Source organism: Larus michahellis, chromosome 4 (assembly GCF_964199755.1).
Source record: "Larus michahellis chromosome 4, bLarMic1.1, whole genome shotgun sequence".
In the NCBI taxonomy this organism is placed as follows: Eukaryota; Metazoa; Chordata; class Aves; order Charadriiformes; family Laridae; genus Larus; species Larus michahellis.
Window position 1 is genome coordinate 93,164,849 of NC_133899.1, and position 236,504 is coordinate 93,401,352.

Below are 236,504 nucleotides of genomic sequence, written 5' to 3' on the forward strand. Positions count from 1 at the left end.
TTTTCTTTTTTTTTTCCTTTCTTCTCTTTTTTTTACCTTTTTTCCTTTTTTGTTTTGCCTTTTTGTTGCCTTTTTTCTTTTGCCTTTTTTCCTTTGGCCTGTTTTCTTTTTCTTTTTCTTTTTTTTTTCCTTTTTTCTCTTTTTTTTACCTTTTTTCCTTTTTTGTTTTGCCTTTTTGTTGCCTTTTTTCTTTTGCCTTTTTGTTGCCTTTTTTCTTTTTCTGCCTTTTTTCTGCCTTTTTTTGCCTTTGTTTCATATTTTGCCTATTTTTTCTTTTTTTTTTTCTTTTTTTTGGCCTTTTTTCCTTTTTTTTTCCTTTTTCACGGGGCACCGATGCTCTCACCCCTCATATTTAACCCGCCGAGGAGGTGACCAACAGAGGCTCTCACGTTATTTGTTTTAAATAACCTTTTTTTTTTTTTTTTTTCTTTCTCGACCGCGCCACCAGACCGGAGCCCGTCGCTCACCGCTGGACATTTTAACGTTTTAAGGCCTTTTTTTCCCGGGGACCCCCAACAGGCCCCGCGGGGACCCGGCCACCCCCGCTGCCCCCTCACCTCCGCAGGGGGGCGGCGGGGGGAGGCCGCCGGGCCCGGTACCGGGTGTGTGGGGGGGGGTCAGCGGCGGAACCCCCCTCCCGCTTTCCCCCCGCCATTCCCTGAGGGAGGGGGGGAAGGGGCGGGGCCGACGCCGTGCGTCTCCACGGCGACGGGAGGGGCGTGGCGGCGCGGTGACGTCGGCACGCTCGGACGTCATCGCGGCGAGCGGCGGCGGCGGGGGGAGGCCGGGTCAGGGCAGGCCGCGGTGGGGCCTGCGCAGCTGAACCGGTACCGGCGTCGGAGCCGTCGCTCTCCGCGGGTCCGGGTGGGGTTGAGGAGCGGCGGGGACAACCGGCGGGGGGTGGGGGGAGGAGGTGGTGTCGCCCACCGGCCCCCGCCGCCCTCCAAGGCACCCGGCAGCGGCGGGCGGCCGTCGGGGATGTCCTACAAGCCCATCGCTCCCGCCCCCGCTACCCCCGGAGCCGCCAGCGCCAGCCCGGCCCCACCGGGGCCCGCACCTCCCGGTAACCACGGGGGAAGGGAGGAAGGGGGTGAGAGTACTGGGGAAGGGATGGCGGGGCTGGGGGGAGCAGCCGGTCACCCTCCGTTTCCCGCAGCCACGAGTGTCCCGTCGCCCTCCGGCTCCGTCCCCGGTGCCGCCGCCCCGTTCCGGCCCCTCTTCAATGACTTCGGGCCGCCGTCCATGGGCTACGTGCAGGTGAGGCTGGGGGGGAGGCGGAGGGGCCGGAGGGGGCAGCGGCGCGGGGGGCGGCCCTCACCCCCTCCGGTGTGTCCGTCCCCGCGTTCCCCTCCCCGCAGGCGATGAAGCCCCCCGGGGCACCGGGCTCGCAGAGCACCTACACCGACCTGCTCTCGGTCATCGAGGAGATGGGGAAGGAGATCCGGCCCACCTACGCCGGCAGCAAGAGCGCCATGGAACGGCTGAAGCGGGGTAGGGGCGGCGGGGGAGGAGGGGGAGCGGGGAACCGGGACACCGGTGTGGGGAGCACAGGCTGATGTGGGGTGTCCCCTCTGCTTCTCCCCGCAGGCATCATCCACGCCCGGGCGCTGGTCAGGGAGTGCCTGGCAGAGACAGAGCGCAACGCCCGCACGTAACGGCAGCTGTCAACCGGGACCCTCACCCCCCAACACCCTGCTCCGGGACCCCCCGGTGTCAGCGGGGGGGGGGGGGGCCGCCGTGCTGCCCCCGCCCCCCCTTCCCCTCTCCGTGCTCTCTGCTCTCTTTATAAATGCGTGTTTTTATAAATAAAGGACGTGGCTGGGACTCTGCCTCGGGCGGTGGGTGCCGGTGGTGACGGGGGGGCGGGGGGGGGGACACGGGGGAAGTGCTGCTGGGGGGTGGGGGGAGTCGGTGCGCCGGGGCCTGTGGCCGGTACTGGGGGCACTGGGGAAGGGTTTGGCGCGGGGGGGGGGGGAGGATGTTTTGTAGCCGTGCCCTACGCCGAGACGTTCGGGACTGAGCAAAACCCCTCATTTAATACTTTAAAAAGGTCTTTTTTTGAATAAATAAGCCGTTTTTTCAGGGTCGGAGGGGGGGGGGGTGTCGGTCGCCGGGCTGAGGAGGGGGGGGCCGGTACAGGCGGGATGCCCGTGCAGCGGCGCTCGCCGGCCTTCCCGTCTCTGACGTCACGCACCCCCTCCACCCCCCCTTACGTCACAGCCGTCCCCGTGGGCACGGGCTGTGATGTCACGGCCGGTTTGGGAGCGGCGCAGGTTCGGCGGGGCCGGGCCCAGGGCGGGCGGGGGGAGGGGGGCAGCGCCGGGGGCGAGAGGAGCCGAAAAGAGCCGAGCGCGGCCGGAAAGAGCCGAGCGGAGCCGAAGAGGGGCGGGCGGGGCCGAGCGGGCGGGGGGCGCGTTGCCATGGGAGCGGGGAGGGCCCGGCGGAGCGGGCCGGGCCGGGCCGGGCCGGGCTGAGGGCCGACCCCCCCCCCCCCACCCCCGACCCCCGCCACAGGCGCTGCCCCCCGCCGCCATGCTCATCAAGGAGTACCATATCCTGCTGCCCATGAGCCTGGAGGAGTACCAGGTGGCCCAGCTCTACATGATCCAGGTGGGGCCTGGGGGCGGGGGGGGGCTGAGCATGGGGAGCTGAGGGGTGCGGAGGGGCTGTGGGGCTGAGTACAGAGCGTGGGGGGGTTGCGGGGGGGCTTGTGGGGATGAGTCTGAGGGGCTGAGCATGGACACTGAGGGGGTGCAGGGGGCTGTGGGGCTGAGCACAGAGCTGAGGGGTTCAGGGGCCTGGGGGGGTTCAGGGGGCTGTGGGGCTGAGCATGGAGCCTGAGGGGTGCAGGGGGCTGTGGGACTGAGCGTGGGCAGCTGTGGGGCTGAGTACCGAGCTGTGGGGCTGAGTGTGGAGCCTGGGGGTGCTGAGGGCTGTGGGACTGAACATAGGCAGTTGTGGGGTGCAGGGGGCTGTGGGGCTGAGCATAGATCCTGGGTGTGCAGGGGGCTGTGGGGTGCAGTGGGCTGTGGGGCTGAGCATAGGGGGTGCAGGGGCCTGTGGGGCTGAGCATGGAGCCTGGGTGTGCAGGGGGCTGTGGGGCTGAACCCTGAGGGAGTGTAGGGGGGCTGTGGGGCTGAGCAGAGAGTCTGGGTGTGCAGGAGGCTCGGGGGGTGCAGGGGGCTATGGGTCTGAGCATGGGGGGCTGTGGGGCTGAGCACAGAGCCTGGGGGATGCAGGGGGATGTGGGGCTGAGTCTGGGGGGCTCATCGTAGAGCCTGAGAGGGTGTAGGGGGCTGTAGGGCTGAGTATAGGGGTGTGAGGGGCTGTGGGACTCATCACAGAGCCTGAGGGAGTGCAGGGATCTGTGGGGCTGAGCACTGGAAGGTGTGGGGGTCTGTGGGGCTGAGCATAGGGGGGTACAGGGGTCTATGGGGCTGAGTCTGGGGGGCTGAGCATGGACCCTGAGAGAGTGCCGGCGTCTGTGGGGCTGAATGTGAGGAGCTGGGGGGCTGCAGGGGTCTGTGGGGCTGAGCCTGGAGCTGAGGGGTGCAGGGTTCTATGGGTCTGAGCATGGAACTGAGGGGTGCAGGGGGCTGTGGGGCTGAGCGTGAGGAGCTGGGGGTTGCAGGGGACTGTGGGGCTCAGCACAGAGCCTGGAGGGCGCAGGGGGGTGTGGGGCTGACCCCAAGGGATGGGCAGGGTGCGGAGGGTGTCACTGAGGTTGGGTGGGTTTGAGGACACAGAGCTGAGCAGGGGCTCCCAGGAGCACGTGTGGGGCTGCGGGTGTCACCACACGGGGACCGGGGCTTGCGGGGAGGGTACAGGAGCCTGTGAGGTGCCAGGATATGGGAACACGTGGGTCTCAGGGTTCGGGGGTGCCCGGGGGGGGTGGGCTGTGCTCACCCAGTGGCTCTCCCTGCAGAAGAAGAGCCGGGAGGAGTCGAGCGGGGAGGGCAGCGGGGTGGAGATCCTGGCCAACCGGCCCTACAGCGACGGCCCCGGCGGCAGCGGCCAGTACACACACAAGATCTACCATGTGGGCTCCCACATCCCCAGCTGGTTTCGGGCGCTGCTCCCCAAGGCCGCGCTGCAGGTGGAGGAGGAATCCTGGAACGCCTACCCTTACACCCGCACCAGGTGGGAGCCGGTGGGGATGTGGGGTGGGCTGTGGGGCCGACTGTGCTACCGGGCTCATCCCCGTCCCCACGCGTCCCCCAGGTACACCTGCCCCTTCGTGGAGAAGTTCTCCATCGAGATCGAGACATACTACCGGCCGGACGCGGGCCAGCAGACCAACGTCTTCAACCTGAACGCGGCTGAGAAGAGGCAGAGGATTTTGGGTGTGTACGGCCGCCGCGAGGCTGGCTCGGGGCGGCGGGCAGGACCCGATGCCTGCCGGGGTTCCCACGCGGGGCTCCCCGGGCTGGGTGCGTGGGTGTGCTGCAGGGCCTGAGGGGCTCAGCTTCCCTGCCAGCTGTGGGGGTTTGTCTGCAACACACTCAGCTTTGCTCTCTTTGCTGTCCCTTGCGTTCTGGGGACAGCTATGGGGCGACCTTGTCGGGGGAAAGTTCCTGTGCCCTGAGCTGCCTGCCCCCTCCCTTGGCAGCTCGGCTAAATTAGAGTCCCTGTTAAAGATGTTCTGGGGGGCAATTTCATCCTCGGCCTTCTTCCCTTGCTTGTATATTTGTTTGCAGTCCTTTCCTTCCTGGTGCCAGCCTGCTCCCCTCTTCGTGTCCCTGTCCCGTGCTCCGGCTCCTGTCCCATGTGGTCTGGCACGGCTTTGTTTTCCCAGCTCCTCTCTGAGTGTACGTGAGAACACGCGCTGGGTGTTTTGGATCAGCGTGTCCCCATTTTCCCACCCTGTCCTGCTTCCCCTGCTCCCCAGGGCTTTGCTCCAGTTTGCTCTCTGCGTCCAGGCTGGGGAGCTTGCCCAGGGGACCGGTGGGCAGAGCTGGAAGCCCGGGGTGGGATTCCTCCCTCACTGGCGGGTTTGGCCCCGGCCGCTGCAGCTTCCCTTTCCCGGCAGTGTTGATCTGGTCGTTTTAGGCACGGGAGTGCAGAGCGTGACGCGCTACCTCTTAAAATGGAGGCCTAAAATAGGCACTCGGAGGAAATGATTCATCTGACCTATTTCTCTCATTGGTTCTTGCGGCACCGGGGATGTCCAGCCAGGATACCCGTGGCTTGGGCCAGGGGGGACAAATTTTGCCCCTGCCACTGCCGGGCAGCGACTGGGGCCAAGCAGACAGCAGGGAGGGCATGGCCCTGTGCCCGCTGCCTGCTGCCCTGCCTCATTTCCCATCCCACGGGCGATCTGTAGGGCACGCTGCGTCTCGGGTGGCTGCTCCGTCCCACAGGGAGCAGGGCCGGTGTGGGACTGGCCCCGACACGGACCCTGCTGGGGTTTTCTTTGCCAGCTCTCGCTCTCACCCCGGTGTCCCGTATCACCGACGGATTTAAACCGAATCTCACGTTTCAAAGGGCAGCGGAGTAACGTGGTCTGGGCTGCCGGGGTGACCCGCAGGGATAACGGCCCCCTCGCCAATTTTCTCGCGGTGGTAAAAGCAATCAGACCCGTCGGTCGTCGCGCGAGTCACGCTGCCAGGAGCTGCTCGGGGACGGCAGCTCCTGTCCCGGCTCCTCGCTGCTGACCGTGGTATGCCGCCATCTGAGCTGCTCGGCTAGCCCCTCGGGCCCTGATTTAAGGGCTCGCGTTTGCCACACAATTTGGAAGCCCTGTGGTGTGTTTTGCAGGCTGGGGAGGTTTAGAAGGGTTGCGGCGCTTTTCAGTTTCAGCTACCCACCACAGGAAAAATCCTTGCTTCAGAGCTCCTGCGCTGCAACTCTCCCTTGCTTTATGAGTCTTAAAAATCCTTTTTTCCCCCGTTTTTTTTTTAGGCCTGAGCTGGAGGAAGAGGCCAGCGGGCACCTCAGGGACACCAGTGTGGGCAAATAAATGCAGAGTCTGGCACAGCCTGGGGACAGGGTGGGGGGGTCTGACTGGGGACAGCTCTATAGGAAGGTCCTGGGGGCCAATGGGGTGCCCTGGGACCCCCCAAGGACCCCCCCAAGATCAGGCTGGAGGGAGCTGACCTGGAGCAACCAAACTGCAGGACACTTTGCGCAGGGTTGGGCTCAAACGGCTCCCCAAGGTCTGTTGGATCATGTTTTTCCTGGGTGCCATCCGTGAGCATCCCCCTCCAGTTTTGGGGAGTCCACCCCCATTTGGGGAGAGGGCGGTGTTGCCATCACACCCCCCGGCTTGACGGGGGCTCCTCCCGGGTCGTGTGGCGGTTTTGCTGTGCTCCGTGCCCTGTTTTCGGGGCAACCTGGGGTCCGGGGGTGGGGGGTGGGGGGGGGGCAGCTGCCGAGGCTCATCACTGCGCCGAGCTGCTGGATCCGGCTGTCCTCGGCACCAGCCCCCACGTCCCCCGGGGTCGCCGGGGCCACTCTCCCAGCTGCCAAATCTCCTGGCTAATGCGCGTATGTGTGTCAGCCCCGGCTCTTTGCACGCCTCGCCGCCTCCGCGCCTCCCCCCGCCGCCCCTGGTGCCTCTCGCAGCCGCGCTGCACTGCTCCGCGGGGTGCAGGATCAGGGCCCCGTGCAGGGTCGGGACGTTTTTGGGTGCACCCAAGGGTGCTTTTGATGTTACAACCGCAGGATAAAGAGAGTTTGCTACCGGCTGTTGGGCATTGTGGAAATAACTTGCCCCGCTGATTTCTGTGTGGTTTCCCCCGCTTTTCTGCCCAAGGCGTCTCCCAGCTTCCCGTGTCCCCTTGCTTAGCCCCATGGGGTGACGAGCACTGCTCTCCCCACAGACACCATCGATATCGTGCGTGACCCCATCTCCCCCGGGGAATACAAGCCTGAGGAGGACCCCAAGCTCTACCACTCGGCCAAGACGGGCCGGGGCCCGCTGGGGGACGACTGGCTGGAGGCGGCGGCCAGCGGACCCCTGATGTGTGCCTACAAGCTCTGCAAGGTGGAGTTCCGCTACTGGGGGATGCAGTCCAAAATCGAGCAGTTCATCCACGACGTGGGTGAGTGTGGGGCAGCAGCGGCGAGCCCTCGATCGCCAGCACCTCGGCGCTGCTTGAGGGGACAGGTTTGGGGAGCCCCGAGGCCATGCTGGGGTCGATCCCCCCCATCCCCATCGCAGGTTTGCGGAAGGTGATGCTGCGCGCCCACCGCCAGGCTTGGTGCTGGCAGGACGAGTGGACGGACCTGACGATGGAGGACATTCGGCAGCTGGAAGAGGAGACGGCGCGGATGCTGGCGCAGAAGATGGCCAAGTGCGGCGAGGCTGAGGAGCCCCCCACCGCTGGGCCCAGCCCCGAGGGGCGGATGGAGCCGGGGGGAGCCAGTGGGCAAGAAGGGGCTGAAGCGCAAGGATCGTCGGACGCCTCTCCTGATGATACCTTTGCCAAGCAGTGGTCCACCTCTTCCCGGTCTTCCTACTCTTCCCAGCATGGAGGTGAGAGACCAGGTCCTGCCTGGGTGGGAGGGGGACCCCCATGGGGACTCCTAAACCCCCGGCTGCTGCTGTGCTCCATAGGAGATGTGTCAGGGGACCCTCTCTTCCCTGGCCTGGGTCTCCCAGGGGGTCTCTGGGTGCCCCGGTCTGGCCCTGGGTCTCCTGGTATGGCTCTGGGTGCAAGAGCAGGGGGAAGCTGTGGGGCAGGAGCGGGGTCTTGCTGCAGGGGCACTCTGGGTGCTGACCCCATGCCGGTGGCAGGGGGGGTGTCTCCTCAGAGCCTGTCCGAGTGGCGGATGCAGAACATCGCTCGCGACTCTGAGAACAGCTCCGAAGAGGAGTTTTTCGATGCCCACGGTACAGTGGGGCAGCCCCATGGCTCAGCGTTTTGGTGGCAGGGACCAGGCACCAGCTTGGGGTGCCCGGTGGGGGGGCCCTTGCGGGCTCCCCACCCAGCGCCCCCTCCCTGCCACCGCAGAGGACCTGTCCGACAGTGATGAGGTCTTTGCGAAGGAGATGACGAAGTGGAGCTCCAATGACTTCTTGGACACGCTGGAGCGGCCGGCGGAGTTGGACGACGCGCTGGGTGAGTGGCGGGGGGGCTCCGGCCCCAAACCCTGGTGTGGGCATCCTGGGAGGGGGCTGACCCCCATCTGGACACCCCAGCTGGGCTCACCGGGGCCATGTTCTTGCAGGGGAGGGAGCCAGCGCTGCCAAGGTGGATGGGGACGGACTGGGGACATCTGGCTTCGCTGAGGTGCGTGCCCCGCTCGTCCCCTCCCTGGGGCCGTGCCCCCTGGCTGTTGTCCCCAGCATGGGTGCCGATGGCAGTGCTCTCCTTCCCGCAGGGCGGCTCAGCGGAGAGCGCGGCGCAGGCGTGCCGGATCCACGCCCTCTTCCTCATCCTCCACAGCGGTAACATCCTGGACCAGGGAGCGGGCGAGCCGGGCTCCAAGCAGGCGGACGTGCAGACGCTGGCGGCCACCTTCGATGCCGTCACCCGCGTCCACTTCCCTGAGGCGCTGGGGCATGTGGCGCTGCGCCTGGTGCCCTGCCCGCCCATCTGCGCCGCCGCCTATGCCCTTGTCTCCAAGTACGGATGGCAACACTGTGTGCTGTGCCATGGGGCAAGGAGGGGGCTGTCCTCTTGGAAATCTACCCCAGGGCTGCAGGAAGGGACCGGGGAGGTGGTGGCCTCAGAGGGGACTTTCCTTCTCCCAGTGTGGCATCAAGGGGATGGAATGGGATGGGATGGAAAGGGGATAGCTCCTGGTGCAGCATCCTGGGGTAAGCAAGTGGCATGAGGAAGGATGGGGACATCGGGGCAGCCCCATTCATCCTTCCCTCCATGTCCTTCTCAGGCTCAGCCCCTACAGCCATGACAGGGACAGCCTGTCCAGCAGCCAGGACCACATCCCGCTGGCGGCCCTCCCGCTCCTGGCCACCTCCTCGGGGAGCTACCAGCACGCCGTCGGTGCCGTCATCGCTCGTGCCAACCAGGCGTACAGCGCCTTCCTGCACTCCGGGGAGGGGGCTGGCTTCTGCGGCCAGGTGAGAGGGGATTTGGGGAAAACTCTGCTTTGGGCTCCAGCTGGGACTTGGCTCTGTTGAGGACCATGTTCCCCCTGTGCAGAGGACTTGGGGGCTCCGTCCTTCGCCCTCGGCACGGGTGCATGCTCTCTGCAGGTGGTGCTGCTGGGGGACTGTGTGGGCGGCATCCTGGGCTTCGACGCGCTCTGCCAGAGCCGGGCGGGCTCGGGGGGCAGCCGCAGCAGCAGCCGCCGTGGCAGCCTGGTGAGTGCCGGCACCCTGCCGTGGGTCAGGGAGGGTGGGGAAGGGGGTTCGCACCCCTGGGTGCTGGGGTGCAGGGTGGGCAGGAGGTGCCAGTGGTGGCTAAGCAGGGGCTGGGCACTCGCTGCCTCTCCCCCCGCAGAGCACGGAGCCCATCTCCCCCGAGCTGTGCGGCGGCAGGGACCCACTGGCCGACGGGGCGGATGGAGCAACGGGGTCAGGCCAGGCGAGCCCCGAGCCAGGGGCACAGCCACCCTGCCGGGAGCAGGGGGACAGCCACCATCACAGCTCCTCGTGCAGGTGAGAGCAAGGGGGATGGTCGGCAGCATGTCCCCGCGGGAGCCCGGCTGATCTCCCGACTAATTTTGTGCTTTATGGAAAAGGGCGAATTTCCCATCTGCGCCAGCCTGGGAAGGAGCATTGCATGGGGGCAGCCTGCCTCGGGGGTGTTTTGCTGGAGCTCCCCTGCTTCCAGCAGCTCCTCCGGGCTAACGGGGCCGTGCTGGGCACAGCTTTGTCCCCGGGCTGGTGGGAGCGGGATGGCACCATCCCTCCCCATGCCCACCGGCCCCGCTGTCCCAGCCTGCAGGGCAGCGAGGCCCCGCTGGAGGCAGAGGCACCGCGGAGTGGCGACGGGGCAGAGGGCACCGGCACCCGCCTCGACTTTAAGGTATCCGGCTTCTTCCTCTTTGGCTCCCCGCTGGGGCTGGTGCTCGCGCTGCGCAAGACCGTCATGCCCGCTCTGGATGGTGAGGACCCCCGCCAGCCGCGGTGCCAGCCCCCGGCCCCTCCCCAAAGAACCCCGCTTGCGTTTGAGCCCCTTGCACACCCAGCCCTGGCTGTGTGGGTGTTGGCATTGGTCTGTCCCCAGGCGTCCCCTTCCCCGCCCTGTGCCAGCCCCAGCTTGTCCCCTGTCTGTCGCCTGTGTCCTGGGTTTGCCTCGCCAGCCTTTCCTCTCACTGGGTTCTGCTTTCTCCCTGCTGGGTTCAGACCTCCCAGCTACTCTGCCCCGTGCCCGCCAGCCCTCATGCCCCGTCCCTGTCCCCACTGGCCTCCTCGCCACGCAGGCTGGGCAGCCCTGACCCCCCCCCTCTCTGCCCCAGTGGCTCAGCTGCGTCCCGCCTGCGAGCAAATCTACAACCTCTTCCACGCTGCCGACCCCTGCGCCTCTCGCCTGGAGCCCCTCTTGGCCAAGGCCTTCCACGCCGTCCCACCGCTCAGCGTGCCCCGCTACCAGAAGTACCCCCTGGGTGATGGCACCTCGTCCCTGCTGGGTGAGTAGCCCCCGCGCCAGACTGGTCCTGAGCAGCCCTGGGGTGCGCTGGGGGCTCCAGCATCGTGCCGGGGTACCCACAGCACCCACAGCACTGCAGGAGCCCAGCTGGGGTGGGGGGAAAGTGATGTGCAAGCCCTGCCCACCCCTTTGGGGCTCTGCTGGAGGGGGGCGTTCCAGGGTGGTTGGTGTCCCCAGGGGAGTCTGGGTGGCCTCACTCATCTCTCTCCACAGCGGAGGCCCTGCAGATGCACTCTGCCCTGTTCCTGCCCGAGGTGGACATGGCTGCCCCCCCCACCCCCACTGGCAGCTTTGGGGGCTTCTGGAGGGGCAATGAGCCGGGGGAGGCCACCGCTTCCGCCAGCACCAACGAAGTCGTCAAGAGTGAGTGCGCTCCCTGCCTGTGCCGTCCCTGCCCATCCCATGCCATGCCGGCACCTTGGGATGAGGTCCAGGGACAGATTCATTCCAGCTTTCCCCACAGTCCTGGAGCGCTGGTGGGGCCCAAAGCGCATCGACTACTCGCTGTACTGCCCTGACGCCCTCACCGCCTTCCCCACCATCACCCTGCCCCACCTCTTCCACGCCAGCTACTGGGAGTCCTCCGACGTGGTGGCCTTCATCCTGCGCCAGGTATGGTGGGCATGGCGGGGCGGGCAGCAGAGCTCGCCGGGGCTGGTGGAGGCTGAGCTGGGGCCATGCTGCTCGGTAGGTGATGGAGAAAGAGGGGCCACAGCCGGCGGAGAGCGAGGAGAGCTCTATCTACAGCCCCGCTATCCCCCGGGAGAAGTGGCAGCGCAAGCGCACCCAAGTGAAGATTCGGGTATGTGCCCTGTGGCCATCGGGAGCCCAACCCTTTGCTGGGGCAGCACTGAGCTCTGGCTGTCCCCGGGTGCCCAGGCACACCCCTGGCCATGGGGTGATGCAGCTGGGAGGGTTTGATCCCATCTGCCAGGAGGATGCTGGGGTGGTCCCGCAGCCTGGTGGGGCCCATGTGCCCCCTCGGGGGCTCCCTCAGCTCCCACAGGCTGCTGAGCGTCTCCTGTCCCCGCAGAACGTGACGGCCAACCACCGGGCCAGCGATGTGATCGTGTGCGAGGGCAAAGCGCAGGTCCTCAGCGGGCGCTTCATGTACGGACCCCTGGATGTGGTGACGCTAACCGGGGAGAAGGTATGGCTGGGCTCATGGGTGCCACCAGGACCCCGTCAAACAAGGTGGGGATGCCCAGGAAGGGGCACGAGGCTGGTGTCATCCATGGCAGAAGAAGGGATGTGGTGAACAGGAGGCCATAGGACCTTGTGGGATGGGGGGAGAGGGTTGTAAGGACTTGTAGGTTGGGGACATGGCAGGATCTGGAGGTTTGGTCCACGCTCAGCCCTTTTCCCTCTCCTAGGTGGACATCTACATCATGACACAGCCACTGTCGGGGAAGTGGCTGTACTACGGCACTGAGGTGACAAGTGGCAGTGGGCGCCTGACCTTCACCATCCCTCCAGACAAGGCTCTGGCCATCGGCATCTACCCCGTGCGCATGGTGGTCAGGTGAGCTGCAGGTGTGCGGTGCCACCTCGGTTCCTCCTCCAGCCCTTTTGGCAGAGGTCCCCTGGCTCCCTCTGCGGCAGAGCCGGTGCTGAGCATCCCTGCTCTCCCGTCCCAGGGGGGACCACAGCTACGCCGAGGCGTACCTAACAGTGGTGGCCCGGGGCACCGAGTCGGTCGTGTTCAGCATTGATGGCTCCTTCACTGCCAGTGTCTCCATCATGGGCAGCGACCCCAAAGTGCGGGCAGGGGCTGTTGACGTCGTACGGTAGGTGCCCTTCTCATGGTGGGGAGAACCCGCCCCTCCTTTTGTGGTGCGGTGACAACCTGAGTGGGGTAGCGGGGGCATCGGAGCAGTCTGCTGTCCCAGGGATGAGCTGGGGCATCTCCCATCACCCAGAGGCTTTTCACAGCAAAAATGCTGCCCCCAGTTCTGGTCCCAAAACCTGCTGTGATACCCCACAGCTCTGCTGTGCCTTCAGCCTTGCTAAAATCCCTGTGGGGATGAAGGTTTCGGAGGCAGCACCCATGTGTGATGTGCTGGGAGATGCTCGGTGGCCTCCTGCCAGCAGTACTGTCCCCGCACAGGCTCCTGGCACCAACATGTGTCCCCTCCTAGGCACTGGCAGGACTCAGGCTACATGATCATCTACGTGACGGGACGCCCCGACATGCAGAAGCACCGCGTGGTGGCCTGGCTCTCCCAGCACAACTTCCCCCACGGCGCCGTCTCCTTCTGCGATGGGCTCACCCACGACCCCCTGCGTCAGAAAGCCGCCTTCCTCCAGAGCCTGCGCACCGAGGTGGGGATGGGGACGCTGGTGGGGTGGGGACGCGGTAGTGGTGGTGGTGTTGGAGGGGTAGCGTGGGCTGTGCCCCAGCCGGTGCCCCTCAGTCCTGGGGGTCAGTGGAGCTGCAGGTGGAGGTGCTCAGAGTTAGACTATGCCACAATGGCAGAGCTGGCACCGACCCCCTGCCCCAGGACCCTGTTGGAGAGGATCCAGAGGTGGCCATGGAGATGCTGGGAGGGCTGGAGCCCCTCTGCTGTGGGGACAGGCTGAGAGAGCTGGGGGGGTTCAGCCTGGAGAAGAGAAGGCTCTGGGGCGACCTTCCAGCCCCTTCCAGGCCCTCAAGGGGCTCCAGGAAAGCTGGGGAGGGACTCTGGATCAGGGAGGGGAGCCGTGGGACGAGGGGGAAGGGTTTTACACTGCAAGAGGGGAGATTTGGATGAGATCTGAGGGAGAAATTCTTGGCTGTGAGGGTGGTGAGCCCCTGGCCCAGGTTGCCCAGAGAAGCTGTGGCTGCCCCATCCCTGGAGGGGTTCAAGGCCAGGTTGGACGGGGCTTGGAGCAACCTGGGCTGGTGGGAGGTGTCCCTGCCCAGGGCAGGGGGTGGCACTGGGTGGGCTTTAAGGTCCCTTCCAACCCAAACCATTCTGTGATTCTATGACCTCGCTCAGGGCACAGAGGGGCACCTCCCAGCCCGTGGGCATTGCAACCACCCTCATAAAACAAGCGTGTCCCAGTCCCCTGGGGGTGGCTGTCCCTCTGGGAGGAGTCGCTCCCTGCCCTAATGCTCCTCGCCGTGGGCAGGCGGAGATCACCATCGTCGCTGGCTACGGCTCCACCAAGGATGTCTCAGTCTACAGCTCGCTGGGGCTCGCGCCGGCGCACATCTACATCGTGGGCCGGGCCGTCAAGAAGTTCTCCAACCAGTGCCAGGTACAGTGGCAGGGCTGGGGATGGGCTGGGGCTGCAGGGGACAATTGCTGACCCCACTGGGGTGGTGGGAGCACGTGATGGCCAGGGCCACCAGCTCAGGCTGTCTGTGGGTCCCGCAGTTCCTGTCTGAGGGCTATGTAGCCCACCTGGCTCAGCTGGAGGCGGCGGCCCTGGCCCACTCCCCCAAGGGACCCCCACGGCCTGTGCTGGGCAAAGGCACCTACGGCTGCCCGGCGCCTGTCGACTTCCTCCGCAAGCAGAGCCAGCTCCTGCGGTCGCGGGGCTCCAGCCAGGCGGAGCGGGACGGGGGGCCCCCGTTGGCACCCCCCGGGTTGCCCCGGGCCAAGCCCCGCAGCGTCAGCCTCAAGCTGGAGGGTGAGGAATGAGGGTGGCGTGGCCACCGTCCCCCTCTCCGCTGCAGCCTTCGTTTCCCAGCCAGGAGCACCTGGGGCCGCAGCGTGCGACAGGCCCCGAGCTGACAGGACGGAGATGAGGGTGCTGGGTCCCCCCCAAAACTGTGGGGAGGGCTGAGAGTCAGCGCTCTGAGCCACCCCAGGGGCCGGAGCCATCCCCTCGGGACTGAGCCACCCCGTGTCCCCCCTGCTGCCACCCAGCTCTGCCTCCACCCTGCTGCCCCTGTCCCCCCATGTCCTTTGGGGCTGCAGAGCTGCTGCTGGGCAGTGCCCGGGGCATGTTTGCCCCACGGCGAACCAGCGTGCTGCCCCCCGGGGTCATCTGTCCCCGGGCAGCGTTGTGGGGGCTGTGGCTGTGCCCCAGGGCAAGTGGCATCTCCCTGCTCCCTACCTATTTATTTCAGTTCAGTGTTGCCAGACGTGGGGCAGGGGAAGGGCCGGGATTCAAAAGCGGTTCCTTTGTTCTCTTCGTTTCGTTGTGAAATAAAGCGATGTAAAGACGAGGTGCCGGGGCTCGCGTGTCTGCTCTGTACCCAGCCACCCACCCTGGACCCGGGCACACGGCATCACACAGCGAGGTGGCCTTGGGGTATCGCAGTTGGGTCAGGAGCAATTTAGGACACATCATGGGCGGGAAAAACAACCTCTGTTCCTGCTGGGAAATGCAGGCGGGAGCATCCCTGGGCTGCTCTGCTGCTCTCAGGTACGCGCTGACGCCGACACGGGGCTGGGGGGATTGCGTGAGCAGCTAAACCTTTTGCACAAGAGCAGAGCCGGGGTGTTAGGGCAGGGCTGGAGGGACGCAGTGTCTGTGTGCGTTAGAGCTGCTTTTACACCGTCAGCCCAGGACGGAGCCTGCGGGAGAGTCATCTTGGCTCTACCCTTTAGAACAGTCATTGAGCAGCTTTAACGCATCCATGACGGGGGTGGGAGCGCTCACTACAGTCAGCAAGGGCTCGGTTTTGCAGCGAGTTTGCAAGGCCTCAGGGCCAGGGCTTGCCAGGCTCCCTGTTCCTGGGCTGCCTGCAACTTTGTTTTACCTCATTTACCTCTAACAGCAATTTTTCTAATTGACCAGGTGCCTGTGACTAGTTTTACTTTTGTTTATCGTGGCATAACATGACCAGAGTTTTATATAGATAGCAATAACGAGCAGTTAGTCTATATAAAATATTTACGACGCTGACATGGTGACGTAGTTTAGAGGAAACACCGGCTTGGGACGATAGCAGCGGCCTTGAGAAGTGACGATGCAGGACGTGGCGCGGAGTACAGGCAGGAAGGGGAAAGGACGGGGCCGAGGCTCGGCACCGCGGCCGTGAACAGCTCGGCCAGCCCCAGGCGCGGTGGTTCAGCCCAACGTAAAGTATAAAAACATCAAACAAAGAAAAGGACTTGGCAGAAAGCAGCGGGCTTGAGCTCAGTGTCACCCTACGTGTCCCTTCCCGGCATGACAATGAGCGTAGCCGAAGCCCAGCAAGGAGCTTCACCTTTACATTGCACTTTACATTGCCGCGATTGCTACACGCTGCGTAATACTGCGACTTAAGTGCACTGCCGTGTCACGGGGCCGTGGCGAGCTCCCGGGGCCACTTCAAATGACTTCAAATAAGTAAAATTTGTATTAAACATTAATAAACATCAATGAACATTCCACATGTGGAATATCTAAAAAGAACCTGTTCCGAGAGCGTCGGGCTCTCCGCTGCGGCCGTGGGCTCTACTGGGAGAAGATGCCCTTGAAGCGGATCTTGTCCTCGGCGTCCTTCTCCCGCAGGCGGGCTTCCAGGCTCCGCAGCTCCTTGGAGACGACGGGGCGCAGCGAGGGGTCGAGGGCCAGCACTTTGGCGAAGTCAGCCTGTGCCTCCGTCACGTTCCACACCGCCGCGTGGGCCTTCCCCCGCTTGAAGTAGGCCTTGACGTTGTCTGCAGGGAGAGAGCTGCTGGACCAGCGGAGCACGGGGGGCCCTCCCCGGTACCCCCTCACCCCACCAGCACCCACCACAGCTGTCCCGGCCACCCCGTGGCTCCTTACCCTCGTACTTGTTGAGGATGGAGGAGCAGTGATCCAGCACCTCGTAGTACTCCTCACACTGCAGCTTGCATTGGCAGTAATTTAACAGCAGGGGGGTGATCTTCTGGTCCAGCTCGATCCAGTCCGGAGAGCCAGGCTGCTCCTGCAGGGAGAACAAGGGGAAGCTCCCAAGCCCTGCACACTGGCAGGGATGGGGGGAGACCTGTGCACACCCCAGAGAAGGCCCAGGGTGCCCCACCTTCATCTGCAGGTTCTTGAGACAGGCGATGGCATCGTAGTATTTGGCAGCTGCCTCCTGCACCTTGCCCTGCCGGTACAGCTCGTTGCCTTCCTTGTGGATCAGGGGTACGGCCTGTAGCTTCTCCTCGTCCGTCATGGCCCATGGGTCCTGCTGGTAGGAGCCGGGTGCCTCCACCTGCCGGCACCCCGTCATGAGGGCAGAGCCCCAGCCCCACACCATGGTGGGTGCTGGTGGCCATCACCGAGCTCCTCCTGGCCCAGGGCTAGGACCGGGAGTGCCTCGGCCACCCCTACCCAGGCTGGCGCCTCACCTTGAGCACTTCGATGTCGAAGATGAGGGGCTGGGGGTTCTTCTGGAGCTCGTCGAGGTCGGGGTAGCCCAGGGAGTAGTGGTCGTGCAGCTGGGCGATGCTGCAGCAGTGCCGCTGCCCCTCCAGCGGGTCCTTCCCCGCCGCGATGTTGCGCAGGCTCTTGGACACCAGCGGGTAGAGCACCACGTGCTGCGGGGCGGGGGGGAGGCGGTGCTGGGACGGGGATGCACCGGGACGGGACGGGGGGTGGGGGGGGACAACGGGGACCGGGATGCTCCGGGGCTCTAACCCCCGGCATCGGGGCCTAACGAGGGGAATGTGCCACGGGTGGGCGTGGTGCAGGCCACGCATCCAAGCCACGCCCCTCGAGCAGCAAACCACGCCCCCTTGGAGCAGACCACGCCCCCGAAGCAGCAAACCACGCCCCATTTGCGCACAGACCACGCCCCCGAACCAATCACGCCCCCGCCCCCGAGCAACAAACCACGCCCCCCAGCCGCCACCGGCCCCGGCCCCGGCCCGGCCCCGGCCCACCTTGGCCTCGCAGCGGAAGCGGGCCCGCTCGCCCGGCCGCATGGTGCGCAGGGCCGCCTCCCACACCGGCAGCTTGAACTTCTTGCCGGCGATCAGCTCCATGGGCTTCCCCCGCGCCCGGCTGTCGTCCAGCGGCGTCTCCTCATCCCCGCACCGCAGCGTCCGGTAGTGGAAGGTGGCCTGCGGGGGAGAATAGGCCGCGCCGTCACCATGGCGACCGGGGGGGGGGGGGGGGGCCGCGCATGCGCGCCTCGCCCACTTAGCCTCCCCGCACCCCCCAATCCCGGTCCCGTCTCTGACCTTGGTGCCGTCGCGGAAGTCGGGCAGCGGCCCGGTGCCCTCCCGCAGCACCTCCTTGTGCACGCCGTCTGCCCGCAGCTGCTCGACCTGCTGCGCCATCGTCCCCCGCGGCCCGCCCCGCCCCGCCGCCCTTCGGCTGCCTCCGCCGGCGATCGGCTCTTTCCGGAGCGACGCGGCACCGCGCCCGCGCCCCCTGCCGGCGGGGAGGGCGCACCGCGGGGGCGGGGCTACGGCCAGTGGGCGGGGCCAGACCCCTCCGTGGGCGGGGCAAGAGCAGTGGGCGGGGCCAGACTCCCGGCACTGGCGGCGGCGGCGCGTCCCGGTTCCCGCCATCCCCGACGCCCCCCCAGCGCCCCGCGGGGAGATTCCGGAATAAAAACCTGCCGTGAGGCTCCACCGCATCCCTGGCAGGGCCCCTGGGGGGGCTCTCGATGTCCTTGGTGTCCCTCATGTCCCTGCTGTCCCCGGTGTCGGTCACCTCCCGCCCCGGGGGCACCCCCTCCCACCAGCCCCGGCAGGGTCTCAGTCCCCGGCGGCTCCCCGGTGGCCGTGTGCGGGCAGGGGGGGCCGGGCAGCCCTGGCAGGTCCGCGCTCCATCGTTGGGGACATCTTGGGCAACACACTTCCGCCGCCATCACGATTTGGGGCTGTTTCTGTGCTTTTTGGTGGCTTTGCCTGGGCTCGCAGAGCTGCAGCTTTTCCATGCCGCCGTGCCTCCTCCTCACCCCGCTCCGTGTCCCACCACCCCGGCCAGGCCGTGGCCACCGGCACCGCTCGGCTCCGACAGAGCCCACCAGCGCCTGCCGCCGTGGGTGGCCCAGCCCCGTCCTCGTCCTCAAATGCAACCGACACCTCGAGGGAGCTCCTGCTCCCGTCCACGTCCTGCGCCCACCGGTTTTTGCGGGTGCTTGGTCCCGGCTGAGCCAGGTGGGTTTTGCTCCCCCCTGCCCCCCCCCCGACCCCGGTGTTGGCTCCGTGCCCCCCATTGGTGGCGTCACCGCGGGCACATGCCGCTGTGTGAAAGCGTGGCGTTATCGGTGGCGCTGCAGGTGGCCGGGGAGCTGCGCGCAGTCGATGCCGACGCCGGGTCCCCGCCGAGGGGGGGTGAAAACCACCTCCTTCCTCCCTCGGGGCACAGCTGCCGGCAGCGTGGTGGCACCGCCATGTGCTGCCAGCCTTCGCGAGGGGCCGGGGACGTGCCACCTGCAGGCACTGCCATGTGCCGGGGGGCTGCTTCCACCTCGGTGTCTCCCCCCTGGGGTCTCCAGGCAACCCCCCGGGGAGGGGAGCACCGCAGGGGTGGGTGCCAGTGTGCTGGGGTCTTTGTGCTTTGCCCCCCGCCATGGTTTTGGTAGGTTTTGGGGTGAATCCTGTTGCCATTGGGACTGGGCACGTGCCGGGCTCCCAGAGCAGTGTCACCCCCATGGGGGGACACGGGCCCACACGCCCCACGCTGGCTGCAGGTGCCCCGGGTGGGGGCTGGGTCCCCCCTCCCCCGGGGACATCCGGGCGCCGACCCACCGTGGCGAGGTGTGTGACGCCAGCAGCGGAGCCGAGCCTCATATTTGGGCACGGAGTAGGTTATTGGAGGCCGGGGCCCCGCCAGCCGGGGAGATAACCCGCCTGATAACGGCGCAAACGCTGCCGCCGCCTCCATTGGCTCCCGGTTTTGGCGTTGCCTATATATCACCCTCCCCACGCCGGGGGGTCCGGGACGGCAGGATGGTGCCCATCGGGGCGCTGGGGCTGCTCCTGTGCGTGTGGCTCTGCGGGGGACAGCACCAGGGTAGGGGGCAGCCGTGGGGCAGCCGTGGGGCAGGGACCCCCCCCTGGCCGCACACCGGGCTCAGCACCCTCCTTTGCCGCAGGCGCCGGGGAGCTGCGGCTGGTGGGGGGCGGCGGGCACTGCGCCGGCCGGGTGGAGGTGAAGCACAACGGCGAGTGGGGCTCTGTCTGCGTCTACGACTTCGACTGGGAAGCCAGTTGGGCCACCGTGGTGTGCCGGCAGCTGGGCTGCGGCCGGGTGACCAGGGCGTCTGCCTATGCCCCGTTCGGGGAGGCCACCGGCCGGATCTGGCTCCAGCCCTTCTTCTGCCGGGGCAACGAGAAGAAGCTGCAGGACTGTCCCCACTTTGGCTGGGGACAGCACTTCTGCGACCACAAGCGGGACGTAGGGGTGACGTGCGCAGGTGAGGAGGGGGGGAATGGCCGTGCCGGGACACCCGCCACGTGCCGGCGTGTCCCCCGGCCGGGCTGAGGCCGTGTTGGTGCCCTGGTGCAGACGCGGTGGAGCTGCGGCTGGCAGCCGGCGGGGGTCCCTGCGCCGGAAGGGTGGAGGTGAAGCTGCAGGGACGCTGGGGCTCGGTAGGGGACGACCAGTGGGACATGGAGGACGCCGAGGTGGTGTGCCAGCATCTGGGCTGTGGCTCGGCCGCCGGCGCCTACTCTGCCAGCAGCAGCTTTGGCAACGGGGAAGGCCCCGTCAGCCTGGCTCTGGTGGACTGCCACGGGGACGAGGCCACCTTCTGGGACTGCGAGATCCGCGGCTGGGGACCCTACGCCGCCCCTCACATCTTCGACACCGCCGTCACCTGCCAAGGTAGGAGCCGGGCGACGGTGGGGACACGCGGCAGTGCCAGCACATCCCTCACCGTGACCCCCGCGCCGCTCCCGGCAGGGTTTGCCCGGCTGGTCGGTGGCGACGGCGCCTGCGCCGGGCGGCTGGAGGTGCGGCACGGCCGAGCCTGGGTCAGTGTCTGTGAGGACGCCGTGGACATGGAGGCCGCCCGGGTGGTCTGCCGGGAGCTGGGCTGCGGCCAGGCACTGGCCGTCCCCGGCACCAGCCGCTTTGAGGCGGGAACGGGCCCGTTCTGGGAGGGGGGGTTCAGCTGCACCGGCACCGAGCCCCTCCTCGCCACCTGTGCCCGCCGGCCGGCCCGCGGCCAGGGTTGCGCCGGCCACGCCAGCATCATCTGCTCCTGTAAGCGTTGGGGACGCTGGGGGGTGTTGGGGGGGTCCTCACACCGGCGTCCCCCCCCAACGCCCTTTCTGCCGCAGCCTACACCGGTTTCCGTCTGGCGGGTGACAGCTCGGGCTGCGCCGGGCGGGTGGAGGTGGAGGTGGGGGGGACGTGGGGGTCCCTCTGCGCCACCGGCTGGGACCTGCCTGACGCCCATGTCCTCTGCCACCACCTCGGCTGCGGCCCCTCCGCCGCCATCGTGCCACCGGGAGGCTCCTTTGGCGGCGGGGACGGGCCGCTGCGGCCGGACGCCTTCGGCTGCGGTGGGATCGAGCAGCACCCGGGCGAGTGCCCCACGGCGGTGCTGGGGGAGCCCGCCTGCCCCCCCGGCCATGCCGCAGCCGTCAACTGCTCAGGTCCGTATGGCCGGGAAAAGCCTCAAGGGGCTTTTGGGACACCCCAAAACTGGGCAGCGGAGCAGGGGAGTTTTGGGGCGAAGGGAAGGCTGAGACAGGGCCCCCCCCCCATGGCACCGCCGGGGGTTTTGCAGGCATGGCCGAGCCCCTGCGGCTGGTGGAGGGGGAGAGCCGGTGCGACGGGCGGCTGGAGGTTGCCACGAGCTCCGGGGCTTGGGCCCGCGTGCCGGCGGGGCTGTGGGACGCCCAGCGTGCCACCGTGGTGTGCCAGCAGCTGGGCTGCGGTGTGCCGGAGAAGGTCCACGCCGTGCCGGGCTCGGGCAGCGCGGCGCTGCTGGGGCTGCGGTGCAACGGCAGCGAGGAGAACCTGGCCTGGTGCAACGTCTCGGGGACGGCCACCACGCCGACCGGCAGCCCCGAGGAGGTGGCCGTCGTCTGCTCAGGTGAGTGACCCGGGAAGGGCCGGGGGGTGCCGGCAGCCCGAGCGGCCACCCCATCCCGGTGCTCGCCGTGCCCACAGGCAGCCGGCGGGTGAGGCTGGCCGGTGGCCCCGGGCGATGCGCCGGGAGGGTGGAGGTCTATGTCGAGGGCACCTGGGCCACCGTCTGCCAGGAAAACTGGGACCTCCTGGACGCCACCGTCGTCTGCCGCCAGCTGGGCTGCGGAACGGCGCTGGCGGCACCCGGCTCCGCTCGCTTCGGTCCCGGCACGGGGCCGCTGTGGCCGGAGGCCGGTGGCTGCGCCGGCACCGAGGCATCTCTCTGGGATTGCCCAGCCCTGGCGCGGCGCGGCTGCCGGCGCGGTGGTGGCGCGGGCGCCGAATGTTCAGGTGAGTGCCCGCGCACCCCCAGAGCCAGGGGGGACCATCACCCCGAGGGGGGTCCTGCCCCGTCCCTACCATGACACCCCCCCACCCCCTTGCAGAGCATCTCTCCCTGCGGCTGGTGGGCGGCAGCGGCCTCTGCAGCGGGCACCTGGAGGTGCGCTACAACGGGACGTGGGGACGCGTGTGTGCCAAGGGCACCAGCCCCGCCACGGCCACCGCCGTCTGCTGGCAGCTGGGCTGCGGGGCCGGGGGGAGGCTGGTGGCCGCCCCCGCCCGGGCCCCGGCCCCCGCCTGGCTGGCCTGGGTGAGCTGCAAGGAGGGGACGCGCTCGCTCTGGCGCTGCCCCTCGGCACCCTGGCGCCTGCAGGCCTGCAGCCCCGGCGGGGACGCCCACGTCACTTGTGATGGGGACATCGAAGGCACGAGCGAGATGACCACCCCGTCCCCGGGGAGCCACAGCCCACAGGTTTGCCCAGGTAGCTCTGCCCCCCTGCCGGCAGCCCCCCGCCCCGGGCCGGCCGGGTTCCCCCCCGTCACACCGCCTGGCCGTGTCCCCGCAGATGTCCCCAGCAGCACCGCGGCGACGGCGAGGACCGTGTCGGTGCTCACGGTCCTGTGCGTGGTCCTGGGGACGCTGCTGGGCCTGGCCGTGGGCGCCGTGGCTGTGCAGACCTGCCGTGCTCGCGGCTGGTGGCGAGGTGGGTCCCGGCAGGGGGCGGTTTGGGGGTCCCGGGGCTCCCCCGCCATGGGGCGGCTCGACCCGGTGCCACCCACGGTGCCACCGACCCGGGTGAGCGCTGCCCGTCGTTTCAGGCCCCGGCAAAGCCGTGGACGCCGTCTCGGATGCCATCTACGAGGAGCTGGACTACGCCCTGACGCCCGAGTACCAGGAGGTGCCCAGTCGCCCAGGTGGGTGCAGCCCCCCCCGTGCCCCATGGTTGTTCCCGAAGAGGCCGGGGGTGCTCAGCCCCACCGCAGCGCCGGGTCCTGGTGGTGCGGCACCGGCTCGTCCCCACGCTGTGGCGGTGTCCCCGGTCCCACCGCGGCCCCGCTCGGCGGTGAGGGGCCGTGGCTGCCCGTGGTGCCACCCCCAGCAGCCCGTCCTCCCCCCGCCAGGCTCCCCGTCGGAGGAGTCCGGGGCAAAGCTGCCGTATTACAGTGGGGACAGCATGGAGGAGCGTGACACCAAGGCAGCCCCAGGTAGGGGCAGGGGGCAGGAACCCGGTGGGGAGCCCCGGGGAGAGGGGACACGGCCGGGCGCTGGGGAGCCAAGGGGACCCGGACCCCCCCTCGCCCAGGCAAGCCCCGCTCTCGTTAGCGCGCAGCAAAGCATCACCTGTCCCTGCTGGTTGATCCCTGCTGCAGCTCTGGCTGAGAGCTTGCAGGCCCCGTGCCCCCAGGACACCTCCGGTGGCGTGGCCGGAGGGGGGTGGCACAGCCAGACCCCCGCCACAGCCCCCGGTTCACCCCCATCCCCCCCGTGCCTGTCCCAGGCTCCACCGCCCTGCCCGAGCACGGCCCCCCCGACGGCTACGATGATGCCGCGGCTGTGCTGGAAGAGCCCCCCGCTGCTGGCACTGGGGACATCTGCGAGGGGGTGTCACGGAGGAGCTGGAGCTGTGTCCCCCCTACAGGTAAGAGGGGCCACGGCCGCCCTGTTCCCTGCAGAGCCACCTCCGGGGGGGCTGGCTGCGGTGGCGGGCAGGGAGCCGGCGGCAAATCCCTGGGGAGTGCGGCAAGACCCCGTCCAGGGTGTGGCAGGGGGGACACGAAGCAGCCCCCCCCGCAAAGAGACCAGCCTTTGCTGTCCCCTAAGGTGGGAGCTGCCCCCCGCCAAGTCCCCCAGGAGACACGAGGGACCCCCCGGGGGACACAAACTATGACGACGTTGGCGTGGGCACCCTGGGGACATCGCTGTGAGGATGGCCGGGCCACACCGGGGGGGGTCCCTGGGGACACGCCTGCGGGGTGGCGGGGCTCTGTCCCCACGGAGGGGTGGCCCTGGCCGCAGAGGAGGTCACTGCTCCCTGCCCAGGACCACAGCGCAGCGGCAGAACCGCTCCCGGGTCCCTCCGGCAGCGGGGGCGAGCAGCACTGGGGCGGGGGGGGGAGGGGGCGGGTATGTGTTATTCTTTCATTGTGAATTTATCTTTTTTTTTCCTCTATTAAAACCCCAAACTGGGTGAACACTCGCTTCCAGGGCTGGCACCTCGCTGCCGGGTACATCGGCCGTCCCTTGGGGATGTGGGGCAGGAGCCGGACCCACAGGCGCATCCCTGGGCACGGCGGGACAGGGGGAGGACGGGGAAGAGCCATGGACTGGCCCCAGGGCCTTTATTTGGCATCGCCAACACCCACAACCATTCCCACCGTGGGGAAAACGGGAAAGGAAAGGACCCGGAGCAGCCCTGCCCCGACCCTCGGCTGGCGCAAGCGGGACCCCTTCCCCTGACCCCCATGTGTGGGGCAGGCTCACACGCTGGGAGGCTTCCCCCCGCTTTCGGCAGCACCGAAATTCGGGCTAGAACTGGCTGGGGCTGTTGCGAGGAGCTCTCCTGAAAGAGGGGAGCCCCTTCCTGCCCCCCGGCCCCCCCGCGCCCGGCAGGACCCCGCGGTGGAAGGGCAGCCGGGCCATGGCCCCCTTCTGCGGCACCTCCTGCTCCAGGAGGGACCCGATCTTCAGGTGGGGCTTCAGTGCCCGCAGGGCAGCCAGCTCCTGCCACGCTTCCTCCGGCAACCCGGCCGTGCTCAGGCTGTACGGAGACGGGGAAAAAGGAGAAGAGCTGTTAAAATCCAGCCAGGCCGGGGGATGAAGGCGGGGGGAGAGCAGCCCTGAGGAGAAGGGCTTGGGGGTGTGGGTGGATGAGATGATCAACACGTGCGCTGGCAGCCCAGAAACCCCCCCATGTCCTGGGCTGCATCCCCAGCAGCGTGGGCAGGGGGGCGAGGGGGGGGATTCTGCCCCTCTGCTCCGCTCTGGGAGACCCCCCTGCAGTGCTGCCTCCAGCGCTGGGGCACCAACAGCAGAAGGACACGGAGCTGTTGGAGCGGGGCCAGAGGAGGCCCCGGAGCTGCTGGGAGGGCTGGAGCCCCTCTGCTGTGGGGACAGGCTGAGAGAGCTGGGGGGGTTCAGCCTGGAGAAGAGAAGGCTCCGGGGAGACCTTCCAGCCCCTTCCAGTCCCTCAAGGGGCTCCAGGAAAGCTGGGGAGGGACTCTGGATCAGGGAGGGGAGCCGTGGGACGAGGGGGAAGGGTTTTACACTGAAAGAGGGGAGATTTAGATTAGACTTTAAGAAGAAATTCTTGGCTGTGAGGGTGGTGAGCCCCTGGCCCAGGTTGCCCAGAGAAGCTGTGGCTGCCCCATCCCTGGAGGGGTTCAAGGCCAGGTTGGCCGGGGCTTGGAGCAACCTGGGCTGGTGGGAGGTGTCCCTGCCCAGGGCAGGGGCTGGAAAGAGATGATCTTTAAGGTCCCTTCCCACCCAAACCATTCTATGATTCGATGAAAAAACAACACCCTCTGCTCTCCTGGTTGCTGGGATGCTGGTATCCCCCTCCCTGCCCAGCAGCATCCGACCCAGTGTGCCAGCAGGGGGATGCCAGGGATGGAAAGGGGACACGCCAGGCACCTTACCCCAGGGTCTGCAGCGGGCAGGCGGGATGCCGGAGCTGCTGGCAGAGCTGCAGGATGCCCTCGGCTCCCAGCTCATTGTCGCTCAGGTCCAGGCAGGTGAGACGGGGACACTCCACCAGCCGAGCGGCCAGGGCTCGGCAGCAGGTGCCCGTCAGCCGGCAGCTCCCCAGCCTGTGGGATGGAGGCAAAGAGGGACACGGGGTTTGACCGGCCGCTTGGTGAGCAGCTCCGGGTGGGGAGGAGGGGACGCCGACCGGCGCCGTGACCCCTTACCGCAGCGTCCGCAGCTGGCAGTTGCGGCGCTGAAGCCCCTCGCACAGCAAATGCACGCCGGCATCGCGCAGCCCCTCGCTGAAGGACAAATCCAGCTCCTCCAGGCAGGGACTGGTGCCCAGCACGGCGGCGAGGTCCTCGCAGCAGGCGCTGGTGAGGCGGGAGTACCACAGTCTGCCAGAGACGAGACCCTCAGAGCCAGCCCGAGTCCCCCCCGGTGACGGTCTCCACCCCGGTGCCATTGCTTTTGAGCTTCTCACCCTGGGGGAGTGGGACAGAGGGACGATGCCAGCCCAGAGGGACTTTCTGGGGTTCCTCCCCAGCCCTGCGCTCCACCCCGGGGTTTTGGCCACCTGGGAGATGCCCACAGGGTGCCGGGGGGGATGCCCGGGCCTTCTGGGGGGATGCCCGGGGGGGTATCGGGGTTACTCACCGCAGGACGCGGAGGCGGCAGCCGGGCTGCTGCAGCCCCTCGCAGAGCAGGCGCACACCGCCGTCGCCCAGCGCGCCGTCGCCCAGCTCCAGCCGGGCCAGGCTGGGGTGTTGGGCCAGCAGCGCGGCCAGCTCAGCGCAGCAGCTCTCCGACAGCCCGCACCACTGCAGCCTGTGGGGAGGGACGCAGAGAACGGACCAGCTCGTCACGCTGCAGAGAACGGACCAGCTCGTCACGCTGCAGAGAACGGACCAGCTCGTCACACCTGCCCCGGCTCCCCCCCCCCCCCCCCCCCAGCCAATCAGCATGGAGGGACCACACCCACCCCACCATATGGCCAATCAGCATGGAGGGGCTCCACCCACCTGCCCACACCATGGCCAATGAGCATGGAGGGACCATCCCCACCCATGGCCAATCAGAATGGAAGGACCTCACCCACCCATCATCTGGCCAACCAGCATGAAAAGACCATACCCACCCTCAGCCAATCAGCATAGAGGGACCACACCAACCCATGGCCAATCAGAATGAAAGGACCGCACCCACCCACCCCACAGCCAATCAGCATCGAGGGACCACACCAACCCATGGCCAATCAACATGGAAGGACTACATCCACCCACCACGTGGCCAATCGGCTTGGAAGGGCTCCACCCACCTACCCATATCATGGCCAATCACCTTGGAGGGGCCACACCAACCCACAGCCAATCCTCATGGAGGGACCACACCACACCCACCCATGGCCTATCAGCATAGAGGGACCACCCCCATCCACAGCCAATCATCACACAGGGACCACCCCCACCCATGGCCAATCAGCATGGAGGAAGCACAACCACCCATGGTCAATCAGCGTGGAAGGACCACACCAACCCATGGCCAATGGTGGCCACACGCTGGCAGCAGCACTGTGGCCACCATTTCAGCTCTTACCGGAGTGCCCGCAGGCCGCTGCCCAGGTGCCGCAGCACCTGGCAGAGCGGGCGGATGGGGGCCTGCGGCTCCTCCTGCCACCGCTCAGCGAGGGGACGGGGACCTCCTCCGGCTCCCGAGGCACCGGAGCTGCAGGGGGACAGAGAACCGGGGGGGGCATGGGCAGCCATCGCCAGCATCGGGAGATCCCCGCTTCGGGGCCGACACACAACCACCCCCAGGCAGAGTTTGACACCAGCTCATGGGAGGTTTTCCTCAGGAGGGACCTCCATGGCTTGGGAGATGCGAAGGAGCAAATGTCAGCAGTGGGGACCTCCCCTTTGGATGCGAGAAGGGGGACGTGAAGCTGAACCAACGCCCAGGCGCAGAGGAGCCTTTTTGGGCTGGGGAGGTTGAGCTTAGAAGCTCCATCTCCATCAAGTGGACGGAGGAGCCTCTGTGACCCTTATTATCCCCGAGAAAAAGTGAAATGCTCCACTGAGGAACTAAACCTCCTCTGGAAGGACAAGTTGGTCTTTGGGTGGAAGGAACTGAAATGCCTTTAAAAACCAGCCGTTGGGGTGGAGAAGGAGAAATCTTTGCGATTTTGGGTGGCTAGAGCAGAGAGGGGCAGTACTTACCAAGGCCCCGACACAGCCAGCTCCTCCCTGGGCTCCTGCTGGTGGAAGGAGCATCCCCGGAGGGTGACGCAGCCCAGCCCAGCCCACTGCCTGACGCAGAAGGAAAAAGCCATTTGGTCGTAGAGGGTCAACTTGATGTCCTGCAAGTCTACGTCGGTGAAATGACTCAATGCACTTTGTACGAAGCTTTTGTCATTCATCTCAAACAAAAAGTGGAAAGTGTCCAACTCTGTAACCTTCAGCGCTTGGCCAGGCTGGGAGATGCCTCTGTGCCTCCCCTGAAGCCACCTCAGCATATCTTCCCTGGCTCGTGGTGAAATTCTGCACCCGATGGTTTCATCTGCATACTCTATGGATTTTTGGCTTAGGAGACCAAACAGGAACCGCACCGTTAAGTTCAAATCCTTCCTGGACTCGCTATAGCTTTCTAATAACATATTTACATCCTTCGCAAGAGCCCTCGAGTCGCCGACCATCTCCTCATCGTCCTCAAGAACGTAAAACATCGCCGCAAAAAACTCCTGGAGGTGCAGGTGGGTGAAGCTGTAGACGTTCCCATGGCCTACACCTTTCTTTGAGATCTTCTCGTTGAGGAAGAGGGGGAGAAGGTCTGGCTGGTCCAAGCCACGGTCCTTGATTTCCTTCTCCTCAAAGAGGACCTTGTGCTTCCAGACGCCCTCGGCAGCCAAGGAGCAGAGCTTGCGCAGGAACTGCTGGAGGTCCTGCGGGTCGTCCCTGTCTCTGCACTTCATCAACCGGGAGAGGTAAAACACGCTCATCCGCGTGGTGGCTTTAGAGCACTCGGTGAGGTTTTTCTTCTTGTAAAGCTCCTGTTCAAGGATGGTGCAGACGGTCCAGCTCATGACGGGGATGACGCACAAACTGTAGAGGACCTTGTTGCCTCTCGCAAACCTGAAGGCCGCAGTGGCTTTATTGTCATTCTCAAAATACCTGTGGAAATACTCCTCCCTCATGGCTGCCGAAAATCCCAGTATTTCCGCATAATACTCACCCTCCAGGCACCGCCCCAGGCTTTGAAGAGCCGTTGGCCTTGTGGTGATGAGCAAGGAGGACTCGGGGAGAACAGTCTTCTTCAACAAGCTCATCAGGGTGGTTTGCAGCGGCTTGACTTCCCTGGGGTCAGAGCTCAGCTCATCTTCGGGCTGAACCAAGGAAAATCCCAGGGCCTCGAAGCCATCAAAAATGAATAGAATCTTCTTCTGGTCATCCAGGATCTTCCCCACTGGCATTCGCTTGTGAGGGCAGCACTTTGAAATGAGGTCTACCATGCTCGCTTCCTTGGTAAAGGCGATGTCTTTACAGTCTATGCAGAAGACGTAGTCAAACTGCGTGTAGAAGGTCCCTTCCACCCACTCCACCATCACCTTCCTGACCGTCATCGTCTTCCCCATCCCCGGGGCCCCCACCAGCACCACGACCTGCGGCGTTTGCCCATCTTCATCAGGTTTAAACAGCGTCTGCGCGGTGACGGTGATGGTGGCTGGTCCGTTGCTGGCGTCGGCACGTCCATGGTTGGCGCCCACAGCTTCGTGCTCACCTCCGTGCTTGCTCCAAGGCTTCCTGACGATGGTCAGGTCGGCGTAGCGGCTGCTGACGGACAGGTTCTCCCCGAGACAGGAGTTCACTTCTTTATACCGGAAGAATTCCCGGACCACGTGCTCCCTGTATTTCCGCCTGTACTCTGCGCTGGCGAGAAGCAGCGTCAGTCCCAAGCACCACCGGATTCCCGAGGAGCTCCTGACCAGCCCGACCACCCTCCCGACACACCATCGGGACACTTGGACGCTTGTTCTGAAGCTCAGGGCTTCCCTAAGTCTGGCCGAGGCAATAAGGATATAGTCTGTGAGAATTTATGGCCTCTGGCCAGTTGAGGGTGGGGGTCCTGTCCTCTCCTGGGTCTCCCCATCATCCTGATCCATCAACCCCTGTTTAGCCACCCTCATCCACCCTGGGAGGAAACGCAATTGCCTGGGGCCGCCTGAAGCCTCCATCCCCCCCTGCTTGTGCCCCTGGGGCCGATGGCACCGTCCCTGGGCTCCTAGGATGCGCCAGCTCCAAAGCGTTCCCAAAAGTGAGGTTTGCAAAGATGTCCTTCATCCCCATCCCAGGAGGAAAGGCTCTGCCCAGCTGCCTGCTGGGCGGTGCTGGGCGCTGAAGGCTCTGCTCCAGGAGAAGGGGGAGCCCGGCAATAAGTGGGGACAGCAAGAGAAGAGGTCGCTACAGCCCCCACGCTAATGGGATCACGGCAGGACATCTTCGTGTTTTCAGGCTCCCTGGGAAGCCAAAACCTGCTCTCACCAACTTGTACCTTCAAGACCTTCAAGTACCATCACGGTACCAAGTACTATGGATGGGTCTTGGAGCAACCTGCTCTAGTGGGAGGTGTCCCTGCCCATGGGTCGGAACGAGATGAGCTTTAAGGTCCCTTCCAACCCAAACCATTCTGCGATTCTATGATTCTACCTGTCTCCAGGATCACTCAAGGGAAAAAGAGGCAAAGGAAAGCAAAATGTACGCTGGCTTCCCACCTTTCACCTTCTCCTCCAGGAGTTTCTCCGTGAGGTCCCTCTGGTTCATCTCCTCAAGCAGCCCAATGGCTACGTCCAGTGCGGCGCCTTCGCTGTAGTTCTTGCCCATGCAGCTGACAAGCGCGCAGGGGTGGGCGGCCTTGGCCAGCGAATCCTTGGGGATATTCCATTCTCCTTCCACGTGAACCTTCGATAACTTCTTCTTAAACTCCTGGAAGTCCTTGGGTGCGAGGCCCTGCAGTGCTCGTAGGAGAGCAGCTAACGGACGCTCTTCCCCTGCCATCACGGGGTGTCACCTGAAAGAACCGAAGGTTAGAGATCACGGCTGCCCCGTGGTAAGAGGATTTGGAGCTGGGCACTGAGTTTGTCTCGGTTCTTCCTGCGCTGGACAGGCTGGGGACAGTCACCCCAGCGTGGCAGGGTCACCAGAGCAGGATCTGGCACCGTGGGGATGTTCCCTCTGGGATGGGGCACGGGAAAGAGAAAAAAAAACTGAAAACCACCCCCCCACCATCGCTGGAGGATTCTAACCAGACGGGGCTCACCGGGCGGCGGGATGCCGGGGCGCTGCCGGAAGGATCTGGGCGCTGCCTGAGGTCTCCGTCTCACACGTTGCTGGATTTTGTTTCGGAAAAAGAGGTTCTACCTAACATCCGGCACACCCTTTCTTCCTCTTTCCCCGCCGCCGCGCCAGCCGGCCCCCACAGCACCGCCCGCGTGGGCAACGGAATCCCCCGCGCTCCCGGGATGGCCAGCTCACAAGGAAGGAGCTGGTTTTGGGGGGAGAAAAGGCGGCTTTAGGCAAGAGCACTGATGCTCGCAGCCACCGCAGCCCCTCTCCTGCCTCTCGCCTCCCCGGCGCCGGCAGCTCACCCCCTCCCCCAACAACAGGTCCTGGGTTGGGCTGAAAAAACCACCGAGCCCCCGAATTTCCAGCCCTTCCAGAGGAACCGCACGTTGCTCGGGGTCCCCGAGCCTTTTACCAGCTTTATCCTGGTAGGAAAAGTCACGGAGCCACCTCCTCCTCCCTCTTTGGGTCTCCTTATTCCGGCTGTCACTTTTCTCCTCCCCATTTCCAGTCTCCCGTGTCTTTAGGGGACAAGTAGGACCCCGCAGCTCTCCAGGAGCAGAGCCGGCTGGAATTAGTTTCCTGTAAATTCAGGAAATCGGAGGGAAGCTGCAGTTTCCCGCAGGGAACACTGCCTGGCTGCGGCGTTCACCTCGCAGCAAGGGAAACCTCCAAGGGGCAGCGCGAAGCTAAATTTGGATGCTTGCAAAAGCGGCGTAGGACAGAGAAATGAAACATAGCTGCGGGAAGAGGAGAATTAGAGTGGGAGCTGCCAGAAGATTGTCAGGATGATACGTATGGAAGGGAAAGGAAAAAGGAGCGGGAAAAACAGTCACTGCCCCAGAGCTTGTGAAAATGAAGCGGAGTTATGGGTTGAAGCATGGCACTTCCCGAAATGCCTTCCAGCTTTGGGTGGAGGGGAAATAGCTGGTGGCAGCTCTGATACGCTCTGAGCTTGTGCCACCCCAGCCTCTGCTCCGGCGGGCACCGAGGGATCCGAGTGCCTTAAGCCAGGCTGCCCGGCAGACGGGGAAGGAACCGGCAGGATAAGGATGGTTCCAGAAACGGGGAGAAGATGGAGAAGGTTTTTCCGAACCCGTGCAGAATTGCTAAGATACCAGCGGGATGTGATATCGCATCCCACCAGCCCTCGGAGGCGGCTCCGGTGATGAGTCACGGGAACTCGTTGTCCAAATGCAGGGAAACCTCCCTGGGCTCGTCTGGGAGAGATTAACGGAGGGTGCTCCTAATTTTGGCCTGGATTCAGGAGAAAAGGGGAAAATTTAATATGGGCCAAGCGGGAGCTGTGGTTTGCGGTAAGGAGGGGACGGGCGCCGGAGAAGAGGAGGCAGAGGAATGGGGGATGTTTGGGAAATGGTGACGGCACATCAGGGGGAAAAAAAAATGGCTCAAAGATGTGAAGGGCTCTGTAGAGCGTTAAAGGATTTAGCAATCCTTTAATGCCGTGTGCCGAACGCCGGGACCCGAGGTTGTACCCAGGAGGGATGAAGGTACCAACGGGCTTCGGATGTAGCAGCGGAGGTTCCTTTATTTTAGAAAGCGATTGGAAGACGGAGCCGGGGCTCTTACCAGGTTTTTTACGGTGAGATTTTTGTGTCAGTAATGCAGAAACCAGGCAAAGGCCACTATCAAGGGTGAATGGACAGCACAAGCTTTGATGGAGACAGATAAAGGATAATGGAAAGAGCCGCCCCAGGAGGACGGCAGAAAAGCCCACCGGGCCAGACCCACTGCCCCAGCTGAACCGGCAGGACCTCCCAGTCCCATCTCCTGAAGAAGCGGAGATGCTCTGAGCGAAACCACTCAGGATTATTTTAAACAAAGCGTTTCATGAGAAATTCCAAGCCCATAGAATTTCCCACCGCGGCCCGTTAGAAAGGCTGCTGGAAAACCCTGGCAAACGCCGGTGAAGCGCTGCCAAAGAATTGCATTCCCCATGAGAGCAGCTCCCGGTTCAGCCAAGACGCCAGTGATTATTGCTGAGCTACCAGAAACCCACCAGCGGGTTTCAGTTACAAATCCGGCCGTTTCTTCACCATTCCGCTTCCTGAAGGATCAATTTCCAGATTTGCTTTTGCGTTCGGAGAGGGGGAATAAACCCGGGGCTTCACAACGCGCCCAGTGTCAGAAAACCTGCTCCAACTGTTGCCTCCAGAGGATAAAAAAAAACCACCTCGATGTGGCTGATGTTCCAGCAGCTGGAGCTACTGAAGAGGTGAGAGGTATCCCAAAAATGGGATTTGAAGTAGGCACCGTTAGCTGAGGTTCACTCCTGGGAATTACAACTGATAATCCGGGAAGACCAATAGGTCCAAGAGTGGTTAAAGCCGTGTATGAATTCCAGGCTTTTCCTGCTCAAGGAATCCGAGAATACCATCAGAAGGATTCAATTTCTGACAGCAGCACATCCATAACTCAGCTGGTATCTGCAGCCAATTGTGGAAAGCACTGGTTGAAGACTCCAGAGTGGAAGCGGAGCTCAGGACACGGTGATGCCCTGACCCAGGTGGACAGAAGCTGCTCTAAACCCTTCCCTGGACTAAAATGCCCAGCACTGGGAAAGCACCTTTCACCAGGAATTTCCTCATCCACTGGGGCTAAGGGAGCAGAAAAACAGTGACAGCGGGTACCAGCAGCACGCGAACTGTGTCTGCTTCGGGATCATAGACTCACAGAATGTGTTGGGCTGGAAGGGACCTCTAAAGGTCATCTAGTCCAACCCCCCCTGCAGTGAGCAGGGACACCAATCTGACCTAGTTGAAGATGCCCTTCATCTGACGATGAACACATTCTGTGTTCCAGCCCAACACATTCTGTGAGTCTGTGATCTTTCACTAGATCAGGTTTCTCAGAGCCTCATCCAGCCTGGCCTTGAATGTCTCCAGGGATGGGGCCTCCACCCCCTCTCTGGGCAACCTGGGCCAGTGTCTCGCCACCCTCAGTGGAAAGAACTTCTTCCTAATGTCTGATCTAAACCTCCCTGCTCTAGTTTAAACCATTGCCCCTCGTCCTGTCGCTACACGCCCTTGCAAACAGCCCCTCCCCAGCTTTCCTGGAGCCCCTTGAGGGACTGGAAGGGGCTGGAAGGTCTCCCCGGAGCCTTCTCTTCTCCAGGCTGAACCCCCCCAGCTCTCTCAGCCTGTCCTCCCAGCAGAGGGGCTCCAGCCCTCCCAGCATCTCCGGGGCCTCCTCTGGCCCCGCTCCAACAGCTCTGTGTCCTTCTTGTGCTGAGGGCTCCAGAGCTGGACACAGGACTCCAGGTGGGGTCTCCCCAGAGCAGAGTAGAGGGGGAGAATCCCCTCGCTGGATCTGCTGGCCACGGATCTGGACCCAAAACTCTCCTGGGCTGGTCTTTGAAGGTTTCACCCTCGCAGTCCCATCTGCTTGTACCCCTCCCAGGGTCTCATACCCCTCCCGGGTTTTAGGGACATTCAGCAGCAGCGTCATCTACACGAATGCCAGCGAGCATTGACGTTAGTGGCCAGCAAAGATGCTCTCCAGACCTCGCAAGGACCAGATCGTCTCCCTCCTGCCTGAACCGAACGAGAACCCAGTCATAAACCAATGATACGCTTCATCAATGGGAGCAGCAGACGCGAGCAAGCTAAAAATAGTCCTCTGGGCTGCTATTAATAGAGCAGCAGAGCAAGTAGTGGGGGAACTATTTAAAAAAAAGCCGCAAAACACCTCCAAATAGAGTATGGTCTATTGGAGACATTATTAAGAGCCAAACTCACTAAGCAGGACCCATCGCATCTCTTTGCGGGCAGTCGTTATGTTAATAAAGAAATAAAATACTGGAGGTGTGGCCGGAGAAAAGGGGGATAGAAAGAAAACGGGAGGTGAAGAAGATGAGATTTCTCTTACGGGCTCAGAAAGGCAGCGGGAAGAAAATCTACGTGATGCGTGGCGAAGGAGGCAGGAGGCCTGGAAACGATGCCGAGAACCAGATCGACGGACTGGGTTTAACCGCTGCAGCCTCCAGCCGGGGGAAGGTCTGCAGCCCCCTCGCGGGGCTCCGGAAAGCGGCCTGAGGTTTGGGGGTGACGAAGGGAGACGGGGGACAGCTATCAGCTGGGCAGAAGCTGAGCGTTAAGGCAGCTCCCTGGGCCTCCGCTGTCAGATTGTCCCCACCTGGAGCTTTGTTTTCTTTCAGCTTAAAAAAAGAGCCCAAGGTGCCCTGGCAGTGGGTGGGGAGGCTGCAGGTGAGGCCGGCCAGGGCTTGGAGGCTATTAGTAGCCCCTCAGGGGCAAGCGGGCTTGGATTTTGCCCTGTAAGGGCTTTCTGTGCGGGGTGCTAAGGCAGGCAGCGCTTCAGCAAGCCGCTCCGCCACGAGGCATGTCCTTCATCCCGCTTCCCTGGAAATGCAGAGGTGAGGATGGAGATGTGGCTGCTTTGTGGCCTTTTCACACTTTTTTTCACAACTTTCCACAGGTTTTTGCTGCTTTGTGGCCTTTTCCTCCCCTCCAGCGGTGGGGGGGTGGCAGCTGGGGCTCCAGGGGAGCAGAGAGGCTGCCTTGGGGGGGTTCTGGTGCCTGGGGACGAGATGAGTGTGACCTGCTCTCCTGCTTCTCCTGCCCTGGCTCACGAACAGGGTACCCGCGTCTTGGCTTCAGCTGGGAGAGGGTTAATTTTTCTTTTTAGTGATCGCTGCGGAAGGAAGGTCAGTAGCACCTATTGGGTTTAGTTGTTGAAGTGCTTTTTACATTATTCACGGGCTGTTTTCGGCTTCCCACAGAAGCGTGGGCAGAAGGATGGAAAGGCCGATGCAATATTCCGTACCATAGCCCTCACGCTCAGTCAGGAACGGGGGTTGGCCATGGTGGGGGGGAATCCGTGACCACTGCTCAGGACGGCGCCAGTTCACCAGGAGGTGGGAATGACCTGTGTCATTACTGTTGTTGCTGCTGTTGTTGTTATTTTTCCTTTTCTGTTGTTGTTATTTTTCCTTTTCTGTTGTTGTTATTTTTCCTTTTCTGTTGTTGTTATTTTTCCTTTTCTGTTGTTGTTATTTTTCCTTTTCTGTTGTTGTTATTTTTCCTTTTCTGTTATTGTTTCTAGGAAGCTGCCTTTATCTCAACCCACAAGTTTGTGGGGTCTTTTTCTTCTTCCTTTCCCTCGTTAAACCGCGACGCTGGGTTAGGAGCGGGGAGACCCGTGCTGAGGAGGAGCCAGGGAGCGGGGAAGTGGGGCTGAAGCCCGTGGGGGGCTGGCAGATGGGGCCATTGCCCGCCTGCAGCTTGCACGGGGCTGGCTTTTCGTCTGAACGGTGGAAAAGAAAACGCTTCGAGGGGGACGTGCTTTCCAAAGCTGCCTTTGAGGGGTGCTGGGGAAGGGGGAAAGGATGTTTTAAGGCACATTGTGAGTTTAAGGTGTGGGGGAGAAAAAATAGGATTCTTATCGACAGCATCTTGGCGGCTCATCGCAAATGGTGCGGCTGCTGCGGCAAGGCTTGTGGGGGGCTTGTGGGGTCCTTGTGGGGCCCAAGCAGGAGCTTGGGTGGCTCCTGCTGCAAGGGGAGGGGACGCGGGGGCCAGCGGGCTTTGCCGGGGCAGGGCAGAGCTGATGGGGAGATGGTTCAACCCAAGCCATGTCCGTTCGGGGTTCTGCAGAGCCCAACCGAGCCTGGCTGCGTGGCACCGCGGGCTGAGCCGCATCCATCCAGCCCGGTTTTCCCTGCCGTCATCCTGTCCCTCCTGCTCGTGGGAGGTCTGGGAACTACCGTTTCTCTCCGAAAGTGCCGGGAACACCACGTTCCTTCCCAAGGATGCTGCTGCCACCAAGCCCCCCGCCTCCCCCAGCAGGGCTTGCCGGGGGGCTCCCCACCAGCCAGGGCTGTTCTTGTCCCCGTCCCCCCCCTCAAACTCACCCCAGGGGATGCCGTGAGTTGAAAGGGAGGAGGGGGAAAAAGCAGCAGCACGGTTTCGAAAGGTTTTTTCCTCCCCATCTGACCTTGAAGAAGCTGTTTTCACCTTGCTGCGCCTTGAGCGGAATGGCTGCTCGCTGTGCTGGCGCCGGGCTCCCTCCCATGCTGCGTTAGGGGGGGACGTGACCCACTTGCTGCAGGGGACCCCCCCCTCCCCCTGTGCTCGGTGCCGGGGGATTTCCGAGTGCTGCCTGGCTCTGCTGCCACTTCTCCCCCTCTCCGCAGTGCAGGGGGGTGAGGTTATCGGTGTTAAAGCTCTTTTCTTTGGCTTCCCTTTTTTTTTTTTTTCCTACATTGGTAAAAAATAGTTTTAAAATTCAAAATCTCAGGCGTATCGTACAGATTCAAAGAGCTTAAGGCAGATGAATGCGCCGTGTGGGGCTGTGGATCTCCGAAGGCAGAGGCAGCGTGCGCGAAGGCAGGGAAATCGCAGCCGGAACGCCAGCCCTGGGCTCGTCCAGGTGCTGGGGCCCGCGGCCGGTGCTTTCCGCTCGCCGCCGGCTGCCTCCTTCCTCCGGCCGCGCCGAGGGGAGGCGCGGAGGCCCAGGGCGTTTCTGCCTGACGTAGAAGCGGCCAAAAGGTTTTACGAGTCCCCGGAGCGGCGGTTCAGGCGCCTTTCCCGCGTTAAATCACGGCTTTTCACAAGCTGCGCGGAAACTTCGCCCCTCGCTGCTGCCTGGGGTGGGTCAGGCTCGGGAGGCGTTAGGAAGGGGAAGAGGATGTTTGCAGCCACTGAACCTTCGCGGTCTTGACACGGCCTGTCATGAGTCCCTAAAAGAGAGCGGGGAAGGCTGGCACGGATGGGTTGGGGGACCGTGACAGGCGGCAGACGGGACGTCGGCACCAGCCACAGCTAATCCTGGCTTGTCTGAGCCACGCTGGCTCCCGAAGCCAAGGGCTGCCTCCAGGTAACCTCGCGCATCCCTGCTCCCAGGGAATGTCAGTAGCTGCATCCGAAACCAGCACGGCCTTCCCCGGGAGATTCGGGTTCGCACACCCAGCCCCCATATTTTCTGCAGTTTCCTTCGCACAGGGGCAGAATTTTTCTTTCCAGTGGGATTTTAAGCAGCCCGAGTATTTTTAAGGGCGTTGGCACGGCTGAAACGCACATGGCTGTTGCTCTTGTGGGCACCTTCCCAGAGCCAGAGAGGGTAAAAGAAGAAGAATACTGATTTTATTTCCCCCCCCCCTTGGAGTTTCTGCCCTGCTGCACTTGAATACATTTGTGGCTGAGCTGTTGCTCGGCTGCTGTTTATGGGAGGGAGGAAAATGCCGTGGCCACAGAAGTAAAGAGAGTTGTTCTGCGGGTGGCTAAGCCGACAAGGTCTGTTTCTCGTGGATTTCCGAGTATAATCTCCTTAAAATGTTTACGCTTTCTACAAAATGGCACCAAGCTGGTCAGTGGGTCTCACCTAACTGGATGGAGGAAGGTGGGCGAGCATCACACTGCCTGATTTGCTCAGGAAATAAGGGATTAAAGAGCTCTGGAGGATCCCAGGACCCGGTCGCAGTTTGGGGTACGGGCAAGATTTGACCCGAGTAGCGCGAATATGGGACCTGTGCCCGGCTGGAGGAGCTGAGGCTGGGACAGGGAGGGCTCTTTGCTTTTAGCCGAGGTGTGACGAAGCGCCGGTGCGGCTGAGGAGGCGGCTGCGTGTCTGGCACAGCCTGGCTGGATGGCTGACGGTGCTCCGCAGTGGGACACGGGCTGTTTGCCCGGCTCCGGGCTGGCCTGGGGCTGCCTGCCATCCATCGCAGACATCATAAGGGGTGTCAGACCCCGGCCCACTGGGGTAAAGAGGGGGATCTGGGGAGAAGGGAAGCAGAGCTGATGGAAAACTCCCCCAAGGCACAGCATTTTATCTTCCTCCCTCCACCGTGCAGAGCTTCTCCTTAGCAAGAGAGATTGATGCTCCTTTTCTCGCTGCCGGGGGATTGTCACGCTCAGAAATCCCTTATTCTGCTGGGGGGAGCCTCGCGTTCTTTTATTTTTCCTCTTGTCTACACACAAAAAAATCCCAATTTATCAGGCTGACCCCCTCCCCGGTGTGTTCCCCCCTGCTTTGTGGCTACATTCGCTGCAATTTCTGCAGACCCAGGCAGGATTTGGAGGAGCGAGCGAAGCAGGCGGCGGGGTGGGGGGGGCTGCAGGGGCAGCCCCGAATTGCCGAGCCAGCGAGCGACGGCTCAGCCCCGAATCGGAGGGGCCGTGGAGATGCAGCTGGCCTGCCTTCACCGCCCTGCCAGCCCCCCCTCGGCATCCCGTCCCCCCCCCCAAGAAGTCCCAGCCCTTCCCTCCGGATTGGAGCGCTGACTTCCCCCCCCCTCCCCGCTCTCCATCTTCATGCAGTCTGCAGAGGTGCATTGTGGGAAACTCCCAAGTTTCCCCCCCCCCCCCCCCCCTTTCTGCCTTCCTCCCTCCCTCCTCTCTGCGCAAGAGCCCGTTCCCAAGGTGTGACTCGAGCAGCGGCCGCAGGACGGGAGGTAAGGGCTGCCGCTTCCCTCCGCGCACGCCGGCACCGGGGCAGGGCCGGGGCGGGGGGAACAGCTGCTGGGGGTCCCCCAGCTCTGGGCAGAGGGACAGGCAGCATTTGTGGGGTGACGTAGCAAAACCGAGACGCAGATTTACCTGGTCAAGGTGAGTGTTCACCGCCTGGGACGGAGGCCGGGGGCTGCCATGCCGGCTGGCGTAGGGGCGAGAGCGCCTGCCTGCGCGTTTCTCCCTGCTAAGAGCCAACGGTGCTGTTTTTCCACCCAAACCCGCGAGGACGGCTGGCCAGAGCAGTTCCTTTCCCACCCCAGCTCCCGTGTTCTGCTCCTTGAAGGTCAGGCAGACGGAGAAGGCATTTCTGCAAACGCAATTGCGCGGGATCCCGCTGCCTGCGCGTACCTGCGATCTCTTCCGCTGCCTTTGCGGGGTGAGCCGGGCTCGCCCGATCCCAGCCGGGCTGGTCGCTGCCAGCAGCCACCGGGCTTCAGCGAGTGGCAGGCAGCAGCCCCAGGCTGGAGACGCGGGGTTTGATGCCGCAGAAGCGTTCCGGAGGCAGAGAGGCTCCGAGCAGGGAGAAGCGCAGCCGGCCATGTGCCGGAAACGGGGCCGCTGGGAGGGAGGAGGGGAAGCAGCATCCCCCGGCTGAAACCTGCCCGGAAAGCCGGGAGCCCTCCCTCAAAGGGGTTTTCATCAGGTTTCCAGCTGCATTTTCTCTCCCGTCTGCATGGGCGGTGGTATTTGTTTCCCCTTCCCTCTGCCTGGATGGATTTAATGTCTCCAATTGCTGTAAATCCCCGGGCAGGAGGCGGGGACCGGCTGTCGATCCTCGCCTTTCCCCAAGGAAGGAGCTGGGGGCTTTGATATCAAAGGGGTTTCCTTTGATATGACCCCGGCTTGTGCCGGAAAGGAGCTCAACAAAGGGAAATCTGCCCCAAAAAGACCGAAATGGAGAGAGATGAGGGAGGCAATAGCGCCTGGTTTAAGCTATGGGGAGGGAGCGGGATCCAGACCCCAGACCCAGGGCTCCTGTTTCGAGGTGTGTGCTTCCAGGGGTGAAATTCCCGGGGTGGGTGTCGTGGGCTTTTCAGTCTGACGTCCCCGCCTCCCTGTGCATCCCTGTGCATCCGTGCCCGGTATGTGTGCAGAGACCTGTTGCTTTGGTCCCTGCTCCTGCTTAGTTCTGTGACCATCTGGTAGCTTCCGAGGGGGGCTGGGGTGGGACGGAAGAGGATTTTTATTCTTGAGTCGGGTTCAGCCTGGCGAAACTTTGGCGTTGGGGCAAGAGGAGGAAGCTCTCCCCGTCGCAGCCCGTTTTCCTGGGTGGGGCTTGGGCAGGATGCTGTCAGGAGAGGGAGGATGGACTACGCCGGATTGAGCTCCCCTGCTCCATCTCGGGACTGACCTCCAAGAGTCTGACCTTCACAGGTTTGACCTTCAGCGTTTTTCCATCTTTCTCAGCCCACGGTGCCCAAGAACAGCCTCTAACCCTGCGATATCATGGCAGGATGGGGGAAGAACATCCAGAATTCTCCTAAATGTGGATATTCGTCCCTCTGCATCCCTCCCCTCCGCTGGCAGGCTGCCGGGACCGGGGGCTGGGGAGCATTTTGGCACACCATCCCCATCCTCGGTGGGCAGGCAGAGGGGGCAGAATGGAGGGCTGAAGCTCTTTGAGCAAGCATTTCTGTGCTGGGGGAGCTCTGGCCATCCTTCCCCGGCTCCTTCCCAGCTTTCTGCAGGGCGGGAGAGGGCTCTGGTTTTGCCGCACGAGGTGAGCGATGGGCTTTACCCCCAGGAGCCTGCCCGGAAGGTCACCGCCTCGTGCCGAATTGGCCCCTCGTCCGCCTGCAGTGGCTTCTTGCATTTCAGCTGCAAAGCAACAGTTTTCAGGATGACGCCTGCGGATTTGTGTGTTGTCACATTCAGCGTCTGGCTCTGCACATGCAGAATTGCCTCTAATTTTTTTTTTTTTTTTTTTTTTTTTTGCCAGCCACAGCTGAGCCACAAAGTGTGTTGGGGGTGATGCCACGACAGCCTGGTGCAATCCCGCATCGGTCAGAAGGGATGGGTTTTAGGATGCCCGTAAGCTGAAGAGGGCTGTTAAATTTGCTGCTGCTTACTGCAGTGACCGGGGCTACTTTACTCCGTCGGAGGTAGCCCTTCCCCAATTTTGCTTGTGGCTGTTGCATTTGAGAGCTACAGAACCCCCCAGCTGTCAGGAAGGGGCCTTAAAAGCATCATTTAGAGGGGAAATTGTTTCCCCCCCGCCTCGGTACGTTGCACATCACAAGAAATAGCAGGCAGAACTGCGGGGCTTTGAGGAGCCTGATACGCTGGGGGGATCTGTTCCGAGGGAAATCAGCCTTCTGCAGCTGGGGTACCGGCTCCCGCCTGCCGGGGAGCAGCACCCCAAATTGGGCACATCTCCCCTCTCGGCTAAGGCAGTTTCCCGAGTGCTGGCAGGCTCGGCGGAAAGAGCAGGGCTTTGCGGGGGAAGGAAGGAGTTGCTCACCCTTCTCCAAGAGGCGGAAAGGAGGGATGAAATGCCTGCCCGCCGCCACCGCGTTATTCCCGAGGTGGCATCGCAGACCCCACACTGAGCCGAGAACTGAGACCTGCCCCGTGGCCCCAGCCCGGGTGTTTGGATGGATGCGATGGGAATTGCTTCTCTATTCCCCGGGGGAGCCCTGGGCGTTGTGGGGGTGGCAATAACCTCCCCCCTGGCGTTAATAACCTAACTCATCCTCTGGGAGAGTGGCTGAGCAGCGCCCGGAGTGGTGCAGGCCTCCAGGTGACGGAGGAGGGGGTGTCACTGACGCCGAGCTACGAAGCTGTGGTTGGAAGGGTGACAATTACCTCTACAATGGCTGGGCTGCAACAGGAGGTGGCTGGGCCAGCTTCTGCTGGGGCTTTTGGGCTCCCGTGGCCTCCCTTCCCATCTTACAGGAGGTGCCAACCTGTCCCCAGGTGCAGCAGCTTGTCCCCAGCGCCACAGAGCTGCTGGCATTGAATTGCTGGCTCTGGGAGAGCTGGAAAAGCATTATAAAGCGTGGTGTGGGGGGAATAAATCGGTGTGTTTGCAAAATGCTGAGTGTGGCAAAAGCCGAGGCGTGAGGAGGTGCCCGTGGTGGGATGCGGGGGTGGCACAGGGCTCTGGGACGCGGGATGCACCCGGCTGCCTGCGAGACGCCACACTTGTGGGTTAACGCTCTGAGGGCCGTGTCGCTGGCTGCGCATCTTCCGCTGCGTCTCCGGAATCGCTCCCCGTTGAAGCTCCTCCGGTGCTTCGATCCAGCGTCCTGCCCAAATAGCTGCCGTGGCAAAAAGTCATCCTGGCTGAAAGCCCTTTCCTTTGTGCCCTTAAACATCTGCCTTGGGGTGAGCGATGCTCAGCCCGGTCAGGGAGAGGCTGAAGATCTAACGCCTCATGATTTTTCAAGGATAAAAGCTACAATCTTACAAAAAAGGGAGCTATACATTGGAAAAAACAGTATTTGATTCTGTGTTTGGGGCAGGGGGTCAAACCCAGGCTTAAAGCAAGGGCAGAGCACGGCGAAGCGGGGTGCTCTGAAATGGTTTTAGTTACGACAGCCCACCTTTGGGGGCCCGTGTTCCGACTCGCAGAAGCCAGGCTTTGCAGCGGAAAGATATTTCCAGCCTAACCTCAGCAAAGTAATTTCAGATTCTCTCCAATTCTAGGAGCGGTTTTGCTGTAAACTGTGACTGAGCGCGCAGCGGGTCCAGCTGCATCGCGAGGGCTGGTGGCACCTGAGCGGCTGACCAGGGCGGGTTGCACAGCCCTGCCAGGAGTGACTTCTGCTGAGAGCAGGTCACAGAATGGCTTGGGTTGGAAGGGACCTTGAAGCCCACCCAGTGCCACCCCCTGCCCTGGGCAGGGACACCTCCCACCAGCCCAGGTTGCTCCAAGCCCCGTCCAACCTGGCCTTGAACCCCTCCAGGGATGGGGCAGCCACAGCTTCTCTGGGCAACCTGGCCCAGGGGCTCACCCCCCTCACAGCAAAGAATTTCTGCCTCAGATCTCACCCAAATCTCCCCTCTCTCAGTGTAAAACCCTTCCCCCTCGTCCCACGGCTCCCCTCCCTGATCCAGAGTCCCTCCCCAGCTTTCCTGGAGCCCCTTGAGGGCCTGGAAGGGGCTGGAAGGTCTCCCCGGAGCCTTCTCTTCTCCAGGCTGAACCCCCCCAGCTCTCTCAGCCTCTCCCCACCCCAGGGGGGTCCCACCCCAGGAGAGGTCAGGTCCATGCCGGGCGTAGCTCCGTGCCCACCCCTACGGACATCAGTCAGAGCACACGATTGGCACCACTGGAGAGTTTGACGCAAAAATCCTCTATTTCCCAAGGCGGTTTGGGTAACGCTTTCCTCATTTCTGCCACGTGTTGGGACAGCCGTGGGCCCAGGCAGGAGACACCCGGGGGTCGTGCTGGTTTCGTGCCCGTAGCAGGGCAGGGTGCCAGGCACCCGGTTTGGGCGACGAGTGGCCCCTTTGGGTCGGTGCATGGTGAACACTGATGGAGGAGGGAAGGAGCGGGCTTGGTTGGGGTTTTTTTTGGCAGCAGCCTGTATATTTTTTAATGGCGTTGTGGGCAGGAAGCTGAAATGAGCCGAAAGTGCTTTTTTTTGGGCTGTGTTGCCGCAAATGGCCGGGTTTGTGCCCGCAAGGTGCCCGGGAAGGAGCTTTTTGGGGATGGCGCAGCAGGAAACGTGCAACGGGAGCTCGCTGTGGGTCTGCCGAAGGGCAGGGTGAAGCAGCAGCGAGCCGTCCTTCCCGCGATGCCGCGGGTTTGAGGGCAGAGCCGGCCCGTTTAACCATTCCTCGTGGCTCTTAGTGCTTTATTTTCACAGAGGGCGAGAGAAAAGAACAGGAAAAAAAGAACTGTGGAGTATGTTTTTGCTATGTATATGGTTGTGCGTGGGCAGAGTGCCTGAACCACGCGGGTTAGAGCTGTGTTTTGGGCTTAAAAAAAAAAAAAAGAATAAAAGTAAAGCCCCTGGCCGGAGCACGGTGTCTCTGCAATGTTGCCTCCATCTCTCAGAGAGTAAAATGTCTGCCATGTCCGTCCCAGGGCGAGATCTTTGGGGTCAGGACAAGCGTGGCTTGCAGATGTGGTACTTGGCTCAGGCGTCACTTCCCGCAGAGGTCACAGTGTAGAAAAAGGCCGTTTTGCCTTTTTCTGGGCTGGCTGCGGGGCTCCGAAATGCTGCGTCACCCGTGCGGGCAGCGTGGCCGGGCTGTGGCAGGGCAGCCTCTGGGGGGGACGCTGTCACCTGTGTTGCAAGCCGGGACTTTACCCCATCTCTGTGCAGCTGGTGGCCCACGGGGGTGCTCGGGGTCTGCATCCCGCAGCCGTTCCTTTTGTAGATTTAAGGCAAAGCCAGTTCTGCTGGGCCACAGGAGCCCGTCCTGCTCCTACGCCGTGCCAGGAACAACCCGACCTCTGAAAACCAGTGTCACCCAGGCTAGGAGAGGGGTGACATGCCTCCATGGCGCAGGGTAGGGTCCTGCAAGGCTGGCCGTGCTCTGGGGGCTGTGATGGTGGCAGTTTTGGTCGTTGCCAGCACTGGCGGGACAGGCGATGAGAGCGTCGGGTCTCAGTGCAGCCGCAGGACTGCCGCAGCCGGGGAGCGGAGGATTTGCTGGCAAACGATTTGAAGCTGCTGCTGCCGCCGCCGCCGGTTAAAATACTTCCAGCATCTGACGCATCTCTCCACGTCAAGATTCAAAGGGCTTGTTTGAGAGGGAAACGCTTAATCCAGGGCCCGGGGGGGGCGGGATGCGGGGAGTAGCGACCCACAGATTGGGAAAAGGAGTCACAAATATCTCACGGGAGCGAAGTGGGTCAGCAAGCGTTCGCCGGGGCTTGGTGGGGCTGTCTCCGAGGCTGGGCTTTGGGGACGGCTGGCAAACAGGGCCGTGTCCCTGCACAGCCCGGTCCTGGGGCCGTTTAAAAGCGCCGACGACAAGCGGCTCCGGCTGTGGCCGCGCTTTGCGCGGTGGTGTCTCGCGTTTGCCGTGCATTGCGTCGGGAGCGGAGGGCCAAAATAAACCGTAGAGGTAGCGAAAAGCCCTCCCTGGGGAGCTGCCCACGGCGGCCGAACAAGCAAGCTCCTTATGTAAAGCTGTTTTAATATTTATGGTAGTACCGAGAGGCACTGCATTACCTCATCTGTCTTCATAGCGCTGCTTGGAGACGGGGGGAAAAGGCTTAGTCACAATATGCTGTCACTTATCCTAGGTGCTTGCCTGGCATCTCGCTGCCTTTAGCGTGTTTATTCCCCAGCAGCTCAGAAAGGGGGGGAAAAGTGCTATTTTATCCGCCTTGGAAATGGGGAGTTGAAGCAGTGGGGAACAAAACACGATGCTCAGGTGCAGGAGGCGGCTGGGATGGGGCAGGGGACTGAACCCAAAACCCGCGCAGCCCTGAGGGATCTGCACGGCAGACACAACGGGCACAGACTCCCGAGGACACTTCCCAAAGGTCTGGTCCTCCAAGCTGCATTACTTAGGGGTCGGACGAGAAGGTTGAGACCCCGAGCGTGACCCCCTCGGAGCCACCAGCAGGTCCCCACTTCAGTGCAGGGGGGGGAACAATTAGTCCTCATCTGTCTTTGATCTCCTTTCACTAGTGGAACTCGTCACTCCGTGGACTTGAGGATCCAGCGTGAAGACCCTGACCAGCCATAAGGACACTGCTGGCTGTCACCCGTGGGATGGGCAGAGCGTGGGGGGAGGATCTCCCTCCAGCATGCCAGAGAAATGGCTCGGCCCCCGCCGCTGGTGCAGCCTGGGGTTTCTTTATGGGGAGCAAAGGTCTATTGGTGGCGTGCACAAGTTAATGAGCAAGGTGGGGAACGAGGCCGCCTCGTTGCCCACTGGGCACAGCTGCCGCACCAGCGCAGCCACCACAGATCCATCACTGTTTGTCCCCTCCCTGCGTCGCATTGGCCGTCTGGTTTGGCCACAGGCTGAGGATGAGCTGTCTTGGTGGAAGAGGCGAACGGGATCCTGGGGGGACTCAGGCAGGGTATCTCCAGAAGAGAGATGGGGATGTTCGGTCTCAACTGCTGGGTCGGAGCCTGGTCGGGAGCTGGAGGAGCTCAGCCTGGAGCAGGGCTGCCGGAGTAACCGGAGAAAGGGAAGTGCAGATCTCGGGAGCACGAGTTGGTGAAACTGGGCGTCTGTGGCCAAATGCAAGGCAGGCAGAGACGTAGGGTACGGAACAGCGTGGGCGAACACATACTAAAATGAAGCAGAGCTACATAAATGAAAAGACTTGACTGATGGTTCTCCTTGGGTTTCCAGAAACGGTGGGATGCCCTGGCGACTGACACGAACTCTGGTGGGCATGATGTCCTCAAAGGACAGTGGAGGTGCTCCCTTTGAGCCAGGGAGTTTAAGGTGAATCCCCCAGGGGAAATGTAGGGCTAGCCTGGCTGTGAGTCAGCACCTGCGTTCTCATTTCTACCCTGAAATAACTCAGAAGTGTGATTCCAGCTCTGTCTTCAGCTAGCAGCTGTGGAGGGACAAGTCCTGATCTAAAAAAGAAGGGTTTTGATGGTTTCTTACATGACGTTCAGTTGAGCCAGCCAGGATTTGCACCTCCCTCCTGCAGCCTGCTTGTTTCAGCCCATCCTCGCGCTCCCTCCTTTTCTTAACTCTCTTCCAAGCCACTTCGGTGCACGGGGAGATTTGCCAATCTTTGGGAGAAGGAAGGGAGGTGAGAATGGTCTTGAGCCTCGGGGTCTTGGGAGGGACACCCCAAACCCTACGCCCGTGGCTCTCCGGGGCAGTGTGCCTGACTGCAGCCTGTTTCTTCTTGCGCCATAAAATAGCCAAGTGGCAATGAACCAGCATTGCCCTGTGGCCGGTAACCTCAGACCTCTTTGGAGAAACCTTAATCTGTCAAAACAAGCTGTCTTCTGCTCGGCACTGTCCTCAGGGCACCAGGAACTGACCTTATCCATGTGCTCCAGCTGAATTTCCTCTGGCCACTTCAGTCCAGACCTCTTTGGTGATGGTGATGCTCCATATGACCGTGCTGCCCTCCGTCTGAGGGTCTCGCATCGGTGAGTTCAGCTCCCTGGATTGCGCTGATTCAATTTTCACGAGCTGAAGGACCGAGTTTGTGACACGTGAAGGTCATGTAGGAAGCCTGTGGCAGCACTTGATCCCCCCAGTAACACCCCCAGTTTCTAACAGCCTGGTCCCAGTCACTTCACCCATAGCTGCCTTACTTTTTGTAGTCAGAAAGTCAGAACACTGCTTTTTTTTTTTTTTTTTTTTTTCCCCCCTCTCCTTTTTCCCTTTTCAGGAAGTTACGTATTTTCAGGTGCCTCTTTGAAGTGGCCAAATTCTGATGTTCCTGTTTATGCGCCCCAGACAGCCACAGGAACAAAATCTGCAGACTTCAGTCTAAAATTACCTGCTCTTCACCTACCAGCTGGTGCCGGCGCCCGGCTCTGCGATGGTAATTCAATCCTGTGAGCCAGTTTCGGCAGGTGCAAATTGCACTCGCCAAAGGGAAGCTGTCTGAGGGCCATTTTCTGTCCCTTGGAAAGCTAGTTTGGTCTTAAATGACCAAAAGCAAGCGTGCCAGACTTACAGAACCTGCTGAAGGGACGTGAAATTAATTGGTATTCAGTGTACGTTCTTCCTCGGGGACACTGAAAACCTCTCACTGTGGTGGTGTTAAGACAATTGACTGGAGAATATGAGGAAGACTGCGGTGGGTGCTCTGTTGTCAGGTTCAAAGTCCTCCCTTGGCTTCAGGAAGGAGGGACCTGGTCCCGAGAGGCAAAAGTCATCTTCTCCAGCACTGCTGGCTTCCAGCTTACGTCATCTCAAAGGGAACTGGGAGCAGGCTCGGTCGCATACCTTGTCTCCCTGCAGACGGCCTCTGGCCCCAGCCCCAGGCTGCTCCCACGCCTGGCTCAAGCGATGTGGAGTCATGGCATGGTCTTTGCTACGGTTCAGCTGCTTTGGGCTAAAGGGTTTGTGGGCTGAGAGTGGAGATGAAGCTGGAAGACGCACAAATGGTTGCCCAGTAATAGGCACCCATTTAATGCTTTGCCCCAAGGCCAACAGCTACTTAAGAGAATGGGGCTTTGGTACTTAGAACTCTCCTCTTTGCCCCCAAAAGCCAAAACTTCATGCCTTTTCTTTTTCAGACAGGTGGGAATGACAAAGAAGTGAAGGGGACTTTAAGTAGGGCTTAAGGAAGAAGATTTGAGGGTATGTAAGGTCTCTTTTGCCATCTCTGGCTCTTCCTGCGCAGCGTTGCTCCAGCTCAGACGTGGTCAGTAACTGCTTCTGAAGCTGTTTTCCACCAGAGGACACTTGGAGTTTGTGCATGGACTTCTGCAAGTATGAATTCATCTCTGCAACCCCGCTGTGGCGGTTGCAGTCTTTCCCACTGAGAGTGTGGCAGTTGAGGATCCGATGGAAAAGGTCAGCTTTTCATGGATGGGGGGAAGCCCCTACGTATGAAACCCCTGCCTGGCACTGCTGGGACCCCGCGCAGGTCGCTGGGGTGCAGCTGCCCACCGCAGCCTCGCAAAGTTGCCGGCTTTTCCTTCTGATATGGTTTGAGAAACCCACAACCATTTATTGTCATTTAGACAATTATTCTCTCACCCGACGACCCCTCCCCACCCTGGAAGGGGAATCGGGGAAAAAACAAGGAAACCCCAGGGTTGAAATGTAAAAGGATTTAATAGAATAAGACTAAATAATTAACATTGGTAATACAAAAGAAGCAATATTGATGCCGATACCAATATAAAATGCACAAGGATTATACTCAGCCCGTTCCATCAGTGGAAGCCGTGCATCCCCGCAGGGACAGCCAATGTGGGACCCTGCGAGCGCTGCGGCTGCGGGAGGAAGGGAAGGGCTCAGGGCTCCAGCACCGGGGCGAGGAGTGCTCAGGATGGCAGCCAGCACGGGAGAGAGGGAGAAAGAGAAAACTCCCCAACAAACTTTCTAATTTATATTGAATGTGGTGTTCATGGTCTGAAGGAACCCTGTTGGCAGCTTGGGGCAAGTGCCCGGGTCTCGCTCCTCCTCATCCCCGCACCTGGGGAGCTCGAAAACGCTGAGACCTTGAATCCCCCACACCAGAGCTGGCTGTAAAGTAAATATTTTCACCAATTCAGACACCGGAGTCTTCTAAAAGTGCATTTTTCCCAGGCGTTAGAAGAGAAATTAGTCAAAACCAGGACACCTTCCAACCTGAAGCAGCGAGGGGAGGATGAGGGGGCTCGGGGCTGGTCTCTGCAGAGGGAAGAAGATCTTCCGAGGGCGATGCGTTACGGTAAAGCCAGCAATGACTCATCGGCTCCATTCGGTGCGGGATTGATGCAGCTTTCATCTGCGCACCCAGGAGACAGATGCATAGCTGTAATTTGCTAATTTGCTGGGGGGCCGGGGGCTGAGGCAGGAAAGGTGCCCTTCGGGGAGCCGGGGGAAGCTGTTCCTCACCTCAGCCCCGTTGCTTTGGCTGGGACCAGCTTCTTGCCCCGTCGAGTCTGCGCTGACCTGGAGAGCTGCAACAACCAGCAGCGTCCCAGGAGGGCTGCGGGGTTTGCGTCACGCTTTTTTTTTTTTTTTTTTTTTTTTTTTTTTGGAGGGCTTTGCTTTTTCCCTTTTCTCCCCCATCACCGGTTTTGTGATCTCTGCTCTCTCTTTCCACCCTGGGAAAAAGAAGTGGTTAGCTGCTGGGGGGTGAAAACCTCCCTGAAAAGGCACAGATTGTTAAACAAAGAAATAGCACGGTGCGGGGGGGTGGGTGAAGGGAGGGAGTGAAGCCTCTTTTCTCACAAAACCTTATTCCCAAGTGCTGCCGTCTGTGTGGGAGGCAGAGAGGGAGCTGGCGGCGGCAGGGGGAACGGGTAGACGGGCAGAGACAGCAACCGAAGAGGAGATGGGAGGGAGGAATAAATAGACGTGAGAGCTATAAAGAAGAAAGCAAAGGTGGAGAAAAAGCAAAGGTGGTGGCCGTTCGAGAAAAACTTTGTGTGATGGAATGAGGGAAGAGGAGGAGACAAAGGGGGGGCAGAATGGGCGCTGGGGCTTCTCGTGGGGGGCAGAAAGGGCGCTGGGGCTTCTCGAATGCAGTGTTGAATAGCATCAGCTCAGCCAAGCCAAAGGGTCTGGGGAGATGCTGGGCAACGCTGTGGCAAGTTCCAGTGACAGAAAGCCACTGACGGAAAGCCCTTTCACGCGGACACTTAAGAACTACTGATATTGATTTTTGGCTTAGTTTGGTTTCTACATCTTTTAAAACCTTTCCTAATCTTCATGAGGGGCTTGCATTGCTTTTAGTGGAAGCTCGCTTGGAAACCAAGGCGTTCTTTGATGAGCCGTTTGTAGCGGTGCAGGGCACGGCAAAACCAGCGTTCCTGCTTCCAGGAATCTGCAACCCAGTTCTGATCAACGAGGGGTGCGAATGAGAGAGGGTATGGAGGAACTGATGTATTTGGGCTGTGCAGAGCCCCCATTCCTCAGCAGAGGCCAGTCTGCCCCCTCCACGATTTACCCCTACCATCTCCGTAGGGTGCACGTAGTTTTCCTATGGAAAGCAGCAAAAGTTTAATGCTGGGTTCGTATAGTATAACCGCACAAGTACTAGCCAGTGTGTGAGTAGCCCAGCTAATTGATATCGAAGCGACTGAGCAGGTAATTTAATATTTATGACATGATGAATCTGGCTCTCCCTGCTATAACCTCTAAGCCTGGTTCAGTCTTGGGCTCCGCTTACTCTTCCTTCGTCTCATCGTTGCACCAGATGTGAAATGAGGATAAATTGCTCCCAAACCAGAAGAGCAGAGTCTTGTGAGGGACTGCGCGCAGCCCCAGCCCTGGATCTACATAGGACTTCCCCTGAGCAGAGCCGTTATGAATGCTCTTCGGAGGCAGTAGGAAGGAAAAGGTGAGGCAGGTGGTACCTACAGAAATATTGAAAAATGAACAAGGAGAGGAAAATGTTCTTGCCCTTGGCCAGGACCATGCCTTTATCTACCAAGCCCCAGGCCGCAGAGAAGGTCTTAAGCTTGGTGAGCATCTGGGATTGTGTGGTACAACGTGCCCAAGTGGGCATCTCAGTGATGCTTCACACCCTCAGCAAAGCATGTGGGGAGAGTGGTGGTGTTTTGGGTTTCCAAAAGGGTTTGATATCACAAACGTAGAAATGTTAAGCATTGCTCAGCTGCAGTCAAAGAGACTACGCTTTTTTACACTCAAAGTAGATCAGGTCCACGTAGAGCTGCTAGGGAAATTCGGTTGCTGGTTTTTAAACAAGTGAAAAGCTGGTTTGATTTTTATTTTTTTTTTTTTATTCCATGGGAAGAGCTTGGTGTTAAACCGAATTGAAAATCCAAGGGAAGAGTAGCAACTGTCCTGCTTAGTGCTGGATAGGAAGCCCTGGGGACAGATTATCTACTGCTTGTCTTTCAATGTTTTATTTCAAAACTGGCCAGCTTGGATCATCTAATGCCTTTTGGAGACTTCAGGCTCCATCTCAGCAAATATTACCCAGCTAAAATTCAGCCTTTCTGAGGGAGGTGTGTAAGGTAGGTCTGTGGAAAGCCTTCTGGAAGCGTCTGTCCCATCTCCATGCTACAGGAAGAGCTGAGACTACTCTCCTAGGCTCACTGCCAACCCTTCAGACAGCCTTTTCAGCTTACGGCGTACTGGTCTCATGGTCACCGCGCCTGGTGCAGCCTGAGAGCTACGGGCTTCCATGATTTCGTGCTGCAGTTCCCTCAGTCAACTCCAGTTGACTGGCCCTGGAGAAGATGGTGGCCATCAAACAGTGGCTTACAAGGGAGAGCAGGAGATGGGGGAGTTTCTATTTTATACCAAGCTGTAAGATGTTGCCCAGCTTTGCTCTGGACCCAAACCTGGCATTTCTGGGAGCAGCTTTCGTAGAATCATAGAATTGTTAGGGTTGGAAGGGACCTTAAAGATCGTCTAGTTCCAACCCCCCTGCCCTGGGCAGGGACACCTCCCACTAGATCAGGTTGCTCAGAGCCCCATCCAGCCTGGCCTTAAGAACTTCCAGGGATGGGGCTTCCACCACCCCTCTGGGCAGCCTGTGCCAGTGTCTCACCACCCTCATGGTGAAGAACTTCTTCCTAACGTCCAGTCTGAATCGACCCATCTCTAGTTTTAATCCATTCCCCCTAGTCCTACCATGACCTGACATCCTAAAAAGTCCCTCCCCAGCTTTCTTGTAGGCCCCCTTAAGATACTGGTAGGCCACTAGCAGGTCTCCTCGGAGCCTTCTTTTCCAGGAAAGCCTGGAGCTTTCCTCCAGGCCAGTGTTTCTGCCTAGCTGGGGATTAAAACACGGCATTTGTTAGCCTGGCTCGCAGAAGAGTCAGCAGCACAGACCACTGCTGCAACCCTGGGACCTTCTGCCTGTCTGTCACTGGCACTCTGAGGTGCTATGGAAGAAACATCTCTCTGTAGAGGTTTTTGAGGAGCCTCTTTATTTCTAAATCCAGGCAGCTAATAAGCTCAGATTTCACTTAGCAGGCAGAAAGCCCTCGGCAGGCTGGTGGCGGCGCTGAAGGTCAGCAGGGCGGTAATGAAGCCGGCGACGGGGCTCTGACTGCTGCCTCCTGTTTACTCGTTATTTCCCAAGCTCAGAGTTGACGCGGTGCTGCGCCAGCGGGCGCTGATGGCGCGCTGCCCAGCCGCCGTCTCCTCTCCTCCCGTCGCGCAGAGGGGTAGCCATGGCAGCTCCATCTCCTGGCTCGCCCTGCCCAGCGAGGCTTGCTGGGGTGATGTCTGTGGTGTTGGTTTTATCCTCCTTTGAAGCCCACTTTGTCCGTTTGCTGAATTCTCTGGATGCAGCCTTGCTGTTCGCTGCTTTCATCAGTTCCTGGGGGAAAATGGCTCCAGCTAATCACCTGCGGTACAGCTGCCATCCTGCTGGGCTCCGTAGGCAAGCCCAGATAACCACCGCAAGGAGGAGACAGGAGTGGGATCTCTCCGTCACTGTGAGACGCAGCTTTACAGTAAATTCAGGCAGTTGCAGTGGAGTCAATACACTGGTTTGACCAGCTGAGGATCTCGTGCTTGCCTTACTGTGCTGTAGCTTACAGCAGTAATCCTTCTGGCTCTCATACCTATAACTGAGGAGCTGAGCCTGTTTCTTTTCTGCAGTACCCATCCGGATGTGGGGAGTATCGCACAAGATCACATATTAACCACTTCCTAAACTTAACTTGGGATACTGCTGCAAAAAGGAGGGTAGAGGGTGAGTTACAAGCAGGGAGGAGCCATTGATCTGCTTTCCCCTGCAACAAAATGTTTTCTCTTTACCCAGGGGGTTGGCAGCCGTGATGAGCAAATGAAAAGTAAGATTTATTTGGTTGGACAGGAGTTTATCTTGTCACTGACAAATGGCGTCACATACAGGGCCAGGATGGACTGGATTACACACGGAGCCTGGTTGTGGCAGCCAGAGGTGACAGTCTGAGCTGTTTGATGTTCTCCCAAGTGCGGGCGCTGTAGTAGGTGCTTAGAATACAGCTCACAGTTGCTAAAGAAAGAGCCAACAGTTTTCCAGGTTTGTCTTCTGTCCTCCTCCGTTGCCTCCTGGTGGAATGGCGCTGGCTTGCTCTGTCCTTTCACTCACCTCTCGTTGCTCTGCTTCCTCTTCCAGGTGCTGTATCATGTCCAGATAGGACACCGCCAGTGTGAGAATCCTCCCAAGACAACCACTCCGAGGGGCTGAGCTGTCCCTCTCAGGTGGCTCCTCTGCTTCTCCGGCGGCTGGGCAAAGGAGGAGAACTGGGATTGCCCCGTATCCAGTTGCTACCCACAGCACTTATAGGGATGGATTCCAAAGGCAACGTCCGAAGCGGAAACAAACCCGACGCCAAGGCCCCCAGCTCCGCAAAGCCAGAAAAGCCCAACCCTGGGCCTGCCACGAATGCAGACAAGAAGGAGATCCCCAAAGAGCAGCCTGCTCCCGCCACTGCCGCCAAGAAGGCAGGCGGCGATGCTGCCGTCGTGAACAACCACAGCAACCTGAAACCCAGCCCCGCCGCCACCGAGACACAAGAGGCCACCGGCCAGTCCCCTGACTCTGACCACAAGGGAAACAGCTCCGAGGAGTCGCCAGGCAGCATCTTCGACAACATGAAGCCCTTGATCATCGTGGGAGGAGTGGCGGTGGCTGCGCTCGCTGTGATTGTGGGAGTGGCGTTCCTAGCCCGGAAAAAATGAAGACCGAGACGGGGTGGGGATGAGAAACCCAGCCCAGCTGTACAGCTCCTTTTGAGACAAATGCATGCAGAAAAATTCTATACATATCTATATATATATATAGAGCGAGCTAGATAGGTCAACAACAAACACCAACTGCAACTCCAAGAGTCTTGTTCAAGACAACTGTGCCAGTTTGACCCAGTGTGGGTAACTCCATGCACTCCGTGTGTTCTTTCATGTAATATATCTTGGCTTATACCACTGTGTATAGATTACAGCTTCTCCTGATCGGTGTAAATGACGGTGTCCCCTCCCCTCCCCCGCCGTCCTCCCTGGGAGACACCCCCACCTCTCCTGCAGTCCCCTGTTTTCAAGTCCAAAGTGTTCTATGTCCCATCCAGAGTCCCCACTTTGTGTTTTGGTTTCTGTTTGGTTTGGTTTTAAGTTGGGTTGTGGTAAAGAAGACGTAAGGGGAGACGGAGCCTCGTGCCAAGACCCAGTTTTTCTGTCACCCTGTGTTGGGCTGGTGTTTATCCAGCACCCCTGGGGCAGGGGAACCACTGGGCGAACGCAGGCAAAAGGCAGCTCCTTGACCCCAACAGCAAAGTGTGATCTCTATTAGGTGTCTTGTGTACCTGCTGCTCACCAACCTACTTTTAAAAGACCCACCTCAAAAGCGCCCCAGGAGAAAACAGGCTGGCTGCAGCTGGAGGCTGAGACCGCAGCATGGTAGAGCTGAGTATGTGACTTGGGACATCAAACCGAGTCGTTTCTCAGGCTGAGCCGCCAGCGGGGCGAGAGCAGAGGGGCCGTACTGCGACCGACGGCGCAGCCAGCGGCACGTGGAGATCCCTGGCAAAGTCCCACGCCGACTTCAGGCAGACAGCAGCTGCCATCTGCTTGGTTTCTTGCACGTTGGCAGGCAGCCTCCAGGATCCCACGGCTCGCCAAGGTCATACGGGCAGCATTTGGGAATAGAGAAGCTTTGTTTTGGATCTAGTATTTCCTAGAGTTAGGCTGGGCTCTGTGGGATGCTGTGGTCTCAGCCCAAACACCCTCGAGGTCAGCTGGACTCTTTCCATTCATTTCTTCGGGCTTTGGATCAGGCCTTTCACCTGCCTTTTTTTTTTCCCCCGAAGGCTATGGTCTCTCGCTACAGGAGAAGGTAGAAAAAGTGGAGGCATGAGCTGGCTTTAGGGGCAGAAAGGACCTGGGATCCCGTGAGAATAAGACTGACCTGCTTTATACCAGGGAAGCCCCGTTTAAGGGCACTGGAAGTCTGTCTGTCTTGGGGGGATTTCCTGCCTCCCTCCGATGAGGGATTTGTGACTCCTCCAAGCTTTGGACATGGGAAAAAAATCCCAGCCTTTGGGAACAGCCTGGTTTCATCAGTGAGAACTTTGGCTCTAAGGCCAGGCCTTGTGAAGGGGAGAAGGAAGGCAGGCGAAGAGGGGGGGTGTTCAGTGCATTGGCTGGTGCCCTTCCCCTAACACCAAGAAGTGGGCAGATCTTATTCTAAAAGTTTCCGTGGGACTACTCTTGGCTGCTACGCTACTGCAAAAAGGGTATTGCAAAAAAAGAATTTACTTTTTTTTTTTTTTTTTTTTTTTTTTTTTTTTTAAATTTGGTCAGAGATGAGAGAATCACAGAGTCTCCAGAGCTCGGCAGCAGCGGCAGGCGATGGGCAGGGTTTTGGAGAGAGGATTAGCAAGAGGCTGTGACAACGTGGAGTGAGTTCAGTTAAAGAGCCTTAGTCACACATCTTTAACTGGGCCTGGACGTATAAATTCCGCAGGTACAGGGCCAGAGAAAGGCGTACGTTCCTCAGGTACTGCTTTTGCAGTGCCTGCTTCTGGCAGGATTGCTGGGTAGGATGGTGGGCGTGTGTAACCTGATCCGGCAATTCTTCTCTTGGCTCACGTCTGTTTTATTTACCTCCAGATTTGGTCTGCTGAATGCACGTGGCTTCCCCAAACAAAAGGTCTTTTGACGCAGCCTGGCTGTTCCTCTGGTGAGATTTGTCACCCTCTTTTCCCCAAGGCTCGTAAAAATACACCCCGAGGTGCACGGCCTCTGGGACTATCAGATGCTGTCTTCTGATGAACAACAGGCTGCGTGCAGCTGAAGTTTAATGTCTACCTCTACCTTTACCAGTACAGAGAGAGGGGGTGGGCCTGTTGGGTGCACAGCGGTTTTTGGAACGAGCGCTGCAGCCCCAGGTGGAATCCTGGTGGTTTAAAGCGCTCTTTGCATGTGTTGTGGATGTGTCTCCTAGTATGTCACAGCCTGGAGAATTTTTTAGATTTGAAGCAAAAGGATCCGTGGCGGGGGTGTTTCTGTAATGCCACTTTCATCTAAGGAACTGATTTCCCCTCATCCTGTTTTGCAGGTGTTCAGAGGTTATTTTGGTGGGGGGGGAAGAAGGGGAGCAAAGGGTGTGTGAGAGGTACTTGGAAAGCAGAGATGTGGGAGAGAATACAGCTCGGCAGCAGCCCCAGCACGGCTCCCTTGCAGCGGCTGCGGCGGGGCTTTGCAAAGGACACGGTGAGGCTGCTGCACCCACGCTGAGAGTCGGGGAGGGCTGCAGAGCCCCCAGCCCCCGACGGGCGCATCCTCTTGCCGTATTGGGGAGAGACCCCGTTGCACCCAGCTCCCCCTGCTCCTGCTTGCACCCCGAACCGTGCGTTCCGGTTCCTCACACGGGAAATCTGGGTGCATAAGCCAAGAAGACTGCGGTGCAGTCCTGCCAGGAACCTGATCTCCACGACTGGGAGGCGCGTGCCCGCTGGGTACGGAGCAAGGTATCCAAGCCGCCGGGGGCTGGATGTGGGGATGGCTATTTCTGGGCTCCCCTTCCCTCAGATCTCTGGAGCACAAAGCTCCTGGCTGTAGGGAAATTTTGCTTACGTTGCCATGAGGAAGGGAAATCGGCCGCCCCTGCTCCGATTCATGTTTTATCGAAGTAGGGTGGTGATTTTCAGACAGCGACTTCTGTTCTCAAGAGGGAGACCTGTCTTCAGGAGATGCTTCTGCCTGTCCTGTCTGTTCCCTCCCTCTCAGCCCTGGCACATGGTTATTTCGTTTAGCAGTGTGACAACATTCTAGATGTAGCATCTATCTGTTCTGTCCTGACCAGAGTAGATAGATACAGGAGGAAAAAGAAACGCCTGCATCATTTGAGTCTCCTATTTTACTTTCTAAAGTGGTTTTTTTTAGTTCTTTGACTTAACCTTTGGCAACAGAAGAGAGGAAAAACAGTTCTCAGCCAACATGGGCCTTAACCATTTCTGTCTGCCCCGGACTCCCCCTGCCCTTAGAGCACTCAGACACAATTCCATCCAGAAACACACCACGGAGATGGTGATGGGACTGCAGCTCCTCAGGCGGGGATGTAACCACGGCGAACCCTCCCCAGGCAGTGCCCATGGCACGTCCTGTTCGTAAGGGATTTTCTGCTTTCTGTGATCGGTTAACCTTGCTGTCTGCTGTCCAGATTCACCACCCGGAACCCACCTCCTTGGCAGTTTGGCTTGGAAAACACCTCTGTGTGTGTGTGTATGTGTATATACACCACCTTGCCTTGAAGAATATTCCGCATATGTATGTATACATACACATATGTTTATATTAGTGCAGTCTGGAGGCGGGGAGGGGGTAAAACAAATCAACCTGGAGACGACCCTTCATTTGTTTCCCTGCATTCACACAAAGTGTCCGTGATGTCTTTGTCGTGCCATTCGCATCGTGCCATGCAGCACCTCAATTCCTTTTCGGTCCTGGTTTCTTCTCAGTGCAAAGAATGTATGGCTAGTGAACTGCTGAATGTACGATGTGCCCCTTGTGCTAGAAGCTCAAAATTACTGTTCCCCTCCCTGGATAGTCGTGTGGGCTACTCGCTTTAAAATAAGGCACTTTTAGACTCTACTGGACTGTGTTGTAGCGCTTTTCAAAGTGTGGCTCTAGTGTTGATTGGAGTCAGGTAGATCAAGCGTAGATGCCATCCAAGCTCCTAAGCACGCAGCTGGGGCGACGCACTTCAGGCCTGACTTGCAAATGACATCCCTTTAGCAAACACCTCCTGTTCTGCCTTAACGTGCCAGGCTGTGCGGTGGTTTCATTTTGAGAAAAAAAAAAAACAAAAAAACAACGTCCAGCAAGAACTAGGCTGAGAAGAGCAAATTCACCTCTCTCAGAATCGAAGCGAGACTGAAACCAAATTTGTCGAAGCAGAAGGCCTAAATGACTGAACTCGCTGTGCTAAATAAATAGTTGTCTTTTCTCGTACTGAGCACATGCCGTTATTTGCTTGATGTTATTCTTTGTGTGGTGTTTGTGATACGAAGTCCTTCTAGTGGTATCTCCGTGGGGAGAATGAACTAACGCTTAAAACTGATCAGATTCTGTGCTTGGGATTTGAAGAGATCTAGATTGCTAGTTTACTCTTTTGATAAATCTATAAATTATAAATTTGCAAAACTGACTTTGGATATTGTAACATCACTAAAATTATAGATTCAATTACTACACCTGATCTCAATCTATTTTTAAGGAGCCATAAGTTTTAGTCAAATATAAAGATGTCATTACGCTCTCTTGGACAACTTAGTAGAAGGTTTTTGATGCTTCTAGGTTTAAGAAAGATGAAATGGATTACACTTCTGCTTCCTCTTTCTACTAATTTAATACGCTGTGGATAAGTCCCATTATTCCTAACAGTAGGAGGCAAAAAAATCTGGAAGCCAAAGGATAACGCAGCAGCATCTCAGGAGGGTAAGAATGCATTCTTGCAGGTGCTGTTCACCTCTCGTGCTCACACTTGAAGCGCTGAACAGTTGCTTGCCCTGAAGACTTTCTTACTTCCCTTAGGTCAAGCGATAAATTAAAAATGGATTTATGTCTCTGCCGAATCGAAATTCCGGGGCTGATCCATAGGCTACTGAAAACAAGGGGAATTTTTCCATTGGCTTCACCATGCTCTGCTCAGGCCTTTGAGATCTTACTGGCACCAGGGATATGATTGCAGGTCATCATCAAATGTAAAATCAGCTCAATGGAATGTGGCTTTTTAAAAAAAAAAAAACCTGACAAAAACATTCCTTATCCCTTCTGCTGAATGTGAGAAAAGTCTTCTCTGGTATTAACTGAGGCAGCCAAACTCATGGCCACGCTTATACCTACCTTAGTATTTGTGTATGAACAACAACGGTGTAGCTAAAATAAACCTGGAGTTGGTGAGAGATGGTTTCTGCCTTAAAAATTTCCCTTCCTTTCCTGGAAATGCCCCTGGAGTTTAGAAATCCATCTAGCTATCCTTAGAATCAGTTGAAAATAAGTCCTGAAGATTTGAGAGAAAAATTATTCTTCAAGAAACAAAGCAAAAAAGAAAAGCGATGGAAAAAAATGTATTTGAAAGGTGAAATTCTTGGAATTTCAATCAGCTCTACAGAAAGCTTAAAGTCACTGCTGCTGAGAGGGTACAAGGAACGGTGCAGAGGAGCACAGAGGAAAAAAGCCCAATTTCATCATCTTAACAGTTTCGGTAAGGACACATTAACTTTTATACCCCATCCACTTCTTTTTTCCCTTGGGCAAAAGGAAAAATGACCAACTGATGCCATGCAAATTAACCTTCACTAATTGACTTTTCCAAACGAATTTTTGCCAGCTCTGTTCAACGTTAAAGGGTTAGTGAAGCAAGAAAAAGACTTGAAGTTTTCTACAATCAACTTTGTGTGATTAAGGGAAATGGCAAGTTTATGATTTGGGCATTTTGAAAGGCTGTGTTCTCTGTTCACATGCTTTGCTATGGAAAGGACTCAAATTCACCTACTCGCATTTCGATCCTCCCGGTCTGCGCCACCATGCTAGAGCGGGGATGCTGGTTCCCTTCCCAAGCCACGTAGCATCTTACCATGGTCTCATTCCCTTCATCGCGGAGCCGGGAGGAGAAATCTCCCAAGCCAGGAAGAGCCGCCTTCTATAGGGGCAGGCAACCGTATCACATAGTGTTTTTCATAAACCGACCGCCGTTCTGCTTTACAGGTTGGGCACCTCCCTTCAGGAACAGAATTGGCTTTGACCTGGATAATAAAAATTGTGTACTGAAGTTAGTTAAACTCTCAGCGCAGGAGGCTCTAATTGGCATATTTCCTGTTATTTACCCCAGAGGTATTTGCTCCTTTACTCTTTCAGGGAGAAACCCGCTGATGCTGAAGATCTGACCTGGGCTGTCTGCACGTTTTAGGTCTTACGAGTGGCACCCGATTGGCAACAACTCCACCGCAGAAAGCGATGAAGCCTGTGCAGCAATCTTCTGGGCCAGGGGATGTGGTACCACCCACGTACTTCAGGATTTATGCTCCACGAAGAAGCCAGGAGACAGCGATGGGAGCGGTGTCTGCCTAGTACCGGGGATTACATATCGCTGCTCTGCTTTCAGCCCATCATCGGTCCCTAAACACTTCTGCAGTGACTGGTTTTAGCCTGTCGTTCTTCTTAAAACCTCTCCTGTCCTCATTGAATTGAAAACTAGCTCTCTCCTGAAGTTTATCTATTTGAAGTTATTTTAATCATTAATGGTAAATTATTTTTTAAGTGGCTTTAAGGGCAAAGAGCAAAGATAAGATATCTCTGCTGTCACGGTGAATACATGGCAAAAAAGAGAAGGTACTTAATTTAGGTTCATCAAACTGAAGGTAGCTATACAGAAAGTTGGTCTCCGTGAGGTAGATTATCTCGAATTGAGCAGCCCGGATGATGATGCAAGGTGCCACTGAGGCACCTGCAACGTAACTGAGACACTGGCTTGGAACATGCCCCATGTGCCGTCCAGCTGGGCTCAGCTGGGTCTGTCCAACACCATTTTTCTATGTCTCTTATTGCATCTCGCTGTGGTTACCTCAGATCACATCACCTTGATTGACTGGGCCTGGGGAATTTAATCTGTTGAGCAAAGGGGTTTTTTTTATAATGACTTTTTCCTCTTCTCTTTTAGATCATCGGTCCACCCCTGCGACCTGCTTTCCTTTTTAATACCCAAATTCTTAGGCTGTCAGCTTATGCCAGATCTTCCACTGCTACAAGCTATGTGGCTCCATTGGTTTCTGGAGATCTGATTCATTGCTTGTTTGTTCTGTTAGTCATTCTTTGGCTACTGCACCCTATGCCTTTTCCTTTCCCTGCGTTCTTCCCAGGCAACTCTGCAGATGTGGCCTCTCCACAGCTAGGCAGAAACCCTGCCCCAAGGCTGAGGCAGATTTTGGGTAGTCCCAACGAAAAGATAGAGGCAACGTTGAGCCACTGAGCACCTAAGGGAAATGCAGAGACTGTGTGGCACAGCAGGGAATGTACGATGTTTTCACGTGCCCTCATCGCCAAGGCTTGAGGGTCTGAGTCTGCAAGATGCTATGTGCTCTTTCCTGGTGAGAAGGTCCCGTTCTTGTCCTTGCTCTTCCATGTCAGTAAGCCACTGCGTGGCCACAAGCCCTGCTGAGGATTGAAGCCCGCCTGCCAGTCAGGTGTGAGCTACTCTGGCTGCTCAGGAGCTGCTGCCACAGCACGAGCACGCACCACACTTGGCTGAAGCTGGTGCTTCCCCAGCCCTCCAGTTACTGGAGCACCACAAACACAGGCGGAGAAGAGAGGGACTCAAGAGCTGGCTCTCAGCTGAAGTCGATGGTCTGCATTTCTGCTGGCCTTCAGGAGTCGACTCATGTGCAGGGGCATGCTGTGTCTCTCTCATCTCCCATCAGCTGCAGGATCGAGGACACAAAGAAGCCTGCAAGGATTTTTTGCTATTTGAACGGGCTGCTCAGATGTTACCGTTTGATACAGCAATGCAAGACTGCAGGGCCTTGAAAATTCCCATCTCATTCCACTAATCGTGCTAATTAGCTGATGCCCAAAGCCTGCAAGTGGTGTGACAAGTCACAGCCATTGGCTTTCCAAATGCGTGGGTTTGGCTCCACGCTGGACTAACGTGTTACTCTTCCTCCTCTTTCTCTTTCGGTTGACCATTCCAGTCTTTTTCCATGTCTCCTGATGCAGAGTCCCAGCACAGCCCACCAAAAATAAATTCACAGGTTCTTTCTGTCTCTGCAAGACGATGCTACAGAACCAAAAACCCCAGAAGGAAGAGAGGAAGCTTTAATCACCTTTGCAACAGTAAAGACCTGCATTGTATCCCTGGTTTTGCCAGAGCAGCTTCAAGCAGTCAAATTTCTGGGGCAATTTGACAAGAACAGGGTGCCATACAATTTTGTCATGTTAAAAACCAACCAACCAACAAGCGAATAATTTGGCTTTACTAAGTTTTGAGCAGCCCTTCTTCAACCTGGTGCCTTTTCCCGAGTCACTGGTTAGGACCCTTTCAATCGAAATCTTCAAAAGGTGCAATCTCAACTCTCCAGCGAAAACCAACTCTCTTCTAGTGGTAGGTGCAGGTTGTTTACAAACTTGTGGAGAAACTAAAATTGTAGAAAGGGAACTCGAAGGTCAGATTACAGGGGATATTTTTTCTTTTTTTCTTTCGGTTTGCTTGGATTCTGTTACTTTTCCAGGGACTGATCCAAAGCCCTCGGAAGTCAGATGGGAAATGCCTGCTGCTACCTCGGAGGCCCCAGGCATCTTTCCAAGGAGGTCGGTGGGTTTTGAGTCAGCCCCTGAACGTGTTTTCCAAGTAATGGTAATTTTCAGAGCGACACCTTGATTTCTTCCCTGTACAAACAGACCTGCTTGTCACTTACACACATTTACCTGTGTTCAACATACAGGTTTGGTTTGTGTTTGGTTTTTTTTTTTTTTGCTTTCAGAAACAATATGCTGCTGGACACATTTCCTGGAGGGAAATGGACACCTACCTACACACAAAGCTATACAGCTAATTTATACCTTGTTGAATTTATAATCTTGTCTATGCTTCTATGGACACTTTGTATGGGCTGCAGCTCAAATCCTAAAATAGTCAAGAATTTTTCCTTTCCCATATAGTATTCTATTTACTTTGACTTAAAAAAAAAAGCGTATAAATGCAATAATGCAGGTAGACTAGAAATACTAGATTGAAAATTAAAGTAGTTTAGCTTGTCCCATTGTGACTGACAGTGTTGTACGACACCCAACGCTGTACCCTAACATTTTCCAGGCTTTCTACGTAGCTGAATCTAGTATTAGCTTTGAAAACCCATTGTATGAGTGGTGGGTGGATGGGTTGGAAACGTGTGCTCTCTACACACTGTATGTTACTCACATCAGAAGCTGTATGGCCACTCCATATGCTGTGAAACTGTAAATGATTCCCAATACACCTGTAACTCTTACCAGGATTGTGAGAAATAAACTATATAGAGATATATATATACACACATAGATATATTGTATAATTCCTCATGTGAGCATCTTTGTGTACGTGGGTGCGTGAGTGAAAACGGCTATTCTCCCTCTCACTCCTTACTCCTGGCCACGTTTCCTGCAGGCTCACTATTTGCTAGGATTAACGATCCCACAGAGAATTGTATGAAAAGGCAATCCCTGCCCCAAATAAACACCAGCCTGCCCAAGGAAAGCAGGCAAAGGAAAATTATTGTTATTCCCACATAGGAACTAAAGTGTAGAACAATTAAATCGCTTATCCAGAGCCACGGAGGAAATCTTTCTGATGGCAGTGATCCCCTGTCCTGCAGGCTGGTCTCCAGGCTTTGCTGCACACAGCCCTGACCTCTCCTGTGTCAAATTAAGGCCTGCTCCTATTTCCTTGGATTTGGTTTAAAGTTGGCCCAGAAACATCTGTCCTCACAAGGAGCAAACCATCCCCATGGCACCCAGCTGGTGTCCGTGGGGGTCCTCACCCATCTGCGTGTGGCAGCGATTCCCTCTGACCTGCCAGAGGGGAGGAGGGTTTCAGCAGTATGTGTCACTGCTGTCATGTCACACCAGCTCCGAGCAGGGTCTCTGCAGAAGTCTGCAGGCTTTTGGAAATGAATCTCCCGAGAACTGGGAAGACAAATATCATAAACTCCTTGGGGTCAGGAAAAAGGGGCAGCCTTTAGTTGCAAAACTTTAACTAGCTGAGATCTTGCAGCAGAAACATAGCTGAGGACTCAAGTTTCACCTTGTCTTAATATTCCTAAGAGCAGGCGAGCGAATAAATTCTTCTTTTCTGAGTCTGAATCCTGATTCTGAGAAGCCGGGATGGGTGAATGCTTGGTCCTCCCCACTGCCCCAAGTCCGGGCGCGTGAAATAGCGCATACGTTGGGCCAGTGCAGTGTGGATGAGCTGTCTGGGCAGAGACAGCAGCTCTGCCCGGGCTGCGGGACAGCACGGCTTCAGAGGCTCTTCCTCCGTTTCTCAGCTGGGGAAACGCATCCTCATCCAGCGAGAGCCTGGCCCGTTCCTCTTGACAGCAGAGGGTGTGCAGCTGTGAGCGGGGAGGCAGCAGGGATGGACGGCAGCAGGGCGACACTCCAACTGGGAAGGTTTTCCCGTGGTTTGGAATCAGTAGAGGCAGCACCTGCACAAAGTGTCCTCGGCCACTCACTCACTGGAAAGGAGGGGGAATGGGCTGAGGAATCTTCCCGTCATGTCTCCTTCAAACAAAAAAAAATGTGTCTCCTCTCTCACTGACAAGGAAGGCAGCGGCACAGACACGTCGGTGCAGTTGTGGTGCCAACTGGGAGAGCAAAGCTCAGCGCTTTCCAACACTGGTTTGGATATCTTCCACCCATCCCTTCTGTGTTTCGTCTATTTCCCTCCACATATTTACAGAAATCTAAAAAGTATAAATAGCAGAGGCTATGTTTACAATTATCTTAAACTATGCAATAGCTTTTCCCTGCTCCCTTCTACTCCAGCCATCATTTATCCGCAGAAAATGACACGGTGCCAAATCCCTGCACTTTAAAGAAGAAACGCCGCGGTTATGTTTTACCAGCCTGGGTTGGAAGAGGAAGCGCTCAGCTGGCTGAACATAATCGTAACACCCCGGCTCTATCCAAACCAGCAGTCTGCGTTGAAGCAGCCAATAATTTACACCGTCCTCGTGACCCTGCCCCAGTGCTAATTACTACTTCTACTTGCTAGTGTCCCAAATTGAGCAGAGAGGGGCTGCGAAGCTATCTAGCGCTTGCTGGAAGAAAATTCAACAGAAGACCATTTGCAAACGGTGCTCTGGTAACACGGAAGCACTGGCACCTACCGCGCAGTGGAAGAGCAAGTATTAAGACATTGCTGTATAATTTAATCTGCCAGCAGCTGGAGTGCTCTCACATGCATTTTTTTGTCCTATGTCTTCACTATAAATCCTTGTCAAGTCCTCTAATGCCTGTATTTTGGGCAGAGTAAGGAGGATGGGAAGAGCTGATGGGGCAGGATTTGAGACAGAGTTTGCTTTCTGCTCTTGGAGATAGAGAAAAAAACCCCACTGGATTCACAAGCAAGGAATAAGGAGCGTAAATGTGATGCTCCGTGCCATGAAGGCTCAGGCTGCTGGAGCGGCACAAAGCCCCCTGCGTGGCAGCTAAACTGAAAAATACGCTTTGGGTTTGTTTTTTATCTAAAAATCATTTTCTGGTAGCTACACTGGAGCAGAGAGGAACATACCTCTGCGGTTAACCAGCCTACGGTTTCAGAACACGCTTTTGGAGAGAAAAGCAGACAGACAGACAGATGACTGAAGAGACGGACAAGCAGAGAGCCTGGCGGCATAAGCTACATTTCCTCTGGGAAACCAGGCTAGAAATAAGTAAATAAATAATTAAACAAAAATAATGGCAGACTTGTACTGTCTTCATTTTATATCTATCATTTTATAATGGCATTTTCTCTTTGTAATACACTAGCAACCATCAACAGATAAACCTATTAAATTAATGCAGAGATGAAAAATACAAATCGAGAAACTGAACAAGGTTCCTTTTCCCTGGGTGAGCCACAGAACCGACAGCAACGACACCTGCAATAAAATGAACATTTTTCTTGAAGAATAACGGCTTGTTAAAAGATTAAGCACATACACAAAGGCGGCAATCTGGATCAGATATGAGGGATGGGAAGGACAGTTTCAGGAAGGTTTGGATGACTTTATTTAGTTTACAATTCTGATGCTCATTCCAGCGGCTCCAGGAAATCGCCCAGTCCTTCATCCATGTTTTTCACCTGACTTTTTTTTTTTTCCCAGCAAACCGCTCTGACAGATCCCATGTTCATCTTGTGCCGTCCCATGTAACATAATTAGTTGTGGCTTCTTCAGGGTTGCAAAAGGGCACGATGTACCTCTGTCCCTCCACAACCTCCTTGAGGTTATTCATCCTGAGGGGGAGAGGTATCAAGAGCAAAACCTGAGAGATAACTTGAAATAACTTAAAAACAGCTTAAACCAGCAACAGCTTAAGCTGGTAACTTAAAAACAGCTTGGGTTTATCACAGGAGTTTTGTTCCTCTTTAGTTCATGTCTCAGAAACGCATCACTAGCACAATAAACCATGACCTGTGGTGGTTTGGGCTTCGTGGGGAGGCTCCTGGTGTTCGGTCGGTGGCGGAGGGACGTTGTGCAGCTGGAGCAAAGAGGTTTGAACCCCAGCGCTGCGGCTGGATGTGCCTCTCAGACGGACATTTTGCCATTAACGCCTGCTTTCCCATTCCCAACCCACAACATGGCGTCAGGCTTCCCCTTCTCTGAGGGGGGGTGGTCCCGATGCAGTCTTTCAGTCCTACTGGCTATCAGTATTAATTTGATGAGGGGAAAAAAAAAACCTACGAAATATAAAAAAAAACCAAACAAACCCCAGCGTAAAACCTGAGGAGGAAAACAGCCGTACTGCTGGAGCAGAGCTTGAGGAGAGTCGCTAAGGACACCAACACATTACGAAGAGAAAATAAAGCGGGTCGGCCGCTGCACGGTAGTGGGGTGGGGGGAGGCAGGTGGGACGTGCCACCAGGTGACCGCCATGATCCACCGCGGTGCCCCGGAGGGGTTAAAAGGCCCCGCGGCCGCCTAAGCCCCTCACGGCCACCGCCCTCAGCCTTCCCGCCTCGGGGCTCCCCTCAGGCGCTGCCGCCCGCTTCGCCCAACGGCCGCCCCCGCCCACTGCGCATGCGCGGCCTCGTGAGGAGACGGCCCCCGCCGCCGCCGGGTGCCGCCGCCATGTCGGACCGGCTGGGCAAGCCCACCTGCCTCATCGTCGCCAGCGCCGCCGCCGCGGGTGAGACGCTCTCGGTGGGGGGTGTGTGTGTGTGGAAATAAACCCTCCCTTCCCGTCGGGGAAGCCCCCCGCGTCCTGCCGGGCCCCGCTCCTCCCTTAGTGCGGCCTTCCCCGGCCTGCGGGACCCCTGCGACCCCCCCCCCGGGGTGCGGCGGCCGCGCTGTGAGGCCCGTCCCCGGCCTGCGGGGCCCTTCGAGAGCCGCTGCGGTTCTCTGCCGGGCCCTGCTCCGCACCGGTGGGTACACGGGCTGCTCCCGCACCTGTGCGGTGCACAGATGTGCTCGTTTCCCGTGAACGCTCATCTGCCCTGCACATGTGTTCGCCCGTCCCTCAGCACAGCTGTGCTGCTTCAAGGGGAAACCGCTGCCCGAGCAGCCGCACACCCTTCGTGGTGTCTCACACACACGCTTACTCTCGCGTGCACTTCCTCCTTCAGGCTCTACCTGAGGCTTCCCACAGGAGGTTTTGTAAAATAGTTAATTTAATTGAAAGGTGCAGCAGCAGCAACAGCCCTGACTGTGTGTCCCCAAAGCGAGGGACCCCGAACAAAGAAATCCCTGGGCAATTATACTCTTGTGATCTCCACATCTGCCCTTCACAAGCTGTCCACGCGTCTTTTAGTCCAATGATGATTTTTGGTCTGGGGTCTTCTGACACTTCTTTGCTGTGAGGGTGGCAGAGTGCTGGTACAGGCTGCCCAGAGAGGTGGGGGAGTCTCCGTCTCTGGAGACATTCCAACCCCGCCTGGAGGCGTTCCTGTGACCCTGCTCTGGCAGGGGGTTGGAGGGGATGATCTCCAGAGGGCCCTTCCAACCCCTGCCAGTCTGGGATTCTGTGTGATTCTGTGAACATCTTACTGGATTCTTTTTCTGGGTCCAGGCAGGCTCTTATTTTGTGGATCACCTCCTTATCTTCTAGTTCACGTTCCTTGTGCACCAGCACTCACTGACAGAACATGGAGAAACTAAGAGTCCCAGACTGGGGAAAAACACTGCCAAAACATCAGTGTGATATCAACATCTTTCCCATACTAAAAGATTAAACACAGCACTGTACTAGCTGCTAGGAAAATTACCAAGAAAAATAACTCTATTGCAGCCTAAAGGCTTTGGCAAATCCAGCTACTCATGCTAAGTAAAGCTCAGCAAACAGCACAGATCATACCATATTATAACCCTAAATAATTTATTCTAATTAATACTTCCCTCTGCCCCCTCCCTGTAACCCCCCCACCCGAGCAAACAGAGTACCTTCATCATGTGTTTTGTGATACATAACTCATCTATAAGGAAGGCTGTGCATTTCTTACATCTTAAAATAACCCTCTAAAATTACTGAGAGATTTAGTGCTGAGGGACGTGGTTTAGTGGTAATGTGGTGGTGCTAGGTTAACAGCTGACTTGATGATCTTAAAGGTCTCTTCCAACCAAAATGATTCTATGATTCTGTTCTATAAGATGAGCAAAAAAAACAAGTTAATGTACTTTGCTAGATAAAGTAAGCTAGTGTGTCTGGGATTAAAATATTGGCTTAAGTAACTGGAATCTTTTTCAGGTGTGTCAGCCCAGTCCTTCCTTCATTGCTTTACGCTGGCTAGCTCTGCTTTTAATCTCCAAGTTGCAACTCCTGGGGTAAGTAAAAATGGGCTGTTACTGTGATTTCAGTCTGAAACCAATTAATATCTCAGTTGACAAGACAGAATTATACTAAACTTTTTTGACAGGTGTTTTATTGGCTTTACAGATTTTTTTACAGGTTTTTTTAATTCTGTCGTCTTAATATTGGTGTGAACTCATGCTTTCTATAGTATGGTCTTGAACCTCTCTGTCTGGTGTCTGTTACCCACAAAGAGTGGAGGGAGAACTATTAGAACAACTTCTTGAGTGGGGAAAAATGGAAAACTTCAGGTTTTTGAGAGCTAAAGTCTCTCAAAATACCGCATGGTTATCCTTCAAGAAGAGCGGTGGATGTCTGTGCAGCAATACTAACCACAGTCTTTGAACCATGTTTTCTCTAGGGAAAGTCAATTGATTTTGTGGATGTGAATGAGAGCAACATGCGCTGGATACAGGACTTTCGTATGAAATCATACGCCAACCCTGCCAAGTTGGAGTCAATAGATGGTAAGGGCTGTGTGTCATGTCCATTTATCAGGGAAACAGATGCTTCTTAGTGTTAGGTCTTTAGGGAAGAAGGACACAGAAAAGGCATAAAACTTGTGTTTTAAGGGGAAGCCCTGTCAGCTACAGTTGCTATTTTTTTAAGAGGAAGCCCTGGCAACTACAGCTGTTATTTTCTTAGTTAACTTGGATTGGTAATTGTCTCTTATTATTATGTATACACACACACTATATATATTGTTATTTTCTTAAAATAAAAATTTTGCTAAAGTAGTTTTTGACTGACTTGTGTGGTATTGATTTAATTTTGTCAAATCTGAAATGGGTTTATCATCAGGCTTTTTGTATGTTACTTGTATTAAACTTAGTTTATCCTTTCCTCCTTACTAGGTGCTAGATACCATGCACTGCTGATTCCAAACTGTCCTGGGGCTATGACTGACCTTGCAAACAGTGGGTACCTGGCTAAGATATTGCAGCACTTCAGCACTGAGAACAGTAGGTGAACATCATTAGGTATTTTGTTAAATAAAATAGTACTTCCATACTGTTCATGTAAGACTGTTACCTTCCAATGACTTAAAAATGTTTACATTGTTGAAGAGCATTCAAAACTGGAAAGAGCTGCCTTAGAGAAATGTATCTTCTCTTGAAAAGTAGCCTCTTTATGTAAATGTATGTAAAAATATATCAGTAGCTTTTCAATGCTTGTATCAGAAGACAGTTCTCTGCCGTACAGCGGTACAGAAATTTCTTTCTCCAAGTCAGTAGGATTCAAGGTTCAGAGACAAATGTGGGATGTAGTAGGATCATCATTAAGGCTGTAGATAATCAAGACTCATGCGCTTTCCATTTACCATTTGAGTATGTGTTTTTTCTCTTTGACTGGTGCTGTCTCTGGACTTGGAGTTACAGCTAGTAACTCTTTGCAATACTGGCATGATGCTTATGGTAGTGTACAGGAAAAACCTTACAGCCTAAGAGAGTATAAACAGTGCAGTATAACTTTATTGCAGGCGGGCATCATGCTATAACATGAAGAATCTCATGAACACTCGTGTGTTTTGGGTATTTGAAGATGTTTACAACTTCTCAGAGATGTTTTGCTTTTTCTTCAGAGCCTGTCTGTGCGGTTGGGCATGGAGTTGCAGCATTGTGTTGTGCCACCAATGAGGATAAATCCTGGGTATTTCAGGGATACAGCCTCACAGGGGTAGGTTGAGCTTTTCATCTGACTTCTGCTCTTTGGGAGCTTTTTAGCTGTGTGGGGGCCTGTGGTTTCAGGGGATGGTGCTGCTGTTTCTGGTCTTATCTTACAACTTCTTAAAAACATAAATCATCAGTTTGGTACCCTTGGTTTATGTGCAAGATGTGGAGAGTTGTCATTGGCAAGGGGGCCCAACACTGTGCACGTGAAGGGATTGTCTCACTTAGCTGTCATGTGGAGAGTATTTTCCTTCTGATTGTTCGGTAAACTTGAAACTGCATCAATAAAATGCTAGAAGGGGCTGCTGCAGCTCTTCACATTCCTAGTTGAGGGCTTTTAAGAATTACTTTTTTTTTTTTATGAATGCTGGAGGTAAGTTATATTTCTCAAGGTGCTCTTTCATTTTAAAGGTAGCGGGATTCTTAAGAGAAAAGGCTTTTTGCACACACTGTCTTGTAATTCAAAAAGTAGCCGGATACTGGTGATGTTTTATTTAATGTCCAGTCATATCTCTGACCTCACCAGACCACTTATATGGCAGCTGTACCTGTGTCCCAAGATGATGCAAACCTCTATAGTACAACTTCTAGGGTTGAAAATTTACGTGCAAAGTTAAGAAATTAAGTTTATAGGACTCACAAAAGCTATCAATGTCCTCATGTGCTTGCATTTGGCATTACAATCCATGATAAAACATTTAAAATAAGAGACATGATATGGCCCAGATATAGTCACTATGGAAACCATGAAATTCAAGTTCTACCTCTGCATCTAAGAAGTGAACTAAGTACTCTTAATTTAAACTGTTTCCCATATTCATTCTAAAGCAGAGTGCTGTTATTTGGGCTCTGCATGTGAGACAGCATTTGTGTCCAACAGCCAAACAGGTCTGTGCTTCCATGAAGTTAATTGTAGGCACACTGTTCAGTGTCCAGTTGATGTGCAGAAATTGCTTGGTGTCTTTCTTTATATATTGTGTAAGAATTTTCAGTTTGCTCCCTATAGAAAATCCATAGAAGCTGCTTGTGGCCATTTGGTTTTTTGCTTCACTCCTGTTTCCTTTCCTATATACAGTTGCGAGCACCGTAGGGGGAATAGAAAAAATAAATTGCAGGTGGAAGTATGTGTTGGTTTTGCTTGGCTCTTTTTATAAAAAGCAAGACAGATTTATTTCCTTTTGATCTTTTTCAGCCCTCTGTGTATGAACTAGTAAGGCAGCCTAATTTTGCCAGTTTGTCCATTATTGTGGAAGATTTCGTGAAAGATTCTGGAGCTACGTTTAGTGGTATGTCACCTTCTTGTTGTCCAGCACTTTGTTTTGTGGCTGCGTTTTGCAAATGAATGTTTGTGTGCCGATTTTGCACAGCTGAACAGGATTCTGACAGGATATCTCATCTTGCATCCCCATTTCATGGATATAAACAAATACCCTAGTGGATTAGAAATGATGAGTGTTCTAAGAATAAATGCCGCAAAATACTGCGTGTGGAGAAGTAGGGCAGTACAGTACAGCACGCTGATTGCCGTGGTTGTCCATGTGTATTCTTTTACCTCATGGTGAAAGAATATGGGGTCATATGTGCTGCAGGGAAGGGTGTGTGCATTAATCTGCAGATGCACAGTCCATCCCTGCGGGGGAATGTCTCTACATAGGTAGCGTGTTGCAGCTGCTTCCTTGCTGCATGGCAGGGAGCACGTGCTCTGCCAGGAGAGGTTATGTTCTGGATTTTGGGGTTGTCTTTTATTCAAGCAAATGCTTCATTATTTAAAGCTGGAGGCAGTATACTGAGTGGTTTTGGTTGCTCTGATTAGTTGTCTTTTACCATGAAGTATCTCACTCTTAGCTAGATTTGATTTTGTAGTGTGTTCTTGTTTCATTACTAGTAGTTTCATTAATTAATAATTTTATTATAATTAGTCAAAATATAGAAGTTTGACTTTTGAACTACAAAATCGGAAGTTCTGTCCTGTGTGGGGAAACTAGATCCATTTTTTTCCTAGGTTATTTCTGAATGTGCAGGGAAAAGTGTCATTTTCTTTTACATGCTGCTTTCTTGCAACACTGAAGAGTGACAGAGAGAATTAAATAATAAGCTATAAATGTCTCTCTTCAATTGCAGCTGTCATTCAGCCTGCTGTTTCGTTAGGTAATTTTTTAGAATCTGTCCTTAAAGGGAACAATGAGATGCCTGTGGTATTTAAGTCATCCTTTATTTAACAGAGTAGTGCCATCTATATAAACTGATACAGTTTGAAGTGACCAGATTAGAGATTACACGTGTGGCATGATAGGAAACAGGAACAAGCTCCTAATGCCATGCATTTATTTTTCACTAAGAAGAAATGCCACTGTCTTATCAAATTGCTGTATATTCTTTGCTTAATCCTCTTCCATCCATGCCGATGCCAGCCTGCTCTTGTGTTTTAAATGGGATCTTTAAGCTTTTTGAGCGAGCTGCTGCCGCCACCTTCTGCATAATGGGTTCAGTGCTGACAGTTTTTAAAAGCTGGTGTCTCCGTGGTACCTGTTGTGACACGTATGCTTGGTTGCAGTGGTGCTGACAAAGGAAGCAAGAAGAGAAGAAGCATGTGGGGTTTGAAGGCACTTAGCCTGTATTTAGACAGTCAGTGGCTGGGAGAGGGAGAGTTGTTCATTACTGACAAAATAATGGTTCTATCTGGAATAAGGTAACTTAAAAATACTAGTTGGAGTACTCAGCAATTGCTGGTAGATGTTAACACATTGGGGTATTATAATTGGCCAGAAAATAAGTATCTTCCTGCAGGCTCTTTGTAGCACGGTGATTTCAACTTTGATGTCTTACGTAAGGAGTTTATATTGTATTGCAGGGTAATTACAACTTTAAAATATATACTTTGAGGCTTTTATTATGAAAATCTCTTGATATATACACTTCACCCATCTGGTGTTAATTGAATCAGGGGACCAGTCTGGCTGTCCTTTCAGTGAGGACTTTCTGGAGACGTTGTTTCAGGATCGGGGGCCCATATCTGTGGGGGTTATAGATCAACATAGCAGTCACCCAGCAAATCTGTCTGATCAAAATAGTTACTTTCTGTGTTAGTTCTGTCAGAGATGTGATGCCGAAACTGAAGTAGTGTTCGCTAACACAATGCTTGTTGGTTTTTCTCCTGCATTTAGCCAGCAGCCCGGATGCTGTGCATGTTGTGCTGGACAGGCACCTGGTGACAGGTCAGAATGAGAATTCCACTCTTCCTGCGGTCCAGAATCTTCTTATTCTTTGCAACCTCAGGTGAGGCAATATGGGAGATAAGAACTAGGAACAGATAGTGGGGAGCATCTTCTAGTTTCAGGAATATCGTCCTCCAAAATAATTTTTTATTTTCCTTGGTTAACAGCTGAAGTGCGTGTCATCTTTGACCTAGCTATTAGGTCGGTTATGTCTTCTGGTAAAAAGCATTTGTGATTATTTAAAAAAAGTAGATAAGGTAAAATGGGTTGAGAAAGGCACGGCTATCTAGGATTGGTAAAGTAAAATGCAGACTAGGCTCCACTACACATTTCTGTTAAGAAAAACATCTCTTGCATGTTGTTCTTTCTGCTTTGGCAAGTTAGCATTTAGTCAGCTGTGGTTTAGGATTCTGGGAATGAACAGATTTAATTTCTTTGATAATGGCTTGGCTGTTTGACTCTTTCATCTTGTCATATAGAAGAACACATCTAAATAACCACAAAAATCTTCTTTTGCTCAGGTGAATGTGTGTTAGAAGTCCTTTCCTGGCTGTGGACTAACAGGTCGTGTCATGTTTGGATGTGTTTCATTCAGCAGGAAATGAAGGAGCGGGTCTCTTTGCAAATAGGATGGATGAAGAGCCAGCAGGCTAAGGATTTTCTTGTCTGTTAAATGGAAAAAACATCCCTCTAAAATTCTGTTTTGGACTATGAAGTGACTGTGACAGTGAAGTGGCAATGTCAGGTTTTGCATGTGTAGAGTGAATGAAGGTTGTGAATAAGAAAACTTTGAAGTGCATCACACTTCAGAAGTAACCTTGCCTTTTTGTTGCTACATCTTTTTTCACCGCTTCTCTCTAGACCCTTAATTTACAGATGTGGGAACTGTGTCTTGTTTGAGGGGGGAAAAAAAAAAGTTGGTGCTATGAATACAAATTGCTGAAGCTGAAGACCCTGCTCTAGGCTCATCATTAGTAACTCTGCTCCAAAGAGGACTTGGAACTCTGTGAACCATCTGGTGTTTGCATTTCAAATCTCAAAATCTACACCTAGACTTGCCTTGAAATGCCATTTCAGATGCGTTCCCACCTTTCTTTTGGTAGGTCACTAAGTTACACTGTCTGAACTCTGAATGTGTCTGGGACACTTGGATATACTTGGAATAGGATGGAAAATGCTTAGCTGAACTCGGAATAAGGCAGAACCAGTTGTTTGAAGGCAGCTCACTGTGGTGACACTGTGAGCATAACGTGCCCTTGTTTTCTTTCTTGCCTGTTCACATTATTGGACTTCTGTTTAAAAAGTTTGCTCAGCTGTTTTTAAATGGTCTTCTAACTGGTTATCTGTCCTTCTTTGTGGTGCTTATGTTAAGATTTTTGTTCTCTTCGGGGTGTTTGAAATATTTCTCTCTGACAAGTACATTGCGGTTGTCTTAACTGGAATTTTATGGACAAAAGAAGAAAAAATGTAGGCGGCTAATGTAGACCACGTCTTCTGAGGAAACAACTGTAAGATGAAATCTGGCCTTATCTTTCTGTTTGAGCAACAGATATGGCTTGAAGTTGAGCATGGTAAGGAATAATAGGACCAAAAATATTTTCTGCTGTTTCAGGTTCAAACATACTAAATCTACGGGAAAGTAGACAGATGAGCATTTTTCCTTCACTCTTGGAATTGAGGGCAACATTTCTGCAGTGCTCTGAAGGAAAGGACCTTTGTGGTTGCATTATTTATTTTTTTTAAATGGGATAATACGATATATTGGTTATAACCAGTCATCAAGCAGAGGAATTCTGTCTTTTCTGTAGAAATTCAATTTTTTTAGTTCTGTCTCAAGAATTCATTGTGATTTTAAAAGATAATCTGCTATGGGATTTGTTGGGTCTTCTACTGTTATATTCTGGAGCCCAGCTTATGGATTTTTGCCTTTGATAAAAATTAAAATTAGAATTTGAAATTAAAATTGGGCTTTGATAGAAATGAAATATCAAATAGCTTTGATAGCTTAAATCCTCATTCCTGACAAGTTGTTTTAGGGATTTGTTGACCTCTGTCACAATCAGGGCATACTTTCCGTCTGGAGTCCTGGTGGGCTGTCTGCTGAAATGATGTGGAAAGTTTTTGTATTTGTACTGCAGTAGTATGTGGAATTAGGGTCATGTTGTGTTGAACACTGTGCACCTACAGCAAGGAGACGCGCTCTGCCACTAAAAGCTTTATTTAAATAGAGGAGGTGAAGCTTCATGCCCTAGACTCCATCAATTGCCTGAGGGGGGGAACGTAGTGGGGCTGGGGTCAGGTATTTGGGGTCCTGACCAAGGTGGGTGTAATTTATGTGGCTTCTCAGGTGGGGGAGCTCTACCACACCTGATCTAACACCTGACTGCAGCTGCACAGCAAAGTCTCGTTTCTGTCATGGGAATCTGAGAGCCTACAAGTCTGTATTACCTTTGGGACTGTGCTTCCGTGTGATGTTGTCAAAAATCACTAGATCTTTCATTGTCTGCCTTTAAAAACAGAATATTGCTGTCTACCCCGTGTCCTGTTTTTATTCCTTAATTGCGAAGTTCTGTCCAGGCTCATTGATAAGCTGCCAGGTGAACAAACAGTATTCAGATCATTACAGGCTTTGATCAGTTCTCTATTGTAGTATTTTCCTTATTTTGTGGCATCCAGGACCTGTTGGAACTGCTCTGTTTGTGCCTGCATCGGGAAGTACACAGATGTACAAAGTACACAGCCTTTAGATTTTTGCAACGCTTCCTTGTTCTTATGTGGGAGCAGATAAAGAGGAGTTACAGTGTGTAGCTTAATTTTTTTTCGCATCACATGCCCATTTCTATCTCCTCAGTAATCTAAACTGTCCCCAGTGTTGGAGCTGCTCTTGCGAAATGGAGGGAGAATTGCGTGATCCAGCAGGAAGGGGCTGGAGAGGTGATGTGTGCCAGTGCGTGTGCCTGCAGTCTGCTGCTGGGGTTGATGAGAAGGGTGCTGGCTGTGTGGATGTGGCCCAACTTCTAGCAATAAGGCAAAATTAATTTGGTCAAACAATCCTCTCTCTCATGTGGATGGTGGGCCGGCATTGTGTTGTCTTTAGAAATTGTGCTGACACATTGTGAGCAATTAGTGATGACAGCTCTTCTAATTTCTCATACAGTATGACCAATTTTAGCCAGGGATTGGAAAAAATAATTCTAAAATTGTGGGAAAAGAAGATCAAATTAAAATCAAAATCACGTGGAGCTGTTTAATGTCTTACCAGATACCTTCAGGAAAGTTTTATTCTGTTTATTTTGATGGGGTGTTACGTCAGCGGATTAAAATGTGAAGGGAGTATCCCTAACTTTTGCTCATTATCATTTGATTTCTTTACCGTATGCATACAGAATTAATTGCACTGTTAGTCGAGAATGATATATAGGTAGTTCATAACCTTTCATAAGTTTTCATTTAGTTCTTTGTGTTGAAAAGCTTTCAGTGCAGCAGCAAACTTGACTCCACAAAGATTTTCAACAACACATCAGGCCATTTCTGTTACTCCTGTTTATTTTGAAACTAGAAGCATCAGGGTTGAAGTACAGGCTTCAAAGGCAACAGTATGTGTATAGCTGGGGTATTGTAGCAGACTTCCCCGCTTTAGTTCCATGTTAACTTTGTTCCGCAAATATAACACTTGATGGTTTTGGTATTTTGGGTTTTTTAATCTTTTGTTTAAAAGGTGTTTACATCAACTAAAATAATGAAGTGACATTACGGAAAGAGTAATGATTTTTGGATAAGTCTTGCATTTTAAACTTTGTCTGTGAAGAACTCGAATACTTTGGTTTGTATCTTCTGTGCTGCGCTTCCTTCCTGGTCGATCTGAGCAGCAGCCCAGTGAAGTACCACATCCCAGGCGTCCGAGGAGCGATATGTATCCTGAGTTTGTTTTCCATCACTTGATTTAAAATGTCACGTCTTAAAATGGCAGGTATTCTCCTCTCCCTGGTTGTAAGACTACAGCACTCGCACTGCTCAGTGGCCCAATTTTAAATACTTTTCTTACCCAATTATGCATAATGAGACTGTGACAGATAGCAGCAGCTGGGTTTTTTGGGGGTTGTTAACATAGATGAGAAATGTTGCTGCTTATTGCCTTGTGCCTGTTGAGCTTTTTCAGTGTCCTAGCTTGTCGGTGCAATTAGTGTTTTCTCTGTTTCACCACCATGCATGCTAATCTTTAAAGTTAATTTGAATGTAAAGATCTATGTTCATGATCCGTCTAGTGATGTGGGTTAGAAATCACGTATAACTGACTTGAACTGGTGAGAAATCAGCTAGAGGCAATGTCCTGAGTCCAAAACATGCCAGCTCTCAACACTGATTTAGCACTTGTTCTGCAGTGTGATGCTTTCCCCCTCTTCCTGGCTTGAGTGCAGCAATTGGAACACTGCAGGGAGGACAAGCTTTTGGCAATGCTTGCAAATACTTGGTGTTTCACTGTCTTTGTGACCAGCTCTTTATAGAGAATTCTGGCATTTAAACCACATGATGGGCCCTTTTGTCCCAAAGCCAGAAACTGCTTCTCAAACAAATTGAAAGCTTCAAATCCTGGAGATTTTCAACCCATGCAAATCCTCATTTTTTTCAGTGTTGCTGCTTGGTGCTTAGGACCAAAGGATGTTATCAGCCAGGCTTATTTCCTTAGAAATCTTTCTGTTCCTAGGAACATCCAGCTGCTGAGTTGTTTTATTTAGGGAACCGCACACAAGAAGAGTGTTACATCTTGTCTCGGCTTAATGTATGGGAGCATATTCTGTATTTTCCTCTGATTTTCTTATGGGCAGACATTGAAGTATCTGCTGGAAGCATTGGAGTGCCTCTGCAATACATGGTGCAGAAAAATTTTTGGGATTAATCCAAAGGGACAAGGGCCTTTCTCAGATGATTTATCCCTAGGATAATCTTTACAGCAGTTGGCTCACAGCTGTAAAGAAACATTCCTGTATTGCACCCCCACAAAGGACTTCTTCACCAACAAGAAGACAACATGTGTCACTGCATCCCAGCACCGCACCCCCACTAAAGCTGTGTAGTTGGTCCCTGCAGGAAAGACAGGTCCTCGTAAATGAATCTCTAAGGACTAATTTTAAAGCGAAACTCTACAGTGGGAGGCTGAAAATAAATGAATTTACTTCCTGTGTCAGATGTGTGGATCCTACTGCCTGTTTTCCCAAGAGCTCTGCTCTCCTTTACCCTTGCACCCTTGTTTCAAGAATACAGGAGGTACTGGGAGTAACTGTTGGGAGCAGTGGCCTCTCTCCCTCGGCACATCGGGTTGTGGAATGCAAGAGGGAGCTGAAGGAGGAAAGAAAAGCGTTTGGGTGTGGGTTTTTTTTTTCCCCCCCAAGCTTTGTGTGTTTGCATAGAGCTGGAGGATGAAATTGGAGACCTGTCACCCCAAGGGAAGGCTGATAACCTTGTGTTTGTGCTCATTAATTAATTACCTCTCTGGGAATCTTGGCAAGGAAGAGGTGCCGTGGGATGGTGCCGCCTCCCCACAAGGTGGTGTTAGTGCTCTAGGCACTTTCTCCTCAGCCACCAGCAAACTCCATCCCCAAACACCAAGCGCAAAGCTGTAACTTTCCTCTTGCCGCTTCCCGAGAAGGGTCTGCTGCTTCTGTGCACCTGTGCTGGCAGGAGGGGAAACCTGGGACACCACCCAGGGCTATGGTATAGCAAAATGCACATCAGCACAGAGTTACATACATTAAGCTGTGCTGTAAGCAACAAGCTACTCCTGCAGCTTTCCAGTAATCTGTGACCATAAGGTCTGCTCTCCCATGCTCCTTTTCTTAGGAAGATGAGGGCAGCGTAGTTAGAAATCATGTCATGAAAGCCTTAATCCTTTGTCATCCCCTAAAACATTGTGTGCTAATGCTACCCTGCATGCTTTCCTTAGAAATTATCCCTACTCAGCATCACTAAACCCTCCCTCTTTCTCCCCAAAGGTCTCCACTTTGCAGTTTTTCTTTGTGTAAAGCCAAGGGCTGACCCTGAATTGTAGCAGATTCTATTAAGTTTTTAATTTCAAATCTTGAACAACTGAGTGAAATTTAAATAGGTGTGCTGCCACTGAAGGGGAGTTTGAGCCTGTGGGGTTGCTCTGGTCTCTTGATCTCCTAGATCAAACACCAGCAATATTAACTGGAGTCACGTATCCCTGGGAATAAGAGGAAGGACTCGTATTGCTCAGGTGCTGCAGAGGTGAAGTTGAATTCCTAGTTTAGGCGCAACATCCCTAGCCATTAGTGCAATGTAACGCCAGTCTGAGTGATGTGGACTGTAGCAAGGTAAGAGTTCCCTCTGCTTCCCAGAAATGCTATGTTTCCTTAGACAAAATTCCCTGGAGGGTGTGTGGATTTCACAGGACAAATGGGAGACTCCTTTGCAAATACTCACTTTGCATGATCCAAATACACCCGAGCTCAGGCTGCAACCTAGATCCCAGCGGTAAAGTAAAAACAAAGTCAAAAAACCAAAGGTCAGATGGTAAGCTTCCTTCACTTATACTGAAATGAAAATTGAGCAGCAGAGCAGTGGCCTTTGCCGGTCCTTGCCCTGGCAGCATAGTGGCCATTAAACACGCAGAAGCCTGAAAGAGCCTCCTGCAGTCGCTGTTTTCCCAGGAGATGTTCACAGATGCTGTGCGGATGTCCTCAGTGAGGCCACGTGTGTGCAGCCCTGAGGGACTGGGGACACGCAAGTCCCTTATCCTGCAGAAAGGCAAGAAAACAGTCGGATGCCAAGGGTCATGGCATGTTCACATCGGAACTGGCCTCCTGCAGGGACCGCAGAAGCAAAGCAGCCCTGCCACTGGGTTAGAGTCACAAATTGCTTGCCCTTTCTTTGCTTTCTGGATGGTGGAGGGGTTTTACTTATTTTCCCAGTGGAAATTTTCTCTTCAAATACAAATGCTATACAGATACAGCAGATTCATGAGCTATGTGAAATTAAATTTGTGCAAAACATACAAAAGAGAAACAAAAGTAAAAAGGAGAACACTAGTGTTCTTTCAGACAATTGTTAGCGTTGATCTAAGGTTTTGTCCTCCTGGATAATTCCTCCTATCTGGTGTGTCTCAGTTTCAAGATGTGTTTGGGTGTCCTCGAGGGAAGCCTCTACCTGTGCATTCAAGGAGAGAGAGGAATGGTTGTGCTGCTAAATCTCTGTTCTATTATTTTCCAGTACAAAAGCAGTTAGATCCGTATCAAATAATTGGGCAGAATCATATCATAAGGTAAAAATTATATTCCGTGGCTCCTTGGAGGTCAGCAGCTTCTTTACACCTTTTGCCCTTGGACTGGCTGCTTTACCTAACTTGTCCCTCCAAAACTTCCTGATCCTTTTACTTCCACGTCGGCTACAGGAGAGCTAAGTTGATCTGAGCTGCCAGTGAATTAATAGTTACTTGTGTAGACTTAAACTACTAATTGCTGCATGGTACATCTGAAACTGAGCCACGTGTTTTGATTTTAACCCCCAACGTCTCAAGCCGTGCCGTGGGCTGGAGCCGTGGCAAGGACTGTTTTTTTTATAATGTATCTGTGTGTCGGGAGCTCTTACAACAAGGCTCTTTGCTTTTGCCTGTGTTCCCTTAGGATGAATAATAAAATGTGCCATAGGGAGACCAGAGCTGAGCTTGGCGTTATCTGTCTTCTATTTTTTTTAATTAACTTGGTGCAAATTGCACTTTTATGTCGAACACATTTCCGCAACTGAATATGACAAACCTTTTAAGCCAAGAAGCAGAAGAATCACTGAAATTGGATATTTTGTATTTTGTCTTTGAAATATACCTAATATTTATTTTTAAAGTCTGCATGAAAAACCTAGGATGCAAAATGTTGCATTGACCCCAAATAAAAGGTATTGCAGCTTTTTACTTCCATTTATCCTGCTTCATGTAGGTCCCAAATTTATTTGTTTCATGATTTGCATGTTTTGTGTGTGGGATTTCTTCCAATTCTGTGAGCAAACCAGAAATCATTTATTTGCCAGCTGTGTTCTGTGCTCCCAAGCTGGACTGTCTGCCCAGTCTGTTAAACGAAGTTTGCTTTCTCCTGGGGGTTTGTTTTCTTAATTATATTTCTGCCACTTCCCTGCCTGAGAATGACAATGAAAATAAGAGTTCGAAGTGTGCATTTCGATCACTTGCTGAGCAGTCTGCTGGTGTTGGAGGCTCTAACATTTTCATGAATGTTTTTCTGTTGCAGGAGTACTCCGGGACTCTGATATGTGCCAGGATCTCTGCAATCAGGGACTACTTGCACAGAAACGTGCAGGATCCTGCTGCGTAGGCAAGACCCACGCATTTGGGGAGATACAGCACTGTTTCCTCTTGGCATCTGGGAATGGAGGATAGAGAGGACGTCCTTCCCCAGCCTGGTATGCCAGCAGACTCCCTGCAGTTGCAGGAGGTGTCTGTAAACTCAGCTGTGGGTTTGCCCCCCACCATGGCTGGCCTGCGTGTTATCGACATGGTTGCCCAGCCAGTCCCCCCCTCAGCCCAACCCAGAGAAATTCCTGCTTTGCTTGAAGAGTGGGGTCTCTCTCTCTGACCGCCTCACACAGCAAACTACAAGCTGACGTGTACGTGCGGTTTGTAGCACTCAGTAGTCTTAACCTAGGCTCTGATGCTTAGACGACGCACACCCGGAGGAAGCGTACTGCAGATGTTTGGCCTGTGAGGAGTGGGCTTGAGGGCAGCCCTCTGTGCTGGCTCTTCTGGCGTGGGGCTGGGGGAGCCCAGGTGAAGCCCATCTTGTGGGGAGGGCTCAGGTGTAGAGCAGGTGGTAAAGGAAGGCTTTCTGGCCCAAAAGGTTGGAAAGGTTTAGTCTTTGTGGCTGGGAAGTAGTACTGGCTCTGGGTGTGTTTAATAAAGGGTAAGGGCGTTTTTAAAACAAGGTTTTGAGACTGTGTGTTGGTTCTTTGGGATTTCTCCACACACGCGTTTCATTTGTCCCTGCTTGCTGATTCTAAGCTTGTCCTTGTGGCTGTGATAGCTAAAATCCTTTCTGGGAAACAACAGGCTTCTCCTGCTCCTGGTTTCTTAATCTGAGGAGGTATGGGGATCTGGGAAGCCACTAGGAGGAGATTGTAAACTGGAAGAGACATCTTCATCCCCCGGAGGTGAAGCTGAGGAATAGTTATGGCATAAAGGTGCTTTGTGTGACTGGATAAACAGAAGTATAGGCTGAAGGTTTATGTTGGTTGGTTTGCTCTGTTTCAGGATGGATGTGGACGTCGTACATCAGTCACCTCACAACATCCAGCCTGGACTGAAGAGAAGAGGCCTCTGTGCCGAAGTGGGAAACTGCAGCTGCTACCAGAGCAGGTAAGGGATCCTGTGACAGTGAACGTTTTAAGCATAACTTGTTCATCTCCTGCCGGACCACGTGGCTGTAGGTAAACGGAATAAGGTTTGACTGTTACTGAGGCACCTTTCCCTGCCTCCTCTTCCCCTTTCACTGCAGTATTTTATTGTCTCTAGAGCAACTTTTGGAATGCTTCAGAGTTGTGTGAACCCCGTGGTGTTACTGATGCTGGCCAGCTGTGCCCCAGCTATGTGAGGTGACGGATCCCATGGCTCTGCTGGTGGTGTGAGGGTGCAGGGCACTTGCCTTCCCCAGGAGGACGAAGGGGTATTTCTCACAGAGCCTCAAAGCCTCCGACAGCCCAGCTTCACGGGAGCAAGCCCCCAAATTCTGCGTGCCTGAATGCCCACCTTTTCCCATGGTGCAAGGCCGGTTGCTCACAGAGACGTGCGGTGTTACCAGCTCAGCAGGGCTCAGTACAGACGATTCCAGAGCAGAAAGCTTTTACTGGGGTCTTCATTCCCCAAGCAACCAACTTTAATCTATTAGTATTTTAGGGCTGACTGGGAGATACTTTTAGAAAAAAATGTTAGTTTCTTTCTGACTGAGAAAGCTGCAGAACAAAGAGGCTTTGGGGAAAGTGAAAGAGCAGCAATTTGTCAGCCAGACCTTGCCTAGAAGAGACCAGTCCAGCATATTTGTTGCTTTGAGCTACCAGTTACCCGTGCGACAGTACGGATGTGGGTACCCTCTTCTAAGACTTCCCTGAATTCTCATCCCGTGATGGTTCATCCCTGTCACGGACAGGGCTTTTGTCCTAGTAATCATAAACCAAAATCCAGGATGTGAGACATGATTTAAAATATGACATATACACAGGATGGCATTTGCATTTCAGTCTATTGGTGTGTACCAGCAACCTACACAGGGGCTTTGATTAAGCAATGGGTCCATAATGCCATATGCTTGGAGAAGTTTAAGGAGTTTCTGTTGGACTTCTTTTATAGTAAGAGGGAAAGATACAAAACAGGGACACACCGGGGTTGTCTTCTCACGGGTGGAGGACTCCAGGCTAAAAGAGGATCCTAGATATGAGAGGTGCATAGGGAATGTACTCCCCAAGGGCAGCAGGATTATCCACAGAGGAGAGACCAGGCACCTTCCGGCCATTTCGTGAGCTATTGGGGAGCCACAGAGATCAGGGACACAGCTTTCAGATGGGAATGCCTTGATTGCTGAGTGAAGCGCGGGATGGAGGGGTCTGGCAAGTCAGCTTATGTTGCTGGTGTCAGTCCATGGACCAGAGTAGCTGCTTCCTCCCCTCTGGGCTATTTAAGGGCTTGGAGTTGGACTTTGCACAGATCTTTGGGCTCCGATTAATACAACTCTCCCAAGCTCAGTGGGGAAGGGAGGCTGGTGGTTTGCCAGGCTTATGACGTTGTTAAATCGTAAATGAGAAAGGATCCAGAGCTGCGCTCCACACTGCGGATCAGCAGAAGAGTCGGAGAGCTGTCTGTGGTCATTATCGAAAGGCAGGCTAAGGATTCACAGATGGTGGAGGAGGTTCAGTTAGCGGTCACGTCCCTGCATCTTCCTGGTGCTGGAGGAGATTGCTAGGGAGGCAGCAGTGTCAGAAAAAAAAGCCCACATTTAAAAGCTCTGTAGAGCACTTGGTAGGACTGGAGAAAAGATGAAAGCAGCTCTCAGGTGAATGAGTGTGTATTTTTTAAATTTTTGTCTTTTAAGAAGAAAAGTGGCTTGCCAGAGGTGACTCCAAATGTTGCAGCGTGACACAGCACCTGGACACATGGGTCATGCTTATCTATGTAAGGGGATGGCATGTTCAGGAGCTGGGCATCAGTCCCTTGCTGACCTGTGCTGTGATGCTGTGAGTGTGCAAAAAGCAAATTTGCCGGGGGGGCGAACGTTTTCAGGCAGTCTAAAAGCTACTTCTGGATTTGACCCTTTTTCAGTAGCAGCTAAAGCCTGGGGCAGATGCAGGGAAGTGACTGTACCTCCAACGCACAGCGGAGCTGTTTCAAGAAACTGGCGTGTAGCTCTCCATGTTCTTCTGCAGAAAAGAGACATGTTGGTGCCCCAGGGCTCTCTGACAGCACTGCATTCCCTTGGAATTATTTTTTTTTTAATGCCAAATAGGTACGAATCTCAGGAGAATGACTCAGCTAAAACAATCAACAAAAAGGTTCCTGTTGATACCAGTGGGCTGGTAAATGCAAAGCTCAGACAGACAGATGGTCCTTCTGTGTTGCTTCTAGAATGAAGCTGCTCTGAGGACAGAGCAGCCGGGGGTCAGTGCTAACTCAGCTTCATGCAGCTTCTCTGCAGTATAATCGTGCCTGAACCCTTCCACCTGTGAGAATGCAGTAGCAGCCTAAAATACCTCCTAATTCCTTTGCTAAGAAGTCAGGCGTTAGGACGTGCTTGTGTTGGTGTAAGACAAGTCGTGGCAGGCTGAGAATCATCCACCCATCCAGGTGAAGTTAGAGCCTGTAGAGGGGTTTATCGCCTGTCAGCAAACGTGAGGAAGAAAGATCCATTTTTCAGGGAGACCAGCAACAGCTCCAGTTCTTCCTCTTCAGAATATGGGAAACGCTTGAGCTCTTCGTCACTGACACTGTGTTTAATGTTCCCCCTTTGCTAGATTAAGTAGGCTTGTTGCTGTGGGGAAATGTTTTTGTGTGGCTGAGGATCCCCATCCTACCCTGTCATCTGTTCTGATTGTTGTAACAGCGGTTTTTAGAAAACATGTCGAAGCGCCTGCTCGTGAGTTGTGTTGTCTTTCCAAAGCAATCTCTGGTTGTTCTGGCTTGCCACGGGTCTCGCTGCTCTGTCATCTGTGTAGCTGTCAGCGCTGTGCAGCTTGATGAAAGCTGTCCCAGGGAAATGCAATTCTGGACCAGCTGAAAGCCTCATTCTCTTACCCGAGGAAGTCATGGCTTCATACTTCTGTAACTGTTAACAGTTGGAGCCGAACTTGCCTGTTTCGGAAATCGTGGTCTGCTAAGAAGCTAGACCTCTCTTTGTCTCATGCTCTGGAGCAGAAAACCTGTTGAGAAAGCTGGATCCAAAGCCTACAGGCTCATCCTTGAAGTTCTTTTCAGCAGGATACAAATGCTCTGTTGACAGTTTGTAAGGACTGTAGCGATCTAAATCGCAGCGCGCGCTGACTTGCAATGGTAGGTCAGATGGCTGTGTGGTGGTGTAGGGAGGTGGGAACAAGGTAAAGCTTTTAATGCTGGCTTGGCTTTTGAAAGGAAGGGAAAGAGGTCACTTCCCTCTGGATAGCTTGGTTTCTACCACGGCCTGCTTCTCACTGCTCCCTACAGCTGAGAGCAGAGAGGTCTGGGTCAGTCCCCTGAGGCAGCTTCGTCTCTGGTTAGACTGGCATCATTCCCAGTGCTGCGTGGGGCAGGTCACCGCACAGACGCGTCTGGCAGGGTTCTGTCCTCAGACCTGCGCCTGGCTGGTGAGCACAGAGCTCGCTGTCCCTGCGGCTGACACAGTGGTTCCCAGGTTGTTACGGCAGTGTCCTCACAATGGTGCTGCTGTGTCACACTGACGTTAGTGATCAGATGTTCCCTTGGCTTGTTTTCTTTCTATTATTCAAGCTGGATATAGCGTGTGTGTATAAATATTGTAGCCTTAGTGATACTTTTTTTTTTTTTTTAATTAAGAGGTTAAGTTCAGGCAGCTCTATCAGGAAATGGTTAATTGTGTCTACATATAAACAGGAACCTCCTGTCTACTCTTGATGGAACTGGACCTATATAAACTAATAAGACATATTAGTCTTAATGAAATACAGCATGAAATGTAATCGGATGCGTCCCAACTTAATAGAAGAGCCCTGTAATTGGTAAGTGCTGTGTTAGAATTAGGTCATTCCTGAGGGAGGCTGCCACACAGCTCTTCCTCTTTTCCAAAAGCAGCAACTTGAGAACAATGAGGAAAGGAGGGGATGACAGAACTTAAAAAAACACCACCAAAAAAACCCACACAAAAAACCAAAACACAAACCAACACCCACACAACCCCCCCACAAAATCCCCAAAGACGAACCCCCTTCCTCTGTGAGGTAGGGTTGGCAGCAGTTCCATGACTGTTGCATAAAGAAAAGCAGTAACTCCTCCAAAGACAATATACAAAGCTCTTAGCAGCTGATCTTGAGTTGTATCCACATGTTCACTCTGTCAGCTCACATTAACCAATTGTCGAGTTATTTATTAACTGCTTGAGAGACTTAGTTACTTAATTTTGAAACTGTAGCCTTCAGTAACATCCAGGGTAGTTGTAGCTTATACCTGTGTTGTAATCCCAGTGGCATTTTTAGCTTCAATCAATTCCGTGTTCTTGCTGTTACCTTGCGTTGGGCTCTTAGGTAAGTGGTAAACAGAACTGGTATTTGATAAAATTCCTAAAAATTGCTTATGATACAGCTTCCCCCCCCGTTAAAAAGCCTTGACATAGTAATTATGATGACATTCACCAGGTTTGGCAACCAGTAAGTCCCTACTGCTTGGAGCCCTACAGCCACCTTGGCTGCAGAAAGAGGACAGGAAGAGACTGGAGTCCAGTTGGTTTAGTGTATTTTATATATATACACGCTATATATATGTATGCATCTCAGATAAGAGTACTTGGGGGTTTTGTACCAAGGAGGTCTTTTGAAGCCTCTCTCTTCTCTTTAATGACAACAAGACAGCATGAAAGCAAAACTGTTTTCTTAATGTGTTAGGAATGTAGACTTAGTTAGGAATTTAATAAAAAAATTCAAAAAAATTAAAATACTAGGTCAGATGGCCCGTGCAGCAGGGAAATGAACACGTTACAAGGAAAGGCTGTGTTAATTTGCATGTATTGACAAAAGTGCCACAAAAATTTGAAATTCTATTTGTCCCTTTGCAAATTGATAAAAAAGCATCATACAGAAATCTATCCATACATAGCATAAGACTTTTACAGGTAAGACATTTGTACATCCATTTAACCTCAGGTGATCCACTCATTCAGCCTTGACCACTCAGGAGCATCCTGATTTTTCTACTTTCCATTTTCAGCACTGAACATTCGCTCCTAGAAAGAGAGAAGTGAACAAAGAGCAGCTGAGCAAGAGTTTGGGAACTGTGCTTTAGCAACGCGGGCTTAAGTCACTATTAAGTAGTTATCAGTCAACAAGAACAAGTGCCTCAATCAGGTATACCCAGGGTGTAATTTTTCCCCCCAAATTCAATTAATCCCATTTGAAAGGCTCTCCATAAATTGACAGACTTTCACATGGCCTGGCTGTCCTCAGCATATCTCTTCTTGGTGCCTCCTCATGCCAAGTACAAGCATGATTTATTTCCAGCTCGCTATCTGAAGATTATTTACATATCTTGTACCACTGCTGACAGCTAATAAGTTCAGAATTAGGCTTAAGGAACTTTTCACTTTAACAGTAGTGTTATCTTGATTAGCTGCCAGTCTAAACACTGCCTTGGGCCTCAAACAGCAGGTGTGGCTCTATACATCTGGCATGAATTCTTTCTTGAGATGCAGTGAAGTTTACCAAATTCGCTAATTTAGGTGGGCAGTTTGCTAGCTGCCTGTCCTAGATAATCTGTACTGCCCGCATAAAAGCCTGACGGGACTTGCTTACAGGTTCCTAATCCTTAGCCATGCCTCAAGGAACTGTGCGTTAGCTGCAGTACGTGGAGGAACACGAGAGGTGGCAGGAGGCAGCATGATATAACATCTACCTTTAACATCCTCTCCAGTTTAATTGCATCTGCAGCAAATTTTCTGATCCCATCAGATAGTTTCTCCACAGCCATTTGGTCTTCATTATGGAGCCAGCGGAATGCCTTCTCATCCAGGTGGATCTTCTCAAGCTGACATGCCTGAGCTGTGCAAGGGGAATTGAGAAAGAAACAAAACCATATTATCAGATTATTATCAAATACCACAGGCTTCCTAAAACTGTCTCAAGGTTCTGACCATCTCCAGCTGTTGAAAAATTTCAAACACCACTTTCAACATGACTTGCTACAGCAGCACGCTTTGGCATGCAAGACTGAAAATGCTCCCGATGGTTTTGGGGGGAAAGTAGCCTAGATAATCAGTTCCTCTGAAAACACAACGTTTATGTGTATGCCATTATCTTGTATCTGCTTCCGAATGGTACGGTACTTTCAGGCCTATTATCAGGAATTATGCAACAGTCCTACCGCAGTGAGACATTCTAAGCAAATACGCTGAACAATTAGGTCTTTGATTATTTGGCAGTACCTAACAAAAGCTCAATTGATAACATGCCTACAAGCCAGCCAGCACCCTGTAAGCAGCAACCCATGGCTACAGCTGTGCACAAATCTCATTTTCCGAGTTGTAAAGTAGCGTTTTAATAAGGCAACAGAAAAGCAGGAGTAGTGCAACGGGAACAAAAATTTAAAACCATTGTGGCACAGTATCACTAGATCAAATCACTTAGTCTTGCATATGATTGATTTCTAGAGCTGGAGGGAAAGCATACCTTTTGGCATGTCTGGAGCTAATTGCATCACTGATACAATATTAACTTAAGATTAAACTAGGTTTGGCATCTTTCTAATATTCAATAAAATTTCATCCCAAGCATACGAAGTGGAAAGTTCCTCCTTCTGCTCTCCCTGTCCTCTCAGGAGAGGGGGCACCGTATTTAAGCACACTCAAGACCCATCGTAGTTGCAATTAGTGTACTCAGTGGGACCCAAGATGCTAAAGAAGTGACTGTGTGTCAGCAGCTGTAGCAGTAGCGTTGTAACGAGGCTCCAGTTCCCTTAGAAAGGAGTGAAGACTTCCCCTTAGAGCAGAATGGAAGCAAGCACCACGGAGCTGAGCGGAACCACGACGCTCAAGAAAAGGAGGCTGAGCAAGCTCACGTTACATAGATGTGGACTCACCCTCTTTTATACTGAGCGTGGGAGTTAACTTGACATACTCTTTGCTGAGCTCTGCCAAAAGCTTGGGTGAAATGGTGAGATAGTCACAGCCTGTAAGTGCTTTTATTTCTCCCGTATTTCGAAACGAAGCACCCATCACGATGGTTTTGTAGCCAAACTTTTTGTAATAGTTATAGATCTTAGTGACACTCTTCACTCCTAAAAGGGAGAGATCAGCAGCTTTCAGAATAATTCATTTGAAGTACAAATGGTTATTTAGAACATGCTCAAAACCAACATTTTTTCATAAGAGGGTTTATATGAGTAAACGGCAGTTTGAATGTGTAGCTATTGGATTTTTAACAATGTGTTAAAAGCTTACCTGGATCCTCTGAAGGCTCGTAGGCTTTCTTATCTCCATTTGCAACATACCAATCCAGGATCCGTCCTACGAATGGGGAAATCAGAGTAACTCCAGCTTCAGCACAGGCAACCGCCTGAGCAAAGGAGAACAGCAAGGTCATGTTGCAGTGAATCCCATACTCTGCTTCCAGCACCCTGCAGACACAGGCTGGCTTGAAACAGCACTTTGCTCACCCATTGAATTTATAGTCTAGTAACAAGCTAGTAAGTTACAACTACTGAATTTCTTGAGTTAAATTAGGAATGTGGTACAGTTTATAAGCTTTAGAGTTTTAAGCTAACAGCAAATGTTTTGTGCTGCCAGACTCTGCTTTATTTAATGGTGTTCCCTGAACCAAATGCAGACAGTTCAGAATGATATTTCAGGAAACTCTTGTTCGTGGCCTGGCCCTTGTATGAACAAACTTTTCCTATTTTGACAGAAAGCTGTAGCAGAGCACCTTGCTTGCTATCTGTAGCCCTAGCAACAGATTTCCTGGTGCAATGCTTTCAAAACAATTCTTTATTACAAGAATGAGTTTGTCAGGTGCCTGTGAACACGCAGGAGCATGCTATGAATCAGCAAATCAGCATACCAGGGACAGAAATACTTACTTGCCAGCCTGGATTCCTTCCCATGTTGAAGAGAGCTTAATGAGAATACGATCTTTACCAATTCCTGCTTCCTTATAAAGGTCAATGAGGCGCCTGGCCCTCTGAATCATTCCTTCCTTATCAAAGGACAACCTTTGAAACAAGAGCAGGACTGCTTAAAACTGACTGGGTTTTTTGTTTGTTTGTTTTTTAAATGCTTCCCCCCCCCCCCCCCAACCACATTGAAAAACATTGTCTGTTTTATCAGCGTTTATATGCCAACAGCAGCTTTTTGTTCTCAGAGAGGCTTCCTGGATTGTGAGCCCATTAAGTAGGTGTATGACAGCACTGCTACTCTCCGATTCAGAGGATCCAGAGCTCAAGATAGCTTTCCTTGAAAAAGTTACAGATTAAAGTTTTCCTGGAGTTTTTCCGTAACGAATGCAGAAGCCAAGCAGTAGAAGTGAATTGGCAAGAAGTAGGTTAACAGACAAATCCTATGTAAGTCTTGAAATAAACTGTTAGAACAGATTTCTTGGTAAATTGAGAAGACAGAAGAGAAAGAGCAAAACTCTTAAGTATACTGGAAAGGTGAGGTTTCTCTTGCGTAAGGAACAACAGGAAGATTACAAAAATACAAGCTCAGTATTACTTGTTTTCATAAACTTTTGTCACCAAGTTATAATCAAGCAAACTAAGTAAAATCTGTGCTCTAATTAAACACATTAACTCTTGCTAGCCTTAAAACAGTGAGCTGTCTAGTCAAGAACATCGTTCTCCAACTCGCATCATGTCTCTTTGTGTATGTACAAATATCCAGGATAACCCAGAGGAAAAAGAGCCAACCTTGCATCTACTTCTGTGGACACACGGCCAGGTATCCTCTTCAATATTTCAGCTCCAAATAATACAAAAAGTTTGTCACAAGCATTTTTGATCTGCTCCTCTTCTGACCTGGAAACCACAAAGAGCAAAATAATTTCTATGGGGGGGAAAAAAAAAAAAGTGCGTTCCCACCTTGTCACGGATTTGAAGATCAAATTTCACAGCCCATTTAACATTAAATTCCAGAGTTCAAATAGCCACTTCTGCTCTGCTCCACTTTGATGTTCTGCGCTCTGTGATCCACCAGCAGTACTAGCCTTTGGCTACTGTTTCCTAAAATGCTGTTGACTCAAGAGTGTTTTCCTGAGCAGCCCTAGAAGGCCACGTGAGAACTGGAAAATGGAGATGCACTTCTTCAAAGCGCTTCCGAAACCAGCATAAGACATTTTTCTTTAAGGGTTGAGGCTTTTTAGGGCAGGAGATACACCTACGAATACATGAGGAGAAAACCCCAGTACATTGCTAGTAGTACTAAATGCTATTTATATAAATAAGGCATCTTAAATATAGATCTACTGAGATAAAAAAACGCAAGCCTCTCTACTTACCCACCAAGTTTTTTCCCATAGGCAACAGCATCATCCACAAGTTCCTGGTAAGCTGGCATCTGAGCAGCAGCTAGGATCAGAGATGGGTTGGTGGTGGCATCTAGGGGCTTGTACTCATCAATTGCTGGGGAAATAAAAATAGCCCGTTTAAAACAATCAGCAGCCCTGAGCAATTAAAAGGATTTTGCTCAAATATGTGAGAATGTAAACACTTCTGGCTGTAAGACGGTAGTGTTGGTGACAGAGCAGACTAGTGCACGGTGATGTTTAAATACCACTGCCTGAAAGCTGCCTTGTGCCAGAAGTACAGAACAAAGTTAACAGAGCGACAGGAATAAATACAGAAAAGTTTACTCGCTACTACTAGAGACATTGCCCAAAAGAAATAAACTTGTAGAAATGACAGAAGAAGAGAAGTGCCACTGGTTTTCCACATCTCCCATCTGTCCCTATCACATTCACCAGCATAGCTGAGTTCCAGGAATCCTGGGGGGAAGTAAAGACGAGGAGCTCTTTCTTCCCTTCTGGCAGTTAGACTTTGGGGGTTTGCTTTGTCTACAACTGTTAGAACCAGACCAGGAGCAGAACTCAGCCGTTAGGCTCTAGCAACTTTTCTTACTGCATTTTAAAAACTTCTTCAAATAGTTGCAGACCACTTCTTAGTATCTGTTGTTGTTATTTCCTTGTACTACCAGGCTTCCTTCCTTGTAGGAGCTATTGGAACCTTTGGCTTACCTTAAGCCCCGGACTACACCTATTTGGGGTGATACCGGCTGTTTACCAGCGCAGGCTGCGGCCGTGCGCTGTCTGGCCCTGGCACGCAGAGCCTGACTCAGCAAACGGAGGGGAGCCTCTGCAGGCCCCCCAGCAATCTCCACTTACAGAACACAACTACCTGTCAAAAATGACAATATTTATTACAAGCTCACTTTCCTCAGCGTTTTTTGCACAGAGATGAAAACCCAAGTTAAAGAGTGCAACATTATTTTTTCAGTCATAGAAGAAAATAAGCGTTGTTTTTCCATAGTTCGCTGCTAGGTGATGAGCATGATCCTGGAGCAAGTCCACTCCATATAGACAGGACCTTCAAAACACACTTTATTCACATGGATGCTGCTTAAAATAAAGCACTACACAATGAAACTCAGTTCTGAAGCATGCATGCAATTTTAGAGAAGTGTATTTTGGCAGAGCTTACTACTCCTCTCCAGCCTTGCAGCATTTGAAGACTCTTAACAGGTCTCTGGCAACATGTGTAAATTCATCTTGTTAAGCCTGTCACGCTGTGTTCCTCACCCCATCTTCCTTTAGGCCTGTCGGAGAGCAGGCAGCAGCCTGGTTTTTAGCTGTGCAGCACAAGCTGTCAGGGGGGTCCATAATGACTGTGCCCCCTTTCCTCGCTGCGAGTGCAAAGAGCCACGCAAGAGAGTGAGCATGTCCTGGTCCGGCTTCGGGAACGGGCAAAACTAGAGCAACTCCTAGAGAAGCCACCGTCACCTGCTGCAGGAGCTCGTGTCAGGAGCCATTCCAACCTGAATCTTTCCCGCACAGCACTGTGTGACACATCTATCAATAATCACAACTGGGAACTGGCGTTAGCAACACCGGCACCGTAACCAGCATCGGTGTTTAGCCTGAATAGTGAGGCAGATGGCAACTGTAGCCCCGTTTGGGCTGTAAGAAGGATCCAGAGGTGACACAGGCAGCCAGAGAGCAACTGAAAAACTGTTTCAAGGAGCTTGTTAAAACTTTCCAGCGGACAGTGGATGGTCTCCTTACTGCCACCCATACACAAACACACCCTCGGCACTCAGAAGGATGATTTCTTTTTTTTCCCATTATGCTTTTTTGAAACTAGGGTAGACAGCGTAATGTTTTAAAAGTCATGGAATTTCAGCAGACACTGGGCTTTGGCCAGCTTTGTTGCTACCTGAAGGTACACAAATCACCTCAAGGGAGGGGATTCTGCCCCTCTGCTCTGTTCTGGTGAGACACCCCCCCTCCTCCCCCGCAGTGCTGCCTCCAGTTCTGGGGCCACCAACGTAAGATAAGAAGGACATGGACCTGTTGGCATGAGTCCAGAGGAGGCCCCAGAGATGCTGGGAGGGCTGGAGCCCCTCTGCTGTGGGGACAGGCTGAGAGAGCTGGGGGGGTTCAGCCTGGAGAAGAGAAGGCTCCGGGGAGACCTTCCAGCCCCTTCCAGGCCCTCAAGGGGCTCCAGGAAAGCTGGGGAGGGACTCTGGAGCAGGGAGGGGAGCCGTGGGACGAGGGGGAAGGGTTTTAAGCTGAAAGAGGGGAGACTTGGATGAGATCTGAGGAAGAATTCTTGACTTGGTGGTGAGCCCCTGGCCCAGGTTGCCCAGAGAAGCTGTGGCTGCCCCATCCCTGGAGGGGTTCAAGGCCAGGTTGGATGGGGCTTGGAGCAACCTGGGCTGGTGGGAGGTGTCCCTGCCCAGGGCAGGGGGTGGCACTGGGTGGGCTTTAAAGTCCCTTCCCACACAAACCAGTCTGTGAAATCCGTCAAGGCTTAATTAGTCACTTGGTGTTTCCAGCTCTCTCGACGCAATGCTGCGTTGCTGCTCCCTCCCCTCCCTGGCGTGGCCGCTGCCTGTCACACTGATGTACTTTAAGGGACAACAACATTGGACGGACTCTTACAGCCCGGGAGCAGTTTCTCCCTGATGTTTCGTGCATCCCGACGCTCGGAATCGGGCAACCCAAAGCGCTCACAGACACGCGTTACCTCCAGCCAGTGCAAGGACGTCAACGCGCGCAGCGTCACGAGGGACACGGCTGAGCTGCTGCCACCTCCCTGCACTCTTAACCTTAAATCTGCTCGTACAGGACATCTGACGGCTGCCATTTAGGGTCCTTTACTCATCAGCTATGGGTCTGGGTGACAGGAGAGGGCTCGCGGCGCGCTCGGCGGTGGCAGGAGGGGATCAGGAAGCGTTAGCCCGGGGATGGGCCGGGAGAGCCATCGGTGGGCCAGCGACGGCTTCGGGACAAGGGACACCCCTTGGGGGCACCCGAAGGCCCCCTCCCGCCTCGGGAGGGGAACAAAAGCGCTTTTGCGTTATGGTCTTTGCTCCCCGACTGCTTCTCTTCCGCCGTTTGGAATAAAAAAAACAAACCCAAAACAACAACAAACCGGGACAGCGGGTGATCCACGCTCGCCGCCAGGACAGCGCTGTCAGGCGCCGGGTCCGCGGATCCCGGGGAAGGCACCGGGCAGCAGCCCAGACCTCCCCCCTCCCTGGGCCACCCCCGGCCCTCGTTAGGTGACGGCGCCTTGCCCAACGCCGGCCTTGCGCAACGCACCGGCACCAACCGGCGACCCCCGCCCCCCCGCCGCCAGGGTGGTTCGCTCCTCCCGGGCGCTCGCCCCCGCCGGGCCGGGACCATCCACTCTCCGCGGAGAAGGGGGGGGGTGCGGTGACCACCCTCCCCCCCGCGCCGCCCCTCACCGTTGAAGTCCCCGGTGTCGGCCACCACGGTGGTGTGGTGCTTGAGCTGGTCCAGCGCCGACTCCATCTTCTGCCGTTTCACGGGGGACACCGACATAATCCGTTCCGGGCGGGGGGGCCTCGCGCCGCCTATAAGGAACCCTGCGTGCCCTGAGGGGAGCCGGCCTGCGCGCGCACCCGCCGCTCGCTCGCGCCCGATACCCACCGCCTGCGGGGAGGGGAGGGGCGCGCCGCCCGCCCGCCACCAATCCCAGCCCAGCAGGGAGGCGGCCAGCCAATCAGAAGCGTGGAAAGGGCAAGACGGACGCGGCCGGGCGGAGCCGGGGCGGAAGAAGGTTCCTGATTGGGTGGTTTGGCGGCTCGTGAGGGTCGGGGGAGTGGTCACCATGGCGACGGGGGATGCGGATGCCCCGGGCCGCCATTGCGCCGGAGCGGGGAGCGGGCAGCGCGGTCCTCCGGGGAGCCGCTCTTCGGGTGGGCTGGGGCCGAGAGGTCCCTTCTGTCCCAAGGAGCTCCCGTGGGGGCTCCCCGTGGCCGGGCACGGCGCCCGAGCCGCCCCTCGGACATCCGCCCCGCGGGGCCTCGCCGTGAGAAGGCTCCGCCGATGATATAAGATGGCGGCGGGAGCGTTGGTGAGGGTTAGGCCTTCGCCCCTTTGGCAGCCTTGGGGAAAGACTCCAGCCGGGCCACGCCTGTGTTAACCCGTTGCAGGAGCCGGGCGGTACGTTTCCTCATGCTGCCGTGGCCAGGCCCAGCACAGCTGGGGCTGCCGCCTGCCCTGCCACAGGGAGCCCTGCACCCAGCAAGGCCCCAGTCGTTCACCTGCGCTTCACCTCAGCTGTGGAGAAGGCGATCCCGCTAACGTGGTTGTGCTTCTGGAACAGGGAATGCTCGGCTGAAAATGCTGTAGAATCTGCTGCTTGGCCTTTAAATACAGGCTCTTTGCACTGTGCTGTTCCCCTCATTTTGTCTTGTATTGTTGCAACTGTGGAAGCTGCCGTGATAATTTCCCTCCTGATATACAAGAATATGCTTTTGTACAACCTTCTCAACCCGAAGAGAAGATAATGGAAAGAGGCGTTACATTAAAGTCCTGTTTGAATTCCGTGACTATGTAGGAAGCATGTTCTCATTGTCTCCGGAGCCCTTTCCAAGGAGCAGGAGAACCTCCCTCGTACCTCCCCTCCCTTCCCTTTGTTCTCAGCCCTGCATTAGCTGGTGTTAACCACGTTTGGGCGTTTCTAGCTAACCGCTGCAGGTGTAGCCTTGGACAGTGTCTGAGTGTGTAAATGCTGGCGTGTTGTCTCAGCTGCATGTTCCAGAGGTAAGAGGTTTGTTGTCCAAGATGATGAGAAAGGGGATGTTTGGATTCGGCTGGTAGCTTTCCCAGCTTTTGATTACTATCATATGTGGCATTTTCACCTGCCCCTGTTTTCAGACATGAATGATTACCAAGGCCATAACGTCCTTCCTTTTTGAATGGCAGTCCCCGAAACCAAAGGAAACACGCGGTTTCAGATATTCTGCCATGTGTCTTAGGCTCAGACCGACAAGTCGTTATGAAAAGCAGCCCTTGCCTACTGGTTTTGCACCCTGCTGCTTTCATTTATATCCAAGTGAAAAAGACAGAGATGGAGTTATAAGTATAACTTAACTATTTTAATAAATCTTATACAGTGCATGGTTATATCATTTTATCCTTCGTTCAATTACATTAATGTACAGTACATTATAGCATTATCTGCAGGCAGTACAAATATAACAGATGCACAGCTCAGTCATATGGAAATTTTTAAAAGTGACTTCTGCAATAAGGTCTACTGATATATTTATTTTACGAAATGCTCCCGTAGCTCCCGGCTTTAGAGAACTGTCACATACGCTTCTATTAGAATCCCAAGTAACTATAAATCTGTGTGATTTGCCTTCCTTTATACCCAAACACGAGAATGGTGGTGTGTTTCCTAGCTCACCAGTTGTTTCTGGTTTCATTTTAGAAATTGTTTAGCCTTCTGTGCTTTTAACACCGATGGTTTGCCAGCGTTCACAGCTGATTCCCATCCCCACCCTAATCCAGAGCCAGGGCTTCTCAGGAGGATTGTCCTCTTCATCCCTCCCTGACAAGGTGAGTGCCCTTTGCAAACTCCAGCCGCTGCGGCAAGCCAGCAGGGTTGTGGCTGATACCATGATCCTCCTCTGTAAGTTCCCTGCCTGCACCCTAATTCTGCTGGTGCTAACAACGTCCTATTTCAAGATTAAGAAAATATATCACCCGTTAGAAACGTTTTGGGAAGAGCAAAGCCAAAACTGAGAGGTGTGTGGGTATTCTCAGATGTAGGCATGTGTTCCCCAGCCGCTGCTTTACAGCTGTACAGCTTTTTCCATTAAATGCGCAAGGACAGCCCCAAACTGCGCAAAGACTTAGGCAGGCGCTTAACCTTGCGAGGAGGTGGCACCAGGCAGCAGGTAAAGGAAAGCACGTGTGTAAGTCTTTGCGGGGTCTGGGCCTTAATTCCCATTTGAGCAAAGTGAAGGTGTGGGAATGAGAGAGAAAGACAAAGTCTTCCCCCTCTGTGAGCAGTTTCTGTATGTGTGTTTGCTTTACTGCATTCTTATCAAGTTGGTCTGTAAGTAAAATATAGATGTAAATACAGCGTGTGCCAAACTTGCTGTGGACAGGAAATCTACTACAGGTTTGCTTGAGCTTTTAAAACTTTCAGTAAATTATTGATGCATAATCACTTAATTATGTCTCGAGGGAAAGGGATTTTTTCCCTCATCCCTAGGTATAGATTTTTAGAGTGAGGGGGTATTTCACTAGAGATATATATATATATATGCACACATAACGTTACTAAGAAAAACAGGATGGGAAGAACAATAGCCTCTACTAAATTAGATGATTTTTTTTTTCCTTCTGGCTGTTTATCTTGTATTAAAACAGCCTTTCCAAATGTGCTTTTGCTTCTTAGATATTTAGGAAGCATTTCAGATTACTCTTTGCAAGGAAAATGTGAAGGTGGGGGCGAGCAGCGAACACCCTGGGAAAGGCTTTGGGTGTGACTGGGTTGGGAGCAAATGGGTAGGGGCTTATCGTCTCCTTGTTTGAGGCCCGGCTTTGGCAATCCTGCAACTTTCCGATGGAGGATCAGTGCCAAGGTGAAGGGCTGCACAGCCGCCCTGAGCCCCAGCCTCCGCGTAAGCAGGGATGATCAGGCTGAGCTCACCTATTTGCAGATTCAGATCACTTCAGTTGTCACTCGGCTCCTGCTCGTTATTATGTTATTACGCAATGGAAGCCCATTTCCACTGTTCAAAGACAGCACTACCCGGTACGTGTGTTTAAGGGAGCAGCCAGTCGTAGGTAATGTGTGTTGCAATTCTAGCCTCGTCCAACGAGGGGGCACGGGGGGAACAGGAGGAGGACAGTGAATTGTCACAGGGTCTTTGCTAGTGGGCTGCAGGGGATATCTGCCACAGAGGAGGAAATAAGAAGTGGGGGAAAAGACTTATTTCCATGGTCCAGACTCCAAAGTTTCAGGCTGGCTTGTTCCGTGCTGCGTGCCATGCCCTCTCTTCCCGAGCCACGCTGGCGAGGGGGTGGGAGCAAGTACAGCCCTTTGAAAAAAGTTTTGCGGGGTCTTTTTTGCTTGACTCCAGCCATTGTCACACATTCAGACACGTGTGAATTCTGATCCGCTCTGACGGCATGCACATAAAATTTCAGTATAAAATATATAGTTATAAAAAAAAAAAATACTTCATGCAATATTAAAACACCTTTCCCAATGGGACATGGTCTTATTGTCTACCCTTATCAACAGTGTTCAAGCCATTGTCACTTTGATGGCAATTACACCGCTAAGTGTGGAGCACTGCTGTCTCTTGTCTTGGGGATCATTGCTTTCATTCCCTTTTTCTGTACTACTATGACTAATAGCTGAAATAAAGCAGATAGATTTTAATTAGCAGAATCAATCCTTTCCTGGCGACGCTTCATGATTTCTTGGAGCTCTGACTCCCCTCTGCTTTTCTAGAATGGAAACAAAAGAGGAAGTTTGAGTTTTAACTTCAAGCTGTAGTTAAATTACAATATTTAACTAATGCTGTAAAAGCAGAGCTAGTTTCAAAGGGGTGAGCGGTACTGGTAAGCAGGCAGATTCATTGGAGGAGACAGGGTGATCTGCCTTACAGATTTGTGGCCTTTTTCCTTAAAAGACTTCTCAGCATTTTTAGGTGGTGTGGGTTTTTTTCGGTTGTGTGGTTTTTGAGTGTTTTGTTGTTGGTTTTTTTTTTTTAAATTGTGTTTCTTAAAAAGTCTGTTTAATGGGATATTTGACCCATTAATGGCACCCATTCAGGTGAGAGTTGTGCAGAAAGCTACTTACCTCCAGTAGGTTTTTCTCCACTGTGATTTTACTGTACACTCTGTTCCCCTCATCACCGCACACTTTCTTCAGCTCCTCTCTGTTGAGGGAGAAGAGCTGCGCTCCAGTGAGGATGCCAAGGTGTTCCACTGTCCTGGGAAGACACAAAGCGAGGAGATGACAATGTGCTACGCGTGGCCTCTCGGCAAAGGTGAGGAGTCAGAGATGAAAAGGCTGGGAGCAGCCGACGTGCAGCCCCTGCACCAGGACCGTATCACATGCGAGGCCCTGGGGCTGCGCCAAGGTGGCGGCCGTTGGGTAACCCAAGCCCTTGGAGGAGCGGGCGACGCCAGCGTCACCCTGGCATCCACAGTGTAGCCAGCCCCATGGGTATTGCAGTGATTTCACTCCGGTTGCGTGGGTTTGGGGAGCGATCCTGGAGCTCCTCTTAGCTCGCCGTGCAGAGGGGGAGTTGTAACTCCTAACCCTCAACCACCTGCAGCTTCCCTGGTGGCTGGGAAGATTTGCTAGTCCCGGCTGAGCATCTGGCTCTTCCTCAGAGATACTTTAGGACAGTCCAGAGACAGGCACTCATCTGGAATTTGCCTTTTAGACCACGGGTTTACTTAGTTAATTAGTTATATTGCTCTAAGCTCAGCACTCCGAACTGGCGAACTGGGGTCAGACGAGCACCAGCGGTAGGACTTTGTGCCGCGCTGGGCTGTGAGTTGAGTGAATACGCAAGACCAATCCTTTATGTGCAGCTACTCATAAGGTCTTTTGCTGCACTGTAAGACAAGGTTTATTTGAGCGTATAAGAAAGAAAGGGAGTGAGTTTGGGCTCTGAATGTACTGGTTGTGTAGCCTGGATTTAGTATGATTGAAATGTAATTTGCAACACCGGCCCTGTAAGTAAACACAAGCGACTTGTAATCCAGTTGAAATGTTGCAAGCTGCCTCCCCCACTCCTTTTTAAATGAAGGACCAGCATTTCATAGGGTAGTAAAGCAGATCTTACTCTTTGCTGAATGACTTTGCCTCCAGCCAAGCTTTGACTTCTTCAGTGCTGGATTCGAAGGTGAGGGGCACAAAAACTTCCTGAGGCTTTTCCACTTTGAAATTCCTGTGGGGAGGCTGAATTTTATTGTTTGTGATCTTCTTTAGCAGCTCATCATTCAGCTCACCCATGTGATGAATAAGTTCTGGGGAAACAAGGCACAAGGTAGAGAGCAGGGAATGAAATCAAGTCTTCAGTTGCAAATCCTATTAAATTAATGTGTTTGAGGGGAAATTGTAAGAAAGATCAGAACGTGGCTCAGTATTTTTATTAACGCTGTAAATACACCAAAGGAAAGTGCTTACTTTTGTATTTCAGTTCTAAAGGACAAGCTTAAGTGCTTTGTTAGAGCAATAGGTTGAGCAATGATCTTTTGACCTCCAAATTTCCAGCAGTTAGAGATGTGTAAAGGCAGACTGCCACAGTTTTGGAGGCTGGCAGTTGGCTGGGGGAGCCTCCCCTTCCCTCCCAAGCCAATACTCTCAGCTTCCTTCAGCTTTTGAAACCTCGCTTTCCCTTTGGGAGAAACCTAGATTTCTGCAGTTCTTTTCCAGAACGATGGAGAGGAGGAATCACAGAAAAAAACAGCCAAATTCTCATTGTCCACACAGCGATCGCTGAATCTAAAAAGCCGCTGAAGGGTTTCTCGCAGCGTGACTGTCCCCCGGGACAAGGGCGCAGTTTGGTACAAGCACTGCGTGTCTGAGAGTCTGGCCTCATTGCGTCAGCAGCATCCATTAGGCTAATTGGAAGGTCTTGGAACAACTGCTGCTGTTCCTGGGAGAAAGGAAATCTCTGGTTTTGATTTTGACCAGCATTGATCCAGCTGTTTAATTTCCAGAGGAAAGGGTATTCTCCGTCATGGTGTATACCAGCAGCCCAGCTGTCTCATTTAACAAGCACACGTTCCCCAGTCCACCTTTAACCCAGGAGAGGTGGGTCTGGTGTGGAAGGGCAGAGCTCACATCTGCAGAGGCATTTGCTTTTAGCCTACAGGAGCTGGGCTACCCACCAGTCCGCCTGGAAAATTCGTGGTCAAAAGCACTTACTGGTGAAAAATGGTGTCGTGCTTGGCAAAATAATAGAACATTTTGATAAGAACACATTCATTTTGCATGACTGGTGTCTGCAGACAGGTGCTGGTGAGGACCTGTATTTTCACCTGTTTCATGTACAAATTTATGTTGGGGTGGATCTTGTTTCTCATGTTGCTAACCTCTCCTGTTCGTCACACCTCATTCAAAGGACATAAAACCCTGCAACACCAACTACTAGGAGTTTGCTCAAGGGTGTAAAACCTGATCTGGCAGCGTCTTTGCTCCCACTGGTGCTGTCAAGTGGTGACAAAGGACAGGGTCCCTTTTCCCTGATGTCTGCTGTTGCTGTTGTGTTTTTGCTTTAGTTTGTCATCTTCCTGTTTTTGAGTTACTTGGTTCCCTTCGGGCCATTGAAATAAGGAAATTGCCCAGCTAAATTAGCAGCAAGGAGGGAAAAAAACCCCAACCGCATGAGACAGCGGAGGTGAGGGAGGCCTGACTGTCCATTTTTGAGAATGAGGTTCCCATTTTTCTGTGCCTCTGTGTTGCCATTTATTTCTTCCCATTGCCCCTTCGCTGTCGCCTGATGCGGGAGGCCGATTCTGTGAGTACCTACAATTAGAGTCTTGGTTTCGAGCTGTAGCCCCGCTCCCTCTACTTTTCAGTCCTTTCTGCTACTTCTAATAAGTAATTTGCTGATCCAAGTCCTCAGAGCTCCAGCTTTTGCTGTGCAGCTAAACAGACGCGGCAGGAAGCATGAAGCGGGAGTGAGCGGCACACTCGTACAACTCCAGTGACACGTCAGGTAGTATCGCTCTTTCCATGAGACTCCTGAAGACTGCGTAGAATAACTCAGTGTTATTAATAGATACGTCTCCGTGATGCTCGTACTATGGGGCTTTCCATCATCCCAAAAGGGCTCCTGCTCCCCGGTAGCTGAACAGAGGATGAACCCTGGTTGTGGCCGTGGGGAGACGGCTTGCTACAGGCGTATGCAGGGTGTGATAAGGGTGAGCAGGGCTCCTGGTCTTTCTCATGCTCTGTGACCCCGCGTAGCATGTGCAGGGCGAGGGAGTGATGTGACTCTCGTTTGGCAGATCTGCTGCCTGGGATTTCTCTGACACCACATGAAGGAACAGGCCAGGCAGGCACTGCCTGCGTGGCAGGAGACAAGAGCAAAGGAAGCGAGAGAAAGGGATTGACCTGGATGTGAGTGGTTGCTTAGACACACTTCAACATTTTGGCCGGGAAAGGGAACTCTCTCCTTGGGAGGAAGAGGAAGGTCAAGCTGGAAGGAGGATTAAAGTGATCACCTTCTTGCCCTGCTTGTTCCAGGCTGCCTGGGAGCCCGTGACGTGGGTCAGTGAGCTCCTCAGAGCTGCCCTGTTGGCTCTTGTACTACCTGGAATCTCCTCCGTGCATCTCCTCCAAACCCACCGCTGGTCCCATGCTTATCGCTAAAAGGTGCAGTCGCCCCACGTGCAGAGCCTTGTGAGGGCGAGCACACTTGGGTAGGTCTGGTTACATGCACACAGCAACCAAAAATAGTGCTCAGACCATTATGGTAACGGTAAAGACAGAAAGAAAACCACCGGGACAGAGAGTGAGCAAAACACGTGCTCACAGAAGCTTTTCAATTAAGTCCCGAAATGCAAGGCCGCGGTGCCGTGCTCTCTGGCTGCCCGAGGCTGCTATGGGTGGTGTGAAAGGTGCCCGGACGCTGGGAGCGCGGCGTGGGACACGTACGTTCTTTGGCGTCCTGCGGAGAGTTGCGCGATAACATTTCACTTCCCCACTTATCCCCAGCGTAGCTGGCAGGCAGCTTGTGAGTTGGGCTGGATGGGCCATATCCCCTGGGGCTCAGGTCTCCTTTGTACCTCTGGTTAGACTAGGTGATAAGAAAGAAAAAAAAAAAAGTGTACGATTTTTTTTTTTTGCCATTTTTCACTTTCTTAAACTTTTTGCCTCCCACCCACGATAGCAAATTGAGGGATGGATTTCCATGTTCTCCCTGTGCTGATCTGAGGCCGCTCGGCTGAGGCTGGTGAGACCTCAGGTGGAGCTGCATGGAAGAAGGTAATTTCTGGGGTCTCAAGGGAACGAACAGAACCCAAACCAAAGGCCAAAGACGGCATGAAGGCATTTACACCCCTGGAAAACATGTCACACTCACCACACAGAGAGGAGTGGTGTTGCGTGCTTGCTTACCGCTGCTGTGCGTGACTGCCCTCACCTGTGTGACTCGGCCCTTTGGCCTTTTCACTGCGCAGAAATTACTGCTTGCAGGGCTTCCTTGCAGATGGAGAGCAAGGGAAGCAAAAGGATTTTTATATGAAGAGAAAACAAGCAGAAATCCCATTTGAAGCTAAAGCATCGCTGCTCTAGTAACTGGATGTTAAGTGGGAACCCTGCCAAGTGCCTGGAGCAGTCTGGAAAGAGGTTTTTTTCACATTTTGATCAAACTAACAGGGCTTTTATCCAGAGGCCTGCTGGCGCACCTTATGGTTTGCCCAAGCTGTGAAATACCAAAGTGGGGAAGCAGTTCCGTGCTTGCTTAGGGCATTTAGAGCTCTCCAGCTCCACATTTTTGCCATGCAAGGCGCTTGAGAGCAATAGTCACTTAATACTCACTTAGATGATACTTCCACCTGCCTCCACCCCAGTAACTTGTTCCTGCTGCTGAACTGAACTGCGTGAGGGAACTCTCTGCCTTTAATTTAACCCCCAACAAAAACCTCTGCATTTTTGTGGCAGAATTTGCTTTTATGGCTGCTCTTTCGCCGTGTTCCCAGCACAGCCCTGAGAGCGGGAGGGTTTCGCAGCAGAGGTGGTGGTAAACCACAGGCTGGGAAGTAGGTGGGTTTGGGGGGGAAGGCGCTGCCAAAAGGTGGAACTCTTTCAAGCCAGCGTAGCCAGCAGCTGTTGGGTGACACCTCAACGTGAGACCTTTTCTGTTGGGATGACAAGTGACGGTGCCAGGCTCGGGGTGGGCGCCCCTTCGAGCCGGGGTCTCACCGCATGGCAGGCTGTGCCTGTCCCATAACCCTGCCTCCAGGCACGGCTGGCAGCAGGCAAAGTGCTTGGCATCTCCGAGCGGGAGGAAAGCACGAGGCTGCCGCGCGGAGGGGAGGGATAGGCCTCCTCTGGGGAGGGGGAAGGTAAACCGTGGCAAAATGTGAGTTTTATTATAGGAGACTCAGGAATCTCCAGGATCCTGGTTTGTCTGCTTGCGAGGGTTCATGCTGACTTGCGCACAGCATCCTAAGAAATGCAGGGAGCTCTAATAACAAGATTATTCTCAGAGGCTGACTATGCCCTGCAGCCCGCTACCGGTTAAATATCAGACTACAGACCTGTTCGAGCTCTTCCAGTTTCACCACATCCAGGATGTTATAAGGGACGTAACCAGCCTGCCCGCTCCGGTTGAGCAGCTTCCACCACTGCTTATTATCTTCCAACACCTGAGAGCGGGGAAAAAAATAAATGTGCTAGTGAGAACATCAGATTTCTGGCATACGTAAACAGCAGATAGTTGAAATAAACCACACAGTAATGCGAAGTTGTCAGAATAACATAATTGAGGCCAGGAGCTGGCAAAGGGATCTATTGTGCTCATTGCAACGCAGGACTGAAGCCTTTCCTGAAAAGCATCAGAACTTGTCCTGCTGACAAACAGGAAAAACAGACCTGAAGAACTCATAGTTCCTACTTAACGTGCCTGTTTCTCCATCATTTTTATTTTTTTTTTTCAGTGACTGAGTTTGTGTTGTCTTTTTGCATTAAAAAAAAATAAAAAAATCAAGAGTGACTCCTGCCAAAAGGTGCCGGAGTGTTACCACATAACTTAGTTGCGTGTCACATCATAACACGTACCGGAATCACATCGTACCCATGATGTGGGAAGGAGATCGCCCGTTGCTGAGATATCTCCTCTTGCTCCTGCCCCCCTGCTCCTTTCAACGGGCTTGTTTTGACCCAGTACTGCGGGTTTTTTTATTTAGTTTGTGGGTTTTTTTAAGTAATCTTCCCAGAACGGAGGAGCTTTGCTGGCAAGATCCCCACACCCACTTCTCATTCTAGCTGCATTTTTGAACAGAAGTCTTTTTCTGGAGTCACAGATATGTTACAGTTAGTGCGTAGACCAAGTTGTGCCCATTCGCCAGCGGCTGACAGTGTTGTGGTAAGAGAAAGGTTATGAAAAAAGATGTTTTCAAAGAAAATAATTCCTTTGGGGAGGAGTGGTAGTAATGAACGCAGACCCGGCAAGGGGGTGAGCAGTGGACTACAGTCACTTGTTTTCCTTCCTCCGCGTTGCTAATGAGGATGTGACTGATGAGTTTCAGCTGAGCAAATGACCCGATGCATACAGCCTGCTCCGGCTCAGATGTCAAGCTTTAGATTTGAGCAAAGCTTCAAGTAACTGCTCAGAAAACACCCAGCAAAAATGAGGTGGCACTTGCCCGTATCTGGAGACGTGTGCTGTTCCTGGAAAGGGGAGCAGGGCACACGCCTCCCCCAGCGCGCTCACGTACCTCCAGGATTTCATCCTTAAGCACTGAGAGTTCATTGGCATTTCGCGCGGTGAAATCGTAGCGGATTTTGGCATATCTCTTCGGCAGAGCCATTCCCTGGGCCTCAAAATTCCTGCAGGGGAAAAGAAGAATAGAGTCTTAATGGAGGCTCATCTAATAACTTGGGAAATACAGGTCCACTGGCAAAAGAGGAGTGACGAAAGCTTTGTGCCAGGGCAGGTAGAGAGACAATTATGTTGTGTGGGCAGCGTCTCTTTGCTACTCTGTTTTGGGGAAGATTTTCACTCCTCATATACCTGAAAAACCCTGTGTTTGGGGAAGAAAAAAAAAAAAAGTCTGCAGGGCTGCCTGGTGAGTGGCCTTAGTGGGGGACTGCGAGGCTGCTGCTTTCGGGGTGGGAGAAAAGACCTCCCCCGTCGGCTGCTGCTCTGCAGGGACTGGGGAGACTGACAAAGCACGAACAAAATGCTCTGATTGCACCTCCTGTGAAAAATGAGTGTGAAACCCTCACGTCCTGATAAGTGGAAACAACTGCCCCACAGGGCGAAGTGGGGGAGAAGCAGGAATCAGCAACCGGTGCTGGGGGAAAGGGTATTGAGAATGAGCGTAGGTAGAACTGCCTGGAAAGCTGGGGTTTTTCATCAGGCAACGAATGCTGAGCCGCTGAAACGGAATTCTGCGGGTTCTCAGGAAACGTGAGTTTGAGTGTTTCTATCCTAAAATATGTTTTGGGGGAGGGGGAATGTGTTTAAGTATTTTGATTGGGAATTTCTGACACGAGAGTATATGGCTTTTAATGTTGAACTGGCTTTTCATTTGGAGAGAGAGACAAAGTAAATACGGTAGGCTGTCAAATATGGAAAATGGTGAAAATGTGGAATGAAAGATTCCCTTTGACCCAAGCTGAAATGGTTTATTTTTTCATAGTTTTTTTTTTTTTGCCTGGCTTAGGAAAACTTTGCAGGTCTCGTCTTTTTGTTCTCTAGTTAAGATGGGTGTAGTGTTATTTTTTTAAATTCCAAAAATGTTTACAGTATGGAAAAACTGTCTAGCCTTGTGGTGTAAGGGCAGGTAGGGACTATTTTAATGCACCTTCTGTGGATCTTTCTGCTTACGAGTCGCAACCCGCGCAGCTCCGCGCTGCGGAGGGCCTCTGGGAGCCGTGCTCGCAGGGGGCATGTCGGCAGCGGGTCACGTTCTCCTCCAGCTTCCGCTGAGCTCTGCGTACCTCGGTGAAGCCAGTGCTTCCAGCAACTATGGCTTTTAGCCTGATGTGCTTCCGTTGCCGAGTTCTTGGGTTTGGTCAGTGATTTTTAATCTATGATCTGTGGAAACTGGGCTCGCCATGGACTGTTTCTGAGGCATCTGTAAAACCTGACTTTGAAAAGCAAGCTCATTATGCTTAGTTTCAATTCATTTTACTGTCTTCATTAGATAGCTTTTGGTGGTCTGAAAAAGGTCGAAACCGCTGAACCAGTGGTTTGATATCGTGCCTATGGCTGTAGCATTGTCTTTAGTTGGCTTGATTTGGGACAACTCAACTCTTGGTTTAGTTACGGTCACGCGCGGTATAGAAATTGTAAATCTGCAGTGAGGGACTGCTCGGAGCAGACTCTCGGACAAAATGAATCCACCAGTCCAGAAAGGGAGTGGTGACCTTAGGCAGTAGTGCCTTGAAGGCAGGGAGGGGGAGGAAAGCCAAGTTAGGTAGAAATTACTTCTTCTGGAATGCTACGAAAGGTAAATGAATCATGAGGAAGGAGATGAGGGCTGGAGGAGTTTGAAGCTAATGTGCGCTGTGCATGCACCTGGATTTTACCCAAGTGACCTTTGCTGATTGTTGTAATACTGCCTGGGGCTTTCATGACACTTCTCTGCAGCCAGAAGCCCTGGCATAAATAACAACACTGATGCATGGGTATTTTTGTTAATAAAGGGTCTCTTGGCTAGCAAACTAGTTCAAACTACTCTGAAAAAAGTATGAGTCTAGCAAGAAATATGTCTGTCCCAGGACTCTGATCTTGGCAAACGTCTGGGCAGACTTAGCCGAGGTCTGCTCTGGACTGCAGAAGGCATCTAAGCACATTCTCTATTTCAGCATCTGCTTCAGTGCTGTTAACTTTGATGTTTTTTTCTTCAATGTTATCCGTAAGGAAAACTTGCTGCTGGCAGTCAGGTAGGTAAAAAGGCACACCGCCTAGCCCAGGAGAAAAGAGATTCTCATCCACTCTTCCCTGAGCTCACGCTGTAGTTTGGGTGGCGTCGCAGGGAAACGGTCACCTTGGTAAAAACACACACTCTTAATTTGTGTCCCGGGACTCGATGCGACTATTTACAATTTGCCTGTGCTGAGACTAACAGATGAAAATGTTTCCTTCTGCGTGTTACCTACCAGTCACTAAAGATGGACTTAAATGTTCTCGTGTAAACTAAGTTCTCCTTGTTTTTCATCACCTCACTGAGAAAAATGGGATCGGAGAAGAGAATTTGTTACCGTTATTCTTTCCCTACTCAACACTGCATCTGTACTGTTTCATGCTTCCCACCAGGGCCTTTGATGGGGTGAATGGGAAGAATTAGTTATTTTGCTGATATAAATGGATTTAAGGTATTTTGCTGTGAATTTGAACTTTTTAGTAGTAGTAGAGCTTATAAAACTTCTAGATTAGAACATAAACCCACAAAAAACCAGTCTGGCTCGAAGGTTGTTTTTTTTTCCCCCAGTTCAGCGTTGGCTTCAGCAAAGTGCACGGTTAAGTGCTTTGCTGGGTCTGGCCTTCCAGTCTGTGATCACTGCAAAGCAGAGGATGGCAGAGAACTCGCTCACAATTTGGGGAGAGTTTGTTGAAATTTGGAGATCTTGGGGAAAATTCCAAAGGCGTAAGCCCATGTTAACAACCAAGCAGATGAAAAAAAATTCTAAATTTTGAACCCAAAGTACTTTCATAAAGATGTTATACCACTGAGTAACTGGTGATAGAAAGCTAGCAGCAGGGCAGAGCGTTTGGTTAAATTGCGAGAGCTGTTTTTCCCTTGGAAAAAAAGCCTGAGGCAAAGGGGTGGCTGGTTCTGGGTTGGGAACTTTCCGAGACTCCTGAAGAAAGGGGAGGTTTTGTCCCCATTTTCTGGATTTATCTCATTAAGAAGAGTTGTCTGAAATCAGTGCCCTGTCAGATTCCTGATGGAGAGATGGGCAAGACCATCTCTTTATTCAGCCTCTAATAAATGTTTTCCCCTTTGGTTGTGGCTGAAAGCCAAAGGAGGAGCTGCTGCCTCCAGTGAAGCAAAAGGACGCTGTCTCAGTGTTCTCCGTGCAGTGCTGCCGGCCTCAGGCTGCTCTTTCCCAGGGCTGTGTTTTTCAACAGCGGAAAGCTCGCCTGTGCTCGTGCCGTCGCACAGATTCCTCCTATAAGCAGTTCTTTCCCTGCAAGCTCTTCTGGCTTCAGAATGAATGGAGAGATGCTAACTTCTCTAAACGTATGGGGAGCAAAAGTGCAGCGCAGCATCGTTGGCACACGATCCTTGACATCGCTTTGTTGGGCTGCTGCTGTGAAACAGGACATACTGAGTGACTGTATTTTTTGCCTCTTGTGGTGGAAAACACGTGTAACCCATTTCCTTGTAGACCTGCGGCTGATTAAAAAGCAGACAGTGTTCACATGAATAATCCCTCGTCTGATCTTTGAGTTCTCTTGATCTTGTGAACGAGTCTGAATTAATAACGGCAGGGAGTTATCTACCGGGATGCCAGAACGCCCTGGTGCCGAGATGTGCTGCAGCGCGTGTTTATGAGGTTACGAGGTGGTGCCGATACGTTACCTATTTACATGCTGAGTTACGTTCTGTTTAAAGGCATCCACAGCTTGTGTCTGATCGGCGGCCTGGCCGCGCTTGAGCGAGGAGTTACGGTAAGGATATCCATTGGCTGAGGAGAGCTGGAAAGGTAAAAATGAAGTCAGTGCTATCAGGAAAGTGGAAGAAAGCTGTATCGGAGAAAAGGAGAGTGAGTGGTGGGTGAATGGTGGCCTGGAAGCTTCTGGTCACGATGAGGTGCACACCAAAGAAACAGGCAAACCTATATCCGTGGGGCTCAGCTAAGGGATAGTATCCTATTTCCTGTTGATCAGGAGGTGAGGCTGATTATTGTTGCCCTTTTTTGGCCTTATTTTCTTTCCACATTTAACTGGAGTGACCAGATCCAACCGAGTTTTGAGCTGACTGCTTGTTACACACCACTGCAAACTCCACAGATCCGTCTCCCGCTCTGAAAAAGGGGAAGGGAGAGGGAAAAGGAGAGGATGACCGGGGGCACAGGACTGACCTCTTCTTGCAAGTGTCCGATGTCTATTTCCCAGGGAGCTCCGCGGAAGATTTCTATGGGTGGTTCCCAGCCGTTGCGGAATTTGGGGATGTAGGTGGGGATATTTGCTTCTCGGGGCCATTCAGCTCTAGGACGTGAAGCAGGGAATATGCAGTGAGATTCACAAGGAATTTGTCTCTGAAAGCGTGTCGGGCAGAAGCGGGGGCATCAGGGCACCCTTGACCCTCTGACGTGGCTATAACATAAGCGTCCCGTCTGCCTTGCTCAAGAGCTTGGGCAGCCTGGTGAGGTGGCAGCTCTGTCCTCACCTGGATCTGGTCCATGCCTCTCCCAGGGAGTCCCAGAGGTTTATCTCTTTTGGTGTCAGGTGTCCTTTGAGGAAATCTGTGGTGTCTTTAGAAAGGAGTGGGCTGACAACAGACCTGGCAAGCTCAGGGCCGCCACAGCTATTGATGATCTGGATTACGCACAAACACACACAAATATAAGACATTGTGCAGGAAATGTTCAAAATCTCAAACCAGCACGTGCACAAAGGAACAGAAATCAAAGATGGAAAAAATCAGTGGCTCTGATCTTTTGAAGTCTGTGTGGCTGCCTGCTCCAAAGGAAGCCGGTGTAGCCTCCGTGGTGACTGCCTCTAGATCCAGGCTAAGACTAAGGCCATTGGACTTGCACTTCCAAAGTTCTCCTCTATGCCTTCATATGTAAGGCTGAGGTTTCACAGCACACATGAACTAAATGAATGGTTTGCTGCCCTTTCAAAGGCATGCTGTATTCCCTCAGCATCCCCTTATTATCCTTGCACTGCACTAATAGTACTTGACTGGCAGATTTTATTGAGAAAAAGCAAATAGGCAAGTAAGGCATAGCGTTCCTAAGTTCTCCAAGGTATAAGATGAAAGCCGGAGGGCAAGCCTTCATGCCAAGGGATGGCCTGACTCCGGTTGGCAGCAGCTAATCCTTAGAGCAGCTCAGTTGTCTCACAAAATATCAGCTTAAATCTTTGAAGCAGACCGGACACCTTGGAGGAACACATGAGTTGTTCTGTTGGAGCCAAAGCCGGGTCTGCTCTAAAAATTAGCCATTGTTAGAGACAGGCTACATCGCAAGCGGGCACTTTAAAAAATGGAAAACCACTTGATGTTTCTGTGTCCCTTCTGGCTTCTTTTTCAAGCTGGGATTTCTGCTTCCTATTTGCAGTGCAAATATTGAGCCGTGCTCGCTTGCAGGCGAGATCAGGCGGATTCCCAACGGGAACCATAGCTGGCTTGCACTTGGGTTCACAGTAAGCCTTTCTTCGTGGGGTGGAAGGATTCTTATTTGCTAGGGTTTGTGTATTTACTGCAAGCTGGAAAGTGGATCAGAGGCCAGAAACTAGACTTCTAGACTTTACTGAGAAAGCTTCAGGCAGTTGTGAGCCGGCTTCTAACTCTCCTGCGTAATCTAGCTGCCTCTAAGTGTGAAAGCAACATTAGAAATAAGAAGCGAGTTCATAGTGAAACCCGTGAATACGATTTACCAGTTCCAGTGGCCCAAATAGGAAATGCACCAACTCGGAAGCGCTGGGGTTCTGGATGTGCTTTCTCAGCTTGGCCTGAAAAGAGAAAGGAAACCCACTTTAACCCCAACCTGATTTTTTTTTCCCCTGCTCTTTTCTGTCACATGGAGGGGTTGTTGCTGACTGATACTTGCTGTAGTTACTAACACAGCCTAAAAACTAAGGAAACTTTAAACAGTGCACCTGAAATCAGGGAAGAGGAGTGATTGGGGAGTAGGAATCATTCCATTTGAGATCTCTTCTTGTGCCCATTTCTAAGGGTGTTGAATTTCAGGACTGTTAAAATCAGTCCCTTTGAAGCTATTTTGGGCAGAAGCAGAAAACCTTGGCTCGTTTTGATCGTCGTAGCAAGGAAGGGCCAGGCCTATTGCTTCTGACTCTTGCAAAGTTGAAAATCCCCCTAGTTCCCAGGAATGAAAACAACAGAGCAAGTGTTTTGCGGGGTCCCTTGGTGAATTGCTGACAAGGAAAAATCTCCATCAAGGTCTTGCCTGCGGCACTTGGAGCTGCTCTGGCCACTGAAATGCGCGGTATTCGGAGTGGACTGTGGTGGGATGGAGGAGCAAACGCTTTGGATTACTTTAGTGTAAGGATTATATTTCATTAACAGCAATTAGCTAAGATGTGGTGAGAAACCACTTGAGTTTGTGCCTCCTTTCAGCTCTTTCATGTGTCCTGTGCTACTGGCATCGCTGCAATGGAAAACAGGCTCCCTCCTCCCTACCGAAATGCAAAGCATCTTAAATGCTGGTGATGAAACATTAATGTGGAGTGGAAAGTGTGAAATAACTGGTGGCAACAAGGTGACTAAATGAAATGGCGCTTCAGAAGGACTCTGCAGCCAGGTGGCACGTGAGAGCGGTGCTGGGGCAGGCATGGCCGTGCCCTGCCACGCGTTGCCCGCTCTCCTTACTTGCCCCTGGCCTCTTACTGGGAGATCAGCTGCTCTCGGTGGGTTTGTGGCTACTCAGGCAGCAAAGTCCAGGGCCCGGGTGCAGGGAGGGCTTGGGCCCGTGAATGGATTTCCTACGCGTTGTCTCCTGCGCTGCTGAGCTCGGGGGCTGCGAGCCAGAGCATTTGCCCCGACCCACGCTTGGGGCTGCACAGTTGGCAGTGGCCAGGGTAAGACACCGACTCCTGCGTCAGCGGTCGGAAAGGCCGGGGATGCAACAGCCGGGCTGGGATTTCTTTACGCTTGGAGAATCCTGAGCTTCAGGGAAGCTAACGTCCTGCCGGGGGCCTGTGGCGCAGCCTCGGCGCGTGCTCGATGGGTTTGTGTGAGAGCAGCGATTGCCAGCCAGAGCTGACGCCTCCAACACTCAGTTCTGGTCCTGAGCAGGCAAAAATCTACGTATATTTGCTTCTGAAAGAAGAGGCTGGAGCTTGATGTCCTGCATTAAGGGTGTTTACAACCTCTGTGGTTTCCTTACTGATAACTTCTCAGGAAGGATCTCGGTAGGCTGTGTTCGCTGGGCAAGTTTGGTCAGGACTGACAGAATTTCCTTCTGGCTCGTTACCCTCCTGGTCTCACAGACTTCACTAAGCGACCAGCAGCTCTGGGAACATCTTTATGCTCCTGCTTTCCATCCCCTTCTTAAGACCAGGGGAGAAAGAGGAGCCAGGAACATCAGGGTAACGTTATTGTTAACCAGAGACTTCCCAGGCCCCTGGCCGAGGCAGCTTTACAGCTGCTCTGTAGACAGAATTGGATGAGAACAATTTAATTTTTTTAAAATTTTTTATACTCCGTTTTATACTTTGTAGGGATAACAAGGACTAGAGCTCTCAGAAAACTACCCAGGCTTCTAAAGGCCACAAGCAGAAGTGAATACCTAGAGCGGGGATGTCTATAAAAGCCTTCGCACCACTATCAGCAAGGTGGGCACAGCAGCTCTTGGCTCTCTAAGCTCACAGCTCCACGAATGCTTTAAGTCAGGACTGCGTCTGAAAAGAGACGCGGGTGTTGCATGGCTGCCCAGTCCCATCCTGGACTTCGCCCTTCTGGTTTCATTGGCCTGAGAAACCTGCACAAGCCTGACACGATGTTTTCTGGATTCTGAAGAACCTGGAGTTCACACCTTTGTCCCTCGGTAGTGTTTTTTGTTCAAATTTCGCTTTAAATGCTTATTAGTGTGATATATGGGAAAAAGCCCTGTCCCTGCATGGGATGAAAATACCCTCTGTGTCTCACCAAGAGGTTAAAAGCCAGTTTGGTTTTCTGGAAGCAGTCGATGAACTCGGCCTCACTTGGGGGTCTTGCTCGAAGCGTCAGCATGCCCTCTGTTACGAGAAGGTGGAGAGAAAGACACTTTAATTAGAACATCCCTTTTCAGGAAAGTTTCGTCTTGCTAGCATGCAGAAGACACAGCAATAATGGGTCTTGAGACTAGAATTACTGAAAATCAAGGGTTCGAGAAAAGCCAAAAGTCTTTCTCTGTTTTGGAGGCTTCGTGAGGGTCTGTGTGCTCTACAAGAGGTCCCCATGGACCAGCAGCACCTTCCAAACTGGTGTCGCTGCTGTTGGGTCCATAGCCATGCTGCTGCATCAACCTGGCCTTGCTGGGGTGTAAGCTGACACCCCAACCTTCAACCGTGCCTCGGCGTTCCCCGTTTTGTTCCAGCTGCTGCGCTGTACCTGCTGGCCCTTTCTTCTTGTTCTTCTTCCCTTTCTTCCTTTGGTTGAGCTGTTTGAATGCCTCTGCAGCCTTCTGAAGCCTGGCGACAAACACTTCGATGTCATCCAGAGTGCAGTTGAGGATTTGCTGTGAGGACAGAAATGCAAGAAACCGTGGTGAAAGAGAGTCCAAACCGCACGCGGCTGGGAAGCCCGAATCCCAGAGCGTGCCGCCCTGGGCCTGCCTCGTTTCCTGGAAGAACGCACAGGAATGGGGAATCCAGGCATGAAATTAAGCTGAATTCATCGCTTTCCAAGCACAAAGCCATGCCCGGTTGTGTGCCGGATTTATCAATGTGAGAAGTGACCCCTGCTAACGGACCTGTGGAAAATAACCCCAAGATGGGACAGTGGGCTGGGGAGGAGCAGACCTTCTGAAATCAGCAGAGCTACCTCGGGTCGAAGGAGGCTGCGACTGACCCAGTGGTGGAGCTTTGCTTCTGTTCCCCTTTATGAACGGTAGATATCGGTTTAACAATGACTAGACTACGCGTAAAACGTCTGCTCACGGAGGAGCCTTGCTTCCTTCCTCTCTCGTCCCTCTCCTCCTGCCCGTTTACTGTGTATTGTTCTTGTTACCAACCGTTTCTTTTTCAATCTTCTGTGCTAAGATGGCTCGGGACTCTTCATGGTCGTGGGAGCTGGAGCCTCGTCGTTCGTAGTCTGCAAACAAGGGAGGGAGAGAAAAATATCTTTACTATCAGAGGTTGAAAATCGGCTCCATTAAACGCAGGGACCCATGGGAGGGTAACTCCCAGCGTGGTTGTTTGCTCTGGGTTATGAGAGCACCTCAGGAGAACCGCAAAGAGCAGGAGGTGATCAAAGTTGCCGATTAAATCTTCCAAGGTCACAGCACCTTCCTGCCAACCCTCCGTGTCGATACGCTGCCTGTTTTCAAGGGCTCTGAGCAACCTGGGCTGGTGGGAGGTGTCCCTGCCCAGGGCAGGGGGGTTGGAACTGGATGATCTTTAAGGTCCCTTCCAACCCAAACCAGTCTGTGATTGATTCTATAAGCGGTGGATGAATGGTGACGAGCGGCCAGGTGCCGGCTCCGGGCAGAGACCTGCACGCCCTGGTCTGCAGGTGCCGTGAGTCACTAACTCCTTTGCCTTTGATCCATCTAAGCCGATTTATGGCTGCGGAGGAGCTGCAGAGCCACCGCACGCGCTGCAGAGCGCTCCACGTGTGTGTGAAGTGCGATTAGGGTAACTCCCACCCTCCTCCTAACCCCCAGCTCTCCGCAGGAGCCTTCCTTGTCCCCGAGGTACCGCTTTAACTAAATGGTAGTTGAGAAAGAGGGGGGAAAAAAAATAAAAATAAGAACGGGAAGTGAATGATACTATCGCTTGCTGGAAAGCAGCCTGCCAGGAATTCCGCATGACTGATGTTTAGGCAGGCCTGTGCACAAATCAGCATTTTTGGGCAAATGCATGTGTAGTCTCTCAAGTGTTTTCAATGGGTATTAAAAAAAAAAAATCCTCCTGCAATAAAAAAAAAAAACAACCACAGGCACCTCCCAGCTTCCAGGAGATGGACCCTCAGCGAGGGGGTGACATTTCAGCGTGAGCAATTACTGGGTGTCCTCTTGTGAAAAGAATGGCGTGTCGGATCGGCGCGTTGGGGTTTGGAAGGGCCAGCGCGGCAGGTGGTCGGGCAGCAGGACTTACTAAGTGCGAGAACTGGGGAGGCAGCTTTGGCAAAGGACCGTGAAAAATGTAGATCATCTTTTAAGTGTTAAAATGAGGTGATTAGTTTTGACAGGCCTTGTAGAAAAAGCAACAAGGCGTGCTTCAAAGGAGAAGCGATCGCAGCAAACACGCATCGTTCAAGGCTTTCTCCTGTCACCTGCTCTCGTGCCAGGGGATCCAGAAATCCTGCCTGGATAAGTGCCCAGCTCTGCTGATGTAAGCACGGACTTAAAGCTTTATCCTGGGAAGGGCAGAGCTAAGGGTGGCCGTTTCATTAAAAACGGCTGTGCGTCAGAATAGAGATGTTTATACATGGTCCAGCTCCGAAATATAGATCTTATTTTCATTATGCAAAAAACCAGACCTGAAATAGGCTCTCCATTCAGGAGGCCAGAGCAGCTCCTTGGCTTCAGATCCCAGCCCGGAATAATGAGTGTTTTCTCTCCTCAGCTGGTGTTTGGAGTTTCTGATAGTATCCTGATTACGTGTTTTCCTTGAACCTAGAAACTCATCCTAAGAGAAGCCTAAAAGAGGCTTACGGTTTGCTCGTCACTTTAGTCAGTTTGAGCTGTTGTCAGAGAAAGAGCTTATTTCTGTCATCGGGAGCTTATTTCTGTTACTTCTTTCTCCAAAAAGAAAGACAAGTTTTTCCAAGCCAGCTCAGATGGGCTGAAGCCGGGATGGTTTTGGAACGAGAGTTGAGATTAGCACATGAGAGAGATGAGCTCAGGTCTGCGTTTCCCCACTCAACTCCAGGAGAATTCATGCAAACCGCGTGATTTCTGAGGGCGGAATCTCAGCTCCTGTGAGGTCAGCAGAGCCAGGAATTTCCCTTTCTGACCCGCTCTGTCTTGCCTGTACGTTTTAAGACTGCCCGCGCCTGATCCCATCTTCATGTGATTGCTCAGTTTTATGAGGGGCTTTCACCTCTTTTTGGGAGTTTCAGTATCCCCCAAATACAGGTGTCGTTACAAGGAGTTTCTAGGAGCTTTGATTTATTGAGCTGCCATTGAGCAGATGCCCGCTGCTAGCCCAGTGGGTACAAATGTTTGCCGCGACACAGTTTTTAAGCATTTGTAAAGCACAGACAGAGATGCAACAAATTGTTGTGCCTTTGGTACGTGTCTGTGTTTCACTATAACACTGTGAAAAAACCACTGGGCTTCCCTGTGCTCCAGCACTACAGGGCCTGGGGTGACCACAGGCTGTCTCGGGAGGCTGGCTGTCCAGGCTGACGAGTCCCCCAGCCCCGGGACAGACTTGCTGAGTGCTCCCAGTACCTGGATCGTGCTGGGAAGGGGGTGCCACCCGGTTCCTGTTCATCCCTGAGCCTCGCATGTCGTGCTGGATCGGGATGGGAGCTGGCCCTTGCGGTGGTGGGAGGATGGATTGTCTCTGCTTGATCTTTTCTTGGTTTGCTCTGCAAGGGAAACAACGCAGAACGACACCGTCAGTGGCTGCTGGTCCTGTTTCTGAGAGACTGCTGGGCAAATGCACCGTTATAAGTATTTATTATTTTTTTTTTTTTAGTGCCAGCTGTACCCTGCAGTACTTACTTGAGTGTCTGCGGCCGTATCTTCTTCCCTTGCTTGTAGTCTGCCAGGGCACTTTCTATGTCCTCGTGAACCATCTCCGCCTCAAAGATAAAACAGGGATGTTTTTAAGGGCTTTGCTGTGGAAAGGATTAAGGGCTCTGAGTGGGCGAAGGAAGAAGGGACTGGCAGACAGCTAGGAGCGTATTTTGTTCTCTGTTTCACACCAGTGAGGAGAGCTCTGCTCACCTCCACCTCGTCGCAGTTGAAGAAGTGGATGTCAGGTTTGTGCTGCTCCGAATCCTGGCACACCAGGAGGAGGATGGAGGAATAGCGCATCTGATTGAGCACCGTTTGGCAGTGCTGGACTGTCGGCAGAGGGAAGTCCTCCAGCTCCTCCTGGAAGAGAAAGAGGAAGGGGTCAGGCCATGGGGAGCTATTGAACTGAGGGGGAATGGTCCTGCGTATGGACTCCCTGTTTGAGGAGAGAGACCTGGCAGAGCTGGTGGTTTGCTGGGCTCTTCAGAGATACACGTCGAGGTTTGCAGAGGGGCAGTGGTTTAGCAGAGAGGTGGATGGCAAACGGAGGTGAACTCTTGCCCTCCTTTGAGCCCTGAATATGGGGCCCAGCGTGAGACTTCAATAATGTGAGCTTTGTTGCTCTCCATCATCTTTTTTGCTGGGCTCTACCTGCACCAGTACGCTTGTGGTGCATCCCAGGAGAGCAGTGGGAGGAAAGATACTCTCTTTGAGGGGCTTGCCCTCCCGCTGTCTCCTTGGATGACCTAATATTGGGCTAATATTCTTCAGTTTCATTGCTACAGCCAAGGCAGCACCATCCCTCTCCCCGCATCTGGCTGCTCCTTCCCCTCAGATTAGATGCCCCGTGTGCATGGACGTGTATCCCCCGTCCAAATGGGGCACTGTTCTCAGGCAGGTGATCCTGCGTGTTATTTTAATGCGAGTAATATGTCTTTCCCTCTCTGATTACGCTTTATGCAGATCTCTGTGGACCTGTAAGTCTGCGTCGCTCCCACAGAAAGCAGTTTTGCTGTTGGCCTGGAGCACAGCTCAAGGTGTCTTTCACCTGGAGTATCTGTGTCTGGAGCTGTGAATAAATCATCCCACGCCTACCCGTCTTTTGAATTAGAGTCAGCCAGCCCCCGCGCACCCAGGAGTGGATTTTGGTAGTGATTCGCCCTTGTTTGGGTTCCTTAGAAATGGCCCCGCACCCCACGCGTCAGCCTGTGGGTCGCTGTCGCAGAGCTCTGGGTACCTGCGACTCGCAGTCCAGCAAGCGGATGGACTTGTCGTTCACTTGCAGCAGCATCTCCTGCGTCCAGATCTTCTCTTTTGAGTTGAGCAAGATGAGTTTTCGAATAGCGTCGTCCACCGTCACGATGGACTCGCTCTTGTCCATGATGAACGTGGCCAAGTGCTGAAGTAGGGAGGAAAGGAGGAGAAAACGGGTGAAAAAGCTTCGATGGGTGTACCGTAAATCAGCAGTGAAACCACCTCTAAAGGTTTGAACTGTTTGTCTGCTCTTTAGAGCACGGGCATGAAAGAGTCACCGCAGAAAGCGTACGTTCTGGTGGTTTCTGGTTGTTAGTACCAGCCTGTCCGTAGTGGTGAAAGATCAGGGTTTCGTAACACAGCGAGGGTTTTCATAACGAGTTTCACCACTTGCATATTTATCTCATCATATGTCAATTCCAGCGGCCCTGGCTCTCGTCCAGCAGCGCGTGTTCGCAAACACTTTGTACACACGAGTTAGTGCCCTGGCTTTTCTGCAGCCGGCTTGGAAGTGTAAGTACGGTGGTTAAACTTCACGCGTAGCAGATCTCCCTGCGTGGAATTTGTTTCAGGCAAAAAGGTCACACAAGCCACGGGCAAATGTTAGTCCTCTGTGCCCAGGTGGGATCCACGCAACGTACGGGTCTCGGCCAGGTCTCCTGCCCCGGGTAATTCAAGAGGATTTTGCGTGGCGAAGCTCCCTGCTCTGCAAGACAGCTCCAACCTCGGCAGCCTTTTCATCCCCTCATGTTGCCTTCCCCCTAAAAGTACCCAAATCAGCCCTCACGGTAGTGAAAGTTGGTGTCACTGACTGTAAGAAAGGATTTTTTGCTACTTGCCTCTGTCCTGCACTGTGGCTTTGCTGGAGTACCCTGGCTTTCTGCCTATAAACCCAGCCCAGGGCTCTTCCCGCTACCAGCCTGGCTTCCATGTTCTCCTTCCCTCCTGTGCGTGTACTGGGGCTGGGACCAGCTCGGCTAAGGTGGTGACTTCCAGTGTACCGGATTCTCGTGCTTTGCCATCCCTGCTCCGCCTGTGTCCCGCAGCGTGTGGCCATCTGAGCCTCGCGCTTGGCACTCGCATTTACGGAGAGTTTGTGTCATCGAGCAGCACCTGCAGGTTTTGGGCTGCTGCCGGGTCGCTGTGCGAGGGGAATCACAGAATCAAAGGGTCGGAAGGGCCCTCTGGAGATCATCCCCTCCAGCCCCCTGCCAGAGCAGGGTCACCCAGAGCAGGTGGCACAGGATCGCGTCCAGGCGGGTTTGAATGTCTCCAGAGACGGAGACTCCCCCACCTCTCTGGGCAGCCTGTGCCAGGGCTCTGCCACCCTCACAGCAAAGAAGTTCCTCCTCCTGTTGAGATGGAACTTCCTATGGTCGGGAATGCGAGGCAGGACAGGGAGGCAGCTGCAGGAAGAAGTGTGTCACATCCAAATGGCGTGTGTACCTTCACCCCAGCAGTGGGTGAGGGTAATTTATTTATCTCCACTCTGATCAGCAGCCACTGCTCTCTGTGGATGGGGAGAAGGTGCATCTGCCAGCAGAGGGGACTGCGAGGCAGGAGAAGCCGGGAGCTTTGCCTGCTCGGAGCAGCCAGGCTGTTTTCTGCGCAGTTGTCCCTGTGCGAGTGACAGCACAGCCAGGCCACGTGTTCGGGTGACAACAGGGGAAGGGAAATAATTCGGGAAGGAAAAGGAAATGGTCCCGTTTCACCTCGTTCCCTCTGCTGTGTTCCCGGTGAGGAGAAGGGAAGGAGAACATGCCTGACTGGGAAAGCGGCTGAGGCTTTTCCCTGTTGTAACCAGCTTTCTCCAGGAGAGAAAGGCCAGAGGTTTTCAGGTGGGCAAGTTATAGGCCCGACCAACGCATCTGTGCCACAGCTGGTGCAAGGGCTCGTTGCCGGGAGGCTTATCGGGCCAGGTCCCAGCTCTTTCTCTCTTCCCTGGAATATCGACGGCCCATCCACCACCAGCATGACCCTCTCGCCCCACTTCCCCTGCTCAATAGCATCAGGGAAAATAATAGACTGCTGCTGAATCAGCTGTGGGTCAGCTGGAGAGCCATGGAGGAGATGAACCCTTCTGGCAGGGAGACCCAGGTACCGCAGGTAGAGCGGGTCCCTTACATGCGTTTGCTGTGGGTCTGGGGGCGTCAGTGGGGCAACCCCAGAAACGGTCCCGACGGGCGTTTAGAATTTGTGTGGACGGATGGTGGCACTGGAAACTGCTGCCTGGCTTTGGTGCACAAATCCTGCAGCCCGGTTCAAAGCAAGAACTGGACAAATGGGGTGCGTTTAAAGCAAGCCACGAATTGGGACGTGTGATTTGGAGAGGCTCTTTTCATCGCTAGTTCAGGGATGAGTTTTTCCTGCGTCTTCTCCCCCTGATCCCTTGTCTTTGTGCCTTCTCCCAGTCATCAGACATAACCTTTTTAGGGTTCAAGCAGTTTTTTTCTGGGGCTGACTCTTTGCTACAGCGGTGCCACATCAGGGGTCAGGGTCCGGCATGGCACAAAACCACTCTTTGTTCCAGAAGACTGGCAAGCAAGAGCCACACAACACAAGCAGAGGAGGAGAAATGGTGGGGGGAAAAAAATCTGTCTGTTCCCAGCAGCAGTTTGAGCTCATGAGCTGATTAAATAACCCCATGGGTGGTGTCCACAATTGGCACGTGCCTCGGAGGGCAATGGAGGAGGATGCGAGTGTTGCTTGGGAAGGGAAGTCCCTTTTTACTTGTAAAAGCCCAGGGGAGACGCAAAGCGGGACGCAGACTGCGAGGCAGCAAAAGCTGACCCTGCCCCAGCACCAGGCAGAGAACCAGCACCGTCCTGCAGTGGAAACAGGTCACGAAGGGACCTCGGAGAGGCTGTGAACGTTGGGGTCTGATAGAGACGAGATGGACCTAAGGAGGATCTGTGTACTCGGAGCACGGAGCCTTGGACGGCTGCGTTGCAACAACAGCTCTCTCCTGTGCTTCAGTAGGCTCCGGACAAGGGGGGTGCAGGGGGAAAGGCTCAGATTTAAAGCACTGGTAGCCCTGACGGGCAAAAAGGGCCGAATCTTTAAACGTGATGGTCGAGGGTGGGAATTAGGGGTGGAGAGGTTTTGTGGTGACCAATGTAGTATTAAGGTGCCTGTTGGATAATTCACAAAGCCTGGAAAGAGCAAGAGGAGGATAAACGCCGCAGGGTGCAAGACCCAGTCCTGTGTTCGTAAAGCAAAGGTATTGGGTGAGGCACTGTCTAAATAAAACTCCTGGCGGGTATTTGAGCTGAAAGGCGAGATTAGCCATGCAATCAGATATGAAAAGCATGCTCAGGTGTACGTTACTGTAATTGTAAAATAGTGCCCGAAAAGGTATTTGCAAAGTCAATATTATCTGTGCAGATGTGACAAACCCTCTCCTCTGCTTTCTGAGCAGTGAAGAGAACTGGTTTGTGCCTGATGACAGGCGTTCTTATCTGTGCTGTTATTTTAACTGCCAGGTTTACAATCTTCATAAATTCCTTTGTCGTTTACTGTTAAGTAAGTTTATTTTCATGGAGGGGAAGGCTACCTGTCTAACTCGGGCCCATTAGGACATTTTTTCTTTTGCATTTGCTTTAGATACTGGTGGGACGAGAGGGAGAGAAGCCTGCTACTGTCTTTGATTTAGCGCATGAAACCCCCTTTTCGTCCAGGTGGATGTTCAAATGCAGTAGCTCTTGTAAGACGGGCAATGACTCCATCCACTATTAAACTCTGATCAGCTTATAAATCACCTCAAAGGGTGTAAAATGCCTCTTGTGAGGAAACCTATTCCTGCCTCGCCGCCTGCCACTGAAATCCTGTTTGCTGTGGTCAAAGTTCAAGGCGTAGAGACTCACAAACGGGTGGCATATGGCATAATTAATGAAGAATTCATGTACGTGTCACGGTTTAAAGTCCCTTCTCTGCTTCCGTGAGTGACTTTGTTTGGTAGGAGTCACCGATGGGGATGGCTGGCAGGGCCACCGATGGGGCAGCCGGCCATCGAGTTAGTTTCTCTGACGCAGGGCCGCTTTCCAAACAAGCATTTTTAAAAGTCTGAATTTCTTTTTAAGCAACTGAACGGGCTCCTTTAATTCTAACCGTGTACTTAAGCTCTCTGCTGGTCTGGGGTCTTAAACCAGAGAAGAGAGGGCCCTCTCCACTAAACATGAACCTCGTAAAGTGGTGTTTTGGGTTTTTTTTTTTTTCCTTGCCTTGCCCAGTTTTCAGCGATGAATGGGCCAGCTGGCCTCTGATGGCACCTCGGCTCCCGTGGTGCGGGGGCCACTGGCCTGCACTGGCATGTTGTATTCCAGGAATCGCCGTGCCCGGCACGGCCAGGCTGGCTCCTCGTTTTTTAAGTGGATGTCTGTGACGCTGGGAGATGAATTTGGCTTAACGCCTGTCATGGTTGAAGGGTTTTGAATTACTTGAGAGGACGCAGCAGCTGAGGGAGGGCTGAAAGACGATAGTCGCTGTGGGTTCTGTTGTTTGGGCAGATGAGTTCCTGTAACCACGCTGGGGACCCTGGTTTTAACCTGTCTGTCGGCGCTGATGGAGGGGTGGCGCGAGGGACAACAGCTCCCACTACTCCCCTTAAATGCGGAGGAGGGACTGAGGACAGCGGCGTCTCTATTTCCTTGTACAGCGTTTCCCTTGTCTTTCTAACATGTGGGGTTTCCCCCCCATTCTCTCTCCAATTACCGAACGCTTTAATTTGCTGCATCTTGATTATTCAGAAAGGAAATAAATTTTTGATAAATGATGGTTTCGTATGCCATTTTCAATTTAAATTTAAAGAGGAAAAGAGGTCCCCGTGTAATTAAACTAACTTCATATTCGTTAATGATCATTTTTGCCCTCCCTTCTGGTCAGCTATTTCCCATCTGCAGGCTGTAACGGCATAAAGCGTCCAGCTGAAGGACTGGTTAGTGCTGGCTCCACAGCAAGTCCCCAAGACCTCCCAAGGACACGTCACGCCTCACAGCAAGAGGACGGAGTTGCTGACCGCAAAATGTCCCCAGACGCTGATCCCGGCTGCAGCCCAGCAAGGGAAAGGGGACAAGCCAGGAACTGCCAAGCCTTCGGTACGGGTCAGCACGCTGGGCGTGCGGAAGCAGCGACCCGTCTCCATTCCTCTCCCCATCCCCAAAGCAGTCTGTCTACATGGGTGTCTCCCCCCCTCTTCAGTTCAAAGAAACACGCGGGATCCAAGGGAGGGAGAGTTAAATGGTCAGGGAAGGCTTTTTGTCGCGCGCTGTGGGAGAAGCCGTCGAAGTCTGGACCCGGCTTTGTTAGGGGATTTGAGCACAATTCAGGGTTGTGCCATGGAAAGTCTTGTAGCCTTGTGGGAGGATCTGTCAGCTACAGCGGAGCCTGTTTGCTTGGACTTTCAAATAATGCCATACTATAGTGGAACAACTCCTGCTCTCCGAAGCAAGGGGTTGGAGAGGAGCAGCAGGGAAAGAAAAGATGGCAGGAGAGCTGGAACTGACTTTCGCCAGAGCAGGCAATATGTGAGAGAGAGAAAGGAGAGGGATCCGGTCCAGCCCGAAACCTCCGACTCATAGCAAGGAGTGGGGTCACTCTTGGGAGAGGAATTGTCTCAGGACTTGTGCTGCTCTTACAGCTCGCTGTCTCCTCAAAGCGTGGTGAAGAAATCACTGTGCTCCACCTACATACGCTCTTTACTCTCCTACCCTTTTGTGCTCGAAGGAATGGGATGAGAAGCCCGGATGACCCCAGGATCAGCAGCACGTTACATGTGATCGAGAGGACTTGGGTGGTCTCAGCCCCTGGGTCCGGGCTGGCAGGGCCGTGGTGACCCGCAGCTCAATCGCAGCCGATGGCCAAGTCTGACTGTGTCCCCCGCGGTTCGGGAGCGAGCAGCAGCGAGTGCGCCCAGCGGGGGGGGGAAGCTCAGGAGGCACGGTTATCTACGGGCATGGGGGAGCCAGGAACCCCAGAAAAAGAAATACGAAGTTTCAAGCAGCTTTGCTGTTTGCCTCTCCCAAGGCCTGAAGAGCAACACTTGCTTATCGTAAGGAGGTTCCAAACTCATCTTTGGCCTAACGAAGGTCCAGGACAAAGAAAACACTTCGCATTACCAGCATCTATCCCTGACCTTGGCCTTTCAGCCCCATTACGTTTCCTTTTGTACTCACCTGTACGTGGTACTGTGACGTCTCGTGCATAATGACATTGGAGTTGGAGTATTTTTTCCTTTGTTCTGCAAAAAAAAAAAAAAAAGAAGAAAACAAGCCTTCAGTGTAGGGGCTGTTTATCGGTACCTCAGGGTCTGAGAACTACAGCTGTCATGGATGGGGTGCTACAGTCCTTCTCATAGTCTCTGGGCCTCCAGCTTCAACCGGACTATTGGGAATGATAAGACATATTAACGATATTAACTTTTGTAACAAGGGTTGACAAATCGGGTGTGTAGGGGGTGCACGTTCCAGTTGTGTCCCTTAATGCTGCTGATAATTTGATTCCTGGAGGTCTGCACCATTTGTGGAGGAAATTAAACCTAATGTAAAGGAAAGCCCCAACCCGATCGCAACCAATGCCCAGGGAAGCGCTTGGAAGGGAGCTGGGGAGGTGAGGAGTGCCTTGAGCGGGCTGGCAGAAGGTGATGACGTGCACGCGGCAAGAAGAAAAAAAAAATCCAGCCACGACCCACCAGTTTGGACATAACAGCCCTTTGAATCGTTCTCCGGATGAAACTCTCTGCACTACTGTGACGTTTTCGGTTTCCTTTCCTGCGTTTCCCGGCCAGCCGCAGTAAAGCGCGGGCGTTACAGACGGGAAGGGCTGCAGGGATCAAGGCCGCCCAGCCAGAGCTTGCCTTTCTTGTACGGTATTTTTTTATGAGGCAACAAATCTTTACTTCCCGCCTTTCTTACTGGAAAGCGGCAATAAAGAGCAATTGGGGAAAAAATTGCTTGGAATTTCATGAGGCTCTTGATTATAATCCTGTGAGAATTTACTCTGACAGCTCTTACTCGCTGTTTAGTTGATTTTTGTCCAGGGATTCTGTATAAATACTTCGCTTGAACAGCAGAGGAGTAACGATCCAGGCGTGGAGTGATCTGGGAACGTCCAAACTGAAACCCTCTTCCTCGCCAGCAGAGGACATCCTCTGATCTCTGCTTTGCTTAGAAAATGCGATGGCAGTTTTATATGTTTCCGTCTTTCTTACGGCCTGTGTTAGAGTATCCCGTCCTCTCCAGCAACAGGGCGTTCCGTAACGCGGCCAGCATTAGGGCTCCTCGTGTTTTACAGACGTAGATACTAATCTTAGTTCAGTTGTGGTTTACTTCAAAGCTCCCTTTAATGCCTTCTCCGGGATGTTGGTTTCTCTCTTGTTTTCCCCTGTTCTTTGAACACGGAACATGTGGTCTCATTTAACAAATTTCACGTTAAAGAGGCTGACCCCTAGAAAACGCATGTTCTCGTAGGAACTCATTCAGTCGGTTTCTGAATTTTTTGGTGAAGTCGTACAAGACCCGGGTAGAAGTTCCTGAACTGTTTCTTTAGCTTGTATTTTTAGCAGCATGTTGCATTTTAGTTGAATAACGCTCCCCAAAGTCTTGAAAGAAATACCGGTAATATTTTTGATTGCTGAAAATTGAAGCTTTCCCTGTAATCAAAAGGTGACTCTCTTTTAATAAAAAAGATGGAAAATTGAAGATAAGCGTTTGTTTTTCAAAGTGTGGACAGTGAAACGAAGGGAATGTAAAGCGGAGCGAGGGCAGGGCAGTAACTGGAGGGGCTGGAGGTGGTACGGAGCTCTGGGAAGGGGCAGGGTCTGCTGGAGCAGTGACCGTCCTGTGATGCCTCTGTCTGCGTGGACGGGCCACGGGCAACCAGGGCTCTGTCTGTGATAATTTTAGGTGGTAATTATCACCCAAAGGTGATAAAAATGTGAGAAAGGGGGCAGCAGCCTAACAAAGGTGCTGGTGATGTAGCTCCTCCCTAGGGACACCACGGTTTGTTTGACTTTCCCTTTTGCTGTCCTCTGAAACTGCAAGTGTTTTGCATCCTTTTCGCTTGTTCGGCAGGACGAATACCGGCCTGTGCGCTGAGTTTCCCCCCGGTTTGCCTCTGTGCAAATCCTTTCCCTTCGGGGTAAATGGGCGCAGCTCAAGGGGCTGAAGGAGCTGGAGCGGTAGTTCTGGCTCTACCACTGCTGGTGTCTTGCCTTTTCTTTTTCTCTGTCCCTTGCCTAAAAGACAAATGACTGTTTCCTCTCTGCTGCTGCTGTTGTGCTGTTGAAGTCACTATGGCGGTTGTCTCCCCCTGTGAAGCGGTGTCTCGGTGCCCAATACGGCCAGACGTGGTGTCCCACAGCGTCGCCTTCCTGCTCTGGGTTGTGAGGCACAAGTTGCTTTGCAGACAGAGAAGCTCCCCAGCCCCGAGGAGTGGGCAACCTGGGCTCGCTGGGGGAAGTCAGCCGGGTTCTCCCCGTACCCTGGTCGCCCTCAGCAGGGCCAGGAGCAGGTTGTTGCCTGATGGGTGTGCATTGCCACCAAAGAAGGAAGAGTGATAGCTGGTCCGGGGCCGGTTTATCCCGTTTTGAGGGCACCAACATCGTTCCTAAACGGCCCTTCTCCTCCTCCTCTCCCTTGGTGTTCAGGCACAGCCTTGCTCCTGCCGGTGCCTGGATGCGGTGTTGCTGCCGGTGCAGGGGGCTGGCGGGGCAGGGACCACCCAGGGCAGCCCAAGGCACGTGCCAGGGCCCCTGCCTGCGGCTGACGAGGAAGGGAATTTTTCAGCCTGTGTCTGAGGAAGGAAGGATGGGGAGCAGGGAGCTGCCCTGGCCCCTCAGAAAGAAAAGAACAAAGACAAATAAGCTCATCCTTGGAGGAATTACCAGTCTCTGCACAAAGAGGGGAGCCTGAAGAGACTTGCGCCAGGAACACCCGGAGTGAGTGTGGGTGACAGGAGCGAGAACAAAGGCAACAGCACTCGGTCTGCTTTTGTGGTGTTTGCGCGTTTGTTAACGGACTCCTCACAAGCGTATCTTATCGCGGTTGCTGTGGGACGGTGGGCGGACTCCCGAGGCGCTGGTCGGGGCGAGGAGCTGGGTGCGCAGGGGAGGAGGGCAGGGCGCACGGGGCACGCACCTCCCCACCCTGCGGTCTCCCACCTTGGGTCTGTGCGTGGGATGAGGTCCCGCAAGTGGGACGGAGGGGTACAGGGCACCCACGGGAGGGAAAGCTGGCACGATCAACACACGTAGTGACTGTAGCAGTGCTGCTCTGACAGCCTTTTCCTTCTCTTCTGACTGTATCCCAGCAAAAATGGTCTCCGACCACTTCACCCCAAGAAAGTGCAGTCCCCTGGTTGCTCCCAAACCATGGAGTTATTTTCTACAAGATCTCCTGAGCCTGTCCTTTATGTCTTCTCCAAAGCTACCAGGAATCACCGAGACTCCTGCGAACGGACAACATCTCCAGCAGCTGCCTGCCCCTGCTGCGGCTCCACAGTAGCTCAGACCATGCATCCCGGCCCTCCCTGTCCCTGGGCTCGCTCGAGTCGACTTGTCCCACGGGGACAGCGGAGGGGTCAGTGGGCTGCAGCAATGGGATGGAGAAATGGGGGTCGGGATTGGAAAGGACGACGGTTCCTGAAGCTGGTGATAGTGATGGAGAAGGCGTGCCACTGAATTACAGCCCAGGTGCTGGCTGGGGGGTAACTTGTCATCTCTGATGCCCGTTCTCCTTTAAGCCTTGCATGCAGAAAGAGTGCTAGCAAGGAGTAAACGCAGTGAACGTTGTCCTGCTATGACAAGAGCAGAAAACAAACCCCAAAGCACCGGTTTGGAGCTTTAGCTTAGTCCTGGAGATGTCCTTGTATTGACTTCCCACCTGAATAGCTGTTATTCAAACCGCGGGCCGGTAGATCCTGCGCAAAGGATGGAGAAGCTGGCCTGAATCTGCTGCTTTCCCAGAGAATTGACAGGGGTTAAAATATCTTATAGGCACATGCCTCCTCGGCACCGATTGCCAGGATTTCTGCAAACGTCCTTCCTCGCAAGCGTGCATGCCCCTGCGTGTAATGTGCAGCTTCGTGTATGGATTTTTCCTGCTTAGAATGGGGTGGGATTTTGAGCCAAGCCATCCAGCCTCTGTCGACGCTCCTGTTTCGGGTCGCTTTGATTTAGCTCACACCTAATGGGAATTTGGGGTTTCTTCGGCTGTCCTAAAATCAGAGAGCTGGCGGGGAGGGCGGTTAAAAACTGGTTATGGCCAAACGAGTTCAAACCTCTCAGGTGTATTGGAAGCGTGCGGGTCTTTCGCGGTGTTTTCTTGCTGAGTGTCTGTCGGGCGCTCTCGCTCCCCGGACCTGCCCTGGCTTGGGCTGCGAAAGGCTGGTCGGACACACGGGGGCCTGGAGTCGGGATGCTGGGGCTTGGGGCACGTACGGGTTTGCCACGTGCTTTTGCTTGGGTTTCCACCTCGTTAGCGTGAACCTTTTCCCCTAGATCCCCCTTGCATCTCCGTTACGCTTTGAATTCTCCTCGGCTTCTGTGGAAGGAGGATGAGCATGTCCCTGAGCTCGGTGGCATTGCCAGCAGGTGTCTCTCCAGAACAAGCGCTGGCCCGAAGGGCTGCTTTCCTTGCGATTTAGCTTGGGGTTGTCACCCTTCTCCTTGGCCAGCAGAGAGGAGCTTTTAAATTGAGCTCCGCTTGGTACTTCTCCGAAGACGCAGGGCTGAGCGCCGGCAGCAAACCTGTCTGCGGCTGCAGGACGTGCTGGATGTACAGAGGCCGCCCAGAGACAAGGAACACGAAAAGAGACGCCGCCGCTTTTGTTCAGAGCCTGTCAGGGGTTGATAGAAGCTGATTTCTAATTTTAACACTTTTCTAGCGCTCTTTAAGCCCAAGGTGTGCCATCAGCTTGGCACCCGAGTACTTTGCACCTTGAATCTCCGTGCCTGAAAACACACAGCGCTGCACTTTGCCTCTGCGGCGAATTCCTGGTAGCCCTGAGGTGGCCGCTGCTCGCGGGCAGAACTGGTTTATGGGAGGGCACGCTGGCAGAGGCTCTCCTGGAGAATGCGGGTCTCCGAGCCCCTGCCTTTTACACCACCAGCACCGAGTCAGAGGTGGAACGAGGACAGTTCAGGGGGGAAAGACCTCAGACACCCAGCACAGCACCCTGCCCGGCCATTAGCTTCCAGCATGACCTTGAGTAAATTAATTAATATTTCGGCACAGCCGCTTCCCACCTTAGGCTCGCATTGAAGGGTCAATGGCATTTTCTGTTTGCTCCGTGTTTTTAATTGCAGTCTGCCCTACTTCAAATGTGGGGCAAGGTCTGGAGTAGGGCACACGGCAACACGCGCCGCAGGGATTCGGGTCTGGTGTGAGCAACTCTTTTTTTTTTTTTTTTTTTTTTTTTTTTTTTCTCTCGGTAACCTCAATTTCCTCCCCAAGCATTTCTCGTGTAAATAGATGACACTAATGGAAATGAGAACACCGCGTCTGTGTGGGATGGAGACAAACTTGGATTTTTAAGACATCCTGTCCCCTTCTTCTTAAAAAGGGAGTGGAAAAGGCTAAAGCGGTTGGTCTGGAAACAAAGAGTTTTTACATTCGGCCAGGCAAATGTCTCCAGCCCTGAAAGGAAGGGTGCAGAGCCGCGTCGGGAGCCGGTAGTCCCGGAGGAAGGGAAGCGTACTGGGGGGGACGTGGCTTCCAGCGGGAGGCTAGCGTAGGTCTGTGTTTCTGGCGGGAGAACAGCATACCGGGCTGCAGGCTGGCGTTGTGGCAGGAGAACCAGAGCGGCTTGCTGGTAGGAGAACAGCCCACGGAGCTGTAGCAATGGTCAGGGCTGTATCTGGTTGCTGCAGACTTTCTGGGGACCCTTCCGACGCTTTTGCCTCATCCTCCAAGCTCGGAGAAGCTACACGTGTCACGACCAGGGGAGATCTCGGCACGCACCTCTGAGAAAATGTCTGGAGAAGCCCTCGGAAGTCTTGGGGACCTGTCAGACCTCAGAGCTCTGCTCAGCCCCTGCTTCCCACCGCCTGCGCTCAGGGTTAAGTTCCCGTGGAAGGCCAAAGGCCCCTTTAGCCATTTGCAGCCTTTCCCAGCGACAGAGGCAAGCCCTGGGGCAGGGACACAATGCAGATGCCCCCCCTCTCTCGATTCTCCCTGGGCAGTTCTGTGTTACCTTTAAAAGTCACAGAACGAGAACAAAGTGCCTCTATTTTGCCTCAGGATGCCATTCCAGTGACGGCCCAGAGCGAGGAAGGGGGTGTTTCTGCACATTCTCTTCCCTGTCCCTTTCTTGGAGGTGTCTGCCTGTTCCTTCTGAAATCCCTCCTGTCTCCTTGGCTTCTACCTGGCCCCCACACCCATGGAAACTTTTATTTTTGTGTTTCCTCCTGGCATCCGCGAATATAACCACGGGGCCTGAAAACGGCCAGGCTTTCCGGGGACAGCAGGGGGCCAGAACGCTGAAATCTCCTTCCCTAGCGCTTAGTTTTAAACGCAGGAAGAATTAAAGATCCAGGCCGCGGACCGTTAAATAGTCAGTCTGAGGCGACGCCTATCTGAGAAGCGCGAGTGCTTTTAAAAAAAAAAAAAAAAAAAAAAAAGAGGGGTTTTTGGTTTGTTTACTTCGAAGCGACGTGGGGGAACATTGCAGGCCTTTCTGTGGCGGCATCACTATTTGCCTTCGCTTCAGTCCGCCTCTGGCTGTGCGGGGCTGGTCCGGCTGTGCCACGCACAGAGCAACGCCTGCAGGGGGGTCCCTGGCTGGTTGACCCTGCGGATCCTTTACGCTGGGCGAATGACCTCCCTTGGCCACAAAGGACTTGCGAAGACAGGTCGCTTGTCCTGGGTGGCTCCCACGCTGTCCTTTTGCAGCGCCCTGTCCTCTATCTGCTTAATTTTGTATGGATGAACGCTGGCACGTCAGCAGCGGTAGCTAATTCCTTCCCGGTTTATCTGACACCTCTCATACCAGGGCACTTTGCATTTCTACGGCGTCTTGCAACAGAGAAGGACCCGAGCACGGCAAGTTGTTACCCAACCCATGCCCTTGGCCCCAGGAGGCGTAGAATTTGCATTATTCTCATGCGATAAATAAGCATTACAGGAACATAGCGATGATTTTCCCTAAATTGGACGGCAGCTGCTGTCAAAGCTGAGACACCAATCTGTTTAGAGGAATTATCCTCTGCCGCGGGCTTTAGAGGCTGTAGCAATGGGCGGCGCTTTGCATCTAGCGCGGGCTGGGCTGCAAAGGGCAAGGAGAGCTCCGGGGCCGTGGCACTAGTACAGCAAACATCCGAAGGTGACAAAAGCTGGCGTGAGCCCACAGTGACCACCACTGAACTTTTTCCCCTTCCATCTGCCAAGAGAGCCAAAGAGATGGGAGAACAATACGGCTTCGTCCCTTGCTTTTGGCATCTGGCAACAAAAAAACCCCTGATAGCGCCGGGGATCCCGTCTCACCTGGAGGAAGGTGACTGGTGCGACCCGCTGCTGTGGCCTAAAGAGCAAGGATGGGGAATCCACAGTTGCGCCGTTGCTGAGCCCAAACGCTCGTTGTAGGAACGATACGAGTGATCCAGAAAGTTGTGAATGACTTGAGCGTGGATGCCACGTGGGGCATGCACACACTGTGGGAAATCGTCCCATCTCTTGCCTCTAAGGATTTGGTCCAACGAGCCCTAAGACACCCCTTTCAGGGGGAAAACCCTATAAACGGTTCTTTATCCAAATTCAGTTCAGTTGTTCAGTCCTTTCCTGACCAGCTGGCTTCAGTCTCGCCTCGTATCCAGAGGTGCGGGAAAAACTGCAAAGCCGTTCTCTAAAGAACGTTATCTATCGCCAATATCTTACGGATAAACAGTGCTGTGGGAATGATGTTTCCCACTGGCAGCAGCGGCCACGTCAGGAAATGGAAAAAGCTCAGAGCACTGCAGGGGCAGCAAGGTGGGTTTTACCCGAGGGCTCAAAACTGGGTGCTGGGCTGAAATCCCACGTGATGAGGCTAAAACCTGGGCTGGAGGGGAGAGCGTCCTGTTTGGCTTTATGTTAAGGAGCGGAAGGGATGAAAGAGAGTAATAAATGAGAGGGGGAAAAAAGCAGGACCGATGCGCATCCTGGAGGGACGGGGGTATCAGCTCGGTCCAGAAAGCCAAACCGCATCTTTTGTGCCAAATTCCCTCCCCATTTCCATGCGACACCCATTTCTGCAGGGAGCTGGGACGTGGCTGTGAACACTCCCTTCAGCCCGGCGGATTGTGTGCACAAGAGATCGGCCAGCGGGATAAATTCTGCCCGCCGGGACCGGCTTTGAGTTGAAATAACTTGGTTAAAGTCCCTCGGGGTGTAGAGCATTACGGAGGAGGGCAGAAGCCGGCTTGTCTCTCCTCGTGCATGGCCTCCGCCAAGCCAGTGGGGCAGAGCATCCCCAGGACAATGTACCAGTCGGGCTCAAGGGTGGGAGAGGGGGTGGCCGTAGAGGTAAGGTACCAAACGAGGGGACCCTGGGCTTGGGCCCTGCCTCTGCCGATGGCTTCCAAAACGGGCTGTGAATATTCACGGTGGGGAACATCAGCCAAGGGAGGAGGGAAACGGGCTCCTCCGGGGTTCAGCTTGCCTGACCCTGCAGCAGATAGCCAAAAGATGTTAGCTGAGTGGCGTGCCGAAGGCACCTATGGTTGCCAACGGCCGAGGTATGGCCGTACGACCGTACAGCTCCGTGCGGAAGATACTTCTGCCTCTGCGTATGGGGTGCGCAGGCAGAACGGGGTGTGCTCACACCACATTCTGCTTTCCCCAGACTGTTAGTGGCTTATAGCAGGGATTTTTCTGCTCTTTTTGCATTTTCTTAAGTGTCTGCAAGAGGGCAGAAGGCCTCGGGACTGCTGCGACACTGCGTATTCCCGATGTTTCGTAGGAATTTGAGCCCTTCTTTCCTGCCGCTGGCGGGGCCAGTGCCTGTGGTGCTGTGCTGGGCTGCACGGGGGTTGCAGGCTGCTACAGGCTGGCTCCCAAAGCTCAGACCCAAGATACCATCTCTTTCTGTCCATTTACATTCTGCACTGCTCCAGACAAAAACCCGCCCGTGCTCTCGCTGGGCTCCGGGGCCACAGTCAGTTGTGGTGTAAACAGGTGCCTCTGTGATGAGTGCAGCCAGTCACAGCAGAGCTGCGAAGGCCCCAGCCTCCCCTCCGTGTCCATCCTTCTCTGATTAATTAGCGGCTTTTATCACACGGGATCCTCCCTGATCCTCCCCCTGTTTGTTTTCAGCCGTTGCTGGGCAGAAGGCACGGCAGAAATCGTGGGGGATGGACGCGGCCGATGCGAAGCAGTCTGGAAGGAACCCAAGATGCATGGGCTTAGGTTTGTTTTCGTTGGCAGGACCAGACCAAGGACCTCTCCTCGATTCCCTGCCATCCCATTAGCGACATCCCCAGCCTCCACGTCCATTAGAACAGCCTGAGGAAAGTCTTGGATGTTACCTTCTGCAGCTTGCCAATTCTTTATATTACCTATATGTTATCTAGCAGTGCACACGCTGTTTATAGTAACCTGCCAGTGCAGCATGAGCTAGTCTTTGTGCCAAACCAACAGGTCAGGACACAACCCTCCAGAAGAGAAACAGAGCAGCAAATACCTCTGTATGCTAATGGCAGTGATGCAAATTAGCCGGGCCTGCGTTATAAAGCAGCCTTACGAAACAGCATCCATTCCCAGGAGCCGAGCGAGGGGCCAGATCTGATCTGATCTGGCGGCCTGACCACGCATCTGCGGTAGCAGGGCTCTGCCCAGCCGACAGGTTCCTGCTTCCTCGCCGAGTGGGAGGATGCTCCGGGTCCTGCAGGGTTAGTCGAGGATCTGGTTTTGGGCGCAGCACAGACCTGCTGCTCCCGACGGGGAGGTACCTGCAGGCCCAGACCCTGCTGCTGCTGCAGAGGTTTCCCTGCTGGGGGGTCCCCATGGCCGGCCAGCGCGGGGAGAGCTCTGTTTTCACAGAATCACAGAAACTTCAGAGTTGGAAGGGACCTCTAGAGATCATCTAGTCCCACTCCCCTGCTAGAGCAGGATTGCCCAGAGCACATCCCTCAGGGCTGCATCCAGGCGAGTCTTGAAAGTCCCCAGAGAAGGGGACACCACAACCCCCCTGGGCAGCCTGTTCCAGTGCTCTGTCACCCTCACCGTAAGGAAGTTTTTCCGTGTATTTGAACGGAACTTCCTATGTTCTAACCTGTGCCCGTTGCCCCTCGTCCTGTCACTGGGAACCACTGAAGAGAGTCCGGCACCATCCTCCTTCAACCCACCCTTTAGATACTTGTATGCCATAATAAGGTCTCCCCTCAGCCTTCTCTTCTCCAGGCTAAAGAGTCCCAGCTCTCTCAGCCTTTCCTCATAAGGGAGATGCTCCAGTCCCTCAATCATCTTAGTTGCCCTACGCTGGACCCGCTCCAGCAGTTCCTTGTCCCTCTTGAACTGGGGAGCCCCAAACTGGATGCAGTATTCCAGTTGTGGCCTCACCAGTGCAGAGGAGAGGGGGAGAATGACCTCCTTCGACCTACTGGCCACACTCTTCCCTATGCAGCCCAGGATTCCATTGGCCTTTTTGGCAACAAGGGCGCGTTGTTGGCTCATGGATAATTTACGGTCTACCAGGACCCCCAGATCCTTCTCCTCAGAGCTGCTTTCCAGCAGGTCCACCCCTAACCTCTACTGGTGCTTAGCATTCTTCCTCCCCAGGTGGAGGACCTTGCACTTGCTTTTGTTGAACCTCATTAGGTTCTTCTCTGCCCAGCTCTCCAGCCTGTCCAGGTCACGCTGGATGGCAGCGGTTTTACAAGCATCTTTGCAGCCTCTTATGAAGCATCGAGCTCCCTGGTTTTCCTGTTAGCACCACGGTACTTTCTGAGCTGCCAGAGCTTGTCTCTATCGGTGGCTGTGACGCCAGGAATCTTTGCACGGGGCAGCTATTGCTCACGGGTGGCGCGTTAATACATGATCTGGAAAGTCTTGAAGTGAATGAAAAGGCTCTCATTGAGGTTGGGGACAGCCAGAGGTATGAATGGGCTGTGGCGGCAGGGAGCCGCTTTACTGATAGCGTGTCGGCAGCTGCTGGTAGGTGTCACGAGGCTAAATTCCTCCTCGGCATGCTTAATATTTGCCACTAGCTCAGACCCAAGTGCTCGCATTCCTGTTTTATTAGCTGAAGACACAACCCACTCTAGAAGAGCAAATAAAAAACCTGACCCACCTCCCGGGTTGTGCAAGGACCGAGCACATGAAGAAACACTGCCCGTTTGTGCCCGGCGTGCCGGGGAGCGCGGGGAGGGCTGTACAGCAGCGTACGGTCCGCTGGGCAGGCACCCGGGGGCCGCTCAGCGCAAGATAATGGGGGTATTGAGGAGCTGCACGGGTAGAGGTGTTCCTTCTTTCCTTTACAACCAGGGCTGGAAGAAACATGCCAGATTTTTTTTTCACCAAACAGTCCAAAGTGTTGTTTTTTCAACTCCCCATAGCTGGTAATAACATTTTTTTGAATGTCACTTGGTAAGATTGGGGGGACCTTGATTTAATTACACAAAGTGATGGATTTGCTTTACTTGAAGACGAAAAAAACTCATAATGAAAAGTTTTCCTTTGCTTTTGTTGCTATTAACTAGCACAGCTTTTGCTCTTGAGGTACTTGGGCATAGCCAAGAACCCATTTCCATTTAAGAAAAAGCTCATGTAAGTACCCTCTGAGCAGAGAGAGAGAACCTGCGCTCAGCAGTCTTGAGGTGGCAAAGAAAAAGGGTCACTGGAGATGCCGAGGTGGCAGGTCCCTCTCTGCAGCCCCCCGTCACTAACTGCTGTCCCGAAGCCCTGCGATGCCGGGGACACGAGGGCTGAGCCCAGACAGCAGCACCCGCAGCACAGCCCGCTCCTCCCGGTAGCTGCAGGCAGGGCCGAGCTGAGCCTACGGGTCCCTCATCTGACCCACCGCTGGGTGTTGGTCTGCAGGGACCGACAGCGATGCTGCCTTCCTCCGTTTCTTCCAGCCCTGTTCCCAGTCGGGGTGTTGAATGTCCGAGGCTTTGAATAAAAGGGCGACCCACAAGGCAGCGTCGGAGGGGAGCCGGGGTAATCTGAAGCTGGAATCTCGGGTGGGAAAGGGGACGTGAAGAAAGAAGCTGAAATGGCACCAAGGGAGCCGCGGGGGAGCACAAGGGAGTTATTCAAGGCTGGCAGCAGAGGAGACGGGGAATCAACGTCTCGGGCACCGCTCTGACTCGGCCCTGTGATCACCACTGCCCAGGGCTTTCTTGGGGCGGGCAAAGAGCGACCGCACGCGGGAAAAGTGCACTGCTTTTCGCCTCACCCACCGCAGGAGCACTTGGGCTCCCTGTCACTCTCCCATTGTGCTGGGCAAACACATCCAGGGACAGTCCCTCCTCCGAGCAGCTTTCAGTGCGTCCCGCCAAAGGGCAGGAGCAGGGGAGAGCAGTGCCCGAGGGGGAAATGTGTTGGCCGTGGTTGTGCAGCTGGTTGGAGACGGACACAGCTGTGTGTCCGTCTGCCCCGTCCGGTGCTCTGGAGATCTTGGGCGAGCAGAGCTTTGGGGGAGCTGTACGTACAGGCAACGCTGGACCCGGGAAATCCCAGTTAGGTCGGTACCGCTGCGGGCAGCACCAGTTCCCTCCGTCCCCCTGTGATTTCCCAAACGGGAATCTGCAGGGCGGTCCGAGGGAAGTGGGTCGTTCTCTCTATGGCAAGGCGTCTTGATCTTTGCTGGATCTCAGACTTCACTCTCCTGTGGGACAATAGTTTTAAAGCAAACGACTCTTCAGCCAGTCGGGTGCAAAGCTGCTTTATCCAGAATTGCTGGATAAATCGCTGCTTTACTGACGGCAAAGCAGGCCTGCTTCAGGGCGCGGGTTGACGTCTCAGATGAGTCAGACCTGCCGAAAACCAAACTCCTGGCCTTCCCACCGAGCCACTGAACCTCAGAAATCGTCTCAATGAACCCAAGTGCTTTCCATTTCTAGCCTTTGCTGAAAGACACAGAGGATCTATCTACATCTGAGGGCCACAACAGTGAGTAGCATCGTGCAGATGCTGCCCAGATCCCCTTGGGTTTAGGCACGGGCACGGTCCTCTCGACCCAACCGTGTAGCTGAGCAAGCTTGGTCTCAGCCTCCTGCCAGGGCTGTGTCTTGCAGAAGATACCAGTGTGTGTCAAATCCGAGCACAAACCCTCTTCTAGAGGGCTGTGGGGAAGGAACAGCACCTCAGTGCTCCCATTGATAACTGTGTCACTGCCACGTGGCCTCTAGCTGAAATAATTAACAAGCCCATGGTTTGGGTAATAACTAATAGTAGATAATGATCCTTTTGTTGGTCATCGTGCGGAGCCATCCATAGGAAATGCACATTTACAGTGCTGCTTTAGGGAAAGCAAGATTGTTTCAAGTCAATGTTCCCGTCTTTCTGCTTTTTGGGGCAATTCTTGAGTTGGCACAACTCTTGCCCGTGGCGGGTATCTCGCAGCAGCAACCCCAAGGGCGTGAGCGAGGGGGCGGGAGAGTCGGCAGCGAGGAATGACAGCCTGGGGACCGTGCTGGGGGCTGGCGAGTCTCATCTCGGAGACTTCCCCACGTGTCTGGGGGCCGGAGGCCCTGTTGGGAGCCAAGGGAGGTCTGTGGAGACCCCCAGGTGTTGGTTCACGACCGTTAAACGTAATTTACTCCTTTGCCATCCCTGTATTCTGCCTAGCCAGGGCCAGCGGCCTCTGCCAAGCAGCTCGTGGGTGCAGCCGGCACCGGTGGAGTCTCTCTCCCCGCGGCTCCCCAGGCAGATGATACCTGTCCAAGGCCACGCCGGGCAGGTGGGAATGGCTCTTCTCTTTGTCTTAGTTCCCCGTGTCCTGTTACAGCGCCAAAGCCTGTCTCGGGTTACTGGGGGTGTGCAGTGTCAAGTGATCGCGACTGCTGCTGCTCAGCGCCACCTCTCTCCAGCCTAACTCATGCTAGAGGCAATTTCTCTTGCTCCAAAATCCCTTTTCCAGCCCTGTACCTTGACAAGTTTTGTGTTTTCCCAGAAATGAGCGTCTCCGGGGTGGGGATGGCAGGTTGGAGTCAGTTGGCTGGGTCTAGCAGGCTTGGACGCGAGAGGAGCGCTGCCTCCGGCCAGGCTGGTGTCTCACACCCCTGCAGGGCCCCTCCACGTCCCACCCTGGGACCCGCCTGGTGTCGGACCTGCGGGTGCTTCTGCGCCCCAACGCTTGAAATGAGAGGCAAAGAGAGCCAAGGAGTTGGCCAGAGGCGCTGGAAAGCGTCTGAGCACCGCAGGGACAGACACAGTACCCAAAGAGATCTGAACGCTGCTGCTGCAGAGCCATTTCCTTCGTGCAGCCCCATGAGAAATCCACTGCAGTCATTAAACTGCCCTCGGCTTTATGCAGCTTCTCACATCCTAATCCATCATGAGAGACATCACGATCGACAACCAAAGCACCTTAAGTGAACGCCTGCAGGAATCCACCTGGGTGTCACCACGGAAAGCGGTGGCAGAGGCCAGCTGTGGAAAGCGCTATGCAGAAACGCTTCCTTCCAGCCCTTCCCTTGGCTTCTTCCCCCCCACAGCCTTTCATCCAGGTTCAGAGCAGACGCCAGTAAGCGGAGAAGCGGTTTAATTTATTTATGGTATGCATTAACATTTATTCAGCTGGTTGCTGTGCATCGAGTAAGGCGGCAACCTGATAGGTGCCAGCCATTCCCCCTGCTGCCGGCGGAGCCGGGGCTCGCACCGTGCAGGCAGCCACGGACTCTTCCAGAATGTGGAGCTGAGCAAATGTGATGCCGTTTTGCTAAGGGGGGAGGAAAGGATGAGCATCCTGCTCCCGTGACAGCCAGGAAACTCCACCGAGGAGAACTGAACACCTAGAAAGTGTATCCAGCTCTGGTAGGGATAGAGCCAGGGGAAGGGATCTCAGGGCTTTAAGCCAATTTCTGTGCAGGATTCCCTGGTGACTTTGGTTATCTCTCTGCCTCCCTCCGTGCTTACCACAGTGAAGAAGACATGGTGGCGTGCCATGTACTTGATGACCAAGGCAATTGCAGCAGGCCAAGGGTGACACCAGCGCAGCCACCTTCCCCACCACCAGCAGCCGCGAGGCTGTGCCCTGCGCGGACCTGCGTGGGCCTGTGAGTTTCACACTGCGTCCTCAAACCCCCCAGAGCGGATCCCCCACCTCTGTCACCCAGTTGACTTTCTGGGCACAGCCTGGAGCTGCTGCTCTGCTTCAGCCTCACCACGATGCTTCTAAATATCGCCCTCCAGGGCCTCACCTGAGGTGGCTTTAATACTGCCAGAAGTCCCTGGGGACACCTTGGCCATCAGGTAGCAGTCGTGTCCCCGCAGTTGACACTCCTGTCATGTTAGGCCAGCCAGGAAGGGTCAGGCTGGGTTAGCATTTAGAACCTGAACTAATGGTTCAGTCCGTGCCCCCCTTCCTCCCATGCTGCGTAGTGGGGAGAGACGCTCTACTGTAGAAAAAACATCCTCGGAAGAAAGCTAAAACCAAGGCCTCATTCGCCTAGGAATAATATTTGGCCATCCGTGTGCACTGAGCCACAGCTGATGGAAAGGTATCACCCAGCGAGCTTTAAACGCAGTAGATGTCTCTGGGCTCTGAGTCTGGGAGTTGTTACGCTCGTTTCTTTGGAGGCCTGGCAGCCTACACTGGCTGAGGGTCCAGCCTGATTATGCTGGAGAAAAATCATAGAATCACAGAATCTTCATGGTTGGAAAGGACCTTTGAGATCGTCGAGTCCAACCATACGCACACAAAAAACCCCCAAACAAACCCCTACAATCTCTGCCACTAGAGCATGCCCTGAAGCGCCACATCTAGACGTTCCTTAAACACCTCTAGGGATGGGGACTCAACCCCCTCCCTGGGCAGGCTGTCCCAGTGCCTGACCACTCTTGCAGTAAAGTAATTCTTCCTAATATCTAACCTAAACCTCCCCTGCCGCAGCTTCAGACCATTTCCTCTGGTCCTGTCGTTATTCCCCTGGGAGAAGAGGCCAACCCCCACCTCTCTACACCCTCCTTTCAGGGAGTTGTAGAGGGCAATGAGGTCTCCCCTCAGTCTCCTCTTTCTCAAGCTAAACGTGCCCAGCTCCCTCAGCCTCTCCTCATATGCCCTGGTCTCCAGACCCCTCACCAGCCTGGTCGCTCTCCTCTGGACACGCTCCAGCACTTCAAATGGAACCATGAAAAGTCTTGTAAGCTCCGACTGTCCCTCAGCAGCATCGTAATCACATAATCAAGGCCAGCTCGGCTTGAGGTGATTTCTTTCATTATGAAACGCAATTCTCTCTGGAATTCTAGTTCTTGCCTGCCCTCCACCCCTAAATGTGCCAGCTCACAGCAGAAATTAATGTTAGGGGAGGGAGGATCCGAGTGCGAAGGGGACCCAGGCGTTTCAATAGTGGTGTAACACACGCTGAGTGTCCTTTGCGAGAGGCACGCTGGATTAGCGGGGAGGCTTTCGAGTCCTGCCAAGCGAAAACCCTGTGGACGCAGTGGTGCGGTGCTGGGCTGAGCCACTGATTTATGTGGCAAATTGCCGCAGACCTCGTACTGCGCTTCGGAGGTGGCAGGGAAATGACAGGCAGCTGATTTACTGCTCTGGAGGATTTGGCCCGTGGATGTACGGTCCTCATTTAAGGTTTGCTGGAGTTTGGTCAGAGAGGTCCCATCCCCGGTGAAATTTGCTTTTGGGGCGTGTCCGTGCAAAAAAATTTAAAGGATGTAACTTGGTGTTGAAAATGACTTATTTGAGAAGCTGTGTTTGTTTTAGAGGCAGTTTGTCGGCTTCTCCCTTTGCGAGCTTTTGCGGTGGAGGCGTCGCAGGGTGGTCCCCGCTCCCTGTGCCGAGGCACCAGCTCAGCCTCGCGCCAAAGGTTCCATCCCACCCCGAAACCCCGGCGGCTCAGAGCCCAGGCTGCCTCCACCCATGGGGGCCGACCTGCGCACGTGCCGCGTTTCCAACGCGGTTTTTTTGGCTCCCGGTTTCATTTTTCACGTGGTTCTCTATTTATCTTGCAGCTATAATCTTTCTGCCCCCGGTCAGGTCTGCGGGAGCTGTGGGCGCGCAGCAAGAGCAGTGATGCTGTTAGAGGCAGGAGGAGCTCGTCTGAACTAGCAGTCCTGGGGGCACAGTGGGGCAGCACCCAAACATTCCCACCCCTCATCCTCTTGGATCCTCACCTCCTCTTCTTTCTGAGCTTAACATGTGTCCTTTCATCTCCAGACACCGCTCAAACCTCCGCTTGTCACCTGCCCGTCCTGCACCATCCAGGCCACACACATCCCTGGCCAGTAACACCAAATTCCTGTTCTACCTTTATTCCCACATTTCACTTTTTTGCAGCTAACCGAAGTTAAGGATGACTTTGTTTAATCCTAAGCGCAGCCCCCGCCTTCCCACCGGCGCCCACTTCTCCCCAGGCAAGACGGGTCACTTGTGGGACGCTGCTCCTGGCCCCTCCACGCCGATAAACCTCCCGGCAAAACCGTTCGGGCACCAAAGTCACAAACACACCGGCGACAAATAAACCATCCCTCACCTCGTGGCTGCCAAGGGGGTTTCTGATCAAATACAAGCTCGCCAACCAGGGGCACACACGGCCTGTTGCCACCCAGTGAAAGCATCGACCAGGCAAACGGGCAGCCCTCAGGCGGGGGCACTTTGCAGGCTTGGACTCCCCGAAAGCTGCTCGCAGACCCCCGGCTTCTTATCCAGGGAGTGACGCAGGGGGGGTGACTTCTCACGCGACTTTCTGCTTGTTCTGCCTACCCCGGGGGCCAGGTCTGCGCCTGGGGTACGGTGAGAGAGCTGCTGTGATCAGGAATAACTGTTATTGACACCGGCAGGTTTTCTACAGCTCCTCTGGAGCCGGGGTGGTTTATAAACAAGCTGCAGATCAGGCTCTGCACAAGCACCCTCCTGCTGATTCCTCTGCTTCCAAAGGGCGCCGGAGCTTTCATGGTTCACTGAGTAGTTAACAGAGGATAATAATTAACCTGCTGAGGACAGTCTCTCTTTTGTTGGGCCCTTTATCAGGTGATCTTGCTAACATAACTGGAGAGGAGCTGGGTGACGGGTGGGGGCGAGGGGAAGCAACGTCCTGCTTGTCTGTCCTCACCAAATCACGGCTGTGCCCGGCATGGGAGGCGGTGGCACAGAGGTAAGGTGCATTTGTGCTGCCGCGTCGGGCCAGCCTGTTACGTGTGGAGGCCTGGATTCGCCTGGCTTTGATTGAGTTCCAGCTTGGAACTCCCCGACGGCTACATCCAGATCTCCAGAGGTGCTTTTGCGACAGGAAACCTTAGAGGTGTTTGTGGGCATGACTTACCGTACAGGTCCTTTGCGCTCAGCTTGGCGGCTCCGTCCGCTTTCCCCATGCTGCCACTGTCAAAGAGAGAAGGTACAAAGAAACCATCACCTCCCTGATCTTTTTAACATCTGCTTTCGCGTCTGCAGCTCTCCCGAGGGCGACCAGCCCCGTCCCCTTCATCACGTCCATCAGACGTGGTGCGACTCCGAATTACCAGGCAAAATTATTTGTTTGTCCGACTGTGCCGGCGGCTGCCTCTGCAACCCTAGCTGTTATCCACACCGCCGGCACATGTCACTAAACCCAGCAGCTGGAAACAGGAGACAGAGGAGCCCATCTAGGCCCGTCCCCACTAGAGTTACCTTCGCACACGGTGTCCCCTGGGAGGACATGGCTTCTGGAGGGGCTCTTGGAAGGCCAGTGGCTCCCAGTGTGCGATAAGCGGGGTTGTTTCAGGGAGCGGCGCAGGTAAATGGAGACCCCTCCACATTACACCTGAGTCCACCTCAACTGGAGGCAGTCTAAGTGCCAAGATGAAGATCCCTTATTAATGGACCCTTTTGAGGTGTACTCCTTGAAGGCAGATGCTCAGATGTAGAACATGTCCCATGTAAAAATGTGGAAGGACATAATTGTGTGTAAATACTTGAGTTTCGGGGCGTCAGGTCTCTAAGCATGGGTTACCTCCCCTCTAGGGCCACCCCCCATGCCTGGGTTGTGTGTAGGAGTGTGTGGCCAGGAGATAACAGTGTTTTCTCCGGCTCGGGCCTGGCAGGGGAGGATCAAAGCGGGACCTCAGGGTTTTGGGCGCTGTGGTCGGGCTGTCCTGCACGGTGCAGTGAGCCAGAGGGTGGCCGGTGGCTCCTTTGTGCTCTGTCACCATGTCCCCCTGAGGGCAGGCAGTGGTTCGTGGTGCTCTCTGGAGACCAGGAGCGTGCAGGAAGGAGGGAGTGAACTGGTGGCTCTGGCTCCATCAGGAAGCCGCCATGGGCTCCTGGTGTCCCTCTCCTCTCTGCACCTAACATGGCACTACCGAGCCACAACGCGCCGGGCCTGTGAGGTGTGGGGCAGCGATGCTGGCTACGGCCACAGCTTGTGAGGTGCCCAGGAAGGGTGAAACAAACACCAGGGACTTGCGGGGGGCAAGTGGGACCACAAGGAGCATCCCCCTGGGTGGTGCCAGCCGCGCGATGGAGGAAGCCCACCATGGAGATCCTTACTTTGATGAGCCGGGGTTGCTGCTGAGGGATCCCTTGTGACTCATGTCGCTTCGCAGGACAGGCAACTGCAGCAGAAGCAGAGGAGACAGGGTTAGCAATTAGAAAACGCGCCATCGGGTGATGTATCTGTGTGCATGCTCTGATTTGGGGTCTCCAAGGAGCAGCGTGGGCAGGTGGAGAGCAATCAGGTGAGCGCGATGGGCTTTCCTTGCTGCTCTCAGACACCTCGCACAGCTCTCGCCTGGGCTGAAGATGACACATCCCAGGATGCCGTTCCAACACCTATTCCCACCTCTCCCCTTTCGCGCGTCCCTTCCGGGCCCACCCCGACTTTGTGGGACTTCAGCACGTCTCCTTCTAGCAAAGCCGCCCTGCCCGCAGCTTCGCAGGCACCGCGGTGGCCTTTGACTTTATGGCCTGTCAGATGCCATTAACGAACATACGGATCCTCGCGGCCGCGTGCTCATGACTGTAAGTGTCCTGAGTCATTTTTCGTGCCTATGGTGCCATTATCTTTTGTTATGTGGCAATTTTGAGCTCTATCCCAGCTGCTAAAGTATCCTTACCAGGGTATAGCCTGCACAGAGAAAAGTGAGATGATTGTGAACGCTGCTCCGCTGGCAGCATAAGGATGGAGAAAAATTTACTGCGATGGTTTGGTGAGAGGCAGGCAGGCTCAGATCACAGATTTTTTTCCTCCTCTTTCAGATGAGAATTATAAATAATGTGAGAGAAGATGCGAGAGAGATCCAGGCACTGCTCTGAGAGCAGAACTGCAAGGGCAGGGGCGGCGGGGGGGGGGAAGAAGGGCAAACAAGGTATATAAAACCTCAGGGGACGCTTTGTGTTTGGCATCCGAGATAGTCACCTCTGCTCTAGTGCGTGAGTTGAAGGAAAGCCAGCAAAAGTCTTCGGGTTTTTTTATTCCCTTTTGAAAAGCTCTGGGGGCACCTGCCTGTGGGCTCGGCACTCCGCACCTCTGGTTTGCTTCGCCCGGGTCGGACCTCGCTCACCTCATTATAAGGTTGTCAGAATTCAAAGGTATGGCTTTAAAATACCCATCAGGGACCTGGAGGAAGAAATTCATCCGTGTCTCCAGCGGGATTTCCTGTGAGGGGACCTTTGAACGTGCTTGGCCTGTGCCGTGGGGCCGCTGTGACAGCCATCCCTGGCAGGCAGCAGAGCTGCCTCGCAAAGGTTTTTCTAGCTGAGCTTAGGCTAAATTGTGCGTAATCCCTGGGGAATACTTTGGAGTCATCCCTGGCACCTGGGATTTCCCCTCTGGAGGCTGACTATCTGCGGCGGGGCTTGTTGCATCGTCAGCAGAGCTGCCCTAGATTCCTTACGTATCCCTTTTCATTTCTCCAGTTGGGAACGCTTGCGGTACGTTGCTCCGTGTGTCTCACCCGGAGGTGAGGGCGGAGACGGAGTTTTCTCACTGATCTTAACAAAACTGCCCCGGCTGTCAGAGGGACGGATGCTGTGGAGATCCAGCTCCCAGGCAAAGGACACGGCTTGTGTCCTACGCCGCTGCACAGCCACGCACACGCACCGACTGCGCGGAGGAACCCGGCGTCTTTTTGGGCTCAGCCTTACGGCTTTCAGCCTGCTTTGTGTCCCAGTAACGCTCCTCAGCACAGAGGCACTGTTAGAAATGACTTTGAAGTGCGTTTTGTAGCTCGTGTATTGAATTCTCCCTTTTTCGTCTCTCTTGCGGTTGATGCTGCAGTCCGTGCACGCACACGCACGTGCAGGTATAAATTCATACACATGTTAGAATAGAAACTTGGTGTTCTGCCAACCCCTCTGAGTGTAATAAAACCCGTCCCTGCGCCCAAGCTTTGGGTACCTGTGAATTTTTCCTCTGTTAATAGCTGTCTGCCGGTTTCCTTTTACAGTCCTCAAACTGTTCCTATCTCCCAGATCTCTGTGCGCATTAGCATAAGATACCTAGAAAAGGGAACGTGCTCTAATAAACCCAGCTCTGGTCTGTTTACTTTACACCATCCCATTGCTTTGGTCCCGCAGCTGATGATCATAGCTGGGAATGTTTCTGTATCTTCGTGTAATATTTCGGGCTCCCTTTCACACTCCCCCAGGGCCGTGTCCTTAACGGACTGAAATCCAGGTTACTCCAGCGGGTAAGTGGTGCTGCGTTTGGCTCGTGGAGTTCAGAGCTCGCTCCCAGGCCCCAGCCACAAAAAAGCAGGAGGAACCGGGGATGCAGCCAAGGTCACCCTGGTTTTTGTTTCTCCTTCACAAGCTCCGTCTGAAAGACAAACGCTGGGGGATCTGCTTTTGGAGGAACCCATCTGGTCAAACCCCGTGTGGCTGCCAGAGGAGCAGAGCCCCCGGCAATGGCAGCGGCGCAGCGTCGGGGGTGAAGTGGGACCAGCCACGGGATGAGCCCATTCTTTATCTCATGGTACTTAATACAAAAGCTCTGACGGGATAAGCTGGGCTCCCTAGAGCAAGGCAGGATAAGCTACCGTGTACCTCGGCTACTGGGAACGCCACTGGACCCCGCGGGGTCAGAATGAGTTGCCGACGCGCTGCTTGGAGCGTGTGACGGGAGCACGCACCGCCCACGGACCCGCAGGAAGGTTTTGTGCCGCTTGGGGTCCCATTTATACCCCGACGCTCCAAAACCCTTCCACCTGGGCAAGCAGAAGCTGTAATCCGTTAGCACCGCTGACGTTTCGGTGAGGGGCTTGATTATAAATTGCTCCTTCTGACCCGTCCGACGGAGTGATCCCTGGTCCCTCTCGGCGTTTGTAAGGCAGTAAACCCCAGTGTCCCCCCTCCCTTCGCCCCGCGCCGTTGGAAGGTTGTCCTCCCTCCCAGGGTGCCTGTGTCCCAAAGAGGGCATGAAACTGGCAGCAATGTGTGCGCCTGCCAGGTCAGCGGGTCCTTATCCTGCTGGGCCGCTGCCTTTTTATTTATTCGTGCTATTTTCATTGCTTAACCTTTGCCTAGCTCTCACCGCTGCGTTAAGGGCCGTGTCTGTGTTCAAACTCGCGTTAATCGAAATGCGGGTGTGGTGTGATGCTGGCCAAGTTAAACCAGGACGGAGCCTTGCGCCAGAGCTTTTAATTCAGTTTAAATTGCCTGATATTAATTGAATCCTGGCTGGCAGACTGGCGGGGAGGGGCACATTTCTGAGGGGTTGGAGGCTTTATAATGATTTCGCAAAATCGAGAGACAGCTGGGCTTGAATGAAAATGAAGAAAGGGCTGTGAGTGCTTCACCTCTCGACGTGAAGAGAGCCAAAGATGAGATGGGGTGATGGCTGAGCTTTCCCCGAGTCTCCCCCTCCTTGTGGGGGCATCCCAAAGAGTTCTGACTGCCCGCAACCTCGGACACACGCGTTGCCCGCTCCCCGCTGTCGTTTCGGCGGTGGCTCGCGCTTCCCTGCGTAGAGTTCCCAATCTCCCTCTCGTCTCCCCGCGGGGCGCAGCCGCTGTGTGCTCCTTCCCCAGCGGGGCGAGCACGCGTTGGAAGGGAAGCGAGAGGCAAATTTAGCCGTGCGATGTGCGGCTGCGCAGCTGGAGACCCTCACCCGCTCTTTGGATGGTGCAGGGCAGTGTTTCTCCGTGGGTCACCAAGGAAGCTAAGCCCCGCGCGCGAGCAGTGGCGTGTGGCGGGATGGGAGCAGCTCAGCCAGGCTCAAATCCTGGCGGCGGGGACAGACGGCAGCACCAGGCTTCTGCTGGGGGCTCTCAGGGGAAGCTTAACTGCCTGGCTAAAGTTAACTTAGTTAACTCCAAGCTAACCATCCCCTGTCCCAGGCCAGGAGATCTCATGTACTGAAACAGGGGGCCCTAGGGAGGCCAGCAGAAGTCACTGAGAAGGACGTCGAGGTGGGTGAAGTCGTGTTGTGCTTTAAAGCAAAGGAAATCTCCCTCCCTGACTTTCCGGGCAGTCTTATCCTCGGAGGTCAAATATCCTCCTGAAGACACAGAGAGTTGTGACAGGAGCCTGGCATTGTCGTCTGGGCTGCGTTTCTGTACGTTTATAGCAAATGGAAGCGGGCCATACATTGTTTTGACTTTCTTTGAGTCTCTTTGAAGAGGGAGCTGCAACGTTGCAAGGGGGGAGAAGCTCTACGGGAGGGGAAGGAATAATAGCACTCTCTTCTCTTTGGGCCAGTCACTGCTATTGTCGTACGTTATTTTTATTAGGTATACTTCTCCCTCGTCGGCTGTCATCCTACATTTTTGTTCATATAGCATGTGGAAAGGGATTGTGACAAATTCTAGACTTTGGGTGAAGACTGGACAACTTGAAAGTGTGAAATACCTAGCAGGGTTTTTTAGGGCTGTTATTATTCTCATCACTGTTAATTGCAGCATCTAGTGCCTGTGAGTGTTTTTCATCACAGGTCTAAGAGTACCTTGAAGACTGCGATCAGGTTGAGCGTGTGGGAGAAGGTCTGTTGGTATCAGAGGCCATTAGGATATATGATTGCAGCGGTGGAAACTCTGGTCAAAAAGCAACAGCTTTTGCTGGAACAACAGTAGAAAAATATGGAAACCCCCCCCCTAGCCTTAAAAATAAGCTACCTAGGAGTGATAGTAAGTTTTTCCTAGCATGCCCTAATCCATTTCTAACAGACCTTGTCTTTGCTTCCGTCAGTCGACCCACTGAAATCTGCCCAGTGTGACAGGACTTCGAACTGCCCACAAGTTGGTATTGAAACATGTTTTTCTACCTGGAGCCATGGTGCTGATACTGATGGTTTAACCCGTGTGTCGCAAAAAGGGGTCAAGTATGGCTTGATGTCTGTAGCCTAAAGCGTTTCTTGACTGAGTTGGACCACCCGGAATGATGCCAACGTGCCAAGTGGTCCCTCATGCCCCATCAGGTCAACCTAAAGGTGGTGGTGGGGAATGGCTTCATAGAATCATAGAATCATTTAGGTTGGAAAAGACCCTTGGGATCATCGAGTCCAACCACCAACCCCACTCTACAGAGTTCTCCCCTACACCATATCCCCCAACACCACATCTAAACGAGTCTTAAACACATCCAGGGATGGTGACTCCACCACCTCCCTGGGCAGCCTCTTCCAGTGTCAAAGTGCTTCATTCTGCAGCACGTGTGAAGTGCTTGAGGATGTGGCAAAGGAGGTCTCTGCACCAAGCAGATGATGGGGCTTGGGCACTGGTGAAATACGTGATGGAGACGCTGCCGGGGGTCCTGCCTGGGGCGGGAGGGGGCAGGTCTAAGGAGGGTGCTGCTGTCTGTGCCTGGAGCCCGTGCCAACTGGACGGGTCAGGCAGAAACGCTAGATTAGCAAAGCTGCGGCAAGTAACATAAAGTGTCAGTTAGAAACATTAGCTGGCGACCACATGATGTTATCTTTTAAGCTTCCCAGGACAACAAAGTGCTGCCTGTGAGGGCTGCGGAGTGTTTTCATAAGGCAATGTCACGCTGGCGAAAGCTGTCTGACGGACCGTCCCGCAAACCTCAGTCTGCTCGTACCCACGCAAGAGCAACGGGAGCACGGGCACCGTGACGCGTGTGTCCTGCACTGCCCACGCTCCAGACAGCCCGTCCCCGTCCCCGAGAGTATCCTGCCGCCTCCCGCCCTCTGTCCTGCCCACTGTGATGGTACTGAAGGGCCTGGCAGACAGGCAGGGCTACAGTCCCACAGCAACCCACTAACACAACAGCCTTCGGGTGCTGGCGAGGCACTGGGGTCTGTGTGCTCGGTGCTCCTCGTGTGGCACCGAGACATCTACATTCGCACCATCTTGGTTTAGATCTCTCAAAGCGCTTGTGAGATGGACCCTGGGAGCCTGCGGCAGCCCTGAGAACTCAGCCTGGGTCTCTTGTGTCCTGGTCCAGCCTCCTAATGACAAAACCACCCTTCTCCTGCTTTTGGTTGCTTTTCTGAACCTGCCAGGAAGGATGCCTGGCAGGGCCCACCAAAAGAAATTCAGACCTGCTCGGTAGGTCCAGACCAAGAACATGCCCTCACAAAGAAAACCCTCTTTGGGTTAGTCAGAAAGCGTCGGAGGAAACCCATATCCAGAGCAAAGAGGCTGCCGGCCAAACAAATGAACATGGTGGTGGTTGGTGGTGTTGCTGCTCCTTTGTAAAAGCAAGGATCTTCCCCCATCTGAAATTTCCAAACCCTGTCTTTGCAAATCAAGGCGGTTCAGTGGGACCAAGTCGGAACTTCACAAACTCTATTCCAACCTGTTGCTGGTGTTTCCTGCTCTGAAAAGGGGAACACATCCAACCAATATTTCTCAGAGAGTCTGGTCACCCTTGGAGTCCCCATTCCTATCTGCGGTGTTTGAGATGTCTTTACAGTGCACCCAGTTTTGGAACGGGGTGAGTCCTGTTGTTCCCTTCCTCCCTCCCACCCATGGCGCTCTTTCAAGTTATCTTAACAGTGACGGAGCCGCTCGAGCTCACGGGTCGCTTTGGGAAGACACTAGCCCCTGTGGAAGGGGTGAGCGCGAACGCGTGTGTAGTTTCGGGGCGTGCACGGCATGTACCACGATACAGTAGTTAAAGTCACAGGCGGCGGGTACAACCTGCCAGGTGTCCGGAGGAAACACTCCCTCCTCTGTACATGGGATTTTCCACATTGCGGAGATTCTCCACAAGACAACAAGCACCTGAATAAATATAACCCAGCCCAACAGGTCAGCGCAGGTCTGAGCAGAGAAGAACCAGGCGTTCTTCAGCCTCCGTGGGAGAAGAGGCAGCAGCTCTTTTGGGCTGAGGCACCTCAGACCTACAGCCACCCCTCTACCAGCTTTGGTGGACCCGGATTGCCCCTTTTTGTCCCTCCCTCCTTCCATGCTGTGTCCTGCAGAGCGCCAGGGTAAGGTTTGTCCCCATCGCTGAGGATCACACCCAAGTAGGCTGTGCCTTGTTCGCCCACCTCCTCCGAAACAGTAATTTGTGCTTAAAAAGTATTTCCTGGGAAAATGTTTAGGCAGACTTCCCAGCGTCGAGAGGGGAACACCCACACGCTTGTCGGGCAGCTGGGCTTGGCGTGAGCGGTCCCTGGGAGACCGCAGAGCCCTGCTGGATCGCACTGGGGATTAGGAGAAAACGCGTCTGCTGGCTTTACTGCCGATCCCCCCAGGGGCTGCCGTGGAGGCTCGGGAGTTAACGCTCAGAAACACAAACGGCGCAAAAGTGCCAATATTTATAAATTGGTTCGCAAACTACCTAGGGAGAGCGTGGGGGGTCACCCTCCGTGTCCCCCCAAACACACACGTACACCCACACGTGTGTGAGGCTCTTCCCAGTCCGTCGGTGATAAGCAAACGGGCCTTAATTCAGGTCCAGGACAGGCGTCCAGGCAGCGCTGGAGGCTCTCGGTGCCCACGGAGGCCGGTGCGGGAGAGGAAGGCTCTGCAGGCTGCCTGAACCAAACGAGGAGATTTTCTATTCCTGCCAGACCTTCCTTCAAAGAAACACAACCAAAAGCGAGTCTAGACAGCACCTTGCTCCGTAAATACCCAGGGAAAAGGCACAAATAGCCACAATCCCCATGATCCTGGAAAAAAATGGAAGCTGACTCCGCTACCCCTCTGTTTGCAGAGTCCCCGTGCTGAGTCACAGCTCCTGAACTTACACTTTTCCTCTCCTGTTGGAGGAATCCCGCAGGAGCCGGGTGGAGGGAAAACAGGGAGCGGGTTGGGGCTTGCTGTGTGGCTCTTGCCAGGGGACCGAGCGGAGCACTGGCTACGCTTGGGCTGCAGCGTGGCGAGCTTGAGAGCCTGGCCCAGGAACAGCGTGACAAATGTTAATAGACGCTTTCGCAAAGGTGGAAGAGGAGACGGACGAGCGCACCTGGTATAAAAGCTCGTTAAATGGTTTAAACTAAAAGACCCCAATTCAGCGCTTTCCTAATGGGAGCGAATGTGAGCCGCTGGCATTCCCCAGGAAGAAAACCCAGTACGAGGCGTTCCCTAGGCTTCCTGGGAAGACAAGAGTGTTGTGGGGGAATTCTGTAGCTTTTTTCCTCTGTCCTGTTTTTATTTGTGCCCGCACCTTCTGTGAGCAAAGCCTGCTGCCTTGCCCAGCTCCTGACAGATGGGAGCCCTGGGGGGGAAGAGCGGTGGGAGGTGATGCTGGCCCTGGGAGGCTGGAGCTGGCCCTGGGACTGTCCCGGCAGGACACGAGGGGAAGGCTGGAGGGCTCCAGCCATCACGTGCCGGTGCTGGCAGGACCCGTGGGTGTTGCACACCTGGTACCCAGAAAATTTCCTGAAGAAACGCGCTGGTAGTTGTCATGCTGAAAGTTTCTTTGCTCTGCGTCCTTATTCCATGCCCCGCCTGTCCAAATGATCCCTTTTTCCTAGCCTGGTGCTAGACCCCGGGAGCTGGATCTCCGTCAGCAAGGGTGTTATAGCCGTGATTTTTAGAAGCAGGAAAGGATTTGATGCTGTGGCTCTGTTGATGAAAGGGATCCTTTTTATTTTCTCGGCGTAGAAATCAGGACTCGGACACCAGGCCAGTAAAAATAGGGAGTGACTCTGCGTGTGTGTGTCATATTCCAGAGCAGGACGGATAACGGCCCAAGGCACTGCCCTGTTCTGCTCTAAGAGGGCATTGAATCACGCTCAGGCAAAACACCAAGGCCCTGGGTGTAACTGGCCGGGTGCTCGTGTCTCCTGGCAGCAAGCGCCGGCTCCCAGAGCCGCTCCTCACGTGCGCCACGCCGTACGGCGAGAATATCGACCATTTCTCTTACGGCTTTTCCAGGCTCGACGGCATTTGTGGAACAGCTGGGAGACTCGGCAAAAGGCACCGGTGGGGCAGGGTGGGCTGAAGGCGTAAAGGGTTCCTGCTGCGTCCCCGCTGCTTCCCGCAGTGGCGTTACGGCTCTGATTGAGGGCAAAGTGTTCTTCTCGGTGGTGGGACTTCAAGGCAAAAAAGCCAATTTCCTCAGGGCTGTCACAGCCGTGCCTGAAAGGCGACGGTGTGCTTACACAAAGCACCCGTAGCAAAACTGCTTCTTCCAGAGGGTTTAAAGCTACTGGTCCAACCATCAGCTGCTGCGTCTACCCTGACAACACGCTAATAGTACCTGGGTGGTCCTCGTTAGTCCCCAGTGGGTATCAGTCGTTTATTGCCAGCTGTGGACATACAGGCAGGTAAGAGATTGGCCTTTGCTGTCACTAGGGCTTTGAGCTAATCACCCGAGTGCCTTAATTGTTCATTAAACAATTGCTTTAATGTGTCAGTACACTGCGACCCCACCTCATGTTAATACTGTGCAATCCCTACAAGCTAGCCTCCGTCGTCCGAGTTTGTTACTGCTTTCACATTATATAAGAATAAATAAATAATTTATAAAAAGAATTGGCAGGCTGATTCATTTTCCACATTACTTCCCAGCCAAGGCCTTAGCCCCAGGAGGACCCTTAAACCTGAGTATCACTTGCCCGGCTACTGCCAGCCCAACCGGGGCCGAAATGCTCCAAGGCAAGGCGACGGGGTGGTATCGCTGGTCCCTCACCAAGCCTCAGGAGGGGCAGAGGGAGGTTTGTTTGTAAATAAATGCCTCCATGCCGACCGGTTCATCGGCAAGACCGAGGCGTTGAGAAGGATGGGACGTTTCCACCACCTCCTCCTAAAGGAAGGGCATTTTTGGTCACTCCCTGAAACGCTGATTCACTCGCCTGGCAGAAGTTCAGGCATGCAGCAGCACGGCTGCGTGCCAAGAGCTTGTTCTCCATCAGAGAAAAGCTTGTTATTAGGCTGAGAACCACTCTGGGGGCCACGTTTAGCTTCAGTTTCTCTCCAGCGTGGTCATCTTGAAGTCTTTGGGGTTGCAGTGAGATTGGTAAATCTGAACCAAGAAATACTTATCTCCCTGCGCCGGAGGGTCACGCCGTGGTATCCTTCCCCAAAGAAAGGGAGAGGGCCGGAGTCCCCCCCCCTCGGCCCATGCCAGCGAGTAGCTGTTTCGCTCCGCTCCCTGCTCCCTTTCCAAACGTCTGCCTACAGCAGCTGGGGCTTGGGGAAACTAATTCATCAATAACTTTCATTTCCTGCTGTAAAACTTGCCCCGGGGTTTCTGCTGGGAGGGTGGGGCAGAGGATTTGAGGGAGGAGATTCCTCTCTTGAAAATCACATGTGATGTTTAAGGCTTTTCTAGCCTTCTTTAGGCTAATCACAACAACGTTCGCCGCCATCTCTTCCCACCCCATTTTGTGCTTCCTACTCATATCCTGTCTGTGTATTTTTGGCCACTTGCTAACAATTCATTTGAGCTAAAACTTGGCACATGGGGAGCTTGGCGCTGAGTGTCACTGCAGGAAAACAAGCTGACATCAGTTTAACCAGCTCAGTGACCTGGTGGCAACCATGCTCCCAGAGACGTGGCGGGGTTCAGGTCACCTTGTGGCGCGGCAGGGGACGGGGGTGTTCCTTACATGGCATATTCAGCCCCTCGAAACGCACGTGGGGCTCTGACCAGGCATCTTTCCTTCGATGGAGGTGACGGCCCCATCTCCCAACAGTGTGAGCACAGAGGGGGAGTGGGGTCTTGCTCAGGGGCTGCTGCTGGGTTCATCGAATCATAGAATGGTTTGGGTTGGAAGGGACCTTAAAGGTCGTCTAGTCCCACCCCCTGCCCTGGGCAGGGACACCTCCCACCAGCCCAGGTTGCTCCAAGCCCCGTCCAACCTGGCCTTGAACCCCTCCAGGGATGGGGCAGCCACAGCTTCTCTGGGCAACCTGGGCCAGGGGCTCACCACCCTCACAGCAAACAATTCCTTCCTGAGATCTCATCTAAATCTCCTCTCTTTTGGTTTAAACCCCTTCCCCCTCGTCCCACGGCTCCCCTCCCTGATCCAGAGTCCCTCCCCAGCTTTCCTGGAGCCCCTTGAGGGCCTGGAAGGGGCTGGAAGGTCTCCGCGGAGCCTTCTCTTCTCCAGGCTGAACCCCCCCAGCTCTCTCAGCCTGTCCCCACAGCAGAGGGGCTCCAGCCCTCCCAGCATCTCCGGGGCCTCCTCTGGCCCCGCTCCAACACCTCCGTGTCCTTCTGCTGCTGGTGCCCCACAGCTGGACCCAGTACTCCAGGTGGGGTGTCAAGACGCCACCTCACGTGGTGGGAGCAGGAGCGGGAGCAGGAGCACTGGCAGCTGGGACCGAGCCCAGCCCGTGCGTCAGAAGTCAATGCCCACGCTGGCAGAGCACAGGGGGACACTTTGCTGCTGTGCCAGTGAGTTCCCGTCTCGGGGCACTGGCACTGGCTGGGGGTGCAGCTTGGATCAACAAGGGTGTCTCACCCACCCGGTTCCGGGGAGCGGGCTGTGCTGCTGAGGGTGGGAATAAGCAAAAAACGTCCACGCAGCAGCACTCAGGCATTTTTTTAGTAGTCGTCTAATCTAGCTTTTTTTTTTTCCCCTGTTGTTGGTATTTTCATATATACGTCACGGTAGATAAAATTCGATATGGAAAATTGTGATTTATCACTTCCCAGTTGTCTCTGAAAGGCAGAAATGGGGGTTCATCAAACCGTGCTTTTGCTCTCAGTCATTTATTTGTTTTACCTGCAAAATGCTGAGATTTTTGGAGTCTCACAGAGAGTCCCCACTGGAACCCTAATGCTGATTGCTGATGCAAAATAAATGTTCTGTTGCAAAATATTTAACCAAACGTCCGTGGCCAGCTGAGGACAGCCCTGCTCTGTCGCTGGATTCGGAGGACAAGGTGCACAGTCCCAGGAAGCAGCGAGGAGGCGAGAACCAGGCGTTATTCTCAAAAACCCTGTGCAGGAGACTCGCTCCTTTCTTAAGACACAGACTGCACATCAGGGACGAGATTTGGTGACAACAGTTTGGATATTAGGAAAAATTTCTTCACTGAAAGGGTCATCAAGCATTGGCACAGGCTGCCCAGGGGAGTGGTGGAGCCTCCTCGGAGGTATTTAAAAGCCGGGTGGACGTGGTACAGAGGGACATGGGTTAGTGGTGGGTTTGGCAGCATTGCATCGATGGTTGGACTCGGTGATCTGAAAGGTCCCTTCCAACCTCGACAATTCCATGATCCTGTGGTCTCCTGTGTCTCCTTCAGCATGTCTTTGAGACTCTGCAGCGCTCTGCTCCCATCAGTGAAAGGGCAGTAGAAAAACTGACAATCTCACAAGAGGAATACAGGAACGGCTGGAAGGGGACGAGCTCCTGTGGCTCGGAGCAGAGGTGGGATGCAGGTGCCGAAGCTGGAAAGAGCATCGGGCTGTCGGTCAGGAGAAGAGCTGCAGTCAGGGCCTGGCGTTCCCGCGAGGGACGGACACCAGGGCAGCTGGTCCAGATGGGCTCATTCATCGCCTACTCGCTTTAACCCCTTTTTAAGCAACTCATCTTGCTGTCCTGTGAGCGGCTCTTGACCGAGCGGTAGCATTTGGAGCCTTCTGTCGGCAAAGTCTGCTCCAGAGACTCCTTGTATTAACCCTTGGGGACGCTGTCAGATGCAGCAATCTCAGTTCTGGTGGTTCCTCTCTCCTGCCTTTAAACTCCTGCTTGATTTTCACTCTGACACCTGGACTAAAGACGAGCGAATGGTCCCGATTCTCTCCTCCTAGCGACTCGCACCGTACCGTGACAAGTTACAGTCTTGGTTCCAGGAGCAGCTTCAGCACTTCCCACCCTCCTGCTGTCCCTGGCCACCACCTCGGCCCCAGCAACTCTGTGCGGGAGCACTCCAACCCTGAGCGGGGACCGGTGGGGCTTGAACCCCATTCCCCTGACGTGTCTTTTTTTTTTTAACCTCGCTGGTTTGTTTTCCAGCCAGGTCAGCTCCAGAATGTGACTCGCAGCCCGGCCCCTCAAGCCCCACAACGGAGGAGCGTCGCAGGAGGGCGAGCGGCTGGGAATGGCTCAAGCCGGCACCGCTTGGAGCCTCCCGCTGATGCCTGCAGGTAAACCCCGGGCTTTTACAGGGCGATCATCCCTCATCGGGGTTGATTTCCGATGTTTGGACTTTCAGTAAAGCTACCGAGCTCCATGGGTGAGGCGGCAGGAGGGGGTTTTGCAGCATGAACAGCCAGTTACGCAGCAACCAGAACAGTCCCACGAGAGATCGTTCCAAAACAAAAAACGGCAAAAAAAAAATAATGTTCCCTTTGCCCTTTGTTTCATTTAGAATAGAAGGATGTGTGAGGCTGGGTTTATCAAAAGAATTTAAATGGCCATTTCTAATCTTACGGTGCAGAAATGTTTTAACAATCTTGCCACAAAAAACTTAATCTCCTGCAAGGGCAAGGAGGAAAAAGCAGAATTGGTCCCTGCAGCAGGGGCCGGGGATGAGAGTCTGTGAGGGCCAGCTCTCGGCTGGGCGAGGAGAAACCGGGAGTGACTACAGGGCTGGGAAGGGACGAGAAGAGCTTCCTGTAATGTCTCAAAGAGGAAAAGTTTCACTAGCCACTCCTGCACACCCACAGGGGCTTGGCACAGGGATTTCCGCTCCTGAAATAGCTAAAGCTCTGCAGGGGGACACGAAGGAGACGCGTTCTGCGGTGGGAACCTCAGCACTGTGGAGCAGGTTGCCCAGAGAGATTGTGCCGTCTCCGCCCTTGGAGATTTTCAAGAACAGGCGGAGTAAATCAGCCCGATTTCAGAGCTGACCCTGCTTTGGGTTGGACTAGAGACCTCCTGATGTCCCTTCTGGCCTGAGAGACCCTGAGATCCTCAACGAGGAGATGGGAAGGAGCGAGAAAGCCCTTTTATGCCAGGTGGGCAAGCTGGGTTTGCAAGGCTTGGGGCTGTCGGAGGATGGCGGACAGTCGTGCCAACACAGGCCACGTGGACTCTCCTGCAGCCAAAGGAGGCGGCAGGGGTGGCGTTTACCACAACCTGTGGTTTAAAACCAGTGAGCTCTCCTCGCCAGACTGACTGTCTTTAGGGAACGAGCCACAGGCTTGTGTGTCACCTCTGGAGCAAGGGAAGGTTTGCAAAAGCGGGGTTGTGTCCAAACATGCCCGGTGCGGAACCTGGCGTAGTCATGGTGAAGGAAGGGGCAGGTGGCCCCGAGAGCACAGGAATACACACGCTTTGGAGAGGGACAGGGAGCCCCTGACGGAACGGAGAAACCAAAGTCATTTACCCTCCACCTCAGCAAATACCAGCTTTCCTGACAGCAGAGGTGTAACCCTGGTAGCCAGCCCCCCTGCCCAGTTCTCCTTCCACTGCAGATAAATATACGTACGTGCCATTTTTAGCCCTCTCAGTAATTCCCCTTCCTGGCCTTGGCGGGGACGGGGACGCAGCCCTCCTGCCCACAGCCGTCTGCGAGAGGATGCTGCCAACCTTTCCCGAAGATGCTCTTCCCGCGCATGCAGCCCCGGTGCATCTGGGGCTCGCTTTGGGCTACGACACGGTGCTGTGCCCGCTGGTCCCCAGCCAGGTGCTCCTCAGTCCTGCCCTGTGGGACCGCCTGTCGGCAAGAGATTAGCGTGGGCCTACTGCTAAGCTGGATGTCATGAGGTAACCAGGACCTCTTATAGCTCGAGTTGTCGGGGGACAGGGTTCTGTGACAAGGGGACCCTAGTGCCAGCCACCCATGCGGCGCCGGAGCGGAGCACGGCCTCTGCGAGCAGCGTCTTGGCAGCTACGCGCTCTTGTCTCGGCATCGTGTCGGAGTCAGCGTCACACACTGTGCTCTAGGGAAAATACCGGGGACCGCCGAGGGTGGTGACAGCCCAGATCTCTCCCGCAGCCTGCTCCGCTGCTTTACATCCTTCTTCTAACCTTTGACCGTTTGCTGACGAGGTCTTGGCAGGCGGGGAGCAGAGAGCAGGAGTGTCTCTGGGCTTGCGCCAGGTGTGGAGCAGATGTTCTGGGGACCTGTCTGGTCTAGTTTGCTACTGGGGACCTGTCTGGTCTCGTTTGCCTGTGACTGTGGGAGGCGGGTTTTGACCGTCCGGTTTGTTTCTTCCAGCCACCCTCGGTCATGGAATCATAGAATCATAGAATTGCTGAGGTTGGAAGGGACCTTTAAGATCATCAAGTCCAACCTTTAACCTACCCTGACATTCTAAACCATGTCCCTAAGTGCCCCATCTACCCTTTTTTTAAACACCTCCAGGGATGGTGAATCCACCACCTCCCTGGGCAGCCTATTCCAATGTTTAATAACCCTTTCAGTGAAAAAATGTCTCCTAATATCTAATCTAAACCTCCCCTGACGTAACTTGAACCCGTTTCCCCTCGTCCTGTCACTTGTCACCAGGGAGAAGAGGTCAGCCCCCATCTCTCTACAACCTCCTTTCAGGTAGCTGTAGAGGGTGATAAGGTCTCCCCTCGGTCTCCACTTCTTAGGAGATTTCCTTCCACTGAGCGGTCCCTGGGGCCGGAGCTCCTCTCCTCCCTTCGAGTCTCCCCTTTGGCTCAGAGGAGCCAGAGACGGCTGCCTGGAGGGGGGGTGGTCCATCACCTCTCCCATCACCCGTGCTCATTCCTGCTGGGATGGCAGGTTGGGAGCGCACGCGTGGCTGTAGCACACGCGGATGCCCAGATGGGAGGACAAGAACAAGACAGGCACACGGGGAGCCTCTCTGCAAAGTTTCCCAGCCTGCAGCAGTGGGATTTAAGAGCTCTTGGTACCCTTTTTCATCCCGGAATTTCTCCAACTGCATCTGGCCAACCTGTGTAAACTTTTGACATCCCGAATGGCCTGTGGCAAGATGCTCGGCAGCTCGGCTCTGCATGCGGGGCTCGGACATCCCCTTCTGTTTGTGCCGCACTTGCCAGCTGCCAGTTTCCTGGGATGCCCCCCAGCTCCGTTACCAGTAAACAGCTGTTCCGTATTCCCTGTCTCCGTGCCACGGGCAGTATCGCGGATCTCGAGGAGAGCAGCACCTGTGCTGTTTCTTTTCCAAGCTGAAGAGTATCGGAAGTTTCCTAACTTAAGTCACGTAGACAGGCGCCCCTTCCTCCTTTGTTTTTCAGCTCGGAGCAGAGGCAGCAGCGCGGAGGAGCGGTGGGAAAAGGGTGCTGCCGTGTCAAGAGGATTGCTCAGCCCCGACCACACCTAGGGTGCTACCTGCCCGCACTGGCAGGGACCGGCAATGAGCACGGCTCTGCTACGTTTGCTCGCAATTTATCCTGTTGAACCTGCTCCTGCCCCGCTCGGTGCAGCAGCTCATCCGACTGAGCTGCAGCTTTTCTGCCATTTTTTATTTTTTTGTTGTTTTTTCAGCTGGTGAAACTTTATCAACTTTCTCTTTTTCAAGCGGTAGCGACTCACGGCAACAAACCTGACAGTCCCGTGGATCTACGGTTAACCCCCCGAGCTTTCCTGTCACATTTACTCTCCCGCCCTGCCCCTTCTATTGCAAAAAAGAGGGAAAAACACCCAGCCCAACGTTTTCCCCATGTTATTCCCATCCAGCCTACTCTGGCTTCATTTGAGTGCCGTGTTGGGGCGAGCACACGCCTGGATGCTGGGCTGGACCCTCCCTCCACCAGCCTGGGTTCTCTGCTACTGAAACTCCGCAGGCCCAGCTGGAGGATGCTGACTTACACCCTTTGGGAATCAGCCCTTTGACTTCAGTGGGGCAAACTGCCGTTTCCACCGCTCGGATGTGCTGCTCTCCTCCTGCAATTTAGGAGGGGTCGTGCTCTCAGGTGAATCAGCAACGCACCTGCCTGCGTGCTCAGGTACCAAGGCCATCTGGACATCATCTAGAGATGCTGGCGTGCAGGTGCCTGGTGGTACAAGACTCCTTCCCCGGCCAGCCCAAAGGACCTGACTCTTCTCGTGTGGATCTAAGCATGGATCGAGCCTATTGGGGTCCATCTAATTCCAATTAGAGGGTTTGCTTGGGTGCAGTCACGCTCTCCATCACAGAAGTCCTGCCTCCGTCAGATATTAAGGGCTGGAGCCTCAGCAAGGGATAACTTGCAAAACTCCGTTGTGGTCAGCGTACATGGATTTAGGAGCCATCCCCTACTGCCCAACCTTACCCCACGCCACAGACACCACCCACACCTGCACGGGCTGCCTGCGTACATGTTATTCCTCTTCCTTCTTCAAGGAGTTTTGAAAGTCTCATATCTCAACCTAGAAGCCACGCCAAGAGCATCAGGTGCTGAAAACAAGACGAACTGCCTTGCTGTGTGAAAGTCAGCGTTACAGATTAACCTGTGGGAATGGCCAGAGACAAGTCCGTTCACTTCTTCCCCAGAGGAAAGCATGAATATCTTTCTAGGGAACAGAGAGGTTTTAATTAGTGCTCCCTTCTGCATACAGCCTGGCTCTCCTACTCTGTCTCCTCAGATGAACACAGCTATAATTAAGAGGCAGCAGTGTCAGGAATGAGAGCAGGCTCCAGCCTGTGATTTATTAAGGGATGTCGTGGGTGCAATTACCTTTCTCTCTTCTCCTCTCCCTGGTGTTTTTATGAAGTGAATTTACTGATGAAAGGAGTGTCTCGGGCTCAGGCAAATGGACGCCCCTGCGTTTATCTACAGCACAGACCGAGCAAAGGCAGAGTCACGGCCTTTTCCTCCATACGGTTACCACTGAAAGCCTCAAACCCGACGTGGAGGATTTCGTGTCCCCAGGTCGCCGTTCTGGCCTAAGCCCCGACCCTCTGTGACCACCTGTGAGCAAGACCCGAACCGAGGGCAGCACCCACCAGCGCCCTCCTCATCACCAGCCGTCTCCAGCGGTGGGATGAGGAGTCACCCCAAAGGAGTCAGGGGACGAGGAGCGAGCGGCAGAGTAGGACAAGCCAGTTGCGTTGTCCACCACAACAAGGTGGGTCAGGGTTTGGGTGTTGCTTTGTTTTTGCTGGTGCGGGAATCCAGGGGGGCCATGGCTTTGGGTGGCAGCTCTGGTTCTCCTGGCAGCCAACACCTCTAACGCACGAAGAGGTTAGAACTGTCTCGGCTCCCAGATAGTTCCCGCTTCTGGTCATCTTCAGGGGGAGGAAAGTTACGTGTAAACAGCCTGGGGGAGGGTGATGTTGACTCGGACTGTGCCTTTTCACTTGATCTTAATCGCCGTCTTGCCAGTGGCAGTACTTCACTTTCTGAATCACTCAGCGACGGCGAGCATTACTGCTGGGTGGCTGAACTTTGGTTTATTGCCATTCAGATGGTCTGCACTTTACCTTTGTAGGATATAAATCTGGACAGGCTGAGACTGATAAGACACGGGGGGGGGTGGAAAAGAAAAAGGAAGCAGGAAGAACAAAATTCAAACAAGTTCGAGTTATGAAAAGCTTTTGGGGGCCAGTACCCCAAGTGGAATCCAAAAAAAGGTGGTGTTCAAGGATCCCAGCCCAGCAAACATGGAGTGTTACTACTCCAGCAGCCATTGAAGGAGCTGCCTTCACCTAGGGCAAGGCTGGGTTGGGGGCCTGTGAGCCGCCAGGGCTCGTTAGTGCCACATCTGGCCACCACGACCGCCAGGGCTGGCACAAAATCCCCTCTGCCGCCCCTTCCTGCCCTGGCTCTTGGTGCCCGTTTCCCCGGCAGCGCTCAGCTCCTCCATCCCCGCTGAACTGCCTGGGAGGAGCCACGGCAGCGTACTGGGGAGGGGGAAAGGAGAGCGAAGGGTTGGGCTCACGCCTCAGTGGGTGAAGACCCAACTGTGGTCTGGGTGTGGGAAGGTGCCCATAGCACCCGAGACGAGGATTTCTGGCGCGTGAGACGCGTTTGCCCATCTCCACAGGGGAAGGAAAACCCTTTGTGAGGGATGCTCGTGATTTGTGACCCTCCTCGGTAGGCAGCGATGGACGGAAGGGCACGGAGCACCCTGAGCAGGCCCCGGCTGCGCCTTGTCCCCCATCTGCCATGGAGCAGCCCAGCCTCTGCCATCAGCCTCTCGTGAGGGTCCCCCTGGTTCAACCGTGCCTGCAGGAACCTGCCGGCCTTCGCTTGGCGCTTCAAACCAAATCACGGCCAAAGTGGCTTCTCTGGCCGCTTCAGCCCCTGTGCCGGGGCAGCCGAGCAGGCAGAGCCTGTGACTCCCCACCTCTGGCTTCCCCCTCCCATGGCTGGGGAAGGTTTTAGTCTTCTCCCCCGGCGGGACCTCGGTGGCAGCGAGCACGTTGCAGTAACGCCCTTGGGAGCTTTTGGGGAACGGGAAGAAGGGCTGGGCTCTCCTGGGGAATTGCAGTGCAGGTGAATGGGGAGGATCTCCAAACCGGTCCAGCGCTCAGCCACACACCCTTCCCTCCCTTCTTAATTGCGATTCCTCCTGATTTATCTGCATTACCAGGAAATAAATACACCGGGGCTTTTTTTGCTTAACTCCCCCCAGCATCGTGCATTTCAAGTTTTGCGGGCGGCACCGTCCCCAGCCCAGGAGAAAGGAAGCCTCTCGCTGCCTCGGGAAGGGACAAGCTCTCGCCTCGTGCGCAGAGGTGTCCTCGTCCGTGTGGGATCAGCCCAGCGACACCAGTGTGTGGGATCGGCCCTCTCCGGCACCTCCTTCCACTCCCGCTTGCCAGTGATTTGATGCAGGGGAACTAAATATTTTAGGGATGGGTAACAGCATACTTATTCCCTGAGTCTGCCATTTCAAACCCACTGCAAGCAAACAAAATTGCCGTTCGCAGCCTCCCCGCTACGTGAAAATCCCCGCAGCTCCTCTCTGCCGCACGGTCGCGTGGGCAGGTGGAGGTCCAGGAGCCGAAAGGTGATCCTGGGTCTCCTTGGACCTCGTCTCCCTCGTGAACTCTGCGTCACTCAGGTGTCGTACAGTGCCTGGCACCATTCTTTGATGGTGCAAGGGCTCTTCTGTAACACGGTCGGATGAGCAGGGAGGGTTTCCGAAGGTACCACCCTTCCGCTCCCTCCGAGTGGGAGGTTTGAATACCTCCTGGGCAGGCAGGTGGGTATTTTCACGGGCACCTGCTGGACCTTGGCCAAAGCAGGGTGGCTGAGGAGGCCTTGCTGGCAGAGTCAAGTGCTGCTAGATCTGCCCGGCGCTGCATGCGTGCCGCCGCTCGGGGCGGACACCCTGCTGCTGATAAAGCTTTAACCGCAGTGCAGGAAACCATCTCTGTCACTCCGGGAAGTCCGTGGACTTTCCCTGGCACTTCTGCTTGGGTGGCGCTAGGGAAGGCTTGTAAGACTCTGGAGTATTTTTAGAGGGTCATTATTTTATTGCCAGTCACATCAAACTCATAGGCTAAAGGCCGTGTGCTAACATCTGCCCTGGAGTTAAGAGCAGCTCTGCTGACTGCTGCTACGTAGAGGAGACGTGAGGCCAGACTTCAGCCCTGCGCCAGGAGGAAACCACTGAGTCTTCATCAAAACCACCAACCTGCCCTGACCGAGCACTTGGAGGGAGACCGTGGCAGGGAGGAGAGAGAGCGAGCAGAGACTGTGATGGAGACACAGCTCCAAAGCACCGCAGGAGCCAGCACTCTGGGAATTTAATACTCCGAAGCTCCCCCACGCGCTCAGGCTCTGCACCCGGACTTGTTTTATATGGATGTTTCTCAAGCCCACACAAGCCAACCCATATGTTCTCCCTGTTCTGCTCCTTTCTTTGTCCACCACGAGGACTGAGACCTCCCTCGTCCCTCAGCGCGTTAGAGTCTCTTCTGAATCTCTTTCAGCCTGAATTACCCCGTGATCTGACAGAAAGCACTCTGTTTTCCAGCACATTCAAAGCCATCTCGTCCAGGCTGAGACGCTAACAAACACCTGGCGGCTTTGGCCCCGAGGCCGTGCCCCAGCAGGGTCTCCTCCCCTGGACGTCCAGCCCAGGTTTTGTCACGGGTGAGTTGTTTGCAGTCCACAAAGGTGGGCACCGGAGGAGAGAGTCTGTCTGCCTCCGTGACACGGAGCCCGTGGCCCAGAAGACATCTCCTGCTGGTGGCGTGTGGTGGCCGGGCTGCTCGCATCGGTCTCGGTGTCTTTGCCCACCCTGATGCTGGGTGGCGACCGGCAGAGGGGCAGAAAGCCAAGGACTGAAAGCTTCTCTTGGCAAATGCCTTTATCACGCCGAGCACTTTATCACGGGCGCGCGTGCGTGTGTGCGCACAGCAGCCGCGCTCCCCCGTCTCCCACCGCTGCTCCCTTCCCCAGGACTCCACCAACAGCCGCTTCAGAAAGAGCACCTCATCCAGCCTCCCTTCCCAAGGCTTCCGCGGCAGAAACCAGCAGCAGGCACGACCCAGGCCCGACCACAGGGGGAATCAAGGCGTGTTATCCCAGCCACCAGTTCACGCCTCGCTTTTAAACAGGGCGACGCAGTGACCTTTGCCGCTCACAGACACGTTCCCACAGCGGATCCCAAGTCCCTCTTCACAGTCCCGTCTTAAAGGGCTCCTTGGTTCAATACCGCTGCCCTTTCCGTGTGGGAAGGGCTAACTGCCCTCCCTGATCAACTGAAAACTCCATCACTCGACTAAACGGAGCCGGGAATATGCACCTGCGTGCGGGTGCAACCCCCCGTGGGCCTCTGCTTCGGTGCGTCAGCTGGGGGCTGAGCCTGTTGCTCGCATTTCTTTAACTCAGAAAAAGTCCTTTTTTAGGGGCAGATCCCACCAAAGCAGCCCGGCACCGGAGCTCTCGGATGAGCGACCGCCGGCGGATCCGATCCCTGTTACAGCACCGGCTTCCTGAAGCGTTGCAGAGCAGCCCGGCAGCACAAGCGTTACACCCCATTGTCCTAATTACAGCAGGGCAATCACTCTATTTTACTACCGTGTTGTCTCACAGTTATTTCCAGCATTTAAAAATAACGTCAGTCAAATTGTTTGTCCCTGAGCCTCCTCCTCGGTGGAGTTTGCACTGGTATTTTCCAGGCAAATAAGTGAAAGGGGAGAGGAGAGCCGGGCTCCAGCGCGTTAACGCAGACGAAAGCTCCCGGGGAGCCTGAGCTGTCACGCCAGGGAACGGGGCAGCTCCGAGCGAGCCTTCCCTCCGCTTGGGAATAGGTTGATGTTTGGGAATAGCGTGATGAATCCGGCCAAGGTCAGGGGCGGGGGGAGCTCACCCGGCGGGAGCAGCAGCTCCCCGAGGTGCCTGGTGGGGAACAGCACAAATTCTCCCCGCACGCGCCCTGGACAGAGGAAGCCCCGAGGTTTGCAGGCGAACAGCTGCTCAAAACTACTGTCTCCAGACTTCATTAGGAACAACAACAACAAAAAAAACCCACCCTGTTCTGTGCCAGACAGATATTTTGCTGCCAGGAAAGTGCCACCTACTGGACCTGGCCCGGCGGGGAAACGCAAGAACGGGAAACAAACCCCGAAAACGTAACGCTGGAAAAATTACTTTTTTTCACCCTTTTGAATAAAACCCCCAACCGCATAAAACTGTGCACCGACAGTTATCCCAGCCGCAGCCCCCCCTCCGGTCATGCTCCCTCCGCAACTGAATCAACCAGACTTTTGAAGCAGATAGATAAATGTTTGGGGGGAGGGGGGGGTATGAAGTTTTAGGGTTTGCAAGGAGGGACTTACCGGTGCTGAGAAGCCGCTCTTGTCTCCCGCAGTTCCCTCGGCTCCCGTGTGTCCTCTCCCAATTAGCCGTGCCCTCCTAATTAGATCCCGCTGCCATTCTCCGGCAGCCAAGCTCCCTCTGCCTCCCTGCGCGGCGCTGAGCTGCTGCCCGAGGGATGGACGGAGGGGAGAGGGAGGCAGAGCCCACCCGCTGCCCCAGCCTGGGGGTCCCCGTGCCGCTGGCTTCCCTCTGCCCTCTCGTCCCGGTGCCGCTCGCCCCGGTTGTCTGAGAGCAGGTGACAGAGGTTTCTTGGCAGAGGAGAGAGGAGGGGAGGGATGTGGAGGCAGCGAGAGGTGGAGCTGGGACCCGGAGCAACAGGTTACTGTATAACTAGGAGCCACCCGGCTGCATCCCCGCAAGGCGCCGGGGGCAGCGGGGCCCTTTGCCCGCTCCTGGTGGAAGGGGACCGACGGCCGGGAGAGACGTGTTAAACTTCAGGTTGCTTTGGCCCGAGAACATTTTGTACCCGAGGGGGAGGTTTGAAGGCGGCGAGGGGTGGCAAAGGAGGGCTTGGAGCTGGGTTTTCCGTGGCCGGTGAGGGAGGGGACGCGCTCCCCGACTGTCTGGTGGGGGAACAAGGCAGCTTTTGTGCAGCCCGGTGCTCTGCTCCCAGCTCCGCGCTGGCTGGAGGGTTGTTTTCCTCCGGCTGTGCTCCTGCCTGCCCTCTCTGCTCTGACCGTGCAGCGGGGAAAGGTGCCGTGAGGTGGAGGGAGAGGGCAAAAGCTCTCTCTCCAGGTCGCCAAAGGCACTGTGCTCCTTGGGGTTACGCGGCCATAAAGCCCCTTGTTTTGCCCCAGTTCCACCGTGAGCTGGTGGGAGGTAGAACCACACGTCTCGGCCCCACGCTCCCCCCCCGGCACAGCTGGGGCTACGGTGGGGAGAGGGGAGTGACTGCTGAACCCACTGGCGGGGGGAACCAGGTGCAGCAGCGGCGGTGGCACAGGAGGGGAGCAAAGGGCTCGCTGGCCACGGGCATCGCATGGGCTTGCTCCTCGCAGGAGATGCTCCTTCTCGGCTCTGCTCGGGCGACCACCGTGTGCAGGACCCCCTCGTTATTCACGGGCGTGTGCCCAGGCGTTCGGGCAGACGGAGACTGCACAGGACCCTCTTGGCCATCGCAGGGAGCGTTCCCATGCTGCTGTGGCAGCCCTCCCCCGCGGATGTCCGAGCTCTACTGTCACAGGATCACAGAATCTTCATGGTTGGAAAGGACCTTTGAGATCATTGAGTCCAACCAAACAACCTACAATCTCTGCCACTAGAGCATGCCCTGAAGTGCCACATCGAGATGTTTCTTGAACACCTCTAGGGATGGCGACTCAGCCCCCTCCCTGGGCAGGCTGTCCCAGTGCCTGACCACTCTTGCAGTAAAGCAGTCGGTGGTGTCAGGAGCGAGACCGCCGACCCCTGTTCTCCAGGGCCCCAGGTGGGGCACAGGGACGGCGAGAGCTGCTTCTTGCTGGGGTAGCGGAGGTAGGACTCGAGGTTCAGCCCCTGCCTGGTGCTGAGCGTCGTTCCCGTGCTCCCTGGGAAGGGTTTCTTTAGAAACCCCGAGTCTCCTCACGTAGTCTTTTGTTGTTCTTCTCTTGCTCTTGAAAATCCGGAGGGAAATTTTAAAAGATTGGCAAGGCCGCTCCTGAGTTTCTCTTGCCAGACTGCGGGGAGGATGTTTGTGCTGCGCTTGGGGTCTGCCGTGCTGCCAGCTCGGCCCTGAGCTTGGGGACCCGGAGGGACCCTGAACTCTGGGAAACGCTCTCTTGTGTGGGCAGACTTACTGCCTTCAAAGCACGGCTGGTTTCATTTGTCTCAAGATTTAACGTTTTTTAGAACGATGGGATCAGCTCATGAGCTGATCGTTAAGTTAGAAAATACCATCTGAATGCATGGGTCTTCCAGCCGTGTCCGTGGCAGCGTGGCATCCGTCTGGTTAGCCAGTCCTCTCCAAAAACTGGGGCTTTTCAGAGCGTTTTATTAAAGTGTGTGTGCATCACCGGCCTCCCCACGGTGTGTTGAACCCACGGCATGTACATGCAAGAAAGTCCCCCGCCGTCACCAGCCCCGTTGCAGGAATAGCCGCAGCTCCCGTAGACACCAGCAAACGAAATAGGAAAACGCTTCCACCACGGGACACAGGTCTGGAGGAAGCTCGGCTTCCTCAGCTCGGCGCTCGTCGAGTTCCCTGCTGCCATGGTTTTTCTTGGTTTTCCCCACTATGGGGGCTAGGGCCCGGCTTGCTGCCTGGCCCGCGTCCAGACGCCGGGCAGCGGAACCGCCTCGGGTGAGGTGTCGCGGGAGGAATGCCGCCGGGTGAGCGACGGGCAGCAGGAGAGCCAGTTCCCCGCGTGACAGTTACGATTTCGGCAGCTCGGTTTTGACAGGGGAACGACCTCTTCCACCGCGGGGGAACGTGAGCCGATACTCGGCGTGAGGCACCCGCCCAGCGCCCCGTCATCCTCCTTGCCGCGCTGTCGGTGAGGTCCCCGGGGGGATCTCAGCACAGGATGCACTGTGACAATGCGGCCAGCCCTGGGAGAAGCGGTGTTTAGGGAATGCCAGCAATAACGTCGGGCAGGGGAAGGGGCAGCGGTGCAACCGAAGGGGAACGCGGTGGGAACGTCAGCTGTGCCGGAGCCCGGCGAGCCTTGCCAGCTGAAAGGTTTGGCACAGGACATCCCTGCCCCTGAAATGCAGCATCTGCCACTGGGTCTGGGCTGGCTTTCCTGGGACGCAAACTGGGATTTGGAAGGATTCTGTTTGGGAAGCCATTTAATGTTTAAGGCACGGACTGCGTGCTGTCTGGCAGCTTCGGCTCCGCATTCACGATGGAGAAAGGCGCAGCGGGCTACCGTGGGGTGCTGCGCCCCGGAGGAAATCTCTAACTGCTGAGCAGAGGAGGGAACTTTTCCCCTGGGCAGGGAAGAAAACCACAACTGAGCTTATTGCATCCTCCCTGCAACCGCCGAGGCTGGTCGAAGCGGGGCAGAGGCGGCCGGCCGGAGGGGAGTTACCCTGCTGCGCGGCGGGGGCTCCCAGGTGTGGAACCCCACGCGCGTCCTCAGCCTCCCTCCTTCGGCCGCCGCTCGGAGCTGTGACAAAAACGGTGGTCGCTGGGGGACTGCAGCGCTTCAGCTGGGTTTTGGTCTGTACGCCCTTTCTGCCTGCTGAGGAACACAAACTAGCCGTGGACCAGTAACGCCCTATCTCGCAGAGTATCTCCGAGTCTGAAATCCCAGGAGGCCAACTTGCCTCTCGGGATCAGCCTTTTAGATCAGGTTGGCGGCAGACACCCCTGTGATGGCTGGAGAACAAAGGCTTCTTCCTCGCAGAGTAAACAACACCCAAACCGAGCTCCTCAAAATATGTCTTCCTCTAAATTTTTCATGCCGTTTTCATCCAACTTGCTCGTCCTGTTTGAGGAGGGCTGGGCCTCGTAATTAAAAGCTCCAGCAATCTTATGTCTGGCAAATGTCATCAATGGCTTCGCTCTGCCGTGCCCTGGCTTCTCCAGAGAGTGGGAATGGTTTGGAAAGGAGCTCCAGATCAGAGAAACTCTCCGAGGTCAGGGCCCGATTCACTGTGGGTCTTTGTACCGGCTCCGCATGGAGAGCAGCTGTCAGGGAATCAGGGTCACCAGCATAAATGACAGTTCCCATTCAAAGCCTGGAAATATCCAAGACGAAGGAGTTGTCTGAAGCTTGCAGATTTCGTCGTCCTTCTCCTACATTCATCACAGAGTGGGGGGGTCAGCAGCAGAAGCACCCCAGCATCTGCCCGGCTAATCAGACAGAAGTTCGTGGACAATTTTATCTTAAACTGGAAAACTCAAGCAGCGCTGTCCTGCCCTTCTGAGGGTGCGGGTCCAGGTTGGTGCCGGCTGAGCCCCGGCAGGGACTGACATCCGGCCAGGACTCGGCAAGCCATCGGGCGGTGCTCTGAGATGAGCTCCAAAATTCATGTTCGTTATCGTATGTGTATATTTACCCCTTTGCTGAATATCAGCAAGCATTGTCACTCTCTGCTGACTCTTGTTTTTCATCTAGGCGATGGTTAGGATTCACCACGTTTTATAACATATATTTATTTATATATATATACACACACACATATGTATGAGCCCCACTGTTTTGTAGAGCTGGGGGAGGAGGCTGCTTTACCCTGCGTGGCCCAGCAGACTGTCCCAAACTCGTACCGTGCTGTGGGGACAGGCAGAAACGTGGCAGCCGCCACCTAATTAACACCTTCATCAGAGCCAGTTTCGAGGGCCGTTTTCTGCGTGGATCGGGCCAGGGATGCGGTTTTATGGCGCAGCATCACAACGGGTTGTCAGGCTGTAGCTGAGGGGTGGTGGTCTGCGGTGGGGTCGGACGCCTCGGGGTAGGAACACCTTCCGCTGGCTTCCCTAGCGTCTCCCGAATCTACACCCTGGGTCTCTGCTGCCTCCAGTTGTGCTAATATTCTGTAGTTGTTTTGTTTGTAGTGAGCACCACGAGAAGGAAGGAAGGTAAAGCGCGGAGGCTGCGATTTGAAGTTAAGGTGTGTGACCCCGTCTGCCGTACCACCTACGTTCAGGTAAAAAAAATTTCCGCTTTGCGATATTTCCTTTATAACCTGTCAGGTGTTCTGTTGCCAGACCTTTGGGTAGGGCGGGTGTAAATACCAGGAAAAAATTGTGCTTTTATTTGTACGCATACGGAAAGGGGTTTTGCTTGGTATGCGTTCGTCATTACCAGGGTAGATAGAGCTCGGAATGTTTGTCACTCCTGGTCACACGTGATGAGCACGTTCCATTATGCCAAGCAAATCTGGCAGGACAAATGGGCGGGTGTTTGATTCACGCAGATTAAGCACAGAAACATTTGGTCATTCCATTTCCTGGCTGCTCCGTAGCACCCAGTTGTGCTGCGTTCACCTCGCCTTCGCGGGTGCAGCCTCCCACCAACAAAGGGCTGGTTGTGCCTCTGACTTCCCAGGATCTGCCCTGAGGGGATTCCTGCCGGTGTCGGTGTTTGGATTCCGGCTGCCGGGGCAGTGTAACGTGGACAGACGCCGGTGTCACCTGGCCTCGGGTACGACCGAGGGACGGAACCGGGCCCTTCCACAGGCACTTCTGCGTCTTCTGTTCCCTCCTACCCCCACTGGAAGGGTAACAGAGTGGGGCTGAGGTTGTACAGGGCCCCCACGCTCTATGTGCAGCCCCTGGCTAGGGGAAATAAGCACAGACCTCGCTGCCCTTTCCCCGCGCAGGAGCACGGCCCACGTGGAGCAGCAGCAGCAGGATCAGGAGGGTCGTTTGCACACATCCAGGCTCGCCCCAGTCTTCCTTTGCGCAGCTCAGCTGCAGCCTAGGGTCTGAAGAAGATGCTCCGCACTTCAAACGCTTCTTAGATCTAAAACATTATTTATTTGAATAAATAAATACAAAAATAGGAAATTCTGAATGCAAAACCTGCTTGTACAAAACCCCGAGCAAATTCCCCAAGCTTTACATTAATACAAATGTATTTTTGGTACAGTAAAAAAAATCTGAAATTGCACATAGTTCTTCATTTAAAAGACAAGGCTTGAATGTAGTCATTTTTACAGAACCGTGGAAATAAACACATGTAACACCAAACAGAAATACATCTGACAACATTCTGTTGGACTCTTAAATAGGACAGAGGGTGAGCGAATGGTGAATGTTTACACTCATCTTAAGGCCGTCCTACTCAAACAAACCTACTCCCACACTTCTTCTGCCTTTGGCCTCTGCGTCAGTGAGAACCGGCTGCCCAAACCGTGCCGCTCGGCTCTCCGGGGATGCGCAAAACTCAATTCAACTCTCTCCCACTGGGATAAATCAGGTACTGCCCTACTAACGTCAGGGAAATTACCACTGGGGGCTGGGAAGACAAATGAGAGCAGGAGAGAAACTGTGCCCTCGAACAGGGACGTGTCTGTGGCAAGGCAGAAGTGAGTGCGCGCGCATTGGCCTGATTCATTTCTGTGTCACTTGGGTTGGACGTTGCGGCGATGTCGTGAAAACTCACATCGTCCCAACAGCATGCAGCCAGACGATGTGCTGGCTACTGTTCTGAGTTGGGAATGAACGTCTAGTGTCGGTTCTTGACGAACACCAGAGCATTAAGTGCTTTTGCTGAATCACCTCTTGCCTTTGTCTGGAAATACGCTGAGTGATGAGAGAGTGAAACACAGCTGCTAGACAGGATATTCTCCCTACCGTTCAGGGAGATCTCCCCCCAAAAATTTGCACAGAGTAAAGTTTTACAGGATTTTTATATGCAAAATAATTAAATATTTGAAATATAAACTCACTCTTTACCGACAAAATGTGTTGAAAACGTGTAGACGACTGCTAAGGTTTAGCTGACAAAAGCAGCAATGGCTACGACCTTCAGTAGCGACTCCAGCCCGTACGTAAAGAGGAGGAGAGCGTTTAGAATGACATCTGCTTTCAGCACGTAAGTTTGCCACACCAGGAAATACACAGACAGAATCACGCTTCCCACCGTCATCACAAGGCTGAGCCCCAACGGAGCCTCTTCTTCCGTCAGGTTACCCTTGGAACCTCGAAGGAAACAAAAAGCTGATATGAGTCTTCGATTTCTTCTGACAGTATCACAAGCCACAAGTCTAGAGTATTCCTCTTCAAAAAAGGCTCTAGTTCTCACAGCTCAGAGTACTACGAAATCCTGGCCTGAATCAAGGCTCTGTCAGTAAACATAAGAACAAACCCCAACACCAACGGCCAATCGATTTCTTGCTGCCCGAAGTTGATCTGAAGAGCAATCAGTTGATGCTCAGAGTCAGGACGCCTACCTTTTCTTACCGCAGATAAGCAGTTCTGAAGCTGCAATCATTTTGATCGCTCAGCTGCTTAGTCAACCACCACATTTTCCCCCAGTCCCCCCCAGCACTTCGCATGACAACTCGGTGCCTGCGGTGCACATCTAAGAGCATCCAATCCTCGTTTTAAAATCTTAGGCAATATGGAATCTTCTGCATTCCCTGCTAATCTATTCCTATTTCAAATTACTATCATCATGGAGAAGCTGCACCTATCTCTTCCTTGCATCTTATTTCCAAGCTAGTCTCGGTAGATTTTGCTGTTTAACTGCCTTAGACTTGAAACTCGCTTCTGTATTCACCCACCAGGCTCCAAGCAAACATCTGCAGGGAGCTTTAGGCAGAGGCTGAATTCAGCCCTCCAGCGAGTCAGCTGAACTAACAGAGACCCACCTTGCATAAATGTCCTGGGAATATCGAGCACAGGTTTCAATAGTAACTTGTTTTTCTAAAAAAGGACTTTATGAAGTTTTAGCAAGCTCTGGACAGGGGTCAGGAGGCCCTTTATGCTCTTCTGTATCAGGGAAACGAAGATGTTGGAACTGGCAGAAGGGGGGGAAGGGAAAGGTGCAGTCGAGGTGGCAGCCGTACGCCGCTCAGGGACATGCTTGGCATTACCCGTTCCACAGGGCTCCGGCCGTTTGGTTACTCATGTTTGTTGCCGGAGTGGTTGAAAGGAGCCGTATCGCCTCAGTGAATGGAAATGTCGGTGTTTCGGCGTGTTCATTCTCACAAGTCACGCTCACTTGTAAACAGCATTCCGGCTGTCCCAGTTATATTGCTTTCTGACAACCCAGCTATTGTTTTTAATGGCATTGTAGATTATATTTCATATGAGAGCACATTCTATTTGGCCCTCTGGCCAAATCTATCGATCCGTCAGATGAAGTTTAATGACATAAACAAACAAGAGTCTCCAAATATCTGCTTGTTTGCTAAACCGGCATGTTTTGACACACACTCAATTTCAAAATGATGACTGTTTAAAGACTATGTTCCACTGAAAAGGCACGGTGATAAGATGACATACCCAAGTATAATCGGAGCACTTCAAGAATGGCCATAACGAAAAGCAAGGCAAGATCAGGAGCCAGGAAATCATCCGGATAACTGAAAACTTCACCTGTGGAATAAGACAGTGTAAACAAGCCAGGAAAATACAGTAGGCACACAGACAAACCACAGCCGTGTCGTAAGCACACAGCCTATTCTGTGTTAGAATACGCGCAACTTACTTTTATAAACAATCATTGCCAGAGTTGCCAAGAAGTAAAAGATGTAATAAATCCCATTTATATAAAATAGAATCTGTAAAGGAACAGACGACAGCTGGTAGCTGCTGTTAAGGATTTCTCATAGCAGTGAGGTGGGATCCATTTCATAAAATCGCCCTTTCCCAGTAACCTCAAAATACACTGCTGGGCCTTTTTATACTAACTGGTTTGACTACGGCTGGCCTACTGGGTAGGGTTCAGAAAGTAACCCGAGACTGCAAATACCAGACTTAGGATAAAAGCTCGCTGTTTCAGGTTTGGCTTTAGTTCCTTTTTTCAAAAAAAATTATTTGGTTTGCAGTGGGGCATTCATTAGCCTAAGGAAATGAGGGGGGTGGGGTGCGTGCGTACATTTCCCCAGACAACTTCTGTACCTGCTGGTCAGCCCTGAGCGAGTTGAGGGAGGGCTGGCAGGCTCCAGTACATCAAATTCCTGTACGTTACGGAAAATGGGTGGCTCTGTGAAGCAGACAGTCCCCATTACTGCCCACACGATGGAACGTCTGCAAGCTGCGCTCTTCGCGCTGTGCCTGAGAAAGGCCACCGGCTCAGCTTTGAGATGTAAATGTGTAAGAAACAGACTGCCTTAATTCACTGCTCACAAACCAAACTATTGTATACTAGATAATATTTAGCTCTAGTTATGTGCCTGTCAACGTGGATCCACTGCCAAGGTATTTGAGAGCTCCGCAATCCACATCCCCAGAATGCCCCCGAAGGACAGGGAATACGGCACAGTCATACAGACAGGGAGAGATTCCTTGCAGGTTGAGGACACACTGGTCTCAGCTGGAGCCATCCTCAAGTCACAAATTCACTCGGAATTAGCTGCCTGCGCTCCACCGGGAGTCAGTGGAGATGGGAACCTTCCAGCCAAGCAGCTCCTGAGCAGGGCGGGGAATGAACTGAGGGTGTTAAACCGCATCAGCTCCCGCTCTGACTGCAAGAGGAGTCAAAATGCCCAATTTATAGGAGGTACCTCACAGTCTTTGAGAGCCCACCCTCCCCCCAGCCCCGGACAGGCACGATTCCTACACAGCAGGTACCTACAGACTGAAGGAATCATTTTCTCTTGAGGCGCGGCAGCACGTTATTCATGCAATAGAGGAGACGCACGTAGGACATCCTGGGGCTTCACCACATGGAGAAGTTGGAATGTGGCTCCAACAATCCAGAAAGTTTGGCCATTCATGCGCATTTTTGGTAACCAAACGATACCAAATGCCTTTCTCAGCCTTACATAATACACTGTAATTTATATAAGGAAGTTATCGGTGCAGATTTCATTACTTCCACATCTCTCTCTCTATACTCAAAGTATTTTTTATCCTCCCCTCTCTGCCCCAGCCCTTCTCAAATCCTGATTATCTCCAAGCAGGGATTTCATCCCAGGCATCTTTTACAGGAACTGCCCATCCAGTTTCTGGAGGGAGCACCCACCCACGCGTGGTGGATGCATTCCAGTTCCCAGAGCGGCTCATTTTATTAAAACTGAACCAGGTTTTTTGTGTTTTTCCAGTTGAAGGAAGGTGGAGCAAAAAAATTACTAGATAGGTTCTAAGCATGGAAATCTCTGAAGCCAAGGGTGTCTCCTCGTTGGAGGTTACTTAGATCTTGGCAGGAGTAAAGGCAGGGTGAATTAACATGAGAGAAGAGGAAGTACTACTGAAAGCTGCTTTTCCTACCTCTTGTCGGCTGTGTCAGCTGTCTGTGAGCTGTGCTGCGTGGGGCTTGTGCCCATCGGGCCACAAACCCCATTTTTAGCCTCGCTTCCTAAGGAAATGAGTTACATGACCATAAAACGCGGCTGCTGGCCCTCAGTCAACGCTGCAGGGCAGGTTCAAGGGGTTTGTGCATGAGTGGGAGCTGATCGGGGCACAGTCTCAGCAAAATGCTGCAAAAACATCTTCCCTTGGAAGAAACGTTTCACCAGTTTTGCTTCCTATGGGTGGTGCTGATGATGGAAAACTCAAAGAATAACACAAAAATAGCATTGCGCAGATTTATTAGGCGGGAAGATGCGAATGCATTTCAGCCAGTCTTCCTGAAGATTCCCACGTCAGGGATGAAAGGTACGAAAAGGATACAACTGATGAAGTTCTTCCTTTCCGTTGAGAAGGAAAAAATAAAAAGAAGAAAATGAGTCTAAATATTTACCAAAATTGCTACAGAAACATTCGAACAACTGATGTTACTAGAGCGGTCAAGCATGCTTATAGACATTTTTTTCTCAGTTCACTGGAAGACTTACTATTTTCTCAGATCATGCAGTTCAGGGGCCAAAAATAACTTTTTCAAATACATTAATTCTAAAGTAATTTGGGTGAAACCCCTGTTGTGAAAAGTCACTTTCACTGAGGAAACCATCCCTTTCAAAACTTAAAGAAGTACACAGGCATCACCTAGAACTTGTTTATCCTGTCCTTTCACAGCAGATGACATTGATCCCTCTAACTATGCAGGAACGAGGGAAACATGCAAGGGAACCAGAATGTGCCATTTGGTTTTAAATTGTGAGAAAGCGTTTGTGTAGAACACAGGGCTCCCCAGCTCCTCTAAATAACATCCCTCCAAACCGGTTCCCTTCAAAAGCAAAGTCATTCTATGTAAAACCTTAATACGTTCTGATCAGCCACAGAAGTCATACAGAATATTTTCCATGAGCTAACCAATACATTTACGTTTTTCTTCCTTTTTTCTGCAAAAACACAGATAAAATTCCCTTGCAACACGATGGCACTGACCTACTAGAGTACCTCTTAAGTAACTCATTAATATTCGTAGCTTCTTTCAGACACATGAGGAATTGAAAAGTTTCGATCTCTATTTCACAGAGCAAAACGGTCTGTGAAAGGCCGTTTCATCCATCTTCTCAGAGACATCTCATTATCATCATCAAGTCAGCGGGACATACCTCACCATCTTCATCCCTGGGCTTCTCGAGGTTAATGTCCTCATCACCTAATAGTTTTATGCAGTTGGGCCCAAATTAATCCCCACTAACTTTAGGCACCTAATTAAAGTATCCAATTTGGGAACGCAGTGGAAATAGGCAAGCGATTTTAGAAGGTGATTCATACTGGCTGTGATGTGAAATGATTCACCTGGACGTGCTTCATCTTCTCTCCACTTTCTGTAAAGGCACTGCAGGCTCCTAACAGACTCGTCCCTTCACTTAGCCAAAATGCGTTTTGATGAATGCTTTATTTCTTTTTGCAGAATGGGAGGTAAAGGTTTCATTACACATCTTGTTCTGCAGTGACTAATGGTTAAAGATGTGTTTGTACTTATACCCCGGTATAAACCCTCATGTGAAAGTAACGCCCTGTATTAAGATGATGTGCTTCCTTCCTTGCACAGCAATAAGGAGATGTCTCCATTTTAAAGTTATTTTAGACTGTGAAGTAGGATGTTAATTTGAAATACCACAACTACATGTGCAAACGTGTTATTATTCTGTGAGAAGTGTCTGGATATGAACTTTTTCGGTATAAGCAAACACTAAGCTGTACCGGCATAGCCTCCTCCGTGCTGGGCAGCTACGCTGCCGTGATGCCAGTGGTATAATTAGGGTAGCACAATTTCACCTTACAGGCAACCCTTAGTGAATTCCCTAATGGCAGTTCCCCAACTTTATTTTTATTTTAAATAATTTTCCACAAGAGGGCACTGACCACATTCTTGCCATCTGTTCCGAGGACGGGTTTGATAGCCACTGTTATTTAGCATATGCTGCCTCCCACTGAGCAACAGGGGACATTTCACACGGGTTAAACAAACCCCACAACACGCCTGTGAAAGGGATACTGCAGTTAACTAGTAATTATTATGCCAGTTGAATATCTAATTTCAGGTATAACAGCAGGCTGCTAATCCCAGCACCCTGAGATCCTCTCACTGCTGGGATTAATGAAGCCTGCATTGCTGCTGGGGGAGTTTAAAATTGAAAAGTGAGCATTCTGGCACAAAGAAAGAAAAAGAAAAGAGTAACACTTTAAAAGCATTTATATGGAGCACACAAACTTTGTAGCAGCAAGAACAGCATCCTGCTAAGGGGGGCACTTGCAGTAGTGAGACCCGGTGTAGTGACTCCCCTGCCTGCAGGCTGGCACACGATTTCTGCCTGTTGGAAACCTTGTATTGTCCAGAAGAAAACAAAGTGTAACATCACTGTTTTCCAGCTGTATCAGTTCTGTAACGTAGGCCGGTCACTCCCAGGCAACAAGGTATTTGCATTTGGGATGAGCATGGATTGTGAGCCCGAGTCCCATCCTTGGGCGGGAGGAAGGCATGTCCGCCCCACAGCCCTGCTCTCCGACAGCCCTGGCACCAAACCCTGCTGCCCTTCCCGGATGGTTTTGCAGGCAACAGCCACAGACTCCGCTCCAGTTAAGTGTTTTATACAGCAAAAGCTTGACTACTTATCCAGGCTGCTCTTGATTTTAGAAATGATTGTCAGTGACACTATGCATGCTTACTTGAGGCAGAACATAGCCCATTTTCTAAGAAATGGCTTAATTTTTTTTTCTTAATGCCAAAACTGTATTACAAGCATGCAGCAGCTATAGTCAACATTACCCAGCACACCTTATTACACAAACTTGTTTTCAGGACTTGGTGAAACACTAATCGTTTAACCCAAGTTTTCAAAATCAGCTTTGTCTACCTAGGTCTGAATTTATATTTTGGGGGGAAACCTTTGACCTCTTTGAAAGAGAGATAGGGCAATTTTTTATACTGAAAGAGGGGAGATTGAGATGAGATCTGAGGCAGAAATTGTTTGCTGTGAGGGTGGTGAGCCCCTGGCCCAGGCTGCCCAGAGAAGCTGTGGCTGCCCCATCCCTGGAGGGGTTCAAGGGCAGGTTGGACGGGGCTTGGAGCAACCTGGGCTGGTGGGAGGTGTCCCTGCCCAGGGCAGGGGGTGGCACTGGATGCCCTTTAACGGTCCCTTCTAACCCAAACCATTCTGTGATTCTATGATTAATTATTTTGACCCCGCTAATGAGCTGGAAGAACTTTTTTTTTCTTCTTCTCTCCCTCCACCCCAAGAATCCCAGTGGTTCATAATTTGAACCACTACAGCTACCACTACAATTTGAACTACTACACAGCTACCGGGATTTCCTTCAGGGTGTCGGCGCTGTCGCGACAGGGCTACCGGGCTGGGCTGGGCTGGGCTGGGCGCCGAGGCCTAGCTAACCTCGGCCCCCACCTCGCTCTCCCCGTATGTCCCCCCCCCCGCCTCAAGCGGCGAGAGGAAACCTCGAACACGATGGGGAATAGCCACCCCCGGTCACCCACCGGAACGCGGGGGGGAGGGAAGAAAAAGGTTCTGTCGGTATCGATGGCAACGCGCCGCTCACCTCGCCTCACGACAGCCATCTTGGCGCCACGCCCCGCCCCCGCCGGTCCTCCAGCGTCCCAGCAGCCTTTGCGGGGCGGCCCCCTCCCTCCCCTCCGCCTTCGGGTGCGATCGGAGCGCTCGGCCCGGTTCGGCCGCTTTCGGGCGGATTCGGGCTCTGCACGTTCGGGCCGACGAAGGGGAATTCGGGCGCGATCGGAGCGGACTCGGCACCGCTCGGCTCCCCTCGCGGCCGCCTCAGCCGCCTTCGGGTGCGATCGGAAAGAGACTCGAACGAGCTCGGGATTCTTCGACCCGCCGGGCCGGGCCGCTTCGGGGACTCGGCCCCGCTCGGGCGGGCTCGGGCTCGCCGCCCGATCTGTCAGGTACCGCTTCGGGCCGCGTTCCGGCGGGCTCGGCTCGGCCGCCTCCCGCATTGGGATTGGCCAGCCGGCGGGGAAACCATCGGACGAGGCCTGCAAAGACTCGGGACACTTCGGGCACCATCGGAAACGGTTCGGAAACGCTCGATTCCGCCCGGGAAACACCTTCGGAACCGCTCGGGACAGCTCGGCACCGCTCGGACGCCCGCCCAAAAGCGCTCGAGTGACCTCGGAGAACCGTGTTCTCCCCCCACGGGACCCCCCTTAGCGGGACCCCCGGGAGCGGCCGGCGTCGGGGCCCGCTCGGGCGGGCTCGGCTCCCCCCGGTTTGACCGTCCGCCCGCCTCGGATGGAGGACGCCGACTCGGCGGCGAAGCAACTGGGCTTAGCGGAGGCGGCGGCCGCAGTGGCGGCGGCGGCCGCGGAAGGACCCGAGCAGCAGCAGCCGCCGCCGCAATCGGCGGCCTCGGAGGCGGAGCCGGAGGCCTCGGAGGAGGAGGAGGAGGAGGAGGAGGCGGAGGCGGCGGCGGTGACGGTGATGGCGGCGGATGCCGAGCACATGGAGATGGCAGCCGAGCCCCTGCCCAGCGCCGACGAGGCCGCCGCCGCCTTCGCAGGTCAGGGCGGGCGGAGCGCGCATGCGCAGCCCCCCTCAGCCCCGCCGCCTCAGTGCAGCCCGGCCCGGGCTGCGGCACCCGGGGAGGGCCCGGCCCGGCCCCGAGCCCCCACAGCCGACCCCCGTCCGCGGGGCCGGGGCCGGCAGCACCGGGCCTTGGCCCCCGAACGGCTCCCGGGCCGCACACGGAGCCATCGCCCTGCGGGGGTGCTGTGGAGAAGGGGCAGGTCCCGGCTGCGGCCCGTGGCGCTCCCTGCACGCAGGCAATCACACTCTCCTCGCCATTACATGGCACAACGTAAAGTCAAACGAGCAAGAGCTGCCTGTGCGCGTCTAAAATTACTGAGACGCTGTCTCCCGTTAACAAAGTGCCCTGAAACATGCAGAATTTTGAAGGCAAGCTCTCATAGGCAGGATGGCAGGGGGGTTGGAATGAGATGATGTTTAAGGCCCCTTCCAACCTAAACCATTCTATGATTACATTCTGTGATATGTTTCAGAGTCCTTCATACCTAGATCGGCATCTCCATGTGAGCTTCAGACTTGTTTTTTCACTCTTACCCTGTGTGTGTACTTACAAACCTCTGGTTTTAGTTACACAGTCAAGTAGGCGATACATCATAGAAACATTTGGCTCTAAGTTTAGACAGTTTTTACCTGGCCCAAGCGTGCAGGTAATAGCACCCTAGAAATTAATATATGGCAGAGGGAGAGTCAGTTCCCTTTATCTTGATGTATGCCGGTCACCCCTCTTTTAATAAGTGTCACAGTTTGGTGTTGTTTTTTTTTAGTACAGATTCAATATTCATTTTTCCCTTTGTTCATCACATGCTGATAACTACTGTTATGGTCTGAAGGAGGGTTAAGGCATGTTCAACCCAAAGCTTAACAAAAATCAGAATGATTGTGTTTATAACAACTTAAAAGGTGCCGTGAAAAATGAAATTAATTTTGAATAGGAAGGAAATGCAATTACAATTTTTGATGTTTAGCTGTTTATCAGGCTGTCTGGATGCAGCAGAGTATTACCTTCATGTCTGTTTTACATTTCAGAAGTCACCACCGTGACAGTAGCCAACGTTGGTGCTTCTGCAGACAATGTTTTCACTACATCCGTGGCAAATGCAGCTTCAATTTCAGGACACGTGTTGGTAAGTCCCTCCTTTCATTTGAGTCCCATGTACTTTCTCGTTGTAAATGAAGAGCTTGGTTTATGTTTGAGCTGTAGTAAGGCCAAAGATATGTTTTCATTGTGATATGCAGGCTTTAAGCCACAAAACCATTAGCTGGATGACATAAGTTTTTTTTCTTTATCGCTTGGAGAGGTTTTTTTACCTTTCCACCCCCATATACTCATTCTGTAGTGGAACTAATGGCCTGGAACATGTAACCTTTGAATTTGGGTGTCTGAAACCTCAAAAACTAACCTACTAACTGGCATATTGATTGGTGGTTTTGGGTACCTTTGAGAAGCTTTGGGGGAATACTAAAATACATTGGTATTTTAACTCTTATCAATTTAAACTCTTTATTTCTTCTATAGTCTGGGAGAACGGCCCTCCAGATTGGGGACAGCTTGAATACTGAAAAAGCCACTCTCATAGTGGTTCACACAGACGGCAGCATTGTAGAAACCACAGGGTTGAAGGGGCCAGCAGCACCTCTCACACCAGGTATAAGGCCATCTGTTTTCAAAGTGTCATTCTCCTGGAGGGGTCGCTTTTTCTCCATTTTAATTGTGTTGCTAGGATTAAAAAACATTATGTGCATAATATTATGCCGTTGCCTTATAAGGATAGTTTGTCCCCTCTTCACATGGTACTTCTTGTATTTCTTGGGAGTAGAATAATACTTTTTTTGTGGTTTGTTTTTTTTCCTGTCAGAAATACATTTCATTTTGGCCACCATGGTTAAAGATAACAAGAAGAGGTTCATTCAGTATATCAATAGAAAAAGGAAGACTAGGGAAAATGTAGGCCCACTGACGAATGAGATGGGCACCCTAGTGGTGGAAGACACAGAGAAGGCAGAGCTACTGAATGCCTTCTTTGCTTCAGTCTTCACTGTTAAAGCTGTCCCTCATGAATACCAGGCCCTGGAGGCAAGGGGGAAGGTCTGGAGAGAGGAAGAGTTTTCCCCAGTAGAGGAAGATCAGGTTAGAGACCACTTGGCCAAACTGGACATCCATAAGTCCATGGGCCATGACAAGATGCACCCACGAGTGCTGAGAGCTGGCAGATGTTATTGCTTGGCCACTCGCCATCATCTTTGAAAGGTCATGGAGAACAGGAGAGGTGCCTGAGGACTGGAGGAAGGCCAATATCACTCCAGTCTTCAAAAAGGGCAGGAAGGAGGACCCAGGGAACTACAGACCGGTTAGTCTCACCTCTGTCCCTGGGAAGGTAATGGAGTGACTCGTTCTGGATGTCATATCCAAGCACGTTCAAGAGCAGGAAGTTATTGGAAGTGGTCAGCATGGATTTACCAAGGGTAAATCATGCTTGACCAATCTCATGGCCTTGTATGATGTTATAACTGGTTGGCTGGATGAGGGCAGAGCAGCAGATGTCATCTACCTTGACTCCAGCAAGGCTTTTGACACTGTCTCTCATAACATCCTCCTTAGGAAACTGAGGAAGTGTGGACTAGATGAGGGGACTGAAAGCTGGCTGTGTGACAGGACTCAGAGGGTTGTGATTAATGGAGCAGGGTCGAGTTGGAGGCCTGTAACCAGTGGTGTCCCCCAGGGGTCAATACTTGGACCAGGATTGTTTAATGTATTCATCAACAACCTGGACGAGGTGACAGGCTCAGCAAGTTTGCTGATGATACCAAACTGGGTGGGGTGGCTGACGCCCCAGAGGGCCGTGCTGCCATCCAGCATGACCTAGACAGGCTGGAGGGCTGGGCAGAGAAGAATCTAATGAGGTTCAACAAGGACAAATGTAGGGTCCTGCACCTGGGGAGGAAGAATGTCAGGCACCAGTATAGGTTAGGGGTGGACCTGCTGGAAAGCAGCTCTGAAGAAAAGGACCTGGGGGTCTTGGTAGACCGTAAATTATCCATGAGCAAGCAATGTGCCCTTGTTGCCAAGAAGGCCAACGGAATTCTGGGCTGCATAGGGAGGAGTGTGGCCAGCAGGTCAAGGGAGGTCATTCTCCCCCTCTCCTCTGCACTAGTGAGGCGACAACTGAAATACTGTGTCCAGTTTTGGGCTCCCCAGTTCAAGAGGGACAGGGAACTACTGCAGAGAGTCCAGCGTAGGGCAACAAAGATGATTGAGGGACTGGAGCACCTCCCTTATGAGGAAAGGCTGAGAGAGCTGGGACTCTTTAGCCTGGAGAAGAGAAGGCTGAGGGGAGACCTGATTAATGTTGAAAAGTATCTAAAGGGTGGATTTAAGGAGGATGGAGCCAGACTCTTTTCGGTGGTTCCCGGTAACAGGATGAGGGTAACAGGCACAAGCTGGAACATAGGAAGTTCCGATCAAATATGAGAAAAACTTCCTTACGGTGAGGGTGACCGAGCACTGGAACAGGCTGCCCAGGGAGGGTGTGGCGTCCCCTTCTCTGGAGATTTTCAACACCTGCCTGGATGCAGCCCTGAGTGATGTGCTCTGGGCAATCCTGCTTTAGCAGGGGAGTTGGACTAGATGATCTCTAGAGGTCCCTTCCAACTCTGAAAAATTCTGTGAAATTCCGTGAAATTTTCTTATTCTTTTCCCAAATCCTTGCAAATAAGCTTCTTGAAAAATCATGCCCTGCTGCTGGGCTGTCGCACCCATCCCACCCCCAAAGGCAGATGGATCATTTTAATATTGATGATAAAAATACGAGTCTCCTAATTGGAGTTCTTTTTGAGTCTCCTAAGTGGGTGCTTTTTAAAGGGTCCTTGAATATAGTTTTATCTCCATTCAGGCCACTTGCTGATATTTAAATGTGGCAATAGCTGGTGTCTTTATTGCTGAGGTTGTTTTCACGGCTGCTTGGCAGTTTCCGTTCCGCCTGCAGGATGGCATGGCAAACCTTCTGTGGTCCAAAACACGTTACAGGATCGGCCTCTGGGAAGGGGGAGATCCATCCAGCTGCTTACACCACTGCAGGTTACAACCTCCGCGTTTAGTGTGCTGTTAGAGTGTCTTTCCCAAAGATGTCATTTTCAGAATGTTCAAGCTGAATTTTTTGTGGTGCGCCACGTAACTTCCATTGCTGTGGAATCGAAGCTGCTCCAGTTAACCGCTTGACAGCGTTGCCCCAGCCAGGCTGAGCGTGTGAAGGTATAGCCAACGTGCGTTTTGGTTGCTGTCACCTTTCTTTTCTTTTTTTCAAAGGACCGCAATCTCCTCCTACCCCTTTAACATCCGTCCAAGAAAAAACTGGAACCAAGTATAACTGGGACCCGTCTGTGTATGAGAACGAGCTCCCGGTGCGGTGCCGGAATATCAGTGGCATTCTGTATAAAAACAGACTTGGCTCAGGTAACCGTGACCTTCTTGCATGAGAAAGTGTGACAGCTTCTTCTTCACTTGGTGCACTCTTCTTTTAATCAGGCTACTTTTCAGGGCCAATCATAAGAAAAAAAAAAAAAAGACACTTTCCTAGCCAGCCTAGTCCCTTTGGATATTATTGTTCTCTTCTTCAGAGGCTTTTAAACTCTTTTCTTAAATCTGTGAAGATACAGGCTGCTGTGCAGTGAGTTTCCCCGGTAATATGTTGACTCTTCTAACATTCTTTTTGTCTCAGAAGTAGAACCGTGTTTCTCCAAAGCTCTAAAGAATCCCTGCTGGGACAGAAAATAGAGAGTTTGTCCCCTAATGGGACTCCTTAGCTGCCTTAGCCCCTCCTCTTCCCTTTTATCTCTGTGGGAAAGCTGAAGAAGCAGCAGCAGAAACTCGGGAAGCTGGACTGCACAGCACAGCGATTGCTTCATGGCTAGAGAGTTTTTCTACATGACCAGAAGGATTAGAAATTTAAGTGCAAATTAAGGAAGGGCTTAAATTCATGGTGTTTATGCAAGAAAGACTTATCTTTCTTGGGGATGCGTACTTTTTTCTGGCCTTCCGATGCACTGGTGATGCCCAAAGTTGGAGCTTTCTAAACTTGTGCAGTCGTTGTCACAGCCAAGATAATAAATGGGCACGGTTATCGTAGAGCAATGAGAAGTAGCAGATGGGCGTGTTTGCTGATTGCTATAGATTAACTGCCATTTTGTTCAGCAATTTCAGTATTTACTTCTTTAGGAATGTGACAAAATGATTCTTAACCTTTGCTAATAATTCCTTTCTTCTGTTTTATTTCAGGAGGCCGTGGTAGGTGCATTAAGCAAGGGGACAACTGGTACAGCCCCACCGAATTTGAAGCTATGGCGGGACGAGCCAGCAGCAAAGACTGGAAGAGGAGCATCCGCTATGCGGGGAGGCCGCTGCAGTGCCTTATTCACGTAAGGTTAAGTTTGCTTCCTCCTCTCTGCTGGAAGGGACAGGTGGAGCCTGGGCAGAGTCTGCCCAGCGCTGCGGTGCAAAAGCCTGTGTGCTGCTGCTGCAGGGTTATGTGGGATGGTGCCGTGGGGCAACTTGGAAGCAAAACTTTGGTTTGGTTGAGAATCAGTGATGCGAGAGGAATTTTTCTAGATGTATTTTCAAATAATGTGATACAAATCTTGCTTGTACTTGGAAAGGGGTTACAGTTTATGCAGGCTGAAGTCCAGCTTTGATCTGTATCGCAGAAATTGAGAAGTGAGTTCTCACCCATGATACTGTAACTCAATAACCTGATCTGCTTAATTCTGTTTGCCTGACAAACATATTCTTCACTTGCACCTTTTATTGAGTATCACTTTGGGTCCTTTATTTCCTGCAGCGTCCAGGAGTCTCATGGAGAATTTGGCATTGCCATTAGGTTGGCAGCTGATTTCTGCTTGGGCAGAAACTTTTATCAAGTCTCAAATTCATACATCCTTGCCTTTTGATTTGAAAATTGTTTGTTCTTCCTTCGCTCTCCTCCCATCCACTATACTATCATGTAGGAGATCTGGCCTCTGCGTGGGGTCCCTGGGAGGGAACGGCTGTGTCTCTCTGGGGGCTGGCTGAATCTTTTAGCAGAATACGCTCCTGCTCTCAGTGGTTTTGGTGACTCATGCTGAACTAGTAATCTTCTAATTTCAGGATGGGATTTTAAATCCTCACGCTGCCTCTTGTACTTGTGCTGCCTGCTGTGATGACATGACTCTGGTGAGTTGTAGGTTTTATAGCCGTTCGTTTTAAAACAATTAATCAGTCAAGCTGCCACAGCTATTTGCGAGTAGGTTATGAGTGTCCTAGTAATGTTCATGAGTACTATGGTTTCAGTGTGCTTCGTCCATGCTTCGTAAAGAAAGGAGATAAGGAACTGCTAGCACTATTGCGTAGCAGCCTCAGTAAAACTGGGTGATACTTAATTTTTTTCCTTCCTTTTTTTTTTCTTCTGAATTATTTATGTAAAATGTCTTTTGGAGATGTCACAGCTATTTGTGATTTTTGACTGAAATTTCACAATTTTTTGAGCTGGAAAAAATGTTTTAAAAGGTAGTAATGTAATATTTCATGCTGGGTCCATGTTTTCGTATTAAACTGTTTGGGTGGGTGGGTTGGTTGGTGGGTTGGTTTGGGGTTTGGTTTGTTGTTTGTTTGTTTCAAAAATGAAGTCCTGAAAGCAGAAGTCTTCAGTTTGACTTGAGGTAATGTTTTGCATCTCTTTTCTGCTATGAACTGGATAATTTGCTTGCTTCCTAGACCTGAAACTAACTGCTTCCTCTCTTCCCCTCACTCTTGTTCTCTTTTCTTCCACCACCTTGGCCAGCAGTTAATTATTTGCCTGTTTCTGCTCCTTAAATCATAGTGGGAAGAGGCTGAATCTGTTCCTTTGCAGCTGGAGGGAGCTGATTGTAACATTTTTTTCAGACTTCTTTTGGCTTGGAGAAGTAGGAGCTTTTTGGTCAATTGTGGCAAACCACACATCTTCCATGGGAATACGTGCTGCTTGACCTTAGCTGCATCTGCAAAGATGAGATTAAACCCAAAGTCCCCAAAGAGGTGCTTCAGCTAATGCCTTTTCCTTTTTTCTTTTTTTTTTCGCCTGTTTTGCCTAGAGTGGCCCTGTACGACTCTTTGTACCATATAAAAGGCGGAAAAAAGAAAATGAAATGCCTGCAACTCCCGTGAAGAAGGACTGCCCCAAAAACATCACTCTGCTTCCTGCCACAGCTGCTACTACATGTAGGTTCTTTGGAAAAAATTGCTTCCCTTTTTTGATGAAGAATTGCCACACTAGATATCAATCAGTGGCCCCTTGGAACTAGCCAACTGAGAAAAATGTCTCTTTTTTTTTGCCATTTCCTTTTCATTGGACAGTTTCATTGGCTCAGAGGCTTTAGCTAATTTCCCTTCCTATTTTGTAGAAACTAGCACAGTGTTGCCACATTGGGACTGCAAGTGAAGTAGGAAAAAGCGCAGCTCTAGCCCTCCAGGAGACTGGGTTTTAAGCATCTTAGGATCCTTTTGCAGTGAGCAGTAGGTTTCCTGTTTTGTTCTGAGAGTGGTCTGGGTTATATTTCCTCCCTCTACCTGCTCTCTCAGCCTGGCAGCGCGGGGGGAGTCGTGGAGTCCTGGCCTTGGTCCGTAGTGGCTGTCAGGTAGGTTTGTCACAAATGACAATTGAGGTTGAGGGAAAGGATGGTCCTTTTTTTGCTCTGCCGGAAATTACCATTCCGTCCCCTGAGCTTGGTTTTTGTCCTTCAGAAGCTGGTGAGGGCTATGGAGTAAGATTTGTGCTATTTCTTGAAATACGTAGAAAAGTAGGCCCTAAGCAGCTGGAATAAAATCCGCAGCCTGAAAGTTGTTAATGAAAAGAGGCAGAAGGTGACGCTTTCATCTGCAAATTCCTCTCTAGCATTCAGGACACGCTTTGTTACTTACTGGGTTTGATTGTCAAACCATCTGTGTGAGAACAGAAATTAATTTGCAGGCTTATCCAGCTCACACGTTCCCAGTCACATTCATGTGTCCTCCTGCTCTCATCACACTGGCATCATCTGGATGGTAACATTACAAAGTGAATTGAGGAAGCAACAGAAATCCAAAAAAGAACAGCCAAAAGTAAGATTAGATTACCAGCAACAGGAGGAAGGGAAATAGACAAGGATTCTGTAGAGTTTAGTTGGTTTTTTTTTAATCCTCCCAAATATGGCTTTATTAAGGTGAGGTGCTGTGAGGTTGCACGTTTGCTCCTGCTGGCGTTGGGAGAGAGGAGAACTGCTTGTTTTGGCAGCAGCCACAGATTTCAGCAGGCGTAAATCTGTAGCCTCAATGTCTTAAAATTGAATTTTTGTTTGCGAAAAGATCCTTCTGGCTGAGCAGTGTGCCACAGAATCAGCCCATCACCAATTAAAGGTGCCAGATTAATTAATCCTGTTTAAAAAGGGTTTTAAACATTTTGGAGCCACGCGGGTATATTCATCCAAAAAGATATGGGGATTTGTTCCTTGCATTGGCCAAGCATGTTACATCACTCTGTGTAGAGGCAACTAAAACTGTCCAGCTAACCAGACTGCCACAGAATTCGTTGTAATCCCCAGGGTTTTTATGTTGATTTAAGTAGTAAGAACTGCTAAAGTTGTAATAAAGTAGGATCACGCAGAAACTGATGGGTTTTGTGGCCCCACTGAACCTTTATGGTAGATGTTAAGTCATTGCTCATACAATAATTGAAAAGGTGGTGATTTGGGAGGCATTATGTTCTAAATTAACATTATGGCCTTGCACACCTGGAGAATAACCAGAGGCCTGCAGGAGGACAGCAGCGCCTTCGAAAGCCAAATGGGGCTTTTATTCCCATTTCTGATTGCATTGGTCATAGGCGTGATCCAAACTCGGGTGCCGCAGGCCGTTTACTGATCTGTCAGTTCTCTGCCTTTGGGTGATTCGGAACAGGGATAGCAACAGCTAAAGAACCAAGCCCTCCGCGCTGAGTGTTAATTATGAAAGTACTTCTAATATTTCCAGTCACCGTGACTCCTTCTGGACAGATCACTACCTCCGGTGCTCTGACATTTGACCGTGCATCAACAGTGGAAGCCACGGCAATTATCTCGGAAAGTCCGTCCCAGGGTGATGTTTTCACTGGAGCCACAGGTAAGAGTTCAGGTGTATGTCTGCTAGAGAAGGAGAAAAAAAGGTTTGGACGCCCATTGCTATAGGAAGAAGCATTTTGAATGCCGCACGAAGGATTTATTTCTCAAGAGCTTACAGAGAGACACTATATGTATCCCTCTGTTCTTCCTTTGAAATTATTTCAGCAGCTTGAAATCTCACCAGTTGCACAAAAGAAGTTAGACCTTTTGTCCAGATGTTGCAGCTGCTGATGTACACCTCTGCTGATTTCTAGGGTCTTCTGGTCACCTCTGCTATTTTTTTCACTCCTCTTTTGTCCTAAAATGCTACCAAAAAAAAAAGGAAAACTATCTGAGTGTTGAAACCAGGTGAAAAATGCCAGAATAAGTCAAACAAAATATAAATGCACGCCATATATTTAAGTTCTTTCAATTTGATTCGTACATGGGGTTGTGAGCTCTGCTGAGGGAACCATCCTGCTCTGAGAACCATAGTTTGGAGTCCTGTGATTATTGGAAATATAAAGGTGCGCGGGAGGGAAGACGGCAGTAACCTGTGCCTTCAAAAGTGAAAGCAGAGAGATGAAATCAGTGCAAGACTGCCTTGCTTTTAAGTGTAGCATCATGCTACTGTTCCTCATTTGCAACCCTTGGAATTATCATGGAGTATAGAAACTTGTATAAAATGTAAAAAAAATATGGGTGAAAGAAGCGTAAGAACGGCCCAACAGCTGTGTTATCCAGTGATTCATAAAACCATTGTTTTTCTGCAGTTCAAGATACCAATGTCCAGCCGCCGTGCCGGGTCAGTCACCCCGAGCCTCATTATCCAAGTTACCAGGACAACTGTCAGATTTCGCCTTTTCCAGAAGCTGCACTGCCAACCTCTCATCCCAAAATTGGTACGGTTTATGTCTGTAATGTGAGACGCAGTTATCAGTGCTTCAGTTTACTCTCCTCTTCTTTCTCAGCAAAGGGAAAGATTGAGGCAGAAAAAGAAACATTTCTCTGTTTTGCTTATGAGTTTTGCGGTTATTAAGATTTGGAAAAACAGATTTTCCATTCTGTGGAAAGTTTTTCACTCTGTTGTTGAGAAATTTGATTTGTTGGTTCCTACCAGAGGAGGCTGTTGCGATCCTGCTCCCTGAATCCTCTTGCAATCCCCTGCCTTTCCTGAGGCTTTTGCTTCAAGGCTGTTGTCACCACTTGGGCACTGTGGCTAAACATTTAGTGTTCCACCTGAGGAGACCACCCCCTTTAAAATTAGGTCACAGAAGCTTTTCTAAGTGTTCTCACATCTGTGTAGGAATCCACGGATAGGTGCTGGAGGCAGTTTTGGGCAAGTTTGGTGTGCTGCTCTCCCATCCAACGTCACTTTTCCATCCCTTTGTGCTGGAGCGATGGGTGCTGGTTAACAGGAGCAGCGAGAGCCTGCCCTGCTGGGGTCACAGAGACTCTGGGGTAAAAAAGGAACAGACGGCATGAGAAATGATGAGTGCAAATTAGGCCTTTAGTGTTTGATAGGACGGCTTAAACTGATTATCAAATACCTCTTCAAATGTAATTATATTACGTCAACTTAATGACCTTTCATTTGCCTGTACTGGTAGAAACTGGAAGTGTTGAAGAAACTGGAATTGCAAATTTGGAGTGTTGTTCTTGTTTTATGTGTCTTTATCGAGCCTGGACAAGAGATATAGCCGGGAATGATCTGCCACTGGCTGGCTGATGGATTAGGCGATTTTTAGGACTTTTACTTCTCTAATTTCTATGATTCTGTGAAGTTTCTCTGATACTTCCTGATCTCGCTGACACAGAGGATCTGTAAGACAAGCAGGTTTTGATCCCTGTTACTGTTCTCTCAGATGTCAAGAAAAGATCATGCAAACGTGTTGTATTCCTTTGTGCAGTCTGAAGTCTTTCTTCTTTAAAGCCTGTGTTTTCCCCTCTCTATGACCTTTTATTTACTTACTTGGAGCAGCACAGTGCGTTCCTGCTCTGTCCAGAATGAAATCTTGTTGGTTTTAAGTCTTAGTCAGATCTTGATGTTACTAATTAAACATTGATTTTTATTTTTTTCACTGGCGAATACTTTCTCTTGACTGATACACCTATGCCAAAATGAGGAATCGGAAGTAATTCCCATTAGATAAGTTATCAAATGCCACGCTGTGATAATTATTCTGCTGGAAATGTAGGAGTGGGAAAGGCTCTTCTGCAAACAGCTACTGATAAAAGACCAGTTTATCTTTTACTCATATCTAAGGGCAAATAGTTCTAGTCAGGTGCAAATGGATTGAAATTACTGTTTTAATTAAGGGCTGTTGAGCGTAAAATGTGGGTTTGCCCGTGTGGTGAGCTTGCAATGCTGTCTGTCAGAAAAGGTCACTCATGTAATGCACAGAGACTTGCAGTACCGTGGGGTTTGGGATTTGTTCTCTCTCTCCAAATCCGTGCAGGATTATTTCAGCTTTTGCTGCTTGCGTGAAAAACTACCGGGTGTGACTTGAAAAGGGTTAAAGTGTTAATACACTTAAATTAATTGATCTCTTGGAAGATATTCAGTGTTCAGTGCAGTCTTGCCAGAAGCCTTGTTTGTCTGCGGATGCTTTACTAAGAGGAGGTTCACTGTGAGCGGGACTGCTGGAGTTGCAGCCTGATACAGGAAGGTCTGGTGGCCTTTGCTGTTCAGGACAGTATTTACAGTTGAGTTTTTTCAGGACGGTATTTACAGTTGAATTTTAAGTACCGTTTGATGTGTAGTTAAGATATTTTCCCCGAATGGGGGGGTGTCTGCTGGTCTGTGTTTTTAACCAGGTTGTGCAGTTTGCTGTTCTGTGTGAGAGAGGTTTGAGGCTTGTTTCTGCCTTTCTTTCTGGAGCCACCTTAGACAGACCAGCGTGCCAATATCTGCCCATGGGAAACTGATAATAAAGTAAATGAGAATAAAGTGCCTTTCAGATGCTTCACCCTCTACATTTCGTTCGGGAATTTCCCTTTTAGCAAATTTCTTAACTCTGGTTTCAAGGAAAAGGATCTGGCTCCAAGAATGGTCCATTTTAATGAAAACAGTAGTTAGTACACAGCAGCGGCGCCGACGCTGCCTGTGCTGTCTGCGAGGCGCTCCCTTGTAACGCTGCAGATGCTCAAGGACGTTGTCAGTGTATTATCGTGGGTAGCATCAGCGGTGCGGGGAGGGGAGGACAAGCTGGAGGCACTAGAGGTGTCAGAGTGATGCTTCTCAAGGGAGAGCAGACACTGGTTGGATGCGAATAGGATTTAAATGCCTCAGCGCTTCTGAAGTTATATTCCCGGCAGTGTTCAATGCTGCTCCGAGGGCCACAGCATCCATCAGTTGGAACAGTCCTGCGTTTATTATATGAACATGTCGCTCACTATTTAAAAGTCAAGGTAGCGAATTGGCATTTGGTGCCTGGAATACTATCAGCTCTGCCCTTGACAATGCAGAACTCTCTGGGAAGAAATGTGGTTTCTCAGCCTGCAGAATTTACTGCTTTTTCTGTGTGCTTTTTCTGAAACTCCTACCTAAAGATGTAAGGAAAAATCCTGAAATAGACTATTAGTCCATTTTAGGGTAATCGGACTGCGCAGCCCCAGTGTTGGTGGTGCCCTCTTTTCTCATAAACAATTTGCTGAGGAATTTAGAGTCAGCTATTGGTAGATGTGAATATCTTGGGCTTAATTTTATGGCAGATGGCGAGTATTTATTGCTAGAGTTAAGAGTTAAATTTTGGAAAAGTAAAGCCAGATAAGGTTTGTTCCTGGAAATGTGGCCTGAGGTGAGTTTGTGCTGTGTATTGTTGGGTTCTAGATTTAATTTCCTCACGCTGTGGTCTCTCACTGTATATGCAAGCCTAGTGTTGTGAAAAGTAGATGTTTTAGTGACACAACAGCTGCTGGTTTTTTGAAACGTTTGCAAGGATAAGGCTAAGACAGACATTGTTGGTTTTCTAAAACTTTAATTTTCTAACACAGGCTTCGGGAAAGGGAGGACTGCGGAGCCCTGATAATTGAGGGAGTTGGAGGCAAGTTCGAGGCAAGTGTGATGAGGTTACCAGGGCAGGAGTTCAGCTTCGTCCTGGTGGCTTCCTACAAACGGCAGTTACTGCTAAGATTATGGTTAGGGTATGAAAAAGTAAAGGCTGCAACAGGCAGCAAAAGCTGCAAACCCAAATAATTGGGGTTTTTTTCTTCTTTTAATGCCCCTTGCCATATATTTAGAAGTATTGCTGGGCTTCTGTGCTTTTGTATTTTGTTTCATACCTGTGGCATTCTAGTTTATACAAGAGTGAAGAGTTGTAGTTAGGATTCTGGAGGAAAGGGCCGTAGACAAGAAATTGCTTTCTTGAGAACTGTCTGACACAGTAAATGTAAAGCAAATGTCAGGAGATGTTAGTGTCTGAAGCTAAAACTTCCATCTGGACTGTATACACCCACTCTCGCCTTTGGGATTAGGCAAGGAGAGGTTTCGGAGCCGCAATGAGCATTGCTGTTCGGAATATTTGAAACAGATGCATATAGCTGTGAATACCTTTTATTCAAATTTTTGGTGTTTCAGTGTGGTGCATGCATTTCTATGCCCATAGTTTGTTTTCTGGGTAGGATGTAGGATGAAGGGGTCCAAGGAAATCACAATTGTTGAGGGCTTTTTTTTTTAAAAGGCTTCTCAACCGGTGTTTTTGGAAAGTGCATGTTTGTAATACGTGTAATTTTGAGGTGATGATAACTGGCTTGGTTTTATTGCAGTCTTTGGCCAGGGTTATGGTTAAGATCAGAGTCCAGGAGGTGTAGGGGTGTGTGGTGTGGATCAGTCCCTATTTTTTGCAGTTGTGCAACGTAAGAATTGACATCTGCATAGTGATGTCCTGAAGCAGGGTTGTTTACCCAGTGTGCAAGATGCCAATGTACACACAGAGCAGAGGTATTTATTTAAATCATTTCTGTTGGGACAACAGTGACATCAGGATGTTTCAGAAAACTTGACGGTTTTGGTCACTGAATGATTTATTATAACTTTACTTAGCGATGGATAAGGGAAACATCGTGCAGCAGTGCTAGGAGGGCTTAATTCCTTCCCTGAGTAGACAGTAGGGTCAGCAGTACGTGTTCTTCTGTTCTCTGGGTTTGAGAGCGCCCCAAAGGCTTCTTCTGCACAGACCGATTCTGTGCCCTTTGGGTCACAGAAGATAGGCCTGTTCATCAAAAACTCAGCCGGATTGGAAATCTTTGCAGACCGTATTTAAAAAAAAAAAAAGCAACCAACCAACACAACAAACTCACACCCCCACACTTTATGGAAATGAAACGCCCTAATTCTCTATATTTTCTTTTTCTTTCTTCATATTCAGTGTTAACCTCACTCCCTGCCCTGGCGGTGCCCCCCACGACCCCCACCAAAGCCATATCCCCTTCAGTGGTGAACGGGCTGGAAGTGACGGAGCAGCGGAGCTGGCTGTACCTGGAAGAGATGGTCAATTCGCTGCTCAACACCGCCCAGCAGCTGAAGACTCTCATTGAGCAGGCCAAACAGGCCAGCTCCTCCTTCCGCGAGGCTGCGGTCACGCAAGCGAAAATTCAAGCTGATGTGGAGAGGAAAGAGGTAATTATGCCAGAGGAGGTGAGATGGCTCAGCCAAGGGCATCTTTTCGGCTGAGTGATGAACAGAATAATACCTCACTGGTTGTCACTGGCCAGAACAGTGGTGGCCCTCAGAAACTGTTTCTCAATGTCTTGAGAGTGGTATTACCAAGATAAATCTTTCTGAGTTGTTTGTATGATGGGGAAAGGAGTAGAGTGCTCTGGGATTCCAAGAGGTGTGGGTAGCAGGCCAATAGTACAAACTGTTTGGTGTTACGAGTCCTGAGCTCTCCTGTCAGCCATCCTTAAATTTATGAGACGTGGACTCTGAATCCTCGTACAGGAAAGATGGTGAGTGTTCAGCCATGCTGTGGCTGCTCTCTTCATGCCAAGTGAGCAGGGCTATCAAAGAGGCTTCTGGTGGCCTGAAGAGGCAGAGGGATGAAAAGAACAGTGAGCTGTAGAGTTTATGGGGAAGATAAGCAGTACAATTAGAGGTGTCTTGCTGAGCGTTGTGCAAGCAAAGCTTGATCTCACATGAGTCTTGTGGTAAGACTGAAGGGCCGGCTGGTGTTACTGGAGTATTGGCTTGTACCTGGTGGCCCTTCTCTCCTTTCTGAGGGATTATCTACAAGGTCTGCCCTGTTCTTCCCGCTGTTCTTCTCTTTCATTGATGCACGGTAGGTAGGGACCCTGGAGTCTTCTTAACACCAGCTCACGCATGGCCCCTGAATGTGACTCAGTGCACTGCCAAATGCGTTCCCCTTCTCCCCCCCATCCACAGCTGCTGGTGTGGACTTGAGGGAGAGAGGTGGGGTGCAATGTACTGTGAAACTGGTGTCGTTGTCATTAGCTGATGACCTCCCTCCTGTACACCACACTACCTGCTGTTGCCATTGGCGTTATTGCTAACGTCAGCTTTCCACTGAATTCATAGGCACGAGTGTGCAGCAAGAGACCTTGAAGAAATGTGTGTGGGAAGACTTTGCTGAGAGCTGAGCACCCCTAGGACAGTCCTTGCAGCGTCTTTGATATTCTTTGCCACGTTGTCTCTGCTAAACTCTTCTGTACGCTGCATCCTTGATGTGCAGGTGTGTGACATGTTGAGAGTCTAATTCTTCCCTGCCTCCCGCCTGGGCAGAATGGGTGTTTGTGCTGCTGTCCAGGTTTGGGCCATCTGCTGCTAAAAACCTGCGTGTGAAAACCTGGGATACCCCAAAACTGGCAGCTTTGACACAGTTTAGAGATGAACATCTGACTTTATTTAACTTCACTCTCTGCTCTGTTTCCACTTTCTGTGCTGTCTTCCCTTCTGTTTATCCTTACCGTTGTCTCTGGAATGGTTGTTCAGAGCCCTTCCCCCCACCCTCCGATCCAAATCCAGCTCACTTCTGCGTAATTCTAGTTTCTTTTTGCCCCGGGAATGGGAGTTAAAATCCCTCCTGTCTGCTGATTAAAGCGCTGACTTTACAAGGCAAGGATGAGCATGTGTTTGTTTCCAAAGGAAGTCCCTTTCCCAGTAACTGTTGAATCCCCAGTTACACAACTTGTGTGTCTTATCATACTTCTTGTGTAGCGGGTACGTCAACAGTTTTGTATTTTGATAAAAACACTTGCTCATGGTGCTATTTTTTTAATATCCAAATAACAATTCTCAAGCTTGCTGCCGTGTGCCAGCATCTGGAGCCCTGCGGATGATACTGCAGATAGCTATTTCTGAATTCCTTCTAGTGAATTCCATTTTTGGAAAAAACTCTGGGTTTCGGGGTACAGGGCTGGCGTTGGAAGTAATTCCAATAAATGTCAAATAATTGGCTGTCTGCTTTTGTGTTGGCCAGAGGAGCTTTTCTGATTTCATGAATGTTTCCCTGGTGTGTAACAGAAGTCGCTTTCCCACCCTGGGCGTGTGTGTGGTCAGACCGCTTTTTTTGATGGTTAAGTTATAGGAGGGGGAGGAAGAGGTGTCTTCCTGCCTTGGTGGTTGTTGATTTTTGCTGAGCCAATTTAATACAAAGGAAATAGGTGCTTTGTCACTACGTTGTGCTTGTTACCCTGACAGAACTTCCAAGGGCTGAGGAACGGGGGGAGCCATCTCGCCCCCTGCTCCGTTGGCAGGGAGGGTGGGCGCAGCGGTGTGGGTGCTGCTCGGTAGGAGAGCCACCGGTTTGCAGAATTTCTGTGCAGCAGCATGGTCCCAGGTATTTAGAAGTGAGAGATTGTGTCATTGTATCAGAGCTGCGCAGCAAAGGCCCTACAACAGATTAAATTACAACAGAGCTGTAGACTCAGCTCTTCCTGGAAGAGGAGTTCATAGCAGGATTAAGGAAATCTCTTGGGAGCGGGCTTGTTCCCAAGTGGATACACAAACTTCGTTGCCGTGACTGTAAATAATATGTATCTTTAGTTTTCACAGCAGTGCAGAGCTGTTCCCCAGTTCGGTGTCCCAGCTCTCGAGGATGTTGAGTTCAAGTGCTTTTGATCTGGTGACCGTATCCCTGTCCCTCTGCCACCCACGCTGAGCAGGGAGGTGCCTCTGCCTCCCGACGGAGGAGCAGGACGGAGCACTTGGGACAGCACTGTCTGTACCTGCCCTTCAAGGAGGTCTGAAGCAGCCCCAAGTTTTAGAGAGTAGAGGAGAAGTGGCAAGAACAGCAAACGCTTAACTCGTGTGCTAGTTCTGTTTCAGTCTTCCTAGAGAGCAATGAATTAAGCATTAAGGATTTTTAATCACAGCTTATATGCTTTGTTGTATATTGCAAATCTATATGTGTTTCACTTATTATACTTAGTATTTAATGAGCTTTGGAGTTCATTAAATACCACAAATGAGCCAGTCTGCTCCCATATAGCAGCAGTTTGGTTGCCTTGGCTTTAAATATCGGAAGTTGTGCTCTGTGCTGAGCATCGGTAAGTGCTCGTGGGACTTGCAGAGCTCTGAACCGTGAAAGTCAGGCGTTTGCTCCAAGTTTCTTTTGCACAGGGGAGGCGTTTGTGCTGCCTGTAGGCTTATGTTCTTATCTGTGAAGTCAAAGAGCGGACATCACGGTTTCATTCTGGTCACGCTTGCTAATGATATCATTCAGGACTGTTCAAAGGAGTTTTAGGAATACATTATTCCCTTCATTTATATCGTTTTGAAGGTGGCAATGCCAACATCAGAGAGGAACTGTGGCAGGAAGGGGATCTGCTAAATGTAGCAGGGGAAAACCATAAAAAATTATAAGTGCAGCATAAATTAGAAGCATCTACAGTCACGTTTCTTCCTTAAAATGGCATGCCTAATCTGGATTTTGCAGGAGGATTGGATCCCTAATTGCAGTTCCGAACACGTGGCGGTACCTAGATACAGAGTCCCCAAAAGCAACAAGGGGGGGCAGAATTGCGGGGGGGCTGAGCATTTGGGTGTCAGGCTGTACAGCAGTGGAATGCAAATGCCTGTCACCACGGGCGATTCCAGAAAATACGGAAACGTACACTTGCCTTCCACTCTCTCTCATGTCTGACACGAGGGGTTTTCACTCTGCCTCCCTACGAGGATTACAGCCATAGAACGCCCTGAGTCAGGGTCCGGGGGCGTCCTTAGCTGTTCTGAGGAAACTGTAGGTCAGATGCCAAAGGCTGGAGGTGAAGGTTTCACCAGCAGAGTTTTGCTTGCGCATCATTTTGTCATTTGTCAGTCCTCGCACGCCCTCCGTTGCTGTCTCTGGCCTTTTTAATTCCTGTACATTTGTTGAAGGATCGTGGTTGGCTGGGCAAATCTCAAGACTGAGGATCTCTTCCAGATTTTGTTTCCATCTTTGCCACAAGTTATTTAGATGCCCCGAGGTAACTCCTTGGCCTTGCTGGGCCTCAGCCTGCTCTTTAACGTCAGGATAACGCTTCCTGCACAGGGGCCGTGCAGAGCCGTTGGCAAAGCGGAAGGATCTCTGGGTAAAAGGCTCTTGGAAAAAAGCGTTAACCTTGTAAGTCCTAGAAATAAGGGCCATTTGTAAACCCGAAATCTACAATTCCCGCATGTAAGAAAATATCTCTTTGGCAATAATTTCTTCTGAAACAAAATTGTTCTAGAGTCCAAGACACCAAATCCAGTTACATTCATGTATCTAGAAGTCTCGTGAAGCGATATTCGGGAAGAAAAGCAAACCATAACCTGTCCAGCTCCGTGTTTATATCAACTTCTAAAATAAAAAGTGTCATGCTTGTTGCAAAAAATGAAAATAACAAAATATTTGTAAGCTTTTTCTGAATTGCAGCATTTTGCATGGCATTCATTAAATAGAGCTGCTCTGTCAGAACTTCACGCAGCTGTTAAGAGAAAGTTCTCTGCTGTCGTCATTAATTGGCTTGTGACTAATCTGATCCTTTGGTTGCCATCGGAATGTTGGCTTCGCTGCATTTTTGTTTTAGCGAAAACCATTTAGGAAGAGAGCGAGTGGGGCAGCAAGGGCTTAGTGTCTCTTCCAGGAGATATTTGAGAACTTGCAGGACTGGCCCCAGAGGAGCGGCTCAGCGATGGTCACACCAAGGCCTGGGGGCTTTGGCAGAGTAGGTTTTTTGAGCGTGCATTAAGCCATCGTTTCTAGCAGATAAACTTCAGGAGGGGGAGAATACCTGAACTCACCAAACTCTCTGCCAGAAGGCATGGCTGGAAGATAATGTAGATATTCAGGAAACGTGTTGAACAGTTACTCTGTATAAATTTTAAAAAATCGGTGTCAAAATCTGACAAGCACTTTAATTGAAATAGCCTCTCTGGGTCATGCAGTGATGCCTTTGGAGCCCAGCCCATTGAAAACAAGGTGGAAGATTAAATCAGCTAACAGCTGGACCATCTGAATTCTTTTTTAGAAAGATTAAAACAATTCAGGGCTAGAGAGTATGAAATTAACCCAAAAAGGGTCGGGCATTCAAGAAAGGTAGCTCTAGTAAGCAAATAATGGTTTGTGTACCCCCAAGCACCGGTGAAGACAGTTGAGAATTGGAGGTTATTGGTTTTCTGGAGCTGGTTTTATGAGAGATCTGGATGTGTCTGGCTTGATCCTCTCCCTTACCACACCTTTGCCTTCTCCATAGTTTCTGAATGGCTTGAATTCTTCACACCATGGGCTGAGCGGAACCAGAGGACTCGCTGCGGGCGGAGAGAAAAAGGAGACGAAGTGGGGGGGATAAACGTGCGGTTTCCATCAGCAGGTTTCGGGGGCTGAGAGCGGAGGAGGAGGAGCTGCTGTGGCTCAGACAAGGACAGAGGCTTCCTCTTGATGTCCTTCTTGATGTTGGCAGTCTCCCTGGGGAACAGGATTAGCCACACTTGCAGAGGATGAAGTGGAGTCTTGGTGGTGGGAAGGGGTTTAATTCTGGATCTGCGACATTTCGGCAGAGCTGGAATTCAGCATGGTCAGCCCCGGCACTGTCACTGCCTGGCTGTTGCGGAGGGGACAGTAGCTGGGATTATGTGCGCAAAGTTTTCAAGCTGGGTTGAAATGCCAGCTCACCGCGTGCTTTCGTATCTGTATTTCCACTTTCGTCACTAAAAAGAAGTTTAGAAACATTTCACAGTTTTCCTAGGCCAGTACTTTTAACACGGATCATTGATCTTTCACTTAACAGTGGAAAAATCGTTTTAATCTTTCCTGAAGAATCCCCAGTTTCTCTACCCGTGTGCCGGCTGGCAGAGGCCGCGGCATGAAGCGTTGAGTTCCAGCTTCTCCACAGCCGGTGCTCACTGACGTTCGTGATTCTCTGAAGAATCAAGGTCATTTTCTTCCTGAGGCTTAGCAGGACTCTTAGGCCAGAGGCCACCTCTCAAGCGCGCCGCTGTATTCCCTGTCTTCACAAGAGTGCTTTTAAGTTGGGCACAATTTTGGTTTTCAAAATAGTAATTTTGCAGTTTCCATAGACGTGATGCACACTTCGCCTGCGCAGTACTGGAAGCGCTGGGGATGCTGTGCCTGTGTCCTGTCTTGCTAATTAGCCTGGTCTGGCCTATTTGTCAAATAATGGCAGAACCCAATCACGCCCCTTGCAGCAAGAGGTTTCCCTGCCGCCTCCTCCATCCCCCTGGAGTTTTTAATTTGAATTTGTGTCATGGTAATGTAAAGGTTTTGAAGGTTGTGATTTCAGAGGAGAATAAATACTCTGATGGCAGGTCATAGAGACACTTGTAAATTAAGCCTTTAATCTCCTTATACGTTGGGTCATGGTCACTCCTGGATAAACCTGCTTTGGCTGAAGGTGGGGGTTCAGGTTTTTTCTTGCTTTTTAACTGTTCCCAATAAATTTAAACCAGGGTTAGCACATAAGCAAATCGGGATCGGGTTTGAATCCCTTTGTTTTAGGACTCCTGTCTCTCGGCAGCGTTGGCTGCTGAGCGTGGCCAGGCAATAGGTGGAGCAGCGCCTGGTTGGACTTGAACTGGTTTGGAGTAAACCTGCAACACGCCTGAAACGTGCTTTGAAAGTCACCTCCAGAGGAGTGCTTAATTCCAAAACTGCTCGGAAGCCCTTGCATGCTTTTAGTAAAGGGAGGAATAACGGTGATGGTTGATGCTGTTCCTAAGTCTTAAGTGTGTTAATTTTGTCTGTTTTTTTCCCCGATCCATTCTGTTGGGCTATGCTGTCCCTTCAGTTTTTGCCTGTTAGTGGATTAGGATGACTCAACTGAACCCAAAATTTGGCCCAAGAAGATGGCACTTGGCCCTGTTACCCTGGCATTTTCCTTGTGTTTCCTTTGCTAACTTGTTAGGTTCTCGTGGGGGTTGTGTGTAGTTCCCTCGTGGCAATTAAGGAGTGCTTGGCTGGATGGAGTGGGGAGCGTGGGGTTTGAGTAAATGCTGGACTTCACTGGCACTTTGTCACCTCAGGCCATTTCCTCACAGGCTTCTTCATCTGTCTCCGCATAAGGGCACCGTGTCCCTCTCTTAGAAGGGAGGAGTGAGGTTCCCCTCTGTCCTCTTGCAACTGCAGTTCGGGGCTTGCCAGAAGCAAGCTCAGTGTCGGGACCCTCCGTACAGAGCAGCCTTTTCAACCCCTCACGTCGTACTCTGGCTGTCAGATGACAAGTCCGCTGTATTTTTCTTTGCAGCAATATCAGAACCAGTTATTTCAACAAACAGAAGATGTGGATGGGAAAACAGAAATCATCATCAAGGTAAGCTGGGGGCGTCTCATATTTTATCAAGAGTCTTTTGTTCTTTGTCTTGTTCCATTTAAAGGTGCAGAGGCTTTTATCATTGCTACTGAAGTCACGTATTCTGTATTGCGTATCTTTCGCTAGCGGGAGTAATGTTTGAGCAGAGTGTCCCCTTTCCCAGGCATTCCAGGTTTTCACAATCCGTTATTGTCCTCTGGCTGGGTTAGTGAGTCTCACTCCCCTGAGTGACGGCACTGCAGCTCTGACGGATGGCTCTCACTCAGGCCTGAGAGGAAGGAAACTCTCGTCCTTTTGGTCCTGTCAGCGGGTTTGCAAAACTGCGTGATTCCCTCTGGCTTTTGGAACGGGAGCGTGAGTTGAGATAGTTCAGACCCATGATTTCAGCCCTTACGGCTGTATGTGCTACTCGTTCTATCTAAGATCTCCAGGTACAGCTGCGTGCACTGTGTATTTGCAGCATTTTCCAACACCGTGCAGGTTATGAACAGCCTCATTAAGTGTCCCTTTGGGACGGGCTTTGCAAGTCCCAAAGAGCAGCTTTCAGCCCCTTTTTGGTGGCCTGATTTCCCGGCTGTATGTCAGGAATACAAATATAGTTCAGTCACACCAACTGTTAACTGTAGGTACATGGGTCAGGTGTGAGCAGACGGCGTGATGAACTCGGTGTTAATCAGGGCGCCGATTGTTAGGTTGGTTATGCTCAAAAGGGAAGGAGCTGGTGGAACTAAAGACGCCTGCGACACTTTCACAGCCGAGAAACGCTCCCTGTCACGGCCTCACACTGCTGCTCCGACGTGCTAATGATTTGTCAGTAATTTAATGAGTTGGAAACAGAACGCTCTGTGAAGTGCTTATTTTTGTGGTAGTTCAATGATATTTCCACCTAAATATACAGGTTATGTTAATTGATGTCACTGATACAAGATTAAAGCGATAGACACAAAAACAGCCTTTAAAAACCAGGTGTGATTTTTCATCCATGTATCGTATCTCACCTTGCTTCTAGGTTTAAGTCCTTGCTCTTGTTATAGCCTTCTTAATTTTACACCTCTGTCTTCTGTTTCCTTCTTGGGACACTGCTTATGTAGTCGTGCTGCTGACTGGCAGCCCCTAGTGCCTTTTTCCTCTCAAAAACCAGGGAAAGATTAAACTGAAGCGTCCCATCCTTACGCCTGCTCTTGTCCTTCCTCAGAGCCTCTCTCAGAGATACACAGGATTATATATTATAAACAAAACCACCAGCCAAATCTGCCTTTAAAACTTTACGTTTGAGATAAACTCCGAGGTTGGGTATGGATGGCCTGTGTGTAGCCTGTACGCTGCTGTTGGGCACACGCCTGCCCCGGGCTAAGACTGACTCCTGCAGAAGCCCCCGGCAATGCGTCCGGGGTTGGTAAGACACATGTCAAGTTACTGGGGACAGATTTCCGTGACCACTCAGTATCTCGCCCGTGGTTTTGAAGGGCATCTCGCCGTCCAGAAAGGAAAGGAGAGATCCCTGCTAACGTGGCGAGGAGAAGGGGTCTCTGAAGGCATGTCCAAAAGCCAGCGGGCCACTTTGTTTTGTGTTCGTGTGTGGAGGATATATTGGGAAACGGGGGCTTTACCACTGCTCCTGCATCACGTCGTGTTACAGCACCTGTATTACACTTTGGTGATCTCCCTGTTGTCATTATCTCTGACACTGTCTCTTTCCCATCCATTGTCACAGCAGTCCTGTGTCAACTGCGGTCGTGAGGCAACGAACGAGTGCACAGGATGCCACAAAGTCAACTACTGCTCCACTTTCTGCCAGCGGAAGGTACGAGGTTGCTTGGGAGTTGCAGTTTCAGTTGTCCAGAGAGGGCAGTGTGATCCTGGGGAGAGCCAGACAGCTCTGCCTGTCGCCTGGTGGGCGTTAAGGACAGTGAGAAGAACGGGCAGCGGAACGCGCTGTGTGGTGGGGGCAGCCGGAGCACAAGCCTTGCACGGGGTCGGCAGCCCCAGCATCCCGAACCCACCCTGCCAGCTGGGTCGCCGAGCAAGGCTAGTGACGGGGCAGGTCTGCAGGGCAGATTCCGGACCAAATGGGTAGGGAAGGTCTCGAGATTTGCACACCCCTTCTCAAAGGTGATCTAAAAATCAGAGCACCACCAGCAACGAGAGCGTGGACACCTCACTGGGAGCTGTGGGGAGCAGTCCCCTGGGAGCACTTTTACAACCCCTCCCTGCCGCTTCCTGGTGACCTGGGCACTCCCCAGTCCCTGTGCTCCTGCTCCGCCACTGAGGACACAGGGCTGTTATTCTTTACGTTATTTGTGATGCTACAGATGGTGCAGTGCGACAAACTGTAAGATTTTGAACACGGGAGGTGTGGAAACAGGTATGAGGAAGTATGGTGGAGGAAGCTGCTGTGCTTCATGTTTGGCACAGGTTCCATACAAAGACCCCTGGCACTCTGCTTTAGAGGAAAGGGTGATTTAGTTTGGTCAGGGCTGCAGTTCGCGGGCTGTCCAAGTTCTGTCTGAATCAGCTGAGGCCGGGTGTATTGAGTAGCTCTAGAATTTTGACTGGTTCCTTTTGCCTGTAACAGAGCGTAATGGTGGCCAAGTTCCCTGTCTGCACAGCAGAAAGAGTAAAAATACAAAGAAAGACCAAATGCGTCTTGCAGAAAATCCACACAGCCTACCTGCCCTGGCGTCCCAGGGACAGTAACGCCACCCTGGTGTCCTCTCAGTACAAAGTGCACTGGGAAACGCCACCAAGTACCCACCTTTTGTCCCCTCCTAGAGAGCGCGTCACTTCTGAGCAGACGTCTGCCCGCCTGTGGCTGGTGCTCTGCGCTGTAGCAGGGTGTGAGGCTGAAGTGCTCGCCCGTAACCCGTTCCTTGAGATTCCCCCTGTGTTCGTGAGCTGTGATGTGCGGCCTCTGGGTTGCGCGAGTTAGAGGAGTGTTCTGTTAGTGCAGACGAGAAGCGAAAGGCAGTAAATCCTGGGAGAAATTGTATTCCTCTCCTTGGCCATGGCTGAACTAAGACCCCCTGTATGGTGCTGTCCTTCGGGAGCGCTCGCTCGGAGTGAGCTGCCTTTCAGGAGAGGGTTTAACTCTCACTCTGTTTTAGTAAAATTTCCAAAACCTAATTGACATTGATGTCCTGGTTTGGATTTTGGGTTGAGAAGCCAGCATTCTGCTTAGTTTGTATCCGCCTCTAGCTTTGACCCAGTATGTGGCTCCTTTCCTGTCCGTCATTAGTCTCGTTTGGCCGAGCAGTAGCGACCTGCTCAGCCCATCTGTGCTGGAGAAAGCGCTTCTCAGACAGGGCTTCTCTTGGGGCCCGGGGTGCTTTTGTGCTTTCCAAGGGCCCTTTCTCTTCATGGCCTTTCCCTCTGCTCTCCCCTCGCAGGACTGGAAGGACCACCAGCACATCTGCGGCCAGTCGGCCACGGTGACGGTACAAGCCGACGAGGTGCATGTCACGGACAGCGTAATGGAGAAAGTCACCGTCTGAGCACACCTACCTCTAACCGTTCATGAGCAACGTGGTGCGGCCGGCTGGATCGGCGACCCAGCGCGAACGGTCTGTCCTTAACACACCACACTCTTCCCTCTAGCAAACTCATTTTTGAAAGACTTTTTGATACTGTGAGAGCATTTGCCAACTCCCGATCCTCTTCCAAAACCTTTGAGTAATACAGAGACTGTGAAAACCTCATCTGGAAAAAACAAACCCCACCAAACTGCAGCCGAGCAGTTGGGAGCCACCTTCGGCTTAAGGAAGCTTTGACTGTGCCAGACTGGAACCTCCACCATGTGGATTACAGCGATCTCCTCATCTCTCTGAGATGGATCTAAAGCAGGTGCTGCAATGAGATTTGCCAGTGTTTCCTTCTCCCCGTGCTTCCCTACCTCTCGTTTGAAAAAAGAAACAAACCTTCATTTCATTTATTTAATTGCCTTGAAAAAGTCAGTACAAGTTCTTAAGTCTGACATTAGAAGGACTTTTTTTTTTTTTTCCCCTGTGTTCCCTCTGTGCTGGGCAAATTTGGAACACATTGGAGCTTCTGCACTTAAATATAAGTAAAAAATAACACGTTGTTAAATAAAATGCAGTGAAATCATAAGCATGCCCGGCAGCACTGTTTCATTCCCGCGGCAGCACTTTGCCGTACTGACAAATGGGCTGCAGCGCGGCTGCGGGGACTCAGTGCAGCTCTGGCTGCGGTTTCACACGCGTGTCTTTGCTCTCCGTCTCCGTAGGTGGCGGCTGGGACGTGTCCGTTCAGCAGGGAGGGGCGGTCTCGCGTGTGCCGTGCCCCAGCTGTGGCCCGGAGCGGCCATCTGGCCCACATCAGAGCTGATCAAACCCAAAGTGAGAGCGTATTCATAGAGTGCTGGCTGTCATTGCCTTTTAGTGGCTGCTAATTAAAGAAGTGGTGAGCATTAGGAAGGTATTTGCTTCATTCACTGCAACAAAATCATTTAATTATTAATGTACTTAATAATTTAGGCTAATCAGGCGCCTTTATTTGCCTTTGAAGATTAATGGCCCAGGCTGGAGGAGTCTCAGTAGATGCGCACACCTCTGGTTGTTGGGTTTTTTAGCCTCGGGCATAAAAACTGTGAGGCATTACTGGTCCTGTCTGGTTATTCGCTCGGATTTAGTGTTGGTGGACGAGGAGGGTTATTGTTTAGCTTCCACTTCTGTGAACCGCAGTGACCCAATCCAGCATCATAAACACTGTCAAAAGGAGAAACTTCTATCCAGAGTTGCGGGAAAGTAGTAATAGAGAAAAACACCATGGAAAATACTCAAGTCTTACACCAGCAGTTTCTGACAAGTCCATTCCTTCCTCCGTGAATCTTAAAGGTCTTATCACGTTACGCTCCGTGTGCTACGAGGAGACGGAGCTGGTTTATCCTCTCACTGCTGAGATCTCCCCGCAGAAGAGCCCGCGGGGGCTTTGCCTGCAGCACCCGCTGCTGAGAGGCAGCAGAGGGGACTTGCTGTGGAGGGCGGGTGACAAGGCTCCTGCACAGGTCGGTGGCAGTCGGTGGATGTCGCTTTCCGGCTGTGTAACTGGAAAAGTTACTCCTCCTAACGCGGAGCTCCGTGGGCAGGGCAGGCAGCAGCACCACGGGAGGGACTGCCGCCCATGGAGGGCGAGGAATTGGCGTCGGCAGAGGGGAGATGGCAGCGTGCCGGCCTCCTCTGAAGGAAACAGGTCTCTAACGGAAAGCCAAGCACGACCTGAGGCAGGATGAGAACAGAAATTACCCATCTGAAACTCCCGGGAAGGAAAGAACAGGCAACTCCCCAGACTCCCACAGCAAAACGTTCACTCTTGCTTCTCAGCGTAATACTTCAGTATTTGTCATCGCTTCTTCTCACACTGTTAAATTATGATCGCCTGTTTTCTAACGCTTAAAGACAATTAGTTAATTGCAAAGACAGCCTTAATTGAGCCTGCGGTAATACAGCTCATTTACAGGGTTTCTTGCGTCCGTCTGTTGCCCATTAGGGTTCTGACTCAACGGAAGAGCGCAGGATGTCGAACACCTCGCGCTGCTGTTGGGCTGCACCACCCGTTTGTTTCCAGCGCCCTGCCCCAGCAGATGCCGAGCTCTCGGCACGGCGGCGCCGCGGCGCAGGTCTGTGTGTGCACCGGATCCTCAGCTGGTCCTTCAGCCATCGCCGGGCTGGCCCGGGGACAGCGAGCAGTGAGCGTCAGCGTCTGCGAGCAGAGGGGCCGCGCTCAGAGAAGGCTGATGAGGCGCAGCGTAGTGAGTCCGTGCTCGAGTCGCTCCCCAGATAACCGACAGCAGCGTTAGAATTAGTCTCGCGTTAGAATGCAGCGAAGGTTGGCTCTGAAGCGGCAGCTTTGGAGCGCTAAAGCTGCACTTCCAATGTCAAACACAGCTTTCAGCTGGAAAATATCTCCGTCGGTTCCCCCCTTTGGCTCACCTTGTGTTCTCCAGAGAGAACCGTCCCCGGGCGGTGCTGCTGGGTTGAGAAGCCGAGCTCTGCGTGGAGTGAAGGACGAGCGCGGCTGCGGGAGGGGGTGAGCTGAGAGGGCAGGTACTGGCGCTTGCCGGGTCTCCTGCTTTGTCCCGGGCTGGGGGACACACAAACGCAGCGTCCTCGTGGTCCTTATTAAACAGCCTGTGGCTGAGTGTAGCTGAGCTGTGGGTACTGGCTGAATTTTGGCTTTACCGCACCTTTTAAGGGAAAAAATATTTGGAAGAGAGTGGGGCAACTTTCTGAAATGACAGAACTGTAGGTGCGACTCCGCTGTAATGAAGGCTCTCGGGGAGCTGCCCATCGGAGCCCAGGCAGCTGCGCCCCAACACAGGGGCAAACTACAGAACGCCAACATTTACAGTGTAATCCCTGGGAATTGGGTATGCTTATTTGTTGATGACAAATTGATCGAGCAATTGTTATTCTCAGTCAAAGAAAAGCTTCAGCCCTCCCTGCAGTACTTCCTTCCCTTTGTTTCTAAGCGAACAAATTACCGCTTGGAAAGCAACAACTCTATACACGAATCATTACTGAGGAGATTGCTGGTTTCTGCAACAATAATTCTCTTCCCTTCTCGGCCTCAGAGCCCAGCGTTACCTGCGCCCTCTGGCTACCCTTGGTGTCCCGGTGCTCAGGTTTACCGAAAGGCATGACGGATTTCTTTTCCTGCAGGCTGGAAACGGTACTGTGCAGCTTGATAAGGAACACTGGAGACCGAGCAATAACATCATCGTGCCTTCGGGTGGGTAGAGGTAAAATTCCTGCATTCCGTGCACTCTGACAGGGACCGCAGGACTCTCCTCCTCGCTAGCCCTGCGTGCCCTGTGCCCCAGCAGCCTCAGCGCGACCTGTCGCCGTTCCCAAGCAGGGAAGGCAGAACAATTAGGGCGAGAAGGCTGGTTTGTGAGCCGGTACCGAGTGGGGCGGCCGCGAGCCCCCAGCTGTGCTCGGGTCTCTCCTCAGCCCGGCGCGGCTGCTGCTGGGCAGGAGGAGCGATACGTCTCGATCCAGGGCGCTGGGAAAGGCCGCTGCTCTTCGAGCCATGGGGTCACAGAGCGGTGCTGCCCCACAGCAGCCACTTTAGATTTCTCCAGGTCTTGGCCAAATTTTGGCATTTCTTTCTCCCTGGGGGTCAGGAATACCGGACAGGGCTGTTGTGTTTGGTTGTTGGGGGGTTTTTTGTAGGATCTTAATGTCCTCTTGATAAACATGACTGAAATCAGTCTTGGGATTTAAAATTATCAAGGGGCAGGGGGAAGGAGATTGCACAGGTAGATAAACCCTCGTCTGGCACGTGAACATCTGGGAAATCAGCTTCACAGCCTTTTTCTCCCCAGACCTCTGCCCGTGTTACCTCACAGCCCTGCAATGCCGCCCAGCAGCCAGGGTCTGGGGCGGGCCCAGGGCCAGCTGAAGGCAGCTCAGGCAGCTCCTGGGGCCCTGCTCCAAGACAGCCGCGCTTGCGTGTAAAATGATGCGAAAAACCTGTAATTTACGATCCTCGGCAGCCTGTGTGTGCCAGGCTAACGCTCTGCCCAGAGCCACTTCTGCACTGGAGTGGGCTGAAGAGGGATGAAGTACCGCACATGCCCTTTCCTGCACCCCCCGGGGGGGGTTTCTTTCCCGGGGTGAAGGAGGCAGCTCCAGCTCCGAGAGCCGCTCGCTGTGTCCTAGCGTGCAGCGGGGCACAATTTTTGCTCGGCACTCACGAGTTTGGTTTGTCGCCGTGGTTTAAATCCTATGGAGCTGGTGGAGCTGGGCCATTGCCAGGCCGGGCTGCGGTGAGGGAGGGCTCCTTCAGTCTCGAGCCGGAGCTGGGAGGATTCTCCCCCTGCAGAGGCGAGAGCAGGGAATTTGTCCACGACTCTCAGGGCCAGAGCAGCTGCTTCAGCGCTCTCCTGCCTCCCTGGATCGCGATGGGGATGAGGGGTGTTTCGCTTTGCTTCACTTAGAGAAGCCTAAACCAGACCAACCACCTACACCCAAAGGAAAAGCTCTTCTAAGAACCATCCCCGCTGCCTTGTGGCGTCTCTCGCCGTGTAGCTCAAGCCCCACGTGTTACAAAAGCAGCTACACCTGCAGTTTCCAATGGGGAGAGTCCCCGAGCTGTACCTACTGGCACTCACCTGCAACTCCCGACTACAAAGAGCTGGGAACCAGCATCCTGTAGCGCCATCTCCCCTCTTCCCCAACAAAGACAGCAGACCGTAGGCAGAAATAGATCTTTAATGAACTATACAAAAAAATAGCCTGGTCGTTCCTTCTCCCCGCCAGTTCCGGCAGGCTCAGCAGAAGAGGTGCAAGACTTTGCGGAAGAAGTTCCTGAACTCCGCGTTGAAAACAGTATAAATGATGGGGTTGACAGCACTGTTGACGTAACCCAGCCAAGTGACAGTGCTGGTGACTTGAGTGGGAATGGTGCAGGACTTGCAGAGAGCCCTGGTAATGTGGACCACAAAAAAAGGTGTCCAGCAGAAGAGGAAAGCACCTGCCAGAAGGACATGGAAGAGAGAAAGCGATGTGAACGTTACAAAGGGTTGAAGTTAAGAAACGCAGCCTGGGCCAAACGAGAATGGAGACAGCTCAGAGTGCCCAGGGAAAAAGCAGCAGATGATGTGCTGACACGTGGAGCTGGGCTTACGGCCGGACAAAAACATTTAGGATGTCTTTCTCATCCTAAACGTTGATGAAAAGTCTGGTTTGTATCGTTTTGGATTCGCACGTAAGATATCGGGAGTCACAGGTTTACCTTGAAGAAAAGGTTGGATTATAAACATGGGTCCCAAGGGTGGCGTTTGGTGGCGGTACTCTGGCTCAAAGGGCTACCGAGATTTTCACTGGACAAGCCTCCTCGCACCACGAGGGGTGGGTATGGCAGGTCTAAACCCAAGCAGGCTGTTCCGCAGGAACAAGGGCAGGACGGGTGTTAAAGTGAGTTTACGCGTGACAGAGAGGGAGGAGGACTAAAGACATGGCCCTGGGGAGGTGGCACAAGAGGGAGGTGGCTTTTCTCTCGCCCTCGCCTCCTCCACCAAGGAGAAGGCATGGTTCTCAGCGCTGCCCAAGCAGCTGTGCCTGGGCAGTGTGGTCCTGGCAGGGGTCGGCAAAGCTTGCGTTCGCTTCTCCAGGTTCAACCAAGTCCTGCCAGACTGAGCCCTGCCCGCAGGACAAGGCAGCGCGTCTCCCACCCTTCCCCAGCCGTCGCCGACGGCTACTCACCGACAACGACAGGCAGCACCCGCATGGCCTTCCGCTCCCGGCCATTGATCTTGGCCCGCTTCCGACTGTGCCCTGGGTGGGGGTACTTGAGGTGTGGGTAGGAGACAGTCTGGATGCCATTGTTCATCACACAGTCCCCGGGGTGGTCAGAGCTGGCGTAAGGGTTGCACTCCTCTGCCTCCAGTGCGGTCTGCCCGCGCTCAATGAAGGTTGGGGGGTGATACAGCTTCCTGTTGGCCCCGTAGATGCTGCCCCTTAGCTTGGCTTTCCTGGCTTCTTCCCAGCGCTTGAGTCCTTGGAACATGGCGCAGTAGAGCACCAGCATGACGGGGCAAGGGATGAAGAAGGAGCAGATGGAGGAGTACACGATGTAGTTGTCATCCTCCAGCTGACACAAGCTGGGGTCCCGGTTTGGGACGTTGTTGAGGCCAAATATGACTGGGGATGCTACAGCAAAGGCGAATATCCAGGTGGTGGATATAAGGATCAACTGCCGCAGGTCGATTTGTCGCCGGTTGTAGTTCAGTGGGATTGAAACAGCGATAAACCTGCCAATACAGGCCCCAGTACGGTAACATAAGTGAGTGGTCCCAAAGCTGATTGCCACTGTCCCTCCCCCCGTTAATTTACTGACAGAGCCAAGGCCTGGGCTACAGCCAGTCTCCCCCCTCGGAAGAGCACCCGAAGGGACAGCTCTGGCCTCGACACACAACTGTGCTTTCAGCTTGGCCGCCGTGAGGGTACTGATGGGACATGAAGCCGGTGATGGGGGAGGATGGTAGGGCAGGACACCCTCCTTAGAGGGGAGCAGGGTCTGGCCTCCCTGCATGGGACCCTGGCGAGGGCATGTCTGGACCCAGCTTGACGCCAGGACACGGCGCGCCCTCCTCGGCATGAGGAAGAGGAAGGCACTTACCGATCCACGCTGATAGCACAGAGGTTGAAGATGGAGGCCGTGCACAGCATCACATCCATGGTCATCAGGGCATCGCACAGCACCGTGCTGAGGGACCACACGCCTCCCTGGAACTGAAAAGATCCCCAGGGTCAGCAGATGCCATGTCCCACCGCCTTCAAAGTGACGCAAAACAACGCCGTGCCCGGGCGCCTCGGCCACTCGCCTTTTCCTCCAAACAAGCAGCCCGAGCCGAGCAGTCCTGCCCGTGGCACGCTGCTCCCCTTCCAGCCCAGCAGCAGCAAACGGGAATGACACAGGAGCTCACGGCTCCCTTGGGGCTACGCGGCTCCGGCCTGGCTGCAGGACTGAGCCCACAGACCATCCCCACCGCCAAGCCAGTCGTGCTGGGCAGAGTAACGGCCGCAGGGCAGCCCTCTGCCTCGGTTAGCGCCGAGTGACAGCTCCAACCCCCCCAAACCACCAAACTCACCGCCCCAAAACCTCCCCAGTAACGCAGGGCTGAGCGTTCACTGCACAGCATCGCTGTGGGGCACTGCAGGGAGAGGCTCTTCAACGACAGAGGACAGAGCATGAAGCTCCTCTCCCATTTTTCACATCCAAACTGCCCAACGTCCTGTTTGCAGACGAGGCGACTAGTTTCTACGCGTTACACAACTGTTTCATTCAGTCACGCTCCGCACAAGGCCACCCTCTTGAGACTGTGTTCAGGCTGCTCTCACATAGTCTCTCGTTCGCTCTCTCTACAATTGGGGGCACCCAGGGCAAAGCAGAAAAGCTGCCAGCGAGACGACGTGACCAGACGTGTGTCATTGGTCTCTATTACTCGGACATGTCGACTCTGCTATGCAAAAGATATCAGTTAAAAATCTACCGCATCCCAAATAATCCTCAGAAAAAAAACCAGCAAAGCCAGAAAATGCCCCAAGGGCTTGCAGTTTATCAACACCAGCTTGTGGAACAGGAACATCTGCTCAGCAGCGTGCTGGGAACCCGGCTGTTGGAAAATGGGAATGGACGGAAAAACTCAGGGAGCACAGAAATAAGTCAGGATTCATTAAACCCTTCTTCAGCACCTGGCACCAAGCACTTCTCCAGACCCTCCTGCATCCAAAGCTGATGCCCTGAACGTCAGCTTCCTTTCCTCACACCGGGACGACTGCCTCTAGGACAAGACCATAAACAGAATTCTTAGAAAAATTCTAATTTTAGTGCAACAAGAGAGGGTGCCTTTTTGTTTTTCCCCGACAGTAAAAGAGGGGCTCAAATCCCCGCCCGGCTCAAGCTGAACCCTCCATCCCAGATTAGCCATCGAGAGGCAGAACGGCTCCCTCGCTCCCCGGACCAAACCCCTCTGAAGCGCTGTCGTCCCGCACCACCGAGTGCGCTCTGCCAGCACTGACTCCAAGGTAAATTCCTGTAAAAACCACCGAGTGCCAGGCACAACAGCCCGAGTCTCTTGTATCTGTTGTAAAAGTGTCTTGGGCCTGCTGTTTCTGTCAGGACAGGCACAAAGCGCTGGCAGGGAAGAGGGAGAGGTCATCTGGCAAGAAATAAGACGAGCTCAGCGAGAAATGGTACCGGCTTTCCCGAGGAACAGGTCCCAGCTGTCCGAGGGTCTTTTTTTTTGGAGTGGAGCACGTATTTCATAGAATCATGGAATGGTTGGGGTTGGAAGGGACCTTGAAGCCCACCCAGTGCCACCCCCTGCCCTGGGCAGGGACACCTCCCACCAGCCCAGGTTGCTCCAAGCCCCGTCCAACCTGGCCTTGAACCCCTCCAGGGATGGGGCAGCCGCAGCTTCCCACACGATATGCTCCGGCCTCACCCAGCACTGCTTCCCGGGGGGGGAATATAGAGATGCTAAACAACAGGTTGTGGTTTTATTCATCCCAGCACACAAAACGTGGGTAACATTCTCCACGTAACGCTGGGCAGGTGCCAAAGCCTCTGCCCCTGCCAGGAGGCGGCGGCTCTGCGGGGATTAAGACCGGGCAGTAATGATGTCACGCCCGGGATTATGATTAGTGGAGCTGTAAAGCCAAAGCAGACTCTGAAGGAACTGGCAATTTTTATATAGCCGTCTCCTTGAGAAGCAGCCCGACCCTCCGGAGGGCTGGATTCAGACCGGAATGCTTCATCCAGCCTTTGCTCTAGCACAGATCCGCCACCCCCCAACTGAATTTGGGAGCTGAATCAGAAAAAACAACCCTCAAATTTTTGCCAAGCTCACTGGGATCCTGACAAATTCAGTTCAGATTATGAGAGAGAAAAATTTGATTCTGGGCTACAGTTTTCAAAACCTCTTCGTGATTTGGGGGAACTAATTGATTCTGAAAAGGACAAGAGCTCTGGGGCTGCGGCACCTTCAGAGGACGCAGCCTTTGCTGCGAGACTCAAATTGGGCGCTCGAAAAATGCTACAGACTCTTCCCTTTCCCCACCAAGCCCCAAGACGCTGACTCTGGGGCAAGTGCTGGGAGAGGACCTGCCATTACACCGTGTTTCTCACCTGCCCACCTTGGCGAAATGTGCCAAGAACCTCTCTGACGGGTGAGTGATTTTGGATTAGAGGCAATAGCTGGCTTTGCTGGGTCGTGTGATTAAGTGGTACCTAATTCCAGGAGGTTGCAGACGATTAGCCCATCAAGGTACACCGTGTAAAGCTTTAGGGATCATAAACAGCTCAAGCCGCCTTTAAGAAGTGCTCCAGAGCAACTCCGCTTCCACCGGCTTTTTTGCGTTCTGGGCTTTTTCAGCGCGAGGCCCCTCGTTTTCCTCCAGCGCTGCGGGGTCAGTAGTGCTGCTGCCGCGGACACAGCTAGGGCGCAGCAGAACGGATGCTCTAAGGCAAGCCGTCTCCCTTAACAAAATAAAACAAAGCTGCAAATATAACCCCACACACCAGCCTACCTGCTACGACCTTTCTAAGGCTGCCGACACGCTCTGCACAGCTCTGGCCAGAGTACAGTCTGAGGCTTCGGGAGGTGAGGTCAGGCAAATTAACCACCGCGCTCGAAACCTCCGGGCGTCACCTCTTGGACGAAGATGGAGAACTCCACGTGCGTGGCAGGAGGGTCACGCTCTGCCCTTCGCTCAGTGCGCCGTGGCAGACAAGGAGGGTTGATGGGAAGGGGATAATGATCGCCGCTCTGGCCGCAAGCCAGACCCCCTTCAAAGCGCTGTTCCAGGTGCAGAGCAGCTGCTTTAACCCACCAAGGCTGGCAGCGCCAGTAAATTCACACGCAGCCACTGTGGTCCCCTACAAGATACCAGTATCTCACTGCAAACCGCACTTAGGTTCTGGATCAACCCCTATGTGCAGAGGAGGAATAAATCCAACTGTTCCTTAAGAAGAAGGTATGGAAAAGATTTTATAGGCTGGTGGGAGACATACTTGACTTCTCAAACACCCTTGCAGGCTGCCTTCCTGGTCAGGTCATTTTTGATGTCCCTATTCCAAAGCACAGCTGATTTGTTAGAAAAAAGATCTGCCTTCTCGCAAACAAGCCTGATGCCAGAAGAGCTCTTACGCCTGAGGGCATGAGCCAGGACGGGGCCCAAGGTTTTAGTCTCACATCCTACGGTAACAGCCCTTGGCTCAGTCCTGCCGCACGCTCCTGCGTGGCACCACACGGCAGCGCCATGCCCGCCTCTCTCGCCAGCCCTGCCAAGAGGCTCACTGAGCACACGAAGCGATCCTTCGGCCTTTGGTGGTGGCGGCACCTGCAATAAGATACCCAGGCGGCAGCAGCCCAAAAGTGAGTTAGGAGACGCCCAGCTGAATTTCCAAACAAGCCCTCAGCGAGGTCATGGCTCAAGTTCATTGCGTGGAGAGACTGAAAGTGCTAATCCGAAGAGCCCAGGCCTGCTGACACCAATCAGAAGAGTAATAATCCCTGCAAGTGGGCAGAGTTCAGCATCGGAGTCAAAGAATCGTCCAGATGCCCACAAGACGCGGACTCTGGGCCTTTTTTCATGAGCCGTGACGACTGCTGCGTTCTCCAGAGGACACAAGGCAGCCTGCAAGGGGAGAGGGAGTGGGACACAAGACCAAGGTGGCCTCACGTCTGCTCTAACGGCCTTTCTTGAGTTAAATCACTGAGGTCAAGGTTTGTCAGAAATGTCAAGCAAGTCTGATCATCCACCTGAAATGAGGTGGATGATCAGAGGGCCCAAAATTCAAAGACACCCCCCCCCCACCCCTGCCCCCTATTATTGGGCGCTGAAAATAAAGTCCTCAGCACTGGTTTCTAATTGCTGGCCTGTATCACCTCCCCAGTATTTTGTGCAGAGACTGTGTGGCTCAGGCATCAGTCAGGCCTAGAAGAACGTCTATTTCCACTAAAGCTGTAAGATTCCAAGAAAGATTTCAAAAAAAGTCTTGAATACTGCTGCAAAAAGGATGACATGAGTTCACAGCCAGCCACAGAAAATTTGGAGGAGGGTAGAGGTCTGGTCTCTCATCAGAAAAGCCCCACCGCAGGCACACACACCCACGAGATGCTGAAAAAAAAAAAGAGATCTTTTGATACCAGTGGTACCCTGACACCCTGAAAGTTTTACGCAGAACAGCATAATCTCCCCCAAGAAAAGAGCTCGTGCTCTATCGCTCGGAGGACCTGCGAGGCAGAGAGCCTGCTTGGAAAGACTCCTCTTCCCCGACCTGCGGAAGGAGCCGGTTAAACACACAGATCTGCTAAAACTGCTTCCTCTTTTTCATAATCGATTACACAGATCTTAGAGGCAAAGATGTTTATGTAACGAAGCCTTCCACGGCTCCTGCCCGCAGCTCAGAGCCCTTTCCCAGCTCGGGACTCAGCCGGGATTAGGGAGAGCTGATCAGGGAACACTTTGCAGAGGGAGGCAGGTAGGAGGGATGCGCTACGGCTGAGCACGGGAGTGGAAGCCGCTGCCCTAATTGCTGGGATGGCCTCCAGGTAACGAGGACTGTATAAACTGCTGCTGCGGCTCCTGCCATTGCCGCAGGCTTTGGGCAGAGGAAGCAGTTAACCCAAAGACAAGCCTTGGTAGCCACGCGGCCCCCTCCCTGCAGATTTCTAGTGGGCAAAGCCACTCAGAGCCTGAAGGTATCTGCAGTACCTCCACAGCACCGCGTAGCTCTGCTTTCTCACGTGTCCTCACTGCCTCATGGGAGTGATAACCCCCACTTACCGCGCTATCAATGCTCCAGGCAGACGCTGGTATCTTCTCCTGGCGTCTCTTCACACAAAAGCAGGCTTTGCACCTGGGAAATTATCATGGACCCCTGGGAGCGCCCCAGGCCACCTCCTTCCCTTTGCTTCCCATCCTCCTTGCCTTACTGGCACTAGATTGATTGCTAGGAGAGCACTTCACGCTGCAGAAGAGCAGCCTACCTTCCCCACGGGTTTTTACCTCTCCCTGTCATGCTGCTGGGAGCTGAGGTTCCAAGCAAGTTGGAAGACAAATGCCTTCTGTGTATCAGGGCAGCCTGCTGTGTGGTAATTAACAACATGTCTTTGTTCCGTGTTTGACCACGGTCAGTGGAAAGCGCTGGGCACATCTGCATCACCACACTGAGATCTGGCACAGGATTGCCTGTGTACACACTGATACCTGCGCTCTGGCTCGGACACCGCTGCGTGGCAGCTAACGAGACAAACGGCACGAATCCGCCTCCATCCAAACCAGCACTCCAAAGAGAATGAGGAATGATCAGGGTACAGAAGTTCATCTGGTTGTCTTTAGAGATGGCATGTTTCTGCGAAAGAGAAACTGGCTGTAAACACTGCCCTGCCAGGAATTCACTTCACGCCCACGGTCTCAGGAGCGGTGCAGTTTGGAAACAGATCCTTTAAGTCAGTGGAAAGCTGACGTTTCTTCCCTTCCCATCCACAGGGTGCTTCTTGGTTACAGCAGGTTGGGGAGGATCAGAACTGACAAATGACACATTTGGATTTACGGACGGCCAGCTTCATCCCATCAGTTTTGACACTCTCTCTCATTAAGGCTCCAAGCCTTAACTTGAGCCGCTAAGGTAGGTAAACTTGACGGGACAAATTAATGCGGAAGGAAACGCAGCCTGAAGAACTCCCAACAACGCACGGTGAACACGAGAGAGATTTAGGACAGGGCAGGAGTCAGAGGAAAACGTTCATCTCGCACAGAGAAGGCCGGTCTGCGGAGAGGAGAGGTCTGCAGGCCTTCCTGCACGCCTGGAGAGCCACACGGCTCCAGCGCTGGGGGAGATACGGATTTCCTACAACACCGCCCCATTTCCAAAGAAAGACCACTCGGCCGAGGACTGTCCATTTCCACCTTGGTTGAGGGAGCCCAGTGCAACAGGACCACAGCTGGCCAGGAGGAACAGGCCCCACCTCCTGCTCACCATCGGAAAGCCGTCGCACCGCCGTGGCGCCTCTCCCCTGAGCTGCACAGGCGAGGACGGGACCAGGGCAGGTCTGCAGTGGACGGCCCCGTCTCCCTGCCCTTCTGCCAAGCTCCGCTTCCAGTCAAGACTGCAGTGACCGGGAGATGGTACAGAACAGAAACGGTTGTGCCCGCACACACCGATTTCCCCCTTGTCTAGCACCTGCTTTCAGCCATCCTCCAACCCTGCAGGTACAAATAAGGGACATCCAGACAGAACTAACACACAATTTGGGTTCCATTCCTCCAAATCCTCACCGTGGCCTAAAAGTTTAGCTGAGACAAAAAGTTACGCTGGCTCTTTCAGAAGTACAAAAGGAGAGTAAGGGTCAAAAAATGCTGCTAACGGAATAAGCTTTCTCAACAGCTAGAAATAGCCGTCAAGATCAAGGCTTCTCCCGCTGTGCTCAGGCTTCTGTGAACAGCAGCAAAGGATAATCCACGTCTCACAGGGAGGAATCCCATCCCCGCTGAAGCTCGTGGGAGACCTGTTGTTCTGTGGGGATGTCAGATGTCACCTCAAAAGTTAAGTCCCTCCAGCCGTCTTCTAAAGCCCTCACTGGGAGGGATGTTTCCAAACACCTAACACAAGAAGCCATCTCACGGGAAAAAAGCACAAGATGACCGAGCTTCTCCTGCCAGATGAAAGAAGTGGTCAGAGTTTATTGTTCTGTTCCTGCTAAATAAGAAGCAAAAAACCACCCTCTCAGCTGGTTTTCAAGTTTTCCAATAAGCCCTCAAAGTCCGCCTTTACTCCGCCAGGAGCCGTACTAAAGTTAAAAAAACCAACCAAACAAAAAATCGCTCACCAAGAATAAAGGTTGAACTGAACATCCAGGACTGTCCGTGCCACATTTTCGGTGGCTAAATGCAATGGTACAGAATGCAAGTCAAAATCAAGCTGGTTTTAAACACAGGCTAGTTTTAAACAGCAGCAATCACTATACTCTGCGCGCCCCGTCCGAGCATCTGATTCTCATCTGCAGTTTCTGCTTTTGCCTGCGAGGAAAGAAAAGAGCAAAAAAAACCCCACACGACACAAAAATTCTGTCCCCTGGCACTGACTCAATGGCTGCTCTCGCTTTTCCTTAGCACATTTCAGAACAAAACGAGCTGCGAATCCTGCACCAACTTACGGGAGATTATTAAAACTGAACACAGGCACTAAGGGGCTGAGCCCACAGAGCAACTTCCAGGCACGAAGCACGTCGTGCTTCAGCAGAGCAGAGCCTCAGCCGCCCCGCGCCTCAAAGCCCCGCTGCCTGCCCCAGAGGCTGACGGCTGCCCCGTGCTGCCCTTCTCTCCACGCCTGCGCAGCGCCTTCCACCCCGCTCTGTGCCTGACCGCAGTGGGAGGGGGGCAGACTTTGGACCCTGGGCTCTTTTTACAGGGTCTCTTACGCCTCTGGAAGCCTGCCTTCCTGCAGCAGCTGCAGAAATCGGCGGGAAAGACAATTCCGCCACACGACACCTCCATTCCCTGTTGTTTAATATCCCGGGCGCAGAGGCGTGGATACACCACATACCCGATGTTTATGAACAGCTACGGGAGTGCACACACGGAGCATCGTCACAGCTAAGGCACAGGCTGGACAGCCCCGGTTTTCAAAGCTCACACAGGGCTGAACACCTTGTCTGAGCGTCCAGAATTTGTGAGGTGTCTGTGGTAGCCCAGGAAAGCCCCACAATGCTCATGCCCAACTGGAAGCATTTTCAGAGGTACCCCAGAGTACGTTAATCCGCATTTCAGACACACCAGCAAAACTCCAGCCTGCAGGCTAGAGGAAACCACATGGCGGGGGGGTGTCTGCCCACAGAATCAGGAACTGAAGGCATGGAGATTCAACAGAAAGAGAAGGAAAAAAAAAAGGAATTCCAATTAGCAAGAAGTAGCTGTGAAGAATCATGAAGACAGAGGCTTTCTAACCACCAAAACCGAGTTAACAAGGGAAAAGCAAAACCACTAAACCCAAACAGTACGGGGGGGCTCCTGTCAGTGCAGTGGAAATACAGCGGGGAATCTGATGTCTAATGTTCCTGTTCTTCACTGGTTCTTCTTATGGGTCCCCAGTTGAACCCGTCCCTCCAGAATACCTCTGTCTCCAGAGAGGTCACAACGTCCTGCAAAATCCCAGGACCAGGTAGAGAGGCTAAAAGCGCCCTAAGCTGTAATCCGCAGCCTGCCGTGCTTAAGGAAGTATAGGCCCATCCCAGTCAGGTGCTGGGCGGCAGCCCTGGCGCCGGAGAGGAGGGGAGATGCTAAAGCCTGACCACTGCTGGTGTGCTCTTGTGTGAGCTCCTGTGCGAGCCCTCAAGGATGGGACCACCATCTGGTCCCACGCACGGGGACAGCCCTTTTCACTCCCCGAGGAAGCACTTTACAAAACCATGTGGCTCTCAGAAAACGGAAGGTTCGTCTGACACCCTGCCATCCCCCGGTCCCCAGACCGCAGCTTGCTGGGGCTGCTCGCTCTGCACAAGGTTGTATCCTGGCTCTCCCCACACCTGGAACGAAGAGGCCCCCTCTTTCCTCCACGCCACCAGCTGCCGCAAGGGCAGGTGCAAAACAACGGCTACTTTGGCTTGTGGATGCTTTCATCCACTTGAGCCACTGGCTGGTACCGACGGGCAGGCTGTAGCGAGCCTCCTCACCCCAGTCCAACAACCCCCACGCCACCTCCCTGCATTATCAATCCCCTGGCAGTAAACATTTATCTCCCTGTTACAGAGAGAAAACGTAAAACCACTCAACCTCAGGAGCTCCTGGTTTGCCCTCCCTCAGCTGTCACAGTCTCAGAGGTGAACAGGTTTTGGAGGTGAACAGAAAGCCTGACCCAAAGTCCCCCAAGGTGGCTCTCCAGGACCACCATCGCATGTAAGGTCAGGCCTGTGCGAGCCAGAGAACCTGCTGGGAGGAGCCCTGCAGCAAGCCCACCAAACGCACCTTGATGCAGGGTGACCAAATCCCATCTAGCTCCCTAAAAAGACAGCTTCCTCTACTCAGCTCGACATGGAAACCTGTTTCCAGGCTAAAGATCTCCCTTGTCACCAAAACCTGCAGACAGAGCACAGCACAGGAGCTCTCTACCCCTCTCCGACCATTGCTGATGGCAACCTGGGAGGTGTGCCACGCAAGGGGCTCCCCACAGCCGCTGACCCAGCCCGGTGCATCATCTCCCCTCGGCGCGTTGGCAGCTCGGCGATCGCCCGGGCGGACGATGGGGGAACCCACGAACTTGCACTAAACCGGCTGCCGCTTCCACCACTCGTGGTCCTGCGGGGGGTTCGTGCCGCAGGCAGCGGCGGTGCCGTGGGAGACCGGGGGGGGAAGAGCCGCGGTGGTTTGCATGGGGCATCCCGGCAGCGGAGCGGGGGGACGGGGCGGGAGGGCAGGGGCTGCCCCGAGGGGCTGGGCAGCGGCGGGGGCACTCCCGAACCGGAGGGATGAACCCGGAGAGGGGCTTTAACCCCGCACACTTGGTCTCTCGCCGATCCCACCCCGCAGCGCTGGAACTTTCAGGATCGCCGGGCACAAAAGGCACAAGCCCCGGTCCCGCCGGTTGCCCCCGCGGCCCCCCCGGGCAACCTCACCTCGGAGTAGACGTAGAGGGGCAGGACGAGGAGGGCGAGCAGCAGGTCGGCGACGGCCAGGCTGACGATGAAGTAGTTGGTGGTGGTCTTCAGCGCCCGCTCCGTGCAGACGCTGAGGCACACCAGCCCGTTGCCGCCCACGATGAGGAGGATGAGGAGGATGCCCAGCACCAGGGCGGCGATGTTGTGGCTCCCCTCCGCCGGCGGCGGCGGCGGCGGCGGCAGCAGCCCGGTGCCGTTGCAGGGCGCGGGCCCGGCGCTGCCGTTCCCCATGGCCCCGCGGCGCCGCTGCCCCGGCAGCCCGGCGCATGGGAGCCCCCCGGCCGCGGCCGCCCGGCTCAGCCCCGCCGCGAGGCTCCGGCGCCGGGGCCGGCCGGCCCCAAACTTTCCGCCGAGCCGGGAGGAGGAGGAGGAGGAGGAGGAGGAGGAGGAGGAGCCGCCGGCGGCAGCCCCCGCGGCTCCAACTGGGTCACCAAGCGGCTTATGGGGCGGGGAGGAGGGGGGGGGGGCACAAGCTCCCGGTGTCCCGTCCCCGTTCCGCCCCGCCGAGCCCCGGGGGAGCTGGCGCCGCGGGGGACCCGCCCGGAGAAGCCCCGTCCCGGAGGTGAGGGGCGCGTCGCGGCGGCACGTCCAGCCCTGGAGGAGCCCCTCCGCTTTGGGGGATGCTCTTCCCGGCACCGACCCCCGCTCGTAGCCGAGCTCTCCCCGTGGCCGAGGCGGGTGCTGTCAGCCCGGGGCTTTACCGAAAAAAAAAGCCGGGGATTAACGCCTCGCCCTTCGCCGCCTACCTCAGCCCAGCCTCCACCTCCCGCGGAGGAGGCTCCTGCTCCCGGGATTAGGTTTGGGGTTGCCTCTTGAGCAGGAGGAAAAGAACAACTCCGCCCTGCCGCAGACAACATTTCTTCTTCCATCAGCCGCCCTTCCCCAGCAGCAGTCGGCTGGGGGTCCGTACTCGGTGCTTCCCTCCCCAGAGCAGCCGTCGGTGGCTCCGAGAGTGATAAAGAAAGAAAACAACATTTCCTTCAAAGCTATAAATGACAATAAAAATAACAGACTTTGAGTGCCATGTTTTAGGGCTGGTTTGGTGATTGGGTTGGTTTTTTTTCTTTGGTTTTATGTTTTGTTCATTTATTTGGGCTTATGATTTGCTTGACTTTTTTCATGGCACATGTCGGGCCATTGAGTGACTCCTATTGTAAAAGCGGCATAGCAGGAAGATAAAAACCAAGGTCTGGGTTACTCTACAGTGAGATTTCTGTACGTTGGACATAATGTCTTTCTTGGCATGAGCCTGACCACATGTATGTGACTCAGAAATAGCAGAGGCACTGGCCCTGCAGGCACGGTATTGCCAATGTTGTGGCAGAGCAAAGGACTCGGGTCTCGGCTGGACCCTCACAAAGAGGGGAAAGCCCCACAGGTGAGCATGTGTTTAGAGTAGAAGGTTGGTTTAAGTCAGCCTGACCTGAAGGTATTTTCCCCAGGCGACTGAGGGAACATGAACAGGGATTAGAGCAATCAGTGCCATTAGCTTTGATCTCCAAGAGCAGTTAAAGTACTGTAAAGTCTCCAGAAGTCCAGAAAATGTCAAACACTGCCTACTTTTAAGTAGAGAGAGACAAAAAATCAGGCCACTAAAGAGCAACCTGAGTTGCTCCAATCCCTAGAAAGTAATAGAGCTTGTTTGTTTCTGTGCTAGACCTACGAGCACTTGGAGATGGGGAGGAATAGGAAATGTCATGTATCTCTTTAGCTCTAGCTGCAGTCTCACATGGCATTCTCTTAAGCACCGTAAGAGGAAAAATTAGGTGGAATTATTACAGGTTGGGTGAATAACTGTAAAATTGTGTTCCAAGATCTGTGCAGAGTCTGGTAATATTTAGTGTTTACATAATTGACCTGAGTGAGAGTCCAGAGAGTTCACTAACTAAATTTGAAGATACTACCAAGACAGGAGGAGCTGTGAGCATCTTGGAGCACAGACTTAGGATCCAAAATGGTCTTGATAAGTTGGAGAAACTGTCTGGGCAGGATGCATTTCAAAAGGAATTTCGCATCAGCCCTGTGCTTGGGCAGGAATAAACTGCAGAAATCAGGACTGAGGAAGCAAGCGGATAGGCAGCAGGTGCGGGAGCAAAGGTACAGCAGGTCAGAAGCTGCACGCGGAGGGTAGGATGTCTCACTGTCGAAAATGAGGGGAAAAAAAATAAGTCAATGCTCTACTGGGATAATGCTGTTTGTGGGGTACCTGGGCACCTGCAGTCTCAGGCAGCCTTCACTCTCTCAGCCACACTCAGGGTCACTTTTCATAATATTTGTCATAATTATGTCAACTAAAATAAGAGACTTACTTCAATTATGATTCCTAGAGGTAGGGCTTAGGGTAGTGTTTCTCATGCCCTGGGACAAACACTTCCCCACTGCGATGCCGCAAGCAGCACGGCAGACACTACATGTGCTTGGCTCTGACACCACTTACTGTGCCTTTTTTACTGGTTGATGACTGGGGTGACTGGGGTGGGGAACCACGGTGCCACTGCCTGACCCCTTCGTAAGTGCCCCCTGCCCCCCCGCCATGGTGAAGGCACGTCACTGCATTCACCCCTGCTCGGATGGAAATGAGCTCGGTGCAGTCTAGCAGAGGTGGAGCCTGAGGCTTAGGAAAGACAGGGGAGCCGTGACCCCCCTGATCTCCCCATTTCTAGCCCAGGTGGCCTGGGAGATGTGGGACCTGATCCAGACTCAGTCGGCGTCTTTCCATCAAACCTCAGATCAGACGTTAAGGGCCAGCTAACCGTTCAGGTCAGCCTGGTGTTTGTGGAAGGCAGCGGGAAGAGGAGGCATAGCAGGAGAGGATCACTTACACTATACGGAGGGGGAAAACTACATTATTGGCAGCCTTTTATAAGACAAGAAGCTTCTCAGAGCTGCTTACAGGCTCCAGCTATCAGCATTTCATCTACGCTATTAAGAGACTGGTGGAAGAAATCCTCTCTCCAACCTCCCCCTCCCCTCCCCGCTCCCTCCAATTCCCTTACTCTTTTTTGAAGAAAGGACATGATTAATCCCCAGCATGTGCAGCACGGTAAAGCCACAGCCTTGTTTTCAGCCATGGGGACGTAGTCAGATCTAGGTACCATCCTTTCCCTGGGGTGGATTAGCAGCAGTTGATCCACACAGTCTGTTTTATGCAGCTGCCTCAGGCTCCACAATTTCATTCATGAGTAGGAGAAAATTACCTTGGTTTAAGCACTTGTCTGGCAATCTCGTTTGCCAAATACTGTCTCCAGAGATGTGGCTTCCAGTCTTTTCTAAAGCCAGCCAGACTGCTGTCCCTTTAGTAGCTACTGAGTTGTATTACCCCTCTCTCCCACCCCCAGCGTAGGTCTGCCATCCTCACGTCGATCCCAATACCCGTGGATTTGTCTACTCGTCTCCCTCTTCCAGCAGACCCAGCTTTGACTCGCACTTAAATCGCGATGCAAAGACAGAGCTCTGTCCTGCGTAGCACAGGAGAGGCACTTCCATCTGCTCTGAATGGGACCAAGTCTTTTTCCAAATCTGGCGCTCTCAGCCAGCAGCGCTGGAGCGGGTACTCACACGCCTTTAGCTCTGCCTGGATTTCTGCATTCCTTCAGGAACAGTTTGGGTTGGACTCAGGTGGGCACAAGCACGGCTGTGCATTCCTCAGGTTAAGGAGAGCTGGTTTGGCAACACCCTCATCTGCTGGGAAGTTCAGACAAGGAAAATTTATATTATCCAGGGCAGAAAACTGGGACAAAACTACCCCAGCAGTGGTTTTTAAGCCCGTGTGTCTTGACAGCGTGAGTTTGCTCCGTGGTTTCTATCACCTGGTCACAGGTTTTTTGGTCTGGTTGTTTGTCCTTAAAACCTAACTGCTGGCACACTTGTCACAGCCTTCACTCAGCGAGGAGCTGCTACAGCGGAACCACTTTTACTAGAGCCCATTTACTCCAAGAAATCAACTCAAATTAGCCCTGAAGTGCATTAATGAAACTGCACCGAAACCCTGTGTGTACAGAATATCCTTAATTTATTTATGTTTAAACTATCTGAGCAGCAAAGACAGCAGGATCGAATTGTGACTGCAGGCCTTCTGCCTTCCCACAGGGATTAATGCCATTTATCTAATCCACTTAACAGTTAATTTATATTCACTATCTTGATTTTCCCTGTGGGTTAGTGCAGAATGACTCTTAATTCTCAGTGCGGAAACCCTTATTCCAGGCTAAAAGTGCCTTAATCCTAAACTAATTTAATCCTGGAGTGGATTAAACTAATGTGAAATAAGGCTTTTGACTTCCAAAAAGGAGCAGCCATGCAAAGCACTAATTAGGACAGCTCCTCAACTGCAAACCCACAGGCTACAGTAATCCTCGCCCGCTGCCGCTGAGCCCCACGGCTCCTCTCTGCCTGTAGTGCGTCCCTTGGCAGATCCTCGCTGGCCAGCTGGCACGGGCCGACTGGTTTGGCTTTGCCGTGCGACAGCGTCTCCAGGGCCACAGTGAATCTGGACAGCAAAGGCTGGCAGAAAAGCACCCTTTTTTTCTGTTGGCAGGTATAAGCATTAGACACAATCCCTTTCTTGGATAAGAGGAACTGTCCTCCTAGCAGAGGAGAAGGAAGGTCTGTAGTACATCAACATATCCACAGAAGTCATCTCGTGTCACTGCAAGAAAGAAAAGATGACAAAGGACAGAGTCATTTGTCACCCTTGTGGAAAGCAAGGAGAGTTGTATGTCAAGGTGATGGACAGTGAATGCTAAAAGAGCACCTTTGGAGAGTGTCTGATGTGGTCGGTGGTTTTGAACAACCCTTTTTTGCTTGGACGCGCAGCTTGCAGAGTGTCCTGGTTCCCCCGTCACACTGTGACAGCTTGCTGGCTCAGGGCAGGCGGGTGGAGAGGCCGTGAAAGCCACCCACAGCTGCTCTTTTTGTCAGAAAAAAATGTTTTATTCTGTCCTAAGTAGGTGCTAAGAAGGACACAACGTATGAACCGCAGCACCTTCTGCCAGGATGGACACCCCAGCCTCACATAAGAGCGTGCCTCAGTTTCCCCCTTATAAACTGGCAGACTGGTCCCCCAGCCACTCCATCAAAGAAACATCTGCCCATACACCAGGGTCTCTATATAAACCCGTATCAGCGCTTGTCAAATATGGGGAAATGAGCCTCTGGTACCCAGTGCCTCTCGGGACCCCTTCCTTTCCCTCTGTGGCGTGTATCTGCGACTGCAGCCTGTGACACGCAGAGACTTCGCTAGGGAACGCAGCGTCACTGTCACCGCCCTCCAGCCACCTACAAACTCAGCTGCCAGAGACCAGCTCATGGCAGCACCAGGAAAGCCTCCGTTTCTTATGCAAACCAACCAAACAGTGGGAGATCTGCCTTTTCGGTGTGTTTCGGAGTGTGTTTTTAGAAGCAGCTCAGGGAAACGAGCAGTGGGGTTGGTTTTCAGCAAGCCTCTGCTTGGCGAGAGTGGCTGCGGAGGAGCCAGCCAAGGCGCCGGGAGGAGTCCCCCAGAGACCCCCGCCAGGATGGGTTAAAGGAGGGTGTGATTGTGAGCCAGTTCAAAGGATGAGGAAGGTCGCAAAGGGAGACATCTGTCAGAGTCTCCCAAAAGATATGGAACTTTTATCACTGTAGTTTTTCACACTAGAGGCACTGAATTTTTAAATAGAAAAGGAGAACAAAATTACCTGCCAAAGTTTCAGCACAGATGTGCCTAAACTCAACAGTTGAATAGTACCCTGATAGCTGGGCAACAGATCACTGGGGCTATCTTCAGGTTCAGAACAAAAGGAGGAAAATAAAGAGCTTTTAAAGCCAATCCCGTTCCTTTTATTTGACATATTTAGCTGAGCAATTCTCTGTGAAAGTATCATCCGCAGCAAAGCCGTCCTGCTTTAAAATCTGCCTGTAATGCATTTCCGAGAAAAGAGACAGAGGCAGCACCCTGCCTTTCAGGGTAACCTTTGCAAGAGAGGGAAGAGGATGGCACGGCTCTCTTGGCTTTCCAGATGCTCTGAGTTCCCCTCCAATAAGCTGCAGGGATTTATGTACACACTGAATAGATCTTTTGACATTTAACATTCTGGCAAGTTATGATAAATCCATGTAAGATGTGAAAACTCATGCATTTTTAATGGTGATTAGCTGTGGGGATGAAACTACAGAGAAAATGGCTGGATTTTCCGTCTCTGTTAGCTTAGAGTCAAAACTAGATGTTTTTGTGGGTGCCTGGTTTCAGACTAAGCCACATAATTGATCTCACACGGGGGTAACCTGGTGAAATACAAGGGTTTGTGTCATAGGGCAGATCAAATTAATACGCTTCAAGAGCCCCTACTGGTTTTAAAACATCAGTGAGCTCATTAGAGCTACTTGTTATGAAAAACCTCCTGGGGAGGAGGAGAAGTGCAAGGCAACACAGGCAGGGGAAGGCACGCCTGTGAGCAGCAAGCACCTATAAGTGCACCTCCTTCCACCCTCACCTTCACAAAGCCTGTTCTTGTTCACCTGGAAGGGATGTCCTTTCAGGTCCCCAACGAAGTCCAAAGAGGGATGCTGCCGAAATGATGCTCAAGCAGCTGCGTAGCTGCCAGGAGCTGCTGTGCTCCTTGCTGGCACTGCACACCTGGAACAGCTGGGCCAAGCCTGCCTGCCAGTCAGGACACAGAGCATGTCATCCTTATAATTAAAATTAATTCCCTGAAGTGCTTTCTCCTGTTCCCCAGACACAGCAAACAGCTGGAGGCTGAGATTACGGATGCTGATGCCAATTAGAGCTGTGATAACGCCGGATGCATGGGAGCATTAGGGCACGGTTCTGCCGTGGAGAGACGGCACTTGGAGCTCCTCAGTGTCAAGGTACAAGGTGGCTTCCAGCAGGGCAGGGAGCAATGCCAGGCCAGGAGGGCACGGATGGCCAGAGCAGTCCTGGGGAGGAAGCCACCCAATCCTGTCCCGCCATGACCCTGCAGTGGTATGTGTTGTCCCATCCATTTATCCCACTCTGTGGAGATGACCTGGTGGCAGGCAGAGTGCGCCCACATTGGCAGTCCTCAAAGGAGCTTTGGAAGAAGGCCCATAGGCTGCAAAAAACCAGCAAGCCATTGACGGAGGTGGCAGCTTGTCCTTGCAGGTCTTTAAAAATCTCTTTGTGCTTCCTTGGTGACAGAGAGACAGCCGCAATATGCGCATCAGTTGGGAAAACAGAATTCCCCTCTTCCCCTGAAAACTAGGTTGTGCCTCAAGCCTGGCTTTTGCTTTCCTGGGTCAGCCATGGTAAAGCCAGCCCCTGTTTCTCTCCACCGTGTCCACTCCCAAGCAGGGAGGAAGATTCGCTCGCAGGAGGGAAGTGCCTCATAGCAGCCCTTCCAAACTCAAGGCTGTCTGCTGCTTGGTGCAGGTGTGCCCGCGCAGGGGACCTGCCTCTGCAGGCTCAGTCTGGCTCAGCCTCCGCATCCCGAGGCAGGGCATCTCTAGGGAGGCAGGCTTGCACCCTTAGGGGACCCTCTGGCTTAGCACCCATCCCTACTCCAGAGGAGGGGGACAAAGGATGCTCTGGCTTGCTTCCAAAGAGCCTCTCTCATCCCTACCACGGAGAGCCAAGGCACTCTGCCGGCACCCAGGGTACCACTCAGGCACCAGTGGAGTGCTTTTCCTCTGTTTCTTCCCGATTCTTAGCAAAATGTTTCAAGCGTTATGTTTTTTTTTTTCCCAGTGTGAACCAAACACCTAATATTTTTTCTTATTGTCTTCTCTCAAAAGAGCTAGGTTTTACTGTGGATTTCGCTCCAGGATTTGGCTGGAAGCAGATACAACTTTGATCAAAATGACTGGGGTCTGCTCCAGCACAGCCCAGAGCTCCTAACACAAAGGTTTGGCTGTCCTTGCCCCTGGGTAGTGCTGCCAACCATGGAGACAACTAGCATGTCCAGTGTCTTCCTTTCAGACTTCAGAACACTTTCAGGAATGTGACATTTTATACTTTTGGCCCCCACATTTTAACTTTTTAAACTGGTGCACATCCAGAAAGGTGCCATATGTTGCAGTAAAACACAACACATCGCCCACCTGCCTTGTTGGACTCTGCTGCGCAGCCGAACAGAGCAGAGGAGAGACAGAGGCAGTCTGAGCAGACCCAAGAGCAGCTCAGGAGCTGAGCTCTCTATAGGCAGATAGAGAGACGGCCACCCACACCCTAGATCCAGACACCTTCTTGGCTTAGAGTAATTTGCCCCTTCTGAAACACATGCTGACACGGAGGGATGTGTTGCTTCGAGGAGAGGGCTCTCCCATTCCAGGGCTGGGACTCGAATGAAGCCCAGATATCTTGTCGTACTGGGCATGGATGGGGAGGGGCATACTCCCTGCTCACACAGCCAGTCTTATAGGGAGCGATACAGCCCATTTGCACACATCGAGGCGCTGGGAAGCCAGCAGAACAGAGAATAAACGTGGCTTTTCCTTCTGTTTTGTGTACTGCTTTAAGCACAAACATCCAAAAGGGACTCCAAGGGGCTGGCGTGCTTCTGTGACGCTGGATTTATTCCAAGACAAGGAGAGCTCCCTAAGCTGCTCAGGGTTGGGGAATAGTAACTGCGTCCACCTTGGAGCTTGGGAGCGGGGTATGTGTTTTTCTGAGGTCCCACGGCCATATGGGACTGTGATTTTCCTTCTTCCTTCCCCTCCCAAGCCCACCTACAGCTGCCCCTGCCCACCCCTTCCTCCCATCCCACTCTTCCCTTTTGCAACCAAAATTACAAAATCAGGTGGTAAAGATTAAAACTACTCCTGAAACCATCCTGTGCAAGAAAGGAGCATTTAGAAGGCTAAATCCTCCAATCCCCTTATTCCAATTAGGGTCCTTTCTCTTACAGACCTGGGAATGATGCAGGAAAATGACTCCAATCTGCTCTCAGTAGACAGCAGCATCACAGTCAGCTCCTTGGCATGGGGAAGGTCCACCTGCAAACATAAAAGAAAATCCCCACTGCACACATGGACTCACACGCAAACATATTAAGAAAGAAAAAAAAGAATGGGGGAGGTAAAAGTTCCTGAACACCCCATAAGCTGATTAAAGGGTATTTTACTTTTACGTAGGAAGGATTTAGCCATGCAGTTCCTAGTACCATCTGACCTCAATAAACTCCCATGCCATGGGCAGGCGCTGCCATTGGATGGGGTCACAGCCTGTGCCTGGGCTCCTCGGCGGTCAGCTGCACCTAGATGGCTTCATCAGAACTTGTGACAGCATTGCTGGACATGTGCGGTGGATGAGACAGACCTTCCCCAACCTTCTCAGCCTCTCGTGACCCTCGTGCACTTAGCCATCTCAAAGCCACAGACCTCGAAGAGATCAACACAGAGGTTGCAGGAGCATTTTGGGATGTGCGTTTTGGCCAACCAAGGTGTCTCCATGAAGAAATGCAGCCCCAGCAGATCCTGAATTGCTGCAGTAACGCAGCTAGGGTCTGGACAGTGGACAATCTGTCAAGGGGTGCTACCTTGTAAAGGTTGCCCTGTATAAACAGCACCCCCAAAGGCTGGGTGGGCTTTCCTGATCCAAGGCAGGAGCAACAATGTCCCCATGACACTGTAGGAGATTTATCCAGCCTATTCTTAAAGCTGTCTGGAGATGGAATCTGAATGCATCCACCCTACTCCTCCAGCCACAAGCTCTCTTCTGATCCCCTGTATCAATTTCTTTGAAGTGTGAATGGGAATTTCTCCCCTTCAAAACCCTGAATGACCTCCCAGAGCTTTGTATGCTGATTTTTGAGAGCCTGCCTGCATCCTTGCGGTGTGGGGGTCAGGATACCTAGCTTTATGATGAAACCTTCTCTTTTTCAAAATGCAGTTTCTTGTAGAAAAAGGCCAGGCTTGTGCTCTCACTAGATATTGCCAAATCTGGGGCTAATACATTTAACAAAGTTGTAAGATACTGCATTTTACACTGCAGGTTTGGTGACCCCTCCCTCCCACTGTAAAGAGGAGAAAAAAGACCTTCCTCTGTGCCACTCGCAGCTTTGATGCCTCTGGGATGGGTCAGCTTGTGCACAGTAGCTGTTGGGTACCCTTTAATGCAGAGCCTCGGTGTCCAAGTGGCGATGGCCCCTCTGTTTAACCTTCGCCCATTGCCGCGCACGAGGGTGTCCCCAGCCGACAGCGCGGCTGCTGTGAACAGCCCTTGCACCCGTGGCAACTGGATTTACTTAATGCCGTTCACCACAGGTCTCTCCACGCTGCGCATGTCAGTCGGCGTCAAGCCTAAGCACAAGCGACTGCACAAAGATCCTGGTGGCTTTACCCATGGCAACGTCCTCAGGGCGGCTCACCTCCCGCTCAGGGATGGCCCCCAGGCTCACAGACACCTTCTCCCTCCTGCCCCGGGGCGTCTTACAAGCTAGAACATAGGAAGTTCCGTTCAAATACACGGAAAAACTTCTTTACGGTGAGGGTGACCGAGCACTGGAACAGGCTGCCCAGGGAGGCTGTGGTGTCCCCTTCTCTGGAGACTTTCAAGACCCGCCTGGATGCAGCCCTGAGGGATGTGCTCTGGGCAATCCTGCTCTAGCAGGGGAGTGGGACTAGATGATCTCTAGAGGTCCCTTCCAACTCTGAAGATTCCGTGATTCCGTGATTCCGTCTCTCCCCGCTCTCTTCGAGCAGTGTTGAGGCACGGCCTCAGCGCTCCTTAGCATTGCCTTTTTTGGGGCACTTTGCTACACATCCTGTAAACACGGTGGTGTGTCCCATAAACGGGTAAGTCACCGGCAGCTGGTGGCAAGGATCAGTTCAGCCCTGACTTCTCGCAGATTTGGGTATGACAGCTCTGCGAGGGCCAGGGATCAGATGAGGGCAATAATTTCCTTTTCCTTAGTCATTCTTAGAGTCATGACGGGGAGCTTTTCTCTGCAATGATGCTGCACAGAGATGATGGGTTAGATTACAGTGATTAATGGATGATTTAATCGTGCTTTGTGCCTGCTGGATGCAGGCAAGGGGAATCTCCACTCCCGCTTCGAATGCTCATACAAATGGAGAATGGGAAAAGCAAGGTATAAATTCACAAAGCTCCATTCAGCTGATATTGCTAAGCAGTATTTTTTATCGCTCCTATTTCCATAATGTCTCCTGATGAGAGTTTAATCTTAATTCTGGTTAAAGGAAAACCAGGTATTGTTTCAGAATTGAGGATTTTGTTTGTGTTCCGGTTTATTCAGATATAAATTTCAGCTTGCAAAAGCTTTTGAATTTCCTTGCATGAATTTCCTCATCAGGGGCCTCAGGAGCTGCATTTAAGCTCAAGCGCGCGGTGGTCACCTGCGTTGTGTTCCAGCAGCACCGGGCATGGCCACACGCTTTTCTACGCTATCACCTTTTCACTCTCTGACACTGTCGCTGCAAGGCAAACCCCATTTTTTGTTGCAA

The 236,504-nt window shown here is 53.1% G+C and overlaps 12 protein-coding genes across 32 annotated transcripts; 6 read left to right on the forward strand and 6 right to left on the reverse strand.

Annotated features, from left to right (window-relative positions):
* Window positions 1-755: 755 nt before the first annotated feature.
* CDK2AP2 (cyclin dependent kinase 2 associated protein 2) lies at window positions 756-1,824 on the forward strand. Its single transcript, XM_074586600.1, has 4 exons — window positions 756-1,063; window positions 1,157-1,257; window positions 1,359-1,491; window positions 1,588-1,824. The coding sequence occupies exons 1-4, from the start codon at window positions 979-981 to the stop codon at window positions 1,653-1,655; spliced, it is 387 nt and encodes a 128-aa protein (XP_074442701.1). The 5' UTR covers window positions 756-978; the 3' UTR covers window positions 1,656-1,824.
* A 386-nt stretch (window positions 1,825-2,210) lies between these two features.
* PITPNM1 (phosphatidylinositol transfer protein membrane associated 1) lies at window positions 2,211-14,718 on the forward strand. Of its 2 annotated transcripts, XM_074586481.1 has the most exons (24): window positions 2,211-2,273; window positions 2,515-2,610; window positions 3,926-4,140; window positions 4,222-4,343; window positions 6,822-7,043; window positions 7,163-7,477; window positions 7,739-7,834; window positions 7,956-8,063; window positions 8,173-8,234; window positions 8,326-8,570; window positions 8,839-9,028; window positions 9,164-9,271; window positions 9,411-9,568; window positions 9,851-10,017; window positions 10,372-10,542; window positions 10,776-10,925; window positions 11,026-11,174; window positions 11,254-11,364; window positions 11,596-11,712; window positions 11,936-12,084; window positions 12,200-12,349; window positions 12,701-12,884; window positions 13,674-13,802; window positions 13,922-14,718. In XM_074586481.1, exons 2-24 carry the CDS (start codon window positions 2,533-2,535, stop codon window positions 14,186-14,188), a joined length of 3,663 nt encoding a protein of 1,220 aa, XP_074442582.1. In that variant the 5' UTR covers window positions 2,211-2,273; window positions 2,515-2,532; the 3' UTR covers window positions 14,189-14,718. The 2 variants fall into 2 exon arrangements, with proteins under 2 accessions (XP_074442582.1, XP_074442583.1); XM_074586482.1 differs by lacking the exons at window positions 2,211-2,273; window positions 9,851-10,017; window positions 10,372-10,542; ... (7 more) ...; window positions 13,674-13,802; window positions 13,922-14,718 and adding an exon at window positions 9,652-9,800 and having other exon boundaries at window positions 2,299-2,610.
* Window positions 14,719-15,285: 567 nt separating this feature from the next.
* AIP (AHR interacting HSP90 co-chaperone) lies at window positions 15,286-17,831 on the reverse strand. 2 transcript variants are annotated; one of them, XM_074586555.1, is made up of 6 exons: window positions 17,636-17,831; window positions 17,336-17,515; window positions 16,802-16,990; window positions 16,489-16,665; window positions 16,251-16,392; window positions 15,286-16,141 (listed from the first exon to the last, which is right to left on the reverse strand). In XM_074586555.1, the coding sequence occupies exons 1-6, from the start codon at window positions 17,732-17,734 to the stop codon at window positions 15,936-15,938; spliced, it is 993 nt and encodes a 330-aa protein (XP_074442656.1). In that variant the 5' UTR covers window positions 17,735-17,831; the 3' UTR covers window positions 15,286-15,935. The 2 variants fall into 2 exon arrangements, with proteins under 2 accessions (XP_074442656.1, XP_074442658.1); XM_074586557.1 differs by having other exon boundaries at window positions 16,259-16,392; window positions 17,636-17,818.
* An 811-nt stretch (window positions 17,832-18,642) lies between these two features.
* LOC141743119 (scavenger receptor cysteine-rich domain-containing protein SCART1-like) lies at window positions 18,643-23,790 on the forward strand. The gene is made up of 14 exons (XM_074586841.1): window positions 18,643-18,986; window positions 19,099-19,421; window positions 19,504-19,824; window positions 19,917-20,234; window positions 20,313-20,615; window positions 20,693-21,010; window positions 21,145-21,453; window positions 21,531-21,839; window positions 21,935-22,358; window positions 22,428-22,534; window positions 22,650-22,745; window positions 22,953-23,036; window positions 23,330-23,470; window positions 23,653-23,790. Exons 1-14 carry the CDS (start codon window positions 18,643-18,645, stop codon window positions 23,754-23,756), a joined length of 3,501 nt encoding a protein of 1,166 aa, XP_074442942.1. The 3' UTR covers window positions 23,757-23,790.
* A 363-nt stretch (window positions 23,791-24,153) lies between these two features.
* LOC141742974 (NACHT, LRR and PYD domains-containing protein 12-like) lies at window positions 24,154-40,544 on the reverse strand. 5 transcript variants are annotated; one of them, XM_074586602.1, is made up of 9 exons: window positions 39,686-39,893; window positions 39,425-39,521; window positions 30,281-30,576; window positions 27,732-29,433; window positions 27,112-27,240; window positions 26,173-26,343; window positions 25,740-25,913; window positions 25,467-25,637; window positions 24,154-24,589 (listed from the first exon to the last, which is right to left on the reverse strand). In XM_074586602.1, exons 3-9 carry the CDS (start codon window positions 30,561-30,563, stop codon window positions 24,358-24,360), a joined length of 2,862 nt encoding a protein of 953 aa, XP_074442703.1. In that variant the 5' UTR covers window positions 30,564-30,576; window positions 39,425-39,521; window positions 39,686-39,893; the 3' UTR covers window positions 24,154-24,357. The 5 variants fall into 5 exon arrangements, with proteins under 5 accessions (XP_074442703.1, XP_074442704.1, XP_074442702.1 ...); XM_074586603.1 differs by having other exon boundaries at window positions 39,425-39,518; window positions 39,686-39,891; XM_074586601.1 differs by having other exon boundaries at window positions 39,425-40,544.
* CEND1 (cell cycle exit and neuronal differentiation 1) lies at window positions 39,185-56,095 on the forward strand. 2 transcript variants are annotated; one of them, XM_074586606.1, is made up of 2 exons: window positions 39,185-39,279; window positions 53,976-56,095. In XM_074586606.1, exon 2 carries the CDS (start codon window positions 54,149-54,151, stop codon window positions 54,539-54,541), a length of 393 nt encoding a protein of 130 aa, XP_074442707.1. In that variant the 5' UTR covers window positions 39,185-39,279; window positions 53,976-54,148; the 3' UTR covers window positions 54,542-56,095. The 2 variants fall into 2 exon arrangements, with proteins under 2 accessions (XP_074442707.1, XP_074442708.1); XM_074586607.1 differs by lacking the exon at window positions 39,185-39,279 and adding an exon at window positions 40,609-40,711.
* A 10,558-nt stretch (window positions 56,096-66,653) lies between these two features.
* On the forward strand, window positions 66,654-173,647 carry GATD1 (glutamine amidotransferase class 1 domain containing 1). 8 transcript variants are annotated; one of them, XR_012586943.1, is made up of 11 exons: window positions 66,654-67,720; window positions 69,275-69,351; window positions 69,738-69,843; window positions 70,231-70,338; window positions 70,959-71,053; window positions 72,239-72,332; window positions 74,211-74,322; window positions 82,517-82,688; window positions 83,533-83,637; window positions 173,034-173,125; window positions 173,527-173,647. XR_012586943.1 is itself a non-coding variant. In XM_074586621.1 (8 exons), the coding sequence occupies exons 1-8, from the start codon at window positions 67,612-67,614 to the stop codon at window positions 74,784-74,786; spliced, it is 705 nt and encodes a 234-aa protein (XP_074442722.1). In that variant the 5' UTR covers window positions 66,654-67,611; the 3' UTR covers window positions 74,787-75,589. The 8 variants fall into 8 exon arrangements, 3 of the variants coding, with proteins under 3 accessions (XP_074442722.1, XP_074442720.1, XP_074442721.1); XR_012586942.1 differs by having other exon boundaries at window positions 173,034-173,597; XR_012586941.1 differs by lacking the exons at window positions 173,034-173,125; window positions 173,527-173,647 and adding an exon at window positions 95,519-96,232.
* Window positions 88,475-96,679, reverse strand: TALDO1 (transaldolase 1). The gene is made up of 8 exons (XM_074586614.1): window positions 96,434-96,679; window positions 92,967-93,090; window positions 92,380-92,487; window positions 91,555-91,686; window positions 90,920-91,095; window positions 90,559-90,756; window positions 89,377-89,522; window positions 88,475-88,711 (listed from the first exon to the last, which is right to left on the reverse strand). Exons 1-8 carry the CDS (start codon window positions 96,528-96,530, stop codon window positions 88,679-88,681), a joined length of 1,014 nt encoding a protein of 337 aa, XP_074442715.1. The 5' UTR covers window positions 96,531-96,679; the 3' UTR covers window positions 88,475-88,678.
* EPS8L2 (EPS8 signaling adaptor L2) lies at window positions 98,071-168,794 on the reverse strand. Of its 2 annotated transcripts, XM_074586609.1 has the most exons (21): window positions 168,517-168,794; window positions 146,107-146,171; window positions 144,905-144,960; window positions 126,666-126,730; window positions 120,479-120,640; window positions 119,452-119,601; window positions 119,227-119,306; window positions 118,951-119,090; window positions 116,566-116,645; window positions 115,944-116,070; window positions 115,500-115,588; window positions 113,270-113,344; window positions 112,056-112,204; window positions 111,748-111,874; window positions 111,246-111,361; window positions 107,427-107,538; window positions 106,248-106,355; window positions 104,641-104,782; window positions 101,819-102,002; window positions 100,822-100,954; window positions 98,071-100,466 (listed from the first exon to the last, which is right to left on the reverse strand). In XM_074586609.1, exons 2-21 carry the CDS (start codon window positions 146,148-146,150, stop codon window positions 100,395-100,397), a joined length of 2,211 nt encoding a protein of 736 aa, XP_074442710.1. In that variant the 5' UTR covers window positions 146,151-146,171; window positions 168,517-168,794; the 3' UTR covers window positions 98,071-100,394. The 2 variants fall into 2 exon arrangements, with proteins under 2 accessions (XP_074442710.1, XP_074442711.1); XM_074586610.1 differs by lacking the exons at window positions 144,905-144,960; window positions 146,107-146,171; window positions 168,517-168,794 and adding an exon at window positions 127,181-127,276.
* A 164-nt stretch (window positions 173,648-173,811) lies between the features above and the next one.
* On the reverse strand, window positions 173,812-182,454 carry TMEM80 (transmembrane protein 80). Of its 3 annotated transcripts, none has more exons than XM_074586617.1 (6): window positions 182,040-182,454; window positions 178,764-178,780; window positions 176,638-176,731; window positions 176,433-176,525; window positions 174,872-175,124; window positions 173,812-173,943 (listed from the first exon to the last, which is right to left on the reverse strand). In XM_074586617.1, exons 1-5 carry the CDS (start codon window positions 182,452-182,454, stop codon window positions 174,919-174,921), a joined length of 825 nt encoding a protein of 274 aa, XP_074442718.1. In that variant the 3' UTR covers window positions 173,812-173,943; window positions 174,872-174,918. The 3 variants fall into 3 exon arrangements, with proteins under 3 accessions (XP_074442718.1, XP_074442719.1, XP_074442716.1); XM_074586618.1 differs by having other exon boundaries at window positions 173,828-173,943; window positions 174,879-175,124; XM_074586615.1 differs by lacking the exon at window positions 173,812-173,943 and having other exon boundaries at window positions 174,814-175,124.
* Window positions 182,136-209,008, forward strand: DEAF1 (DEAF1 transcription factor). 4 transcript variants are annotated; one of them, XR_012586938.1, is made up of 14 exons: window positions 182,207-183,017; window positions 184,070-184,167; window positions 184,560-184,689; window positions 187,347-187,493; window positions 188,316-188,455; window positions 189,180-189,245; window positions 190,142-190,268; window positions 192,054-192,182; window positions 192,934-193,062; window positions 197,530-197,780; window positions 198,696-198,849; window positions 204,839-204,904; window positions 206,619-206,708; window positions 208,291-209,008. XR_012586938.1 is itself a non-coding variant. In XM_074586611.1 (13 exons), exons 1-13 carry the CDS (start codon window positions 182,750-182,752, stop codon window positions 208,393-208,395), a joined length of 1,746 nt encoding a protein of 581 aa, XP_074442712.1. In that variant the 5' UTR covers window positions 182,136-182,749; the 3' UTR covers window positions 208,396-209,008. The 4 variants fall into 4 exon arrangements, 3 of the variants coding, with proteins under 3 accessions (XP_074442712.1, XP_074442713.1, XP_074442714.1); XM_074586611.1 differs by lacking the exon at window positions 198,696-198,849 and having other exon boundaries at window positions 182,136-183,017; XM_074586612.1 differs by lacking the exon at window positions 198,696-198,849 and having other exon boundaries at window positions 182,181-183,017; window positions 206,622-206,708.
* Window positions 209,009-213,114: 4,106 nt separating this feature from the next.
* On the reverse strand, window positions 213,115-225,390 carry DRD4 (dopamine receptor D4). Its single transcript, XM_074582513.1, has 4 exons — window positions 225,042-225,390; window positions 215,042-215,154; window positions 214,126-214,673; window positions 213,115-213,394 (listed from the first exon to the last, which is right to left on the reverse strand). Exons 1-4 carry the CDS (start codon window positions 225,312-225,314, stop codon window positions 213,192-213,194), a joined length of 1,137 nt encoding a protein of 378 aa, XP_074438614.1. The 5' UTR covers window positions 225,315-225,390; the 3' UTR covers window positions 213,115-213,191.
* Window positions 225,391-236,504: the final 11,114 nt, after the last annotated feature.

What these genes read in the sequence shown, in the direction of transcription:
- CDK2AP2 (XM_074586600.1), top strand. Translation starts at nt 979, where the DNA reads ATGTCCTACAAGCCCATCGCTCCCGCCCCCGCTACCCCCGGAGCCGCC. An exon ending in ACCGGGGCCCGCACCTCCCG is followed by an intron (nt 1,064 to 1,156) that starts GTAACCACGGGG and finishes CGTTTCCCGCAG; the next exon opens with CCACGAGTGTCCCGTCGCCC. An exon ending in CGTCCATGGGCTACGTGCAG is followed by an intron (nt 1,258 to 1,358) that starts GTGAGGCTGGGG and finishes CCCTCCCCGCAG; the next exon opens with GCGATGAAGCCCCCCGGGGC.
- PITPNM1 (XM_074586481.1), top strand. Translation starts at nt 2,533, where the DNA reads ATGCTCATCAAGGAGTACCATATCCTGCTGCCCATGAGCCTGGAGGAG. An exon ending in GGGCTGGCTTCTGCGGCCAG is followed by an intron (nt 9,029 to 9,163) that starts GTGAGAGGGGAT and finishes TGCTCTCTGCAG; the next exon opens with GTGGTGCTGCTGGGGGACTG. An exon ending in GCACCCAAGTGAAGATTCGG is followed by an intron (nt 11,365 to 11,595) that starts GTATGTGCCCTG and finishes CTGTCCCCGCAG; the next exon opens with AACGTGACGGCCAACCACCG.
- AIP (XM_074586555.1), bottom strand. Translation starts at nt 17,734, where the DNA reads ATGGCGCAGCAGGTCGAGCAGCTGCGGGCAGACGGCGTGCACAAGGAG. An exon ending in GCTTCCGCTGCGAGGCCAAG is followed by an intron (nt 16,991 to 17,335) that starts GTGGGCCGGGGC and finishes CCCGCCCCGCAG; the next exon opens with CACGTGGTGCTCTACCCGCT. An exon ending in CATCCTCAACAAGTACGAGG is followed by an intron (nt 16,142 to 16,250) that starts GTAAGGAGCCAC and finishes CTCTCCCTGCAG; the next exon opens with ACAACGTCAAGGCCTACTTC.
- LOC141743119 (XM_074586841.1), top strand. Translation starts at nt 18,643, where the DNA reads ATGCCGCTGTGTGAAAGCGTGGCGTTATCGGTGGCGCTGCAGGTGGCC. An exon ending in TGCCCCCCGCCATGGTTTTG is followed by an intron (nt 18,987 to 19,098) that starts GTAGGTTTTGGG and finishes CGCTGGCTGCAG; the next exon opens with GTGCCCCGGGTGGGGGCTGG. An exon ending in CGCCAGCATCATCTGCTCCT is followed by an intron (nt 20,616 to 20,692) that starts GTAAGCGTTGGG and finishes TTTCTGCCGCAG; the next exon opens with CCTACACCGGTTTCCGTCTG.
- LOC141742974 (XM_074586601.1), bottom strand. Translation starts at nt 30,563, where the DNA reads ATGGCAGGGGAAGAGCGTCCGTTAGCTGCTCTCCTACGAGCACTGCAG. An exon ending in AGCGGCCTGCGGGCACTCCG is followed by an intron (nt 26,344 to 27,111) that starts GTAAGAGCTGAA and finishes CCCTCCCCACAG; the next exon opens with GCTGCAGTGGTGCGGGCTGT. An exon ending in TGCCAGCTGCGGACGCTGCG is followed by an intron (nt 25,638 to 25,739) that starts GTAAGGGGTCAC and finishes TCCATCCCACAG; the next exon opens with GCTGGGGAGCTGCCGGCTGA.
- CEND1 (XM_074586606.1), top strand. Translation starts at nt 54,149, where the DNA reads ATGGATTCCAAAGGCAACGTCCGAAGCGGAAACAAACCCGACGCCAAG.
- GATD1 (XM_074586619.1), top strand. Translation starts at nt 67,612, where the DNA reads ATGCGCGGCCTCGTGAGGAGACGGCCCCCGCCGCCGCCGGGTGCCGCC. An exon ending in CGCCAGCGCCGCCGCCGCGG is followed by an intron (nt 67,721 to 69,274) that starts GTGAGACGCTCT and finishes AATCTTTTTCAG; the next exon opens with GTGTGTCAGCCCAGTCCTTC. An exon ending in GCACTTCAGCACTGAGAACA is followed by an intron (nt 70,339 to 70,958) that starts GTAGGTGAACAT and finishes CTTTTTCTTCAG; the next exon opens with AGCCTGTCTGTGCGGTTGGG.
- TALDO1 (XM_074586614.1), bottom strand. Translation starts at nt 96,530, where the DNA reads ATGTCGGTGTCCCCCGTGAAACGGCAGAAGATGGAGTCGGCGCTGGAC. An exon ending in GAAGGAATCCAGGCTGGCAA is followed by an intron (nt 91,096 to 91,554) that starts GTAAGTATTTCT and finishes CTGTGTCTGCAG; the next exon opens with GGTGCTGGAAGCAGAGTATG. An exon ending in AACTGGAGAGGATGTTAAAG is followed by an intron (nt 88,712 to 89,376) that starts GTAGATGTTATA and finishes CTCTCTTTCTAG; the next exon opens with GAGCGAATGTTCAGTGCTGA.
- EPS8L2 (XM_074586609.1), bottom strand. Translation starts at nt 146,150, where the DNA reads ATGAGTCACAAGGGATCCCTCAGCAGCAACCCCGGCTCATCAAA. An exon ending in TCAACTGCGACGAGGTGGAG is followed by an intron (nt 119,307 to 119,451) that starts GTGAGCAGAGCT and finishes TTTATCTTTGAG; the next exon opens with GCGGAGATGGTTCACGAGGA. An exon ending in AACTGGAAGAGCTCGAACAG is followed by an intron (nt 104,783 to 106,247) that starts GTCTGTAGTCTG and finishes CTTATCACCTAG; the next exon opens with TCTAACCAGAGGTACAAAGG.
- TMEM80 (XM_074586617.1), bottom strand. Translation starts at nt 182,454, where the DNA reads ATGCGGGAGGCGGCCGAGCCGAGCCCGCCGGAACGCGGCCCGAAGCGG. An exon ending in GGCAATGATTGTTTATAAAA is followed by an intron (nt 176,526 to 176,637) that starts GTAAGTTGCGCG and finishes CTTATTCCACAG; the next exon opens with GTGAAGTTTTCAGTTATCCG. An exon ending in AGTGCTCCGATTATACTTGG is followed by an intron (nt 175,125 to 176,432) that starts GTATGTCATCTT and finishes GTTTCCTTCGAG; the next exon opens with GTTCCAAGGGTAACCTGACG.
- DEAF1 (XM_074586611.1), top strand. Translation starts at nt 182,750, where the DNA reads ATGGAGGACGCCGACTCGGCGGCGAAGCAACTGGGCTTAGCGGAGGCG. An exon ending in TGCCACAGCTGCTACTACAT is followed by an intron (nt 190,269 to 192,053) that starts GTAGGTTCTTTG and finishes TAATATTTCCAG; the next exon opens with TCACCGTGACTCCTTCTGGA. An exon ending in CCACTTTCTGCCAGCGGAAG is followed by an intron (nt 206,709 to 208,290) that starts GTACGAGGTTGC and finishes CTCCCCTCGCAG; the next exon opens with GACTGGAAGGACCACCAGCA.
- DRD4 (XM_074582513.1), bottom strand. Translation starts at nt 225,314, where the DNA reads ATGGGGAACGGCAGCGCCGGGCCCGCGCCCTGCAACGGCACCGGGCTG. An exon ending in TGTGCTATCAGCGTGGATCG is followed by an intron (nt 214,674 to 215,041) that starts GTAAGTGCCTTC and finishes CTGTATTGGCAG; the next exon opens with GTTTATCGCTGTTTCAATCC. An exon ending in GGTGCTGCCTGTCGTTGTCG is followed by an intron (nt 213,395 to 214,125) that starts GTGAGTAGCCGT and finishes TCCTTCTGGCAG; the next exon opens with GTGCTTTCCTCTTCTGCTGG.